At 40.1% G+C, this 271,611-nt stretch overlaps 2 protein-coding genes across 2 annotated transcripts; one reads left to right on the top strand and one right to left on the bottom strand.

Moving 5' to 3' along the window:
* Nucleotides 1-7,955: 7,955 nt before the first annotated feature.
* On the bottom strand, nt 7,956-10,811 carry LOC133540336 (uncharacterized). The gene has a single exon (XM_061882861.1). It carries the CDS (start codon nt 8,922-8,924, stop codon nt 8,280-8,282), a length of 645 nt encoding a protein of 214 aa, XP_061738845.1. The 5' UTR covers nt 8,925-10,811; the 3' UTR covers nt 7,956-8,279.
* A 52,542-nt stretch (nt 10,812-63,353) lies between these two features.
* On the top strand, nt 63,354-257,157 carry LOC133540966 (low-density lipoprotein receptor-related protein 8-like). The gene is made up of 13 exons (XM_061884050.1): nt 63,354-63,396; nt 70,119-70,241; nt 122,596-122,724; nt 164,771-165,145; nt 173,082-173,204; nt 178,578-178,700; nt 187,293-187,412; nt 192,188-192,313; nt 216,089-216,260; nt 229,483-229,707; nt 234,900-235,018; nt 246,413-246,552; nt 256,911-257,157. The coding sequence occupies exons 1-13, from the start codon at nt 63,354-63,356 to the stop codon at nt 257,094-257,096; spliced, it is 2,004 nt and encodes a 667-aa protein (XP_061740034.1). The 3' UTR covers nt 257,097-257,157.
* The last annotated feature ends 14,454 nt before the right edge of the window (nt 257,158-271,611 follow it).

The following is a 271,611-nucleotide window of genomic DNA, read 5'->3' as shown; positions in this document are numbered from 1 at the left end:
TTTGTTATTGGACTTTTGTGCTCGTCACAGTTTGTCGATAACAAACACCATGTTCAAACATAAGGGTGTCCATATGTGCACTTGGCACCAGGACACCCTAGGCCGCAGTTCCATGATCGACTTTGTAGTTGTGTCATCGGATTTGCGGCCTCATGTTTTGGACACTCGGGTGAAGAGAGGGGCGGAGCTTTCTACCGATCACCACCTGGTGGTGAGTTGGCTGCGATGGTGGGGGAGGATGCCGGACAGACCTGGGAGGCCCGAACGCATTGTGAGGGTCTGCTGGGAACGTCTGGCAGAGTCTCCTGTCAGACAAAGTTTCAATTCCCACCTCCGGAAGAACTTTGAACATGTCACGAGGGAGGTGCTGGAAATCGAGTCCGAGTGGACCATGTTCCGCACCTCTATTGTCGAGGCGGCAGATCGGAGCTGTGGCCGCAAGGTAGTTGGTGCCTGTCGGGGCGGCAATCCTAAAACCCCTTGGTGGACACCGGCGGTGAGGGATGCCGTCAAGCTGAAGGAGGAGTCCTATCGGGTCCTTTTGGCTCATAGGACTCCGGAGGCAGTGGACAGGTACCGACAGGCAAAGCGGTGTGCAGCTTCAGCGGTCGCGGAGGCAAAAACTCGGACATGGGAAGAGTTCGGGGAAGCCATGGAAAACGACTTCCGGACGGCTTCGAAGCGATTCTGGACCACCGTCCGCCGCCTCAGGAAGGGGAAGCAGTGCACTATCAACACCGTGTATGGTGCGGATGGTGTTCTGCTGACCTCGACTGGGGATGTTGTGGATAGGTGGAAGGAATACTTCGAAGACTTCCTCAATCCCACCAAAACGTCTTCCTATGAGGAAGCAGTGCCTGGGGAATCTGTGGTGGACTCTCCTATTTCTGGGGCTGAGGTCGCTGAGGTAGTTAAAAAGCTCCTCGGTGGCAAGGCCCCAGGGGTGGACGAGATCCGCCCGGAGTTCCTTAAGGCTCTGGATGCTGTGGGGCTGTCTTGGTTGACAAGACTTTGCAGCATCGCGTGGACATCGGGGGCGGTACCTCTGGATTGGCAGACCGGGGTGGTGGTTCCTCTCTTTAAGAAGGGGGACCGGAGGGTGTGTTCCAACTATCGTGGGATCACACTCCTCAGCCTTCCCGGTAAGGTTTATTCAGGTGTACTGGAGAGGAGGCTACGTCGGATAGTCGAACCTCGGATTCAGGAGGAACAGTGTGGTTTTCGTCCTGGTCGTGGAACTGTGGACCAGCTCTATACTCTCGGCAGGGTTCTTGAGGGTGCATGGGAGTTTGCCCAACCAGTCTACATGTGCTTTGTGGACTTGGAGAAGGCATTCGACCGTGTCCCTCGGGAAGTCCTGTGGGGAGTGCTCAGAGAGTATGGGGTATCGGACTGTCTTATTGTGGCGGTCCGCTCCCTGTACGATCAGTGCCAGAGCTTGGTTCGCATTGCCGGCAGTAAGTCGAACACATTTCCAGTGAGGGTTGGACTCCGCCAAGGCTGTCCTTTGTCACCGATTCTGTTCATAACTTTTATGGACAGAATTTCTAGGCGCAGTCAAGGCGTTGAGGGGTTCCGGTTTGGTGACCGCAGGATTAGGTCTCTGCTTTTTGCAGATGATGTGGTCCTGATGGCTTCATCTGACCGGGATCTTCAGCTCTCGCTGGATCGGTTCGCAGCCGAGTGTGAAGCGACCGGAATGAGAATCAGCACCTCCAAGTCCGAGTCCATGGTTCTCGCCCGGAAAAGGGTGGAGTGCCATCTCCGGGTTGGGGAGGAGACCCTGCCCCAAGTGGAGGAGTTCAAGTACCTAGGAGTCTTGTTCACGAGTGAGGGAAGAGTGGATCGTGAGATCGACAGGCGGGTCGGTGCGGCGTCTTCAGTAATGCGGACGTTGTACCGATCCGTTGTGGTGAAGAAGGAGCTGAGCCGGAAGGCAAAGCTCTCAATTTACCGGTCGATCTACGTTCCCATCCTCACCTATGGTCATGAGCTTTGGGTCATGACCGAAAGGATAAGATCACGGGTACAAGCGGCCGAAATGAGTTTCCTCCGCCGTGTGGCGGGGCTCTCCCTTAGAGATAGGGTGAGAAGCTCTGCCATCCGGGAGGAACTCAAAGTAAAGCCGCTGCTCCTACACATCGAGAGGAGCCAGATGAGGTGGTTCGGGCATCTGGTCAGGATGCCATCCGAACGCCTCCCTAGGAAGGTGTTTAGGGCACGTCCAACCGGTAGGAGGCCACGGGGAAGACCCAGGACACGTTGGGAAGACTATGTCTCCCGGCTGGCCTGGGAACGCCTCGGGATCCCCCGGGAAGAGCTAGACGAAGTGGCTGGGGAGAGGGAAGTCTGGGTTTCCCTGCTTAGGCTGTTGCCCCCGCGACCCGACCTCGGATAAGCGGAAGATGATGGATGGATGGACTCTCAAATTTTTAAACAAATTATGTCACACTTAGAACTGGACACCAAATCTGTTATCTGTTCCTTTGTCAGTTAGTGGGAAGCCTGGCATTGCATGCTGTCAACTACTGTGTTGAGCTCTGGTGTGTAACTTGACATTGCAACTCTGAGTGAGTCTTGCAGATGTGCATCAATGAGGCGTGTTCTGTGTTTGTTCTTGATGAAGTTCATGTCAGAAAAGGATGATTCACAAAGATAAGTTGAACCAAACAGGCTTGCATCCTTCATAGCTGCTACGCATACACCACTGTACCTTTCTGTGTCAACAAGGCACCAAAAGATTGGTGCAGCCTATAGGAAAGAAGAGCATTGTATATATATATATATATATATAAATATATATATATATATATATATATATATATTAGGGGTGTAACGGTACACACAAATTTAAGCTTGGTACGTACCTCGGTTTAGAGGTCAGGGTGCGGTTCATTTTTGGTACTGTAAGAAAACAACAAAATATAATGTTTTGGGTTATTTATTTACCAAATTTGTAAACAATGGCTTTATTTATCCTTTTAACATTGGGAACACTATAATAATTCAGCCCACGTTAATCCACATTAAACTGCCTCAAGTTGTTACTTAGATTAAATAAAATGACAAAACTTTTCTTCTACATATAAAAAGTGCAACATTAAACAGTTTCAAGTCAACTCATCATGCTTAATTTATTACAGCATTTGGGAACCCTGTAGTTGATTTTTATTATGTAAATGTTATATTTGTATCAACATGTGATAGCAGGGACCCTGCCATTCAAAACTAAGCTGCTACATTACTAAGTTAAAGTTAAAGTACCGATGATTGTCACACACACACGAGGTGTGGCAAAATTTGTCCTCTGCTTTTGACCTATCCCTTTGATCACCCCCCTGGGAGGTGAGGGGAGCAGTGAGCAGCAACGGTGCCGGGCCCGGGAATCATTTGTGGTGATTCAACCCCCCATTCCAACCCTTGATGCTGAGTGTCAAGCAGGGAGGTAATTGGTCCCATTTTTATAGTCTTTGGTATGACTCGGCCGGGGTTTGAACTTCCAACCTACTGATCTAAAGGCGGACACTCTAACCACTAGGCCACTGAAAAGGGTTCTAATGATTAATGTAACTATAACTGAAAAATAGTACAATAGCAATAGGAGAGACGATTCATCCCTGAACACCATGGAGTTCATGTAGGCTTTATGATGCACTTACATTATTATATACACTATCAGAGACAGAAACTCTTCATTTAGCATAATATTCTTCTTTACGCTAAAAGCTAATTAGCTTTCACCTCAAGCCAGGACTGCGAGTGAGCTGAGCTTTAGTTTGTTTCTAGAAGGTCAACGGGGTCATAGTGATGGTAGTAGTAGTTGACTGGGAGGTGTTATTATCATTTTGGGAGAGTACGCTGCCTTATGCTCGCCTGCTAAACACCTATCTGCTCGAGGCTGAAGCGCTGACTACATGCGCTCTGAATACGCACTACTGATTGGTTGTTACCGCTCTGAATACACACTGCTGATTGGCTGTTACCGCTATGGTTGTAAACAATCAGATGGTTGTGTGGGTGGGACATTGCTGGGTGCTGTGTAGGAGACAGAGGCAGAAAGCAGAGCAGCTTATTAAGACTTTAGATTTTGCAGCTACTTTGTGTGGAAACTCGTTCGGTACACTTCCACACCGAACCGAAATCCCCGGAACAAAAACGGTTCATTACAAGTACTCGTACCGTGACACCCCTAATATGTATATATATATATATATATATATATATATATATATATATATATATATATATATATATATATATATATATATATATATATATATATATATATATATACATATATATATATATATATATATATATATATATATATATATATATATATATATATATATGTATATATATATATATATATATATATATATATATATATATATATATATATATATATATATAATACATATATATAATACATATATTCAAGCAATAAGAATGAAAACTGTGCGAATAACGGGCCTCAGACCGACGATGGCGAGTCCCCACGGACCTTTCGCCTTTACGGAACCCTATGGTTTGTGGAGGACGTGGCAGAACTTCCAGCAGAGCATTGCAATGCCGGAGGGAGGAAGCCGGTTGATTGCTGCCAAGAAAGTGTGGGCGCCTTTCTAATGATGCATTTCCAAAATACAAGTCCTCGCATGCAGGAAGATACTAGGAAATGTCCGATGTGTTCCAACAGTCAGCCTAATGCATTGTTGCAGCTTGATGATTTATTAACAAGTCGTGAAATGTACGTTTGCGAGACGAGCGGGTGAAATGTGCTCGGAGGGTTTGGCAGCTGTGTCGAGAGCGGAGGATGAGAGGCTGAAGAGAGAGAGATGCGGGCGGGTGTGTTCAGTGGTTAAAATGTGTGCTTGTTGGCTGGGGTCTTTTATTCACTCTCCGGGTGAGGGGTGTCACTGATGTCATATTGATATAAATATTTTTTCAAAAATGTATGCGGTCTTTAGGGTCCCAAAGATCGACAGGTTGGCGACCTCTGATCTATGCCATTTGTATTTATGGGTTTCTTTAAACCTTAGGAAGGAAATACAACTGTAAATTAACATTTTTGTGAAAAACTTTGAAATTAGATATTTAGGCCGTATCACCCAGGGCTATCAAGCGGGCATGATGGGGGGCAGATGCACGGCCGTTCTCTTTTATTTGAGTATCACATCCGTGTGTATGTCCAATCAAAAACATGCTAAACTGTCAATCATGGACGTCAAGACGAGACATAGAAAAGCACCCAAAACACACTGGATTGATGGCCCCAGCAGCAAGACACCACTGCAGCAGCAAAGAAAGTCATGATATCAATGATACAGCCGAATCATTGATATCATGACTGTACTAGAGATGTCCGATAATGTTTTTTTTGCCGAAATTCCGATATTGTCCAACTCTTAAAGGGGAACATTATCACAATTTCAGAAGGGCTAAAACCATTAAAAATCAGTTCCCAGTGGCTTATTTTATTTTTCGAATTTTTTTTCAAAATTTAACCCATCATGAAATATCCCGAAAAAAGGCTTTAAAGTGCCTGATTTTCGCTATCTGTAAATCCACCCGTCCATTTTCCTGTGACGTCACGTAGTGATGCCAATACAAACAAACATGGCGAATAGAACAGCAAGATATAGCGACATTAGCTCGGATTCAGACTCGGATTTCAGCGGCTTAAGCGATTCAACAGATTACGCATGTATTGAAACGGATGGTTGGAGTGTGGAGGCAGATAGCAAAAACGAAATTGAAGAAGAAACTGAAGCTATTGAGCCATGTCACGACAGACAAAGGCAACGAGGACAAATTCGGCGATCGCCTTCTAACCAACGATTGCATCTTTTGACCACTGGAGCTACTTAAATATGTCGATTGGTAAGTGTTTGTTTGGCATTAAATGTGGGTGGAGGGAAAGGCTGCATGCAAATATAGCAACAAATGAGGCATAATGACAGCTAACCTAATTAGCATGTTGGCATCGATTAGCTGGGAGTCATGCCGTGACCAAATATGTCTGATTAGCACATAAGTCAATAACATCAACATAACTCACCTTTGTGATTTTGTTGACATTATCATTGGAAATGCATCTGCTTTGAGTGTCGCAGGATATCCACACTTTCTTGCCATCTCTGTCGTAGCATAGCTGTCGTCCGTAAAATGTGCAGAACAAACGAGGGACTTTCGCATCTTTTGACCACTGCTGTACTTGAATCCGTCGATTGGTGTGTATTTGTTTGGCATTAAATGTGGGTGGAGGGAAAGGCTGGATGCAAATATAGCTACAAATGAGGCATAATGATGCAATATGTACTATATACAGCTAGCCTAAATAGCATGTTAGCATTGATTAGCATGCCGTGACCATTGATATGTCTGATTAGCACACTCCACGTGAGTCAACTTGAATCCGTCCCTGATCGTGTTGTTACACCCTCCGACAACACACCGACGAGGCATGATGTCTCCAAGGTACGGAAAACAGTCGAAAAAACGGAAAATAACAGAGCTGATTTGACTTAGTGTGTTTAATGTGTTTGAGAAAATGGCGGATTACTTCCAGTTGTAACGTCACGGGTGAAAGGTCATTGCTCCGACAGCGAACAATTGAAAGGCATTTCAATTGCCAAATTCACCCTTTTAGAGTTCGGAAATCGGTTAAAAAAACATATGGTCTTTTTTCTGCAACATCAAGGTATATATTGACGCTTACATAGGTCTGGTGATAATGTTCCCCTTTAATTACGGATTGCAATATCAACCGATACCGATATATACAGTCGTGGAATTAACACATTATTATGCCTAATTTTGTTGTGCTCCCCCGCTGGATGCATTAAACAATGTAACAAGGTTTTCCAAAATAAATCAACTCAACTTTTGAAAAAAATGCCAACATGGCACTGCCATATTTATTGTTGAAGTCACAAAGTGCATTATTTTTTTAACATGCCTTGGAACAGCAGCTTAGAATTTGGGACATGCTCTCCCTAGGAGAGCATGAGGACATTGAGGTGGGCGGAGTACGGGGGAGGGGTTGTGGTGGTGGGGGGTTTAGGGGGTAGTGGAGGGGGGTGGGATTATTGCAGCGTCCCTGAAGAGTTAGTGCTGCAAGGGTTTCCGGGTATTTGTTCTGTTGTGTTCATGTTGTGTTACGGTGCGGATGTTCTCCCGAAATGTGTTTGTCATTCTTGTTTGGTGTGGGTTCACAGTATGGCGCATATTTGTAACAGTGTTAAAGTTGTTTATACGGCCACCCACAGTGTGACATGTACGGCTGTTGACCAAGTATGCTTTGCATTTACTTGTGTGTGTGAAAAGCCGTAGATATGATGTGATTGGGCCGGCACGCAAAGGCAGTGCCTTTAAGGCACGCCCCCAATATTGTTGTCCGGGTGGAAATCGGGAGAAATTCGGGTGAATGGTTGCCCCGAAAGATTTTCGGTAGGGGCACTGATATCTAGGAGTCTCCCGTGAAAATCGGGAGGGTTGGCAAGTATGACTGGGAGACGCAACTTCTCTGTACTTCTCCATACATCCGTGTACCACTCTGTACAGCGGCGTTTTAAAAAGTCATACAGTTTTGTTTTTGAAAACAATACCGATAATTTCCTATATTACATTTTAAAGCATTTATCGGCTGATAATATCGGCAGTCTGATATTATCGGACATCTCTAGACTGCACCAATTTAATATTTTAGTTATCCAGTAATATATCGGTAAGGGTTGTTTTCCTTTAAAAAATGTTCATCATTAACATTGAAAATGCATGTTTTAAATGTTTGCGTTAATAAAAAACAATAATGCATAACTTCTGCGCTGTTTGACGCCCGCCCACACGGATGACAGCATTTTTTTACTCGATTTTAATCAATTGCTGCAACCTCATTTGAGACGTTTAACAACTGCAACATCAGAGATACAGAAGACCCGCAAAGCTTTTTAACCCTTAGATGCACGAGTGACTGGACCCTACACTCTTCCACAAGTGGGTCAAAAATGACCCATTATAGAATCAACGTGTTTTCATGCCATTTGTTGTCATTTTGGTGAAGAATAATCACTTGTATAATATTTTGTAATATATTTAGGACCACACAAGAATGATTTCATGTTTAAAATATCTTTATTCTTCACTTTTCTTCTTCACAATTTAAAACATTACCCAGAACAGCAATAGAAAAAATGTGAACATCCATTGTGTGTGCGTGTGTGTATGTATGTCCAGTCATTGACAGTTCCTCTTTCTTTTCCCTGTTTTGCCTTGTCTCATCATTGTATGCAGTTCAGACAAACTACCTGTTTCTGGCTGTGATCATTGCATTTCCCACAACTGTTGTTACCTTTGCGATCTGTGTTACTTGGGCAGATCTGACACCTCTTTCTCTTTGGTTGGCCCTGTCTGCTTCTCTCCTGTGGCTGGATTTTGGCTTTTGTCACCCCACACCTTTCCATTGCTTCAATAATCGGGGTTTGCAGTTGGGGGCAGCCTTCCAGTCGACTCCTCATGTGTGGGGTGACAAGCTCCTTTGACAGCTCTTTGAGGAAGATCCGTCGTGCATTGGTGATGTCGCTCTTGAAATCTGGGTGCTGAGCCGTGAAAAAGGTGTAGGAATTCAGGGTGGCGATGTCAATTATGTTGTACCACAACACCATGGGCCACCTCTGTGTTTGGCGCTTGCAGGTGTAGGTTCCAACCATCTGGTCAGTGGTGTCTACACCTCCTTTCGTCTTGTTGTAAAATGTGATCACTTCTGTTTTTTTCTTTCTGCTATTTTCATCCACTACTTTGTCGTGGTGCATCGTGCTCAGGAGCACAACAGCTTTTGCTTTCTTTCTGACATAGCTGACCATGGTAAGGCTGTTGTTGAATCCAAACTCTGTGCTGTGAACCTCCCTGGACTTGGAAGGCTTCATCAGGAGGGATGTCTGGCTTGTTCAGACGTAGAGTCCCCACAATAGTGAGAAACTTTTCTAGAAGATGCTGTGCAAGAGGCACACTAGTGAAAAAGTTATCCTTTGTGATGTTGCGACCTGTGTTTCTAAATCTACCACACAACTGCTTGACAATGTTTTCCCCCAGATTCTTCTGAACTTCTTCACCTGGTTGTCTCCCTGTGTAAACTATACCATCTATTGCATAGGGGATGCGTGCATCACAAACCCAGAAGATCTTTAGGCCGTACTTGGCGGGCTTGCTTGGCATGTACTGTAAGAACTTGCACCTACCCCTGAATGGCACAAGCTGTTCGTCCACAGTGACACAATCACTGGGGATGAATCGCTGTCTGCAGTTGACCAGGAATAGGTCCCATACATAGCGCAAGGCTGCCATATGGTCTGTTTCCAGTCGGAAGGCTATGGTCCTCTTATCATCGAAGCGCAAGGTACGGCGAATGTCTTCAAATCTTCCAACAGCCATAGTGGCCTTGTACATAAGATTATGTAGAGGACTCCCAAAAAGCTCACGGACTGAAACATCCCAGTTCTTCTCACTTCCTGCAAGCAGGGTCAATCTAATGAAGGCCATGAATTCATCTTTAGTGACATTTGTCCATTCTTTTCTTCTAGCTGTTGCTACTCTCCGTCCTTCCAAGTTTGTGCACTACATCACCTCTTGTATTATATCATCAGTGATAAAGAGCTCCCATGCATCTTTTGGTGAGACAGTGGTGCTAAGCCCTTCTGCAGGCCCTGACCGACTTCTGATGATATTGTGGCTCTGTGTTCTACCCTGGGTGGGAGGTAACTCGCTCCAGTAAGAGCCCTTCCGACTCATTCTGTTGGACATGATATTTTCTTCTTCAGAGGACACCGAAGAGCAATCTTCTGAGTCAGATTGATCCTGTTCAGTTGGATTTCCAGGTGGACGACTGCCACTGCCACCTGGACAATAGTCTGGGTCCTCATCATCAGAAATTTCAGACTCTGAGTCCAACCCCGTTATCGCCTCTCCATCATCCAGTATCTGTAGGACCATTTCCATTGTGTATTTAGCAGCCATGACACCTTTATGAAGAAACATGAGAGTAATGTTTTCAATAGATTAATATGTAGCACTCACTTACACACACATACACACTAAATACCATATAGTAATGCTAGCTAGCTAGTGTTAGCTAGTTGTAAAGTAGGCTAATTTATTGATGAATAATACTAACACTCTTTCACACGCACAAACACAATTCAAATAGTGATGTTAGCCAACTTAGTTAGCTAGCTAGTGTTAGCTAGTTGTAAAGTAGGCTAATTTATTGATGAATAATACAAACACTCTCACACGCACAAACACAATACAAATAGTAATGTTAGCTGACTTAGTTAGCTAGCTAGTTTTAGCTAGTTATAAACTGGGCTAATCCGTTCATAAATAAAAGCAGTGAATAAGTCATGAAAGACACACACACACACACAATACTATATGACAATAATACTTACATGTATCAGCTCTTGCTGTGTAAAATAGTCTTCCTGAAGGGTCAAACTTCTGATATAGTCCGTGTGGTCCACAATTTATTTATTCCAGACAGCCACAGCTGATAAGAATGGAAGGTTCCCATTGGATTCCAAAGAAAATGCATGCGGGTCATTTGTGACCCACTTATGGAAGCTTGGGGTAGTAGTACAAAAACTAAAATTTCTTAAAATTTTTAAAAGGTAAGTTACAAATGTAAATGGAATTATGTCAAAAACATGTTTTTTGAGGAATACCTGGAATATGAAATGTTAAAAAATTTTCATTACAAAGATATTTCAAGAAAACAACCTCACCGGGTCATTTTTGACCCACTTATGCATCTAAGGGTTAAAAAAGATACATTTAATTATATGTACTTTATTAAAATGTTTTCATAATTTTTCATGTTCATTTGCATTGCATTTCACTCATGCATAAGCATTTATAAAAGACTTCAAAGTGCACTTACATTGTTTTGTGACCCATGTAGGCAAATTAAAAAAATGCTTCCTTGTCCAGTCATACTTTGTCATATTAATTTTTTAAAAGCAAGGACACTGTCTGGAATTCTGGGACTCAAGACCTCCTCATTATGCCCATGCTTGGTTTGCCTGTGGTAGGGTTGTACGGTATACCGGTATTTGTATAGTACCGCGATACTAATGGATCATATTCGATACTATACCGCCTCTGAAAAGTACTGGTCTGCCACCCCTACACTTCCCCGTTGTTGTCACGTGCGGTTTATGGGCAGACGAGCGTGTTGGGTAGCGCACGATCACAGAGTACTTACAAGCAGACAAAGTGTGCAGACAGAAAATGGAGAACGGACTTATTTTGGCTTAAAAACTAACGATAAAGGTGAAGTTTTAACATTGAAACGCCCATGGAAGAGGTGCTTTAAGACATGGCTACATAGCTAGCGGCGAACGTCTATTCGCAGTCAACAGTGTTTTAGTTACTTTTTAAAATCACTAATCCTCGCCTCCATGGCAACAAATAAAGTAAGTTTCTTACAAGTATCATCCCTGCGGGACGAGAAATGGCTAAACATGCTTCACTCCACACCGTAGCTCACCGCCGTCAACATGTAAACAAATGCCATTGGTGGATCTACACCTAGCATTCACTGTAATGATACCAAGTACAGGAACGTATCGAGTCGATACTATGATTACTTTGGCATTTTTTGGCATCAGAACATCTTCTTTTGTTTTTTTAAAATGCGTATTATGTTTATAAACTCAGGAAATATGTCCCTGAGTGTCACAATTTGACCAATGTATGAACCTGTAACAACTTTGTATCAGATTGATACCCAAATTTGTGGTATCATCCAAAACTAATGTAAAGTATCAAACAACAGAAAAATACATTATTATTACCGTATTTTTGGAATATTAAGTCACAGTTTTTTTCATAGTTTGGCCGGGGGTGCGACATATACTCCGGAGCGACTTATGTGTGAAATTATTAACACATTACCGTAAAATATCAAATAATATTATTTATCTCATTCGCGGAAGAGACCAAGAAAATGTCACACACACGTCAACCAATAAGAATTCGGCTGGGAAGGGTCACGGCAGAACTGCATTGTGGGTCATGGGATGCTAATTGCTATATGCTATACGCTACTGCAGTAGCTATTAAAATGGATCATTTCAACGTTGCCCATTACTCATAAAAACTGAGAAGGGCTGAACAAAAATGGCACCGAAAAGGAAATCAAGTACTGCAGATAGCAAGCTTGACGTAGTGAAATATGCAGCAGAAAACGACAAGAGGAAGCGGCGCATACCTTTGGAGTTGGCAGAGTTTTTTAGAAGCGACATCGAGGAAGAAGATTTCATCAGAATTATCGATTAGGAGTGACAGATTTTTTGGTAAACGTATAACATGTTCTATATTTTATAGTTATTTGAATGACTCTTACCATAATATGTTACGTTAACATACCAGGCACGTACTCAGTTGGTTATTTATGCATCATATAACGTACACTTATTCAGCCTGTTGTTCACTATTCTTTATTTATTTTAAATTGCCTTTCAAATGTCTATTCTTGGTGTTGGATTTTATCAAATAAATTTCCCCCAAAAATGCGACTTATACTCCCAATGCGACGTCTATATGTTTTTTTCGTTCTTTATTATGCATTTTCAGGCGGTGCGATTTATACTCCGGAGCAATTTATAATCCGAAAAATACGGTACATTTTAACAGAAGTGTAGATAAAACATGTTAAAAGAGAAAGCAAGCAGATATTAACAGTAAATGAACAAGTAGATTAATAATTTATTTTCTACCATCCATCCATTCTTTTCTACCGCTTGTCCCTTTTGAGGTTGCAGGGGGTCGCTGCAACCTATCTCAGCTGCATTCAGGCAGTAGGCGGTGTACACCCTGGACATGACAGTATTTTCTACCACTTGTCCTTAATAATGTTGACAAAATAATAGAATGGAAAATGACACAATATGTTACTGCATAAATTAGGACTAAATTAGGAGCCTTTGTTTGCTTACTTACTACTATAAGACAAGTTGCCTTGTATGTTCACTATTTTATTTAAGGACAAACTTGCAATAACAAACATATGTTTAATGTACCGTTAGATCTTTTGATAAAATAAACCCAAAAATGCAATTTTTTTTGGTGTCCTTCATTTAAAAATGTATGGAAAAGTACCAAAAATTATCAAAATGATTTTAGTACAGGTATCAAAAAATTGGTATCGGGACAACACTAGCCTGTGGTCGTTATTCCCATGGCTTACAGTTTGTCTGTTAGGTTATAATAGATGTTGTTAAAGAGTTTTAGAATTGCATAGCACTTTTCAAAAGTGCTGCTAGAATTCATATCAACTTGGAAAATCTACAGTTAAGAAGACTTGGATGGAGGATATGCGGATGAGGGCACAGGGCTGCTGAACTAGCACTGAGCGCCGGGACGGAGAGGCTTCGCGGTGTCTTGGCTGGGTGAGCAGGTGTCGGACACCTCAGTCTTCTTGGACGTATCCTCGCTCATCCATGCGGACTGGACACTGACGGAGAGTTGGTTGGCGGCCGAGAGTGGAGTCGGCTCCCTTGGTTGCTTTGGTGGGTCTGCTCCTGTCTCTGGCCATGCTCCCTCCACCCCAGCGGACGATGGCGTGGAACACTGCAGAGGCCACCATAGTGTATATGTTTCTTTTAGTTTTTATTCATAGCTGTATGTAGAAGTTGCTGGTTGTATCCGCTGCTTTAATGTCTTCAAAGTCCTTTGTCTTCTTTGATGTTTGATGTTTCCCTCTTACACACATGTAAGAGGGATGTGTACTATGGCTATGAGTTGTTTTTTTCCTTGGCCTCAGTCTGCACCCCCTCTCCAAGGCCCAGGCTTAGACTGACTTTTTAAATTTTATTTTAATCTTCTATTTTTTTCTCCCGTCAGCCATCCTGTTCTGTCTCCCTGTAATGTTTGTCTGATCTTGAATGGGATTGTGCTGACAATTTTAATTTTCCTGAAGGAACTCTCCTGACGGACTAAATAAAGTACAATCTAATCTAATCTGATTCAATGTTATTCATTTCTAATGTACTTGATATAAACGGAATTGGGAAGAAGGGAAATATTTTTGTTTCTGTGGATTACTTTTTATTGCTGGAATTCTGCTCTTGGTGTGTATTTGAGAGGATAATTGGCTTTTCACTATAACAGTTTTATGCTGATACTATCTTACCGCCGTGCACAGCGTGAAGGTTAGAATGACATTAACCTCCATACAAATGAGTGTGGGACAATACACACAGAGGCAGATGACATAGCCAATCTTTTTCTTAAAGCATATTCACCCTCTGGAGTGTGTGCGTGCGTCTGATTGTATATTGGCACTGCAGGTTGTATAAAGTCTGTTTAAATTGTTTGATTGTCTAGAAGCGATTGGTTGAGTGCACACAAGGCTATTGTAAAAGCTATTTTATACCATATTTGGCAAATGTTCTCTTAAAAGTTGATTTTTTTTTTTTTTTAAATAGTTGGAATTTGGCAATGTTTTTCTAATTCAGAGATAACATCATGCTGTGTATAGATAAATGACTTGCAGCACTACAAACTCTTGTCCCAGGCCACGTGCACACAATCAATCGTGGTCAAAAGTTTACATACACTTGTAAAGAACATAATGTCATGGCTGTTTCGAGTTTCCAATCATTTCTACAACTCTTATTTGTTGTGATAGAGTGATGGGAGCACACTCTTGTTTGTAACAAAAAACATTCAGGAAGTTTGGTTCTTTTATGAATTGATTATGTGTCTACTGAAAATGTGACCAAATCTGCTGGATCAAAAGTATACATACAGCAATGTTAATATTTGGTTACATGTCCCTTGGCAAGTTTCACTACAATAAGGTGCTGTAGCTAGTCATCCACAAGCTTCTGGTTGAATTTTTGAATACTCCTCTTGACAAAATTGGTGCAGTTTCGCTAAATGTGTTGTTTTTCTGACATGGACTTGTTTCTTCAGCATTGTCCACACGTTTAAGTCCGGACTTTGGGAAGGCCATTGTAAAACCTTCGTTCTAGCCGGATTTAGCTATTCATTTACCACTTTTGACATGTGTTTGGGGTAGGGCTGGGCGATATGGCCTTTTTTTTAATATCTCTGCATTTTTAGGCCATATTGCGATACTTGATATATATCTCGGTATTTTGCCTTAGCCTTGAATTAACACTTGATACATATAATCACAGCAGTATGATGATTCTATGTGTCTACATTAAAACATGTTTCTTCATACTGCTTTAATATATACTCATTTTAAACTTTCATGCAGAGAAGGAAATCACAACTAAGACAATTGACCACAACTGTATTTACTAAACAGTTATTAGCAGGTGACTTTTCAAATGATGCTACATATTAGCAGTAATGCTACTTTTGGTAGCAACGCTTGTGCCCCACACTTGACAAATTAAAGTTGTCTATTCGACATATTCCCGCTTGAAGCCGAACCACCGCCAGACGATGGGCCCCCTGCTGTTTTTCTTGGGAATTAATTCTTCCTTTATTTGTTACCAGATTCACACCTTCTTTCTCTTCTATTACTGCTACCATCACAGCTAACGTTACCCATGCTGCTACCTCTCTGCTGGGCGAGGGCGTATACGTATGTGACGTATGAAGTGACAGTGTGTGATGTGTGTAAGTTTGTGCGCTTGCTGTCTGTGAGAAGGAGACAGAAGAAGGAGTGGGAAGAGCCTGTAGTGTAATGCCCACAGCTAAAAACAACTGCGTGGGAATGTATACTCAAATATTACAATATAGTCATTTTCTATATTGCACCGATAAATAGTGTATATCGATATATCGCCCAGCCCTAGTTTGGGGTCAATGTCCTGTTGGAACACCCAACTACGCCCAAGACCCAATCTCAAGGCTGATGATTTAAGGTTGTCCCGAGGAATAAAGAGGTAATCCTCCTTTTTCATTGTCCCATTTACTCTCTGTAAAGCACCAGTTCCATTGGCAGCAAAACAGGCCCAGGGCATAATACCACCACCACCATGCTTGACGGTAGAATTGGTGTTCCTGGGATTAAAGGCCTCACCTTTTCTCCTCCAAATATATTCATGGGTATTGTGGCCAAACAGCTCAATTTTTGTTTCATCTGACATCACATGGACACAGACCTTCTGGAGTGAAGTTATGTGGTTATTGGAAACTCAAGACACTCATGACATTATGTTCTTTACAAGTGTATGTAAACTCCTGACCATGACTGTATATTTTAAAAACTTATGTTTTTGGTCAAACAAACATTGTTTAGTCCTTAAAAGCCTACTGAAACCCACTATTACCCACCATGCAGTCTGATAGTTTATATATCAGTGATGAAATATTAACATTGCAACACATGCCAATACGGCCTTTTTAGTTGACTAAATTGCAATTTTAAATTTCCCGGGAGTTTCTTGTTGAAAACGTCACAGAATGATGATGTATACGCTTGACGTCACGGACTGTGAGGAAATATTAGCGCTGCGCACACACACAGCTAAAAGTCGTCTGCTTTAACCGCATAATTATACAGTATTTTGGACATCTGTGTTGCTGAATCTTTTGCAATTTGTTCATTTAATAATGGAGACTATAAAAAACAATGCTGTTGGTGGAAAGCGGTGTATTGCAGCTGTCTTTAGCACCGGGACACAGCCGGTGTTTCTTTGTTTGCAGAGCGGTCAAGCGAACATGTTTTCTCTACGTCAACCAGCATGTTTTTGGATGGGGATATTGTGATATATATCTTACTTAAGAAATCCGTGGATTATTCGTCGTTCTGCAGCAGCTGTGAGCTTGGCTCCTCGGCTTCTCTCTGAGACACAGTGTGTTCAACGCAGTCATCAGACCTCGAGGTATGTCTTTACAATCTTAGGTGGCGACTTGTCCAGGGTGTACCCCGCCTTCCGCCCGATTGTAGCTGAGATAGGCGCCAGCGCCCCCCGCGACCCCAAAAGGGAATAAGCGGTAGAAAATGGATGGATGGATGGACTTTACAATCTTTAAAATCTCACTAAAACACTATTAAAACAATGAGCAGATAAGGGATCTTCCAGAATTATCCTAGTATATGTGTCTAATTACATCTGAAACGCTCACACTGCCGTCGCCCGGAGCTGTCGCTTTTTTTTTTTTTTTTTCTAGTCCGTCGCTATCAATATCCTCAAACACGAATCTTTCATCCTCGCTCCAATTAATGGGGAAATTGTCGCTTTCTTGGTCAAAATCGCTCGCGCTGCTGGCGTCCATGATTGTAATCAATGGGTGGATGTGAGGAGTCCGACAATCTGTGACGTCACGAGCACTACTTCCGGGAAAGGCAGGGGTTTTTTAAGAGCGACCAAAAGTTTCGAACATTATCGTTGATTTTCTCTACTAAATCCTTTCAGCAAAAATATGGCAATACCGCGAAATGATGAAGTATGACACATAGAATGGACCTGCTATCCCCGTTTGAATAAGAAAATCTCATTTCAGTAGGCCTTTAAAAATTGAGCCACTTATTAACTGTGCTCATAGTGGACAAAAAACATAATTTGTGTGTAGATTGGGGTTTGAGTCATAACACATGTGCAGCATCATCTCATATACTGTAAACCTTATTCAACTACAGAACATGGAGTTAATGACTTGCAGGTGTTGGTTTTATTTAGGGCAATGGTGTTATAATCGCGAGTGCCAGCTGTTGCGGATCTTTTTGGGCTCCTGGTTGGACTAAATGTGAACAACAGAATGGCTGGTTTTTTTTGTGTGTTTGGACATGTCACTTGTGTGAGTGGAAATGATTTTAATACCACATGCGTTTGGTTAATTGGCAACACCAAATTGGCCCTAGTGTGTGAATGTGAGTATGAATGTTGTCCAAAAATAATTCCCACTGCTGCTGCTCACTGCTCCCCTCAACTCCCAGGTGGTGAACAAGAGGATGGGTCAAATGCAGAGGACAAATTTCAGTGTGTGTTTGACTACCATTGGTACTTTAACTTAACTTAAAATGGATGGATGAGGGTTTTTGAAAGGATGCATTTTGTGCGTGGTCATTGCTTGAGTTTAGCGTTTCGATGGCGTTCTCAGGAGCGCTTTGATGCACGGGAAGCAGCTTTCCAACTTTGCAGCAAGCAGCATGTGCCATTTTCATGAAGTGGAGCCAAACATTAGCTCAGCATATGTCTTTTACATATGTTTTATCGCATTTGTGACCAAACTGACCATTTAATAATTCACAAAACTCAACTAGCTGCATCATATATGCAATAAACAGGGGCCTGGAAACGCCAGCATATAACCCCAATTCTTCAGAGTTTACACTGGCTCCCTGTTCATTTTAGAATTGATTTTAAAACATTGCTGTTTGTTTTTAAATCTTTACATGGACTGGCAACTCAGTATATCTCGGACCTCATCCAAATTTACACTCCTGCACGCGCTCCCCACGCGCATACTTCCCTCAGAGACACTGGCGGTCACCACACCCCTCCGACTTTCAGGTATGACTATATAATCTCACTGAAATACTAGTAACACAATAAGCAGATAATGGATTTTCCAGAATTATCCTAGTAAATCTGAATCGCTCCCACTGCCATCGTCTTTTTTTTTTCTTCTAGTCCTTCACTCTCACTATTCTCATCCACGAATCTGTCATCCTTGCTCCAATTAATGGGGAAATTGTCGCTTTCTTGGTCCGAATCGCTTTAGATGAGGATGTGAGGAGCTCTACAACCAATGACGTCACGCGCACATCGTCTGCTACTTCCGTTACAGGCAAGGCTTTTTTATTAGCGACCAAAAGTTGCGAAATTTATCGTCGATGTTCTCTACTAAATTCTTTCAGCAAAAATATGGCAATATTGCGAAATGATCAAGTATGACACATAGAATGGATCTGCTATCCCCGTTTAAATAAGAAAATCTCATTTCAGTAGGCCTTTAAAGTCACATCTTAAGTGCACAGGAAGCCAGTGCAGGTGAGCCAGTACAGGCGTAATGTGATCAAACGTTCTTGTTTTTGTCAAAAGCCTAGAAGCCACATTTTGTACAAACTGTAATCTTTTAATGCTAGACATGGGGAAACCCGAAAATAATATATTACTGTAATCGAGACAAGACGTAACGAACGCATGAATAATGATCTCAGCGTCTTTAGTGGACAAAATGGAAGGAATTTTAGAGATATTACGGAGATGAAAGAAGGCCGATTTAGTAACGCTTTTAATGTGTGACTCAAACGAGAGAGTTGGGTCGAAGATAATACCCAGATTCTTTACCGAGTCGTTTTGTGTAATTGTTCGGTTGTCAAACGTTAAGGTGGTATTATTAAATAGGTGTCGATGTCTAGCAGGACCAATAATCAGCATTTCCATTTTCTTAGCGTTGAATTGCAAAAAGTTAGCGGACAGGACGGCGTGGCGCAGTGGGGGAGTGGCCGTGCGCAACCCGAGGGTCCCTGGTTCAATCCCCACCTAGTACCAACCTAGTCACGTTTGTTGTGTCCTGAGCAAGACACTTCACCCTTGCTCCTGATGGGTGCTGGTTAGCGCCTTGCAGGGCAGCTCCCTCCATCAGTGTGTGAATGTGTGTGTGAATGGGTGAATGTGGAAGTAGTGTCAAGCGCTTTGAGTACCTTGTAGGTAGAAAAGCGCTATACAAGTACAACCCATTTATCCTTGATTTATCATCCATCCATCCATTTTTTACAGCTTATTCCCTTTTTTGGGGTCGCGGGGGGCGCTGGCGCCTATCTCAGCTACAATCGGGCGGAAGGCGGGGTACACCCTGGACAAGTCGCCACCTCATCATTATTGTTTAATTTCATTAAGACACGTCTCCAGCTGACTACAATCCGGCGTGTTGGTCAGCTTTAGGGGGATGTAGAGTTGGGTGTCATCAGCATAACAGTGAAAGTTAACACCGAATTTGCGTATGATGTCACCTAGCGGCAGCATGTAGATGCTGAAGAGTGCAGGGCCAAGGACCGAACCCTGGGGAACTCCACACGTTACATTAACATAGTCCGAGGTAACATTGTCATGGGAGACACACTGCATCCTGTCAGTAAAATAAGAGTTAAACCAAGACAAGGCTAAGTCTGACATACCAATTCGTGTTTTGATACGCTCTAATAATATATTGTGATCGACTATATCGAAGCAGCGCTAAGATCAAGAAACAGTTACATGGATGACGCATCAGCATCAATAGTTAGCAATAGATCATTAGTCGTTGTTGTGAGGGCTGTCTCCGTAGAGGGATTTGCCCTGAAACCGGATCGAAAGGGTTCACAGAGACTGTTTGACGTTAAGTGTTACAGTGCTAACATTTTTTTTTGCTGGATGTACTCTTTTATTTCTCCAATTCCCCAGCCATACACCTTTGAGTCATATAACTTTGTATGTGACACAAGGTAAATAATATCATGCTCATGTTAGCTTGCTAGCATGCTAACATTAGCATACTAACTTTTTGAGCTAGTTTTGCAACCGTTTAACCCAGAGTCATATGACTTGGTATGTGACACTTGTTACCTGTTAGAATGCACACTATAGCATGCTAGCAAGCTAACTTAAGCATGCTGACTTGTTAATCTAATTTTAAACTTTTATTTTCTATTTCCGCAGCCATACACCTTCTAGTCATATAACTTTGTACGTGGCACAAGCCAAATATTATTATGCTCACGTTAGCTTGCTAGCATGCTAAAATTAGCATACTAATTTTTGAGCTAGTTTTGCAACCATTCATCCCAGAGTCATATGACTTGGTATGTGACACTTGTTACCTGTAAGTATACAAACTATAGCATGCTAGCAAGCTAACTTGTTAATCTAATTTTAAACTTTTTTTTCTTTTTCTGCAGCCATACACCTTTAAGTCGCATAACTTGGTATATGAAACATGCTGACTGTTATCATGCTATCGTTAGCACACACGGTGAGTGTTAGCATTTTTACGTAAACATGCTATTGTTTTTGGTTAGCTCTGTGACTCGTTTTCTACAGTTACACCTACAACTCACGGATTCAGACACTCGGCGGCTTCCTGCCAGAGGTCCAGGGCACAGATAGCAGGCCCATCAAAATTTTCTAGTTCATTGTTACTAGTGTTCCTTATAATGAGTTAAAATAGCAATTCGACAATGAGCTCTGTTTATATGTTTTTATTGCCAACTAGTGTCTACTTTTAAATCGGTCTGACATAAAACCTATAAAACATCAATACAGTGTATTCCAGTTTTTGTATTTTCGAACCCTGTGCTTTTTAGGTTAAGGTTACAAAAAACACTTAACATTAATAGCAAATACATAAATTCTTATTGTTTTTTTTTATCACATTACAACTTTTGCTGCAACTTTCTGAAACACTTTACAGAAAAGTCTGGTGTTTTAAGCTGTAATGATCATCAAAGAAGCTTGCAAAATCCTGGAGGGACTGATAAGGCAGCGTATCAAATAATTTTTAATCTTAAAAACATTCAAGATAAGTCATTACTTAGAATACTAAACAGTGCACCATTGTAAATGTGATCTTTAAAGGTTTGTTTACATGGTAGACAGGACTCTGCTGTCTCGTCCTCCTCACCCACACACACACGCTCAAGGCCTGAATAAGGACTTCCTTGCTTTTTGATAGCGGGCCTGTCTTTTCACAGGCATTCTAAAGAATACTAATTAGAAACGCCTCCCCCGTATTCATACTTTAGGCAGTCACGGATCTAGACAATAACTGAGGGCACATGATAAATGACTAGTCCCATATTGTTCCTACGTATAATCTGGTCACAGGCACACCTAACAAAGAGAGGATAGATCATTTAAGATTGAAGCCACATTCTTTATGTTGCGGTAAAACATACATTTTATTGACATCGCTTTAGTTTTGACCTAATTCATGGTATCCTAACAGACTGCAGTATACAAACCTTAGAAATCTACTCAAACTTTATTTACTAAGGTTCTTTCTGATTGACGCTGAAACTTCAATGAAGGCCTGGCAAAGAGGATTTTGCTGCACCCAAGTTGTAACACTTTGAAAATGTATAAAGGTAATCTCTAAAGTTAATTCTGTGACACTAGTTAATGGTTATCTTCCAGGTTGTCTGTAAATTCAAAACAATAGAAAACCCATAGAAAATACAGAGGTCCCCAAACGTTTTAACCCGGGGGACGCATTGGGTTAAAAAATTTGGCCAGGGGGCAGGCTATACATATACAATATATATATATATATATATATATATATATATATATATATATATATATATATATATATATATATATATATATATATATATATCTGTCTCATTGCACATTACCTGACACTGCGGCGCGATCGCGAGGACATCACGTTATCTCCGTCATCACATGCTCCCTCCACCCCAGCGGACGATGGCGTGGAACACCGCAGAGGCCACCACAGTGTATATGTTTCCTTTAATTGTTATTCATAGCTGTATATAGAAGTGGCTGGTTGTATCCGCTGCTTTAATTTCTTTAAGGTCCTTAGTCTTCTTTGATGTTTGATGTTTCCCTCTTACACACATGTAAGAGAGATGTGTACTATGGCTATGAGTTGTTGTTGGGTTTTTTTCCCTTGGCCTCAGTCTGGACCCCCTCTTCAGGGCCCAGGCTTAAACCGATTTTTTTTTTTTTTTTTTTTTATTTAATTTTATTTTAATCTTCTAATTTTTTCTCCCATTCCCCCCCACTTGTTTACCTGTATCTCACCTTTTTTGTAAGGGGTGCTGGAAGCCGGCAGACCCGCCAGCGATCCTGTTCTGTCTCCCTGTAATGTTTGTCTAATCTTGAAGGGGATTGTGCTGAAAATGTTAATTTTCCTGAAGGAATAAATAAAGTACTATCTAATCTAATCTAATCTGTGGGAAAATGCATTTTTAGACAATATAATTTGCCTGAGCGGCTAGGACATATTAAAACAATTATCATTAGAAAAAGTTTAAGGACCCCTGGGATAGATTTAAAAAAGTATAATTAAAATAAAACGTACTTTTAATTTTTTACTCTGAACCACCTGGATTTTGGACGATGGCAGGCCGTATTTGTCCTGCGGGCCGTAGTTTGGGGACCCCTGGGATAGATTTAAAAAAATATAATTAAAAAAATGTTTTACTTTGAACTACCCCTGGGCCGGATTCTGGACTCTGGTGGGCCGTATCGGGCCTGTGTGCTGTAGTATGGAGACCCCCTGGTCTACTGTAATAATAAGCATAGTATAAAAAGGAGCAAGCGAGGGTTGGGCGATACCAGGTTTTTTTATTTGTATTTTTTCACCAATAAAACATCCATCGTTTAATTTTGTACCGCAGTGGTTCTCAAATGGGGGTACGCGTACCCCTGGGCGTACTTGAAGGTATGCCAAGGTGTACGTGAGATTTTTTTTAAATATTCTAAAAATAGCAACAATTCAAAAATCCTTTAGAAATATATATAATGAATAATACCTCTACAAAATATGAATATAAGTTAATAAACTGTGAAAAGAAATGCAACAATGCAATATTCAATGTTGACAGCTAAATTTTTTGTGGACATATTCCATAAATATTGATGCTAAAGATTTATTTTTCTGTGAAGAAATTTTCAGAATTAACTTTAAGTTAATGAATCCAGATGGATCTCTATTATAATCCCCAAAGAGGGCACTTTAAGTTGATGATTACTTCTATGTGTAGAAATCTGTATTTATAATTGAATCACATGTTTATTTTTCAACACATTTTTAGTTATCTGTATATCTTTTTTTCCAAATAGTTCAAGAAAGACCACTACGAATGAGCAATATTTTGCACTGTTATCCATCCATCCATCCATCATTTTCCGCTTATCCGAGGTCGGGTCGCGGGGGCAACAGCCTAAGCAGGGAAACCCAGACTTCCCTCTCCCCAGCCACTTCGTCTAGCTCTTCCCGGGGGATCCCGAGGCGTTCCCAGGCCAGCCGGAAGACATAGTCTTCCCAACGTGTCCTGGGTCTTCCCCGTGGCCTCCTACCGGTTGGACGTGCCCTAAACACCTCCCTAGGGAGGCGTTCGGGTGGCATCCTGACCAGATGCCCGAACCACCTCATCTGGCTCCTCTTGATGTGAAGGAGCAGCGGCTTTACTTTGAGTTCCTCCCGGATGGCAGAGCTTCTCACCCTATCTCTAAGGGAGAGCCCCGCCACACGACGGAGGAAACACATTTCGGCCGCTTGTACCCGTGATCTTATCCTTTCGGTCATGACCCAAATCTCATGACCATAGGTGAGGATGGGAACGTAGATCGACCGGTAAATTGAGAGCTTTGCCTTCCGGCTCAGCTCCTTCTTCACCACAACGGATCGGTACAACGTCCGCATTACTGAAGACGCCGCACCGATCCGCCTGTCGATCTCACGATCCACTCTTCCCTCACTCGTGAACAAGACTCCTAGGTACTTGAACTCCTCCACTTGGGGCAGGGTCTCCTCCCCAACCCGGAGATGGCACTCCACCCTTTTCCGGGCGAGAACCATGGACTCGGACTTGGAGGTGCTGATTCTCATTCCGGTCGCTTTACACTCGGCTGCGAACCGATCCAGCGAGAGCTGAAGATCCCGGTCAGATGAAGCCATCAGGACCACATCATCTGCAAAAAGCAGAGACCTAATCCTGCGGTTACCAAACCGGAACCCCAGCTCACAATGCACCCGACCTCTATGGCCCCTGCTATGGGTGGTGAGCCCATTGGAGGGGTGACCCATGTTGCCCTTCGGGCTGTGCCCGGCCGGGCCCCATGGGAACAGGCCCGGCCACCAGGCGCTCGCTATCGTGCCCCACCTCCGGGCCTGGCTCCAGAGGGGGGCCCCGGTGACCCGCGTCCGGGCGAGGGAAATCTGGGTCCATGATTTTTCATCTTCATAAAGGTCTTCGAGCTGCTCTTTGTCTGATCCCTCACCTAGAACCTGTTTGCCTTGGGAGACCCTACCAGGGAGCTTTATGCCCCCGGACAACATAGCTCCTAGGATCATTGGGACACGCAAACTCCTCTACCACGATAAGGTTGCAGCTCAGAGAGGAGCGCACTGTTATACAATTTAATAAATCAGAAACTGATGACATAGTGCTGTATTTTACTTTTTTATCTCTTTTTTTCAACCAAAAATGCTTTGCTCTGATTAGGGGGTACTTGAATTAAAAAAAAAAATTCACAGGGGGTACATCACTGAAAAAAGGTTGAGAACCACTGTTCTACCGCATGTCAAAGGATACATATTGGACATTTAACCATTTTTAAAGGGGACCTATGATGAATGAATTTGGTCTACTCCCACTTCTCTGAAGTGTTACAATGTCGGATACCCATGTTAAACCATGCCAGATAATTCTGGCATTGGCTTGCACAAACTTTTGGATACTTCTATTCTCGGGGTTTTGCAGTCTGGCTGCATCGTGACGTCACCATTAGGTGGAAGCACTTACTTAGACATTAAGTAAGCTCTCAGTGCCTCTGCTTTAGAACACACAAAAAAAGTAAGATAACACATTACTTTCATCTAATCGTGGCAAATGCATAATAACACTGACATAAATGCTGCTAAAGCCAGCCTTTTTCATGCGCTCTCTGAATCGATCAGAGATTGTGCAGGTGTACCTAATGTTGTGACCGAGTGTTTTTATATAATGTGTATAAAGTTTGATTTCAACCATGTCTGTTATAGAAATTGCAGTGACGACTTCAAGTTAGGGCAGCACGGTGAAAGAGGGGTTAGTGCATCGGCCTCACAAAACGAAGGTCCTGAGTAGTCCTGGGTTCAATCCCGGGCTCAAGATTTTTCCTTAGTGGAGTTTGCATGTCCTCCCTGTGACTGCGTGGGTTCTCTCCGGGTACTCCGGCTTCCTCCCACTTCCAAAGACATGCACCTGGGGATAGGTTGATTGGCAACACTAAAACTGGCCCTAGTGTGTGAATGTGAGTGTGAATGTTGTCTGTCTATCTGGGTTGGCCCTGTGATGAAGTGGCGACTTGTCCAGGGTGTAAACCGCCTTCTGCCGGATTGTAGCTGAGATAGGCACCAGCGCCCCCCGTGATCCCAAAGGGAATAAGTGGTAGAAAATGGATGGATAGACTTCAAGTTATGTATTTAAAAAGTGTACATTTTCAAAATATAAATGATGATACTTTTGAAGAGGGTGGGGCGTGAATTCATTTGCAATCTGGAAAGGCATCGAGAATCTTGCAGACATAGGCTCAAAAAACTAGTTATAAATTTGACTCGAGCAAAATGTCCAACAAATCATAATCAATGCATATTATCTAGACAAGGAGGGTTTTTAAAATGTAGATTAAAATCTTCATACGTCCCCTTTTATGTATCTTTTTCGTAACATCCATCCATCTTCCTCGCTTATCCGAGGTCTGGTCTTTCTAAGCAGGGAAGCCCAGACTTCCCTCTCCCCAGCCACTTCGTCCAGCTCCTCTCGGAGGATCCCGAGGCGTTCCCAGGCCAGCCGGGAGAGATAGTCTTCCCAACGTAACATAACATATCCATTCATCCATTTTCTACCGCTTATTCCCTTTCGGGGTCGCGGGGGGCGCTGGAGCTTATCTCAGCTGCATTTGGGCGGAAGGCGGGGTACACCCTGGACAAGTCGCCACCTTATCGCAGGGCCAACACAGATAGACAGACATTTTAAAAACCGTCCTTGTCTAGATAATATGCATTGATTATGATTTGTTGGACATTTTGCTCGAGTCAAATTTATAACCAGTTTTTTGAGCCTATGTCTGCAAGATTCTCGATGCCTTTCCAGATTGCAAATTAATTCACGCCCCACCCTCTTCAAAAGTATCATCATTTATATTTTGAAAATGTACACTTTTTAAATACATAACTTGAAGTCTATCCATCCATTTTCTACCACTTATTCCCTTTGGGATCACGGGGGGCGCTGGTGCCTATCTCAGCAACAATCGGGCAGAAGGCAGTGTACACCCTGGACAAGTCGCCACCTCATCGCAGGGCCAACACAGATAGACAGACAACATTCACACTCACATTCACACACTAGGGCCAATTTAGTGTTGCCAATCAACCTATCCCCAGGTGCATGTCTTTGGAAGTGGGAGGAAGCCGGAGTACCCGGAGGGAACCCACGCATTCACGGGGAGAACATGCAAACTCCACACAGAAAGATCCCGAGCCTGGATTTGAACCCAGGACTGCAGGAACTTCGTATTGTGAGGCAGACGCACTAACCCCTCTCCCACCGTGAAGCCCACATAGCATATTCGTAACATATTACTCATAACAAATTACATTACGTACACTTATTTTTTAGCAAGTGCTAAACTGAGTTTTTATTTGGTGAGGTAGTGTGGTAGCTCGTCATGTTAATTTTATGTTTTTCTTGATTAAAATTGCATATTTGCACTATGCGATCACAATTTATTGTGTACATAGGCCTTTATATGTAGATTGTTAACTATATTTTGAACAAAGATACTTTTCTTGGTATTTACTAGTCTAAATCTGAGACCTGATAGTAAGTGTGTCAAATTAATCATCAAACACAAGGTGGCAAACTCAAAATGAACATGAACATACATCCTTGGGCATCAAGTTTAATTTAGTAATGGCCGAAAACAAAAGAGAAGTTGATCACCGCGAGAATGATCAGTTGAGGTTGTGGGTGTGAGCATCCAACATGACTTGTGTCTCGTCTTCATCCCTTGACGTAATGATGTCAAAAATAACCCAATTTACTGTATAACCCAGGCGCTGTTTCAACCAATGGGTTCGGGTTAACAGTTATTCAAGCCAACTACCACATAAATAACCGAAAATGGTTTAAAACACTTAATGACCCAGCGGTTGGGTTGATACAATAGCCCATCAAATTTTAGCGTGCGTGTGCGTGTTTTGTTATCGTGTGTTTGTCTTGCCATCACTGGTAATACATGGCGGCATCCAAAACTTAAAAAAAAAAATTAAAAAAATAGATCCAACTATCATACGTTGGTTGATTTAAATGTATTTCAAACATGTATGCAATTACAAGTGATATAGCATATAGTTTTCTCATTTACATTTCTCTCTACAACATATTCAAAAAGGAGTAGGAAGAAGCCAGGCTTACTTAATCCTACCCCTTTTCCAATTCAATTTTGTAACACATATTCACTTCCTGCTCTCATTTTGTTACACAATTTACACATCAATGAATACAACGGATCTCTTAATAGTTAGGTCAGTTATGGTTCACATATGAGATAAATCAGGTTTAGGATGTTCATCAAATTTTGTTTTCCTTGTACTTCGTGAAACAATTTTAGTTTGAACAGCCTCTGGACTCTGGACATTAACTTCTTTACTTAATAAATTCCATACTTTATTCCTCCTACTGATATACTAAAGGTTTTAAGTGCTGTACGTGGATACAAATATTTTAAATTACATTTTTCTCTGAGGTTATATTTTTTCTCTTTGGTTGAGAAGAATTCTTGTACGTTCTTGTGTAGCAGGTTATAGTTCGGTTTGTACATCATTTTAGCTGTTTGTGAATGCGCCAAATAATTGAATTTCAATGTTTGATTTAACAAATAAAGGATTCGTATTTTCTCTATAACCAACATTATGTATTATTCTAACTGATCTTTTTTGTAACACCGTTAGTGAATGTAGTGTACTTTTGTAGTTGTTTCCCCATATTTTTGCACAATAACTCGGGTATGGTAACACAAGCAAGCGTTAGAGAATATGAAGGGATTTTGGTCAAGTACATATTTTGCTTTATTCATTATTGACGTTTTTCTTGATACTTTATGTTGTATATTTTTTACATGAGATTTACAGTTCATTTTATCATCTACTATTACACCTAAAAATTGGATTTATTTTACTCTGTCAATATCCACTTTATTTGTATTTGTGTTTGACTTTCTCTTCAACTGTTATCAAATAGTATTATTTTAGTTTTATTGAGATTTAAGGATAGTCTGTTTTTGTTAAACCCTCTCTTTAATGTCTTAATTTCTTCTGTTATTATTTATATTATCTTCTGTGTGTTCACTTCTGAACAAAAAGCCATCGTATCATCCACAAAAAGTACTAACTAAGTTTTTTGTAACTTTACAAATGTTGTTTATATGGAGGTTAAATAATTTGGGTCCCCGTATTGATCCCTGGGGTACACCACAAGATATTTCCAACTCTGATGAAATGTTTTTGCTTAGTTTAACCTATTGCTTTCTGTTGGTTAAGTAGCTTCTAATCCAGTTCAAGACCAGCCCTCTGATACCATACAGTTTTAATTTATGGATTATGATATTATGATTGGGCTTCACGGTGGCAGAGGGGTTAGTGCGTCTGCCTCACAATACGAAGTTCCTGCAGTCCTGGGTTCAAATCCAGGCTCGGGATCTTTCTGTGTGGAGTTTGCATGTTCTCCCCGTGAATGCGTGGGTTCCCTCCGGGTACTCCGGCTTCCTCCCACCTCCAAAGACATGCACCTGGGGATAGGTTGATTGGCAACACTAAATTGGCCCTAGTGTGTGAGTGTGAGTGTGAATGTTGTCTGTCTATCTGTGTTGGCCCTGCGATGAGGTGGCGACTTGTCCAGGGTGTACCCTGCCTTCCGCCCGATTGTAGCTGAGATAGGCGCCAGCGCCCCCCGCGACCCCGAAAGGGAATAAGCGGTAGAAAATGGATGGATGGATGGATATTATGATTGTGTCAAATGCCGTAGTTAGATCCATGAACACTACTGATGCACACTGTTTTACTATCTATTGCATTGGCAATCTCTTCTGTTATTTTGATTAATGCCATTGATGAGGAGATTTTACCTCGAAATCTCTATTGGTTATGTGCGAGTGTTGCACACTTGTTTATGAATTTGTCTAATCAGTGATTAAATATTTTTTCAATAATTTTAGAGACATGGACCAATTTAAAATGAGAGCCAAAATAAAGTGAGATTTTAAGCAGTAAGTGATGCCCAAGTGCTTTTAAAGAACATTCAGATGATATTCTTTTTTTTTTTAATGAATCTACTTACTGTTTGACATTGATCACGATGAAAACAGATGCATGTTTCAAATTTCTGATATCTGCCTAATTAGGGTGGTCTCAGCAGTTTCGATAAAATAATCGAAAATGGCTCCAACCCAGCATGCAAATGTTACTGCCTCCGACAACAAGTTCATAAAGAGGAACTTTGGCTTTGCAGATTTAGTTCCAGGGGGCCCCTTAGTTCCGGGGTCCTTATGGTTGAAAGGATCTATTAGTTACACACGTGAGCTTCTTATGTGTTTTTCTTTTTTTTTCTTCTTTCTTTTTTCTTTATTTTTCAGGGCCTTGAACAATTCATTTCTTTATGTCATTTGCCCATGTGTTACGGTAGTGGTTTCACTGTTATGGTAAATGGGAAAAATACTGATTTAAAGCCAGAGGTATAATTGTGTCAACATACAATCACAATAGGACATTACACAATACCTATTTATTAGTGAAATAAACATAAGTGTATTTGTAAAATAAGGACAATAAAATTGGGGATGCATAAAAACATTTTTTCAAGATGATTTTGATACCAATAACTTCCTGCTTTGACAACTTTTGCATTATTTTTTGAATGTAGATCTGAGTGTAGTTTGTGCGCACCTGGAGGTAAGAAAGAGTCAAACAAAGGTGGATTTGACAAACTGTGCTTGTGAATTTGTCCTAATCTAATATGACATCACTACTATGGTAGAGCTAAAATCCATCCATCCATCCATTTTCTACCGCTTGTCCCTTACAGGGTCGCAGGGGGGTGCTGGAGCTTATCTCAGCTGCATTTGGAAGGAAGGCGGGGTACACCCTGGACAAGTCGCCACCTTATCGCAGGGCCAACACAGATAGACAGACAACATTCACACTCACATTCACACATTAGGGCCAATGTAGTGTTGCCAATCAACCTATCCCTATAAAAAAACATCACATTAATAAACCAGTGAAGCTTATGCCCCGATGAGGGATTGGTATTGATATGTTGAAAAAGGTGCACAATCCAGTACTGTACTTAAAAATCAAAGTTTTTTTTTAATCATTATTGTTATTTTTACATAAATGTTCAAGTCTTAAATTTTTAATTGCATTGTTTGACGTTGCCGTCACTCCCAATCCTCTCTCTAGCTCTGTTCCCGGCCGCTTACTGTTAAAGACACCGGATGATTAGATTAACACGTACCACCTGTGAAATCTAATCACCTGCCAGCTGTGTCTCGCCGTCAGCACATGCCCCGCCCCAGCCCGCTGACGCTCGTCCTCAGTACCATGGACAGCGGCGGTGACTTTTCATCCTACAGGCAGCGCTGACTTACACCTGCCCCCCACAATAATCTTATGTAATGTATGTAATTTAAAACATTTGTATGAACATACAACACTTAAGACTCTCAGTATATCAGTATCCCTTCCATCCATTTTCTACCGCTTATTCCCTTTGGTGTTGCGGGGGGGCGCTGGAGCACATTTCAGTATGTGGAATTAAATTATAAAATGGATCAAGCAAAGAAATCAAACAATGTAATAATTTAATCCACTTCAAGAAACTCTTCAAACATAAAGTGTTCACAAAGTACAAAGAAGAACCATGATAAACATTCTGAATTGATTTCATCCGTCCATTCATTTTCTACATAATCTTACTCATATCACTATTTGAAATATAACTTACTTCACTAATCATCATTCATGTATTCATTTGTTTTTTTGTTAATACTTATGGAGTATATTGTGAATACATTGAGAACAGAAAGTGAACAAAAGTTTTAGCAACTGTTATGTAAAGGAAAAGGGGTAGGATTAAATAAACTCTGCTTCTTCCTACTCCTTTTCAAACATGTTGAATAGAGAAACTGGAAATTGTTGTATGCATGCATATTCAAAATACACACAAACTCAACTCAACTCAATATAATTATTATGCACCCCTTAATAAAATATTCTGAATGTCAAGCTAACCAGGACTTTTGGGTGGTAAGTGAGGACACACAAATTCTCCCAAAGACAGAGGAATTAAAAACGTCTTCATCCAGGGATAGACTCCACGAATGCAAATGTGGTTTATAGGCTATATGACCTGTTGGCTCGGCTTTAAAAATGTCTCTCCAAATGATTAAAAGACAGTCTTGTGTAAGGTTAAAGGCCTACTGAAATGAGATTTTCTTATTTAAACGGGGATAGGAGGTCCATTCTATGTGTCATACTTGATCATTTTGCAATATTGCCATATTTATGCTGAAAGGATTTAGTAGAGTACATCGACGATAAAGTTTGCAACATTTGGTCGCTAATTAAAAAGTCCTGCCTTTACCGGAAGTATGTGCGCGTAACGTCACCGGTGTGAGGGCTCCTCACATCCTCACATTGTTTATAATGTGAGCCACCAGCAGCAAGAGCAAGTTGGACCGAGAAAGCGACAATTTCCCCATTAATTTCAGTGAGGATGAAAGATTCGTGGCTAAGGATATTGATAGTGAAGGACGAGAAAAAAAATGTTTATAACATAAAAAGCGACGGCTCTGGGCGGCGGCAGTGTGAGTGTTTCAGATGTAATTAGACACGTTTACTGGGATAATTCTGGAAGATCCCTTATCTGCTTATTATTTTAATAGTGTTTTAGTGAGATTGTAAAGTCATACCTCAAAGTCGGATGGCTGCAGTGAACACGCCAGTGTCTCAGAGAGAAGCCGAGGAGCCAAGCTCACAGCTGCCTTTTTTGACCGCTACTGCAGGAGGACGCATAATCCACTGATGTCTCCGGTAAGATATGTATCACAATTCTCCCATCATAAAACATACTGGTTGACGTAGAGAAACATGTTCGCTTGACCGCTCTGTGTTAAAGCTTCACAACAAATAAAGAAACACCGGCTGTGTCTCAGTGCTAAAGACAGCTGCAATACACCGCTTTCCACCAACGGCATTCTTCTTTATAATATCCATTATTAATTGAACAAATTGCAAAAGATTCAGCAACACAGATGTCCAAATTACTGTGTAATTATGCGATGAAAAGAGACGACTTTTAGCCATAAGTGGTGCTGAGTTAATATGTCCCCTCCAACCAATAACGTCACAAGCATGCGTCATCATACGCGTCATCATTCCGCTTCCCACCTACATCTTTCTTCTTTGATGTCTCCATTATTAATTGAACAATTTGCAAAAGATTTAGCAACGCAGATGTCCAGAATACTGTGCAATTTTGCGATTAAAGCAGACGAAATATAGCTGGGATCGGGGCTGGAACAAAATGTCCGCTACAATTCGTGACGTCACGCGCACGCGTCATCATACCGCAACGTTTTCAACAGGACACTTCGTGGGAAATTTAAAATTGCAATTTATTAAACTAAAAAGGCCGTATTGGCATGTGTTGCAATGTTAATATTTCATCATTGATATATAAACTATCAGACTGCGTGGTCGGTAGTAGTGGGTTTCAGTAGGCCTTTAAATCTGTGGCGTTATCGCTGTAAACCAGAGAGCTTAGCCTGTCTTCTTCTTCTTTATGTTGCTGGTGGCAAAGTAGCGATGATTATAGGAGAGCGAATAACTGAATAAGATCAGTCTCTGCATCCAATGTAACACAAGCAGGTGTTGTTGTGTGGTATTGTCCTTTGGGTTGAAGCTGATCAGGCCTTAACGCTGACAGTGATGGCTGATGCCTTGACAAATTTGAAGAGGAGACACACACAAAAAAAAAAAAAACAGCCTGTGGAAAATAAAGCTAGCCCTTAGGGCGTATAGCAAAGCGCTTCTGCTTCCGTGGCAGCAGATGCCAAGTTTGTGTGAATATGTGACTAGTATGCGAGTGAACGAGTGTGCTCACCTTGCTGCCAGTTACAACAGTCAAAGTAGACGGAGGACGAGAATGGACAGAGAGTTCTTGCCAAGTAGCTGGCATTCACATTTTGTTTGGTGGAAGCCGAGTGTGAAACTTTGATGAAGAGCAATTTGCATCTCTGGATGGCTATGAAGAGGTTGGCTTTGTTGTTGCCACCAAAAAAAAAAAAAAAAAGAAAAGCTGCTGGCTGCCTCCAGAACCTGCCAGCCTCATCACCAACATACAGCCACCCTCTGGCCTTCACCTTCCACCCTCATGGCATCTCTCTTGTCTGCTTCATTGTGTTGTGCAGACAAGAGTACCTGTGAGGAGTCTTTTTTCATTGACACTCCCTTGGCTTTTGTTCTTCTTATTACTAGGCCTGTCAAACATCTAAAATATGTATTAGCATTATGTTCGTGGTTAACTCAAAATTAAATACGATAATTGCAGAGATATAATTTTTTCATCATTAAGTATAATTTTCAAGTTTTTAATATGACATGACAATGAGTTTGCTCTAATGAAGTGAAGTGAATTATATTTATATAGCGCTTTTCTCAAGTGACTCAAAGCGCTTTACATAGTGACACCCAATATCTAAGTTACATTTAAACCAGTGTGGGTGGCACTGGGAGCAGGTGGGTAAAGTGTCTTGCCCAAGGACACAACGGCAGTGACTAGGATGGCGGAAGCGGGAATCGAACCTGCAACCCTCAAGTTGCGGGCACGGCCACTCTACCAACCGAGCTATGCCGCCCCATGAAATGTTTTCGAAACATTATGCTTTTTTAAACAGCTCAATGCAAAAAGGACATTAACACACTTTTGATGGCATTAAAAAAACAAAAACAAAATCATGTTGGTGTCTTGACAGATTTTGTATTTTGTAGGAATACATCATTTGTAAGGGCTTCACGGTGGCAGAGGGGTTAGTGCGTCTGCCTCACAATACGAAGGTCCTGCAGTCCTGGGTTCAAATCCAGGCTCGGGATCTTTCTGTGTGGAGTTTGCATGTCCTCCCCGTGAATGCGTGGGTTCCCTCCGGGTACTCCGGCTTCCTCCCACCTCCAAAGACATGCACCTGGGGATAGGTTAATTGGCAACACTAAATTGGCCGTAGTGTGTGAATGTGAGTGTGAATGTTGTCTGTCTATCTGTGTTGGCCCTGCGATGAGCTGGCGACTTGTCCAGGGTGTACCCCGCCTTCCGCCCGATTGTAGCTGAGATAGGCGCCAGCGCCCCCCGTGACCCCGAAAGGGAATAAGCGGTAGAAAATGGATGGATGGACATCATTTGTATTTGTCAGGCTTGCACTGTGGATGTTTGTGCTTCCTCGATGCAAGGATGATGTGGGACTAGTCAGGCATGAATGTAAGTACATGATATTTATTAAATAAACAAACAAACTACAAAAAGGCAAACCAAGCACACGCTCTGTGGCGGGTAATAATCTATACTAAACTTAAAACAAAACAGCACAATGGCATGACTATATAGAAACAAAACAAAACTAGCACTGTGGCATAAATACACAAACTTACACGGCATGGAACTGTGGACGAGGGCGTGAAGGTTGGAACAGCATGGGTAGGGTGCGTGCGAGTGTGAAGATCCCAGGACGAAGACAAGAAAAAGAGTGACTTAAATAGCTATGATTATTAGTGAAAACAGGTGTGAGGCTGAGAACAGGGACGTGACAGGTGAAAACTAATGAGTTGACATGGTAACAAAAACAAACCAGGAAGTGAAAAAACAGAACAAGAATCCAGAAAACAAAACAAAACATGATCAAACATAAAACCAGATTTACAGGCGTGAGACTATTCTTGCTGGAGGAGCACTTGCAGTCAAAGGAGAGGAGCTACTCTTCCATGTTCAGATACCAATTGCACACATTAATTACACAAAATGTGAATTGCTCCAATCATAGTTTGAATATCAAAGATGCTTGGTAACAAAATCTGTGATATTTTCACCTGAATAAATGCTTCTAATATTATGTACTTTATGTGTTGTACAAGTATTCATATGACTGTTTGACAATGTCCTAACTTTCTCTATTTAATAATACAATGAAGTCTTCAGCCTGCTAATCATTCTGTAAGTGACAACCAGAACATGTTTTAAAAGAATATACACTGGGGCGGTATGGCTCGGTTGGTAGAGTGGCCGTGCCAGCAACTTGAGGGGTTCCAGATTCGATCCCAGCTTCTGCCATCTTAGTCACTGCCGTTGTGTCCTTGGGCAAGACATTTTACCCACCTGCTCCCAGTGCCACCCACACTGGTTTAAATGTAACTTAGATATTGGGTTTCACTATGTAAAAGCGCTTTCAGTCACTAAAGAAAAGCGCGATATAAATATAATTCACTTCACTTTATTTCAACCTGCCACAAAAAAATCCCAACCCTACTGTATATTCTCAGTTGATGTACTAGCATTTATTTAGGTAGATATATCACATTTTACATTGCAAAACATCTTTGACACAGCATGATTGCAATCTAAGACATTTTTGTTTTGTTAGTGTAGTTAGACCGGATGTATAGCTGGGCACTTTTATTTTAAAGCCGAAAGTGTGCGATTGGTTTGAGAAGTTGTCTTGACGCAGTTTGACGACAGAGCTGACACTAGTTAAGACGGCTCAGAACGAAAAAATAGTCGTGTCTTGTCAGGAGAAAATTGGACTTGTTATTTCCTAGGGGTGTAACGGTACACAAAAATTTTGGTTCGGTACGTACCTCGGTTCAGATTTCACGGTTCGGTTCATTTTTGGTACAGTAAGAAAACAACAAAATATAGATTTTTTTATTATTTATTTAACAAATTTGCTAAATCTTCCACCAAAAATATTTTTCTTAGAGGAATATTTGATGTGAAGTAACCGGTAACTTGGATAGGTCAATAATTCCTAATAACATTGATTTTGATTCAATATTATGTTTTGAGCAATGACTGTTTGAAAAAAAAACAACAACTTTGTTTTATTAGTCAATTTTGCAACTTTTTCTTAATTACATTTAGCCTTTAAGCTTTTCTATTTCACTTTTGTTTTATGTTTTTGTTTATTTTAATAGTATTTTCAGAATGTGCCGTGGGCCTTTAAAACATTAGCTGTGGGCCGCAAATGGCCTGCGGGGCACACTTTTGACACCCCTGCTATAGATCATAAAAAATAAAATCTAATAAATCAATGGGTAAAAAGCAGAGCCTGGCGACGCATGCGCGTTTATCATAACTCTCTCGCTCTCTCTGTCTCTGCCCCTCTCTCACGAATGTTGCTGCGCGCACCACTTTTTTGTTTTGTTTTTTAACCCCTTCTTAACCCTGAACGTACATTGAAAATACACGCAACCCTAACATAAAATGCTGGACATTTGAGGCATTTAAGAAACTCCACCCGGACAGCCCTGCAAAAGAGGACATATGCCGTGAAAAGAGGAGGTACGATCAGTCTATTATAGCCCAGTCGTTGCTAGCATGCCGTGTGTTTTTTTTTTTTTGATTGATTGAAACTTTCATTTGTAGATTGCACAGTACAGTACATATTCCGTACAATTGTACACTAAATGGTTACACCCAAATAAGTTTTTCAACTTGTTTAAGTCGGGGTCCACGTTATTCAATTCAATGTGCCTCGGTGCGCATTGTTTACACAACGTGTGGTACGCTACTTAATATGTCCGTGTTGTTCGATACCCCTCCGAACCAAACCGAAACCCCCGTACCGAACCGGTTGAATACAAATACACGTACCGTTACACCCCTACTATTTCCATAATGTACAATTATCTTTGTCAATTTATGTTTGCTATTTTCCTGCTTGTGTCCCATCAGTAACCAGTGAACGCAGTCAATTTTCCTACGCCAATGCCTGAGGGTTAAAAAGGAAACGGGCACGTAAAATGCTTGTCAAAAAAATATGTGCCATTAAAGAAACTTAGAACGTGTTAGCTTTGACAGCCCTACTTAGTACACATTTTTCTAAATTATATGTTAATATTGTCCAATGGCAGTTTCTGTATGATGATGATGGTACAGATGGTGGTTTTATGTTTTACCACAAATGATGGGTTCCGAAACTCCATAGTTGCACCGGTGCCGATATAACCAAAAAAACTATGTTTTATTTCACTCAGAATTAATTAAGTTATAGGTAGGGATCAGAAACCGAATCAGAAATACTTTAATAATCCCCGAGGGGAAATTAAGTTTTTCAGCACAATCCCATTCAAGATCAGACTAACATTACAGGGAGACAGAACAGGATCACTGGCTGGTCTGCCAATTTCCGGCACCACTTACAAAAAAGGTGAGAAACCGGTAAACGCTGGGGGGTGAGGGAAAAAAAAAGCCTGGGTCCCTGCAGAGGAGGTCCAGGGAGGGGTACCTTTCACATATTGATTCAATACTGTACTAATTTCCAGTACTTGGGAATAGGGATGCAACAATCATATATTTTGACTGTACGATTATAGTCTAAGTCAGTGTTTTTCAACCTTTTCTGAGCAGAGGCACATTTTCTTTCATTGAAAAAATCCGGAGGCACACCACCGGCAGAAAACGTAAAAAAATGAAACTCAGCAGGCGATATTGACGATAAAAAGTTGTTCTCGCAATTGTGGATATTCATTTCAACCATAACCAACCATGCATCACAATAGCTCTTGTCTCAAAGTAGGTGAACCGTCACATCACAACATTACTTATTTTGAGTTTTTTTTGGTGTTCTCCTGTGTGTTGTGTTTTGGTTCTTATCTTTCGCTCCTATTTTGCTGGCTTTTCCTGTTTTGTTGGGATTTTCCTGTGGCAGTTTCATGTCTTCCTTGAACGCTATTCTCCGCACCTGCTTTGTTTTCGCTATCAAGACTATTTAAGTTGTGCGGACGCTATCCTTCTTTGTGGGGACATTGTTGATTGTCATGTCATGTACGAATGTACATTGTGGACGCCGTCTGCTCCACACAATGCAAGTCTTTGCTGTCGTCCAGTATTTTGTTTTTGTATACTTTGCAGCCAGTTCAGTTGTAGTTTTGTTTTGCATAGCTATCCCTAAGCTTCAATGCCTTTTCTTAGGGGCACTCACCTTTTGTTTATTTTTGGTTTAAGCGTTAGATACTTTTTTACCTGCACACTGCCTCCTGCATATTGTGATCACGACAAACCAAGTTACCGACATCTACAAAGCAATTAGCTACCTGCTGCCACCTACTGATATGGAAGAGTATTACACGGTTACTCTGCCGAGCTCTAGACAGCACAGAAACTCAACAACGGCACATTATTTGCAGACTATAATTACTGGTTTGCAAAACATATTTTTAACCTAATTAGGTGAAATTACATAATCTCCCACAGCACACCAGACTGTATCTCACGGCACGGCACAGTGGTTGAAAAACACTGGTCTAAATAATATTCAAGGTTTCTGGATCATTACAATTATGCATTAATTAATTTCACAATAAATTATGGAAAAAACAGCAATCAAATACCATTGAAATAACATAACAAAATAATAACTCTAAGCAAAAATAATTATAAATAATTAATATGACACTACGACTAACTTTATTGATCCCGGGGGGAAAATGTTACTCATCTAGGTATAAACTCGAGTTTTATTGAAATCAACTGTCATCTATGACTATTCATCCATTTTTAATCATCTTTGTCATGCAGTTAATGATAAATTGAATGCACATAATTAGATCCCATTGTATAGTGCTGTTATTCTACTACTCCTGGTGTTATGTTACTGTTTTACACCTGCTCTATTAACACACAAAGTATAGTTTATTCAACATAGACAGGAAGAAGCAATCTCTAACATTAAATGGTCACTGAATGACACGAGTATGCTACCGTTGCAGTTTGTTTACACTGACAAAATGCTGAGCTCCTGACTGTAAGTGACACATTTATATTTATTGCTCTCCCAACTTAATTATTCATTAAGTAACTTGCGACTATTGACCAGCATTATTTACCTAAGTTATTATCTCTCTTATCTTTTCGTTGCCGCGTAAAGCTGGGTGGTGATCCTGCAAATGAGGCTTATAGAAGCAATTTGATATAAAGTTGTTGTGTAGAGCCTAGGATTGTCGCTCTATTCTGCCTTTGAAAGCCCATTGTTCCATATACACACTGAGTATATATGTAATGTAGTAACGAACACATTTATAATAAAATTTCATATTTGTCAGGCTTGGACAAAGGAATGAACTCAGATGCCGAGTAGGGATACTTAGTAGGGCTTTTATTTTGACGGCTCTTTCACCTCCAGAGTCAGAGTAATACAATATCTACAAATAGCAAAAACTGTCGGCGAAAAAGGTTCCAAAAAAAAGGAATAATCGAGAATCACTCCTAAAAGGAGGAAAATACAAAAACAAAGACGCACTATAATTTGCGCCGTATCTGCTATAAAACTTATTAACATAAAACGCTCCAACAGGAGGAAGAAAACAGTGACTATGAACATTTCTAAACTTAATCTTAATCTAATAATGGTCAACAAAAAATCACTCAAAAAATGTGAGGAAAGAAAGAATAGTAGGAAAAAATAACTACTTCGGTTAAAAAAAATGGTGTAGGGGAGGTGTGGGCTTATATGACACATGAGGGTAATGGGAAACAGGTGGAAACAATCAGGGGTCAGGGATGACGTCAGACTGATGACACAAGAGGAAGGGCAAGTGATCTGAAACAAGAAGAGTTACCTTTCAAAATAAAACATGCCGTTCACAAGACAAAAGAAACCAAGAAAAGACATACCTCACCGCAATGTGACAATATTTACGTATTGTAAGCATACGCGGCACATTATTTTAAGAAACACATCACAACCTTTGCTTTTTTCCCCAACATCACTGCCAACCAATATAATAACTTACTGTACAATGTCTGCTGTCATTAGGATGCCGATTGATAGAATCCGGTTATATTCTTGTTTCGATGAAGAATGAAGAAAAAGGCGGTGGAACTAAACGACTTTTCGTGTTGTTGTTGCCCTTCTCGGATCTAAATTGGCTGTCAAAGTTGACAAATATGGGGCAATACAGCGAGGAAGTAGCTTATCATTCGATGATGTCAATATAGGCACTAGAGATGCGCGGATAGGCAATCATATCATCCGCAACCGCATCACCAAAGTCGCGGGTTGTATAAAATAGTCAGGAAATATCACGGATACAAAGGATTCTGGGTATTTGTTGTGTTGCGTTTATGTTGTGTTACTGTGAGGATGTTCTCCCGAAATGTGTTTGTCAATCTTGTATTGTGTGGCTTCACAGCGTGGCACATATTACTAAGAGTGTTAAAATTGTTTATATCACAATCATTAGTGTACTCTGTGTCACCCAGTATGCCTTGCAGTCGTGTGCGTGTTGCCGCGGAAGCCACACACAACATGATGCTGGACTGACAATCAGATCGTACATGCTGTAGAGGGCGACAAAGCCAATGGCTTCATAGCACGCCCCAAAACTTATTATCTGGGTGACTCCCGGCAGTCATTCAAGAGAATAATAGCATCTCCTATTGTCTTCTTCGCTTTATGCCACGGGTCTTAAATGGCTCTTTGAATGGCAAAGGATACCGATCCCAGAACCATATCAAATATTTCCGGATTGTTTAACCGCCACCCGCCTGAATCTAATTAAAATCTATTTTTTCGTCATGTCACCCGCCCGACCCGCGGTTTATCCGCAGACTCCGCGGATGAGACCGCAAACCGTGCATCTCTAATTGGCACACATCAGTGTTCACGGCGCCGCTATAGTTTATCTGCATTAACGCTTATAACAATATCACTATTACTTATATTCATGTCATGAAATGTATATAGAGTATTTTTGGAAGTTTTTGGAAGAGTATTCATTGGGTTTCATGGGCGGAATAGGTGACCTCCCGTTGGCTGCGTTATAAGCAGACTTTTATTTAAATTGATTTACGAGTCACAATGCATTGAAAAAAAATACATCCGTTGTCATGTCTTTGTGATCGATAGGCAAAATTCCAATCAAAAAAGTGCAGTTCCCCTTTAAAAGTGAACAAAAAGTCCCTTGTGACGGTCGCTGTCAATAAGATGGTCTGTTATTGAAGAGGGTTGGTGTGGGACACTGCAGATCCGGATAGAAGACAGGCTAGTGTGGTGTGTGTGTGTGTTTGTGTCTGTGTATTTGTATTCCGGTGGCTTGGGGTAACCCTGGATACACCTAGGTGACTGGGAAACATGCAGAAAGAAGAAGTGGGAGCGTTGTTATATCACAAACATGCCCTTGATGCCCACAATGATTAAGAAAAACACAGTGGAAGGTTACTTTGGGTCATTCCTGACCATGGTGATGCTGAGCCACAGCTAAATCCAGGTCAGTTTGTTTATTTGTTACTTGCAAGTGATTCTGTGATTAAGATCAGGAATAGGCCGGTGATCTACAGGTGTATGTGTTTTAATGACTTATTACTAGAGCTGTCTTGATCGTCGGATCGGGTCAGAAACGATATTAGCCTTTTTTAACTGATCAACGATCGGCTAATGAGCTGCCGAGCCTTGAAAATCTGTCATGTCTTTGTGATCATGTTTTGTTTAGTTGTGTTATGTTACTTCAAGACTCCATTAGTTCCTATTTTTTCACTCCATTGTTTGGTTTCCATGACAACTCATTAGTTTTCACCTGTCCTCATGTCACGCACCTGATTTACTTGGACTCATGCACATATTGTCAATCACCACGTCACTTTTTAAGCCTGTAGTTGCCAGGCAGTCAGCTGGCGACATCACACTCCTGATACTTCTGATTGCTCACTTCTTGCCATAGTTTCACGCTTTTCACGTCACAGTAAGTGTAGTTTTGTTTCATGTCCTTAGTCTGATAATTTGTTAGTTTTGGTCCTGCGTTAAGTTTGTTCCCCGCCTTGTGCCCGCCCTTTGTTTTTATAGTACTTTTGAGTGTTAAAATTAAACATGTCATTAACTTCACTCCATGTCGCTTCGCATCTCGGGAAAACAAACCTCACCAAAGTCCAAGTTTTGACAGATGTCGCCAGCTGACTGCCTGGCAACTACAGGCTTAAAAAGCGACGTGGTGATTTGCAGCAGGTACATGAGTCCAAGTGAATCAGGTGTGTGACATGAGGACAGGTGAAAACTAATGGGTTGTCATGGAAACAAAACAATGGAGTGAAAAAACAGGAACTAATGGAGTCTTGAAGTAACATAACACAACTAAACAAAACATGATCACAAAGATAGATAGATAGATAGATAGATAGATAGATAGATAGATAGATAGATAGATAGATAGATAGTACTTTATTGATTCCTTCAGGAGAGTTCCTTCAGGAAAATTAAAATTCCAGCAGCAGTGTACAGAGTTGAGATCAATTTAAAAAAAAAGTAAAAGGTAAATAATGGGGGTTTAAAAGGAAACAAAATAGAGAAATATTACAAAAAGATGTTTGATGACATGACCCAATCTCTACTGTAGCTGTGTCCCAGTGCTTTCATGGCTAAATATTGTACTGATGCAAAAGATTCCTTAAAAAGGGATTCAAGCTCAAGAAGACACAATTACATTTCTATATTCATTGCTACACACATGCAAGAGTTGCGTGGATTCCAGGAGGGTGTGTGTTGTGCCAGAACACAAGCTTGCATTTGAGCACAGCTTGTGACAAACGTGTCCTCTATCCACAGTGTGAAACCGCTTTTAAGACCTTGGCCACCATGAAAAATAAACTTAGTTTATTATCATTAGCTATGTCAGGCATGTGATTTTTCCGTCTGTAGTCGTAAATCCTTCTTTTTTTTTATCTATGTAAAAATATAAAAAAATGATTATCCGTTTTTTCCGACCTGCAATGTTTTTGATAATCCAGTGGTAAAAACTACGGTTTTCCAATAAAAATGATTAACTTAAAAATTTAAGCTATGTAGCTGTCGGAGTTAGTTGGTGACGAACTCTAAGATGCAGAGAAGGAGGGAGGCATTTTGCAGGAAAACATGATGTTATTTAAATAATAGAACAAGAATAAACAAAAGGGTACTAACACAAAGCGCGCACAAGGCGGATAACAAATTAAGGGAGCTAGCATGGGAGCGAGAAAACAAAAAGGAACTTAGCATTGAAGCTAGCAAGAATCGAGCAGGAAACAGAAGTTGTACAGGTAATATAAAAACAAACTTGGAAGCAGGGAACAAAAGGCAGTAAGCTAAAAAACGCAATCAATCAATCAATCAATCAATCAATGTTTACTTATATAGCCCTAAATCACTAGTGTCTCAAAGGGCTGCACAAACCACTACGACATCCTCGGTAGGCCCACATAAGGGCAAGGAAAACTCACACCCAGTGGGACATCGGTGACAATAATGACCCAGTGGGACGTCGGTGACAATGATGACTATGAGAACCTTGGAGGGGAGGAAAGCAATGGATGTCGAGCGGGTCTAACATGATACTGTGAAAGTTCAACATGATACTGTGAAAGTTCAATCCATAATGGATCCAACACAGTCGCGAGAGTCCAGTCCAAAGCGGATCCAACACAAATCAAACATAGCTTACCGCAATGTATAGATAAGACAAGATACGACATGACAGGTAGCAACGACAAGAGCGACATCGGCATGACAATAATCCAGCAACTGACTGGAGGACAAAAACAGACAAAAAAAAAAACGGGCTGATTGACACCAGGTGTGGCCAGGTGCCAATCAGCCGCAGCTGAGGGAAAAACAGCGCACAGGGGAAAAACAGGAAACAGACTAAATAAGAGCGCTGACAGGAACTAAAAACAGGAAATACTAAAGACACAGAGGAAACCAAGACAAATGCAGTGGAAAAAACTAAAACACAAACAAACGGTCAGGGGAAAGCCTAACAGTAGCGAAGCAACTCCAAGGGCAGAGGACGAAATATACGGGAAACATCAATGATGATTGGTTGGTTTACGTATAAGAAAATCCATGATTGGTAGGTCACTTTAATATGATGAGTCATGATTGGTTAAGATTAGGGCGAAATATTACCGAGAGGCCAATCAGAGGCAAGATATTGCGGGTCTTGGAACCAGGAAGGGAAATCACAACAGACACGCACATCCCAAAAGATGACGAGAGAGTCAGAGAAGAGAAGAGGCGATATACAAGCGGGCAATTTATATATTTAAAAAATACTAGTGGAAAATGGCATGTCTCGAGTTGGCCACATTTGGACAAATGTATGCGTCTGGATAAAACAATCCACAGCACATTCATTTTCATTGTTTACCATGTAAGCATAACAAATGGTTATTCAGATAAACAAAATGAGCTAATATAATAAACATTGTTTGTACTCTTTGTGATTTTTGCATTTGGAGCAGTTAGAACTGGACAGAGAGTCAAAGAGACAGAAATTGGGTGTACAATCCAAAGCAGAATCCACAAAAGCAGAAACAAAAAGGAAAATGCAAGCTGCTCAGAAATTTGCCAGGAAGGCTCATGTCAGAGCCATCAAAGCAAACATGTCAAAGTAATGTGTGAATGAACCAAACTAATGTGTAAATAATGTCAATAACTAGATGAACCATCTGTGGCTGTGAAGTGAACACCAGTAAGGTGGTAAACACTGTATAGAATAGGCTAACCCATGTGGTTCCTGTGGATGTGAACACTCGTAATTAGTTTCCCTTTTAAGGTATGATGCATGAAAATGCACGTCATAGTTGAATCTATTTTTTAGGGTCCATGTACACAGTATCATTCTAATCACAATGATATTTAGATTAAATATATGTTCTCCATGTACAATGGCAATAGTCACTTGAGCAAAAGGAATGCTAAGCATGCTACACACAGAGCAGGAAGACACAAGAAGTTACCCGCTAAAGTGTCAATGTAAGGGTGTCATATTTTGAAAAAAAAATGTGTACATACTAATACTAGTAAATTCAAAATTTTTTAAGGTAAACTTTCTAAAAGTGTGTTTACTTTAGTTATTTGCTGTAAAACATTTTCAGTTCTACAATCTATTGTGAAGTATCGCATCAGGACTTCAAATCAGCTAAGATCGGAGGCCAACAAAGTGGATAGGGACCTACCAGGCCTGCTCAGTGGCCTAGTGGTTAGAGTGTCCGCCCTGAGATTGATTGGTCGTGAGTTCAAACCCTGGCCGAGTCATACCAAATACTGTAAAACATTACCTCCCTGCTTGGCGCTCAGCATCAAGGGTTGGAATTGGGGGTTAAGTCACCAAAATGATTCCTAAACACGGCCACTGCTGCTGCTCACTGCTCCCCTCCAAAGCTCTAGAACAGCCTTCCCCTCAACATTAGGTCATCCCAGAGCCTGGGGGTCTTCAAAACCCTTCTTAAGACCTACCTCTTCTTGCTGGCCTTTAACCTGAGCTGAGTCCGCCCACTAGGCCACCATTTCTAGTCCCCCCCAAGCCTCCTTCGCTTTAGTTTTTTTTTTCCAATTTGTCGCACTTTTGTAGTTTCATTATTTTTATTATGCAATTGTTTTTACTTATCATTTGAACCCTTTTACCGTATTGCTTTTACACAATCTTGTTTAGCTCATTCTGTCAAGATGGCGGAGTGGGGGTTGCAGTTTGCGTCGGGGTCGTTCTCCCAGGAAGGCAGACTACTCGGAACGTGGCGTGCAGTTATAAACATTATTTAATTTTGACTAAAAAGGTACAAACAAAAAGCGCTTCCAGCGGAGGCACAACTTGGCCAAGGAAACAAAACTAACACTTAGACTGAACTTTAGACATGCAACAAAAGTAGCTAACTGACAGGAATAAACAAAAACTTACTTGGCATTGCATGAAACAAGCAAGACTTGCTGTGGCAAGAACAGAGCATGAAACAAACAATGACGCCACCGACTGCCTGGCAACTACAGGCTTAAATGCTAGTGACATGATTAAGACAGGTGCGTGAGTCCTAAACAAATCAGGTGTGTGAGTCCAAATGAGTAGAGGTGAAACTAATGAGTGGTCCTGGAAACTAAAACAAACCAGGGTGTGCAAAAACAGCAACTAATGGAGTCAAAAACAAACAGAATATAACTAAACAAAACATGATCAGAAGACATGACATATTCATTGTTTATGTTCTTTGTTTGGTTTTGTTTTGTTTTCTGCTCTATGCTTTTTAACCTGTAAAGCACTGTGGTCCAATTTAAAACTTGTTGTATATGTGCTATATAGATAAAATTGCCTTGCCTTGCCTTGCCTTCCCTCACCTCCCAGGGGATGGAACAAGGGGATGGGTCAAATGCTGAGGGTAATTTCACCACACCTAGTGTGTGCGTGACTATCAGTGGTACTTTAACTTTAACCCTTACTATTTTTTTCTCGAGTTTTTGTAAATGGTGACTTTGACCGCTAGTCTAGATGTGTTGTTTATAATGCTTTCATAAAAGCTACATCCATCCATTTTCTACCGCTTATTCCATTTTAGGGTTGCGGGGGGCGCTGGCGCCTATCTCAGCTACAATCGGGCGGAAGGCGGGGTACACCCTGGACAAGTCGCCACCTCATCGCAGGGCCAACACAGATAGACAGACAACATTCACACTCACATTCACACACTAGGGGCCAATTTAGTGTTGCCAATCAACCTATTCCCAGGTGCATGTCTTTGGAGGTGGGAGGAAGCCGGAGTACCCGGAGGGAACCCACGCATTCACGGGGAGAACATGCAAACTCCACACAGAAAGATCCCGAGCCTGGATTTGAACCCAGGACTGCAGGACCTTCGTTTTGTGAGACAGACGCACTAACCCCTCTGCCACCGTGAAGCCCCATAAAAGCTACAACCAAAGAAAATATAGTAAATCATGGGAATAGACACTTTCTATTTCAAACCGATCACTATAACTTCCTGCTTTCCAACATCATTAACCGATTACTGTTATTTTTTTACATTTAGATTTAACTGTAGTTTGTGCACACTTGTACCTGTAATTTGAGTCCTAACAAAAGCCAGTATCAACAGTAAAAAAAAAAGTGCTGCCGGTCGTCTAGCGCCATCATTTCCAAGATAAAATTACAACTCGCTTTAGCTCTCGGGTCGTCTCTGGCAAACTTTTTGCACTTTTTCAAACACAGTGGGGATACGAACAAGCCCCAGGCTGTTCTTTAACAGCCCAAAAGGCTTTTAAGACTGTTGTAGCGATGCTGGCGCTGCAGGTAGCTGATACGATTTGATGTGTGGAAGCCTGATGTTTTGTCCCACTTTGCGCAATGTTCGCAGAACAGTTTGTCTAAAGATCACGCAAAAAGTAAAGAAGTCCCACGGGGTCGAAGCCATGTTTCTTTCCAAAAGGCTCAAGGGGCGTTTACCAGCTTACTGCATGGCAAGTATGGGAACAGGGGTGCTTGATTTGCGCACCCTTACCCACACACAGCACACTATGGTTATACTTGCCTCATTGGAACATTTTTTTATATTTTTTTATTTCGGTTGTTAAAACTATTTTTTTTAATCTTTAAATTAAATTAACCGATTATTTTGTGCAGCTCGAGCCTAGACTGTTGTTAAGGACATTGAGATTTAAAAATGAAAGCCACTGATCAGTCTGCTCTGAATTGTTTGTGTAGTAGGTTTTTGCAAGACTAGTAGTGACACTAGTGTAGTGTTGTTCCGATACCATTATTTTGGTACTTTTCTAAATAAAGGGGAACATAAATAATATTATTATTGGCTTTATTTTAACCCAAAAATCTTAGGATACAATAAAAATATGTTTCTTATTGCAAGTTTGTCCTGAATAAAATTGTGAACATACAAGACTCCTAATTAGTCTGCTGACGTATGTAGTAACATATTGTGTCATTTTCCATTGTATTATTTTGTCAATGTTATTAAGGACAAGTAGTAGAAAATGCATTATTAATCTACTTTTACATTTACTGCTAATATCTGCTTACTTTCTCTTTTAACATGTTCTATGTACACTTCTGTTAAAATATAATCACTTATTTTTCTGTTGTTTGATACTTTACATTAGTTTTGGATGATACCATCCATTGGTCATATTCAAAGTCCTCATGTGTCCAGGGACATATTTCCTGAGATAATATAAACATAATCTGAATTAAAAAAAACAAAAAAGATTTTGCGACGCCCAAAAATATTGATGTAATCATAGTAGTATCGACTAGATACGCTATTTTACTTGGTATCATTACAGTGGATGTTAAGTGTAGTTCCACCAATGCCGGTTGTTTATATTGTAGCGTTCAGGAAGAGTTGGTGCTGCAGGGAATTGTGGGTATTTGTTCTGTAGTGTTTATGTTGTGTTGCCTTGCAAATATTCTCTCAACATGTGTTTGTCATTGTTGTTTAGTATGATTTCATTTTATGGCACATGTTCATGACAGTGTTGGCGTTTTTCATACGGCCACCCTTAGCGTGACATGTATGGCTGTTGACTAAGTATGCCTTTCATTCATATGGGGGCAGTGTGTTCAAAGTCAAGATGATTGTCATAATTGATAATCGGACGTAGTAAAATCTTGATTTTTCTCGTCAATGTCATTGGTCAGTGATGTGTAGTGAAGCATGTACAGCTATCACTCGTATTACACTAAGAGACTTGAAATAAATGTATTTCACTAGTCACCACTGAGACAAGGATTAGTGATTTAGAAGTAGTTACATCCCTGCTGACTGCAGATGAGTATTAGCCGCTAGCTAGCCAGCAACGTCTTAAAGGCCTTCTGAAATGAGATGTTCTTATTTAAAGAGGGATAGCAGGTCCATTCCATGTGTCATACTTGATCATTTTGCGATATTGCCATATTTTTGCTGAACGGATTTAGTAGAGAACATCGACGATAAAGTTTGCAACTTTTGGTCGCTAATAAAAAAGCCTTGCCTGTAGGGGAAGTTGCAGACGATGTGTGCGTGACGTCACGGGTTGTGGAGCATTAATTTGAGCGAGGATGAAATATATGTGGATGAGGAAAGTGAGAGTGAAGGACTAGGAAAAAAATACAAAAAAAACTAGAATGCAGAGCGATTCAGATGTTATTAGACAAATTTGCTAGGATAATTCTGGAAAACCCCTTATCTGCTTATTGTTTTACTAGTGTTTTAGTGAAAGTTGGAGGGGTGTGGCCACAGGTGTGGTTACAGCCAGCGTCTCTGAGGGAAGCCACATTTCTCGATGAGGCGAAGCGAAGGCAGCCGTTGGCGCCGGGCTAAGATTTATTTTTTCCCCCTCCACGGTGGAAGCATCCCACGTTCGGGGGCGGCCAGTCGGAGGAGGCAAGAGAGACCGTAGCTGCCTCTTTGACAGGTGCACGAGGAATAATGCAAGCTCTCCGCTCATGTCTACGGTAAGAGCCGACTTATTACCACCGTTTTCTCACCGTAACCTCCTGGTTGACATGTGGCAGGGAACCATGTTCACTTGACCGCTATGTTCCATAGTAAAGCTTCACCGTCATCTTTCGGGAATGTAAACAAGGAAACAGGCGGCCGTAATACACTGCTTCCCACCTACATCTTTCTTCTTTGACTTCTCCATTATTAATTGAACAAATTGCAAAAGATTCAGCAAAACAGATGTCCAGAATACTGTGTAATTATGTGATTAAAGCAGACAACTTATAGCTGGGATCGAGGCTGGAACAAAATGTCCACTACAATCCGTGACATCACGCGCACGCGTCGTCATACCGCGACATTATCAACAGGATACTTCGCGCGAAATTTAAAATTGCAATTTAGTAAACTAAAAAGGCCGTATTGGCATGTGTTGCAATGTTAATATTTCATCATTGATATATAAACGATCACACTGCGTGGTCGGTAGTAGTGGGTTTCAGTAGGCCTTTAAAGCACCTCTTCCTGAGGATGTTTCATTGTTAAAACTTCAACTTTATCGTTAATTATTTAGCCAAAATTTGTTCGTTCTCCCTTTTCTGTCTACACACTGTGTCTGTTTGTAAGTACTCTGTGTGTGTGTGTGCACTGCAGAACATGCTTTTCTACATGACATGACGTGACGATGGGTGGGGGACCGTTACTTTTTAGAGGCGGTATAGTACCGAATATGATTCATTAGTATTGCGGTACTATACTAATACTGGTAAAACGTACAACCTTACACTGTCATCGAAATTGTATATTTGGTGAAAAAATGACAATCTAAATTGTTAAATGATAAATGATAAATGGGTTGTACTTGTATAGCGCTTTTCTACCTTCAAGGTACTCAAAGCGCTTTGACACTACTTCCACATTTACCCATTCACACACACATTCACACACTGATGGAGGGAGCTGCCATGCAAGGCGCCAACCAGCACCCATCAGGAGCAAGGGTGAAGTGTCTTGCTCAGGACACAACGGACGTGACAAGGTTGGTACTAGGTGGGATTTGAACCAGGGACCCTCGGGTTGCGCACGGCCACTCTCCCACTGCGCCACTCCGTCCCTGTTCACCAATATTTTGCACCAAATATCAAATAATAATGTAAAGGGGAGTCACTGTTAAAGGCAACACACTCCTTATTTTCACATGACATAAAAATTGAGTGGGTATCGTTCATGCTAAACTTAATTCCTTCATCCAATATATTCTTGAAATGTATTTTTAAACCTTAGCATTAATAAACAAGCAGACAAAGGAAGGTCCACCTGGCTACTTGCCAAGCAAACAAAGGAGGGAGTGAAGGAGAGAGGTGGGTGTGCCAAAATGTGAAGAGAAGAGGCGATGCTAAGGAACAGATCAAATGAGCGTGGCGGAGAACACTAAAAATGGAGCCCTTGTACAACATTTTGTTGTGCAACAAAGAGATCAGAAAAAGGCGGGGTCAGTTTGTCACAAGCAACAATCACAGATCCACACTCACCTCTGGCAAGCCTAAGGTATGCAAAGTAGCAGCTGGTAGCAGATTCCCTTTGTATTTTTCACCTTGGAAAAAAAACCTTCTGCAGCATCCTTTGAATCTGTTTCAAACAAGAATGCTTAATGATTTTTTTTTTGTGTGTGTGTGTGTGTAAAATTCACAAATTCTCTGATGCCAGGTGACCTTTCCAGGGGTCCCTATTGCTTCCAAGCTCGAGCCATTTGGAATTTTAAAGCATTTTTTTTCTTCTTGTCAGCATAAAGATAATTCCTTCTCTCTTTTGTCTGCTGATGCTCAGCGGGATCCCCTCCCCTCCACACACACACACACACACACACACACACACACACTGCCCATCCATTCAGCGGGTGCATGATTTTTGATAATAAGCCCAGTGGTAATTTGACCAGCAGTGCGCTGCGTGTGTGCAGTTTGGGACATGAATGGCGATGGTACAGCAAAAAGGAATTACAAGGCTCACAGTGAGCGCCGATACATACAACCAGCAGGAACATTTGTTTGCTTTTTAAAAACTTTTTTTTTTGTTTTTTTAGGGTGGAGGCTAAAACCTCCCCTGCTTCTGCCAGTTCCACTAAAAAATGACACACTGCATAATTATAAAAACATAACTGTTGTGTTATCGAGAGAGCTTGTTAGGATGTGCAAATAAAATATCTCCCTTTATCAACATTATTAATCATTTTTATTACATAAATAAACATTGGGGTTTTAAATTAATATCCACACTGTCAAACTTATAAATGCTATCTTGAGAAAACATGTTTTCAAAGACCAATAACATGGTTTAACGCATGAGAGAGTAATATGGGGGGAGGGGAAGACTCGTAGCACAATGTAGCCCCTACCCCAGTTTATTTGATTCTATGGCCCCAGTGGGACATGTGTGTGTGTGTGTGTGTGTGTGTGTGTGTGTGTGTGTGTGTGTGTGCGGTGTGTGTATGTCTGCACTCTATGTATGAGGATCTGCTCTGCTCTTGCAGGTCATTGAGAGTGTCATTCATCTGCAGTCTGTAATGAGAGGGGTCTCCTGACCTCTGCAGGCAGACTGGAAGCCTCAGACGTACACTATATATTTGTACGATGTTAATACATGGGTCCGACTATGCTTTCAAGTACTAATTAAAAAAAAGCAGGAAAAGAAAACAAAATTTAAATATCAATATCAATGATGATAGAGCTTTTAAAGGGGAACACAATTTCAGAAGGGTTAAAACCAATACAAATCAGTTCCCAGTGGCTTATTTTATTTATTTATTTATTTTCCTAAATTTTACCCATCGTGGATTATCCCGAAAAAAGGCTTTGAAGTGCCTGATTTTCGCTATCTGTGAAACCACCGTCCATTTTCCTGTGACGTCATCCAGTGATATACATGCTATACAGGCGGATAGCTCAACAAGATATAGCGACATTAGCTCGGATTCGGACTCGGAATTCAGCGGCTTAAGCGATTCAACAGATTACGCATGTATTGAAACGGATGGTTGGAGTATGGAGGCAGAGAGCGAAAACGAAATTGAAGAAGAAACTGAAGCTATTGAGCTATTGAGCATGTCTGCCTTAGCATCGCCAGTAAAATGTGCGGACCAAACGATCGGGACTTTCGCCTCTTGTGACACTGGAGCAACTTAAATCTGTCGATTGGTAAGTGTTTGTTTGGCATTAAATGTGGGTGGAGGGAAACGCTGGATGCAAATATAGCTACAAATGTACATACAGCTAGCCTAAATAGCATGTTAGCATCGATTAGCTGGCAGTCATGCCGCGACCAAATATGTCTGATTAGCATATAAGTCAATAAAATCAACAAAACTCACCTTTGTGATTTCGTTGACTTTATCGTTGGAAATGCATCTGCAGGATATCCATACATCTCTGTGCCATGTCTGCCTTAGCATCGCCGGTAAAATATGCAGACCAAACAATCGGGACTTTCGCATCTTGTGACACTGGAGCAACTTAAATCCGTCGATTGATAAGTGTTTGTTTGGCATTAAATGTGGAAAAGCTGGATGCAAATATAGCTACAAATGTACATACAGCTAGTCTAAATAGCATGTTAGCATTGATTAGCATGCCGTGCTAATTGATGCACATTCTACGTAAATCAATTTGAATCCGTCCCTGATCGTGTTCTTACACCCTCCGACAACACATCGATGAGGCATGACGTCTCCAAGGTACGGAAAACAATCGAAAAAACGGAAAATAACAGAGCTGATTCGACTCAATGTTTATAATGTGTTTGAGAAAATGGCGGTTGACGTCATCGCTCCGAGAGCAAATAATACAAAGGCGTTTATTTCGCCAAAATTCACCCATTTAGAGTTCGGGAATCGGTTAAAAATACATATGGTCTTTTTTCTGCAACATCAAGGTATATATTGACGCTTACATAGGTCTGGTGATAATGTTCCCCTTTACTACTATCATTATATCATCGCTCCATCCATTCATTTTCTACCACTTATTTCTTTTGGGGTGGTGGGGGGGCGCCGGTACCTATCTCAGCTATAATCGGGCGGAAGTCGGGGTACACCCTGGACAAGTCGCCACCTCATCGCAGTCATTATATCATGATAGAGCTTTTAGTACTATCATTATATCGTCATAATGCCGTGTCATACAAATATTTGACTGCAACAAATGGATCCTCGCTAGCGAGTGCTGCTAATAGGGGTGTGGGAAAAAATCGATTTGAATTCGAATTGTGATTCTCACGTTGTGTGATTCAGAATCAATTGTCATTATTAAAAAATAGATTTTTGGGGGGGATTTTTTTTTTAAATTTATGAATCAATCCAACAAAACAATACAAAGCAATACCATAACAATGCGATCCAATTCCAAAACCAAACCTGACCCATGAACACTAAGAACTGCAATAAACAGAGCAATTGAGAGGAAACACAAACACGACACAGAACAAACCAAAAGTAGTGAAACAAAAATGAATATTATCAACAACAGTATCAATATTAGTTATAATTTCAGCATAGCAGTGACTAAAAATCCCTCATTGACATTATCATTTGACAATAATACAAATAAAAAAAAAGAACAATAATGTCACAGTGGCTTATACTTGCATCGCATCTCATAAGCTTGACAACACACTGTGTCCAATGTTTTCACAGAGATAAAATAAGTCATCTTTTTGGTTCATTTACTAGTTAAATTAAATTTGCATTATTGCAATCAGTTGATAAAACATTGTCCTTTACAATTATAAAAGCTTTTTACAAAAATCTACTACTCTGTTAGCATGTCCGCAGACTGGGGTAGATCTTGCTGAAATCTTATGTATTGAAGGAATAGAGAATCCTTTGGAATCGGGAAAAAAATCATTTTTGAATCGAGAATCGTGTTGAATTGAAAAAAAAGTGCAAAGCCGCTTCTAAGGCCCACTTCTACACTAAGCCGGCTAAGGTTATCCAGGTTAAATCCCACCTATCCTCGTCCACACACACACAATGGTCATTTTAAACCCCCCCCCGTATGCCTGCGCAACACAACCTAATACGCATGCGGGGGAAATGCGCATGCCATAGTCACCTCCAGTGTTGCTTTGTGTGCAAGTTATTCGATTAAATTTAACTCATCTGAACAGTTACCGTATTTTTCGCAGTATGCCGAAAATGCATAATAAAGAAGGAAAAAAACATGGAGTATAAATCACATTTTTTAGGGAAATTTATTTGATAAAACCGGACACCAAGAATAGTCATTTGAAAGGCAATTTAAAATAAATAAAGAACAGTGAACAACAGGCTGAATAAGTGTACGTTTTATGATGCATAAATAACCAACGGAGAACGTGCCTGGTATGTTAACATAACATATTATGGTAAGAGTCATTCAAATAACTATAACATATAGAACATGCTATACGTTTACCAAACAATCTGTCACTCCTAATCGCTAAATCCCATGAAATCTTATACGTCTAGTCTCTTACGTGAATGAGCTAAATAATATTATTAGATATTTTATGGTAATGTATTAATAATTTAACACATAAGTCGCTCCTGAGTATTTGTCGCATCCCTGGCCAAACTATGAAAAAAACTGTGACTTATAGTCCAAAAAATATGGCAATTGTGGTATTTTAATTACCTGGAATCCGTTGTGCTTTGGGGCCCTATTGTAGTGAATCACACCTGAGCCATCATAAATTAATCAAATCTTTATTGGACACGTGAACATAAACAATGTATCAATCTAGCGATCAAGACATCTGGTCAGGACACTCCTCACTCTTTTGCCTTCACCTTCATTGTCCATATGTTTTTGGTGACGTTTATTCTGCAAAATACATGGCAGACAATGACTGATACAGTCTGCTTTGCCAGTCCAAAAGCATTCGATGTTTTCCGTAGTCTTCCCTGGACGGCCAGGTATTACAAAGCACACGCTACCTTTTTTTTATCACATCCATGGGAGCTCGCATTGTCGTTGTCTCTCCTTTGACAAATGGACACAGTTTTTCAGTAAGTAAAACCACAGCTTACCTGGACGTTGGGAAGTTCTCCTGCCGTCTGAGAAGTGTTGTATCCCAAATAGCTGCAATCGCTTTCTCTTAAAGTATTCATGTGTGATTTCCACAAGCGTCTGCACAGACGGAAGGAGAAACAGGCATGTCTGGATGACTCGCTTTCATATTTCCAGTGATTAGCTCCGAGTTACGAAACCGCTTTATTATGAAGCTGGCTGTGGCGCGTTCTTTCTGACGTCACTTCCTCTGTGGGACGCACGCGGTCATTCTGGTGATTGGCTTTAAATAAAATAAGGGGAATCATCTAATAAATATTTAATATTGTACACCGCCATCTTTTGTTTATTTTTTATTATAATGGTGATCAAAAATTGAATCGTTCACTGATCTTAAAAATTGGAATTGTCAATATTAGCATTGGTATGGCCGCTACCACCCCTGTAACTTCTTTCTGGATTGATACCGAAATGTGTAGTCTCGCCCAAAATTAATGTGTAGTATCCATACAACAATGTTATTTTATAAGTATGTTTTACATTTTAACAGAAATAGACAAAGAGTCCAGTTGCGATTGATTGAATGTATGTCCTGAGATGACAATGACCTGGATGAATGAGAACATTCATAACCATATCGTGACAAATGTCCATCCATCCATCCATTTTCTACCGTGTGTGTGTGTGTGTGTGTGTGTGTGTGTGTGTGTGTGTACACTGCAGAACATGCTCGTCGACATGACTCGACATGACGACAGGTGAGGGACCGGAGGGAACCCACGCAGTCATGGGGAGAACATGCAAACTCCACACAGAAAGATCCCGAGTCCAGGATTAAACTCAGGACTACTCAGGACCATCGTATTGTAAGGTTATCGCTAGAAAATGCAAGATATATGACAATATAGATTTTGGCCCGTATCGCCCGTCCCTAATTCTTACTGTCGCCAGTGATTCTCAATACTAGGATATTCACTGCTGTCACACAACAGAATTTAAAGACAGGACCACCGTTCCGTATCCTCTCAGCCATCTGTGCAGAGCTTTGTTCAGTCAATGTGCAGATGTAGTGTAGGTTTTAGTGTGTGTGGGGTGGGCTGTTTTTCCGATTGATCATTAAAACGATGACCCAGCTCAGGGGAATACATGTCTGATTGTGCGATGTGATTGAAGTGTCGGGTTGCATGAGGGGCAAAAGGGAGGAAGTGTTTAGTTATGTTTTTGTCTATGTGTGTAACCCTGATGATATCGATGTCTGACTGTTTAGTAAATCAATGCGGGTCAAGTCTGAGTGCCTGACATCACCAAGAAAGCCTTTGGCTTATTTACATGAAAGTCAGTCTTCATCAGCTTTTGCATTGCCAAGTCCATCTTTAAAATGAGGCCAAGGATGCATGCTTAAAATAACCATATTTATTGTTTTGGAGGTTCTGCCTGTTTCAGAATAACATTTGCAATGAAATTAGGGCTGGGCGATATATCGCGGGTTTGTCTCTGTGCGATATAGAAAATTACTATATCGTAAAATTCGAGTACACGCACTCACGCAGTTGCTTTTAGCTGCAGGCATTACACTATGGCTCTTCCCACGTCTTATTATGTCTCCTTTTGACAGACAGGAAGTGCACAAACTTCCACACGTCACATACTGTCACGTCATACGTACAAAAAAACCCCTCAGGGAGCAGAGACGTGGCAGACTGGGTAACGTTAGCTGTGATGCTAGCGAAGCATTGCGAGTGGTAATACGAGAGAAAGAAGGTGCGAATGAAGGAAAAATGAATTTCCAAGAAAAACAGCAGGGGGTCCATCGTCTGGCGGTGGTTCGGCTTCAAGCGGGAAGATGTCGAATAGACAACTTTAATTTGTCAAGTGTGGGGCACAAGCTTAGCTACCAAAGGTAGCATTACTGCTAATATGTAGCATCATTTGAAAAGTCACCTTCTAATAACTTTAATGAATACAGTTTTGGCCAATTGACTTAGTTGGGATTTCCTTTTCTGCATGAAAGTATAAAATGAGCATATATTACTGCAGTATGAAGAAGATTGTTTTCATGTAGACACATAGAATCATCATACTGCTGCGATTATATGCATCAAGTGTTAATTCAAGGCTAAGGTAAAATATCGAGATATATATGTATATTGTGTATCGCGATATGGCCTAAAAATATTGAGATATTAAAAAAAGGCCATATCGCCCAGCCCTAAATGAAATCCTAAAACAGGACTGAAAGCATGATGCAATGATATAAGGCAAAAAACTAATCATAGACGTCCATTATACTATACTTACACTATACATATGGCGATGTGGGTGTGGCTAGAAGTGTGGTGTGTCCGTGTTTAACAGGATGTCATGTCGATCATGTAATTTGTTTAATCCGTGTTGATGCATATACAGTAAAGACTTAAATAATATGCATACATTTAAAATCGAATTTCAATCAATCAATCAATGTTTATTTATATAGCCCCAAATCACAAATGTCTCAAAAGACTGCACAAATCATTACGACTACAACATCCTCGGAAGAACCCACAAAAGGGCAAGGAAAACTCACACCCAGTGGGCAGGGAGAATTCACATCCAGTGGGATGCCAGTGACAATGCTGACTATGAGAAACCTTGGAGAGGACCTCAGATGTGGGCTCTAGGGGACCGAAAGCAATGGATGTCGAGCGGGTCTAACATGATACTGTGAAAGTTCAATCCATAGTGGCTCCAACACAGCCGCGAGAGTTCAGTTCAAGCAGATCCAAGACAGCAGCGAGAGTCCCGTCCACAGGAGACCATCTCAAGCGCAGGCGGATCAGCAGCGTAGAGATGTCCCCAACCGATACAGGCGAGCGGTCCATCCTGGGTCCCGACGAGCGCTCCATCCTGGGTCTCGACTCTGGACAGCCAGTACTTCATCCATGGTCATCGGACCGGACCCCCTCCACAAGGGAGGGGGGGACATAGGAGAAAGAAAAGAAGCGGCAGATCAACTAGTCTAAAAAGGAGGTCTATTTAAAGGCTAGAGTATACAAATGAGTTTTAAGGTGAGACTTAAATGCTTCTACTGAGGTAGCATCTCGAACTGTTACCGGGAGGGCATTCCAGAGTACTGGAGCCCGAACGGAAAACGCTCTATAGCCCGCAGACGTTTTTTGGGCTCTAGGAATCACTAATAAGCGGGAGTCTTTTGAACGCAGATTTCTTGCCGGGACATATGGTACAATACAATCGGCAAGATAGGCTGGAGCTAGACCTTGTAGTATTTTATACGTAAGTAGTAAAACCTTAAAGTCACATCTTAAGTGCACAGGAAGCCAGTGCAGGTGAGCCAGTACAGGCGTAATATGATCAAACTTTCTTGTTCTTGTCAAAAGTCTAGCAGCCGCATTTTGTACCAACTGTAATCTTTTAATGCTAGACATGGGGAGACCCGAAAATAATACGTTACAGTAATCGAGGTGAGACGTAACAAACGCATGGATAATGATCTCGGCGTCTTTAGTGGACAAAATGGAGCGAATTTTAGCGATATTACGGAGATGAAAGAAGGCCGTTTTAGTAACGCTTTTAATGTGTGACTCAAAGGAGAGAGTTGGGTCGAAGATAATACCCAGATTTTTTACCGAGTCACCTTGTTTTATTATTTGGTTTTCAAATGTTAAAGTTGTATTATTAAATAGAGGTCGGTGTCTAGCAGGACCGATAATCAGCATTTCCGTTTTTTTGGCGTTAAGTTGCAAAAAGTTAGCGGACATCCATTGTTTAATATCATTAAGACACGCTTCCAACTGACTACAGTCCGGCGTGTTGGTCAGCTTTAGGGGCATGTAGAGTTGGGTGTCATCAGCATAGCAGTGAAAGTAATTTGTTATTAGTTTTAACATACATTTTTTCCAATACAGTTTTGCTCTATTTTCCAATTGTTGCTCCTTCTTGTACAATAAAGCAATGCAGGCTGCACTTTTTTGAGAATGTTCTGAGTTTTTGGAGACTTCTCTAATCCTCTTAAAATGTGTGCACTGCCCATTGCGTATATCTTTGATGTATTAAAACAGCGGTCGGGAACCTTTTTGGCTGAGAGAGCCATGAAATCCAAATATTGTAAAATGTATTTCCGTAAGAGCCACATAATAACTTTTTTAACACTGAATACAATGCGTGCATTTTTAAGTAAGACAAACATTTTTAGAATAAGTCTCTTATTCTTTTTAATAACATTGTTATTCTGAAGCTAACCAATTATACTGTAAATAAAATACTTATTTCCATTAATGCGACCCTCCTGTACCCTGAAGGACAGCTGGGGTTGGCTGAGCCACGCACAACCTTGAGCAGCTGTGGAAGAAAAAGGATGGATGGAATAAAATGCATGACATTGTTTGATTATTTGAACATTATTTTTAACACTGTTATTTCCAGCGGAATTATTCATTACTTATCGTGTTATCTGAAAGCCAAACACAGTCGTCAAAAGAGCCACATCTGGCTCGCGAGCCTTAGGTTCCTTACCCCTGTATTAAAGTATGTCCACGTCGCATACATGCTCCCTCTCTTACATCTTGCCTACATTAACACAACATCCTGTTTCAGCAGTGCTGTTTCCGTGGTCAAAGTCTTTTTTCGGCAGCCACTGTTTTTGTTGTATTTACGCCACATCATTGCTGCTTCCTGGGATGACATCAGCGCGGTTCAAAAACGTGACATTCATTGCATGCTGAATGCTCAAATGTTTCTACGTATTGCTCGTATGTCCTCCTCTTGACAAAATAGCAACCTTGGAAAGTTTACAAGTAGCGCTGTTGCAACATTCAGGGAATGGTACAGAAAGAATGGCAAGCGATTCCAAGGAATTGATGAACTGGAAAGCGGTTCTGAAGAAGAGACGTTTTTTGATTCCCATCCCTAATCACTAGTCAATACTGCACAAGTCGGTTTATAAACTACCGTATTTTTTTGGAGTATAAGTCGCTCCGGAGTATAAGTCGCACCCGCCAAAACTGCATAATAAAGAATGAAAAAAAACATATATAAGTCGCACTGGAGTATAAGTCGCATTTTTTGATGAAATCTATTTGATAAAACCCAACTCCAAGAATAGACATTTGAAAGGCAATTTAAAATAAATAAAGAATAGTGAACAACAGGCTGAATAAGTGTACGTTATATGACACATAAATAACCAACTGAGAAGGTGCCTGGTATGTTAACGTAACATATTATGGTAAGAGTCATTCAAATAACTATAACATATAGAACATGCTATACGTTTACCAAACAATCTGTCACTCCTAATCGCTAAATCCCATGAAATCTTATACGTCTAGTCTCTTACGTGAATGAGCTACATATTATTTGATATTTTAGGGTAATGTGTTAATAATTTCACATATAAGTCGCACCCCCGGTCAAACTTTGAAAAAAACTGCGACTTATAGTCCCGAAAAATACGGTACTAAAATGATTGTTCATGTAAAATAAAACTTCTCAGTTTCAAGGTGTGGCGGCTTTTATTTTGCCGTGGCAGACCACCACAATCAATTACATGTTGGGGAAACTTTGGTATATCACCTTTGACCTTAAACTAGCTTAGCCACTTTTAGTGAAATATTCCTATTTTCAAACAAAGTCAATATGCTGTTCAAAGACCTGAACCAATCCATTGATGCGCCTAACAGCTTACTTGCCAACCATGAGACCTTCGGATTCGGGAGATGGTGGTGGTGGGGGGCGGGGGGAGGAGTTGGTGGTAGTGGGTGGTGTATATGGTAGTTTCCCGGAAGAGTTAGTGCTGCAAAGGGTTCTGGGTGTTTGTTCTGTTGTGTTTATGTTGTGTTACGGTGCGGATGTTCTCCCAAAATGTGTTTGTCATTCTTGTTTGGTGTGGGTTCACATTGTGGCGCATATTTGTAACAGTGTTAAAGTTGTTTATACAGCCACCCTCAGTGTGACCTGTATGGCTGTTGACCAAGTACGCCTTGCATTCACTTGTGTGTTTAAAAGCAGCACATATTATGTGACTGGGCCGGCAAACATTATGACAAACATTCAACTCTTTGGCATAAATACCAGCCATCGTGTTTGGAGGAAACCAAGCACCACTCATCACCAGCCCAATAACATAACCACAGTGAAGCATGGTGGTGGCAGCATCATGCTGTGGGGATGTTTGTCATGACACAAACTGGGACACTACTCAGGTTAGAGGGCAAGATGAATGCAGCATTGTACAGAGACATTATAGATAAAACCAATGCTTCTTATCTAAACTGATGGAGGTGCTGGAAAGAGGAATGGGCAAAATAGCCCAAGGATGTGGTGTGCCAAGCTTGTGGCATTGTATTCAAATATACTTGAGGCTGTAATTGCTTCCAAAGATGCATCAAAAAAGTACTGAGTAAATACTATGAATACTTATGTACATGTGATTTTTTTTTTTTAAATCACGTTTATTTTTAATCCATCCATTTCCTACCGCTTGTCCCTTTCAGGGTTGTGGGGGGGTGTTTATTTTCAATATGTTTGGGGGAAAAAAAGTACTTGTCACATTGTCAATATAGGTTTGTCTGAAGTATTTTGAGGGCAAAATGGATTTATTCATTTTGGAATAGGGTCGTAACATAACAAAATGTGGAAAAAGTGAAGTGTTGTGAATACTTTCCGGATGCACTGTAGATATCAGCATCCTCTAAATGGTAATAATTCATAACGCTGATTGTGATCCAGTATCAATTGAACAAAAACACAAACCATCTGTTTTATTTGAACACAAGAGAACATGACCAGAACAACACTTTCATTGTGAGCTATACAATGATACTTATACTGTATTTATTAACACAAGTCACAGACAGATTTCTTCTGCTGTTTACAAATAAACATTTCACATTTGATGCCCTGGTTCGCCATTCCTATTGTGCAGGGGGCACAAAAAGCACTGCCTGCGTTACCATCAGGCAAGAACAAACATTATTTGTTCCCTTGGGAGACGCCGTCTCCTCTCCACTGCTATGGCAATGAGCGCTCTCCCTATGTCCTCCAAAAATAGACGGCTTCTGTAGCACCTGGTGCTGTTCCATTTACAATCCATGGACGTAAAAAGTACATATGCATTGTAGCATGACATGTATATCTTGCGGCTCACCTGCGTGACTTTCATTGGCAGAAGTAAGTAAGTAAGTGGCACAGACCTGCAAATAAGGTCAGATTACATCAGTTGAAAGACATCCTTTGATACAAAAACAATGTACTTTATTTCAAATAGTGATACATTATACAGTGACAATTATAGTAAAGATTACTCCTTCCTTTCTTTTGGTATCTAAGAATACCAAAAACCAAAACCACAACTTACCAACATATAAATAAAGACAATACACTTCTCCCGTATTTTTCGTAGTATAAGTCGTACCTGCCGAAAATGCATAATAAAGACGGGAAAAAACATATATAAGTCGCATTGGAGTATAAGTCGCATTTTGGGGGGAAATTTATTTGACAAAACCCAAAACCAAGAATAGACATTTGAAAGGCAATTTAAAATAAATAAAGATTAGTGAACAACAGGCTGAAAAAGTGTACGTTATATGACACATAAATAACCAACAGAGAAGGTGCCTGGTATGTTAATGTAACATATTATGGTAAGAGTCTTTCAAATAAATATAACATATAGAACATACTATACGTTTACCAAACAATCTGTCACTCCTAATCGCTAAATCAGATGAAATCTTATACGTCTAGTCTCCTACGTGAATGAGCTAAATAATATTATTTGATATTTTACGGTAATGTGTTAATAATTTCACACATCATTCGCACCCCTGGCCAAACTATTAAAAACTGCGATTTATAGTCCGGAAAATACGGTATTTATACTAACAGAAAAAGAAATAACAAAGACTTAAAGCATAATTGTGCTTACCTGGTTTAAGTGTTCCACAGCCCCTTTGCAAGCATTGTAGTCCATTTTTTGACTATAATGAGCCGATGGAAATTTTGACAAGTTTATCTTACTTTAAACCATGGGTGTGAAACCCGGGTCCGCGGCACAAATTTGGCCCGCCGTGTAATTTAATTTGGCCCTTGAGGCAATATCAAATTAACATTAGAGCTGGCCCGCTGCTGTAACACCGCATTCACCGCTAATACTCCTACTTGCCAACCCTCACGATTTTCCCGGAAGACTCCAAAGCACATTGGGGGTGGGCCTTAAAGGCATTGCCTTTGGTGTTCTCTACAACCTGTCCCCACGTCCACTTTTCCTCCATACAAACAGCGTGCCGTCCCTGTCACATAATATATGCGGCTTATACACTCACTCAAGTGAATGCAAGGCATAGTTAGGCAACAGCCATACAGGTCACACTGAGGGTGGCCGTATAAACAACTTTAACCCTGTTACAAACATGCGCCACACTGTGAACCCACACCAAACAATAATGACAAACACATTTCGGGAGAACATCCCCACCATAACACAACATAAACACAACAGAACAAATACCCAGAAACCCTTGCAGCACTAACTCTTCCGGGATACTACAATATACAACCCCCGCTATCACCAAACCCCGTCCACCTCAACCCCGTTGCCGAAGAGAGCATTCAATTTTTGTTTAAATTTTGATATGCCACTGATATTTTTTGATTATTATTATTATTTGAAACTCGATTGTGCATGTCACTATAAAGTTATATAAGCCTTGCTTGTTCAATATTCAATGCAAAACTTGTTTGGGTCCCTATTAAAAGGTTAATTTGTTCAACCTCGGCCCGCGGCTTTGTACGGTTTTAAATTTTGGCCCAATCTGTATTTGAGTTTGACACCCCTGCTTTAAACATTCCCTTGCATGAACCTTCCCAGCCACACGTCCAATGAATGAAGAGAAGAGCTTTACAAACACTGGCTCTACTTGCAGGGTTTGCTTGTTGGTGCACTCTGCTAAAAGGTTTTACAAATTTTTTGTAATTTTTACAGAGACACACACACAAAATATATTTACATTTGCATGCAAAGGTAAATAAAGAAAAGTAAATAATGGCATCAATATTTTTGGTGAAACTGAATGTTTGTTTTAAAGTACAGTAAATAACGAAGACTCAACGCAATTAAAGTTAGATAACCACATAACCTATCTAGTTTATTTAGGATAGGGTGGCGACTTGTCCAGGGTGTATTCCGCCTTCCGCCCGTGTGCAGCTGAGATAGGCTCCAGCACCCCCCGTCACCCTGTAATGGAATAGGCGGTAGAAAATGGATGGATGGAAGGAAGATAAGATAGGATGACTGTAATCATCTCACAATGGGGTAATTGTGTGGTTGCAGTGTAGACACTAAACATATGTGGTGCCTTTGCACATATACACACTGACAATCTAAGGCTAGGGCCTAGGCTAAGACCGATTTTTAATTGTATTTTTTATTTTATTTTATTTTAATCTTCTATTTTTTTTTCTCCCACCCCCCCACACCCCTCCCCCCTTGTTTACCTGTATGTCATCTTTTTTGTAAGGGGCGCTGGAAGCCGGCAGACCCGTCAGCGATCCTGTTCTGTCTCCCTGTAATGTTTGTCTGATCTTGAATGGGATTGTGCTGAAAATTGTAATTTTCCTGAAGGAACTCTCCTGACGGAATAAATAAAGTACTATCTAATCTAATCTAATCTAATCTACAGAAAATGTCTTCATAACCACATTCACACACCTCACTGAAGCAAAACCAACCCACCACGGTCATTGATCACTGCATTTCAATCGTTTGTTGGCAGATTTTTCAATTTAAAAAAACAACAATGCAAAAACACTGTGTATGAATAATATGTATCTCACATTAACTAGGGTTGAGAGTATGGCTGGGCGATATTGGCTTGTATTAATATCTTGATATTTGTATGCCATATCGCAATATACAATATATATTTCCATATTTTGCCTTAGCCTTGAATGAACATTTGATGCATATAATCACAGCAGTATGATGATTCTATGTGTCTACATTAAAACATTCTTCTTCATATTGCATTAATATATGCTACTTTTAAACTTTCATGCAGAGAGGGAAATCACAACTACGTCATTTGACCAAAACTGTATTTATTTAAATACCCTTCATTCTCTCGCGGGTGACTTTTTAAATGAAAGAACATATTAGTACTGCTGCTACCTTTTGTAGCAACACTTCTGCTGTGTACTTTGCATATTGCTGTTGTCTGCTGAATATCTTCCCGCTTGAAGCCAAATCACCGTCAGATGTCGGACCCAATGCTGTTTTTTTGGGGCATTTATTGTTCTTCCTCCATTTGTGATCAGATTCGCACCTTCTCTCTCTTGTAATGTCACTCGCACCGCTCCGCTTGCACCACCTGCCTCAGCTAACGTTAGCCATGCTGCTACCTCTCTGCTCGGCGAGGGCGTATGACGCTACACGCGCGAAAGTATGTGACGTATGTAAGAAGGTGGGCTTGTTTTACGTCTCTGTGAGAAGGATAGACGAGAAGGAGTGAGAAACGCCTGTAGTGTAATGCCCGCAGCTAAAAGCAACTGCGTGAGAACGTATACTCGAATATTACGATAGTCATTTTACATATCGCACAGAGGCAAACCCGCGATGTATCGTTTATATCAATATATCGCCCAGCCCTAGTTGAGAGGTGTAATTACACCCTGAACAATTTTTCCTCGAATTTCGAAGGGAGACATTTCCATTCAGCATTTGTGGTAAAAGCACCATAAGATGTCAGGTTCTTGAGAATATTAAAATAAATGTTTTACAATGGGTGTCAATGGCAACCGAAATGGGGAAAAAGGGTCTTAGTGTATAGTAAATGATTATCGATACATTCTTAAATTTAGAATGAAATAAAACTGTATTTATTAAATACTCTTCATTCTCTCGCGGGTGACTTTTTAAATGAAAGAACATATTAGTATTAGAACATATTATATGTTTTACAATGGGTGTCAATGGCAACCGAAATGTGGAAAAAGGGTCTAAGTGTATAGTAAATGATTATCGATACATCCTTGAATTTAGAATAAAATAAAACTGTATTTATTAGAAATTTGCAAAAACTTATTCAAAACTATTTGGCCAAATTTCTGCCCTCTAACCTTCAAATTTAACTGACTTGTCAATGAGGGAAAATATAAAATGCAAAAAATGTCAGTTTTTGGGTCAATCATTCTTACGATATCGCCAATGAAACCAATGTTTTGATACACACTTGAATCTAGGGCTGGGCGATAGGGCCTTTTTCTAATATCTTGATATTTTTAGGCCATATCGCGATACCCGATATATATTTCAATATTTTGCCTTAGCCTTGAATTAACACTTGATACATATAATCACACCAGTATGATGATTCTATGTGTCTACATTAAAACATTCTTGTTCATACCGCATAAATATAGCTCATTTTAAACTTTGCAGAGAGGGAAATCACAACTAAGTCAATTGACCAAAACTATTCATTAAACAGTTATTAAGCAGTGGCACAACCATTCATGTCATTTCAAAACAGAAATCGCAAGATTGTCAGAGACATTTTAAAACAAGCTATTATGCACTTGTGTGCATGATGTCACTAAGATGACATATCAAAACAACACTAAATAAAAAAGCACTTTTTGTACAGAATGCCACTACAATAGTTTAATCAAATAAAGTGCACTTTTGTGCATGATCTCACTTAAGATATTTCAATAAGTGTCAAATAAAAATGAGCTGCTTAATAGGAAATCAAATAGTTTTCGTCCTTTGCTATGTGGTAGGTTACTGCGGACATTATCTCCTTTTGTTGTTGACTGTTTTTTTCATACGTGTTGATCTGGAAATGTTTGCTTGGGCATTTTGATGGTGTGGGCGTGTGGCACTGAACGGAGATGTTGACATGCGGAGTTTCAAGCACTCCTTATTCTCTAGCAGGGAACTTTTCAAATGATGCTACAAATTATTAGTAATGCTACTTTTTGTAGCAACGCTTTTGCCCCACATTTGACAAATTATGGTTGTCTGTTCAACATATTCCCACTTGAAGCCAAACCACCGCCAGACGATGGACCCCGTGCTGTTTTTCTTCGGAATTAATTCTTCCTTCATTTGTTACCAGATTCATACCTTCTTTCTCTCGGTATTACCACTCGCACCACAGCTAACGTTACCCATGCTGCTACCTCTCTGCTTCGCGAGGGCGTATACGTATGTGACGTATGTAAGAAGGTGTGCTTGCTGTCTGTGAGAAGGGGAAACAGGAAAGAGTGGGAAGAGCCTGTAGTGCCTGTAGCAGCTAAAAGCAACTGCGTGAGAACGTTTACTCGAATATCACGATATAGTCAATTTCTATATCGCACAGAGACAAACTCGCGATATATCGTGTATATCGATACATCGCCCAGCCCTACCTGAAACATTGACTTTTAAGGAAAAACGGGGGACAGTTTTGTATTCACAGCCTGTGTTGAATGTAGTTGTTGTGTTCTGGTCTTTTCTCCTGAATAATTTCCTGCCTATTGAGAAACTGAAGGGGCTTTTATTCTCTTCACAAGACCAATATTTTATATGTCCACCTTACTCCATTTCACACAGAAGAATGCACTCACCGCGTTGCATGTGGACTTTCAAGTATTCTCCGCGCACTCATGGCTGTTCAAACTCAGCTCACTGATTAACGGCCTGTGTCATTCTTTCCTGACTTGCGGCGGTTTTTAGCTCTTTAACAGATCACAACAATGTGAAGGACAATCCATATCCCCTGTTATTACTCAAACTTTTTTTTCCCGTACCTCAGTTCTTTTCGTCTCTCATTTTTCTCTGTCTTTTCTTTGTTTTCCATGAACGTATCCTTCCTAGAACCACACTACTCATGACTTACTATGTAGAAAACAACATGTGTGTAAATTACAACTTGCCTGAAATAGGTCCTCAATTGAGTGTCCATCCATGTGTATTCATCAAGTCCTTTAGCTAGGGATGGGTGTAATAATTGATTAATCGATCATTTAGAAGATTTGTAATCTAAAGGTTAAGACATGCACCTGGGGATAGGTTGATTGGCAACACTAAATGGTCCCTAGTGTGTGAATGTGAGTGTGAATGTTGTCTGTCTATCTGTGTTGGCCCTGTAATGAGGTGGCGACTTGTCCAGGGTGTAATCCACCTTTGGCCCGAATGAAGCTGAGAAAGGCTCCAGCACCGCCCTCAACCCCCAATGGGACAAGCGGTAGAAAATGGATGGATGGATGGATTTATCATGGAGCTAGAGAGGCAACATGTAGTTCATGACTTGACTGAAATCAGTCTGAACGCTGTGATAAAGAACAACAAAAGTTCTATTTTGGTTTCATCTGACCACATGACATTATCCCAATCCTCTGCTGTATCATCCATGTATCCATTTTGGTATAAACTCACCTCGTCGTGTTTGGAGGAAGAAGAATACTGAGATGCATCCCAAGAACACCACACCTACTGTGAAGCATGGGGGTGGAAACATCATGCTTTGGGGCTGTTTTTCTGCTAAGGGGACAGGACGATTGATCCGTGTTAAGGAAAGAATGAATGGGGCCATGTATCGTGAGATTTTGAGCCAAAACCTCCTTCCATCAATGAGATCTTTTTTAATGGTTGACCAAATACTTATTTTCCACCATAATTTACAAATACATTCTTTAAAATTCCTACAATGTGAATTCCTGGGGGTTTTTTCACATTCTGTCTCTCACAGTTGAAGTGTACCTATGATGAAAATTACAGACTTCTGTCATTATTTTAAGTGGGAGAACTTGCACAATCGGTGGCTGACTAAATACTTTTTTGCCCCACTGTATTTAACTCAATCATCTGAGCTCCACACTCATTAATGTGTTTCCCCTTGTCTCAACAGCCAAGAAGACATGTGCAACCACAGACTTTGCCTGCAAAAATGGACAGTGTGTTCCCGCTAGGTGGCGCTGCGATGGAGAACAGGAGTGTGCAGATGGTTCTGATGAGGCTGACGCAATCTGCAGTAAGTAGCTGAGCACACACGCTGTGACAAACGCATGGAAACAAACAACGTTAGAAAGACATGGATGTCAACATAGACAGGGGATAGGCCATGCACACAGTCTGGGAGGTCATTTCACACACAACACACACACACACACACACACTCAGTGTGTGCACACACATCAAACTCAAACTGCATATGTACGAATTGTTTAATCACACAAGCACCCCTAATTATTATACCTATTTTATATAAAAAAGCATAATTGGACACGCCACATTTATAAGTTTGTATGTACTGGATTAAATGATTTAATAAAATGTATACAGAATGTATTTTAATGTCTGGTTAAGACACATCATTAGAGGTTGCAAAGAGGCCCTTGTCAAAGAGCCTCTCAACGGTGCAAACTATAGCAACTACATTTTGTTGAACTATCTGCATTTGTGCACAAATTATAGGCTATATATGTATATTTATACATACATTCAAACTGTAATGACCAGCTGGTGTTAATGTTTAAAGTTTGTGTGGCTTGGATTTTATGTCTATTATTTCCATTTTTACAAACACACCGTCTGTACCTGAATGCTGATTGGCAAAGAATAAGGAAGTATTGTTGTGTCTCCGGGGAAGCATGGAGACGAAAGTGTTGTACAGGAGGCAAAACCAGTTGGAATGGTGCTGTTTGTTGTTATAAGATTCATCAGACTTTGTGTGATATATTCTGGGGGCTACAATACATTGTATTACTTAAATTTTAAGTATAAAAACAACAACCTTATTTGCAAGTATGGCAGCAATAAAAATGCTGTGGCGGCGGGCCAGATTCAATTTCATGAAGAAGAAACCCTGTGTGTGTGTGTGTGTGTGTGTGTGTGTGCGTGCGTGCGTGTGTAAATGTGTATATATACACATGTGTGTATTTATATATACAGTATATGTATATATATATATATATATATATATATATATATATATATATATGTATATATATATGTGTATATATATGTAAATAAACATGTATATATATATACAGATATATATGTCTGCATGTATATGTATATATATGTATTTATATGTGTGTGTGTATATTTACGTATATATATATATATATATATATATATACACAGATATATATGTCTGCATGTATATGTATATATATGTATATATACGTGTGTGTATATATATGTATATATATGTATATATATATATATATATATATATATATATATATATATATACATATATATATATATATATTTACAGTATATACACACATCTGTATGTATATGTAGATATACCGTATTTTTCGGATTATAACTGAGAACATGCCTAGAATGTTAATGTAACATATTATGGTAAGAGTCATTCAAATAACTAACATATAGAACATGCTATACGTTTACCAAACAATCCGTCTGTCCTAATCGATAAATCCCATGAAATCTTCTTCCTCGATGTCGCTTCTAAACAACTCCGCCAACTCCCAAGGTATGCGCCACTTCCTCTTGTTGTTTTCTCCTGCATATTTCACTACATACAGGTTGTAATCTGCAGTACATGATTTCCCTTTCGGTCCAATTTTTGTTCAGCCTTTCTCAGTTTTCATAAGTTACCGCCAACGATGAAATGATCAATTTTAATAGCTACGGCAGTACCATATAGCATTTAGCAGTTAGCTTTCCATGATCCACAATGCACTTCTGCCATGACCCTCCCCCGCCAAATTGTTATTGGTTGAGGTGTATGTGACGATTGCTGACGTGTGTGTGACGATTGCTGACATTTACTTCGTCTCTTCCGCGAATGAGATAAATATTATTTGATATTTTACGGTAATGATGTTAATGATTTCACACATATGTCGCTCGGAGTATAGGTCGCACCCCCGTCCAAACTATGAAAAAAAACTGCAATTTATAGTCCGAAAAATACAGTATACATATATTTATATATATATATATATATATATATATATATATATATATATATATATATATATATGTCTTGATTGGATTATCCAGAGAATAGTGCTCGATACCGTGGTAGAGCGCAATATGTAGATGTGGGAAAAAATCACAAGACTACTTCATCTCTACAGATCTGTTTCATGAAGTAGTCTTGTGATTTTTTCCCACACCTACATATATATACATATATATATATATATATATATATATATATATTATATATATATGTATATGTATATATATATATATATATATATATATATACAATATTATTCATAGTCCGGTGCAGCTAATATATGGAACAATATATTTTTCTTCTAAAATTAAGTGGGTGCGGCTTATATACCATTGTGCTCTATAGTCCGTAAAATATGGTGTATATATACATTTTAAATGTATATTTTTCATAGCTCAATTAGGAGACACAAAACCCTGCGCACAAGCTTTACGAGCACTATAAAATTTGCACAGTCGATCAGGCCCCATCTGTATTATTTATGTTTTGACCAATGTTCTTATTTTAGCCAATATGTACCTTAATAATAATTTAAAAAAACTATATATAAAAACTGTACTTATGCTTTAAATGAAGGGCAGGGCACACGCCGGGTCCCGCTGCTCGTTGAGCTTCATAATTAACATTCAAGTATGCCCACACGCACACAAACACAATGTTTAACCCACTCAGACACAGATGCTGTCCCTTCGGCACAAAGAGCTTTCAAGGTTGTTTGGATTGCATGTCCCAATGTTCTGCCTGCATACCTCTTTCTTGCAGAATTCACACCACTCTAGTACATTACTGCTAGTTGTTTTGTTCCACCTGGATCTCGATATACAGTTTTTTCATGACAACTACGGGTAGAAGAGACTTTAGTTGCATTCACCAAATGTGAACACGCAATTACAAGACCATTTCTTTAACTTGGCTGCATTTTTGTTTGTCTACACAATTTCAAGTCATATTAAAAAGTGAACAATGATATAACTTTATGTGTAGTGTTTGGTGATTCTAATGTTTCAGGGAGTATTGCTAAGGCCTGCACAGAAATAAATCATATTCAGTCCAATGAATCCCAGGCTTGTCATTGTCCATTTAATCATGGTTTTAGAATTACAAGCCAAATGGGACTTTTGCATTTGGGATTTTCAGTATACATAGTTGCACCATTTGGAGAGTGTCTGGTCTAAGTCAATTATAGCAAATATTGATAGCCTTCATTATACTTTAGTGCAGTGATTCTCAAACTGTCAAGAGTTGTGTATAAAGAGTGTGTGGCCAACTAAACAACAGACACCGACAGACAACAGATGAGTACAGTTACTGTCGATTTGGTATGAGTTTTTCTGACGAAATGAAACAAAATATGTCTCTGTTTAGTTCCAAACATTCTCCAGCTCATAAATTATCCTGGCTCTTATTTCGTCAAAAAATTATTTTGCGGCCGTATTTGACACATCAGGCACTCTAATACGCACTTGAAGGGCAATAAACATTAAAAACATGCACAAAATGACCAAAAAAATAACCAATTACCCTCATTTTGTCAAAATCTTCATTAGCCTTGTACCAACAATTACAGAGAAATTGTGACTTGTGGGTGAAATATGTTAACTGTGGTGGCTGTGTCCAATGTACTTGTACTCACTGTATGCAGGGTTTTTCCTGCGTTCAAAATTGCGTGGCGGCCGCCTCCATCTAATTTTGTGCCGCCCCAGCCAGAGCGATTGATATTGCTTGAACGCTGTGTTGATTGAGCGATTGATGTCGCTCTGCGGCAGCTACGTATTTAAATTGCAGTTGCAGCGTTGCACCACTATTGAGGCGATATATCGACAGCAGTGCACCGGAAAGACCTGAAGCAACTACCGAAGAAAAAACAGATCGAAGCGAGTTTGTGCCCGCTACTTGGTGCATAATGTTGACCACAGGTGGATTTCTGCCATACGGAGCATGATACAGAGGGATCACTGGACTCCTACAGAACACTCCAGACTGTGCTGTGAACATTTTGTCTCCGGTAATTGAACACAGCTTGTAGTGTTAGCCTCGTTTCCAAACTTTTCTGACTAACTATAATCATACTTGCCAACCCTCCCGGATTTTCCGGGAGACTCACGAAATTCAGCGCCTCTCCCGAAAACCTCCCGGAAGAAATGTTCTTCCGAAAATCTGCCTAAATTCAACGGAGCTGGAGGACACACCCCCTCCAGCTCCATGCAGACCTGAGTGGGGACAGCCAGTTTTCACGTCCGCTCTGCACACACAAGGACACGAAGCAGAAGAACGAGGAAGTTACAGCCATGGCGACGCCTTCTATAATAGAGTAATTCTATGTTGTCTGTCGCCATCTCCTGGTGAATGTTGGCTATAGCGTTATGAGGGTTGCTTTTTGATTGGCCAACGATTTATGTGGTGTTGTGCACCCGACGGCAAGTGACTCTCGCCAGTACGCAAATGGCAGAACAAAGGTTACTCAAATAGTGAAAGGTAAGTGTTGTTGTTGTTTTTTTTGTAACCAGCAAGCACAGTACAGTTAATAGAACAACTGTGTTTTTATTACTGTGTATTTGATAGGTGCGGTTTGAAAATAAAACTATTTATTTTATTTATATATGTAATATAATAAACGTATATAGCTAGAATTCACTGAAAGTCAAGTATTTCATACATATATATATATTTATACAAACATATATATATGTATAAATGTGTGTGTGTATATATATATATATATATATATATATATATATATATATATATATATATATATATATATAAATATATATGAAATACTCGAGTTGGTGAATTGTAGATGTAAATATACTCCTCCCCTCTTAACCACGGCCCGCCCCTAACCACTCCTCCGCTCCACCCCCGACCACGCCCGACCACTCCCGAAATCAGAGGTCTCAAGGTTGGCAAGTATGATTATAATAGATCTATTGATTTAAGAACTTATTAGAAGTTTGTAAAGGATCAGGTAGAGTTTCATGACGGTACAGATTCTATCTGTACCAGTCAATCATTGACTGGTAGTCAACTAAAAGGAGTTACCCCAAGAAAGCATTACAAGCAAGTCGTTTTTATTTTTAAAAAAGTTTCCTCCGTGTTATGTTTTTAGCGTTGCAGATGTGCCAGGAAAAATCAGCCACTTCTTTATAAAGTGATCTCGCAAGTAGGAAAGTCAAGAGTCCAGTTGAAACAGAGCAGAGAAATTAACGTAACAGGCAGTTAATATTTAGTAATTCATGGTGGTGACAACATTTGGAAATGTTTGTCCACAGAGCGCTTAAAGCTAGCTTCAAAATTTTCTGAGTGTCTCAAGCAAAAATGGCCCCACCACACAAGTTATGAGCCATCAATCTCTTATGCAAGTGCTTAGGGCCGAACGCAAGGCCCTTAGGCCAGATCTGGCCCGCAAACACCTGGATATGACATGTGTCAGTAAAGTACTTAATGTTTTCTCACTAAATGTAATGGATTGTTTTCATTTTGACAGAAAAAATATATTTACTGCTAGAAATTGCATGCCTTTTAAACTTTAATAGTATCCAATACTGCAACAAATATTACAGTATATTATCATACTTTCCAAATATTTTTTGTCCGAAGAAAAATATACTTAAATATCTGCTTGACTTACGATTTAACAGCAAACTACCCATCAAATTAATAAAAACTACAATACATTTCACGGTGTTCTTTACAGCATATTACTGTAATTTGAACAAAACTATCATGTTTTTGCATTAAAAGTCTGACGCATGGTCAGTATTTTCTCAATTTGATCCAAGAAAAACCCTGGTATGCATCACTCATTATGTATTATTCTAATCGATACTTCTTTTTTGTAACATGCTAAGTGAAAAAATGTTATTTTGTAGTTACTTCCCCATATTCCTGCACAATAACTCAGTTATGTTAACACTGGCGATCACAAGAGAATATGGAGTGATTGTTGGTCCTGAACATATCTTGCTTTATTCGTTATTGACACATTTATTGCCACTTTATGTTGTATATTTTATATGGGAGATTTCCAGTTCACTTTATTATCTATTATTACACACAAAATGTGGTTTATTTTACTCGTTCAATGTCCGTCTTTTTGTATTTGTGTTTGACTTTCTCTTCTGCTGTTACCGACTTGCATTATTTTAGTTTTATCAAGATTCAAAGAGTCTGTTCTCGTCAATCCCTCTCATTAATGTATTTGTTTCTTCTGTTATTTGTATTAGTTTCTGTGTGTCCTGTCCTGAACAAAACGCAAACGTTGTGTCGTGTGTTTACCTCGCACAAGACGTTGTAGTTGGTGGCTCTACAGCAGGGGTCGGGAACTTTTTTGGCTGAGAGAACCATGAACGCCAAATATTTTTAAATGTATTTCCGTGAGAGTCATATAATATTTTTAACACTGACTACAACTGTCAGGTTCAAACATTGATGACATCTATTAAACAGACAAGAAGCAAGGAATTAAACAGAGATTGGATTCAATTTAGCTCAATGAGGAGAAACGCGTAGACCTGTACACATGTACAGTGTCGTCCTACGCTCTGACAAGAGGATTTTACACCTCCTCTTTCATTAATGCGACTTCTTGAACAGGTGCGATAGAAACGGATGGATGGATTAAATTGCATGATAATGTTTTATATTTTGAACGTTATTTTTAACACTGTGATTACCAGCAGAATTATGAATTACTTATTGTGTTAAGCAACGTCAGCTAAGATTTATCTGAAAGCCAGATGCGGTCATCAAAAGAGCCACATCTGGCTCGAGAGCCTTAGGTTCCCTCCCCCTGCTATAGTGTTAATGGCCAACCTTCAATTACCGTACTTGTGGGGAAAACGATGTAAAAGCTTTCCACAATTCTCACCTACAGAGCAGCCTCATGCTGCACAAAAGGGCATTTTTACTTTCCAAAAACTAACAAGGAAGTACCGCAAACACACAGGATCAGCTTAAAGTTGGTCGTAGTCTAGGCACCCAGTAGTCACATGATTGCCTTTTGACCAATCATTGAGAAGATTGCCTGATACTGAGTTGGCCATTCTCTTTTTGTACATGACTCTGAAGGCTGTGGTACGTGGGCTCCATCTCGTGGTACGCCGAATAAGTTTGTAAATATGTACTGTATATGGAGCGGCATTGTTGATTATGTTTATGCATTGTGCGTAATGTTACAGTGGCCAAACATATGAAATATACTTGTTGCATTAAACATCTGCCTTGTTTTTAATGATTCCTGGACCTTTTATTCTTCTGTATTTTAATGTTGGCCATTATGGGGGTACTTGGAGAGCCGAGTGTTTTCCGAGGTTATATTTAATGAAAAAGGTTTGAGAACCACTGCTGTAGTGCAGAAACGTAATTCAAGGTCCTCAAATAAGTCCCATCTAACAGTTTCATTCAAAAGCTGACTGCTGCAAATATAAAAGAAAAAATAAGGTCAGACGCTGCGATAAAGGTTCTCCTCCACGTTGGTCAGGGATTATTCAGCACTGTGGGGACATGGATTTGAGAGCAATATATTTCTTTTGCATAACCCTGCCATTTAATTGATTGTCATTGAAGGGCAACAGAAATAATAAAACATATTAAATCCGAAAGTTATTATTCTGTCAAATTATTTTTATGCCGTATTTTTCGGACTATAAGGCGCACTTAAAATCCTTTCATTTTCTCAAAAATCGACATTGTACCTAATGTACGGAATAATTGTGGTTTTGCTAACAGACCTCAAAGCAATTTTATTTGGTACATGGTGTAATGATAAGTGTGACCAGTCACACATAAAAGATACATGTGGACTGCAATATGACGCCAGTAAACACCAAAACTTTTAAATGTTCCATTGAAAATAACAAACATTACACACGGCACTCAAAAATCTGTCAAAATGTTTTAGTATGACTTTGAAGCCGCACCGCCTGATGGATTGTCGGCCCATTTTGGCTGCCGTAGTCAGAGATACAATTATTACTATGCATGTTTTTCATATCAGTGTGAATTTACTGTTCTGATGTTTTCATATCCGACCCAGGCCTCTTTTGTATGTGAAAATACATCGGAAAAGTGTGACATGCGTTCTCCCACGCTCAGGTCACATTCATCTGTCCGGGACGTCATCAAAAAAACAATAAGTGTCATAACTCCGTCCATCCATCCATTTTCTACCGCTTGTCCCTTTTGGGGTCGCAGGGGGGTCGCTGGAGCCTATCTCAGCTGCATTCGGGCGGTAGGCGGGGTACACCCTGGACAAGTCACCTCCTCATCGCAGGTTGTATTCACCAAAATAGACGGTTACAAACTAAATAGTTGACAATGAAACAGAGAACTGGACAAATAATGCTTTAGGAACTCACGTGAAGGTTCCAATCCTAGTGTCTCAGACTGCTCACCCATAGACACGCTCTTCAAGCAGAAATCGAAGCAAAACATCACGTAAAACTGCGAACCAAAATACTTGTCCTCGTCCTTCATGATATTCTACGCGCAGTAATTTGACTCAGAAAATGTTTACTTTGATTGTACAAAATCCTTGAAATTGAAACAAATGCGCCGGTACTGAGATTTTTTTTTTTTAGTCTGTCCTTTCTATTTCATTTTCTACTGCTTGTTCTTGTTACTCTCAGAGTCTCCAAGCCGCTCAGGCAAATCACATTGTCTAAAAATGCATTTTCCAATCGATAACGTGATAATATATATATATATATATATATATATATCTTGATTGGATTATCCAGAGAATAGTGCTCGATACCGTGGTAGAGCGCAGGGAACCCCTCATGAAAGAGTTCTGTAGAGATGAAGTAGTCTTGTGATTTTTTCCCACACCTACATATATATATATATATATATATATATATATATATATATATATATATATATATATATATATATATATATATGGGCCAAATTATTTTAACCCAATGCGGGTCGAAAAGTTTGGGGACCCCTGGGCTAGAGTGTAAGTGGTGTTTACTTCTGTAAACACTGCAGTGTGTGCGACGTCAGGTTTGCATGCAAGTCGAATTGCATTCACATTACAAATCTATTATTTTTTTACAATGTGAATGGCCACATAAAAAGATGGGATTTGACAAAAAAAAAAATCTGAATTGGACATCCGACCCTGCAGTGTGAACCTAGAATGTATGGGTTCGGAGGTACTGAAATTTTAATCTCGATAGCTCATTAAAGATATTTACTTTTCAGAGTTTACCTCATACAACCTGTATTTTCTCCTCAGATAAGTCACAGAACTGAGCAGAACTGTCTTATCACACAACTTCATATGGCTGTGACCACAGGCCATCTGTAAGATTTGCAAGTTTTACTAGCATGAGGTGATCAAAGAGTCTTTTGAAGATTGTCATAATAATAATTTTGATTTGCAAATGGTGTGTCTGTATGTGTTCATTCCTGCAATATATGCTTGTGTTTTATATTCATTCCAAAGTTGAATCGTGAGTCATTTTAGAGTTCAAATACAGATTAGTCGATGTGTAGTTAAGTACTAACATATCTTACCAAGGTCAGATGCTGCCAGTGTTGACATTCACAGTCTTGTAAAAAAAATAGGACACTCCATCACGGTTATTGACATTTGCGGCACACCCTGTGGGTTGCGCTTAAAATACTTTATATAACATGGTAGCATACTTGTAATATAGATAATCAAATGTTTAATCATTAGACAATTGGTTAATGACATATGAAAAAATGTGTTGTACTACTTTTTTACCAATCTTGATCAAATTTTACAGACTTACAGTCCCTGTAAAGTTCCAATTTGAATCAAGTAGTGTTGTGATTAGGGGAAGGATAATTTCTTTACATTTTTTTAATCATACTTTTGTGTGTGTTCATGTGTTCCATCCATCCGTTTTATACCGCTTGTCCCTTTTGCTGGAGCCTATCTCAGCTGCACTCGGGCAAGTCGCCACCTCATCACAGGGGCAACACAGACAGACAGACAACATTCACACACACGAGGGCCAGTGAGCTGGTGTTACCTGTGCTGTAAAGTTGATGTACATATATATATATATATGTGTATATATATATATATATATATATATATGTGTGTATATATACCGGAAGTATGTGCACGTGACGTCACCGGTGTGAGGGCTCCTCACATCCTCACATTGTTTATAATGTGAGCCACCAGCAGTAAGCGCAATTAAAACCGACCAAGCGACAATTTCCTCATTAATTTAAGCGAGGATGAAAGATTCGTGGATGAGGATATTGATAGTGAAGGACTAGAAAATAAATAAATACCGCTTTCCACCAACATCATTCTTCTTTATAGTCTCCATTATTAATTGAACAAACTGCAAAAGATTCAGCAACACAGATGTCCAAATTACTGTGTAATTGCACGACGAAAAGAGACGACTATTAGCCGTGTGTGGTGCTGTACCAGTATGTCCCCTCCAACCCGAAACATCACAAACACACGTCATCATACGCGTCATCATTCCGCGACGTTTTCAACGAGAAACTTCGCGGGAATTTTAGAATTGCAATTTAGTAAACTAAACCGGCCGTATTGGCATGTGTTGCAGGGTTAATATTTCATCATTGATATATAAACTATCAGACTGCGTGGTCGGTAGTTGTGAGTTTCAATAGGCCCTTAAGCGTCTGCTCTGTCCACTCTGCTGTACAGTCACCACTTTGTAATCTGAGTTCAGCTTAAGTAAAGCCTTTGATTGCATTGATTTGCCAGGGTGGAATCGATGCGCTGATCCCTGAAACCTCTGGTTGACTGCTGATTAACTAAAGACTTAAGGTAATGCCTCTGAAAACAACACGGAGAGGCCAACACAGCCAAAATCTGTAATTAAACACCTCGAAGATGATATCTGTCTATTACCTGACACCTGTCACATATACAGCTGTCACATATACTGTAATATTCCATCCATTTTCTACCGCTTATTCCTTTTGGGGCCGCTGTGGTGCCTATCTCAGCTACAATCGGGCGGAAGGCGGTGTACACCCTGGACAAGTCGCTACCTCATTGCAGTATATTGTAATATTGTACATGGTAATTGTTATATATTATATATATGATATAAACATCATTATATATTATTATTAGATTAGATAGTACTTTATTTATTCCGTCAGGAGAGTTCCTTCAGGAAAATTACAATTTTCAGCACAATCCCATTCAAGATCAGACAAACACTACAGGGAGACAGAACAGGATCGCTGACGGGTCTGCCGGCTTCCAGCGCCCCTTACAAAAAAGATGACATACAGGTAAACGGGGGGGAAGATTAAAATACAATTTAAAAAATCGGTCTTAGCCCGGGCCCTGGAGTGGGGGTGCAGACTGAGGCCAAGGGAAAAAAAAAACAACTCATAGCCATGGTACACATCCCTCTTACATGTGTGTAAGAGGGAAACATCAAACATCAAAGAACACAGAAAACATTAAAGACATTAAAGCAGCAGATACAACCAGACACTTCTACATACAGCTATGAATAAAAAGTAAAATAAACATATACACTGTGGTGGCCTCTGCGGTGTACTATGTAAATATTAAGTACATATGTTATATTTTGCATCGCCATATTTTGTCTATTTATACCTGCATTGTCCTTCCCAACGTTACACTTTCCATCATTGTAACTGAGCTACTGTGTAACGACTTTGGGGCATTGTGATGCGGTTGCGTTCTCTCTGGATGCAGTTCAGGCTTGGACACAGTGTAAAAGTAAGAAATAATGATTTATTTAAACTAAAGAACAGACTATGAACAGAAAACGTGCACTAAGCACAAAAGGCAAAACAAAGAGCTAGCTTAAGAGCTAGAAAACACAAAAAGCTTAGCGCGGAAGCTTGCAAGTACGGACCAGGGTATCAAAGTTGTCACTGTTGTGAAACACAAACTAGGAGGCGAGAATGAGAAAACAAAAAAGGCAGGCTTAAATACAGGCAGTGATTAACAAACACACGTGCGCGTCAGGAGCAAGTGAAAGGGGAAAACAATAAGCAACCATGGAAACAAACTGAGAAGTGCACCAACAAACTCAAAAATCTAAACAAAATATGACCCGGGCAGCGGATCATAACATACTGTGTGGAAAAATGTCCCTTGTCCCTTGTATGCTTCTGAAACTTCCATCCATCCATTTTCTACCGCTAATTCGCTTCAGGGGGTGCGGGGGGTGCTGGACCCTACCTCAGCTGCATTCGGGCGGAAGGCGCGGTACACCCTGGACAAGTCGCCATCTCATTGGAGGGCCAAAACAAATAGACAGAAAACAGTCACACACTAGGGCCAATTTAGTGTTGCCAATCAACCTATCCCCAGGAGCGTGTTTTTGGAGGTGGGAGGAAGCCGGAGTACCTGGAGGGAACCCACGCAGTCACAGGGAGGACATGCAAACTCCACACAGAAGGATCCCGAGCGCAGGATTGAACCCAGGACTACTCAGGACTCCTCTTCCACTGTGCTGCCCTACTGAAACTTAATTAAGTTGAATAGCTTAACAGAATAACAATATTACTTATTAACCATTTCGATTTCTTCGGTATTCTCTGTGTAATTCTAATACAATAATTCTCCCGAAATGCAGACGGACTACTCCGGACAAGGCGTGCAGGTAAAAAATTATTTATTCTTCAGGAAATCAAAGGAGTACACAAATAGAAAGCGAGCCGACAGAACAACGTGCCTGATCGCACTCGAAGCTAAACTAACACTGAGCCTAGACCAGAGGTGGGTAGAGTAGCCAGAAATTGTACTCAAGTAAGAGTACTGTTACTTTGGAGATTTATTACTCAAATAAAAGTAAGGAGTAGTCATCCAAATATTTACTTGAGTAAAAGTAAAAAGTATGTTGTGAAAAAACTACTCAAGTACTGAGTAACTGATGTGTAACCTGTTCGTTTATTGATTACGGCAACAAATAATGCACAAAAACATAAAAATAGCAATGAGCAAATTCAGGGCCAGGAATATCTCTTAAGCAACTAAAAAAATAATATATATTAAATAATAATACATTAAAATAAAATAAAAATAAGGCAAATTGAGCCACAATAACTTAACAGCACCATAGGCTCAGTAGGCATTCATTGATTGATTGATTGATTGATTGATTGAAACTTGTATTAGTAGATTGCACAGTACAGTACATATTCCGTACAATTGACCACTAGATAGTAACACCCCAATAAGTTTTTCAACGTTTATCAATTACTTAATAAATGACCAAGTCGAGGTGATCTACCTCATATATACATACACACACATATCCTATATATGTATATATATATATATATATATATATATATATATATATATATCCATCCATCCATCCATCCATTTTCTACCGCTTATTCCCTTTTGGGGTCGCGGGGGGCGCTGGCGCTTATCTCAGCTACAATAGTATATAATTTATAGTTATTTATTTTGCCATTTTTGTTGACATGTTAAAGGTGTTTTAATGAATATACATGCATGTTAAACATATATATTCCTATCTTTAATGAAGACAAGAATATAAGTTGGTGTTTTACCTGATTCTGATGACTTGTATTGATTGAATTATAGTGCTGATAATGTCCACGCTTTCAAAAGGAGGAGAAAAAAAGTTCCTCCTTTCTGTCTAATACCACATGAAAGTCATTGGTTTTTGGCATCTTATTTGTTCAGCTTCCATATTCGTTTTTATACACTTCACAAGAAATACATTGGCGACAAACTCCGTAGCTTGCTAGCTTGTTTGCGCTGGCTTTCGGTGACTCTTATTTTGTTAGCGCAGGTGCGATGGAGCGGCACTTTTATTGTGAAGACAGGAACTGTGCGAACAGTCTTTAGGCTTTTGACGGGAAGTACGGTTTAAATAAAAAGTGTCTTTTTTCCTTTACAATTTTGATTGATTGATTGAAACTTTTATTAGTAGATTGCACAGTACAGTACATATTTCGTACAATTGACCACTAAATGGTAACACCCCAATAAGTTTGTCAACATGTCGGGTTTTACGTGTGACGGTCACGTGACCGCCTGGTTTTGTTTGATTGGTCCAACGTCACCAGTGACTGCATGTGATCGGTGAAACGCAGGCATGCGTAGATCCTACTTTGAATGTGTGTCTGACAAAATCAAAACAAACAAAGCGTGCATTAACGGATCAATTAAAAAAAAAGTAGCGAGTAGCGAGCTGAATGTAGATAAATGGAGCGGAGTAAAAGTAGCGTTTCTTCTCTATAAATATACTCAAGTAAAAGTAAAAGTATGTTGCATAAAAACTACTCTTAGAAGTACAATTCATCCCAAAAGTTACTCAAGTAGATGTAACGGAGTAAATGTAGCGCGTTACTACCCACCTCTGGCCTAGACTATGGACAAGGAAAACCTACGTTGACAGGTGCATGTAGCAAACAATGACGCCAGCCTGAGCGTGGCGAGCAAGGTGAATAAATAGCTCTCTGATTAGTGGTTGACAGCAGCTGAGCGTGAGACCACTAACCAGAGGCAGGTGAACCCAATGAATCCCCATGGTGACCGAAATAAACCCAGGAGTGCACAAAACAGGAACTAAGGGAGTCCAAAACTATCAGGAAATAACCAAAACATGATCCGGATCGCAGATCGTGACAAACAAGTTGTCAGCAAAAATAATCTTCCAAGTGCATCAAGTGTGAATCCAAGAGGTCGTGTAACACAACATATCTTTGGGTGGACATCCAGCCCCTGTTTTCCAGGCAAAAAGGTTTCTTTTCTTTCCACAATAACCTCCTCTGTTTCTAGGTCAACTTTGTCGTGCTGTGCAAGTTCATCCACACTGCTATCATCCGTGCAACGTTTCCCTGTTTGCAAGTTGCCTGCTAGCTTTGCCATGGACACTGTCCTTAGTGTTTGGGCCGTCTCGTGCTTATTAAAGATGACTATATCTTTCCTATAGTTACATTTTCAACCATTTAGATGAGGTGGCAACTTGTCCAGGGTGTACACTGCATTCCGCCCGATTGTAGCTGAGATAGGCACCAGCGCCCCCCGCGACCTCAAAGGGAATAAGTGGTAGAAAACGGACGGATGGATGGGTGGATATATTCAGCGTTTGTTGTGTATTTCTAATACAGTGCTAACAAGTTGTGAGCAGAAAGAGCTTTGAAGTGCAAAAAACCCTGTTCTTCAGACCTAGTACCCCTGGGTACATACTGTACTAGGGTTGTATAATATACTGGTACTGGTACAGTATTCCGGTACTAATGAATCAAACACTGTACTATACTTTGTTTGCGACCAGAGGAGCATGTTCGGCAGCATACAATCACAGAGTACTTACAAACAGACACAGTGTGTAGACAGAACAAGGAGAATGGACACATTTTGGCTTAAAAACTTAAGATGAAGGTGAAGTTATAACACTGAAACGCCCTCAGGAAGAGATGCTTTAAGACATGGCTAGCTAGCTAGCGGCGAATGTCCATTCGCAGTCTGCTGTGTTTTAGCTACTTCTAAATCACTAATCCTCGTCTCCATGGCGACAAATAAAGTATTTTTCTTACAAGTATCATCCCTGCAGGACAAGGAATAGCTAAACATGCTTCACTACACACTGTAGGAGGATACTATAGCTAACTGCTAACAGTAAGCTAGCACCCTGAATGTAAACAAATGCCATGAGTGGATCTACACCTGACATCCACTATAATGATACCAAGTACAATAGGTATCTAGTCAATACTACTATGATTGTATCGATGTTTTTTACTGTCACAAAATCTGTTTTCCTTTTTTTTTTAATAAAATTCATATTATGTTTCTAAACTGAGGAAATTCGTCCCTGGACACATGAGGATATTGAATATGACCCATGTATGATCCTGTGACGACTTGGTATCGGCTCAATACATACATTTGTGGTATCATCCAAAACTAATGTAAAGTATCAAACAACAGAAGAATGAATAATTATTATATTTTAACATAAGTCTAGATAGAACATGTTAAAGGCCTACTGAAACCCACTACTACCGACCACGCAGTCTGATAGTTTGTATATCAATGATGAAATATTAACATTGCAACACATGCCAATACGGATTTTTTAGTTTACTAAATTACAATTTAAAATTTCCCGCGAAGTATCCTGTTGAAAACGTCGCGGGATGATGATGCGTATAATGACATGTGCACGTGACATCACCGGTGGTAGCAGATATGTTCTTCCAGCACCGATCACGGCTAAAGTAGTTTGCTTTTATCGCATAATTACATAGTACTCTGGACTATCTGTGTTGCTGAATCTTTAGCAATTTGTTCAATTAATAATGGAGACAACAAAGAAAAAAGATGTTGGTGTATCGCAGCCGGCTGTAGCAACACAAACACAGCCAGTGTTTCTTTGTTTGTTGTGAAGCTTTAATGCGGAACAGAGCGGACAAGCGAACATGTTTCTCTACCACATGTCGACCGGCAGGTTTCGGTGAGAAATTCGTGGTAATAAGTCGGCTCTTACCGGAGACATGAGCGGAGCTTGTGTCGTTTCTCCTGCAGCTGTCAAATAGGCACTTGCCAGATTCTTGGCTCCTCCGTGGCTTCCCTCAGAGACACTGGCGGTCACCACACCCGTCCGACTTTCAGGTATGACTATATAATCTCACTAAAACACTAGTAACACAATAAGCAGATAAGGGATTTTCCAGAATTATCCTGTAAATGTGTCTAATAGCTGAATAGCTCTCACTGCCTTCGTCTTTTTTTTTCTTCTAGTCCTTCACTCTCACTATCCTCATCCACGAATCTTTCATCCTCACTCAAACTAATGGGGAAATTGTCTCTCTCTCTCGGTCCGAATCGCTCTAGCTGCTGGTGGCCATGATTGTAAACAATCTGAGGATGTGAGGAACTCTACAACCAGTGACGTCACGCGCACATCGTCTGCTACTTCCGGTACAGGCAAGGCTTTTTTATGAGCGACCAAAAGTTGCGAACTTTATCATCGATGTTCTCTACTAAATCATTTCAGCAAAAATATGGCAATATCGCGAAATGATCAAGTATGACACATAGAATGGACCTGCTATTCCCGTTGAAATAAGAACATCTCATTGCAGTAGGCCTTTAAAAGAGAAAGTAAGCAGATATTAACAGTAAATAAACAAGTGGATTAATAATCCATTTTTACAGGTTGTCCCTCATAATTTTGACAAAATAGAATGATAAATGACTCAATATGTTACCGCATATGTCAGTAGACAAATTAGGAACCTTTGTTTGCTTACTCTCTAATAAAAGATACGTTGTCTTGTATGTTCATTATTTTATTTAAGCTCACAATTGTTGTTCGATTGCAAAAAGAAACATATGTTTAAAATACAGTAAGATTTGTGTGTTAAAATAAAGCCAATAATGCAATTTTTTTGTGGTCCCCGTCATTTAGAAAAGTACCGAAAACTATCGTAATACAGTTGGTACCGGTACTAAAATATTGTTACCGCGACCACACTAGTACCTACACAGTATACATCCCCGAGTACAATGGAGGCAAAAGACTCTGATTAAACAGTAAATAGTCCAAAACAAAAAAAAAACAAGCAACATGGCTATGGGAAGAGTAACAAAAAATGTGGCATAAAGCCAGATCAAAGTAGCAACTAAAGACTGGAAACATAAACAGAGGCAGGGAAGAAAGAAGGTCAGAAAATCCAAGCACATACACTGTAAACTTGTATTTTTCTTCCTGTTTCTCCTCTTTCTTCTTCTTTATGTTTTACAGCGGTTGGCGTCTAGCTTAATGGTGCATTACTGCCACCCTCTGCTCCGGAGTGTGGGTCAGACAGTAGTTCACAATCAAAATCTCAATTTCACAAAAAACTTGCAACAAAAAATATATTAAAATACCTATCCAAACTCAAAATCACCTGCTCTATCGTTTAACCCACCGCTTTCTAACCCCCATTATGCCTTAAATCTACGGGTGTATGGGTACACAAAAAATTTCGGTTCGGTACGTACCTCGGTTTAGAGGTCACGGTTTCGGTTCATTTTCGGTACAGTAAGAAAACAACAAAATATAATTTTTTGGGTCATTTATTTACCAAATTTGCAAAATCTGCCACCAAAAATATTTTTCTTAGTGGAATATTTAATGTGAAGTAATGGGAACATTGGATAGGTCAATAATTCATAATAACATTGATTTTGATTCAATATTATGTTTTGAGCAATGACACAAAAAAAGCTTAGTTTTATTAGTCAACATTGCAACTTTTTCTAAATTACATTTAACTTTTAAGCTTTTTTATTCCACTTTTGTTATGTTTTTGTTTATCTTAATAATATTTGTAGAATGTGCCGTGGGCCTTAGCTGTGGGCCGCAAATGGCCTCCGGGGCACACTTTTGACACCCCTGCTATGGATGATAAAATATAAAATCTGATAAATCTATGGATTAATGCAGAGCCTGGCGACGCATGCAAGCTCATCATAACTCTCTCGCCCTTTCTGTCTCTACCCCTCCCTCACGAATGCTGCTGCGTGCACAATTTGTTTTGTTTTTAACCCCTTCTTAACCCCGAACGTACATTGAAAATACACGCAACCCTAACTTAAAATGCCGGACATTTGAGGCATTTTTTGAAACTCCACCCGGACAGCCCCGCAAAAGAGGACATATCCGGTGAAAAGAGGAGGTATGGTCAGTCTATCGTAGCTCTGTCGCTGCTAGCATGCCTTGTGTTGTGCCTCGGTGTGCATTGTTTACACAACGTGCGGTACGCTACTCAAAATATCCGTGTGGAAACTCGTTTGGTACACCTCCGAAACGAACCGAACCCCCCGTACTGAAACGGTTCAATACGAATACACATACCGTTACACCCCTACTTAAATCCTATAATATAACCCTTTACTCTTCAAAAACTCCCAATAGTGCCCTCACGTTTCCTATTCCACGTGTTTAACATTCCAGCCATTGTTAATTCATGTATACCTGCTGTATATCTGTTAGTGTTCTCTTCAACACACCTCTGTGTCTCATATTTACTTCACCTAATTACACCCCTAATGTTCAACACTCTTCCTCCTGACAACCCTCACACACACACAGTCTCCACAACAAACAAATGCAGCACACTGCGTAGGAAAGCCTAATGGCGTGATCAGTTTCAAGTGTGACTCCCGTCTTTGCCCCCTCATCAGGAGTAAGTTGTAGAAACAGAAAAAACATGTGAAAAACATAACAATGGCCAAGATGACAGTAACAAGTAAGCACTACAGAACACAAAATCACAAACATAAGAAATGTTGGATTAATGGGATGTATTGTATTCAAGAGTGTTAAAAATGTACACTGAACCGAAACTGTGTCACAAATTTAGGATGATGTTAATCTACGTTTAAAACGCTTCCTTGTGGTCTAAATAATATGTATTAGATATGCTTTGGTGTACATTTCGACACAATTTTGATCCACAGTCACTTTTTACAACCTGTTTTTATAGTCTGTCTGCAAGATGTTTGCTTCTGGAGGCATTCCCAGATTGCAAATGAAACCACGCCTCACCGTTTCCAAAAGTATCATCACTTATCTTTTGAAAAATACACTGTTTGAATATATATCTTGAAGTCGTCACAACAATTATGTTCCTGACATGTTTGCAAATTAACACGGTCACATTAAGTACACTTGCACACTCGATCAATTCAGAATCTGCATCAAAATAGCTGCTATTAGAAGCATTTATGTCACATCATTTTGCACATTTGTCCAAAATTATTAGATTAGATTAGATTAGATAGTACTTTATTTGTTCCGTCAGGAAAATTACAATTTTCAGCACAATCCCATTCAAGATCAGACAAACATTAAAGGGAGACAGAACAGGATCGCTGACGGGTCTGCCGGCTTCCAGCGCCCCTTACAAAAAAAGATGAGATACAGGTAAACAAGGGGGGGAGAAAAAAATAGAAGATAAAATAAAAAAATCGGTCTTAGCCTGGGCCCTGGAGAGGGGGTGCAGACTGAGGCCAAGGGAAAAAAACAACAACTCATAGCCATAGTACACATCCCTCTTACATGTGTGTAAGAGGGAAACATCAAACATAAAAGAACACATTGGACATTAAAAACATTAAAGCAGCAGATACAACCAGACACTTCTACATACAGCTATGAATAAAAAGTAAAAGAAACATATCCACTGTGGTGGCCTCTGGGGTGTTCCACGCCATCGTCCGCTGGGGTGGAGGGAGGATGGCCAGAGACAGGAGCAGACCCAACAAAGCAACCAGGACAGCCGACTCCACTCTCGGCCAGTGTCAAGTTCGCATGGATGAGCGATGATACGTCCAAGGAGACTGAGGTGTCCGACACCTGCTCACCCAGCCAAGACACCACGAAGCCTCTCCGTCCCAGCGCTCAGTGCTAGCTCCGCAGCCCTGTCCCCTCATCCGCATCTTCTCCAGTCCCTCCAAAGCGACTCCGGTGTGGCAGAGACCCAGCAGCTGGTCTCCATGGCCAAAAGGCTCCCGGGAGGCAGATCCAGAAGTCCACAAAAAAAGCACCACAGAGGTCACGAAAGTGACACATCTTGTCACACAGTCCCAAAGGGTCCTGGACCAAAAGGCAAAAAAAATATAATAACACATGAAAACAAGAGGGAAACACAAAAGGATGACACAAGAGCACAGAGCTCCTGCCTACAGCAGCCACTACAGCAGCGCCATCTTGGAAAAAAACAACAACAAAAAAAAACATGAACAAGTATAACAACATGAACAAGAAAGAAAACACAATATTCATCATGGTCTCCTTTAAACGTTTGATTGATTGATTGAAACTTGTATTAGTAGATTGCACAGTACAGTACGTATTCCGTACAATTGACCACTAAATGGTAACACCCCAATAAGTTTTTCAACTTGTTTAAGTCGGGGTCCACGTTAATCAATTCATGGTACAAATATATACTATCAGCATAATACAGTCATCACACAGGTTAATCATCAGCGTATATACATGGAATTATTTACATCATTAATGTTAGGGAAATGTCCTGATATTCGCAGCAATATGATTAATAATTATAATTAGACTTAAACTTAGACTTCCTTTTTATCGTCATTCAAATTTGAACTTTACAGTACAAATAAGAACGAAATTGTGTTGCATTAGCTCTTGGTAGTGCGGGATAAAAAAAAAAGGCATAAGGTGCAGATATAAATAAATAGATTACTGTACAGATAAATACATTGCACTTAAGCATATGCATCCAGATTTATGGATATATGTTATCTTGTCTTTTTTATTCCAGCGAGTTAATCCATTTTGGGGGGAGTTGAGGGGATAATTTAATTATGATGCGTTCAAGAGTCTTACGGCCAGAGGGAAGAAGCTGTCACAGAACCTAGAGGTTCTGCTACGGAGGCTGCGGAACCTCTTCCTAGAGTCCAGCAGTGAAAACAGTCCTTGGTGGGGGTGGGAGGAGTCTTTGCAGATTTTCTGAGCCCTGGTCAGGCAGCGGCTTTTTGCAATCTCCTGGATAGGAGGAAAAGGAGTCCTGATCATCTTTACCGCCTTCCTCACCACTCTCTGGAGAAACTTCCAGTCTGAGGCATTGCAGGCTCCAGTCCAGACAGAGATGCTGTTGGTCAGCAGGCTGTCTATAGTGCCTCTGTAGAATGTGGTGAGAATGGGGTAGGGAGCTGTGCTCTTTTCCTCCAACGCAAAAAGTGCATGCGCTGCTGAGCTCTTTTTACAAGAACTCCGATGTGTAGGGACCAGGTTATATTGTCAGTGATCTGCACCCCCAGGAACGTGGTGCTGCTTGTCATCTCCACCGCTGTGCCGTTGATGAAGATAATATGCTCAAGTCATTGATTGCTGTGGAGTGTTAGTATATTTACAGTCAAATGCCACATGGTAAAAAACATACAGAAATGAATTGTAATCTGTTTATTCTATTCAGCACCATGGCCAGCTCCCAAATCACTGCATAATTTGAATTACGGTCTGACGTTTACCTAATGTTGTACCAGGTGGGTGTATGACACAAAATAACCCAAGTCCTGTATTTTTGTTTGGACATTGTCGCTGACATTGTGTGCTGATATTCAATTTGTCATAGTTCAAAACCTTCCTTTTGGGGCTCAACCCCTTTCAGACTTGCTCCAGCAACATTGCAATGTGTGAATGAGTAGGCTGGCGTTCCCTGGATACGCAACAGTTTTATATGTTTTGAACTTGTGCTTCTCTGGTAGTAATTTGCTTTATAAAAGTCACCCCTGGTCTGGTTATTGTGGTTCTAAATAATAAACATAGACAACGCATATGTATTTATTCATGGTTAGAGGCTGTCTTGTTGCATCATTCTGCAAGTTCATGTTCAGATTTACTATAATTGCATTAACAATTGCACTAACCATTAAAAACGTGGGGAGATTTTTGTGTTGTGGTTTGCTCACCAATGAACTACATACATGTTTTGTATGTATTTGTTGCCATGTCCATGTTTGGCGAGCTGGATTTTCCATCCTTGTCTTTGTGTGCATGAGTCAAAACTAAGGTGAGCTTTTTAAAGCGTGCGGCAACATGTTGGGCTACTTAATTATTTTCAAATATAAACATGAAGGATCCAGTGAGTTGCATTGTCTGATGGTTTCAATTTCATGCTTGATCCAGTGGCGAGCATAATTTCCCAGGTGGCCTCTCTCTCTCTCTTTCTCTTTCTATCTCACTCTCTCTATTTCTCTCTCGGGCTCTCTCTCTCTCTCTCTCTCTTTTACACACGCACACATGCAGGTTAGTTTGAGTCACAAGATCAACCAGAAAAAATCCAGTTGACCTGTGGGAAATATACATTGATCATGTGGTTTTCTTACTTTTTCAGATGTTATTTATTTAATTTTGTGAAAGAAATAAATTACATTTAAAATTTCTACAGTACAGTTTCATCGAGTGTGAAGTGAATCCGAACACTTATATTGTCTGTGTGTGCGCGTGCGTGTGATTGACTCATAAATTATGGATGATGAAGCAATTATTACTATATCAACTAAAGGTCATCTCTTTCTCTGTCAATCTCCTGTAGACATCTCAGGGTTTCTTCTACACATTTTTCTTACGTTGTTGTCTTGTATTATCTGATTTATCATGTCTCTCTGGTAAAATTAGTAATCTAAGTGTATTGAATCTTGTCAGGAATTTGCTAAATATGGTATAATCTAGTCCAGGGAGCTTGGGCAATTATTTTGATTCATGGGCCACATTTAGAGAAAAAAATGTGTCTGGGGGCCGGTATTTCTATTTTTAGGGACACTAATACAAAACTCTGCAATAATGTCTGATTGAATGCTAAAAACCTAATGACAGACCGCCTTAAAAATCGTAATGGAATTTTACATTTTTCTATGAACGATAAAGCACTGAATATTGACAAAATATGAATGTCACACCCCTATTCGATCGACATATTTTACAATCAAGTGAAACGCAACAAAAATGCAACAAACAGTGAAATATGAACGCAAAGGGTACAAAATAAACTCACCTGCAATCTGATATATCACTAAGCTTTAGAACTTTGATGTGAAAAGCTCCTTCCGCGTCTGTGGAAACACGTCCCGACCACACTGGTTGGTGCCTCGTCTGAGCTGCTGCGATGTCGATTACCATAGTAACTTATTAGATTACCATAGTAACTGGTATATCATTCATAAGCGCATATTCCAACCATTGAAATACTTAGTTCAAGACTTACGGTAATTTGACAACATCACTGCAAATCATAATGACAGCTACACTTTCCATCTTAAAGATCCCAAAAAATTATTTGGGAATGTTCAGCGGGCCGGATTAAAAAGCTCAACGGGCCGCATGTGGCCCCCGGGCCTTAATTTTCCCAGGTCTGATCTAGTCTATTGTTAAGGTTTCACATATCATATAAATGTAAATATTACGTATAATGTATTTCAATGGCAAACAAAGACTCAACCTCTAAATTTTTTATGTAGGACTTCACCAGCTTCAGGGTGGCAGAGGGGTTAGTGCGTCTGCCTCACAATACGAAGGTCCTGCAGTCCTGGGTTCAAATCCAGGCTCGGGATCTTTTTGTGTGGAGTTTGCATGTTCTCCCGTGAATGCGTGGGTTCCCTCCGGGTACTCCGGCTTCCTCCAACCTCCGAAGACATGCACCTGGGGATAGGTTGATTGGCAACACTAAATTGGCCCTAGTGTGTGAATGTGAGTGTGAATGTTGTCTGTCTATCCATGGCATGGGTAACTTACACATTCGTGAAGGCACCATTATTGCTGAAAGGTACATACAGGTTTTGGAAAAACATATGCTGCCGTGTAAGCGCCGTCTTTTTGACGGACGCCCCTGCTTATTTCAGCAAGACGATGCCAAGCGGCATTCAGCACGTGTTACAGAAGCGGGGCTTCGTAAAAAAAAGAGTGTGGGTACTTTCCTGGCCCACCTGCAGTCCAGACCTGTCTCCCATCGAAAATGTGTGGCGCATTATGAAGCGTAAAATTCGACAGCGGAGACCCCGGACTGTTGAACGACTGAAGCTCTACATAAAACAAGAATGGGAAAGAATTCCACTTTCAAAGCCTCAACAATTAGTTTCCTCAGCTCCCAAACCTTTGAGTGTTGTTAAAAGATAAGGTGATGTAACACAGTGGTGAACATGCCCTTTCCCAACTACTTTGGCACGTGTTGCAGCCATGAAATTCTAAGTTAATTATTATTTGCAAAAACAAAAAAAGGTTTATGAGTTTGAACATCAGATATCTTGTCTTTGTAGTGCATTCAATTGAATATGGGTTGAAAAGGATTTGCAAATCATTGTATTCCGTTTATATTTACATCTAACACAATTTCCCAACTCATATGGAAACGGGGTTTGTATAAATTAAGAAAAGCAACTCAGAACAACAGGAAAAGAATAAAATCCCACTCTTGTGAAAACCACCAAACATTTACTTTAAGCAGTGTTTTCCATATAATCTTATCTATTTGTGACATGATCAGGTTGGTGTCAATACATGTATGTACATGTATTTTCTGAATGTTCTGGGGTCGTTTGGATTGGACATTTCCAAACTGTAAATCATGTTGGTATCGTAACCCAAAATCAACACTAGATCCCTATTTTTATGTAATGAACAAAAAAACCTAGTCATTTATTTTCCACTGACCCTGAAGCACGTTTTGTATTATAGCCCCATTTGCAACTACTTTGAAGTTCAAGACAAATTTAGTAAATACTGTGGAGAATACTTGACCCTCACATATCAACTTGTTTTTGTGTTCAACATAATTTGTTGACACATTTTAATCTTAATGGCCTCTAGTGCTTCTTTTAGGAAACAATCCACAGAGGAATTTGAGTGAGATTTTGGCTTTCTAGTCGGTTGAGATGCAGCAGAAGCCATGGGCAGAAGTGGTACGCTGTCTTACCCCCCAGAGGCACTGGCAGACCGCTGGTCTAAACTCTACTAATGGTTCCACATTATCAAATATCACGATGCCTCAACCCTTCAGTTACACACTGATCCTAGAGGTATAACACTTGGTGTGAACTGGTATTCAGTAATTAACAGTATTTCACCATCTGCTGTTATAGCCTCAACCTGTACTGCATCATCCATTTTATGGTTTTCGACTTTAGTTCATTTTTAAAGGGGAATTGCATTTTTTTTTCAGCCTATTGTTCACAATCCTTATGAGGAATAAGAACAATTTTTGGGTTGTTTTTTTTCCGCTTTCTAACATGTAAAAATCGGCTCGTTCTTGGTGGCTAGCAATGCAGCTAATTGAAACAATCAATTATAGATCTAAATCCCTTTGAAAATGCATTTAAAAACTCTCAAAAATACTTTGTTTATGTTCCGTAACCTGTATAATAACCAAGCTGTTGCGACATTGTTATTGTAAGAGTGAACACTGAGGAAATAGTTTTCAAGCGTACCAACACATTAACATGCTTTGACATTGGCTGTAAAAGCTAGCTCCGGAAAAAGATTACCTAGCTGCTACGTCAACGAGAAACTTGTTTGAGTTTGTAATGCACAACACAATGCGATAAAACACTGATCTGTACTGACTGAAAAACATGAACAATAATATACAGTATCTGCAAAGTATTAGCCCACATTTCATGTTTTGTTTGTACACAGCTAGCCAGACAGCGTATGCTATGCTCTGTTGTAGTACGGTGATGTGCTGCATGTATTATGAACAATGTTAAAGTATGACTCAATCGATGGACAGTTGTGTGTTTGGCTCAGCTGGTCGGGTTCATTATTTCCAGTTTATTTGGGTAAGCACTCCATTTATGGTGAATTAGCTTGGCTTCATATTCCACATTTTACTGCTTTGAGTCACACCAAGCTCACTCTCTTGGCGTCCATCTGCTCCACAGTCTCACCTTTCCTTTGTGCTGGCTTCTACAAGCAGTAGTTCATCCTCCATATGTTCAGCTTCAAAAATATAAAATTGTGAATCCTCATTTGTCCAAAAATAGTTGTCTTTGTTGTCAGTTACCCAAGTCTGCAATGATTAAAACACACACACACTCCTTTGTTTCCAGAAGTAGAAACAAACATTTGTTGCCAGGAGTCGGAAGTGCGCTGCTATGGAAACGATATCAACGCGCTGAAAAAAAACAGTCTTGTTGATGGTTCAAATTAAAAAAATGTTGCAAATACTATACATATTGTGTGTATTACTACATTATATATAGACTTGCAGTGTGTATATACAGGACTGTCTCAGAAAGTTTGAATATTGTGAAAAAGTCCTTTGTTTTCTGTAAAGCAACTAAAAACATAAAAATGTCATACATTGTGGATTCATTACACATCAACTGAAATATTGCAAGCCTTTTATTATTTCAATATTGCTGATTATGGCATACAGCTTAAGAAAACTCAAAAATCCTATCTAAAAAAATTAGAATATTTCCTCAGACCAAGTAAAAAAAAAGATGTATTACAGTAAAAAAAAATCAAACATTGGAAAATGTCAATTAATGCACTCAGTACTTGTTTGGGAATCCGTTTGCACAGATTACTGCATCAATGCGGCATGGCATGGAGGCAATCAGCCTGTGGCATTGCTGAGGTGTTATGGATGCTCAGGATGCTTCAATAGCGGCCTTTCGCTCATCTGCATTATTGGGTCTAGTGTCTTTCAGCTTCTTTTTCACAATACCCCACAAATTCTCTTTAGGGTTCAGGTCAGGGGAGTTGGCAGTCCAATCGAGGACAGTGATGCCATGGTCAGTACACCAGTTACTGGTGGTTTTGGCACTGTGGGCAGGTGCCAGATCATGCTGTAAAATGAAATCCTCATCTCCATAGAGCTTTTCAACAGATGGAAGCATTTAGTGCTCTAAAATGTCTTGGTACACAGCTGCATTGACTCTGGACTTGATGAAACACAGTGGACCGACACCAGCAGCTGACATGGCTCTCCAAACCATTGCTGACTGTGGGAAGTTCCCACTGGATTTCAAGCAACTTGCATTTTGCTCCTCTACAGCCTTCCTCCAGACTTTAGCGCCTTGACTTCCAAATGAAATACAATACTTGCTTTCGTCTGAACACAGGACTCCGGACTACGCTGCAACTGTCCAGTGCTTCTTTTCCATAGCCCAAGTCAGACGCTTCTTCCGTTGTCTTGAGTTATGGAGTGGCTTGACCATGGGAATACGGCTACTGTAGATGTATCTCTTGAAAAGCTCTATGGCAGGGGTAGGGAATCTATGGCTCTAGAGCCAGATGTAACTCTTTTGATGACTACATCTGGCTCTCAAGATTAATCCTAGCTGTCATTGCTTAACACGATAAGTAATGAATAATTCATCCAACGCCCTTGACGCGAATCCTTTAGGGGTGATGGACGACTGGGCAGTGTCTGAAGAGCTGCAGCCCGCCACCGTAACCCCCCACTCCCTCCCCTCTGTTGCAAGTCTGGAGTTGTATGTTGTGATAACTATATATGCTTTGCTCTGGAGTTGTTTTTTTCCCATAGCTATTCTGTGACCCTAAACACTGTTTGTTTGTCTAATCAAATCAATCGGTCAATCAACAAAGTTTTAACTATACCTACCTACCTACCTAATTACGCTTGTAATCACAGTGTCAAAATATCTGTTTTCTACCGCACCTGTTCAAGAAGTCGCATTCATGGTAAGAAGTATTTGATTTATTATTGGTTAGCTTCAGAATAACAATGTTATTAAAAAGAATAAGAGACCTACAATACTCTAAAAATGTTGGTCTTACTAAAAAAATGCAGGTATTTAGTTATATTCAGTATTAAAAAATATACGGCTCTCACGAAAATACATTTTAAAATATTTGGCTTTCATGGCTCTCTCAGCCAAAAAGGATCCGGACCCCTGCTCTATGGGGATGATGATTTCATTTTCCAGCATGATCTGGCACCTGCCCACAGTGCCAAAACCACCAGTAACTGGTGTACTGACCATGGCATTACTGTCCCCGATTGGTGTGTAATGAATCCGCAATATATGACTTTTTTATGTTTTTAGTTTCATTACAGAAAATAAAGGACTTTATCACAATATTCTTAATTTTTTGAGACAATCCTGTAAAGCATGGTTGTCAAACTCTAGCCCGTGGGCTAAATTTGGCCCGCCGTGTAATTTCATTTGGCCCTAGAGGCAATATCAAATTAACATTAGAGCTGGCCCGCCGGTATAATGACAATATAACATATTATAACACCACATTCACAGCTAATACTCATACTTGCCAACCCTTCCGATTTCCCTGGATGACTCCTGAAGTTCAGTGCCCCTCCCAAAAATCTCCCGGCCAACCTTTCTCCCGATTTCCACCCGGACAACAATACTCGGGGCGTGCCTTAAAGGCACTGAATGTGCGTGCCGGCCCAATCACAAAATATCTATGGCTTTCACAGACGCACACAAGTGATCGCAATTCATACTTGGTCAACAGCCATACAGGTCACACTGAGGGTGGCCGTATAAAGAACTTGAACACTGTAACAAATATGCGCCACACTGTGAACCCACACCAAATAAGAATGACAAACACATTTCGGCAGAACATCCACACTGTAACACGACAGAACAAATACCCAGAACCCCTTGCAGCACTAACTCTTACGGGACGCTACAATATACATCCCCGCTACCACAAACTCCACCACCCAAACCCCGCCCACCACATTGTTATTTTTATTTTCTAATTTATTAGCCTGTGGAAAAAGTTAATGTTGATATTTACCTCAGAAGGCTGCAAGTAGAAAAGAGGCCTAACATTTTTCATTCAAATTTGGTTTAATATACTATTGATGTTTTTTCGTTTTTATTTTGAAAGTGGATTTTGTACTATTAAGTTATATAAGCGTCGCTTGTTCCATATTTAGTGTTAAAGCAAATCAGTGTCGCAAACTGAACTCTAATTAACGTTTTATTCACGCACTTTCTCTTGCTCTTTCAAGGCTTGAATGTTTGATTCATTCACTGTTATTTTATTTTCAAATGTATTATTAGCCAGTGGAAAAAAGTTTATTTTGATCTAGAAAATAGGCATTCCATTTTTGTTTAAATTGTATTTGATATGCCATTGATATTTTTGAATTATTATTATTATTATTTGAAACTCGATTTTGCATGTCACTATGAAGATATATAAGCCTTGTTTGTTCAATATTCAATGAAAAACCTGTTTGGGTCCCTATCAAAAGGTTAATTTGTTCAACCTTGGCCCGTGGCTTTGTTCAGTTTTACATTTTGGCCCGCTATGTATTTGAGTTTGACACCCCTGCTGTAAAGTATTGATGGAGGGTTTTGAAGTTGTTTTAGAAGGCTTTGAAGGCTACAACGTTGACTGACATTAGCCACATCTTCCAAGTGTTTATCATCTTTAAAATCCTAAAAAAAAAAAAAACAATAAATAAAAAAAACATGTGTTATTTTCCCTCATAATGATTGTGAACAATGGGCAAAATTCCAAAAAGAGTGCAGTTCCCCTTAAAGAATACGTTTTTTCTCTACACGTCTGCATTTGATCTATTCTGACTTTGATGACTTCAGTCTCAAGCACACTCTCAATCTCCTTAAAACCAAACATTGACAAATGGTGATCAGTGTTCCAACGAAAGCCTCTAATCAAGAGTAACCTTAATTTAAAATGTAATCTGATAGTAGCCGCTTTTGTGCTTTGGGTAAATTGGATTTCACAATTGGAAGGACAAAGGGAAGGTGGAGCTGGTGACAGCAACAGTCAAGGCAGGAATTGTATCGTCACTTTGCCTGTGTGCGATGTATTACACTTCTCACAATCTCTCCTAAATGTGACTGCGTATAAATAAAGTAAACCCGTTAAGGGATACAAAAAATGTTGTCTTAATAATGTGTAAATGCAAATTAATCACCAAAAATATTGCTTTATTCACGTATTAATGCTGATTAATCATACAATTGTTATTAACTAACATTGTATTTGTGTCGGCAGCATGGCGGAAGAGGGGTTAGTGCGTCTGCCTCACAATACGAAGGTCCTGAGTAGTCCTGGGTTCAATCCCGGGCTCGGGATCTTTCTGTGTGGAGTTTGCATGTTCTCCCCGTGAATGCGTGGGTTCCCTCCAGGTACTCCGGCTTCCTTCCACCTCCAAAAACATGCACCTGGGGATAGGTTGATTGGCAACACTAAATTCTCCCTAGTGTGTAAATGTGAATGTGAATGTTGTTTATCTATCTCTGTTGGCCCTGTGATGAGGTGGCGACTTGTCCAGGGTGTAAGCCGCCTTTCGCCCGATTGTAGCTGAGATAGGCACCAGCGTCACCCTGCCACCCCAAAAAGGGAATAAGCGGTACAAGATGGATGGATGTATTTGTGTCATTGGGGTATGTTATTTTAGTTCAGATTATGCAAGCCAGTGACTAATTTAATCAGATTTGAAAAAATATAAAATTTCAATATATGCTGTGGATGTAACGCCACAGTTTGTATGGATTACACTAGGGACGGCGTGGCGCAGTGGGGAGAGTGGCCGTGCGCAACCCGAGGGTCCCTGGTTCAATTCCCACCTAGTACCAACCTCGTCACGTCCGTTGTGTCCTGAGCAAGACACTTCACCCTTGCTTCTGATGGGTGCTGGTTGGCGCCTTGCATGGCAGCTCCCCCCATCAGTGTGTGAATGTTTGTGTGAATGGGTGAATGTGGAAGTAGTGTCAAAGTGCTTTGAGCACCTTGAAGGTAGAAAAGCGCTATACAAGTACAACCCATTTATCATTTATAATTTATTCTAATTCAGTTCATACAGTGTATCCGCAAAGCATTCCCAGCTTTTTCTACATTTTGTTATGTTACAGTCATTCTAACATCTAATTAATTGTTTTCCTCAAAATTCGGCAGACAATGCTCCATAATGACAATGTGAAAAGATTGTTTTTTCAATTTTGCAAATATTATTAAGAATAAACAAATCACATGTACCTATAGTCACAGCTTTTGATCAATACTTTGTTGATGCACCTTTGGCAAGTATTTTTTAATACGATGCCACAAGCTTGGCACACCTATCTTTGGCACACCCATCCATCAGTTTAGCACATTCCTCTTTGCAGCGCCTCTCAGCATCAGGTTGGATGGGAAGCGTTGGTTTTCAACCAGGTTGTCTCTGTACATTGCTGCATTCATCTTAGTCTAGTCAGGGAGGTGACCAAGAACCTGATGGTCCCTCTGTCAGAGCTACACCATTCCTCTGTGAAGAGAGAAGAACCTTACAAAAGGAAAACCATCTCTGCAGCAAACCATTAATCAGACCTGTATGGTAGTTGCCAGACGGAAGCCAAAATGCACCTGAAATACTCTCAGACCACGAGAAACAAATTGATTTGGTCTGATGAGACAAATATTGAACTGTGGCGTGACTACCAAACATCATATTTGGAGCAAACCAGGCACAGCTCATCACCAGGCCAATATCATCCCTACATTGAAGCATGGTGGGCGCAGCATCATGATGTGGGGATGTTTTTCAGCGGCAGGAACTGGGAGACTAGTCAGAATGCAGTAATGTGCAGAGAAATCTTGGATGAGAAAAAAAAAAACAATTCCCATTCAACCTGACGCTGAGGTGCTGCAAAGAGGAATGGGCGAAACTGCCTAAAAATAGGAGAGCCAAGCTTGTGGCATCGTATTAAAAAAGACTTGAGTCTGTAATTGCTGCCAAAGGTGCATCAACATAGTATTGCTCAAATGCTGTGAATATTTGAATGTGTTTTTCAGCTTTTTATTTTTAATACATTTGTAAAATGAATTATTTTTTTTAATCACATTGTCATTATAGGGTGTGAATTTATCACATTTTGGAATAAGGCTGTGACATAACGTGAAAAAAGTTAAGCGCTGTGAATACTTTCCAGATGCATTACAGGAAACAAATACAACTTGATTGCAAATGTGTGAATTAATTGTACTTGTTACTCATCGGGTTTATTTTTGGTGCTGTTAAAAGTAACACGTTAACAGAAAGGAATGTTCGCAATAATCACGTACATACGCAGCTTAGTCGTACAATTTATTTTGATCGGATATGCTCCTTTACTTTAACCGTGGATGGTTACCTGAAAGGCGGTTGGTTATATGGTCAGTGATCAGGTCAATACATATGCCACTGCAAAGATGAGTGAGGGGATTCCGACTGGTGAAATTTCACTTCAAAATACACCCAAATGGTACTTAAGAAAAATCTGTTACCAAGGTTTTAGCAAACAAATTACGTGTAAAACATAAAAAGTAACAAATGATTAATAACGGTTAATGCAAATTAAAAAGAGTGACTTATCTGATCTTTAAAAAATAATTTGACAATGTGAGTTCATTTTGATTACAGAAACAAGATTACACAATAATACAGAACATATATACAGTGTCACACAAAAATTAACATGTCCAAATAGGAATTTATTTCATATTTTTTTTGCCATTTCACAGCTATAAGTAATATTCACTTCCTGTATTCAATATGTAACATAAATGTGTGCATACCGTATTTTTTGGATTATAAGTCGCAGTTTTTTTCATAGTTTTGCGACATATACTCCGGAGCGACTTATGTGTAAAATTACTAACACATTACTGTAAAATATTAAATAATATTATTTATCTCATTCGCGGAACAGACGAAGAAAATGTCAGCAATCATCACACACGTTAACCAATAAGAATTCGGCGGGGGAGGGTCATGGCAGAAGTGCATTGTGGGTCACGGGATGCTAATTACTATATGCTATATGCTCCTGCCGTAGCTATTAAAATGGATCATTTTATCATTGGCGGTAACTTATCAAAACTGAGAAAGGCTGAACAAAAATGGCACCGAAAAGGAAATCATGTACTGCAGATTACAAGCTGGACGTAGTGAAATATGCAGCAGAGGAAGCGGCGCATACCTTTGGAGTCGGCAGAGTTGTTTAGAAGCGACTTCGAGGAAGAAGATTTCATCGGATTTATCAAATAGGAGTGACAGATTGTTTGGTAAACGTATAGCATGTTCTATATATTATAGTTATTTGAATGACTCTTACCATAATATGTTATGTTAACATACCAGGCACGTTCTCCGTTGGTTATTTATGCGTCATATAACGTACACTTATTCAGCCTGTTGGTCACTATTCTTTATTTATTTTAAATTGCCTTTCCAATGTCTATTCTCTGTGTTGGATTTTATCAAATCAATTTCCCCCAAAAATGCAACTTATTCTCTAGTGCGACTTATATATGTTTTTTTCCTTCTTTATAATGCATTTTCGGCCGGTGCGACGTATACTCCGGAGCGATTTATAATCCGAAAAATACGGTACATGCATACATACAATAATAATAAATACATTCAAATAAATTATATATTATCGAGGAATTTTAATCCACATAAACACAGGCTTATATAGTAGATTGTTGCATACAGCATATTTATTATCAAAGTTCCAGATTTGTCCTTGTACTTTAACACTTTAAGGTTAAACTGTTTCTTAAAACCAATAATATCAGCACGTTACTTGAGTTATTTGCTCAGTACTTTAATCCATTACTGTTTTTTCTCAAATGTTTCCATCACAGAGTGAAAATAGGGGCTATGCAAAATAAACAATCACACCTAAAATATGTCCCCACGTGAATAAGCAACCTGCAGTATTTATGCTCAGCCACGCACATGAATGCATTTTTCGGTATATAGTGGTTGTAAGTACAAAACAAACACATGCAATCAAATACCAGCGCTCAACACTCAAGCATGCATTGGTTTTGTTATACCTGCTTCCCCAGACACACATTTTCTTCAGAAGAGCAAATACACACAGTATAAAGTCAAAACGTCATGATTTGAATACATACCGTATGTTCCAGACTAGAGTGTGCATTGCAATTCGTTGCTTTACAGACCACCAGCATATGTTTGGGAAAAGTGCCACTGACCTGTGACATTAGAATTACCACGCCATGTGGCAGATTGTTCAATCCATTTATTAAGTTGGCAGCTATTAACCCTCCTGTGAAGTGATGCTTTAAGTGTGCAAGTTGAAAGTGGGGGAAAAACCTGCTCTTACAAACATGCATGATGGTTTTCCATAATGTGTTTAAAAATGAAATTTCAAACTAGTAATCTGCATTTTGAAAATAACGACATGTTATGTTGCATGCAAAGGAATTACCACTTACAAAAACTCTACATTAACACACGTACGACCCACGCCGAGTCCTAAGCAAGCATTTAAAAATAGACCACAGCTCATAAATAAGGTTAACATGCATCACCATGACAATACGAGCCAATGCAGATTATCAAACTGTTTGTCTTAAGTCTTTAGCAAGTGAATAATTGCTGATCCATACCTCTGTAGTCTTGTATCAATCAATCAATCAATGTTTATTTATATAGCCCTAAATCACAAATGTCTCAAAGGACTGCACAAACCACTACGACTACGACATCCTCGGAAGAACCCACATAAGGGCAAGGAAAACTCACACCCAGTGGGACGTCTGTGACAATGATGACTATGAGAACCTTGGAGAGGACCACAAATGTTGGCAACAAGACTCCTAGGTACTTGAACTCCTCCACTTGAGGCACGGTCTCCTCCCCAACCCGGAGATGGCACTCTACCCTTTTCCGGGCGAGAACCATGGACTCGGACTTGAAGGTGCTGATTCTCATTCAGGTCGCTTCACATTCGGCTGCGAACCGATCCAGTGAGAGCTGAAGATCCCGGCCAGATGAAGCCATCAGGATAGCATGTCAGTATTCATTTGATTTTGGTCTACTGTATTTTAAGTTACAGGAGTGTTCTAGTGTTTTAAAAGGCCTTCTGCACAAAAGGAGTCTCTAACATGTTTTTTTTTTGTTTTTTTTAACTGAAGTCACGGACCACCAGTTAAATAGCCTAAAAGATGAAAATGAGAGGACCTAAAATAGAACCCTGAGGAACACCGCTATTATAAGTAAAGTTGAACAAATGACTACTGACTGCATCTGATGAAGCTACAGCAACAGCTTAGTTACATAATTCACGTACAAAAATAACTTCCAAAAAAGAGAGGACTTAAAAGGGTGCCTTGAGGAACGCCTCATTTTCACATGTTTGGACCCCAGTGTTCTATGTTTGCTAGCAAAAGGTACAATGTCAATTAGAGATCTCCGGTAATGGCTTTTTTGCCGGTATCCGATATTCCGATATCATCCAACTCTTAATTACCGATACCGATATCAACCGATACCGATACACAGAGTCGTGGAATTAACACATCATTATGCATCATTTTCGTGTGATGCCCCGCTGGATGCATTAAACAATGTAACAAGGTTTTCCAAAATAAATCAACTCAAGTTATGAAAAAAAATGCTAACACGGCACTGCCATATTTATTATTGAAGTCACAAAGTGCATTATTTTTTTAACATGCCTCAAAACAGCAGCTTGGAATTTGGGACATGCTCTCCCTGAGAGAGCATGATGAGGTTGAGGGGGCGGGGTTAAGGCGTGCGTGTGTGTGTGTGGGTGGGGGGGGGGGGGGGGGGGGGTAGCGGGGTGTGTATATTGTAGCGTCCAGTAAGAGTTAGTGCTTCATGGGGTTCTGGGCATGTGTTCATGTTGTGTTACGGTGTGGATGTTCTCCCGAAATGTGTTTGTCATTCATTTGTTTGGTGTGGGTTCACAGTGTGGCGCATATTTGTAACAGTGTTAATGTTGTTTACACGGCCACCTTCAGTGTGACCCGTATGGCTGTTGACCAAGTCTGCCTTGCGTTCACGTGGGTGAAAAGCCGTTGATATCATGTGATTGGGCCGGCATGCAAAGGCAGTGCCTTTAAGGTTTATTGGCGCTCTGTGCTTCTCCCTACCTCCATGTACACAGCGGTGTTTTAAAAAGTCATACATTTTACTTTTTGAAACCGATACCGATAATTTTGAAACCGATAATTTCCGATATTTCATTTTAAAGCATTTATTAGCCAATAATATCGGACTTCCGATATTATCTGTAATGTCAATGCAAGGATGTGCCAATGTGTTTGCAGAAGTCCAAGTTCCTCTATACCAGTGTTTTTCAACTTTTTTTTGAGCCAAGGCACATTTTTTCCGTAGAAAAAATGTTCAGGCACACCACCAGCAGAAATCATTAAAAAACGAAACTCAGTTGACAGTAAAAAGTCGCAATTGTTGGATATGACTTTAAAGCATCACCAAGCATGCATGACTATATAGTCATGCTTCTTGTCTTGCGCTCCTATTTTGGTGTTTTTTTGTCTTTTTTTTGGTAATTTCCTGTAGCAGTGTCATGTCTTCCTTTGAGCGATATTCCCGCATCTACTTTGTTTTAGTAATCAAGAATATTTCAGTTGTTTTTATTCTTCTTTGTATGGACATTGTTGATCGTCAAGTCATGTTGGGATGTACATTGTGGACGCCGTCTTTGCTCCGCAGTAAGTCTTTGCTGTCGTCCAGCATTCTGTTTTTATTTTCTTAGTAGCCAGTTCAGTTTTAGTTTCGTTCTGCACAGCCTTCCCTAAGCTTCAATGCCTTTTCTTAGGGGCACTCGCCTTTTGTCTAGTTTTGGTTTAAGAATTAGATACCTTTTTACCTTCACGCTGCCTCCCGCTGTTTCCGTCTTCTACAAAGCAATTAGCTACCAGCTGATATGGCAGAGTAAACCTGTAATTACAGGGTTACTCTGCCGAGCTCTAGACAACACAGACACTCAACAACAACACATCATTTACAGACTAGAATTACTGGTTTGCACAAACATATTTTTAACCCAAATAGGTGAAACTAGATAATCTCCCACGGCACACCAGTGTGCTGCGGCACAGTGGTTGGAAAACACTGCTCTATACAACAGCAGCACGCTAGAGTTTTTTTTAGAAATGTGCTGCAAAAATTTCAGTCTCACAAATTTTAAACTAGCCGCCACTTGAACAGCCCAGCTATAGAGAATTATATAAATTTTATATAAGTCCTTCTCAACTTGTACGTAAGACAGTTTTTATTTCTAAACTAAGTTTTAGCTGTATGAAGTGTGGACTGACTGTTTATTCACATAGAGTCTATGTCGGAGTCATTTGTGATGGTAGAGCCTGGTAAATTCATTCATTACGTGTTAAATTATCACATATATTTCTCACATGCGCCTTTCCGTTGACAAGGTGTCTTACCGTGACAGATAGTGAGTCAAGGGCAACGTATATTACCTGCCAGCCTCAAACACACACCTCATGTTAAATAAATTATCTGTGCATTAGACTGTGAGGCTATGAACTGTCTAAATCAATCAGCAGCCCGGCCAGCTTAGATGCCAAGGAGGCTGCAGCAGAGCGGCCGCAGTGTCATGCTGAAACGCAGCAATCCCCGCCCTCCCCGTGAAGGGAAATTAAGAAGGTAGTTAATCAAAAGTGCATTAGCATACGACGCTGAGCTCCGTCCACCCCAACACACCCTGCACATTATAGTCACTTAGTCAGGCCGTGTGAGGAGAATAACAAATCCTTACCACATTTCATTGTTTGACTAAAACAGACCGCGTCGAGCCTTAAGCGTTAAATGAGTTTTTTGACCTCACGACCAGACAAACTTTATTTAAAATCCCCTGCAAGAATTCTAAACTGCTTCCCAATATTGTTCAAATGTAATAATGGTATTCAGCTCTCTGCTGAATAACAACAGAAGAAGAAAACTGATCGATTGACCTTGCTGTAAAATGTCAATTAAGTTTATTTCAAGGTTAAGGCAACCTGCATGATGGACACCCGCCTATCTATTAGTACACAATATACTATTAGCATTACTCAGCAACAGTGTGGGGAACTTCTTGAAAAAAGTAATTAGTTATAGTTCCTAGCTAATTTCCCCAAGATGTAATCACATTAGAAACAGGAATAACACTTCGTGAATGGTATTATCTACCAGGGAAATTGTTAATTGTTGGGGACGGAGAGGCATAATGTAAATTAAAGGCCTACTGAAACTCACTACTACCCATCATGCAATCTGATAGTTTATATATCAATGATGAAATATTAACATTGCGGCCTTTTTAGTTTACTAAATTGCAATTTTAAATTTCCCGGGAGTTTCGTCTTGAAAACGTCGTGTAATGATGACGTGTACGCAAGACGTCACGGGTTTTTAGGAAGTATGAGCGCTGCGCACACACACACAGCTAAAAGTCGTCTGCTTTAACCGCATAATTATACAGTATTTTGGACATCTGTGTTGCTGAATCTTTTGCAATGTTTTCAATTAATATTGGAGAAGTCAAAGTAGAAAGATGGAGTTGTGAAGCTTTAGCCTTTAGCCACACAAACACACAGTGATTCCTTGTTTAAAATTCCTGGAGGTGAAACTTTACTATGGATCAGAGCGCGGTCAAGCGAAAATGACTCACAACGGAATGTCAACCAGCAGGTTTCGGTGAGAAAATTGTGGTTAAAAATTTCACTTCTTACGGGAGAAAAGCTGAGCTTGTGCCGTCCATAGCTGCCGTCGACTCCCCTGAGACACTGCGCGTCAACACACCCGTGGAGACACCCTTCTGACTATCAGGTAATATTAAACTCACTGAAACACTAGCAACACAATAGAAAGATAAGGGATTTCCCAGAATTATCCTAGTAAATGTGTCTGAAAACATCGGAATCCGTCCCAATGAAATCGCGTTTTTTTTTTTTTTTCTAGTCCGTCGCTATCAATATCCTCAAACACAAATCTTTCATCCTCAAATTAATGGGGAAATTGTCGTTTTCACGGTCCGAATAGCACTTTTTGTTGGAGGCTCTCATTAAAAACAATGTGAATATGTGAGGAGCCATCAACATGTGACGTTGTCGTCTGCGACTTCCGGTAGAGGCAGGGCTTTTCTCTTAGCACCGAAAGTTGCAAACTTTATCGTTGATGTTCTCTACTAAATCCTTTCAGCAAAAATATGGCAATATCGCGAAATGATCAAGTATGACACATAGAATGGACCTGCTATCCCCGTTTAAATAAGAACATCTCATTTCAGTAGGCCTTTAAAGATTTATACAACGCCTCACCTTATTTTATGTCAAGAGGCGCATTGAAATATCAATAATAAATAACAGGGTGCTTGATATAAAATTTTACTGCAAACATATTCCTATCCACTTGCTGCCCTGTCTGATGATAGGATGCCAAATTCGCCTTAAAATTGTGGCATGTAATGTTATTATTGCACTGGTCTTGAAAGGCAGACATACTGACTTCAATACAGGGCTGTATATATATATATATATATATATATATATGTATATCTATATGTATATATATATATATATATATATATATATATATATATATATATATATATATATATACAGCCCTGTATTGAAGTCAGTATGTATATATATATATATATATATATATATATATATATATATATATATATATATATATATATATATATATATATATATATATATATACACGGCCTGGCGCAGTGGGAGAGTAGCCGTGCGCAACCTGAGGGTCCCTGGTTCAATCCCCACCTAGTACCAACCTTGTCACGTCCGTTGTGTCCTTGAGCAAGACATTTCACCCTTGCTCCTGATGGGTGCTGGTTATCGCCTTGCATGGCAGCTCCCTCCATCAGTGTTTGAATGTGTGTGTGAATGGGTAAACGTGGAAGTAGTGTCAAATCGCTTTGAGTACCTTGAAGGTAGAAAAGCGCTATACAAGTACAACCCATTTATCATTCATTTAAAATCCCCTGAACAGCAGAGAAACCTGCGAAACTGTAGGGATGAAATAGTCTGTGTTTTTACCTGATCTAACGTATATATATGTGTATATATATATATATATATATATATATATATATATATATATAAGTATATATAAAACACAGTCACGATCAAAAGTTTACATACACTTGTAAAGAACTTAATGTCATGGCTGTCTTGCGTTTCCAATTTCTACAACTCCCATTTTTTTTGTGATAGTGATTGGAGCACATACTTGTTGGTCCCAAAAAACATTCTTGAAGTTTGGTTTCTCTTATGAATGTATTATGGGTCTACTGACCAAACCCGCTGGGTTAAAAGTATACATACAGCAATGTTAATATTTGTTACATGTCCCTTCGCAAGTTTTATTGCAATAAGGCACTTTTGGTAGCCATCCACAAGCTTCTGGTTGAATTTTTGACCACTCCTCTTGACAAAATTGTTGCAGTTCAGCTAAATTTGTTGGTTTTCTGACATGGACTTGTTTTTTCAGTATTGTCCACACGTTTAAGTCAGGACTTTGGGAAGGCCATTCTAATACCTTAATTCTAGCCTGATTCAGCCATTCCTTTACCACTTTTGATGTGTGTTTGGGGTCATTGTCCTGTTGGAACACCCAACTCCGCCAAAGACCAAACCTTCTGTCTGATGATTTTAGGTTGCCCTGAAGATTTTGGAGGTAATCTTCCTTTTTCATTGTCCCAGTTACTCTCTGAAAAGCACCAGTTCCATTGGCAGCAAAACAGGCCCAGAGCATAATACTACCACCACCATGCTTGATGGTAGGAATGGTGTTCCACAGATTAAAGGTCTCATCTTTTCTCTTCCAAACATATTGCTGGGTATTGTGGCCAAACAGTTCAATTTTTGTTTCATCTGACATCACATGTACAAAGATAAGACCTTCTGGAGGAAAGTTCTGTGGTCAGATTGTCACGCCTATGGTTCATGTTTTGTTTTGTTTTGGTCATGCTATGTTTAGTTTTCTGGACATTTAGTTCTGTTTTGCATTTCCTTGTTTGTCTTTTTACCATGCCAACTGATTTAGTTTTCTGTCATGTCTGATCATGAGTTTTATATGGCCATACTACCCTAAGCATCCCCAATCTCATCTGTTCTCAAAGCTAAGCAGTGTCTGCCCTGGTTAGTACTTGGATGGGAGACTGCCTAGGAATACCAGGTGCTTTTCACCTTTGGACTCTAAGTTCTTTTTTTTTCACTCCCTGTTTTGTTACCATGACGACCAATCAGTTCACCTGTTCTCAGCCTCACACCTGTTTTCACTAATGATCATAGCTATTTAAGTCACTCTTTTTCTTGTCTTCGTCCTGGGATCTTTACACTCGCACGCACCCTACCCGTGCTGTACCAACCTTCACGCCCTCGTCCACAGTTCCATGCCGTGTAACTTTGTGTATTTATGCCACAGTGCTAGTTTTGTTTTGTTTGTATATAGTCATGCCATTGTGCTGTTTTGTTTTAAGTTTAGTATAGATTATTATCCGCCACAGAGCGCGTCCTTCGGTTGCCTTTTTGTATTTTGTTTGTTTATTTAATAAATATCATGTACCTGAATTCACGCCTCTAATCTCTCTGCGTCGAAGGAGCACACAGAATCCATGTCCATGCCTGACACAGATGAAACAAAAAAAATGCTGTTCGGCCACAAAACCCAGCTATAAGTTTCCAAAATGTGTATCAAATTGAATCCAAGTTTGAGTCACAAATGATTCCACTTTTACACAAACAAAGTGTGAAAACATGTAAAAAATAAAATTCCACTTTGAAACTTAATTTAGCCATTATGTACGGTATTCGAACTGAGCAGTGCTGAGTGTTGTTGACGTCGTAAGGTCAGAATTAAGAAAAAAAACAAAAACAATTAGTTTCTCTTGAGATGTTGCAATACCAGGTCGATGTTTCACTGTTATAACAGTCACATTGTCACGTTGGAAGAGCATTGTGATGTGTGTTGAGTCACCCCAAGATGCACGAGGACCAGGACAAGCAGGAATTGCAGGTAGGAGCTTGGTTTAATACAAAAAATGAAGACACTGGTACAAAACTGACAAAAAGAAAAGGCGTGCCTGCGCACGGGAAGCTAACGCTAACTAGCATCGAGTCCAAAGAGTCCAAAGTAATGTGCTGAGCGCAAGCGAAGCTAAGGCGAGACTTAGCAATAGTAAAGACATACAAGGTGCCAAGGAACCAAGAACGAACTGAGGTCGAAGGCCGGCTTAAATACTAAAGTAACAATCAAAACACAGGTGCGTGACAAAAGCAGAGCAGGTGGAACAAATAAGAAACCTATGGTAACCGAACAAGCAAGGAAGTGCACAAACTAGGGATCGGAAGAGTCCAAAAATAATCAGAAAACACACAAAATGACTCAAGAACAAAAACTATGTATGATCCGGGAGGCGGATCATGACAAACAGGCTTGTAAAGGTAAATAGTTAGATTACCGGTGACTATAAAACAATATTGCTGTTATTGCTAACGCTGCTCAGCAATGTCCACAACAATACTTAGAGTGCATTTCTCAGTGTAGATGAGAACTGTGTTAATATTTGATAATATTTTGATCATTTTCATTTATCTAATTTCTCACATAGTAAATTCAATCTGAGCATTGTTTCTTTTAAAAACATCATTTCTGTTTCAGCATTTGATGGGATGCCATTAGATTGTAGTGATAATGTTACGGTGAGTGATTGCATGTACTGTAGTCAATCTAGCCTGATTTTTTAATGAAATAGGATTTCAAGTCACTTTTCACACATTAAGTATTCCAGGTGTACAAGAACACTGCAATCGTTGTTTAGAGAAAGCAAAAGCATTTCCAAGTTTGTTTTGAAGACATATTTAGGGGATCAGTTCAACACCAACTCTAGAAGATACTATAGGATATTTATATGACTGATGATAACATATTGTTATTCTGGCCATGTTTTCCTTTTTCTTTTCCTCCAGATGGAACAGTGCATGTTGCATGAATCATGCAATGACAGGTAGAAATATTGTTCATATTTTTTTGTCGGCATTTACCAAGATATGATAAATGTTTTAATTTTATGATTTACATTTAGGGAGAACACAATCAAACATCCTTGTGGGAGTTCAGCATTGCTTGCTTTTTCTTTACTAATGGAATGTAAATCTCCCTCCTACATGACCCCCTTTTTATTTTCTGCAGGCCGTATTCTATGAATATAATCACCTAAATATACAACATGCAACATTTATTTTCTATTTACTTTAGGGAATAGTGTTGCAATCAGGAATTCCAGACTTGAGTCGATGGGCAGCCCATCGAAAATCTGAATAATAACATTGTTTAAAATGCAACTGACAACCACTCACACATAATGACCTGAACTCTTGGGGCCTGATCTACTGAGATCCTAATAACACGCGCTAAACAGCATGTGCAAACTATAAAATTGTGTGTGCTATTAGTGGGTGTGTTGTGGGTGATCATGTTAGATTCTGTGGCATGTTTTGAAACATGCAGCTGTGATTATAAGCATCAAGTGTTCGTTCAAGGCTAAAGCAAAATATCGAGATATATATCGTGTATCGCGATATGGCCTAAAAATATATCGATATTAGAAAAAGGTCATAAAAAAAAATCTGCATTTTTGAAAATATCTGTTCATTTTTGTTCGTTCCCGCTTGAAAAGTTATGTTTTCCGACAGTCTACGAGTCCATAAATGCATCATGACTGGTGAGCGGACTGAGAGTGGGGAAAACAGACGGGGTGAACCGTTTTGTGTGCACGTTGAGACAAGTGTTATTGCTTGTTTCAATAAAGTGATTTTTGATCGACCATTTCCTCGTCATCCTTTTATTCAGGCAAAAGCTACAAGATATTAACATACACAATTTGAGAGGTTTTGTATTTTCGGAATGTCGATAGACAAGCAATTTCTGATACTAATCTGCTACATTGAGAGGAGCCGGCAAGTCTGTGAAGTAAGTGTTTCCCAGCATGTTTTGTTGTTGTTACAATTATCACTTTTGACTGTTATGCATCTTTAATGTGACAGACGAGGTCTAATAGTTAAGGTGGAGACATTTTTCAGTCATGTACAATCGAGGTGGGCATTAGAGAACAGCTTTCTAGAACAATGAGAGGATAAAACAGATGTCTTCTTAAACTAAAGCAGGAGGAAAAAACAAAGAATAAAATCAAAGAATTAGACTGAAATAACTTAAGAGGAACATTTGACCCACGTTTGCTTTAAGCATTCACAACTAGTTCCTAAGGAGCATGCGAGTGGTCAAAATGTATTATTGATGATGTTGTGTTTGGCATTCTGCAAAATTGTCGTCTGGGGCCTTGTGCCGTTGGTTTTAAAGTGTGTGTGCGTTTGTGTGTGTGTGTGCGTGTGTGTCATGATATATTGGCGCAGTGGTCATGTTTACTGTAAGGGGCTTTTTGCCTACAGGGATATCATTGATACATAATTCATGTTGTGTGTTTATGTGCATGCATGTCTTCATGTGTGCGTAACAAAAAAAAAAAAATCTTGAGTTTCTACACTCCCACCTGATTTTTACCCTAAGCCAAGAAATATTTTTGTAGACATTGAGTCAAATCGAGCAAGGTGGAAACGAGGCATGCTCTTACTTGATGATAGATAGATAGATAGATAGATAGATAGATAGATAGATAGATAGATAGATAGATAGATATATGGATAGTACTTTATTGATTCTTTCAGAAGAGTTCCTTTAGGAAAATTAAAATTCCAGCAGCAGTGTACAGAGTTGAGATCAATTTAAAAAAGTAAAAAGTCAATAATGGGGGTGATGGACCTGGTTCTTTTTGGACACAAATCATACTGTAAATCCATCCATCCATGTTCTACCGCTTATTCCCTTTCGGGGTCAAGTTGGCGCCTATCTCCGCTACAATCGGGCGGAAGGCGGGGTACACCCTGGACAAGTCGCCACCTCATCGCAGGGCCAACACAGATAGACAGACAACATTCACACACTAGGGCCAATTTAGTGTTGCCAATCAACCTATCCCCAGGTGCATGTCTTTGGAAGTAGGAGGAAGCCGGAGTACCCGGCGGGAACCCACGCATTCACGGGGAGAACATGCAAAATCCACACAGAAAGATCCCGAGCCTGGATTTGAACCCAGGATTGCAGGACCTTTGTATTGTGAGGCAGACGCACTAACCCCTCTTCCACCGTGAAGCCCCATACTGTAAATATACTTGCATAATTTCTGGTCACATCCCCATTTCCCCCAAATTGTTGCTCTTTCGGTTTGGGCAGAGGCGTCGAACTAGTGGGGTAAGTGGGGATGTTGTACCAGGGCCCCAGGCACAGGGAGGCTTGATTTGTCAAGTGTGAAGATTTTTTATATGAGTAATACCTAAAAATATGTAATAAATTAATATAGCTCTGAAAAATCAATAATGAGGTTGCTTGAATCAAATGAAGAATTTCTTAAGACTACTAGGTTTGGGTTACTCCAGGGGTTGGGGGGGTTCATATGTCATCATATAAGTTGCATAATCTGCATTGATACATTAATGCACTGTTCTTCAACCACTGTGCCGCGGCACATTAGTGTGCCGTGGGAGATTATCTAATTTCACCTATTTGGGTTAAAATATTTTTTGCAAAGCAGTAATTATAGTTTGCAAATGATGTGTTGTTGTTGAGTGTTGGTGCTGTCTAGAGCTCGGCTGAGTAACCGTGTAATACTTTTCCATATCAGTAGGTGGCAGCAGGTAGCTAATTGCTTTGTAGGTGTCGGAAACAGCGGGAGGCAGGGTGCAGGTAAAACGGTGTCTACTGCTTAAACCAAAAATAAACAAAAGGTGAATATCCCTAAGAAAAGGCATTAAAACTTAGGGAAGGCTATGCAGAACGGAACTAAAACTAAACTGGCTACTAAGTAAACAAAAACAGAATGCTGGACGACAGCAAAGACTTACTGTGGAGCAAAGACGGCGTCCACAACGTACATCCGAACATGGCATGACAATCAACAATGTCCCCACAAAGAAGGATAAAAACAATTGAAATATTTTTGATTGCTAAAAAACAAAGCAGGTGTGGGGAATATCGCTCAAAGGAAGACGTGAAACTGCTACAGGAGAATTCCAAAAAAAGAGAAAAAGCCACCAAAATAGACAAGAAGTAAAAGACTACACAGGAAAAGAGCAAACAAGTCCAAATAAGTCAGAGTGTGATGTGACAGGTGGTGACAGTACACCTACTTTGAGACAAGAGCTATAGTCATGCATGCTTGCTCATGCTTTCGAGTCATATCCAACAATTGCGACAACGACTTTTTACTGTCAACTGAGTTTACTTTTTTAATGATTTCTGCTGGTGGTGTGCCTCCGCATTTTTTCAACGCAAAAAATGTGCCTTAGCTCAAAAAAGGTTGAAAAACACTGCATTGATGCAACAAAATGTTGTTCTTATTTGTACTGTAAAGTTGAAATTTGAATGACGATAAAAAGGAAGTCTAAGTCTACATATATTTTCTTCAAAAAGACAAAAACAAGGCTCTACAGATAGCCAAGTTGTGTTAATATTTATTAGTACAGTAGTAACATGTTTTTTCTCTATTTTTCAATTGTTGCTGCTTTTTGTAAAACTTACTTTCTTGAGAATTTTTCAATCATTTTGGTGATTTTTTTTCTTGATCAAAAACGATTATCAACAAATCTGTCACATTTTTTGTAGTGCTATTTGAGACTGTTCTCGTGTTTGGAACTCTTTACTTCTCTCGCTCAATGTCCTCGACAAACAGCGGGCCTGACATCATGCTTGTTTCACGCTGCTGCTCCGACTGCGTTTTCTCTCCTTAAAAGCATCCACTGTCCTCTTTATATTTTCACATTGCACATTTTGTAGATCGTTGTCCCCGGGTTTATCTTGGCTATATTAAAGTACACAGCCAGTCAATCACTCATGTACTGTGTTTTTCAACCCTTTTTGAGCCAAAGCACATTTTTTTAATTGAAAAAATGCGGCGGCACACCACCAACAGAAAACATAAAACATGAAACTCGGCAGCCAATATTGATAGTAAAAAGCTGTTCTCGCAAGTGTTGGATATGAATTCAAACCATAACTAAGCATGCATCACTATAGCTCTTGTCTCAAAGCAGGGGTACTGTCACCACCTTAGAGTTTTTTTGTGTTTTACTGTGTGTAGTGTTTTAGTTCTTGTCTTTTGGTGGCTTTTCCTGTTTTTTGGGTATTTTCCTGTAGTACCGTATTTTTCGGCGTATAAGTCGCTCCGGAGTATAAGTCGCACCTGCCGAAAATGCATAATAAAGTAGGAAAAAAACATAAGTCGCACTGAAGTATAAGTAGCAATTTTGGGTAAAATTTATTTGATAAAATCCAACAGCAAGAATAGACATTGGAATGGAAATTTTAAATAAATAAAGAATAGTGGACAACAGGCTGAATAAGTGTACGTTATATGACGCATAAATAACCAACTGAGAAGGTGCCTGGTATGTTAACGTAACATAATATGGTAAGAGTCATTCAAATAACTATAACATATAGAACATGCTATACGTTTACCAAACAATCTGTCACTCCTAATTGCTAAATCCAATGAAATCTTATACGTCTAGTCTCTTACGTGAATGAGCTAAATAATATTATTTGATATTTTACGGTAATGTGTTAATAACTTTACACATAAGTCGCTCCTGAAAATAAATCACACCCCCGGCCAAACTATGAAAAAAACTGCAATTTATAGTCCGAAAAATACAGTAGTTTAATTTCTGTCCCGAGCGCTATTCCCGACACCTGCTTTGTTTGAGCAATCAAAAATATTTAAGTTGTTGCTGTCCTTCTTTGTGGGGACATTGTTGGTTGTCATGTCATGTTCGGATGTACTTTGGGAACGCCTTCTATGCTCCACACGCTGTAAGTTTTTGCTGTCGTCCAGCATTCTGTTTTTGTTTACTTTGTAGCCAGTTCAGTTTTAGTTTCATTCTGCATAGCCTTTCCTAAGCTTCAATGCCTTTTCTTAGCGGAACTTGCCTTCTGTTTTTTTTTCGGTTTAAGCATTAGATACCTTTTGACCTTCACATTGCCTTCCTCTGTCGTCTGCATATTATGATCACGACAAAGCAATTAGCTACCTGCTGCCACCTACTGATATGGAAGAGTATTACACTGTTACGCTGCCAAGCCTCAGGCAGCACAGACAATCAACATCGGCACATTATTTTCAGATCATAATTACTGGATTGCAAAAAATATTTTTACGTCATCGCAACATGCGGTTACAGCAGTGCTGTTTCAGTGATCAAAGTCTTTTCTTCTGCCAAATTTTGTGTGCATCGTTAGTCAATAGTGTGCAAATAATAGACTATTGCAGGGCCTAGGCTATGACCGATTTTTTAATTTTATTTTAATCTTCTATTTTTTTCTTTCCCCCCACCCCCCTTGTTTTCCTGTATGTCATCTTTTTTGTAAGGGGCGCTGGAAGCCGGCAGACCCGTCAGCGATCCTGTTCTGTCTCCCTGTAATGTTTGTCTGATCTTGAATGGGATTGTGCTGAAAATTGTAATTTTCCTGAAGGAACTCTCCTGACGGAATAAATAAAGTACTATCTATCTATCTATCTATTTATATCCATTTGTACAATATATTATTTTTATTATTTTTAACGTTAAATAAAAAAAAAAAAATTAAGGTGTGGCGACTTTTATTTTGCTGTGGCTAACCGCCACAATTAATTAGACGTAGGTGAAAAACCCTGACTACCGACACCCTTTGTCAAAAATATGAATTGGATGAACTGGATAGCGGCAAACCCAACTTCAAACACTTCACTCAACACAAATTTCACAACATCAAAGCTCGCTTTTAAAGCATTCACACAGCGCCAGCATTTTGAAACAAGGATTAAAGTAAAAAATATAACACATCTATATGTGTGTTAGCGTAGGACGGGGGTCGGCAACCCGACGCTCTAGAGCCACATGGGGCTCTTAAGCGCCGCCCTAGTGGCACTCTGGAGCTTTTTCAAAAATTTCTTAAAAATGGATAAATATGAGGGGGGAAAAATATATAAAAACATATTCTTTTTGTTTTAATATGGTTTCTGTAGGAAGAAAACATGACACAAACCTCCCTAATTGTTATAAAGCACACTGTTTGTATTCAACATGCTTCACTGATTCGAGTATTTGGCAAGCACCGTTTTGTCCTACTAATTTTGGCGGTCCTTGAACTCACCGTAGTTTTGTGTACATGTATAACTTTCTCCGACTTTCTAAGACTTTTTTTATGCCACTTCTTTTTCTGTCTCGTTTTGTCCACCAAACTTTTAACGTTGTGGCTGAATGCACAAAGGTGAGTTTTGTTGACGTTATTGACTTGTGTGGAGTGCTAATCAGACATATTTGGTCACTGCATGACTGCAAGCTAATTGATGCTAACATGCTATTTAGGCTAGCTATATGTACATATTGCATCATTATGCCTCATTTGTAGGTATAGTTGAGTTCATTTGGTTTCCTTTATGTCCTCTTAATTCAATTTATATCTCATGACACTTTTTGTATGTAATATGGCTTTTATTTGTTTGCGGCTCCAGACATATTTGTTTTTGTATTTTTTGTCCAGTATGGCTCTTTCAAAATTTAAGGTTGGCGACCCCTGGCATAGGAGAAAAATATAAACAAATTTCACATATGCATCTCATTGCCCATAACTGTGGTGCATTCAAAGACCTTCGATTAAAGTTAATAACAGAACCGTCACTAGTTTTTACAGATCGGGTGGACTTAATTCACATGATAATAATATTAATAATGATAAAGTCATATTAATAATGATGTATTATCATGATTTTTTTTATCCACCTATGATAATACGACTTGAATCAGCAAATCTGTACTTTTTACTCTGAAGTAAAAAAAATATATACATCCATTTTGTACCACACATTTATATTAATTATGACAGGTTGTATGATGATTTAAATTCATATTCTGGCCATTTCATATTGAATTTGTTGGCAATATTTTTTTTTTTTACAAAACAATTAAATGTTTTTTTTTGTTTCAGATATGTTAATCCCATTGTTAAAAACCTAATAAATGTGTTTACATTCTGTTGAAGTCGCTTCCTAGCAGCTCCACTGTAGACACGGTACAAGGGCCAAACATGCAGGTTTAACAAAGTTTTAATGTTTTTTTCCACAATATATTTCCAAATGTCTTGCAACATGTCGTGATGTTTCCGTCACTCCCAATCCTTTTGCTCTGCTCCCAGCCGCTTACTGTTAAAGAAACAGATGGTTAGATTAACACCACCTGTGAAATCTTATCACCTGCCAGCTGTTTTTCGCATTCAACACATGCCCGCTGGTGCTCGTCCTCAGTAACCATGGACAGCGGCGGTGACTTTTGCTACCTTCAGGCGTGCTGATTGCACTTTCCCTCCACACATTCATTTTTAAAAAGCTGGTAACAATCAAAATACAAAAATCTATGCAATAATTGAGTTTTTTAGTGCATGTAAAATACCAAGTATGTGGTGGTGATATTGGGTTTAGGGTGGTATGGGAGACACTTCAGGAGTCTTACGTGTGGGGGCCCATAATTTGGTGTTGCGGCCCTTGGTTTGTGGTTCATCTACACCAGGGGTTTCAAACTTATTTTAGATCGGGGGCCACATGGCGAAAAATCTGCTCCAAAATGGGCCGGTCTGGTAAAATCACGGCATGATAACCGTACTCACAAACTTGAGACCTCCGATTTCGGGAGGTGGGGGTGGGGGGTGGTCGGGGGTGGGGCGGGGGCGTGGTTAAGAGGGGAGGAGTATATTTACATCTACAATTCACCAACTCGAGTATTTCATATATATTTCACATATATATATATAAATATGTATGTATGAAATACTTGACTTTCAGTTAATTCTAGCTATATATATTTATTTTATTATATATATAAATAAAATAAATAGTTGAATTTCAGATGGCACCTATCAAATACACAGTAATAAAAACACAGTTGTTCTACTAACTGTACTGTGCTTGCTGGTTACAGAAAAAAAAATAAACAACACTTAACACATAAATCGTTGGCCAATCAAAAAGCTATAGCCAACATTCACCAGGAGATGGCAACAGACAACATGGAATCACTCTGACGGCGTCGCCATGGCTGTAACTTCTTCGTTCTTCTGCTTCGTCTCCTTGTGTGTGCAGTTTTTTATTAAAATCCGTAGATGTTGTAACGTGATTAGGCAGGCAAGCTGTTTATATAGTGGGAAAGCGGACGTGAAAACAGGCTGTCTCCACTCAGGTCCGAAAATCTCCCGAAATTCAGCTGTAGCTGGAGGGGGCGTGGCCTCCAGCTCCGGCTGAATTTCGGGAGATTTTTGGTAGAATTTTTCTTCTGGGAGGTTTTCAGGAGAGGCGCTGGCTGAATTTCGGGAGTCTCCCGGAAAATCCGGGAGGGTGGGCAAGTATGACGATAACTCAAAATAAAGACAACTTTGGAATGTTTACTTTGTTTGAAAATAGAACAAGCAAAACTGTACAAGTCATAATGTTATTAGGGTTTCTTTTTACACATACGTGTTGCGGTTAAAATTGTATTAATTATAATTATATGATAATGTTCATTAGTCAACTCCTTGGTGTTAATTTTCATTCTATAAAGATTAAGAAAATGATATTAAATCAAATTACAGGATGTTATTCATATAGTTTGATAATTTTCTTCGACCGATGTACTAACATCATATGGTTTATTTTGTACATGCTGTATGTAGCATCATCTACAAAGATACAAAGAATTGCTTTTGCGACATGTAGTGGATACATTTAAAACAGCAGCTTCTTTCATTCGGCTCATTTTTATACTTAGCAAACTGATTAAAACCTGTTCGTGGGCCTGATCCGGCGCTCGGGCCGTACGTTTGACACCCCTGATCTACACGATGAGGTTCCTTTGTTGTCGAGAACCTTCAGACCTTTAGAAGGGCGATCACATGGAGCTGCAAAATAACCGATGTACCTGACTGTTGGATTGACTGACTTTTCCTTCACTCTTCAATCCAGGCCGACAGACCTGTCCACCGGAGAAGTTTGAATGTGGCGGGACTGCCAGCAAGTGTGTCTCGTTGTCATGGCGATGCGATGGAGAAATAGACTGTGAGAATGGGGCCGATGAAGAGCACTGTGCCGCAGGTAAGAACATTGGAGAAATTATGAATGTTTAACGATGTCCTCACTAGGGCTGTGCGATATATTGATATACTCTATATATCGCAGGTTTGTCTCTGTGCGATATAGAAAATGACTATATCGTGATATTCGAGGATACTTTCTCACGCAGTTGCTTTTAGCTGCGAGCATTACACTACATGCGTTTCCCACTCTTTGTTGTCTCTCCTTCTCACAGAGACTTAAACAAGCGCACCTTCTTACATATGTCACATGTGCAACGTCACACGCTCCCGCTGATCAGAGAGGTAGCGACATGGTAACGTTAGCTGTGATGCTAACGGTGAGGTGCGGATGGTAATACAAGAGAGAGAAGGTACGGATCTGGTAACAAATGGAGGAAGAATTAATTCCCCAAAAAAACAGCACGGGATTCATCGTCCGGCAGTGGTTTGGCTTCAAGCGGGAATATGTTCAACATTTATGCGGCAAAAGCATTGCTGCAAAAAGTAGCAGCACTGCTAATGTAGCATCATTTGTAAAGTCACCTGTTAAAGAATGAAAAGTGCTTGAAACTCTGCATGTCAACATCTCCGGCCGGTGCCACACCAACAAAATGCCGAAGCTGTAATGACTGATTGGCATAGTAATGCCGGGTTTGTCCCCTCCGTGGATGCGTCGACAAGAACACAGCAATGGTAAGTTTAAATGATTTATTAAACTTAACAAAAAGCAGGCTACGAACAAAAATACTGGAGCTAACATACAAAATAAACCAAGGGCGCTAGCATAAAAGCTAGGAATAGAAAACAGACCAACTAAGAGTTGCACGAAGGCACACAAAAAAGAAAAGCAATTCATCAGCGTGAGAGCAGGAATAAAACAAAGGCTTAGCGTGAAAAGCTAGCGAGAATATACGTACGTGACGTCAGTCGATACTGTTGCTCAAAGGCAAATTATGAACCCAGACTGAACAAAGAAAAGAGGAAGGCTTATATAGGGAGTAATCAAGGAAAACCAGGTGTGTGTAGAAAACAAGGAGCAGGTGAAATCAATGTGTAACCAAGGTGACTGACTAAACAGGAAGTAAGCTGGTCAGATGGAGAATGAGACAATGGAACAATAAACAATATGTGAAGATCCGAGTAACGGATGGCAACAAAAGCAACTATTTCCAGATCAACACCGTATGGGAAAAAAAAGGTCCGCAGGAACCTATTATGCAGCTCATTTTTATTTGACAGTTATTGAAATATCTTGTGTGACATCATGCACAAAAGTGCACTTTATTTGTTTTAAACTATTGTCGTGGCGTTCTGTACAAAAAGTACAATTTAATTTAGTGTTGTTTTGATATGTCATCTTGGTGACATCATTCACAAAAGTGCACTTCTAGCTTGTTTTAAAATGTCTCTGACACTTTCTGTTTTGGAAATGGCATGAATGTTTGTGCCACAGCTTAATAACTGTTTAATAAATAGAGTTTTGGTGAATTGACTCAGTTGTGATTTCCCTCTCTGCATGAACGTTTAAATTGAGCATATATTAATGCAGTATGAACAATAATGTTTTAATGTCGACACATGTAATCATCATACCGCTGTGATTACAAGCATCAAGTGTTAATTCAAGGCTAATGCAAAATATGGAGATATATATTGTGTATCGTGGCGTGGCCTGAAAATATCGAGATATTAATAAAAGGCCATATCGCCCCGCTCTAGTCCTCACAATTGAATATTATTCTGTGTTTTGCAAAAGTCTTATGAAAAACACCACAATTCAAAGTTTTGTAAGTTCCACACAGAAGGCAAAATCATTGTTTTCGCAAGTATATCAAGTCCCCCCCCCTACTCCCTTTCCATCCCAGCCATATAGACAATATATAAGTGCCTTTCTTATTCCTTTTCATCTCCATCCATAGACACAAAGGGCAATCAGAGATTATATGATCGCTTTATTACCTCTCATCTACCTGACCTATGTGAGCAGGAGAAAATCAAGCTGTAAAATAATTCATGAAGGTCTGGATGATGATTGATTTTCTGCCTTGTTTTGAACGTGTATGTGTGAGGGACTTCTGGGAATTGTGCCAAGATTAAAACCTGTATGGATCACCGTTTGATCTATCATTTAAAGGTAAAAGGGATGAAAGCACATCTGACATTTGGGGGGAAAATCACCTCAAAGCTAAACACTTAAAAGTCCACCTGAAAGGGCTGCATAATTATTTCTTTCAAGTTAATTTCTGTCATATTAAAACTATGGTGAATTGTCAGTTTTGACACAGTTTGACTTTCTGGTGTCTTTCAAAGAACTAAGTTGTTTCTTATATCCTGAGTTTCATTTACACCCAGTAAAAGCATAATGGATAAAGAATTCACAGCTATTGTTTTTTGTTTATTTACTCACATTCAGGGGTGGGTCCCCCAAAATGTTCAAAGAGCCGTATCGGACACAAAAAAAAATTAAAAATTCAGGAGCCGCTAAAATTAGAAGCTTTATACAAGTCTTACAATGAAAGCAAGCCTTATATAAGTCTTATAATTAAAGCAACACATTGTCATGTTTTGTGATCATGTTTTTTAGTTGTGTTATGTTACTTCAAGACTCAATTAGTTCCTGTTTTTTCACTCCCTTGTTTCCATGACAAATCATTAGTTTTCACCTGTCCTCATGTCACGCATCTGATTCATTTTCGACTCATGCACCTGTTAATCAGCACAGCACTATTTAAAGGCCTACTGAAACCCACTACTACCCACCACACAGTCAGTTTATATATCAGTGATGAAATATTAACATTGCAACACATGCCAATATGGCCTTTTTAGTTTACTAAATTGCAATTTTAAATTTCCCGGGAGTTTCTTGTTGAAAACGTCGTGTGATGATGACGTGTACGCAAGACGTTACGGATTTTTAGGAAGTATGAGAGCTGCGCTCACACACAGCTAAAAGTTGTCTGCTTTAACCGCATAATTACACGGTATTTTGCAATTTGTTCAATTAATATTGGAGAAGTCACAGTAGAAAGATGGAGTTGGGAAGCTTTAGCCTTTAGCCACACAAACACACTGTGATTCCTTGTTTAAAATTCCTGGAGGTGAAACTTTACTATGGATCAGAGCGTGGTCAAGAGAACATGAATCACGACGGAATGTCACCCAGCAGGTTTCGGAAAATTGTGGTTAAAAAATCGCTTCTTACCGGAGAAAAGCTGAGCTTGTGCCGTCCATAGCTGCCGTGGACTCCCCTGAGACACTGCGCGTCAAGACACCCGTGGAGACACCCTTCCGACTATCAAGTACTGTTAAACTCACTAAAACACTAGCAACACAATAGAAAGATAAGGGATTTCCCAGAAATATCCTAGTAAATGTGTCTAAAAAATTCGGAATCCGTCCAACTGCAATCGCTTTTTTTTTTTTTTTTTAATTTTTTGTTTGTTTTTTCTAGTCGGTCGCTATCAATATACTCAAACACGAATCTTTCATTCTCGCTCAAATTAATGGGGAAATTGTCGTTTTCTCGGTCCGAATAGCTGTTTTTTTGGAGGCTCCCATTAAAATCAATGTGAATATGTGAGGAGCCATCAACATGTGACGTCATCGTCTGCGACTTCCGGTAGAGGCAGGGCTTTTTTCTTAGCACCGAAAGTTGCGAAGTTTATCGTGGATGTTCTCTACTAAATCCTTTCAGGAAAAATATGGTAATATCGCAAAATGATCAAGTATGACACATAGAATGGACCTGCTATCTCCGTTTAAATAAGAAAATCTCATTTCAGTAGGCCTTTAAGCCTGTAGTTGCCAGGCAGTCAGGCTGGCGACATCACCCTTGTTATCCATGCTGATGATCCATGCTCTTTTCTCGTTCCAAGTAAGTTTTTGTTATTAATGCCATAGTTTGCAAGTTTTGTTTTATGTCCATAGTTTACGTTATAGTAATAGTTTTTTGTTTTCTGAGCCAAGTTTTGTACCTCAAGCTGTGAGCGCCTGGTAGTACTTTCGAGTTATTATTAAAAGATGTCGTTACCTTCATGTCGTGTCCGATCCAGTCGCTTTGTACCACGGGAAAACAAACCGCACCAGAGTCCTCGTCATGACACACATGGTGTAAGTGCCTATATTAACTATATTATGCTGCAAGCTCTTATATGTGAGGTGTGTGCGGTATTTGGATTTGACGTTTTTCATGTTTGAGAATGTCTGCTTGCACAGGTATTTCTTTGGTTTGCAGGCTGACGCAAATCTATACAGAATACAATTGAGAAACACATTTACGCACTACTGGGCATTGTACAGAATGGGTTATTTTCTGGCACATTTAAGAATCAATAAACCCGTATCAGCCATTAAGACATATCTTATGTGGTACTGTCAAAATTGAAATTGCAAAAAACATTTCAAAAGTAAAAAAAATAATAAGAATTTAAATATCTGAACTCACATTTCATCGATAGCTGAGCTAGCTTCCGGGGTTGGCCGACATGGTCTCACAAGATGTAGTTTCTCTTTAAATATCCTTCTTGAAAATGACCTTGCAAATATATGTGTTGTCTTTTGTAATCATAAAAGATGCAGACGAAGCATGTTGCCTGACTTCTTAAAGTTTACTCCACAGCGTGCTCATCAAAAACATCCCGCTGCCGGCATGGCTACATTCAAAACCTAAACGTGGCTAGTCCGCATGCTCTTCACTACTGTGGTATGCTGGGTAATAGAGTTGTTATGTTACCTCGCTCATAACGTCACTATATATCTGCCTTAGGCCATCTGGAAGGCCTTACTGACAACAACATCGCAACTATATTGTTGATTCTGAAGGCCTCTGGCAGATTTGGCACAGCATGGTAACATAAGCGAGCTGAATTCTGATTGGATAAAAACTCTATAACCTAAAAACAACAGTGCTAAAAGGATCATAGTATGACATGAAGTATGAATACTTTTAGATATTTAGGGTAAGTGAATAAAACATTACTTTCATTTTTAATTATGATCAGGATTTCTGGTTATGTTTGGCCAGCACAGAAGGCCTTGGTGGCCCTGACGGCACATTGCTGGATCCCTGTAAAGTCGAGCCTATTGAATCTGAATTATCAAAAAAAAAGGCTTATGTCCATGGCATGACATGTTAAATTTAAAGTTTATAGGAAAACTGATTTTTTTTTCCCCCGTCATTTACAATCCTTAAGTGAGACAAAAACATATTTATGTGCTTTTTAAATACTAAAAAAAAATGTTAGTACAAGGCAGCTAATAATGCAGGTAATAGGTGTTCATCTACTCAACAAATGAAACACTCTGAAAACATTCCAAAAATCTCCCAAATTGTTTTTATACTTGCTGAAAGTTTATAGGAAACTGTAGGAGCAGTGTGAGCAAAGCGAAAGGACAAAAAAGTAGTTCCTCTCTGTTAGCTCTTACAATAACAATGTCGCTATAGTTAATATAGCAGGTCACGGCATATAATTGGCGTTTTTTTAATATTTTATTACACGATTAAATAATAAATGATAAATGGGTTGTACTTATATAGCGCTTTTCTACCTTCAAGGTACTCAAAGCGCTTTGACACTACTTCCACATTTACCCATTCACACACACATTCACACACTGATGGAGGGAGCTGCCATGCAAGGCGCTAACCAGCACCCATCAGGAGCAAGGGTGAAGTGTCTTGCTTAGGACACAACGAACGTGACGAGGTTGGAACTAGGTGGGGATTGAACCAGGGACCCTCGGGTTGCGCACGGCCTCTGTCCCACTGCGCCACGCCGTCCGCCGGATTGTAGCCCAGATAAGCTCCAGCGCCTCCTGCAACCCCGAAGGGAATAAGCGCTAGAAAATGGATGGACGGATGGATTTTGTAGGCAGAATATATGACTCCCCATTAGTTGCATTGTTAGCCGCCTTGTACTGTACTTGCAGTTTTTCACTATTTTGGATGCACAGAAAAGGGAACAACATGTGTTATTGTCTCATATTTGGTGAGCCAACACAGCTAAACCTTTGTACTGAACAATCAGACTCCTAGGACATCAACTTGTCCAGTTTTGGAAGCAACAGTAATTGCAAATGTTTGCAAATGGAACCCGACAGCAGGTGGAAATTAGAGCCAATTAGCAAGACGACCCAGTTAAAAAAAATGTTTTCCAGGTTGTAGACACATACATATTTCCCTATCCTTTACCTTTTCATTCTTTGCGGCTGATTTTTTTGGCACGTTTGCATGTTGCCAGTGCCCTTGCGAGTAGTGGTTTTGAGGCACTTACTGCAACCAACAGAAGTTGGCAGCTCAGCAAAGATGGCACAACAAAGTATGCTGTGCCACAAAGGTTTTCTGTCTCTCCCAGGAGTGTCAAGAGCATGGATGAGGTACTAAGTACACCCGGAGATGTGGAGGAGGCTGTATGAGGACAACCCAGTAGAAGGACCGCTAGCTCTTTTTTTTTTATGAGGAGGAACAGGAGGAGTGCTGTAAAAACCCTAAAAAAAAGACCTCCAACATGTCACTAATGTGTGTTTCTGCTCAACGTTCTGCTACCTGCAACGTCCCCTGGTAAAACCGGTTTGGTGGTGGGTCAGTGATGGTCAGGGAAGGCATATCCTTGGAGGGCTGCACCAACCGCCATGTGCCAACAAGTGTAAGTAGACAGTTACACTAGGTGTCGGTGAGACTATAGCAGACCAATTGTACGACCATATATTGATGCAATGGTCGCTGGGTTTCTTCTAAAGCTTTGTCAATGGTTAGACCCATGTGACAAGAGTATGACAAAGACACCGATGCTAAGAATTGGCCTGCCCAATCCCCAACCAAACCTGAATCCAATAAAGCATGTCTGGGACATTATGTTGCCACGTTGCACCACCACAGACTCTTCAAGAATTACTAATGCCCTGATCCGGGTCTGGAAAAAAATCCCTTTAGAGAATATCTATAGGGTTTTCAGGAGCATGCTCAGACATTGTAGGGTGTGCATAAAGGCAACCGCCATGTACCAACAAGTGTAAGTAGACAGGTTCACTAGGTGTCGATGAGACTATAGCAGACCCATTGTACGACCATATGCCGATGTAATGGTCCCTGGGTTTCTTCTGATGCTTTGTCAATGATTAGACCCATGTGACAAGAGTATGACAAAGACACCGATGCTATGAATTGGCCTGCCCAATCCTCAACCAAACCTGAATCTAATAAAGCATGTCTGGGACATTATGTCGCCACGTTGCACCACCACAGACTCTTCAAGAATTACTAATGCCTTGATCCGGGTCTGGAAAGAAATCCCTTTAGAGAACATCGGTAGGGTAATCGGGAGCATGCCCAGACATTGTAGGGTGTCCATAAAGGCAGCCGCCATGTGCCAACAAGTGTAAGTAGAAAGGTTCACTAGGTGTCGATGAGACTATAGCAGACCCATTAGACCCATTGTACGACCATATGCTGATGTAATGGTCCCTGGGTTTCTACTGATGCTATGTCAATGGTTAGACTCATGTGACAAGAGTATGACAAAGACACTAATGCTATGGCTTGGCCTGCCCAATCCCCAACCAAACCTGAATCCAAAAAAGCATGTCTGGGACATCATGTTGCCACGTTGCACCACCATAGAGTCTTCAAGAATTACTAATGCCTTGATCCGGGTCGGGAAAGAAATCCCTTTAGAGAACATCTATAGCAGTGGTTCTTAACCTGGGTTCGATCGAACCCTAGGGGTTCGGTGAGTCGGCCTCAGGGGTTCGGCGGAGGTGAAGACACACCCGACTCATTGTGTAAATACAAACTCATCCCTATCGGCGTATTATGGATACCCCCAAACAATGTTCCCTCTGATTTTCCATCTTATTTGCAGGTGTGTAATTTGTTGTGAGTTCATGCACTGTGTTGGTTTTGTTCTTTGAACAAGGTGATGTTCATACACGGTTCATTTTGTGCACCAGAAAAAAAAAACTGATAACTTTGTCTTGAATTTGAAAAAATATATATTTATTTTTCACTAAAGAAGGTTTGGGGAATGCCTACATGAAAGTGGTGGGGTTTGATACCTCTAACAAGTTTAAGAACCACTGATCTATAGGGTCATCGGTAGCATGCCCAGACATTGCAGGGTGTGCATAAAGGCACTTGGAGGCCACACACACAGCTTAGCCTCATTTTGAATTGTCTTGAGGAATATTAACGGAAGCTGTTCAAAGTCAGGACCCATGATGGACCATTCCTCTTTGCAACAGTTGGTGACGTCTCTGCGCTGCTGACCTCTCTCCATTCAAGATGATCCCCTGCTGGTCTCCCAATGGATTGGATTTTCACATGAAGTCGGGACCCGAGGTGACCACTCCTTATGCATCAGTCGGTGACGTTTCTGCACCCCGACGTGTCTACATGCAAGAGGATCCCTTGCTGGCCCCACTATGGACTGGACTCTCACATTATTAACTGTATACACTGGGCTTCCGTTGCAACGGTCACCCAGCGGGGGATTACCACATCTGCGGTCCCTTCCAAGGTTTCTCGTTGTTCCCATTAGGTTGAGTTTTTCTTGCCCTGATGTGGGATTTGAGCCGAGTATGTCGTTGTGGCTTGTGCAGCACTTTGAGACGTCTGTGATTAATGACTATATAAGTAAGCTTTGATTGACTGATTGAAGTTGGATCAGCCTGAGATTCATATACAAAAGGAAGACGATGGATGGATGGACGGACGGACGGACGGACGGACGGACGGACGGACGGACGGACGGACGGACGGACGGACGGACGGACGGACGGACGGACGGACGGACGGACGGACGGACGGACGGACGGACGGACGGACGGACGGACGGACGGACGGACGGACGGACGGACGGACGGACGGACGGACGGACGGACGGACGGACGGACGGACGGACGGACGGACGGACGGACGGACGGACGGACGGACGGACGGACGGACGGACGGACGGACGGACGGACGGACGGACGGACGGACGGACGGACGGACGGACGGACGGACGGACGGACGGACGGACGGACGGACGGACGGACGGACGGACGGACGGACGGACGGACGGACGGACGGACGGACGGACGGACGGACGGACGGACGGACGGACGGACGGACGGACGGACGGACGGACGGACGGACGGACGGACGGACGGACGGACGGACGGACGGACGGACGGACGGACGGACGGACGGACGGACGGACGGACGGACGGACGGACGGACGGACGGACGGACGGACGGACGGACGGACGGACGGACGGACGGACGGACGGACGGACGGACGGACGGACGGACGGACGGACGGACGGACGGACGGACGGACGGACGGACGGACGGACGGACGGACGGACGGACGGACGGACGGACGGACGGACGGACGGACGGACGGACGGACGGACGGACGGACGGACGGACGGACGGACGGACGGACGGACGGACGGACGGACGGACGGACGGACGGACGGACGGACGGACGGACGGACGGACGGACGGACGGACGGACGGACGGACGGACGGACGGACGGACGGACGGACGGACGGACGGACGGACGGACGGACGGACGGACGGACGGACGGACGGACGGACGGACGGACGGACGGACGGACGGACGGACGGACGGACGGACGGACGGACGGACGGACGGACGGACGGACGGACGGACGGACGGACGGACGGACGGACGGACGGACGGACGGACGGACGGACGGACAGACAGACAGACAGACAGACAGACAGACAGACAGACAGACAGACAGACAGACAGACAGACAGACAGACAGACAGACAGACAGACAGACAGACAGACAGACAGACAGATAGTACTTTGTTGATTCCTTCAGGAGAGTTCCCTCAGGAAAATTAAAAATATTGTCTTGAGCTGAGTTTACAGTCAATTGCCTTCCTCAATATCAGATCTACAGTTGTATCAAAGTACTAAATTCACTGCAGGATTTGAACTATCTGCCCCGAGCCGAATTCTTCAGGGTAAGCTACTGCCATATGCTAACCATATGCCTATAAATGCAATAGAGCTCAAAAACTGAGCACCTACTGATTTGACCTACTGTGGATATGGACTACTGCCAAGAAGCTTTCCAGGTCAAGTCTCTTGTCATCAACGTGGCCGAGCTTCAGAAGGGCAAGGTTTTGGGTTTGCATTGCCTATTCTTTCTGTGCTAATGTGAGTTTTCTTGGGTACTCTGGCTTCCTCCCTTGGTTCACAAACCTCTACGTCAGGTTCATTAAAATTCCCTAAGTAGAATGTGAGTGTGAATGCCACGAATCATTCAAGACTTCCCTGAAATAGCGACGTTCCGTTGTCTTTATCAGGATATGTGCACTGCAGTGGTCAAGAACCGTTTATTTTCTTTCTTTCACTCTGAATTATTTCTCTACGGTATATGTGCTTGCAAGTAGGTTTGACTCTTTGGTTGAAAGTGGGCTTAACAGGAACATGGAGACAACCAGTCAGACAGAAAGAGGTGTGTACTCCGAGAGACTCCTGTGGGCTCTGGGGACCTGTTGCTCTTTTCACATCACTTGTGCTGCTATGTTACATTACAGAAAGCCGCTACAGGATCGATGCCCGCCAGGGATATATGTTTGTTGGTGTTTTACGGTACGGCAGTGCGTGTGTATATGTGTTTGTGTGTGCCATTCTGGGTGGAAACAAAAAGGAGAGAGGAGAATAAAATGGGTGTAAACAATACTCGCATGAATATAATGCTGCTTGGTTCACACTAAATACAACCTCTGCTCTATCATTTAATAGCCGACCAAAGAAAAGCAAGAAGAGTCCACCCACATGAAAAATAACTGCTTTGGGATTTTGCTTCTTTCTTTTTGTAGAGGTGTCTGTAGCCTCTTATGTTGAGGTTTTTCCTATTACATCGTCCTTCATTTACAATCCTTTGACTGCTCTCCCTGTGTGCGTAGGTGGAATGTAATGGAGCGTGGATCACAAGCAGGCTCATAAGCACCCAGAGGCTGTTCCAGTTTTGGTTTAGGTTCAAACCGCATCTATCTGCACAACAGTCCTATAAAGATCATTATTATCTGTGCATCCTGAGTCAGGATCACCTGGATATGAAAGCTAGGATGGCTCAACCAAGGTTTAAAATTTGTGCCAAACAGAAGAGAAGCAACATCTATCCATACCTCATCGAACTGGTTACCCCTGACACAGTCACACACATATAAACACTCGCAGAGTCAAGTATTGTATTTGTACAATAGATAAATATGCTTTAATAATCCAGTGAATTAAAGGAAATGGGAGACGGCTGACTCTTTAGCCTACTTTACTCACAATACGAAGGTCCTGAGCAGGGGCGTCACTAGACCTAATACTGTACTGGGGCACAAATAATTCATGTGAGCGTGCAAAGCGCGCAAGCAAAAACATTTTTAGCACTTATTTATCATAAAAAATACAAAAATAGTGCTTTAAACTATGAAATCATATCTGGTTATGTTGTATGGATCTTTGATTAACCACCTGAAATTAAGTAATGCATTTGACCTACTTGTGCACTTTTTTACTCCAGACTTCTAAACTGCTACTGGTAAAAGCAAAAAGGAAGAGCAATGAATCTTTTTGAAATATGTATTGCAGTAATCATCTGCAAACTTAACATCTACAAAAGTAAAACAAAAAATAAAGCACCCCTACATCTCTGGGTTCTTTTATATTATTTAATTTCCATTTATGGCAATGTGGCTAATCCTATTTTAGATACACAAAACTATAAAATATACACAAAACAATAAAGCCACAGCAGTAGAATAAATGAACAACTGTTGTGTGTCTGTTCAGGGAATCATTTTCTGAGAAGTAAACTGTAACGTCTCGTTTTCATTTTTGCAAAGTGGTCAATCACTCTGGACGGACATGGAAATATTACAGTAACTGTTATACAGTTGACCAGTGGTTCCCAACTGCTGGGTCGTGACATAAAAGTGGATTGTGTGTCATTTTCAGTGAGTCGCAGTCAGATGTGTGCATGAAAAAAAAAAAGTTTAGGGAGAAAAAAATCAAATTGTGGCAACAAAACCAGATTATTTTAGCCTTTTTTCTAGTGACTATTAGTGAGTATTTTAGCAAAAAGCAAACCGACTAACAAGTTGGAGGAGGACTCAGGACAGACATGGAAATATATATTTTTTTAAAAATCTAAATGGGGCAACAAAACCCGATATTTTCAGCCATCATTCTGAAAACAAATACAGAAATGTTACTATTTTTTCTGGAAATAAAACCAGATGCTTTAGCTGTAGCCATTTTTCTGGTGACAAAACAAGATTATTTTAGTCAAAGTCGCACCGATTAACAAGACAAGTCTACTGTGCTATTTTTCTGTGAAATAAACTTGAATGATTTAGAAATTGGCTCACGACTTGATGAAATGGAAAAATGTTTTTCTTCCTGAAGATAAACCATTTGAGAAGCACACAACTCACACATGCTTACTCCAAATCATCATTGATGCAGAACCAGCAGACAATAACCAACATTATGTTTCATGTTCATTGGAAATTCCCCCGACAGCTCGTACAGCAAATGAATATGTTTGTCTTGATACAAGGAAGAACATTAGCTAACTTAGCATCAACTTAAGACAATGATGTTGCCTAGCTAGCTAGGACTTCACTTACATCTCTCATTTCTCGCTTCTTCTCTGCTGCGGGCGGATAACTTTCTTAAATCCATCTAGGAGTTACATTTTGAGTCAAATTTAAATCAAAATATTGTAATTAACAAATTGTTGTTGGCTAACGTCACCTACCTCACGCAGTGATTCGAATCCCCCCCCCCCCCTCTCTCTCTCTCTCTCAACCGAAGTCTCGATCCACGGGTGAATAAATTACCATATTAAGTAGCCATGTGTTCACTGTTTCGTGGAGTGAATACGGTAGCAATCAATTACCATACTAAGTAGTATGTGCGCTGTTGTCTATGTTATGTAGACTTAAAACTCTGAAGCGTTTTTTTTTTATTGGTGATATTTTTACTGGGGCACTGCAGATCAACGGTGGGGCATGTGCCCCACTGAAATATGTCTGGCGACGCCCCTGGTCCTGAGTATTCCTGGGTTCAATCCCGGGCTAGGGATCTTTCTGTGTGGAGTTTGCATGTTCTCCCCGTGACTGCGTGGGTTCCCTCTGGGTACTCTCGCTTCCTCCCACCTCCAAAAACATGCACCTGGGGATAGGTTGATTGGCAACACTAAATTGGCCCTAGTGCGTGAATGTTGTCTGTCTATCTGTGTTGGCCCTGTAATGAGGTGGTGACTTCTCTAGGGTGTATGCCGCCTTCCGCCAGAATGCAGCTGAGATAGGCTCCAGTGACCTCCCCGCAACCCCAAAAGGGACAAGCGGTAGAAAATGGATAGGTGGATGGATACACAGAAAACTAGCATCAGAGCCACAAATCTAGCTTTGCTTTCCCTGAAACGCTTAGATTTTGACACCATTTTTTTTTGCCGCGACATTAATGCGCTGTCCACTGGACCTCACTTTTGCTCACTAGTCATCTTTTCTGTGATATTCCTACTGTATTTTTCGGACTATAAGCCGCTACTTATTTCCCAAGATTTGAATCCTGCAGCTCATACAAAAGTGCGGCTAGTCTATGGATTTGAATTCGCTAACGGCCATGATGTTTTGTATACAACTAACTTACATAGTAGTGACATCGACACAGAAACTGAAAAAGTGTGTTCGTGCTTTGGCGCTATCTTTTGGACAAATTTGTGGCCAAACAGCTCAATTTTTGTTTTATCTGACATCATATGGACAAAGATAAGACCTTCTGGAGGAAAGTTCTGTGGTCAGATGAAACACAAATTGAGCTCTTTGGCCACAATACCCAGCAATATATTTGGAGGAGAAAAGGTGAGGCCTTTAATCCCAGGAGCACCATCCCTACCATCAGCATTGTGGTGGTAGTATTATGCTCTGGGCCTGTTTTGCTGCTAATGGAACTGGTGCTCTACAGAGAATAAATGAGACAATAAAAAAGGAGGATTACTTCTAAATTCTTCAGGACAATTTAAAATCATCAGTCCTGAGGTTGGGTCTTGGACGCAGTTGGGTATTCCAACAGGACAATGACCCCAAACACACGTCAAAAGTGGTAAAGGAATTGATAAATCAGGCTAGAATTAAGGTTTTAGAATGGCCTTCCCCAAAGTCCTGACGGAAACGTGTGGACAATGCTGAAGAAAGAAGTCCATTTCAGAAAACCAACAAATTTAGCTGAACTGCACCAATTTTGTCAAGAGGAGTAGTCAAAAATTCAACCAGAAGCTTGTGGATGGCTACCAAAAGCACATTTTTGCAGTGAAACTTGCCGAGGGACATATAACCAAATATCAACAATGCTGTATGTTTACTTTTGACCCAAGCAGATTTGGTCATATTTTCAGTAGACCCATAATAAATTCAGAAAAGAACATACTTGTGACAAACAAGTATGTGCTCCAATCACTCTATCACAAAAAAAGTAAGAGTTGTAGAAATTATTGGTAACTCAACACAGCCATGACATTTTGTTCTTTACAAGTGTATGTAAACTTTTGACCACGACTGTATAGATACAGCCCGTCGACCGGCCATTTTTTTTTTTTTTATCCCAAAGCGAACCCCGGGTCAAAAAGTCTATAGTCTGGAAAATACGGTAGTTACCTGTTTGAATGCGCAAAGGTTCCACTTTCTCATCAATCAAGTGGTGTCCGGATTCTCCATTAGGTCGGGGCGAAGGGCCAACTATGAAGGCGGCAGAGTCCCCTAAATGAAGTCAGCTCAGGGACCTGCCTAGGATATCAAGGGAGAGGAAACATTTCCAACATTACATTGTCCGTGCTAAAACCAATGGCAGAAAACAGAAGCCTACAAATGTAAGTAATAGGCTTAATTTTTGATTTGTCCCACTGTTGACAGGGACTCCCCACAGTTAACAGTAACAAAGAAAAAGTGAAATGTAATTCGATTATACAATAGGTTGCACTGGAGAAAAGGGTAGCTTCAGCTCGGTTTCAGTGGAGCACTCTAAAGCAGTTGATATGGGGTAGTTCACAAATAATTTTAAATATTCAAGGCAAAATACAAAATGGTTGTGGTATAGTCTTTCAAAAACAAACTACAAAGCATAGCATAGTTCGGAATTTTCGAACACACGTTTTATATGTGTTTTTACAAATTATACCCAAAAATGACACGGCGATGATAATGATGGCACTCCTCCACCAGTGTTCCAGAAAAGTGTAGTTGGCTCTGTAGCTGATAAGCAACATTAGCCAAAGATGCTGGAAACTAAAAATCTTTTTTATTTGTCAACCAGTCATAAATTCCTTTTGATATTCAACTTTTCTGTGTTTTTCAACATTCCTGTAAAAAAGTGTGTGTGTGTGTGTGTGTGTGTGTGTGTGTGTGTGTGTGTGTGTGTGTGTGTGTGTGTGTGTGTGTGTGTTCTGGCAATGCTGACTTAAAGGCCTACTGAAACCCACTACTACCCACCACGCAGTCTGATAGTTTATTTATCAATGATGAAATATTAACATTGCAACAAATGCCAATACGGCCTTTTTAGTTTACTAAATTACAATTTTAAATTTCCCGGGAGTTTTGTCTTCGAAACGTCGTGTAATGATGACGTGTACGCAAGACGTTACGGGTTTTTAGGAAGTATGAGCGCTGCGCACACACACAGCTAAAAGTAGTCTGCTTTAACGGCATGATTGCACAGTTTTTGGGACATCTGTGTTGGTAAATCTTTTGCAATTTGTTCAATTAAGATTGGAGAAGTCACAGTAGAAATATGGAGTTGGGAAGCTTTAGCCTTTAGCCACACAAACGCACGGTGATTCCTTGTTTAAAATTGCTGGAGGTGAAACTTTCCTATGGATCAAAGCGCGGTCAAAAGAACATGGATCCAGACAACATGTCAACCAGCAGGTTTCGGTGAGAAAATTGTGGTTAAAAAGTCAGTTCTTACCGGAGAAAAGCTGAGCTTGTGCCGTCCATAGCTGCCGTCGACTCCCCTGAGACACTGCGCGTCAACACACCCGTGGTACTTAGCTACTTAGCCCTTGGTTCACCCTTCTGACTATCAGGTAATATTAAACTCAATAAAACACTAGCAACACAATAGAAGGATAAGGGATTTTCCAGAATTAACCTAGTAAATGTGTCTAAAAACATCGGAATCCGTCCCAACGCAATCGCGTTTTTTTTTGTAAACTTTTTTTTAACTTTTTTTTTTTCTAGTCCTCAAACACAAATCTTTCACCCTCGCTCAAATTAATAGAACTTTTTGTTTGAGGCTCCCATTAAAAACAATGTGAATATGTGAAGAGCCATCAAACATGTGACGTCATCGTCTGCGAATTCCGGTAGAGGCAGGTCTTTTCTCTTAGCACCGAAATTTGCGAACTTTATCGTGGATGTTCTCTACTAAATCCTTTCAGCAAAAATATGGCAAGATCTCAAAATGATAAAGTATGACTCATAAAATGGACCTGCTATCCCCGTTTAAATAAGAAATATCATTTCAGTAGGCCTTTAAGCTTTGGCCCATAAAACATGTTTTCTGAAAAGTAAACATTTTTAACATCTGATTTGAACTTTTTTTTTTGTTTTAAATGGTCCTCAGTCGTGGCAGCACGGTGGTACAGGGATTATTGCATGTGCCTCACAATACGAAGGTCCTGAGTTCAGTCCCGGCCTCGAGATCTTTCTGTGTGGAGTTTGCATGTTCTCCCCGTGACTGCGTGGGTTCCCTCCGGGTACTCCGGCTTCCTTCCACCAAAGACATGCACCTGGGGATAGGTTGATTGGCAACACTAATATGGCCCTAGTGTGTGAATGTGAGTGTGAATGTTGTCTGTCTATCTGTGTTGGCCCTGCGACGAAGTGGCGACTTGTCCAGGGTGTACCCCGCCTTCCGCCCGGAATGCAGCTGAGATAGGCACCAGCACCCCCCGTGACCCCGAAAGGGACAAAGCGGTAGAAAACGGATGGATGGTCCTCAGTCGTCACATACAAATTTGTGTGAATTATGCAAAATTATTTAGATTTGGTCCCCATGAACCATAGTAACTCTTTTTCCCCAGGGTCCAAGGTAAGAATGATCACCACATTATTTCATCAATCCAGAGATTTAAAGATGTGTATGAGCTAACTGGGCAGTGGCCATTTTTCACAACGTTTCGCTGTCGTTCCGCGTCTTGTGAAAATCAGGGGTAACTTTCATATGTTTGATACAAAAAACACGAGCAATGGCGTCACTGACTAATATTGACGGATGAATTTGTCCGTGACAAATTTCATTGTCGACAATGTCGACTAAATAAATATCACTTTGTATCAATTGGAACAGAGCTAGGTTTTCTTCTATATCCTCCATGCAAAAACAGACATGGATATTTATTATTTCAGAAAGTAAAAGGACATTAAGCCAGGTGCTAGCTATTATGAAAGCGTGAGCTCACCTCTAGTCTTTTATCTTGTTTTATTGCAAGCACAGGTGGTGCACTGAGAGGAAGGGACATGTGCGCAATATAACAATACGCTACTTAGCCCTTGGTTCACTTAATGACATGTTAAGTCAGGCTGGGATTGAATTCCATGCTCTACAAACATTAAACCACTTGCATGCATATCTGAACACTATTTTTATCCAACACCTTACATGTGCACCTGTATCATTTCTCGCAAAGATAGCGTCCTCGCATTTAATCGCCATATAAAGAGATGCTAAATCACATGTGTCAAACTCAAGGCCCGGGGACCGCTTCTGGTCCGTCACATCATTTTATATGGCCCACGAATGCCTAGGAAAATATGCATCAATAAAGTACCTTATCGCTTCGTACTAAATGTATTTGTCCTGTCAATCTTGACAAAAAACTATATATATGTACTGCATAAAATTGCATACCTTTTTAAATGTATTTCAATCAATCAATGTTTAGTTACAGTATATAGCCCTAAATCACGAATGTCTCAAAGGGCTGCACAACGACATCCTCGGTTCAGAGCCTACATCAGGGCAAGGAAAAACTCAACCCAGTGGGACGTTGGTGAGTGACTATGAGCCACCTTGAAGAGGACCGCATATGTGGGCAACCCCCACCCCCAGGGGACCGAATGCAATGGATGTCGAGTGGATCTAACATGATATTGTGAAAGTCCAATCCATAGTGGATCTAACATAACCGTGAGAGTCCAGTTCAAAGTGGATCCAATATAGTAGCGAGAGTCCCGTCCAAAGTGGAGCCAGCAGGAAACCATCCCAAGCGGAGGCAGATCAGCAGAATAGAGATGTTCCCAACCGATAAGCAGGCGAGCGGTCCATCCTGAGTCCCGACTCTGAACAAGCGGTCCATCCTGGGTCCCGACTCTGGACAGCCAGTACTGCATCAATGACAACCGGACCGGACCCCCTCCACAAGGGAGTTTTTTTTTTTTATTTATTCATACTTTTATTAGTAGATTGCACAGTTCAGTACATACAGTATTCCGTACAATTGACCACTAAATGGTAACACCCAAATAAGTTTTTCAACTTGTTTAAGTCAGGGTCCACGTTAATCAATTCTTGGGAGAGGGGGACATAGGAGAAATAGAAAAGAAACGGCAGATCAACTGGTCTAACAAGGAGGTCTATTTAAAGGCTAGAGTATACAAATGACTTTTAAGGTGAGACTTAAATGCTTCTACTGAGGTAGCATCTCGAACTGTTCCTGGGAGGGCATTCCAGAGTACTGGAGCCCGAATAGAAAACGGTCTATAGCCCGCAGACTTTTTTTGGGCTCTGGGAATCACTAATAAGCCGGAGTCCTTTGAACGCAGATTTCTTGCCGGGACATATGGTACAATACAATCGGCAAGATAGGATGGAGCTAGACCGTGTAGTATTTTATATGTAAGTAGTAAAACTTTAAAGTCACATCTTAAGTGCCTAGGAAGCCAGTGCAGGTGAGCCAGTATAGGCGAAATATGATCAAACTTTCTTGTTCTTGTCAAAAGTCTAGCAGCAGCATTTTGTACCAACTGTAATCTTTTAATGCTAGACATGGGGAGACCCGAAAATAATACGTTACAATAATCGAGGCGAGACGTAACAAATGCATGGATAATGATCTCAGCGTCGTTATTGGACAAAATGGAGCGAATTTTAGCGATATTACGGAGATAAAAGAAGGCCATTTTAGTAACGCTTTTAATGTGTGACTCAAACGAGAGCGTTGAGTCGAAGATAATACCCAGATTCTTTAGCGAGTCGCCTTGTTTAATTGTTTGGTTGTCAAATATTAAAGTTGTATTATTGAATAGAGGTCGGTGTCTAGCAAGGCCGATAATCCGCATCTCCGTTTTTTTTGGCGTTAAGTTGCAAAAAGTTTGCGGACATCCATTGTTTAATTTCATTAAGACACGCCTCCAGCTGACTAGAATCCGCCGTGTTGGTCAGCTTTAGGGGCATGTAGAGTTGGGTGTCATCAGCATAACAGTGAAAGCTAACACCGTATTTGCGTATGATGTCACCTAGCGGCAGCATGTATATGCTGAAGAGTGCAGGGCCAAGGACAGAACCCTAAGGGAACTCCACACGTTACCTTAACATAGTCCGAGGTCACATTGTTATGGGAGACGCACTGCATCCTGTCAGTAAGAAAAGAGTTAAACCAAGACAGGGCTAAGTCTGACATACCAATTTGTGTTTTTGTACGCTCTAATAAAATTTTATGATCGACAGTATCGAAAGCAGTGCTAAGATCGAGGAGCAGCAACATAGTTGACGCATCAAAATCCATTGTTAGCAATAGATCATTAGTCATTTTTGCAAGGTGATTGAGTGATTTGCCCTGAAACCGGATTGAAAGGTTTCACATAGATTGTTAGACGCTAAGTGTTCATTTAGCAGCTCTGCAACAATTTATTCGAGGATTTTCGAAATAAGTCCAGTCCATAGTGGATCTAACATAATAGTGAGAGTCCAGTCCATAGTTGGGCCAGCAGGAGACCATCCCGAGCGGAGACAAGTCAGCAACGCAGACGTCCCAACCGATGCACAGGCGAGCGGTCCACCCCAGGTCCCGACTCTGGACAGCCAGCACTTCATCCATGGCCAACGGACCTGTGCCCCCCCTCCACAAGGCAGAAGGGGGGCAGAACAGAAAAGAAAAGAAACTGTGGATCAACTAGTCTGAAAAGGGGGTCTATTTAAAGGCTAGAGTATACAAATGAGTTGTAATATGGGACTTAAATGCTTCTACTGAGGTAGCATCACTAACTGTTACCGGGAGGGCATTCCAGAGTACTGGAGCCCTAATAGAAAACGCTCTATAGCCAGCAGACTTTTTTGGGGCTCTGGGAATCACTAATAAGCCGTAGTTCTTTGAACACAGATTTCTTGCCGAGACATATGGTACAATACAATCAGCAAGCTAGGCTGGAGCAAGACCTGTGGTCCAGTAAGTAGTAAAACCTTAAAGTCACATCTTAAGTGAACAGGAAGCCAGTGCAGTTGAGCCTGTACTGGCCATACTTTCCACTCATTTGTATTTGTTCAAATAAAAATAAATATTTCAATATCTGCTTGATTTATGGTTTCAAAGAAAGTTATCCATCAAATTGTGCACTGTAAAAAGGACAATAGATATTACGTTAAAATTACAATGTTTTTTTTTACAGCATATTCAATTGAAAAAACCTCTACCACTGTACTCAGTTGCCAGAATTAAAAAATAATAGTGGTACTGTTTTTCTATTTACAGTAGTATGTTGAACAAACTACCTTAAAGGCCTACTGAAACCCACTACTACCGACCACGCAGTCTGATAGTTTATATATCAATGATGAAATATTAACATTGCAACACATGCCAATACGGCCTTTTTAGTTTTAATTTGAAATTTCCCGGGAGTTTCGTCTTGAAAACGTTGTGTAATGATGACGTGTACACAAGACATCACGTGTTTTAGGAAGTATGAGCGCTACGCACACACACAGCTAAATGTCATCTGCTTTAACGGCATAATTACACGGTATTTTGGACATCTGTGTTGCTGAATCTTTTGCAATTTGTTCAATTAATAGTGGAGAAGTCACAATAGACAGATGGAGTTGGGAAGCTTTAGCCTTTAGCCACACAAACACACGGTGATTCCTTGTTTAAAATTCCTGGAGGTGAAACTTTACTATGGATCAGAGAGCAGTCAAGCCAACATGGATCCCTACCAAATGTCAACCAGCAGGTTTCGGTGAGAAAATTGTGGTTAAAAAGTCAGTTCTTACCGGAGAAAAGCTGAGCTTGTGCCGTCCATAGCTGCCGTCGACTCCCCTGAGACACTGCGCGTCAAGACACCTGTGGAGACACCCTTCCGACAATCAGGTAATATTAAATTCACTAAAACACTAGCAACACAATAGAAAGATAAGGGATTTCCCAGAATTATCCTAGTAAATGTCTTTAAAAACATCGGAATCCGTCCCAATGCAATCGTTGTTTTTTTTTAACTTATGTTTTTTTATAAATTTTTTTCTAGTCCATCGCTATCAATATCCTCAAACACGAATCTTTCATCCTCGCTCAAATTAATGGGGACATTGTTGTTTTCTCAGTCCGAATAGCTCTTTTTTTTGTTGGAGGCTCCCATTAGAAATAACGTGAATAAGTGAAGAGCCCCCACACGTGTGACGTCGTCGTCTGCGACTTCCTGTAGAGGCAGGGCTTTTCTCTTAGCACCGAAAGTTGCAAACTTTATCGTGGATGTTCTCTACTAAATCCGTCCAGCAAAAATATGGCAATATCGCAAAATGATCAAGTATGACACATAGAATGGACCTGCTATCCCCGTTTAAATAAGAAAATCTCATTTCAGTAGGCCTTTAAATTTTACAGAAAGATTCTGGCAACTAAACCGCCAGTAATTTACCGTAAAATAACAGTAGTACCATTTTAAAATGGTAAATGAATAATGCCCCATCTACTGTAATATAATGTTTAAAACATTTGTAGATTTTACGTTTAAAAATATGGTGACCAGAAATTTACTGTGAAGTATACAGATTGTTTATATATTTAATGTTAAAACGCATAGGCAAATCCATAAATGATTTACTGTTCACAACTGCGACGTGGCCCTCAATGAAAACCAGTTGGACACCCCTTTGCTAAATACACTCTGTGCCAAAGCATTTATAAGTTGTCCTTGAGATCAAGTTCACTGAAATGTACGCTATCTCCCTGTTTCATCTATCAGCTCTTCACTGTTAGCCGGCTTGGGGACAAATATGCGGAACACTATATTACCTCCTTGTAGAACAGGCTGCTGACATCCACTTATAGATAATTAAATCCACCTCCAGCCTCACCTGAGGTATAAAGTGGATTCATGGCCTGTACACTTGACAGTGTGAGGGCGAATAATTAAAATAATAACTAGTTTTTTGTTACATTATGCTGCATATATTTGGATGCCAGGTGTGTTATGTTGTGGTGATCTATGACCAAGTCTTTCTATTTGAAATTATAAAATTAATTTACTTAATATAGGTATTGAATCAAGCATCCTGCTACATTTTTTTGCATTCTAGAAATGTATAGACACTATACAAAAATCACTTAAGTAATGTTATATACAGTGGGGAAAAAAAGTATTTAGTCAGCCACCGATTGTGCAAGTGCTCCCACTTAAAATGATGACAGAGGTCTGTAATTTTCATCATAGGTACACTTCAACTGTGAGAGACAGAATGTGAATAAAAATCCAGGAATTCATCCATCTATCCATCATCTTCCGCTTATCCGAGGTCGGGTCGCGGGGGCAGCAGCCTAAGCAGGGAAGCCCAGACTTCCCTATCTCCAGCCACTTCGTCTAGCTCTTCCCGGGGGATCCCGAGGCGTTCCCAGGCCAGCCGGGAGACATAGTCTTCCCAACGTGTCCTGGGTCTTCCCCGTGGCCTCCTACCAGCTGGACGTGCCCTAAACACATCCCTAGGGAGGCGTTCGGGTGGCATGCTGACCAGATGCCCGAACCACTTCATCTGGCTCCTCTCGATGTGGAGGAGCAGCGGCTTTACGTTGAGCTCCTCCCGGATGGCAGAGCTTCTCACCCTATCTCTAAGGGAGAGCCCCGCCACCCGGCGGAGGAAACTCATTTCGGCCGCTTGTACCCGTGATCTTATCCTTTCGGTCATGACCCAAAGCTCATGACCATAGGTGAGGATGGGAACGTAGATCGACCGGTAAATTGAGAGCTTTGCCTTCCGGCTCAGCTCCTTCTTCACCACAACGGATCGATACAACGTCCGCATTACTGAAGACGCCGCACCGATCCGCCTGTCGATCTCACGATCCACTCTTCCCCCACTCGTGAACAAGACTCCTAGGTATTTGAACTCCTCCACTTGGGGCAGGGTCTCCTCCCCAACCCGGAGATGGCACTCCACCCTTTTCCGGGCGAGAACCATGGACTCGGACTTGGAGGTGCTGATTCTCATTCCGGTCGCTTCACACTCGGCTGCGAACCGATCCAGTGAGAGCTGAAGATCCCGGTCAGATGAAGCCATCAGGACTACATCATCTGCAAAAAGCAGAGACCTAATCCCGTGGCCACCAAACCGGAACCCCTCAACGCCTTGGCTGCGCCTAGAAATTCTGTCCATAAATGTTATGAACAGAATCGGTGACAAAGGACAGCCTTGGCGGAGTCCAACCCTCACTGGAAACGTGTCCGACTTACTGCCAGCAATGCGGACCAAGCTCTGACACTGATCATACAGGGAGCGGACTGCCACAATAAGACAGTCCGATACCCCATACTCTCTGAGCACTCCCCACAGGACTTCCCGAGGGACACGGTCGAATGCCTTCTCCAAGTCCACAAAGCACATGTAGACTGGTTGGGCAAACTCCCATGCACCCTCAAGAACCCTGCCGAGAGTATAGAGCTGGTCCACAGTTCCACGACCAGGACGAAAACCACATTGTTCCTCCTGAATCCGAGGTTCGACTATCCGGCGAAGCCTCCTCTCCAGTACACCTGAATAAACCTTACCGGGAAGGCTGAGGAGTGTGATCCCACAATAGTTGGAACACACCCTCCGGTCCCCCTTCTTAAAGAGAGGGACCACCACCCCGGTCTGCCAATCCAGAGGTACCGCCCCCGATGTCCACGCGATGCTGCAGAGTCTTGTCAACCAAGACAGCCCCACAGTATCCAGAGCCTTAAGGAACTCCGGGCGGATCTCATCCACCCCCGGGGCCTTGCCGCCGAGGAGCTTTTTAACTACCTCAGCGACCTCAGCCCCAGAAATAGGAGAGTCCACTACAGATTCCCCAGGCACCGCTTCCTCAAAGAAAGACGTGTTGGTGGGATTGAGGAGGTCTTCGAAGTATTCCCTCCACCGATCCACAACATCCGCAGTCGAAGTGAGCAGAACACCATCCGCACCATACACGGTGTTGATAGTGCACTGCTTCCCCTTCCTGAGGCAACAAAATGAACCCAGATTTCCCTCGCCCGGACGTGGGTCACCGGGGCCCCGCTCTGGAGCCAGGCCCGGAGTTGGGGCACGATGGCGAGCGCCTGGTGGTCGGGCCTGTCCCCATGGGGCCCGGCCGGGCACAGCCCGAAGAGGCAACGTGGGTCATCCCTCCAATGGGCTCACCACTCATAGGAGGGGCCATAGAGGTCGGGTGCATTGTGAGCTGGGCGGCAGCCGAAGGCAGGGCACTTGGCGGTCCGATCTTCGGCTACAGAAGCTAGCTCCAGGAATTCATATTGTAGGAATTTTAAAGAATTTATTTGTAAATTATGGTGGAAAATAAGTATTTGGTCAACCATTCACAGCTCTCACTGATGGAAGGAGGTTTTGGCTCAAAATCTCACGATACATGGCCCCATTCATTCTTTCCTTAACACGGATCATTCGTCCTGTCCCCTTAGCAGAAAAACAGCCCCAAAGCGTAATGTTTCCACCCCCATGCTTCACAGTAGGTCTGATGTTCTTGGGATGCAACTCAATATTCTTCTTCCTCCAAACACGACGAGTTGAGTTTGTACCAAAATGGATGATACAGCAGAGGATTGGGAGAATGTCATGTGGTCAGATGAAACCAAAATAGAACTTTTCGGTATAAACTCAACTCGTCATGTTTGGAGGAAGAAGAATACTGAGTTGCATCCCAAAAACACCATACCTACTGTGAAGCATGGGAGTGGAAACATCATGCTTTGGGGCTGTTTTTCTGCTAAGGGGACAGGACGATTGATCCGTTTTAAGGAAAGAATGAATGGGGCCATGTTTGTGATATTTTAAGCCAAAACCTCCTTCCATCAGTGAGAGCTTTGAATGGTTGACCAAATACTTATTTTCCACTATAATTCACAAATAAATTCTTTAAAATTCCTACAATGTGAAGTTCTGGATTTTTTTTTCCACATTCTGTCTCTCACAGTTGAAGTGTACCTATGATGAAAATTACAGACATCTGTCATCATTTTAAGTGGGAGAACTTGCACAATCGGTGTCTGACTAAATACTTTTTTGCCTCACTGTAATAATATTATTTTTCACATTTTTTGTACAAACATTCATCTCTTTTGTATTCGTATTTGATCATGTTTAAATTCCTGTTTCAACCCACCTGTTGCTGCCAGCTGTAAGTGTAGGTAGCAGAGGATTGTTCTACTTATGCAAACGTGACTGAGTTTAACCTACGTTTGCCTCCCTGAGCACTTGTGTTTTCATCCATACACTAATTGTGTACAAAAAAACACCTGTTGTTATGCGGAAAATGTATTCAGTTTTTCTATGACAGAATTCTTTTTTTAAATGACGCTGCATACTTATGTTGAAAGGATTGCATGAGTGATCTGCAACTTAACTTGATGGTATTTAAATTGCAAGAATACATTCAAGAAACTGTCACCTGGGTTTTCGAATCCCAATGGAAATTCTACAGGAACCAGAAACATCTATATACAGTAACTAAGGCACCTGGTTCATTTAATGGAAAAAGCTATTGAAATGCAAATTATGAATCAGTAAAAGCCCACTTGATTATTTTTATTGTAAGTGTTCCACACCTAACACTTGAAGTTGTTTATATTCTTGTGTTAATTCAATTACCTTTATCTGAGTCAGAATGATTAGCATTCTATCAGTAATAGTAAGCAGGGAATCCAATAGCTCCTTATCATAATGAGTGCAATCTGTGTGGGTAGGTGAAAGAGAAAGCAAGAGCTAATTGGCTATGCTGGTCAGCCCTGCAAAAGCGTAACAGTTTGCTACAATTGCTTTTAAAGAAATGCATAATTGTAATTATGAAAACAAAGAAGTATTTGAAACTGTGGCAGGTAATCCACATAATAGATCCATAATACAAACCCCGTTTCCATATGAGTTGGGAAATTGTGTTAGATGTAAATATAAACGGAATACAATGATTTGCAAATCCTTTTCAACCCATATTCAGCTGAATGCACTACAAAGACAAGATAGATGATGTTCAAACTCATAAACTTTATTTTTTTTTGCAAATAATAATTAACTTAGAATTTCATGGCTGCAACATGTGCCAAAGTAGTTGGGAAAGGGCATGTTCACCACTGTGTTACATTACTTTTTCTTTTAACAACACTCAATAAACGTTTGGGAACTGAGGAAACTAATTGTTGAAGCTTTAAAAGTGGAATTCGTTGTCATTCTTTTTCATGTAAAGCTTCAGTCGTTCAACAGTCCGGGGTCTGCGCTGTCATATTTTACGCTTCATAATGCGCCACACATTTTCGATGGGAGACAGGTCTGGACTGCAGGCGTGCCAGGAAAGTACCAGCACTCTTTTACTACGAAACCACGCTGATGCAACACGTGGCTTGGCATTGTCTTGCTGAAATAAGCAGGGGCGTCCATGATAACGTTGCTTGGATGACAACATATGTTTTTCCAAAACCTGTATGGACCATTCAGCATTAATGGTGCCTTCACAGATGTGTAAGTTACCCATGCCTTGGGCACTAATACACCCCCGTACCATCACAGATGCTGGCTTTTGAACTTTGCGCCTTTAACAATCCGGATGGTTATTTTCCTCTTTGCTCCGGAGGACACCACGTCCACAGTTTCCAAATATAATTTGAAATGTGGACTCGTCAGACCACAGAACACTTTTCCACTTTGCATCAGTCCATCTTAGATGAGCTCGGGTCCAGCGAAGCCAGCGGCGTTCCTTGGTGTTGTTGATAAATGGGTTTGGCTTTGCATAGCAGAGTTTCAACTTGCACTTACAGATGTAGCAACCAACTATAGTTACTGACAGTGGTTTTATGAAGTGTTCCTGAGCCCATGTGGTGTTGTCCTTTACACATTGATGTCAGTTTTTGATGCAGTACCGCCTGAGGGATCAAAGGTCCGTAACATCATCGCTTACGTGCAGTGATTTCTCCAGATTCTCTGAACCTTTTGATGATTTTACGGACCGTAGATGGTAAAATCCCTAAATTATTTGCAATAGCTCGTTGAGAAATATTGTTCTAAAACTGTTCGACAATTTGATTACAAATTGGTGACCCTCACCCCATCTGTGTTTGTGAATTACTTAGCATTTCATGGAAGCTGCTTTTATACCCAATCATGGCACCCACCTGTTCCAAATTAGCCTGCACACCTGTGGGATGTTCCAAATAAGTGTTTGATGAGCATTTCTCAACTTTATCAGTATTTATTGCCACCTTTCCCAACTAATTTGTCACGTGTTGCTGGCATCAAATTCTAAAGTTAATGATTATTTGCAAAAAAAATGTTTATGAGTTTGAACATCAAATATGTTGTCTTTGTAGCATATTCAATTGAATGTGGGTTGAAAATGATTTGCAAATCATTGTATTCCATTTATATTTACATCTAACACAATTTCCCAACTCATATGGAAACGGGGTTTGTAGTTTGAGGCAATCGTGCTAATAAAGACACACAGGATATCAGAGAAGAAAGTTCAATTTCAGGCTCAATGGTTTCCATCAGATGAGGTGGCGAGTTGTCCAGGCTCCAGCACCCCCCGCGACCCCAAGAAGGCGTACTCAGTGGGGATGCACAATATTTTTTTTCAAGCCGATACCAATAGAGACAACAAATAACTTATTTATATATATACTTTTTTTAAATGAAGATTTAAATGTGGTCCATGCACTCCTGGGTGTAAACAAATATGTACAGTATATGAAGAACTGTACCTGTAGATTTGTTCTAACCAAATATGACATCACTACTGAGGTAGAGCTAACAGGTTATCCAAAAATGAGTGATCTTCTATCCGTATTTCTATCTATAAATGTGGCGATCACGTCGTATTATGCTTGCAAATGTACAGTATATAAAAAAAAAAGCGGTTTTATGTGTTAGCTTCTGGCGCAGCTGCACATATATATTACAGCTTTGGCCTACGGCCCCTTTTGCACTCTTCGGACCCTGGAGCAATAAGAATGGCCAACGGCTTTTCTTCAAGGCTCACTTTGGGATGAAACCTCTTTGCCATTGGGAGCGTCTTAACAGGCTTCCAAGGCATGAATGCTGGCGGTTTCATGGTTGGATGATAAGGTTTGATATACCAAAGCTTGTGTCTTTATTTCTTCATCACGCTGTGTTTGGTGCGGGATGTCTTCTTCAGAAAGGACCAAACGAAATGCCGCACAACCGACGAAAGCCATGTTTGTTTACTTTGTGAGCTCCAGCAAGTTTAAAGGCCTACTGAAACCCACTACTACCCACCACGCAGTCTGATAGTTTATATATCAATGATGAAATATAAACATTGCAACACATGCCAATAAGGCTTTTTTAGTTTACTAAATTACAATTTCAAATTTCCCGGGAGTTTCGTCTTTGAAACGTCGTGAAATGATGACGTGTACGCCTGACGTCACGGGGTTTTAGGAAGTGTGAGCGCTGCGCACACACACAGGTAAAAGTCGTCTGCCTTAACAGCATAATTACACAGTATTTTGGACATCTGTGTTGCTGAATCTTTTGCAATTTGTTCAATAAATATTGGATAAGTCACAGTAGAAAGATGGAGTTGGGAAACTTTAGCCTTTAGCCACACAAACACACGGCGATTGCTTGTTTAAAATTCACGGAGGTGAAATTTTAGTATGGAGCATGAATCCAGACCAAATGTCTACAAGCAGGTTTCGGTGAGAAAATTGTGGTTAAAAAGTCAGTTCTTACCGGGTAAAAGCTGAGCTTGTGCCGTCCATAGCTGCCGTCGACTTAACTGAGACACTGGCGTCAACACCCGGCCGTGGACCAGTGTTAATTTTGTTGGTGAAAAATGTTCGTCATAGTTATCGTCGACGACCTTTTTTTTCTGACTAAAACAAGACAATAACTAAATAAAAAATAATTTACATGGACTAAGACGATGACGATGTGTATTGACTAATTCGTCAACGAATAAAAACGAGACGAAAATGTCTGCCAGAGACGAGATCCAATCGGAACTAATTTCGTTATGAAGAGGCGGGGAGAGTTGGGAAGAGAACCAATCAGAGCGACGGGGTAAGGGAGTTACGTAAACGTAGTTTGCGTTTGAGACTGACCCGGGAATGCGCTGCAGAAGACAACATGTCAACGCCGGGGAGGAAGAGGAGAGAGGACATATGGGGAAATTTTATATTTGACGTCGAAGATAACAAGATGCAGTGTAAGAAATGCAGCGCGAGGATTACGGGGAAAAACACAACAAAGTTGAAGCGACATTTACAGTAGAATCACCCTGAAATCCACACACAGGTAAGCATTTTCCACAACATACAACTCACTCGACGTTATCCCGTTTATTACACGGCTTACTTGTGAAATACTAGATTTGAGACATGATTTTCATCAAAATACGACTTGTATCAGTGATTTTTCCGCTGTTTTGCTTTGTCTTTCAGAAATTGAAGGGAAAGTTTACATATTACCCTTTAGTCGACTAAATCTACTGTAGTTTTCGTCGACTAGAATCTTATGATATTTTGTCAACTAAAACTAAACTAAAACTAAAACAATTTAAATGACTAAATTATGACTAAAACTAAATTACATTTTAGTCAAAAGACTGACTAAAACTAAATCAAATTTTGCTGTCAAAATTAACACTGCTGTGGACACACCCCTCCGACTATCAGGTACTATTAAACTCACTAAAACACTAGCAACACAATAGAAAGATAAGGGATTTCCCAGAATTATCTTAGTAAATGTGTTTAAAAACATCGGAATACGTCTCAATGCCATTGCGTTTTTTGGGGGGTTTTTTTCTAGTCCGTCGCTGTCAATATCCTCAAACACAAATCTTTCATCCTCGCTCAAATTAATGGGGAAATTGTCGTTTTCCCGGTCCGAATAACTGTTTTAGTTGGAGGCTCCCATTAAAATCAATGTGAATATGTGAGGAGCCCCCACACTTTCGACGTCATTGTCTGCGACTTCCGGTAAAGGCGAGGCTTTTTTTCAGGAAGTACCAAAAGTGGTGAACTTTCTCGTCGATGTTCTCTACTAAATCCTTTCAGCAAAAATGTGGCAATATCGCGAAATGATCAAGTATGACACATAGAATGGACCTGCTATTCCCGTTTAAATAAGAAAATCTCATTTCACTAGGCCTTTAAGGGAAATTAGGGCTGTCACTACAAGAAGGGTTTTGCTGAAAGGGGCCGCCCACAGGGGAGACAACGGAACATGCAGAGTTTGCACCTCTCTTTAGTTATTTACTTTATTTTATTTTATGCTGTCATCACACTTCAATTGTTGTATTTTTATACCACATTGAACCCACTAAATCAGGGGTGCCCATTACGTCGATCGCGAGCTGCCAGTCGACCGCGGGGGGTGTATCAGTCGATCTCGAGCCAGGCTTTTAAAAAAAATAGACCTAAAAATTAGTGATCATCAATCTTCACCAAGACGTCACTTAAATGACATTCACGGTACCGGAGGGTCTTGTGAGATGACGCTGGCTGCTGCAAGATCATTATTATTAAAATATGACCGAGAGGAAGGCGAGAAACACTTTTTATTTCAACAGACTCTCGCGCCGTACCTTCCGTCAAAACTCTAAAGGCCGACTGCACATTTCCTATCTTCACAATAAAAGCCCTGCTTCATGCTGCCTGCGCTAACAAAATAAGAGTCTCGGAAAGCTGGCGTGCACAAGTGATGTGCACGCCAGCTTTCTGAGGGATCGCTTGTGCACGCCAGTTTTCCGAGACTCTGTTTTTAGTTAGCGCAGGCAGCATGAAGCAGGGCTTTTATTGTGAAGATAGGAAATGTGCAGTCGGCCTTTAGAGTTTTGACGGAAGGTACGGCGCGAGAGTCTGTTGAAATAAAAAGTGTTTCTCGCCTTCCTCTCGGTCATATTTTCATAATAATGATCTTGCAGCAGCCAGCGTCATCTCACAAGACCCTCCGGTACCGTGAATGTCATTCAAGCAAGCTACGGAATTTGCCGCCAATGTTTTTCTTGTAAAGTGTATGGAAGCTGGATGAATTAGATGCCAAAAACCAACCACTTTCATGTGGTATTGTACAGAGAGGACAACTTTTTTTCTCCTCCATTTGAAAATGTGGGCGTTATCATCATTACTGTCTGATTCCAATCAATGCAAGTCATCAGAATCAGGTAATACACCAACTTATATTCTTGTCTTTGTGAAATAAAGACATCTATATGTGTTACACATGCTTGTATTATCATTAAACACATTTAACTTGTTTACAAAAATGTCTCTTTCATAAATAAATAAATATAAATGATATATATAAATGAGGTAGATCCCCTCGAGGTTGTCAATTGAAAAGTAGCTCCACTGCAGAAAAAGTGTGGGCACCCCTGCTTTAGACAGAACAAGTATAAAGTGTGTCTTAAGTTAAACACAGTAAGCAATAACATGTGCAGAAATACATATTTCCACAATATTTCATGTCAGCTAAAGACACAGACCACATAAAACCACATCATTGCAATGATATACTGAGCCTTAAGTCCTATTTTGCAGTCTAACTACATTGTTAAGCTACTAATAGCTTTTTAATAGTTTATAAATGATTGTTTATTAATCCTACGTTATTAAATAAGTCTTAATTATAGTTGCTAAATTGCTAAGTGCGCAATGACCAGTACAAATTTGCAATTCTCACTTGATTAAAATGCACAAAAAACAAGTGAATTAATAGCATCCATAAGCTTTTTTTTTAATCATAATACTTCTTAGTTTGGATAGGCAAAATTTAGTATATTCATAAGTATCAACCATATTGGATCACGTTACAAATCCAGTGTCCACTCTTGCGTTGTCAGTGCTACGGTGGGGGTTCCATTAGGACAGATTTCACTTCCCCTGTCGTCACCGCTGTGGGCGTTCCCTAAAGGGGCGTAGCATTGAGTGTCTCCGGTACTCCATGTATTGCTCACGACATGAACACCTGTTGTTGACTTTGGACTAGCGACTGCACAATACATCAAGGCTGCGGAACACAGACACACTACGGGCTTACACGCACACGCACACACACACACACACACACACACACACACACGCACACAAACACACACACGCGCACACACACACACACACATCCACAAGAATGTACGCCACACATACACACCCCCACCACCCCAACCCAACGCCCTCGACGCAAATCTCATAGGGGTGATGAATGGATGGTCAGCGCCTGAGAGCTGCGGCCTACCACCATGACCTTGAACTACCTTCCCTCTGTTGCTAGATATCTCGAGATGTATGTTGTAATATCAGTGTTTCCCACAGGTCAGGCATCTATTTGTGGTGGTGGGGTGGGGCGGCGGGGGGGTGGCAGCGGCGGCGGCGATGACCAAGAAGAACGCGGAGTTGGAATGTAATTACAACACTTTATGTACATATTTATATACAGATTTGAACAATTAATTATTCACATAAATATATTTAATAATTGTGCTTCTTACAAAAAGTATATAATCTTATAAAATATAAAAGCTAAAATGTCTCTTGAAGCCCACTCCAAAAATCTTGAACTTAAGAATGCCATCAGTTTTACTCCCTACACTTAACCGTGTGTTTCCTACTGCCTGCAGACTTTGCACCCTTTGTTTTTTCTACTTGCCCGACTTCTCAAATCTACTTGCCCCAATATTTTTACTTGTCCTGCCTAAATTTTTTTTCTGGCTGTGTAGTGCTCATGGCTTATATCTTACTAAAATCCTTCCCGTTGACTATTTACAACACTACACCATCCATCCATCATCTTCCGCTTATCCGAGGTCGGGTCGCGGGGGCAACAGCCTAAGCAGGGAAACCCAGACTTCCCTCTCCCCAGCCACTTCGTCTAGCTCTTCCCGGGGGATCCCGAGGCGTTCCCAGGCCAGCCGGGAGACATAGTCTTCCCAACGTGTCCTGGGTCTTCCCCGTGGCCTCCTACCGGTTGGACGTGCCCTAAACACCTCCCTAGGGAGGCGTTCGGGTGGCATCCTGACCAGATGCCCGAACCACCTCATCTGGCTCCTCTCGATGTGAAGGAGCAGCGGCTTTACTTTGAGTTCCTCCCGAATGGCAGAGCTTCTCACCCTATCTCTAAGGGAGAGCCCCGCCACACGGCGGAGGAAACTCATTTCGGCCGCTTGTACCCGTGATCTTATCCTTTCGGTCATGACCCAAAGCTCATGACCATAGGTGAGGATGGGAACGCAGATCAACCGGTAAATTGAGAGCTTTGCCTTCCGGCTCAGCTCCTTCTTCACCACAACGGATCGGTACAACGTCCGCATTACTGAAGACGCCACACCGATCCGCCTGTCGATCTCACGATCCACTCTTCCCTCACTCGTGAACAAGACTCCTAGGTACTTGAACTCCTCCACTTGGGGCAGGGTCTCCTCCCCAACCCGGAGATGGTCCTCCACCCTTTTCCGGGCGAGAACCATGGACTCGGACTTGGAGGTGCTGATTCTCATTCCGGTCGCTTCACACTCGGCTGCGAACCGATCCAGCGAGAGCTGAAGATCCTGGTCAGATGAAGCCATCAGGACCACATCATCTGCAAAAAGCAGAGACCTAATCCTGCGGTTACCAAACCGGAACCCCTCAACGCCTTGACTGCGCCTAGAAATTCTGTCCATAAAAGTTATGAACAGAATCGGTGACAAAGGACAGCCTTGGCGGAGTCCAACCCTCACTGGAAATGTGTTCAACTTACTGCCGGCAATGCGAACCAAGCTCTGGCACTGATCGTACAGGGAACGGACCGCCACAATAAGACAGTCCGATACCCCATACTCTCTGAGCACTCCCCACAGGACTTCCCGAGGGACACGGTCGAATGCCTTCTCCAAGTCCACAAAGCACATGTAGACTGGTTGGGCAAACTCCCATGCACCCTTAAGAACCCTGCCGAGAGTATAGAGCTGGTCCACAGTTCCACGACCAGGACGAAAACCACACTGTTCCTCCTGAATCCGAGGTTCGACTATCCGACGTAGCCTCCTCTCCAGTACACCTGAATAAACCTTACCGGGAAGGCTGAGGCGTGTGATCCCACGATAGTTGGAACACACCCTCCGGTCCCCCTTCTTAAAGAGAGGAACCACCACCCCGGTCTGCCAATCCAGAGGTACCGCCCCCGATGTCCACGCGATGCTGCAAAGTCTTGTCAACCAAGACAGCCCCACAGCATCCAGAGCCTTAAGGAACTCCGGGCGGATCTCGTCCACCCCTGGGGCCTTGCCACCGAGGAGCTTTTTAACTACCTCAGCGACCTCAGCCCCAGAAATAGGAGAGTCCACCACAGATTCCCCAGGCACTGCTTCCTCATAGGAAGACGTGTTGGTGGGATTGAGGAGGTCTTCGAAGTATTCCTTCCACCTATCCACAACATCCGCAGTCGAGGTCAGCAGAACACCATCCGCACCATACACGGTGTTGATAGTGCACTGCTTCCCCTTCCTGAGGCGGCGGACGGTGGTCCAGAATCGCTTCGAAGCCGTCCGGAAGTCGTTTTCCATGGCTTCCCCGAACTCTTCCCATGTCCGAGTTTTTGCCTCCGCGACCGCTGAAGCTGCACACCGCTTGGCCTGTCGGTACCTGTCCACTGCCTCCGGAGTCCTATGAGCCAAAAGGACCCGATAGGACTCCTTCTTCAGCTTGACGGCATCCCTCACCGCTGGTGTCCACCAAGGGGTTTTAGGATTGCCGCCCCGACAGGCACCAACTACCTTGCGGCCACAGCTCCGATCTGCCGCCTCGACAATAGAGGTGCGGAACATGGTCCACTCGGACTCAATGTCCAGCACCTCCCTCGTGACATGTTCAAAGTTCTTCCGGAGGTGGGAATTGAAACTTTGTCTGACAGGAGACTCTGCCAGACGTTCCCAGCAGACCCTCACAATGCGTTTGGGCCTCCCAGGTCTGTCCGGCATCCTCCCCCACCATCGCAGCCAACTCACCACCAGGTGGTGATCGGTAGAAAGCTCCGCCCCTCTCTTCACCCGAGTGTCCAAAACATGAGGCCGCAAATCCGATGACACAACTACAAAGTCGATCATGGAACTGCGGCCTAGGGTGTCCTGGTGCCAAGTGCACATATGGACACCCTTATGTTTGAACATGGTGCTTGTTATCGACAAACTGTGACGAGCACAAAAGTCCAATAACAAAACACCACTCGGGTTCAGATCCGGGCGGCCATTCTTCCCAATCACGCCTCTCCAGGTTTCACTGTCGTTGCCAACGTGAGCGTTGAAGTCTCCCAGTAGGACAAGGGACAAAGAGTTCCTATTAAGTAGGAGCGCTTAATTTGTTCACCTTAACCCACATAGTAATAAAAAATATCTCTTACCGGTGCTATTTTTATAATGTTAGCAAAATATCGGTATGACGTCATAATTCTTGATCTTGATCCGATAATTATCGTACACAATTAGTAATTATGACTTATGATTATCCCAGCAATATTTAATGAAATATCTTGGAGGCGTACAAACTAGGATATGCAGACTAATGTGTACAACCTCCTGAGTCATAACACATGACAGTTCAATTGGGGCCTGTACCCATCTGTGACCCTCCACACTCTCAACTGCACCCAACTATTATTAAAGGCCTACTGAAACCCACTACTACCGACCACGTAGTCTGATAGTTTATATATCAATGATGCAATATTAACATTGCAACACATGCCAATACTGCCTTTTTAGTTTAATAAATTGCAATTTTAAATTTCCCGCAAAGTGTCCTGTTGAAAACGTCGCAGAATGATGACGTGTACGCGTGACGTCACGGACTGTTAGGAAATATTAGCGCTGTGCACACACACAGCTAAAAGTTGTCTGCCTTTAACCGCATAAATACACAGTATTTTGGACATCTGTGTTGCTGAATCTTTTGCAATTTGTTCAATTAATATTGGAGAAGTCAAACTAGAAAGATGGAGTTGGGAAGCTTTAGCCATTTAGCCACACAAACACACAGTGATTCCTTGTTTAAAATTCCCGGAGGTGAAACTTTACTATGGATCAGAGCGGTCGAGCTAAGATGGATCCCGACCACTTGTCAACCAGCAGTTTTCGGTGAGAAAATTGTGGTAAAAAGTGGCCACTTACCGGAGATCAGCCGAGTTTGTGCCGTCTGTACAGCTGCCGTCAACTTCCATCAGACACTGGCCTCAAGACACCCGTGGACACACCCCTCCGACTATCAGGTACTATTAAACTCACTAAAACACTAGCAACACAATAGAAAGATAAGGGATTTCCCAGAATTGTCCTAGTAAATGTGTCTAAAAATATCTACATCCATCCTAATGCAATCGCGTTTTTTTTTTTTTTTACTTGATTTTTCTTTTCTTTTTTTTCTAGTCCGTCGCTATCAATATCCTCAAACACGAATCTTTCATCCTCGCTCAAATGAATGGGGGAAGTGTCGTTTTCTCGGCCCGAATAACTGTTTTTGTTGGAGACTCCCATTAAAATCAATGTGAATATATGAGGAGCCATCAACATGTGACGTCATCGTCTGCGACTTCCGGTACAGGCAGGGCTTTTTTGTTAGCGACCAAAAGTTGCGAACTTTATCGTGGATGTTCTCTACTAAATCCTTTCAGCAAAAATATGGCAATATTGCAAAAGTATGACACATAGAATGGACCTGCTATCCCCATTTAAATAACAACATCTCATTTCAGTAGGCCTTTAACTGTCACATTCACTTTATGTGGGATAATATTTGTCTGAAGGTTGGCATTTTGGCGCTTTGTATTTTAGTAGATTTGTGTTTATGTTTCTCCTATGTGCATTATTTAACATATCTTTCATCTGTCACCATGTTGAAGAAAGATCAGAGTCCTTAGACTTGCACGGGACCCTCAAAGACTGAGAGGAATGAGGAAATTTTCCCTGTACTCATTAACCAAAATTTCCCAGCTAAGATGGAGGGACAAGCTTATTACTGCCGATATTTCAGCCTCCCCGATGAGTTTTAATGTATGCTCTGATAAGTTAAGTATCTGTCCTTCAACTTGCACATTTCTCTTATCGACTCCCACATGCTTCTGGAGTCAGCTTCTAAGAGGAGCACGAGCGCAAACTTAATTTAAGTTGAAGATGGGAGAAGTTGGCAAAAAGTAGTCTAAATAAAGATCAGCCTGCAATGTATGGACAAAAGTATTGGGACACATGGCTGTAAAGTAAAATGTACCTTTTCGGACTGATTTTCTAAAGGTTAGCACAAGTGCAAACTAAATAGCGCACGCAAAGCTGATCTACTAAACATGTTCGCAGAAGATTGCATCTCTTAAGTGAGCACTATAAGGAGGGCAATCCGTTTAGCGCAGAGGTCCCCAACCTTTTTGATTTAATGCAGAAGTTTTTTTCATGGACCGGCTCCGTGTGGCAGATAGATACAGCAATAATAGGTACAGGAAAAATACAAGTCACAATAACGCTGAATTTGTGGAAGACCCGGGCTTGTTTGTTTGTGTTGAGATGGAAATCAGTCATTGGCTAGAATCTGGAGCATATACATTTACATTGTATATGTTGATCAAACTACAACTTCCTATCCGGAGTTTTGTAATAGATCTATAAACAAGCTAATTGTTCTGTCTAGTGCAGGGGGCCCCACACCAGATCCGGCCCGCCAGCGTCCAAAATCCGGCCCTTGGGAAGTCCCTGTCAGAGTTAGTTTGTGACGAACCCCAAGATGCAGAGAAAAAGGCAGGCATTGAGTAAGGAAACATGGTTTAATAAAACACTAAGACAAAACCAAACAAAAGGGGTACAACAAAAAACACGCACGAGGCGGATAACAAACTAAAAGAGCTAGCATGAGAGCTAGAAAACAAAAGGAGCTTAGCATGGAAGCTAGCAGAAACAAAAGGGCCTAGCGTGGAAGCTAGCGGGTAGCGAGCAGGAAAACAGATGTGTAGTAAAAAGACAAATTGAAAGCAGGTAACTAAGGACAGTAAGCTACAAACGGCTACCGAAATATAGCTTACCGCTACGCTGCAATGGCACGACACAACACGACAGGACAGGAGCGACAATACAGAGGTGACATCGACAATAATCCAGCCCTGACTGGATGGGAAGACAGGTCTAAATAGGAGCGGGCTGATTGACGCCATGAGGGGAAACAGCGCTCAGGGAGAAAGACAGGAAACCAACAAAATAAGAGCGCTGACAGGAAATACTACACACACAGACGAAAAAAATGGAACCCAAGCCTGACAGTCCCACGTTAAAAAAAAAAAATATATATATATATATATATATATATATATATATATATATATATATATATATATATATATATATATATATATATATATATTATCATCTGTCCTTTCCGATCCATTATCATACAGTACGGGCCTATATATATACACATGTATATATATACTGCAAAAACTGAAATCTAAGTAAGATTAAATATCTCAAATAAGGGTCATATTTGCTTATTTTCTGTCTGATAAGATAATTTTTCTCACTAAGCAGATTTTATGTTAGTGTTTTACTTGTTCTAAGTGGTTTGGTCCTAAATGATCTCAGTTAGATATTACAACTTGTTGTTAAGATTTTATGACCTATATTGAGTAAAAGATGCTTGAAACTAGAATATCAACTGTTGCAAAGCTGTGTCATTAGCACTCACAAGTATAAAACTACTTTTTTAAAGTAATAATTTCTTATTTCAAGCATGTAAAAAAATCATGATGTTGACACAATTGTGTCTCATAATTAAAACAGATGACAGCCAAATGGACTTTGCTGTTTTATTGTCAATGAAACAATAGAAAATACGTACTCGTATAGTAGTACAGTTGGCACAGTACAGCAAACTGACAGTTAATATTTGAACATTTAACATGTGACATTTCAAACAATTTAGAACAGATACAGTTCATGCGCATTTAGATAGATTCTTCAAAATTACAATAAAAATAAATTTGGCCGCGGGCCGGGCTGTATATATGCACGCGATGATGTCATGTTATCGATGGAAAAAATGCATTTTTAGATAATATGATTTCCCTGAGCTGCTAGGAGACCCCGAGAGTAACACGCTGTTGCTTGCTGCCTGTCCGTTAAGAACAATAAATTAGTTTTTAGTATAAGTTTGCTCGTTTCAAGAAATGTATTGCCGGGCGCATATCATTATGTCAAGATAATGGCACTAGCATTTTCTTAATTTAAGAATATTTTTCAACATATTGAGCAAAAAGGTGTCATTTTTTTATCTACCAAAAAAAAGTGCACTTGTTATTAGTGAGGATATACTTATTTTAAGGCATTTTTGGGTTCATTGAGGTTAGCTAATTTTACTTGTTTTAGAAAGTCTTGACAAGCCAAATTTTCTTGTTCTATTGTCAGATAATTTTGCTTAGTTCAAATAAAATACCCCTAATTTTTGTATTTGTTTTTCTTGTTTTTGAACACTGACTTTTTGCAGTGTATATGCATATATATTTACAGCCCGGCCAAGTTGTTTTAACCCAATGCGGCCCCCGAATCAAAAAGTTTGGGGACCCCTGGTCTAATGGGACAGGTGAATGTTATGTCGAAGAAAATGCGTGTTTATAAATTGTTTTGTGCGGCCCGGTTGCAAATGCATCATGGACCGGTACTGGGGACATCTGATTTCTCTTCATGAATATGTTAAACATCACAACTCCCTGAATACTAGGAGGAGAAAATGCACATATAGCCATTTAGCACACGCAGTGTGATTTATCAAAACATCTAGAAAGAACATGCAAGCTGGCAGTTGTGTAGAAATGGCTTTGAGAAAGGAGGTGATGGCACTGCAGCTCTGTCCTATGTTATGTGAATCAACATATTTGAACAGTCAAAAATACAATTTTTAGTCAGATCATCCATTTTTCTACCGCTTGTTGCTTTTGGGTGGTGGGGGGTCGCTGGGGCCTATCTCAGCTGCATTCGGGCGGAGGGCGGGGTACACCCTGGACAAGTCGCCATCTCATCACAGGGCCAACACAGATAGACAGACAACATTCACACTCACATTCACACACTAGGGCCAATTTAGTGTTGCCAATCAACCTATCCCCAGGTGCATGTCTTTGGAGTTTTTTTAAGTCATATAATCTATTTAGCAATTCTCCTCGGGGATTAATGAAATGTATCTGCTTCTGATTCTGATATCCATCCATCCATTTTCTACTGCTTTCCCCTCTCAGGTTCGCGGTATTTTTTTATAATTATTCAGCCGCTGGATAACATAGGAGGCTGATCAAAACAAATTCAATCTATTCGTTTGGTGCCTGCCGGCCTGTTTTTAATGACGTTTGTTATTAGCATATCTCCTATATGAAAAAAAACGTTTTGCAAAATGTATGTCATGCCTGTAAATCAGTTTTATGTTTGATCATGTTTTGTTTTTGGTCTCTTGTTTCCCGTTTTGCACTTCCTGGTTTTGTTTGTTTCCATAGTTACTCATTAGTTTCCACCTGGTCTCCAAGTCACGCCCCTGTCCTCAGCCTCACACCTGTTTCTCATCATCAGAGTCACTATTTAAGTCATTTGTTTTCTGTTCCTCGGCCTGGGAACTTTGCTTGCTGTACCATGTGCTTACTGCTTTACATACCGGACTTTGTATCGAACCCTGATGACCATGCACCTACCTTGCCTTGCCACGCTGATTATTGATTAGACCACGCCAGGTAAGATCTGGTTTATATTTATGCCTCTGTGCAAGTTTTTGGTTTGTTTTGTACCATTGGTAGTATCTTTTGTTTATTTGTATATTGTCATGCCATTGTCCTACTTTGTTTGGAGTTTAGTATAGATTATTATCCGCCACTGAGCGCGCCCTTTGTTTTCCCTTTTTGTAATATAGTGTACAAATAAATACATCATGTACCTTAATTCACGCCTGGCTCGTCCCAAATTCCCTCTGCATCGAAGAAGCAAAACAAATCCAAGTCATAGTCCTGACAATGTATTTTCTTACGTCTGAAACATTCCAACAAACACACAATTTATGACAAGCTTCTTCCATGAGCACGCCTTCAGCACGCTAAAAAAAAAATGAGTTCATTGTTCTGTTGTAAATGTCCAAAAAATAATGCCACAGGTAAAAGCATAGTAATATGAATGAGCAGTAAATGAGTGTTTCCATGGTGAACGCTGCATAGTACACACAAAGCCTCATGTAAATGAGGCAGTCTGCACAAGTTGCCTTGTCTTCATATAGTTTGCTCACTGTTTATTGTGTGGTATTTGGATTTTAGTTGCTCAGGTCCTTTGTGTCTGAGACTCACGATCCCACCTGTTTTGTAAGGGGCGCCGGAAGTTGGCAGACCCGTCAGCGATCCTGTTCTGTCTCCCTGTAATGTTTGTCTGATCTTGAATGGGATTGTGCTGAAAATATTAATTTCCCCTCGGGGATTAATAAAGTATTTCTGATTCTGATTCTAATTCTGATTTACACATTGTATTTCATCAAAAACATTCCCATTTAATATTCACTCCCTCGGTTTGCTCCAAATTTATGTGCCTGCAGATGCCAAGGCCTGTCCATCCAAGGATTTCCAATGCCATAACGGAAAGTGCATAGCGCCAATCTTCGTCTGCGATGGCGACGACGACTGTGGAGACGGCAGTGATGAAGAAAAGTGCTCGGTCCCCAGCTGCGACCAGCACGAATTCCGCTGCAATGACTCGGAATGCATCCCGGCACTGTGGAGCTGTGACGGGGACCCAGACTGCAAGGATAAGTCGGACGAATCCATGGAGCGCTGCAGCAGGAGAACCGAACCCCAGAAACCTCGGTGCATGGTGAACGAGTTCCAGTGCGGGAGTGGAGAGTGTGTCCGTATCAACTGGAAATGTGATGGAGACGCAGACTGCAAGGACAAATCCGATGAGTCAAACTGTCGTAAGTAGACTTTTGTGTTCATTGTCGGGTTGTACGGTATACCGGTATTAGTTTTAACCGCGATCCTAATGAATCATATTCGGTACAATACTATACACCACGGCGCCCCCGTCGTCGTCACGTTGTGACATTGGTGGATTACGAGCACACGAGCATGTTCGGCGGCACTCAATCAAAAAGTACTACCAAACAGACACAGTGTGTAGACAGAAAAGGGAGAACGGAAGCTTTTTGGCTTAAAACCTAACGATTAAGGTGAAGTTTTAACACTGAAACCTACCGGAAGAGATGTTTTAAGACATGGCTAGCTAGCTAGCGGCAAACGTCCAGTGTTTTAGCTAATTGTAAATGACTAATTCTCGCCGCCATGGCGATGAATAAATTAAATTTCTTACAAGTATCATCCGTGCAGGACGAGGAATAGATTGTTTATTTGTATATTGTCATGCCATTGTCCTGTTTTGTTTGGAGTTTAGTATAGATTATTATCCGCCACTGAGCTTCACTACACACCGTAGCTCACCGGCGTCAAAATGTAAACGAATGTGATTGGTAGATCTACACTTAACATCCACTGTAATGATACCAAGTACAGTAGCGTATCTAGTCAATACTACTATGATTACGTCGATATTTTTTGGCATCACAACATCTTTTTCGCTTTTCTTTTATTTAGATTATGTTTATAAAATCAGGATCGATGCCCAAATTTTTGGTATCATCCAAAACTAATGTAAAGCATCCAAACAATAAAAGAATAAATGATTTTATGACATTTCAACAGAAGTGTAGATAGAACATGTTAAAAGAGAAAGTAAGCAGATATTAACAGTACAGGACTGTCTCAGAAAATTACAATATTGTGATAATGTTGTCTGTATATCTGTGTTGGCCCTGCGATGAGGTGGCATCTTGTCCAGGGTGTACCCCGCGACCCCAAAAGGGAATAAGCGGTAGAAAATGGATGGATGGATGATAAAGTCCTTTATTTTCTGGAATGCAACTAAAAACATGAAAATGTCATACATTCTGTATCCATTGCACATCAACTGAAATATTGCAAGCCTTTTATTATTTTAAAATGGCTGATTATGGCATACAGCTTAAGAAAACTCAGAAATCCTATCTCAAAAAATTTGAATACTTCCTCAGACCATGTAAAAAAAAAAAGATTTAGAACAGCAAAACAAATTCAAACATTTGAAAATGTCAATTAATGCACTTAGTACTTGGTTGGGAATCTTTTTGCACGGATTACTGCATCAATGCGACGTGGCGTGGAGGCAATCAGTCTGTGGCATTGCTGAGGTGTTTTGGATGCCGAGAATGCTTCAATCGCGGCATTCAGCTCATTTGCATGATTGGGTCTGTTTTCTTTCACCTTCTTCGTCACAATACCCCAAAAATTCTCTATGGGGTTCTGGTCAGGGGAGTTGGCAGGCCAATCGAGGACAGTAATGCCATGGTCAGTACACCAGTTACTGGTGGTTTTGGCACTGTGGGCAGGTGCCAGATCACGCTGGAAAATGAAATCATCATCTCCATATAGCTTTTCAACAGATGGAAGCATGTAGTGCTCTAAAATCTCTTGGTACACAGCTACATTGACTCTGGACTTGATGAAACACAGTGGACCGACACCAGCAGCTGACATGGCTCCCCAAACCATTGCTGACCGTGGGAACTTCACACTGGATTTCAAGCAACTTGGATTTTGCTCCTCTCCAGTCTTCCTCCAGACTCTAGTCCCTTGACTTCCAAATGAAATACAAAACTTGCTTTCGTCTGAAAACAGGACTCTGAACCACTCTGCAACTGTCCAGTGCTTCTTTTCCATAGCCCAAGTCAGACACTTCTTCCGTTGTCTTGAGTTCAGCAGTGGGAATACGGATATTGTTGCTGTATCTGTTGAAAAGCTCTATGGAGATGATTATTTCATTTTCCAGCATGATCTGGCACCTGCCCACCGTGCCAAAACCACCAGTAACTGGTGTACTGACCATGGCATTACTCTCCTCGATTGGCCTGCCAACTCCCCTGACCTGACCCTCATAGAGAATTTGTGGGGTATTGTGAAGAGGAAGCTGGAAGACACCAGACCCAATAATGCAAATGAGCTAAAGGTCGCTATTGAAGCATCCTGGGCATCCATAACACTTCAGCAATGCCACAGGCTGATTGGCTCCATGCCACGCCGCATTGATGCAGTAATCCGTGCAAAAGGATTCCCAACCAAGTACTGAGTGCATTAATTGACATTTTCAAAAGTTTAAGATTTTGTTTTGCTGTTATAAATCTTTTTTTTTACTTGGTCTGAGGAAATATTCTAATTTTTTGAGATAGGATTTTTGAGTTTTCTTAAGCTATATACCATAATCAGCAATATTAAAATAATAAAAGGCCTGCAATATTTCAGTTAATGTGTAACCAATCCAGAATGCATGACATTTTCATGTTTTTTGGTTGCATTATGGAAAATAAATGACTTTATCAGAATGTTCTAATTTTCTGAGACAGTCCTGTAAATGAACAAGTAGATTAATAATTCATTTTGTACCACTTGTCCATAATAATGTTGACAAAATAATGGAATGGAAAAAATGGCACAATATGTCACTGCATACGTCAGCAGCTAATTTAGGAGACTTTGTTTGTTTGTTTACTTACTAATAAAAGACAGGTTGTCTTGTATGTTCACTATTTTTTTAAGGACATACTTGAAATAAGAAACATATGTTTATGTACCCCTAAGATTATTTGTTAATATAAAGCGAATAAGGACATTTTTTGTGGTCCCCCTTATTTAGAAACGTATTGAAATAATTTTGGTACCGGTACCAAAATTTAACAACACTAGTTAATTGTAATGAAAAAGTAAGTTTACTTTTGGACATATGTAGTGACTCGCAATGACGTTTATGTCTGGTTGGGCACTGACCCCTTTGGAGCTTTTTTAAAAGTTTAGATTAGTTTACTCTAATCAGTGTTAATAAGTTTTGCACTGAATTAAAAAAAAACATTTACCGAAAACCAACACACAGAAAGTAATGATTATATAGTACTGTATCTTATCATGATACATATTGTGAAGCCACTACTCAGCCCAAATTACAGTATATGTTGGAGCATTTAATAGGGAAAAGTAATGACTCTTGTTGTGTTTCCAGTGGAAGAAACCTCAATGCTAACTTTGTAATTATGATGCGAGATTTGGGTTGCTATGCAACTGTAGTATCTGGAAAAGCAGTGAAGCCGATAGTGCTTGTGTAACAGTGCGTGTTTGTTGTACTCTATGTGCACGAGTGGGAGGTCCTTTTATGAAGCATAAAGCCCATCTGGTGTCCTCTTCACCGTTCGTAGAGATGATGGCAGCCTCACGCAACACAAAGACAAATATGGACGCAGGGGGACTGAGTGTCATGTAGCAGATGTGGCCAACATACCTGCACTCGTAACATCAAATGGAGAACTAATTGCACAATACCGGACCCCATCTGCCAAGTTTGCAGTGTGTAGTCATCAAAGAAATCTTTTTTGATTGTTATATTAATTTGTGTATCATCTGTTTTGACAAATGCAAAATAATTTTGACTAATGACACAGGTTGTTCATTAATGAACAACCTGTGATGTTTTTGTTTTTTTTTGTTTGTTTTTTGGTATTTGGGTTGTGGTTCAAAACGTGCCAAACTAACCCAGATTGCAAATTAATGATGGTATAATTTTAGCTGTGTCTAAAAGCCTTCTCATAATAGTTGCATTAGTTGGGGGAGGTTGGAGGTACGTGCCAAATGATATTTAGTAGTTTAAAATGATTGCCTAAGCTAGGAGAGCTGTGAAAGAAGCAATGAGATAATCACCGCGCATATGCACCTTGTTCTCCCCGGCTGCATCTTTTGAACTTATTAATTGCAGAAATATATCCCCTTTTTTTCGGTTGTATTATATTTCACGACCTACGAATGAGTTATTTCTAATGCAAACTACGCATATTAGATGCAAATGAGATGTGTGCAACAAATAGAAAACAGATTTTGCTGGAAGCAAGGCAATATTAATCAAAATAATTGATAATAATAATACATTTTATTTGTAAAAAATAACTTTACGTTGAGCAAACAACCTCAAAGAGCCACAGTGTAAAAAAATAGTAGTTATTATAATAATGATAATAAATAAATAAATAAAATATAAAACTAGAAACAGCCCAATAGCTAGAACCAGCATGCATATCTATAAAAAGGCTTTTTTAAAAGAAGGGTTTTTAAGCCTTTTTTAAAAGCCTACAGAAATGAGATTTTCTTATTCAAACGGGGATAGCAGGTCCATTCTATGTGTCATACTTGATCATTTCGCGATATTGCCATATTTTTGCTAAAAGGATTTGGTAGAAAACATCTACGATAAAGTTCGCAACTTTTGGTCGCTAATAAAAAAGCCTTGCCTGTACCGGAAGTAGCAGACGATGTGCGCGTGACATCACGGGTTGTGAAGCTCCTCACATCCTCACATTGTTTACAATCATAGCCACCAGCAGCGAGAGCGATTCGGACCGAGAAAGCGGCAATTTCCCCATTAATTTGAGCGAGGATGAAAGATTTGTGGATGAGGATAGTGAGAGTGAAGGACTAGGTAAAAAAAAAAAAAAAGCGAGGGTAGTGGGAGCGATTCAGATGTTATTAGACACATTTACTAAGATAATTTTGGAAAATCCCTTATCTGCTTATTGTGTTACTAGTGTTTTAGTGAGATTATATGGTGCCTGAAAGTCTGAGGGGTGAGGCCACGGGTCTGGTGACCGCCAGTCCCTCCGGTGGGAGGAGGTAAGAGAGTCCTCATCTGCAGGAGGACGCAAGCTCCGCTCATGTCTACGGTAAGAGCCGACTTATTACCACAATTTTCTCACAGAAACCTGCCGGTTGACCATGTTTGCTTGACCGCTCCGTTCCATAGTAAAGCTTCACTTTCGGGAATGTAAACAAGGAAACACTGGCTGTGTTTGTGTTGCTAAAGGCAGCTGCAATACACCGCTTCCCACCTACATCTTTCTTCTTTGACTTCTCCATTATTAATTAAACAAATTGCAAACGATTCAGCAACACAGATGTCCAGAATCTGTGTAATTATGCGATTAAAGCAGACTACTTATAGCTTGGATCGGGCTGGAAAAAAATGCCCGCTACAATCCGAGACGTCACCCGCACGCGTCATCATACGTGTCATCATACCGACGTATTCAATAGGATACTTCGCGCGAAATTTAAAATGGCAATTTAGTAAACTTAAAAGGACGTATTGGCATGTGTTGCAATGTTAATATTTCATCATTGATATATAAACTATCAGACTGCGTGGTCGGTAGTAGTGGGTTTCAGTAGGCCTTTAAAAGCATCCACAGTCTGATTTGCACTCAGGTGGTCAGGGAGAGCGTTCCACAGACTGGGAGCAGCGGAGCAGAAAGCCCGGTCTCCCATAGTTCGTAGCTTTATCCTTGGAGGTTGGAGGAGATTAGCCTGTTTGGAGCGGAGGTGTCGTGTGGAGGATTTGGGGGTGAGCAGTTCTTTGAGGTAGACGGGGGAATTTCCATGGAGGCACTTGGGAGTTAGTAGGGAGATTTTGAATTTTGATGATTACAATCAGCAGGTAATAAATAACCATGAAAGGATGATGAGTATTTTTCTTGTCGATTGGCTTTAATTCACTGAGCTCGGGTCCAGTTTGGCAAGAGACTGAGGACATCTAACACAGGTGTACATATCCCACAACATTCATCCAGCATTTCTGAATGTCTATGCTAAACTGGTATTAGTAGACACTAATAGACACACGTATTGAAATATTGGGACACCTTTTATCCCTACAGCTTTGCCCTTTAATGGAAGTACGGTTTGTATAAGAATCGATTATGTTCGCCTCCCATGGCAGAGACAACTCCCAAACACCCTGTATGAGTAATTAAACAGCACTTTAAAGAGGTAATACATTTAATGAACATACTTGTTGCTGTTGGAGCAGGCCCGGTTAGAGGCCCTATAATACAGTAGGAAGAGGATTCATAAGGCCCCATTCATCACCGTTTACCCGACACATGAAACGTGACAAATGGGGGAGTGTTGAATATCTCAAAGTGTGTTTTGTGGCAATTCCAACTTTGACCAAAGCATCAGTTGCTATGTACAAACCCCATTTCCATATGAGTTGGGGAATTGCGTTAGATGTACATATAAGCGGAATACGATGATTTGCAAATGCTTTTCAACCCATATTCATTTGAATGCACTACAAAGACAAGATATTTGAAGTTCAAACTCATACACGATATTTTTTTGCAAATAATACTTAACTTAGAATTTCATGGCTGCAACACGTGCCAAAGTAGTTGGGAAAGGACATGTTCACCACTGTGTTACATCATCTTTTCTTTTAAAAACACTCAATAAACATTTGAGAACTGAGGAAACTAATTATTGAAGCTTTGAAAGTGGAATACTTTCCCATTCTTGTTTTATGTAGAGCTTCAGTCGTTCAACAGTCCGGGGTCTCCGCTGTCGTATTTTACGCTTCATAATCCACCACACATTTTCGATGGGAGACAGGTCTGGACTGCAGGCGGGCCAGGAAAGTACCTGCACTCTTTTTTTACGAAGGCACAGTGTTGGAACACCTGTCTTGCTGAAATAAGCAAGAAATAAGCATGATAACTTTGCTTGGATGACAACATATGTTGCTCCAAAACCTGTATGGCCCTTTCAGCATTAATGGTGCCTTCACAGATGTGTAAGTTACCCATGCCTTGGGCACTAATACACCCCCATACCATCACAGATGCTGGCTTTTGAACTTTGCGCCTATAACAATCCGAATGATTATTTTCCTCTTTGTTCTGGAGGACACCACGTCCTCTGTTTCCAAATATAATTTAAAATGTGGACTCGTCAGACCACAGAACACCTTTCGACTTTGCATCCGTCCATCTTAAATGAGCTCGGGCCCAGCCAAGCCGACGGCGTTTCAGGATATTAGTGATAAATGGATTTGGCTTTGCATAGTAGAGTTTTAACTTGCACTTACAGATGTGGCGAGCAACTGTGGTTACTGACAGTGCTTTCATGAAGTGTTCCTGAGCCCATGTGGTGATATCCTTTACACACTGATGTCGGTTTTTGATGCAGTACCGCCTGAGGGATCAAAAGTCCGTAATATCATCGCGTAAGTGCAGTGATTTCTCCAGATTCTCTGAACTTTTTGAGGATTTTACGGACCGTAGATGGTAAAACCCCTAAAATCCTTGCGATAGCTCATTGAGAAATGTTGTTCTAAAACTGTTCGACAATTTGCTTATAAATTGGTTTCCCTCACCCCATCCTTGTTTGTGAATGACTTAGCATTTCATGGAAGCTGCTTTTATACCCAATCATGGCACCCAACTGTTCCCAATTAGCCTGCACACCTGTGGTATGTTTCATATAAGTGTTTGATGAGCATTCCTCAACTTCATCAGTACTTTTTGCCACCTTTCCCAACTTCTTTGTCACGTGTTGCTGGCATCAAATTCTAAAGTTAATGATTATTTGCAAAAAAAAAAAAACGTTTATCAGTTTAAACATCGAATATGTTGTCTCTGTAGCATATTCAACTGAATATGGGTTGAAAATGATTTGCAAATCATTGTGTTCCATTTATATTTACATCTAACACAATTTCCCAACTCATATGGAAACGGGGTTTGTAGAATGGCACTTTCCAATCGTTTTCAACAGACTGCGTTGCAAAATGATTAACCCAGCCTTTCCTCTTACGCAAGACTCAGCCAGGAAAAGGGCCAAAGGAATCCCTTCCCAACTGTATTAATGATTTCTTTAAAGTGAATACACATCTTTAATAACAAATGTAAAATGTGTTGCTACCTTTAATATTTGTCTGTTATGTTCCCCCAGCCGTGCTCACATGTCGACCTGATGAGTTCCAGTGTGGCGATGGTTCCTGTATCCACGGCACCAAACAGTGCAATAAAGTCCACGACTGTCCAGACTACAGTGATGAAGCCGGCTGTGTCAACGGTAAGAAGCACGCCACAGAAAATAAAGAAAAATAATGCCACTTAGATAAAGCATGTCCTAAAATCAGCATGCGATTAATAGTGACATACTTTTGTACTTGCAATTGTGTTTTGTAGTCTCTTATCTCACTTGAGCTACCCTTAAAGTATGTATATGAAATATATAAGCCCTATAAAAAAAAGGAACACATGACGGCACATGGCTTCACTGGTTAGCGTCGTAATCTGGTTTTACATTTAATGACGCATATGACGAAGCAGACAGATACAATAAACAAATACAAAGAAATGTTTTGAGCATAAAAAAAAAGTGTAAAACAAACCTTCAAAATGTCATTAAACATACAAACTTTGTATCATCAGTAAAACAGAGGTGGGTAGTAACGTGCTACATTTACTCCGTTACATCTACTTGAGTATATTTTGGGATAAATTGTACTTCTAAGAGTAGTTTTAATGCAACATACTTTTACTTGAGTATATTTATAGAGAAGAAACGCTGCTTTTACTCCGCTCCATTTATCTGATTTTTATCGATCTGTTGATGCACGCTTTGTTTGTTTTTGTTTGTCAGACATACCTTTAAATTAGGATCTATCAAATGCCTGCGTTTCACCAATCAAATGCAGTCAATGGTGACGTTTGACCAGAGGTGGGTAGAGTAGCCAAAAACTGTACTCAAGTAAGAGTACTGTTACTTTAGAGATTTATTACTCAAGTAAAAGTAAGGAGTAGTCACCCAAATATTTACTTGAGTAAAAGTAAAAAGTATGTTGTGAAAAAACTACTCAAGTACTGAGTAACTGATGAGTAACCTCATTATGGGAACAAATAATGCACAAAAACATAAAAATAGCAATGAGCAAATTCAGAGCCAGGAATATCTCTTAAGCAACTAAAACAATAATACATATTAAATAATAATACATTAAAATATAAAAAGGCAAATTCAGCCACAATAACTTAACTGCACCATAGCCTCAGTAGGCATTGATTGATTGATTGACTGAAACTTGTATTAGTAGATTGCACAGTACAGTACATATTCCGTACAATTGACCACTAAATGGTAACACCCCAATAAGTTTTTCAACGTCAATCAATTATTTCATAAAGGACCAAGTCGAGGTGATCTACCTCCTATATACATACACACACATATCATATACATACACACACATATCATATATATTAATATGTCCAGGGTGTACACCGCCTTCCGCCCGATTGTAGCTGAGATAGGTGCCAGCGCCCCCCGCGACCTCAAAAGGAAATAAGCAGTAGGAGATGGATGGATATATATATATATATATATATATATATATATATATATATATATATATATATATATATATATATACAGTATATAATAGGGACGGCGTGGCGCAGTGGGAGAGTGGCCGTGCGCAACCCGAGGGTCCCTGGTTCAAATCCCACCTAGCACCAACCTCGTCACGTCCGTTGTGTCCTGAGCAAGACACTTCACCCTTGTTCCTGATGGTTGCTGGTTGGCGCCTTGCATGGCAGCTCCCTCCATCAGTGTGTGAATGTGTGTGTGAATGGGTAAATGTGGAAGTAGTGTCAAAGCGCTTTGAGTACCTTGAAGGTAGAAAAGCGCTATACAAGTACAACCCATTTATCATTTATCATTTATCATTTATATTTATTTTATTTGCCGTTTTTGTTGACATGTTAAAGGTGTTTTACATACATGCATGTTTAACACATAGATTCCTATCTTTCATGAAGACAAGAATATAAGTTGGTGTATTACCTGATTCTGATGACTTGCATTGATTGGAATCAGACAGTATAGTGCTGAAAACGTCCACGTTTTAAAATGGAGGAGAAAAAAAGTTATTCCTTTCCGTCTAATACCAAATGAAAGTCGTTGGTTTTTGGCATCTTATTTGTCCAGCTTCCATATTCGTTTTTATACACTTTACAATAAATACATTGGCGGCAAACTCCGTAGCTTGCTAGCTTGTTTGCGCTGGCTTTCGGAGACTCTTATTTTGTTAGCGCAGGCGCGATGGAGCGGCACTTTTATTGTGAAGACAGGAACTGTGCGATCAGTCTTTAGGCTTTTGACAGTAAGTACAGTTGAAATAAAAAGTGTCTTTTTTCCTTTAAACTTTTGATTGATTGATTTAAACTTTTATTAGTAGATTGCACAGTACAGTACATATTTCGAACAATTGACCACTAAATGGTAACACCCCAATAAGTTTTTCAACTTTTTTAAGTCGGATTCGACGTTTGACGGTCACTTGACCGTCTGGCTCTGTTTGATTGGTCCAACGTCACCAGTCACTACATGTGATTGGTGGAACGCAGGCATGCGTATATCCTACTTTGAAAAACCAAAACAAATATTAATAGATCGATAAAAAAAGTAGCGAGTAACGAGCTGAATGTAGATAAATGGAGCGGAGTAAAAGTAGCGTTTCTTTTCTATAAATATAATCAAGTAAAAGTAAAAGTATGTTGCATAAAAACTACTCTTAGAAGTACAATTTATCCCAATAATTACTTAAGTAGAGTAAATGTAGCGCATTACTACCCACCTCTGCATTTGACTCCGTTTCACCAATCAAACAGAGCCAGGCGGTCACATGATTACCTGCACACTAAATTTCAACATTTCCAAACAGTTGAAAATAATAATCAAAGTAAGTACAAAAACAGTACAAAACAGTATAAAAACCGTACAAAACAGCGCCATGGGGTTGTAAATTCAAAGTAACTAAAATAAAATGCAAAAAAAAAAAATATATATATATAAAATAAACAAAGTGCAAAGCCAAAGGCTCACTCAATCTCAGTAAACAACTTAAATTTGGAACACACTATCATCCTTTTCACAGCTTTTTGGTTGCTAGAGGAATGTTTTAATATAGAGTTCTAAATATTTTTTTAAATGCACAAAAACAGGTCGGGTATTGAGAAACTTACATTTATGAATATAAAACTTAGCCAATAGTATAATGAGATTGCAAAGGTAAAATTCATTTTCTATTTTATTTTCAATACAGTGTAAAACCAAATATATATTATTTAATATATATTATTGTTTTAGTTGCTTAAGAGATATTCATGGCTCTGAATTTGTTCATTGCTATTTTTATGTTTTTGTGCATTACTTGTTGCCGTCATCATTAAACGAATAGGTTACATATCAGTTACTCAGTACTTGAGTAGTTTTTTCACAACATACTTTTTACTTTTACTCAAGTAAATATTTGGGTGACTACTCCTTACTTTTACGTGAGTAATACATCTCTAAAGTAACAGTACTCTTACTTGAGTACAATTTCTGGCTACTCTACCCACCTCTGTCAGTAAGACAATCTAGGAAGTCTCTGATTCCCTTTTAAGTAGGAGTGAAACAAAATATCAACATTTAATTATACTCCATTGTTGTCATTCATGATACAGTATTTGTGTTTTGTGTACATGTTCAAGAATTCAAGGAATTTTATTGTCATACCAATACTTATTTCTTGTCATCCCAGATTTAGCCCACTGAGTAACACAAAAATGGTAGTGTGTAAATTTGTATTTTAAATAGATTAGGATATAAATGGAGGAGGTTATAAATAGCAGAAAATGATTAGGAATATATTTTGAATGTCCATCCATCCATCGTCTTCCATTTATCCGAGGTCGGGTTGCGGGGGCAGCAGCCAAAGCAGGGAAGCCCAGACTTCCCTCTCCCCAGCCACTTCCTCCAGCTCCTCCCGAGGCGTTACCAGTCCAGCCGGGAGACATAGTCTTGCCAATGTGTCCTGGGTCTTCCCCGTGGCTTCCTACCGGTCGGACGTGCCCGAAACATCTCCCTAGGGAGGCGTTCGGGTGGCATCCTGACCAGATGCCCAAACCACCTCATCTGGCTCCTCTCAATGTGGAGGAGCAGCGACTTTAGTGTAAGCTCCTCTTGGATAACAGATCTTCTCAACCTACCTCTAAGGGAGAGGCCCGCCAACCGGCGGAGAAAATTAATTTTGGCCGCTTGTACCCGTGATCTTGTCCTTTCGGTCAGAACCCAAACCTCATGACCATAGGTGAGGATGGGAACGTAGATCGACCGGTAAATTGGGAGCTTTGCCTTCCGGCTCAGCTCCTTCTTCACCACAACGGATCGATACAGCGTCCGCAATGCTGAAGACACGGCACCGATCCGCCTGTCGACCTCACGATCCACTCACACACTCATGTGTGTGTGTGCGTGTTTCACTTCAAAATACACCCAGACCTTTAGATAAAACTGTTAGCAAGTTTTGAATAAATAAATGATGTACATTCAAGTAAAACATTGAAAAAAATAAAAAAATTCGCGTATGGCAATAAAACTGCATTTCTGTTAGTATATTGACTTCTATTTAAAAGTGTGAATATATATATATATATATATATATATATATATATATATATATATATATATATATATATATATATATATATGTATATGTATGTATGTATGTATGTACAGTGGGGCAAGAAAGTATTTAGTCAGCCACCGATTGTGCAAGTTTTCCCACTTAAAATGATGACAGAGTTCTGTAATTTTCATCATAGGTACACTTCAACTGTGAGAGACAGAATGTGAAAAAAAATACAGGAATTCACATTGTAGGAATTTTTAAGAATTTATTTGTAAATTATGGTGGAAAATTAGTATTTGGTCAACCATTCAAAGCTCTCACTGATGGAAGGAGGGTTTGGCTCAAAATCTCACGATACATGGCCCCATTCATTCTTTCCTTAACACGGATCAATCGTCCTGTCCCCTTAGCAGAAAAACAGCCCCAAAGTATGATGTTTCCACCCCCATGCTTCACAGTAGGTGTGGTGTTCTTGGGATGCAACTCAGTATTCTTCTTCCTCCAAACACAACAAATTGAGGTAATACCAAAAAGTTCTATTTTGGTTTCATCTGACCACATAACATTCTCCCAATCCTCTGCTGTATCATCCATGTATCCATTTTGATACAGAACTAACAATTGAAATTATCCAATAAAAATAATAGGCAATCCTGTACAATACACAAAACACTATAGAAACACAAAATACTGTACAATATACAGAACAAGACAAGAGTACCAAAGTAATAAATAACAATCAGTGTCGGACGTATGTAAAATGTAAAGTGTTCTTAACAATTAAAACAATATAATGTATCGTATTGCTGTTTTTTTGCTTTACCAGATCCTGTTTTCTCGTATAAATTGCATGTAAAAATACAAAAAGCAATAAATAATCTTTATGAAGCATTTACCCAATTTAAAAAAGTGACTTTTTGTCTGGCCTGTTTTACGTTTCTTTTATTTGTGCATCAGCATAAAACTGGATATCACGTGTGTGTTGACAGTTACAAAGTGCGAGGGGCCAAGGCACTTTCGCTGTAAGAACGGGGAGTGTATCGACAGCAGCAAGGTGTGTAACAACGTAAAAGACTGCAAGGACTGGTCTGATGAACCCATGAAGGAGTGCGGTAAGATCCTGTCTCGCAAATACAAACAGTCATGCAAATACTGGATTATCCTGAGAGGTCGTGACGCTTCATGTATTACCGAGCCAGCGTAGTGCTACTGATTAACACATTCACTTCCAGGCATCATCAACTTCTTTTAATGTGGGCGGTCACTCTTGCTGATAAGAGGAGCTTAATTTGATCAAGGCAGACTAAATCAGGACATTTCTCAACTGCGTTGTTATGATCAAAGAGCCAAGCGCCTGTGCCCTCGAGTGCGAGCTTAGACAGGGAAATGTGATCAGACTGCATTGCCCATTAGGAGCCACGCAGATTATCCACACACCATCGATAATTAGCCTTTAGCAAGCTTCAAGCACGGATCTAACATCCCAGTCAATGCCAACGACGCTGCAGTTGAGAAAAAGTATACAGGGTCATGAAATGTTCATGCTAAATTACACATTTGCGGCTTGTATGATGTAGCGGCTGGTAGATATTCACCATCATCACATTGTCCTGAAACCACATAATTATTTCAGCATCTCCAATTATTCCTTCCAGAAAATACGAGAATTTTTTTTTTAAATGATGGGTAATGAAGCTTTATATTTCCAGTCTGTGGGGATGTGCTGGTGGAAAAGCCCGACTGACTTCTGTGGTGCAACCTTGTTATTTTGCCAGCGTGCGTTTATTTTGAAGGCCGGATTTATCTGCGACTTGATGTGTTACGCCGATGTTTACGTGTGTTGTCGGGGGTTTCTTTTATATCAAAGATAAAGTGCAGGAAAATATGAGAAACAATTAAAATGGGAGGAGTGCTGTAAAAAAGGGCAAACTATGCAAGTTACCCAGGGAAAAAATCTAAGACCACATTTAAACTGTGTAGGAAAGACCTATATGATGATTTTAATCAACATTTAAAACACTTCCTTGTGGTCTAGATCAGTGGTTCTCAAATGGGCGTACGCGTACCCCTGGGAGTACTTGAAGGTATGCCAAGGGGTAGGTAAGATTTTTTTTTAAATAATCTAAACATAGCATCGATTCTAAAATCCTTCATAAATGTATTTATTGAATAATAGTTTAACAAAATTTGAATGTAAGTTCATAAACTGTGAAAAGAAATGCAACAGTGCAGTATTCAGTGTTGACAGCTAGATTTTTTGTGGACATGTTCAATAAATATTGATGTTAAAGATTTCTTTTTTTGTAAAGAAATGTTTAGAATTAAGTTGATGAATCCAGATGGATCTCTATTACAATCCCCAAAGAGGGCACTTTAAGTTAATGATTACTTCTATGTGTACAAATCTTTGAATCACTTGTTTATTTTTCAACAAGTTTTTAGTTATTTCTATATCTTTTTTTCCAAATAGTTCAAGAAAGACCACTACAAATTAGCAATGTTTTGCGCTGTTATACAATTTAATAAATCAGAAACTGATGACATAGTGCTGTATTTTACGTCAGTATCTCTTTTTTTTCAACCAAAAATGCTTTGCTCTGATTAGGGGGTACTCGAATTAAAAATATGTTCACAGGAGGTATATCACTGAAAAAAGGTTGAGAACCACTGGTCTAGATAATAGGTATTGGATATGAATCTTCAATCATATTCATAGCCTGCTTTTTGAGAATATTGCAAGATTTGAAAGATGAACATATATATATATATATATATATATATATATATATATATATATATATATATATATATATATATATATATGAATATACATATATGTGTGTATATATAGATGTGTATGTATATATATATTTATTTATATATATATATATATATATATATATATAGAGAGAGAGAGAGAGAGATATATAGATATATATATATATACGCTGGCATCAAATTCTAAAGTTAATGATTATTTGCAAAGAAAAAATGTTAATCAGTTTGAACATCAAATATGTTGTCTTTGTAGCATATTCAACGGGACATGGGTTGAAAATGGTTTGCAAATCATTGTATCCTGTTTATATCTACATCTAACACAATTTCCCAACTCATATGGAAACGGGGTTTGTATATATTGTGATACACACACACATTTGAGGACGGAATTGTTTGCCCACCCCTCATTAAAATGTCATTTTTGTGCTGTTATATATAGCAATTAATTTTCAACACATCTTTTCCAAGCAACCTACTTTCATTTTGGATGCTTCAAATATTTTTTTTGCACACAGGAAGTTGTTTCACAAAAAACAAAAGTGACCAGTCAAAATCATTAGCCCTCTTAAAATCTCCCATGAGTCTGACAGACATCAAGTATTTGAAGCCATCTTCTCTGATTGATCAAACCTAAATTAAGTCTATAGTGAACACAGACTCTGTATTTGAGACCTGTAGCGCAGAGCAGAAGATTCCGTTCACGCTGGATGATTCAGGACTCAGAAAGCATCATGCCAAAAACTAAATAAATCAGTTTAGACTAAAGGCAAATAATCATTGATGCATACTAAGAACGAGATGCTTACACAAGGTTATCACTGCGTTGTCTAGTGTCAAGAACTGGAGTGAGAAGTATCATTAAGATATTCAAAGGTAGCCACATGGTACAAAACATGCCTGGCAGAGGTAGGAAAGGAAATATTTCAGAGACTGTGGAATTAAAGTGAGTGAAAGATGTGTCTCATGACCTCAGAACAAATGCCAAGACACCAGTGAATGACTTGGCCAAGTCTGGAATTATAGTCTCAAAGAAGACAATCACTGGAGCCTAGGAATGGACTGCGGGGCTGCAGACCAAAAAAAAGTCCACTTCTGCAATAAAGACACCTTTGAGCCAGACTGAAGCATACAAAGGACAACCTAGAGAAAGACTACCGGTATGCATACTGGACGCATATCTTTTGTTAGATAAAACATAACTAGAGCTCTTTGGCCATCAAGACACTGCTTTTGATTGGAGAAAGAAGGGAGAGGAATGCAACCCATGGTCATGAACATGGTCACCACAGTGAAACATGGCGGTGGGAGCATTACGCTGTGGGGATGCGTCAAGGCATTTAGAACTGGGAATCTTGTCGAGATGGAAGGAATCCTGAAGAAAGGAGGATATTAGAAGACCTTGGAGGAAAACCTCATGCAGTCAGCAGCAAAACTGGGTATGAGTCGACCCAAAATATACATCACTCCTGGTAAATAACTACTTCCAGAAGGCCAAAGTGAATGTTATTGTATGGCCGACAGAAAGACCTGACTTGAATCCTGTCAAGAATCTTTTGGGAGAATTGAAGACTGCAGAAGGCCCTCAAATCTGGGGGACCTTGAGAGGTTTGCCAAAGAATAATAGGCTGGGATAGCTGAAGAGACGTGTGTGAGACTATAATACAACTATAACTATAACACAAGATTGCAGGCAGTTACCCAGCAAAAAGGACACACTACTGCTATTAGCATCAGGAGGGCTAATAATATTGACCCCAGTAGTTTTTGGTTTTGGTTAAATAATTGTGTTTGAGTTTGCATTAAAAAAATCAGTTTTTATCAGCATTTATGTCACTGTATGTCACACTACATTGTTGTGCACATGCCAAGTTTACTGTTGATTAAAATAATAATTTATTCAAAATTTTTGTGTTTTGGACTTAATGTCCAAATAAATATGTACACCTCGTTGTGGCATCTTGTCATAACCTACTCAGTGGCCTAGTGGTTAGAGTGTCCGCCCTGAGATCGGTAGGATGTGATTTCAAATCCCGGCCGACTCATACCAAAGACTATAAAAATGGGACTCATTCCTTTCCTGCTTGGTACTCAGCATCAAGGGTTGGAATTTGGGGTAAAATCACCAAAAATGATTCCCTGACGTGGCATCGCTGCTGCCCACTGCTCCCCTCACCTCCCAGGGCGTGGTCGAGGGTGATGGGTCAAATGCAGAGAATAATTTCGCCACACCAAGAGTGTGGGTGACAATCATTGGTACTTTAACTTTAACTTTGAATTTCAAAACCCATCCAAAACAGTGTATAAGCACGTATCGTTAGATGATTTTTTTTTAATATAGTATTTATATTATATTATAAAATAAAAAAATTCCCATATCAAAAAACAAACCGCGTTAAAAAGAGAACGCCAGCAGTCACCAAAATCAGAATCAAATAAATGTGTTTTAATCAGCCTTTTTAGTCATCGAGCAGCTATACAATTATAAAATAATATTGCTGACCAGACGTTACGTCTAATATTTTTATTTCTGACAACATAAATATGTTGACACGAACACAAAGAATATTCTTTCCCTCATGTTTTGTCCGTGTCAGTTTCTATGAACTACTAAACATAGATGCAAAATAGTGCCCACAGAACAGTTTTAGTCCTGATAAATCAAATTACAAGTAATAAATGAGTATATTTGCATCTCCTGCTCTCAGTATTGTGAGCATTTTGATGATCAGCTTATATTTTGCATATCATCATCATCATCATCATCGGCAGTCACTCAAAGCAAGTATGATGATCCTCTTGGTAGGGGGTATCCCTTTATGGAGGATACCCATGTGTTACTTTGTTTAACATGGGGAGATTAGTGCACAGACAGTCACCACACGATCCTTGACAAATCCGGGTCAGGATCCAGTGGCATGGAGTCCAAGACAACTGGGGACCCTTTTCTGCTGCAGCCTTCATCCGCAATCCCAGCCGTTGTGACGCTCCATAGGGTTAGCAATCATCCTCCGCCTGTTCCACTGTTGAGATCTTGGGTTGTTATTTCCCCATAACTGGGCCCACATGGGTGTGGAGGTGCCTTCTTCCGCCATCGCAGCCGTTGTGGTGGTTCTTACATCTACCGTTTTCCACCTGCTCCGCCGTTGAGGTCTTCACTGTATCCCTGGCTAGGGGGCCAAGGGCCACCTGGGGTAACAGTAGTAAAGGGGTTAACCTCCTTGTGCCCCAAGACCCCATAGAGGAGAGTCCACTGCCGGATGCACTTTAACGTCATGCCCAGGACACATTCTGCATATACATGAAGACAGACACTAAATGGGTTGCGCTCTTTATTTTGCTTATTTAACAGACCAAGTCCTCTGCACACAACCATGATACATTGGATTTGCTTGCGCAATTAAATTGGAACATGTTTTAACACGCAAACCTTTAGTTCAGGGGTGTCAAAAGTACGGCCCGCGGGATGAGTTTGCGCTGTATAAAAATGACCAGAATGAAAGAAACTGCTGTTCTAAATGTGTCCACTAGATGTCCCAATAGCAAATATTTACCATCATGTTAGATGATGCTACATATGTAAAAAAAAAAAAAAAAAAAAAAACCACATGATGTTAGTGCACCGTCGAGGAAAATTAGCAAACTACATAAATAACATCCTGTAATTTGATTTTGATATTATTTTTTATTTTGATAAATTGAAAATTAACACCAATGAGTTGACTGATGAACATTGTCACATAATTTATTTAGAAATTATAAATAACGACAAATAAAGATGGAATACTCTTAACTGCAACATGTAAGGGTAAAAAAACAAAAAACAACATCGTTATGATTTGTACATTTTCAGAATGTGCTTGTTCTATTTTTAATCAAAGAAGTTGTCTTTATTTTTAAGACATCGTGCCGTAATGTTACCAGTCCGGCCCACTAATGAGTAAATTAATTTCCATCTGGCCCCGATCTAAAATGAGTTTGACACCCCTGATTTAGTCGATCAGGCCCAAAGTGTTATGTTGTTGTTTGAGGCTTGTGTTCCTTACTTCAAACAATGTAATCAACAAAAACAATCCTGGAACTTTTCTGACACATCTCCCATAGAGACCATTTACGATTAGAATGTCACTCAGTGCAGTACATAATTCCTGCCTTAACTGTTAAAAAAGTGTCAATATCAAGGCATGTTATACGTGTATCAGAAACACTTTATTAATCCCCGAGGGGAAATTACATTTTTCAGCACAATCCCTTTCAAGATCAGACAAACATTAAAGGTCTGTCGGGTCTGCCAACTTCCGGCCCCCTTTACAAAAAAGGTGAGATACAATTGAGAAACAATTGGGATGGGGGGTGAGAAAAAAAAATCTGTCTAAGCCTGGGCCCCTGGAGAGGGGGTCCAGACTGAGGCCAAGGTAAAAAAACAACTCATAGCCATAACACACATTCCTCTTACAGGCGTGTAAGAGGGAAACATCAAAGAACACAAAGGACATTAAATACATTAAAAAAGCAGAGCTGATTCAACTAGCCACTTCTTCACACAATATAGATAAAAGGAAAAGAAACATATACACTGTGGTGGCCTCTACGGTGTTCCACGCCATCGTCTGCTGGGGTGGAGAAAGCATGGCCAGAGACAGGAGCAGACCCAACAAAGCAACCAGGAGATCGCTGTGGGCCAGTGTCCAGTCTGCATGGATGAGCGAGGATGCGTCCAAGGAGACTGAGGTGTCCGATACCTGCTCATTCAGCCAAAATACTGTGAGGCTTGTCCATCCCGGTGCTCAGTGCTAGCTCCGCAGCCCTGTCTCTTCATCATACTTGCCAACCCTCCCGGATTTTCCGGGAGACTCCCGAAATTCAGCGAACTCTCCAGAAAACCTCCCGGGACAAATTTTCTCACAAAAGTCTCCCGAAATTCAGGCGGAGCTGGAGGCCACGCCCCCTCCAGCTCCATGCGGACCTGACTCAGCAATGTTGTGACCCTCTTAAATAGGACAATACTGCCATCTACTGTACATAGAATAGACTAGAATGTACTTTATTGATCCCTGGGGGAAATTCAGCACCACAGTTCACTCACAATAAACAATGATAATAATAAATAATGTAATATTTATAATATGTGATATATAGAATATATAATATATGAATAATATACACATATTCGACATATATTCTACATTTAAGTGCAGTCAAGGAACATGCATTAGGAAGTCTGTTCTGAAGCCCACAGTAAAGAGACGTAACTTCATCACCTTACCTGGTTATTGACTCCAACCCAAAATATTACACCGTCGACGAGCAAAATGAAGAAATACGCTTGCAAGTTCCAAAACGAATGGAAACAAGAATTTCAGTTTATCCAGGAGAGTTCGAAGGGGAAGGGGTATGTTGCCTTTAAATTTTGTAGAACAGACTTCTCCATTGAACACGGTGGCCGAACGGATATAGTCAGTAATGAACGGTCAACGGAGCACAAAGCATTGTTCACAACCCAGTATTATGGGCCACCTCGCAAAATGGAGACCCGATGGTGTAACTTATGCTGAGACAAAGATGGCTATGCTGATAGCTGGAAGCATTATCCCATTCTCCTTTCCGGATGTCTACAACAAACCCGTGAAGGATATGTTCCCGGATTCGGAGATCGGTCGCCAGTACGCAATTGGCAGAACAATGGTTACTCAAATAGTGAAAGGTAAGTGTTGTTGTTTTTTTTAGTAACCAGCAAGCACAGTACAGTTAGAACAACTGTGTTTATATTACTGTGTATTTGATAGGTGCCGTCTGAAATTCAACTATTTCTTTTATTTATAATAAAATACATATATATAGCTAGAATTCACTGAAAGTCAAGTATTTCATACATATATATAAATCTATATTATGTATATGAAATATATATGAAATACTCGAGTTGGTAAAATTATACTCCTCCCGTCGTAACCACGCCCTCCACCCCCCGCCCCAACCACGCCTCCACCCCACTCCCCCCATCCCCCACCTCCTGAAATCGGAGGTCTCAAGGTTGGCAAGTATGCTCTTCATCTGCATCTCCTTCAGTCTCTCCAAACGGACTCTGGTGTGGCAGAGACCCAGCAGCTGGTCTCCATGGCCAAAAGGCTCCTGGGAGGCAGATCGAGAAGTCCACAAAAAAAAGCACCGCAGAAGTCATGAAAGTGCCACCTCCTAGTATCCGTCCTACTACTTACTGCTTTGAAATGTCAAAATGACAGCTAGGAAAAGACTTGCTCAGTACTTCAGGTGTACTCATTTTGCATGTTTTTTTTAATTAATTTATTCAAGATGCCTGCTTGTTCATACCATGTTTAAAATGTCTGAAGGTATTCATTTGCTCCTTTTTTCTGTTTCTATTCACGCAGCGTCTCCCAGCTTAAATGTTTCTCCGCAGTACCTGTAGCCTTGAAGCTTAAATCTTTAATCTAAAGCGGTAATGAAGTACCAGCTTTAGCTTTCTGCAGTGATCTCTCCACACTCCCCCGGGGGCAGCTGAAAGACAAGGGGGATAAATGGAGACTTTGAAACAGATACAATAGAAAAAGGACATGCAAAGGTGGGAAGTGGGGAGAATTAAATAAGAGGATGAAGCGGAGCATATGAAGGGAGCAGAATGTGGAAAAAATGGTGGGTGGGAAATGGGAATTTAATGCATGGGTTCAACTAATGTGTCAGAGGGTAATTTGTGGGTTATGAACATAAACACTAGCATGCCCTTGTGGAAGTAAAGCTCTTTTATTCCCCATTACCAAGACTGTTCATTGTGGATCTACATTTTCCTGTACCCTCACGAATGATCTTCACTCTCAACTTTAAGATTTGACTCTGTTGTTGATTGTTTTATTGTGTGCCACTGTTGGGTCACTTAATCTGCCTCGCTCCTTCTGCCATTCTGTCTGCAGGCCTGAACGAGTGTGCAGACAACAACGGTGGCTGCTCCCACATCTGCAGGGACCAGAGAATTGGTTTTGTTTGTGACTGTCCATCTGGGTACAAACTTCTGGACAAAAAGACTTGTGGCGGTAAAGATAAAAAAACTCTCACATGCAAAGTGTAAAATATTCCAACCATTATTGCACAATCCTTTCCTATATTGCCATAAAATGGATTTAATATAATATGACCACTTTGCAGCCCAGGAGAAGTTAAGTAATGTGTTTGGATTGTTTTTCTTTTGTTTGCTTGACTAAACAAACTAAATCCTACTAAACTGCATAGCATCTTTTCATTGAATGTCTACTTCCTGTAAGGATTTTCGTTATTTCTATACGGTTTATGGCCATTTCACTCTATTCTGTACAGTGGCCACAAGACATCAACATAAAGCCACAACACAACAACGTTATGCCACAACACAACAACTTTACACCACAAGTCAAAATAAAGCAACAACACATCAACATGAAGCCAGAACAAAACAACATTACACCGCAACAAATCAACATAGAGACACAACACTGCAACTTTCTGCCGTACCACAACACGCTTACTCCCTTTTGGGGTGGCGGAGGGCGCTGGCGCCTATCTCAGCTACAATCGGACAGAAGGCTGTGTACACCCTGGACAAATCGCCACATAATATCGATGTTAATGTAACGGAGAGTGTACAAATGGACCCAATTAAGGGTCCATTACTATTAACTACCTGTCATTTAGCTGGGTACACCTTACAACTACCTGTATGTATTTATGTAGTTTGCCTTTTCTTTGGCCCACCCCTATAATGCTAATAATTTCCTCTGCCTACAGTAAAAAAAAAAAAAAACAGACAACAAAAAAACAACAACAATGACTTGTGTGTTGTTGGTAATTGTAATGTGTAGTAAAACTTTTCATGAACTCAACTCACTTTAATGTGTCTTCCTGAATTTGTGTTGGACATCTGAGATGAAGAGAGCAGTTATGATTTTGGTTTACAGAGTAAACAACTACAAACTAAAGTTTGCTACTCTATTCTCTAAACTCATACTTTAGTCCAAACATAGCCAAGGACACACATTAGTGTGCGTTTCCTGCACGTCGTCTTCATCATTAAAAGAAAAATATACCCAAAACCTGTGAATTTGGCACGTTGTGTAAATCGTAAATAAAAACAGAATACAATGATTTGTAAATTATTTTTAACTTATATTCAATTGAAGAGACTGCAAAGACAACATATTTAATGTTCGAACTGAGAAACTTTTTTTTTTTTTTTTGCAAATAATCATTAACTTAGTATTTAGTGTAGTATTTAATGGCAGCAGCACAGTGCAAAAAAAAATGGCACAGGGATATTTTTACCACTGTGTTACATGGCCTTTCCTTTTAACAAGACTCAGTAAACGTTTGGGAAAGCTGTTGTCACAAATGCAGAATGTGGCTTGGCATTGTCTTGCAATTCCTTGCAATAGCTCGTTGAGAACTGTTGTTCTTAAACTGACAATTTGCTCATGCATGTATTCACAAAGTGGTGATCCTCGGTTGTGAATGACTGAGCATTTCATGGAAGCTGCTTGTATACCCAATCATGGCACACACCGGTTCCCAATTAGCCTGTTCACCTCTGGGATCTTCCAAATATATGTTTGATGAGCATTTCTAGCCTTTCTCAGTCATTTTTTCCACTTGTGCCAGCTTTTTTGAAACATGTTGCAGGCATCAAATTCCAAATGAGCTAATATTTGCAAAAAATTACAAAGTTTACCAGTTCAAACGTTAAGTATCTTGTCTTTGCAGTCTATTCAACTGAATATAGGTTGAAAAGGATTTGCAAATCATTGTATTCTGTTTTTATTTAGAATTTATATAATGTGCCAACTTCACTGGTTTTGTGTTTTATAATCTGCGGGAGAGAATCCCTCTGTCATTTTCAAATATATATATATATATTTTTTTTGGAGTCGTCAGCTTGAAGCGTCCCTCTGTCTCCAACTCCCTTGTCATCATTTTCCAATATTGCTTTCTGGTTTCAATGACCCGCCTTAACTTGCCTCTGATTGGCCAGTCTGTAATGTTTTGCCCTAACCTAAGTCAATTGTGACGAACACCAACCAATCATCACGGGTTTTTCTCCGTATGTATGGATGTTCTCTTTCATCCAGGTCATTGTATTTCCTCCATATTTTTTTGGGGCCTGGATACGCAGGCCATTTTCTCTCTGTGTTGCTTGTAGCTTTCATGTAAGCTACTTAGCTACTTATTAAAAAACTGCCAAGCTACTGGAAAATGTGGTCAAGCTACGTAACTTAGCTACATGTAGCTTGTTACTGCCCATCACTGCAATCTAAACACCTTATGATTGTTAGAAACCCTCATTCTTGTGTATATATATATATATATATATATATATATATATATATATATATATATATATATATATATATATATATATATATATATATATATATATATACATATATATAGAGAGAGAGAGAGAGAGAGGGACAACATTTTTTGCAGGAGAGGATAGAAAGAGAAAAATGGGGGATACGAGAGAAAAGAACAACAGAAAACATAATAACAGAACAACATCAGCAAATAAGATATGTACAAATATGATGGTAAATGTGATAGCATAGAAGCAGTTAGTGAAATAAATAATAATTCAGAAATGGCAATGAGCATTATTATACTACAAATGGAGCTATACAAATACCAATAGAAAAAGCGCTATTGATAATGAATAATTACAATAATTAACTCTATTATCAACTATAACATTGCTTCAAATGCAACAATACATATATGCAATAACTTGAAATACAAAAGAAAGCAGTTAAATGGAGGGGAAGAAAGAGAAGCCAACTATATTAACCTTGTAGATTGTTATAGTAACAATAGGTTAAGCTTTGTCAGTGTGCCATGTGTTACCCAGTTTCCCCTAGGGCAGGGGTGTCAAACTCAAATACAGAGTGGGCCAAAATTTAAAACTGAACAAAGCCGCGGGCCAAGGTTGAACAAATGAACCTTTTAATAGGGACCCAAACAAGTTTTGCAATGAATATTGAACAAGCAAGGCTTAAATAGGGCAGCACGGTAGAACACGGGGTTAGTGCATCTGCCTCACAATACGAAGGTCCTGAGTAATCCTGGGTTCAATCCCGGGCTCAGGATCTTTCTGTGTGGAGTTTGCATGTTCTCCCCGTGACTGCGTGGGTTCCCTCTTGGTACTCTTGCTTCCTCCCATGGAACAGGCAGAGCTTATATAACGTAATACTGCAAAATCAACTTTCAAAAAACAAATGAAAAAACATCAGTGGTATATTAAATACAAGTTAAGTAAAAAAAGAATGCCTCTTTTCTATTTGTAGCCTTCTCAGGTAAATATCAACATTTACTTTTTCCACAGGCTAATAAATTCGACAATAAAATAAAAATGAGGTGGGCGGGGTTTGGTGGTAGCGGGGGGTGTATATTGTAGCGTTCCGGAAGAGTTAGTGCTGCAAGGGGTTCTGGGTATTTGTTCTTTTGTGTTTATGCTGTGTTACGGTCATTCTTGTTTGGTGTGGGTTCACAGTGTGGTGCATATTTGTAACAATGTTAAAGTTGTTTATACGGCAACCCTCAGTGTGACCTGTATGGCTGTTGACCAAATATGTGTGTGTGAAAGCCGCATATATTATGTGACATGGCCAGCACGCTGTTTATATGGAGAAAAAGAGGACGTGACGACATGTTGTAGAGGACGCTAAGGGCAGTGCCTTCAAGGCACGCTCCCAAATTGTTGTCCGGGTGCAAATCGTGAGAATGGTTGCCCAGGGAGATTTCCGGGAAGGGCACTAAACTTCGGGAGTCTCCCGGGAAAATCGGGAGGGTTGGCAAGTATGAGTATTAGCGGTAAATGTGGTGTTACCGGCGGGCCAGCTCTAATGTTAATTTGATATTGCCTCAAGGGCCAAATGAAATTAAACGTGGGCCAGAGTTTGACACCCATGCCCTAGGGCAACAACATTAATATATGTTTGATGAAACGTGATTATATGTATGTATACGTACTTTTATATGTACAGTATGTGTATATTTATGTTTGTACAATGAACGTGCATGTGGATGTACAAACTTTTAGTGTGTGGGTATGTACTGTATTTGTGTATGCATGTGGGAGTGTATGTACCTGCATGTATATATGTATGAATAATTGTGTGTATGTGAGTATATATATATGTGTATGTATTTGTATGTACACTATATTTGACTCCCGGTGTGTGCGGGAGCCATAGTACGGCCCCAGCCACCCAGAGAGCCCAACCCAAAACAGTCTTTGCTCTTGGTTGAAAAACAGAAAATCCCAGATTTGTATTGGTTTATAAACTGAACCAAGGTTGGACATGTTTTTTAAAAAATGTTTAACCCCGCATTCCAACTATTTCCTAGTTTAACCCTACATATTGAAACACAAAAGCGCTGAATGTGTTCATAGTGTCAAAGCACTTTGAGAAGCTTAAAGGTAGAAAAGCTCTATATAGGTAAAATCTCTTTACCATTTGTGGTGTGTGCATTTGTTGTGAGTTTTGCAATTGTGTCGTGGCTGATAGTCGTTGCGGCATTTGTTGTGACCTTTCTCCTCCACCATAATTCTGTGCACACACTTTATTATTCACCAGAAATGCTAAACTTTATTATTGGCAAATGGTGAGTCGCATGTCAAATCCTTGCTGAATGTACTATCAGCAAGTTTCGACAACATTGCACTGTAATTGCTATTGATCATGCACTGTGCATGAATAAATACATGTTCAGTTACCATTCATGGCTTCTTATGCATACTCCAAATTGTGTTTTCATGCTCCTAACAATCTGCCTCTGCTCTCTACAGACATCGATGAATGCGAGAATCCAGAAGCCTGCAGTCAAATCTGCATTAATTACAAAGGGGATTATAAGTGTGAGTGCTATGAAGGTTACGAGATGGACCCTGCCTCCAAGACCTGCAAAGCTGTGGGTAAGTCATTCATCAAACACATGCACTCATACTGGATGCTCATCCGCACCAAAGTAGAGACAATACAACATTTACCCTTTATTTCCGACAGCCCTAGCCACTACCAGATTCATCCTCCACTTGTATATCTATGGGGACCCCCTGAAAAGAGAAGACTTGCATTATATGCAGGCCCCGCTCAGCAGTCTGTGTAAAGATAAATATTTGCCGTCTTTTTTTCTGTGGTCTCCACTAATGAAAAGTTTACAGCCAGCTGCGTCTCTTCTCCCTGGGGTGTGAAGGAAAGCATGTTGTTGGAAGTCACTGTCTGTTGGCTAAAGGGCAAAGGCAGGGTCTGCTGGCTGCCTTGGCCTGGGTAAACACTCCTTGTCCTGTAATTTAAAAAAAAAAAAAAAGCGCCTGCTTCCTGAAGTAGCAATGACATAGTTGAATGCTCGCTGGAGCTAAGAAAAACTTGAAAATGCACAATACAAGTTGTTTTTTAGTAGACCCACATTACCTGTTGCACACTTTGTCTTGCTCATATCATTACACTCCGATTGTATTCGAATTCTTATAAATCACAGCTCAATAAGAAATAACACAAGGATGGCTGTATCTGCCAAAAAGGTTATCTTTTATTTTTTTTTGAATGACTTAACCACTTGTTTAAAAAACAGTAAAGAGGATATTGTGTCAGTAATGACCGACTATATCATCAGTGGTTCTCAACATTTTTCCGGTGAGGTACCCCATTTGAAAATGTGTTTAATTCAAGCACCCCCTAAACAGAGCAAAGCATTTTTGGTTGAAAAAAAAAAGATAAAGAAGTAAAACACAGTACTATGTCATCAGTTTCTGATTTACTGAATTGTATAACAGTGCAATATATTGCTTATTTGTAGTGGTCTTTCTTGAACTATTTGGAAAAAAAGATATAAAAATAACTAAAAAATTGTTGTTGAAAAATAAACAATTGATTCAATTAGAAATAAAGATAAGCGGTAGGAAATGGATGGATGGATTTCTACACTTAGAAGTAATCATCAACTTAAAGTGCCCTCTTTGGGGATTGTAATAGAGCTCCATCTGGATTCATCAACTTAATTCTAAACATTTTTTCACAAAAAAATAAATCTTTAACATCAATATTTATGGAACATGTCCACAAAAAATCTAGCTGTCAACACTGAATATTGCATTGTTGCATTTCTTTTCACAGTTTATGAACTTACTTTCATATTTTGTTGAAGTATTATTCAATACATATATTTATTAAAGATATTTGAATTGTTGCTATTTTTAAAATGTTTTTAAAACATCTCATGTACCCCTTGGCATACCTTCAAGTACCCCCAGGGGTACGTGTACCCCCATTTGAGAACCACTGAACTATAGAATCTAATGTTGGTGTGGGATGCAAATCTACTATTTGTTTTAGATTGTTTGGCAAGTATGGGTGTACCAAAATGATGCCAATATTCCAACCTCGAGTATTGGCTGATTCTGATAGTAGTCTGATACAATATCAGCCCAAATCATACCTACCTATATGATTTATTTTGTAGTCAGTGTCTCTGCAGGTTTCACCAAGCAACATTTAAGACTTTAAAGACCATATAATGAATACAATTTAGGCCATGTCCACAGGAACACAGATACTTAAAGGCCTACTGAAATGAGATTGTGTTATTTAAACGGGGATAGCAGGTCCATTCTTTGTGTCATACTTGATCATTTCGCGATATTGCCATATTTTTGCTGAAAGGATTCAGTAGAGAACATAGACGATAAAGTTCACAACTTTTGGTGCTGATAAATAAGCCTTGCCTTTACCAGAAGTCGCAGACGATGACGTCACAAGGGTGAGGGCTCCACACGTCCTCACATTGTTTATAATGGGAGCCTCCAGCAGCAAGAGCTTTTCGGACTGAAAAAACGACAATTTCCCCATTAATTTGAGCGAGGATGAAAGATTTGTGGATGATGATATTGATAGCGAAGGACTAAAAAAAAAAAAAAAAAGGCGATTGCATTGGGACGGATTCAGATGTTTTTAGACACATTTACTAGGATAATTCTGGGAAATCCCTTATCTTTCTATTGTGTTGCTAGTGTTTTAGTGAGATTAAATAGTACCTGATAGTCGGAGGGGTGTGTCCACGGTTGTCTTGAAGCCAGTGTCTGAGGGATGTTGACGGCAGCTGCATGGACGGCGCAAGCTCAGCTGATCTCCGGTAATAGGCGACTTTTTACCACAATTTTCTCACCGAAATCTGCCGGTTGACAAGTGGTCGGGATCCATGTTCGCTTGACCGCTCTGATCCATAGTAAAGCTTCACCTCCGGGAATTTTAAACACGGAATCACCGTGTGTTTGTGTGGCTAAAGGCTAAAGTTTCCCAACTCCATCTTTCTACTTTGACTTCTCCAATATTAATTGAACAGATTGCAAAAGATTCAGCAACACAGATGTCCAGAATTCTGTTTAATTGGGGGAAAAAAGAGACGATTTTTAGCCGCAAGTGGTGCTGCGCTAATATGTCCTCTACAGTCCGTGATGTCACGCGCTCGCGTCACCATTCCGCGACGTTTTCAACAAGAAACTCTGTGGGAAATTTAAAATTGCTTTTAGTAAACTAAAAAGGCCATATTGGCATGTGTTGCAATGTTAATATTTCATCATTGATATATAAACTATCAGACTGCGTGGTCGGTAGTAGTGGGTTTCAGTAGACCTTTAATAAACACATACTTATCTCTGCGTTTAGGCCTCATGTCCACACTCAGACGCATACTTTTGTCTTTAAAAACGCAGACTTTTACAAACGGAGGCGTGGCGCAGTGGAAGAGTGGCCGTGCGCAACCCGAGGTCCCTGGTTCAAATCCCACTTAGTACCAACTTTGTCACGTCAGTTGTGTCCTGAGCAAGACACTTCACCCTTGCTCCTGATGGGTGCTGGTTAGCACCTTGCATGGCAGTTCCCGCCATCAGTGTGTGAATGTGTGTGTGAATGGGTAAATGTGGAAGTAATGTCAAAGCGCTTTGAGTACCTTGAAGGTAGAAAAGCGCTATACAAGTACAACCCATTTATCATTTATTTGTCATGACGTTACTGTTGTGCGCCATAATTTCCAAGCTCAACAACACTGCCTTGCTGCCTTTGAACACACTATAAGAGGACTTAATGTATGCTTCAATGTAAACATGCAACAATTTTCACTCAACATTAATAAAAAAGACACATCAAAACGAGCTTTGCGACACTCCCGCTGGTGCTATGGACAGTCAGCTCTTTTGGATATGATCGCTGTGGAACCTCCACCTGATGCGATAATTTTGACAAGCAAGACGTTTTGTCCTGTGTTCTGAGTCATAAGAAAGATGCAACATTATCTTCTGTTCTTAAACCCTATTTAACGACAAATCATGAAGTTAACTCACGTGTGTTGCTTCCATTTTTGTTTGCGCGCAAAAAGCAACCAAGCAACTAAAAAAAAACAATGTAGCGTCCTCCTTGTTGTGTGTACTGATGATAAAGACAATATACAGTACACTTCATCACACATGTACTATATCACTATATAGATGATTAAATACTTTATACGGTATTTTTTAGCGTATAAGTCGCTCCGGAGTATATGTCGCACCGGCCGAAAATGCACAATAAAGAAGGAAATAAACATATATATGTCGCACTGGAGTATAAGTCGCATTTTGGGGGGAAATTTATTTGATAAAACCCAACACCAAGAATAGACATTTGAAAGGCAATTTAAAATAAATAAAGAACAGTGAACAACAGGCTGAATAAGTGTACGTTATATGACGCATAAATAACCAACTGAGAAGGTGCCTGGTATGTTAACGTAACATATTATGGTAAGAGTCCTTCAAATAACTATAACATATAGAACATGCTATACGTTTACCAAACAATCTGTCACTCCTAATCGATAAATCCCATGAAATCTTCTTCCTCTATGTTGCCTCTGGTATGCGCCCCGCTAACGTCCTTTCTTTCTGCTGCTCGATTGCTGTTCTCTGCAGCATATTTCACTACGTCCAGCTTGTAATCTGCAGTATATGATTTACTTTTCGGTGCCATTTCAGTTCAGTCCTTCTCAGTTTTTATAAGTTACCGCCAATGTTGATGTGATCCATTTTAATAGTTCCAGCAGTAGCCTATGGCACAGGGGTCGGCAACCTTTAGCACTCAAAGAGCCATTTTGACCCGTTTCACAAAGTAAAGAAAACAATGGGAGCCACAAAACTCTTTTTAAATTTATAATAAAATAATACTGCATACAGAGGTTTTATTTTGCTTTGTGCTGTGTATAAACCAGGGGTCTCAGACACGCGGGCCGCACCTTAATATGAAAATGTAATGTTAGTGCGGCCCGCGAGTTTTATATGATTGCCACTTGACAGCGTCACACCTGCCAACCCTCCCAATTGTCCCGGGAGACTCCCGAATTTCATAGTAATTATTCTCTCGAATGTACGCTGGTGTTCACCCAATGAACAATAATAGGGGCTTACTAAGATGTCACTACCGCCCTCTACAGCTTGTACAAATAGCTTGCCAGCCCAAATAATTGTTTGACGAGCCTTTTGCAGACACACGTAAGAGACTGCAAGGCATCCTTATTCAACAGCAATACAGGTTACACTGAGGGTGGCCATTTAAACAACTTTAGCACTCTTACTAATATGCGCCACACTGTGAACCCACACCAAACAAGAATGACAAACCCATTTCAAGAGAACATCCACACTATAACACAACATAAATACGACAGAACAAATACCCAGAATCCCATGTATCCCTTACTGTTCTGGGCTCCATTATACACCCAGCTACCACCATATAAGAAGAGGTGTAATGCCACCAGGTCAGATATTGATGATTTTTTTCAGGTTTCTGATTGGACAAAATGTGCATGACAGCAAGTGTATGCGTTTGTGTGTTGACATAGACATTTTTGAAACTACACTTGTGTGGACGGAGATTGTTTTAACCCCAAATAGGTGCTTTTGAAACTCTCCGTGTTCGGGTGGACATGGTCTTAAAGGGGAACTGTACCATTTTTGGAATTTTGACTATCATTCAAAATCCCTATTTGAGACAAAAACATATAGATCTTTCCCCTTTTGGTGAAGTCTAAGTTTTAAAAAACGGCTAGTATGAGATTATAAAACCACTAAAAAACCTTCAAAACCCGCCAACAATACTCCATTTACATGACGTATCCTGTATATTGGCCAAGTATTACTGGAATTGTTATTATATAAGCAAATGCCGGAGAACTGTTTTTAATAACACAGCGCTACATCACTGAGGTAATGTAGCTGTCAAAACGTGGACTATGGTGTGGTTTGTTGTGTGGATTGTTTTCTCGAGATGCAAATGAACTGGCGTGAAGGTAAATACATGGTTTTTCATTTTTACTACAAAAAGTGTACAAACAAAAGGCGCTCACAGCGGAGGAACAAAACTTAACGCTGGAAACAAAACTAGCACTTTCACGTAATCTATGGGCAAGAAACAAAAGACACTAACTGTGGCATTAATAAACAAAAACTTACTTGCGGTGACGTGAGTATGGCAGCATGGACTAAGAAACTGCATCAAACAAGCAGCGTGAACTAATCATGAAACAGAGTGATGACACCAGCACGACCAACAGAAAATGACAGGCTTAAATAGAATCTTCACAATTGAAAACAGGTGCTTTAGTCCAAATGAGTCAGGTGAAACCAATGAGTTGTCATGAAAACAAAACAAGGGAGTGAAAAAACAGGAACTAATGGAGTCTTGAAGTAACATACCACAACTAAACAAAACATGATCACAAAACATGACAGTAGCTAGTGCAGCTCTTGACCTACCGGGGCGGCTTGGCACAGACGGTAGAGCGGCCGTGCCAGCAACTCGAGGGTTCCAGGCCCTAGTGTCCTTTGGCAAGACACTTCACCCTTGCTCCTGATGGGTCTAGGTTAGCGATGTGCATGGCAGCTTTTGCAATCAGTGTGTAAAAGTGTGAAGGGGTTAGTGTGATGTACAATGTAAATCGCTTTGGGTATCATTCCATGTATAGTAAAGTGCTACAGTATATTAATACAGACCATTTACCATTTGGGCTGCTGCATCGCCTCTGAGTTGTTAAAGGTTTGTGCTATAGATTATAAATCATGCCTTCCAGCTGGATAGTAAAAGCTTGTGGCCATAAGCTAAGAATTTGGTCAACTTTGAAATTAAATTTTACACATGAATACATCGCTAGACAGACTTAACATGTTTGTTTGTGCCTACTTTTTTTTACCTGAGGAGTGAGAATTATAATGAATTAATCATCTAAAAGGGGAAGATAAGGCTTGTGCTAAAAGATACAAACAGCCCATCAGTTGGCGTCCCAGTTAGAGCAGACATTATACAGTAAGATATTATTTTGTTATGTACATACATTTTTATTTTTGTTTAGTGCTTTAGTGCTGCTACGTGATGTTTAGTGTTTTACTAGAGCTGGATCTGTTCATCACAATGTGTAGCTCATCCTCCGTATATTCAGGCTCAAAAATATAAGGTTCTGGATCATCTTTTGTTCCAAAGTAGTTCCTTGTTAGGTCTCATGAAGTCTCCTATGATTAATACTTGTTGTTGTTGTTGACCGTTGCCCCTGTGAGATCATTATGGCCCAAAAAGTTACGGCAAAGTCCAAGATATGGCAAATAATACATTATTAATATTATGAATGGGCCTGTTACCACATTACATACAAAATTACAGCATGTATATAAAACATCTTTGGGTTGGTTATTTTTTTAGAGGGCTTTACAGGCGGAATAAATCAAATCCCTATTACCTGCATTGTTAGCCTGTTGCTAATGTATACTTTTTGGTTGAAATCAGACCCATAATAACATCTAAAGAGTACACTCCTAATTTTAAGGTTCAGGTTTTTTTTTTTTGTGAATGATAAAAGCTTTTTAGTGGTGAAATTCATGCATATTTTAGAGGTTAAAAATTAGGTCCTGACTCAAACACAATAAGTGTTTTGCAATGACCACTTTGTCTTATTGAGAACCGCTAACTGGTTTGGTTCCATGGCAAATTTAACTTGGTGCAAAGAGAAAGTTAATTGTGTTAGCGGTGATTGCGGCCATCTGTCTAAGGTTAAGTCATTACTGAAAGAATCAGGGCGGTAATGAGAAAACACCAAAAACAAGCCCTCATCCTTGCTAAGTTTAGGTGGTATTAAAACACAACTGCTTACTGCCTTTCTTGGTGTGAATTTGTATTAATATTAGGCCGAGAAAATAATAATAATTTGAAGACTTGGAAGAAAAGGCACTGAAAAAAAAAATGTAATCATGTGAATGTTGTCTGTCTGTCTGTGTTGGCCCTGTGATGAGGTGGAGACTTGTCCAGGGTGTAGTCCGCCTTCCGCCCGAATGCAGCTGAGATAGGCGCCAGCACCCCCTGCGGCCCACCAAAGGGACAAGCGGTTGAAAATGGATGGATGGATATTTAAAAAGTTAAAGTTAAAATACCAATGATTGTCACACACACACACTTGGTGTGGCGAAATTATTATCTGCATTTGACCCATCACCCTTGATCACCCCCTGGGAGGTGAGGGGAGCAGTGAGCAGCAGCGGTGCCACGCCCGGAAATCATTTTTGGGTGATTTAACCCCCAATTCCAACCCTTGATCCTGAGTGTCAAGCAGGGAGGTAATGAGTCCCATTTTTATAGTCTTTGGTATGACTCGGCCGGGGTTTTAACTCACAACCTACCGATCTCAGGGCGGACACTCCAACCACTAGGCCACTGAGTAGGTTGTATTTCGTAATTACAGTGCAAGTTATTGCAGCAGATGCATGACACAAATAGAAGGAAATAATGTGTGTGTGTGTGTGTTAATGCTGAACTGCAGTACTACAGGCTAAAGCATAAAAACTAAATAAAGGATCAAATGGTCAATGCATTGGCCAATTAAACTGACACCACAAACATGTGTCTTTATTGTCATGTACGTATATTTTATTTCAGTTACACACAATTATTATTTTCATGTACCGTATTTTTCGGAGCATAAGTCGCTCCGGAGTATAAATCGCACATGCCGAAAATGCATAATAAAGAAGAAAAAAAACATATATAGTCACATTTTTGGGGGAAATGTATTTGATAAAACCCACCACCAAGAATAGACATTTGAAAGGCAATTTAAAATAAATAAAGAATAGTGAACAACAGGCTGAATAAGTGTACGTTATATGACGCATTAATAACCAACTGAGAAGGTGCCTGGTATGTTAACGTAACATATTATGGTAAGAGTCATTCAAATAACTATAACATATAGAACATGCTATACGTTTACCAAACAATCTGTCACTCCTAATCGATAAATCCCATGAAATTGTATACGTCTAGTCTCTTACGTGAATGAGCTAAATAATATTATTAGATATTTTACGGTAATGTGTTAATAATTTCACACATTAGTCGCTCCTGAGTATAAGTCGCACCCCCGGCCAAACTATGAAAAAACTGCCACTTATAGTCTGAATCATATGGTAAGTCACGTTTTGCATGGAGAACTGCATGCAGGGAAATTAAAGGATGCAGAGGCCGCTTTTTTAAGGATAAAAAACAATCAAATGTTTTAGGTAGATAAATGTGAAGTTATTTTCAAGGCAAATTAGTGTCGCATCCAATAATACATCTCTTAAATAATGAATTAATTGTATTTTTAAAATATGCCGAGGCCCAATAAAAAACGACCTGCAAGCCGAAAATGGCCCCTTTGGACATCTCTGATCCAAGCCATCACGGTAATGACCACAGTAATGACTCACTAGTGACACTCAGGAGCAATGGGCAGCTTTTGAGCACTTAAGGAGCATTCAAAGCTTCACTGGGGTAATCCAACGGAACTTTATGGGTGCACACCGACTTGTTAAACACTCGGTCAGCGGTCCCACTGGTATGCCAAATATCAGACTCATTAATATGTCGTTTTTATTTTTGACTTCATTGATGTGAGGCCAACCTGTGAGTCCCGACCCAAACGAGTCGCCCAGGTGATGGATGATTAGCGACTGCAGCAAATAGTATTATCATAATACTCATCACTATGTTAGATGTAACTTAAAGTATTAGTATGCAGGCCCAATCCCAAATATAAAAAAGTCCCAATTATAGTAGAGAGACTGTGTAGATGAGGCTGACTGATGATGTTTATGATCACATGCATTGTGTTCAGCTTGTGTAACGCTTAATGCAGCCACTCACTGAGCTATTTAGATTTTTTACGCAGAGGGTATTTCTTCTTGACTGTCAGGCAGAAATATCTTCTTTTATTGTGCGATGAAAAGCAAGAAATGGTAGGAACAAAGTCTGCACAAAGGAGTCCAGGTTGTGGAATGACTTTCTGGCTTTTTTCTGTTGTTGTTCTTTCACAATGTATGTTTGTTTGGATGCCGGAATCCAACTGAACATCTTTCTATTTGCTTTCCGCAGTGAGGGTAATTGCTGCATTATTCCCTAATTGCTAAGTGAAAATGAATTCTTCCAATGTACATTAGGTTAATTTTATTATATTTGAAGCAGAACAGTGCTCAGAGTGAAGTGAAGTGAATTATATTTATGTAGCGCTTTTTTCTACCGACTCAAAGCGCTTTACATAGTGAAACCCAATATCTAAGTTACATTTAAACCAGTGTGGGTGGCATTGGGAGCAGGTGGGTGAAGTGTCTTGCCTAAGGACACAACGTCAGTGACTAGGATGGCGGAAGCGGGGATCGAACCTGGAACCCTGAAGTTGCTGGCACGGCCGCTCTATCAACCGAGCTACACCGCCCAGAGTGGTGCGCAACTACAGTAAATGCCGAAATGCATTTTGACACAAACAGGCTTTTTTTTTTTTAATGCAACTATATTTAATAAAGTAGTAAGCTACTTATAATATATTTGTGTCATCTAATAAGATGATTTATTTTGTATTATGTATTAAATTTTTATAAGATTACTTATTGTGTATTATATTATTTGTATGTGTTATTCATTTAAAAACCCTAAATTAATACTACGTCTATAAGTAGCACTCATCCCCTATAGCGTTTCATTATTTAGTTTAAATTCAATATGTAACAATTGTATAGCTTGGCACGGAGATTCTTCGGGACCCAACTTTTCTGCAACAGAAATAGTATTTTTCCTCTTTTATTTGTATTTAGTATTTTTCCTCTTTTATTTGTATTTAGTAATTGTATTTAACCTACTTGCAGTGTGTAACATTTTCAAATAATAAGAAACCCTTTGTTAGTCACAAAGATTATTTATTTAACACATATACCTGAGGCTTAGGCCAGGTTGATCAGAAAAATAAGTACCGTATTTTCCGGACTGTAAGGCACACTTAAAATATTTTTTCTCTCAAAACTCAACAGTGCGCCTTATAACCCGGTGCGCCTGATATGCAGAATTATTCTGTTTTTGCTTACCGACATTGAAGCTATTTTATTTGGTACATGGTGAAGTGATAAGTGTGACCGGTAGATGGCAGTCAAACATCAGAGATACATGTAGACTGAAACATGATGGCAATATGACTCAAGTAAACAACACCAACATTTTAAATGTTCCATTGAAAATATAAACATTACACACGGCGCTCAAAAAGCTATCAAAATGTTTTATTAAGACTTTGATAAGCTATGAATTCGCACTGCTTGATGGACTGTCGGCGCATTAAACATACAAGTATTATGGTGTGTGTATAAGGTAAGACATATTATCTGGCATTTTGTTTCGCAATATTATGCAAAAGCAACTTTTCTTACCTTCTGATCTGTTTTTGGGATCTGCATAAACCAGGGGTCCCCAAACTTTTTGACCTGGGGGCCGCATTGGGTTAAAAAAAAAAAAAATATATATATATATATATATATATATATATATATATATATATATATATATATATATATATATATATATATATATATATGTATGTATGTATGTATGTATATATGTATGTATGTATATATATGTATGTATATATGTATATATGTATGTATGTATGTATATATGTATGTATGTATATATATGTATGTATATATGTATATATGTATGTATGTATATATATGTATGTATATATGTATATATATGTATGTATATATGTGTATATATATATATGTATGTATATATAAATGTATGTATATATGTGTATATATATATTAGATTAGATTAGATAGTACTTTATTCATTCCGTCAGGAGAGTTCCTTCAGGAAAATTACAACTTTCAGCACAATCCCATTCAAGATCAGACAAACATTACAGGGAGACAGAACAGGATCGCTGACGGGTCTGCCGGCTTCCAGCGCCCCTTACAAAAAAAAGATGAAATACAGGTAAACAAGGGGGGGGGGGATAGAAGATTAAAATGAAATTAAAAATCGGTCTTAGCCTGGGCCTTGGAGAGGGGTTACAGACTGAGGCCAAGGGAAAAAAAATGTATGTATATATATATATATATGTATGTATATATGTGTCTATATATGTATGTATGTATGTATATATGTGTCTATATATGTATGTATATATGTATGTATGTATATATGTATGTATGTATATATATGTATGTATATATGTGTATATATATATATGTGTATATATATATGTATATGTATGTATATATAAAAAATTATATCACGTCATCAATTGGAAAATGCTTTTTTTAGACAATTTGATCGGCCTGAGCGGCTAGGAGACTCTAAGAGTAACAAGCAACAAGCGGTAGAAAATGGATTAGAAAGGACAGATTTAAAATAATAATAATAATATATTTATTTATTTTTTTTTTAACTTGGGGCTTTCCGTTGGCCAGATCTCGAACGCTGGCCGTAGTTTGGGGACCCCTGGCATAAACCCTAAAAAATTCCGTGTGTCCGCCTTTGTAGTCAGTGCCGACAACGTAGTCTTTAAGTTTCTTCTTTTTAGATTTAGATCCTTAAGATTAGATGTAGATTTATTGGTCTCCGTGGGGAAATTCATTTTCACTGCTGTACATTTATATAATAGACATTACACATCACGGACAAAATAGCAAAAAGACATCATCCATGACCAACACCTATACAGGCTTGTCAAACAGGTCGGCCGGGCCTACCTTTTCTCTATGTTCTTGTTATGGGACATTCATCCTCCGCTGTTGCCATTCCTAATATAAAGTAGTGTAAAGTTCTTACTTACATCTGTCAGTAAACTCGCTATGAAAGCGCTAAAACATACCGGTATAGTGAGTTTACATTATACACCCAAGGACCTTTAGTTATTAGAGAGTGCCGGTCGGATGGGTTTTCACATGACACATTTCCGGCCTTGTTGTTGTTTCAGTTATTGATTTAAGTGAAATCTGAATGTTTTTAAAACAGTTAGCGCCATCTTTTGACAGTTCTTCCACTCCCGTCCTTGCACACTAGACCGCTACAACAAAGATGACGGGGAGAATACGCTGCCGAAGGTGAGCCACGTAAATAAGACCGCTCACAAAATGATCTGGAAGCGACTGTAAGAAAGTGGCTTGAAGATGATCTGTAAAACATAGTCTATGCAACATGTTGACCAAGGAACCACCATGACATGTTATGTAGACCACAAGGAAGTGTTTTACATATTGAAAAACATAATTATATGACTCCTTTAATGCACCCTATAATCCGATGCGCCTTATATATGAAAAAAGATAGAAAATAGACCATCCATCGGCAGTGCGTTTTATATTCTGGTGGGCCATATGGTCCGGAAAATACGGTACTTCCTACACAAAAACTGACGAAAAATAACTGTACATACAATTATGTTGTGCTTTAATACATTGTATTAGTAATGAATATGTTTTTTTAACTAAACTGTCAATAAAATTAGGGGGAAATGAAAATACAGCTTAATCTCTTTAGTTATACTTTTTGCGCTTAAAAAAAACTTCTCTATGACTTTAGCTCCAGACTTCTTCTGTTTGTTTAATACTGTCATTACTACCACGAGTGGTGGAAAAGTGTATCACAACTGAATACCGCTGCGGCCCATGCGGACCACAGATATTTTCTCATGGCCCAACAGTTAAGGAACACTAATTTAGCATATGTAGCATATAGTCTTTCAGTCACATTCATTGACTGCGTATGTGTGGCCCTAAAACAGCTCAAAGATATTACGTTTGAAAGAGTTTAACACCAAAGATCACTATAGTACATGTTGGACATGATCTACTAAAATTTTGCATGTATTAAAACATGATCAAACTTTATTGCTTATGCAAAGCTGATCTACTAAACTTGTGCACAGAGGATTGCATCCCTCAAATGAGCAAAATACAGAGTGCAATCCATTTAGAGTGTCTGTTTTCATGTATGTGCACAATATATGCAGATTATTTGAGCACCCACAGAGGAGGGGATGCAAAAATAATCATTTCGCTCTGACAATGTGATTTATCAAGACTGAACCTGTTTTGTGTCTGTAAAATGCCACACAAAAGCCTGCACCGCAGTCAGAAAAAGGCAGTCAGTACAATATTACAAACAATGGAGGGAGAGTTTTACTCAGATTTATGCACAGTGATAATATTAGACATGTCATCCGTGCAGAAATTCAATCTTTGAGCTGATTAATGACTTTAGATGTCAATATTTTGGTATCATTACATAAAATGTATTTCGATTCCTTTTTGATACTTTTCAAATTAATGGGGACTGATTTTTTTTTTTACTTTTAGCTTCATTTTATAAAAAAAATTCTTACCATACAATAAAAATATGGTTCTTATTGCACTCAAAAACGGTTTTAAAACTAAAATTAAAAGGCATATACAGAGGTGGGTAGAGTAGCCAGAAATTGTACTCAAGTAAGAGTACTGTTACTTTAGAGATGTATTACTCACGTAAAAGTAAGGAGTAGTCACCCAAATATTTACTTGAGTAAAAGTAAAAAGTATGTTATGAAAAAACTACTCAAGTACTGAGTAACTGATGAGTAACCTTTTTGTGTAATGATGACTGCAACAAGTAATGCACAAAAACATAAAAATAACAATCAACAAATTCAGAACCAGAAAAATCTCTTAAGCAACTAAAACAATAATATATATTAAATAATATATATTTGGTTTTACACTGTATTGAAAAAAAAATTGAAAATTAATTTGACCTTTGCAATCTCATTATACTATTGGCTAAGTTTTATATTCATAAATGTAAGTTTGTCAATACCCGACCTGTTTTTGTGCCTTTAAAAACGATTTAGAACCGTACAACTCTTAAGGAGACTGTGGCGGTTGCCCTCCTGGGGTTCTTCAGACCACCAAGCACCGACATGAGAGTCCGTTTCAGTGGTACAATATTGTTTTTTTACGAAATGTCCCAGGCTGCTTTTCAGCAATTGTCTTTTTCTCTTTCGCTCTCGATCTCACGCCAGCTCCCCTCCAGCTACCACTCCGTCTGTCCTCCTGGCTGCTGCTTATAACCGAGCGAAAGGTGATTAGATAACAAGGCCCAGGTGGGCCATCTTCTCACCTGTCGCTGATTTCGAGGTCGGTCCTGGCACACCCCGCTTCGCTGCAGGCCCGCAGTCCACGCCCCCTCCACAGAGATATATTATTGTTTCCCTATACAAAAAAAATATCTCACGATATGCATGTTCTTGCGTTCTGATGATTCCTTCAGCGCACTGATGCATGTTTCAAAACATAGCAAAACTCCTGTCGGAGCATGATAACATGGAGGGAGATTACTGTGTCCATGGTGATAGAAATGTAGTACACACAATATCCTCATTAAAATAGGGCGGCCTAATTGCAATGGGTATTTTTGTTAGGTTATGTCACATTGATTATGGACGATTTGCAACAAACAACGTTTATAGTAGCTAAGAAAACATAATTGCAGTATTTACAATTCAACATATTCGCCACCGTACATTTTTGATACTGGTCGTACATTTTACTTTTTTTTGTGCAGTGTCTTAGGGGGTTTTTTGTTCAATTTTAAATGTACTACTGCTTGCCGACAGTGGAACACAAAAGCTAAACTAGAAATGGCTGTCATAATACAAATAGACTAAGAACATTAACAAGAATGTACAACACTGTACTTTCAGGTCAATACTCTTCCATTGAGGTTTTGCCAAACTTACCAACTGTCAATAAACTGAAAAATGTCCTGTTTATACCTGGTAACTTATCTTAACTTCTGTTCAGTTACTACACATTCAAGCTAGTTTAGTTCAGTGGTTAGCCTGGCTTTCTGCTCTAGCTTACTTGGTGTGTCGCATGTTTCCCGAGTCCTCAGTGATAATGCTACTAAGAAATTGTAAGAAATTGGGTTAATTTCCCACCGTGGCGGTGAGGATTGGTAACTGAAAGTAGCGCTGATAATGGTTAGCTAGCCCTCCGCTAACCATGATACTAAAAAGAAATAGCTGGTAAACTGTAAAAACACGCATTGACAAAAAAAAAGTCAGTCGACCTATCACAGCAGCATTATTTAAAATGTCCACACAGTACACTCCTAAAATTAACTATTGGAACTTTAGGAGTATAATGACTTGTCAAATGCTGGGTTGCAATCACGTGACCGAGAGTCACTTCCCGGTTTCAGGCGATGGTCTAGAGCAGTGGTTCTCAAATGGGGATACGCGTACCCCTGGGGGTACTTGAAGGTATGCTAAGGGGTACGTGAGATTTTTTTTTAAATATTCTAAAAATAGCAACAATTCAAAAATCCTTTATAAATATATTTATTGAATAATACTTCAACAAAATATGAATGTAAGTTCATAAACTGCAAAAAAAAAAAAATACAACAATGCAATATTCAGTGTTGACAGCTAGATTTTTTGTGGACATGTTCCATAAATATTGATGTTAAAGATTTCTTTTTTTTGTGAAGAAATGTTTAGAATTAAGTTGATGAATCCAGATGGATGTCTATTACAATCCCCAAAGAGGGCACTTTAAGTTGATGATTACTTCTATGTGTTGAAATCTTTATTTATAATTGAATCACTTGTTTATTTTTCAACAAGTTTTTAGTTATTTTTATCTTTTTTTCTAAATAGTTCAAGAAAGACCACTACAAATGAGCAGTATTTTGCACTGTAATACAATTTAATAAATCAGAAACTGATGACATAGTGCTGTATTTTACTTCTTTATATCTTTTTTTCAACCAAAAATGCTTTGCTCTGATTAGGGGGTACTTGAATTAGAAAAAAATTCACAGGGGGTACATCACTGAAAAAAGGTTGAGAACCACTGGTCTAGATTCCCATTTACCTGCATCAGTGCAGATTTGGGCATATTTTGAAAGGTTCAGAGGCAAATATACAAGCGAGTTTGACCCGGCAGTAATTCAAGGCAGGCGCATACTATATGCCCTGCGGAAATTCAAGGAAATACGCTACTCGGACTTAACATGACGTTAGTTTAATTGCACGATCAGGTCTTCCTAATTATATTTTGGTATAGAAACAACAACAACAACAAAAAAACTAATGCGATCTCTTGTCCTTTCTTTACGTTTAGTACTGTTCTTAATCACTACTAATATACTAGAGAATAAACGTGATTGCATCAGAGAAAGTTTCTTAAACAAATCAAATGTTCAATCAAACATTTAACAAAGTGATCGCGTGATTGCATCAGAGAAAGTTTCTTAAACAAATCAAATGTTCAATCAATCAAACATTTAACAAAGTGATCGCTGCAGAGGGCTTCACGGTGGCAGAGGGGTTAGTGCGTCTGCCTCACAATACGAAGTTCCTGCAGTCCTGGGTTCAAATCCAGCCTCGGGATCTTTCTGTGTGGAGTTTGCATGTTCTCCCCGTGAATGCGTGGGTTCCCTCCGGGTACTCCGGCTTCCTCCCACTTCCAAAGACATGCACCTGGGGATAGGTTGATTGGCAACACTAAATTGGCCCTAGTGTGTGAATGTGAGTGTGAATGTTGTCTGTCTATCTGTGTTGGCCCTGCGATGAGGTGGCGACTTGTCCAGGGTGTACCCTGCCTTCCGCCCGATTGTAGCTGAGATAGGCGCCAGCGCCCCCCGCGACCCCGAAAGGGAATAAGCGGTAGAAAATGGATGGATGGATGGATCGCTGCAGACACAACCATGTCCGGTTGTATTCCACAAGATGATGAAAGTGATATTTTTAAGTGCCATTTCCTTCCAAGCACTTCTGTTTTTTCCTCTTTTTTTATTACCTTTATTAAAGATTGCTTTTGGGACTCTATGAAAGATCCTTCCTATGTCTCTATTTGAATGACTGGAACAGCCAAGAACAGAACAGCAATACGGCATTTTCTGCTCAAACTCTACACTCTCTCTCACTTGTTTTAGTGTTCTGCTCAAGCTGGTTGACCTTAAGCCGCAAAGAAGAATAACGGATGTAATGTCATATGCAACCCAGCAATTCAATGGTATCCAAGGAGGTATTGCTTTGTCTTTTATGGCCATGGCTTTTATAGCTTGGGACCATGCTATATCCGTACCGTTATTGCTCAAAGTTACCCCAAGTCCAGTAATTAGCCCTGTGGGACCCATTTGTACAAATTGGACCTTGGGGTCTGAAGTAAACTTCCATTCTTTTATTTTAAGTCCAATTGCTGCATGTGTAGAACATAAATAAAGAAGCACCTTCAGCTTGCTTTCCCAAGGACAGATCTTTAGTGTAATTCTGTACTAATGACGTAAACCACAGTGTCACCAGGTACTGTTGGAGTCTGTATTATAGTGTGACAAATCATACTTTTGATGGATGAGCCTGGGTTTAAAGAGTGCCAGCTCCATATTAATGTGGTTGTGTCTACTTGTAGTTCTACGATTCACCCCATAACCTCATCCATGAAAGCCCATTTGCACTGATTTGTCTGATATTAGTTTATTGATTTGCATACCAACAACCCATTTTTTGCAGATTCAAACTGTTTCTGCGATCGATATTTTCTGGAAATGCAATCACTTACAATGAACAAAGTAGAACCTAAGAGGAAAGGTCAACTGTATTGTTGTTTGTGTAACCGTGCTAGACAATGTTGTCGCTACACAGCATGATTCTGTGAAGACAAGAGGAGATAATGTGACATTAAGCAAAAGGATGAGTGTGTTACAGAGACATAATATTTACAGCAGGGTTGGGGAACCTATGGCTCGCGAGCCAGATGTGGCTCTTTTGGTGACTGCATCCGGCTCTCAGGTAAATCTGAGCTGACATTACTTGACACAATAAGTGTCGGATAATTCCACTTGTGATCACAGTGTTAAAAATAATGTTCAAAATATACAATTTTCTCAAGCATTATTAATCCATCCATCCTTTTTTCTACCGCACCTGTTCAAGAAGTTGCGTTAAAGGCCTACTGAAACCCACTACTACCCATCACGCAGTCTGATAGTTTATATATCAATTATGAAATATTAACATTGCAACACATGCCAATACGGCCTTTTTAGTGTACTAAATTGCAATTTTGAATTTCCCGGGAGTTTCTTCTTGAAAACGTCGCGTAATGATGACGTGTACGCGTGACGTCACGGACTGTAAGGAAATATTAGCGCTGAGCACACACACAGCTAAAAGTCGTCTGCTTTAACCGCATAATTACACAGTATTTTGGACATCTGTGTTGCTGAAGCTTTTGCAATTTGTTCAATTAATATTGGAGAAGTCAAAGTAGAAAGATGGAGTTGGGAAGCTTTAGCCTTTAGCCACACAAACACACGGTGATTCCTTGTTTAAAATTCTCAGAGGTGAAGCTTTACTATGGATCAGAGCGGTCAAGCGAACATGGATCCCGACAAAACGTCAACCAGCAGTTTTTGGTGAGAAAATTGTGGTAAAAAGTTGCCACTTACCGGAGATCAGCTGAGCTTGTGCCGTCCATACAGCTGCCGTCGACTTCCATCAAACACTGGCCTTAAGACACCCGTGGAAGCACCCTTCCGACTATCAGGTACTATTAAACTCACTAAAACACTAGCAACACAATAGAAAGATAAGGGATTTCCCAGAATTTTTTTTTTTTGTTCTAGTCCGTCGCTATCAATATCCTCAAACACAAATCTTTCATCCTCGCTCAAATTAATGGGGAAATTGTCGTTTTCTCGGTCCGAATAGCTCTTTTTGTTGGAGGCTCCCATTAAAAACAATGTAAGGACGTGAGGAGCCATCAACGGGTGACGTCATCGTCTGCGACTTCCGGTAAAGGCTGGGCTTTTCTGTTAGCGACCAAAAGTTGCGAACTTTATCGTCTATGTTCCCTACTAAATAATTTCAGCAAAAATATGGCAATATCGCGAAATGATCAAGTATGACACATAGAATGGACCTGCTATCCCCGTTTGAATAAGAAAATCTCATTTCAGTAGGCCTTTAATGGTAAGAAGTAATTTATTTATTATTGGTTAGTGTGGGGCTTGCCCTCCTGGGGGTTCTTCAGACCACCAAGCACCGACATGAGAACCTGTTTTAGGGTTACAATATTGTTTCATTTTTCAATAAGTCTCTCAGTTGCTTTCCAACAATTGTCTTTTTCTCTTTCGTCCCCACTCGCGCTCTGGCTCCAGCCCCAACCCCGTCTCTCCTCCTGGCTGCTGTTTATAACAGAGCGACAGGTGATTAGATAACAAGGCCTAAGTGGGCCATCTACACACCTGTCACAGATTTCCAGGCCGGTCCTGGCAACACCCTGCTTCGCTGCAGGCCACGCCCCCTCCACAGTTAGCTTCAGAATAACAATGTTATTACAAAGAATAAGAGACCTATTACCGGTATACTCTAGAAATGTTGGTCTTACTTAAAAACGCACACGTTTAGTTGTATTCAGTGTTAAAACAAATATTATATGGCTCTTACGGAAATACATTTTAAAATATTTGGCTACTTGGCTCTCTCAGCCAAAAAGGTTCCCGACACCTGATTTACAGCATACACACCAGCCACAAAATGTTTCCGCCACTCAAATATCAACACTTTTTTAGTAATTTTGCACAATATTTTAATTAAATTCAATAATTATATTTAACCTACTTGCAGTGTGCAGCCTTGTCAATTGATATAAAGGCATGTGTTAATCACAAAGATAATTATTTAACATATTAAGGCTTAGGCTTAGGTCAGACTGTTTGTAAAAATAAATACGTGGAATTTGATCCCTACCCGTTCCACGGATATCACGTCACAGGAGCCAGGCGTGCCGTTTTAACAGAGTTTTATTTTTCCATGCATATATCAAGCACAATTTTTCATGCAGCTTTTCTCCAGTCTCTCTCCTTCTTCTGCTGGCCGCTCACTGTTAAAGACAACAGATGATTAGATTAACACGTACCACTTGTGAAACCTAATCACTTGCCAGCTGTGTCTTGCCGTTCCGCACATGCGCCGCCCCTAGCCAATGCTGCGCCGTCTTCGACACCATTGTCAGAGGCGGTGACCTTTGCTCCTGCAGGCACGCTGACGCACTTCCCCCCACAAAGTACTAACCAAGATACTGCATAAGAAAGGATTCATAGGTAACTGAAGAAAAATACATGTACATGCAATTTTGTTGTTATGATAAATAAACTAAATTAATATGCTTTTCACCTAAACTGGTGCAAATTAAAATACAGCGTCAGAACTTTAGTCATCATGTTTGCGGTTAAGAAACGTCTATGACATTAGCTCCAGACTTCTGTTTGTTTAATATTGTCTTTACTGCCACAAGTGGAGGAAAAGTGTACTATAAAGATATTTTGGGGCGGCCCTCTGGGAGCGCTCGTGACCTGTGGTTAAAAAACATTGCAGTAATAGTTTTTACTTTTGTTTAGTTACTGTCTACTACAGACTTTATTTTTGGAAAATAATTGTTTGCAATAAAAGACAGTAAGGAACACGTTTAAATATGGGTTTGATATTGTTAAACTGTTAATAGTACTCACAATAAATATATTAGACCAGCGGTCGGGAACCTTTTGGGCTGAGAGAGCCATGAAAGCCAAATATTTTAAAATGTATTTTCCTGAGAACCATATAATATTCTCGAACACTGAATACAACTAAATATGTGCATTTTTAAGTAAGACCAGAATAGAATAAGTCTCAGAATAGCATTGATATTCTGAAGCTAACCAATAATAAATCAAATGGTTCTTACCATTAATGCGACTTGTATGAACAGGTATGGTAGAAAACGGATGGATAGATTAAAAGGCATTAGAATGTTTTATATCAGACCTGGGCAAATTAAGGCCCGAGGGCCACATGCGGCCCGTTAAGCTTTTCAATCAGGCCCGCCGGACATTCCCAAATATTTTTTTTAGATCTTTAATTTGGAAAGTGTAGCTGCCATTATGATGTGCAGTGATGTTTTCTAATTACCAAAAGTCTGGAACTATACAACATATTTCAATTGTTGGAATCTGCAATTTTGAATGATATTTTAGTGACTTGTGTTGTCCTGTTACCAATATTATTTTGATACTTTTCGGTACTTTGATACTATTGTAAATAAAGGGGACCAGAAAAAATTGCATCATTGGCTTTATTTTAACAAAAAATCTTAGGGTGTGGCGGACCGCTACTTTTCAGAGGCGGTATGGTACCGAATATGATTCATTAGTATCGCGGCACTATACTAATACCCGAATACCGTACAACCCTACTAGTTACTATGGTAATCTACGTCACAGCAGGTCAGACGAGGCACCAAGCAGTGTGGGTGGGGAGCGTTTCCACAGAGTGTTTACAGAGCGGCCAGCCTGAAAGGCGGGTGTCAGGGACAGACGTGGAAGGAGATTTTTACAAGAAAGTTCTAAAGTATAGTGATATATCACATTTATCAGATTGTAGATGTTTTTTGGGGGGGTTTTTTACCCTTCACGTTCATATTGCTCTGTGTTTGTTGCATTTGGCTTGATTGTAAAATATGTCGATTGAGACGGGGCGTGACGTTCATATGTTCTCAATATTCAGGGTTTTATCGTTCATAGAAAAAAATGTAATTCCGTTCTGTTTTTAAGGTGGTCTGTCAGAACTTTTTTAGCATTCAATCAGACTTTATTGTGAGGTTTTGTATTAGTTTTCCTAAAAATACTGTAGATATACCCGCCCCCAGAAACATTTTTTTCTCTAAATTTGGCCCGCTAGTCCAGTGGTTCTCAACCTTTTTTCAGTGATGTACCCCCTGTGAACATTTTTTTCATTCAAGTACCCCCTAATCAGAGCAAAGCATTTTTGTTGAAAAAAAGAGATAAAGAAGTCAAATAAAGCACTATGTCATCAGTTTCTGATTTATTAAATTGTATAACAGTGCAACATATTGCTCATTTGTAGTGGTCTTTCTTCAACTATTTGGAAAAAAATAAATAAAAATAACTAAAAACTTGTTGAAAAATAAATAAGTGATTCAATTATCAATAAAGATTTCTACACATAGAAGTAATCATCAACTTAAAGTGCCCTCTTTGGGGATTGTAATAGAGATCCATCTGGATTCATGAACTTAATGCTAAACATTTCTTCCCAAAAAAAGACATCTTTAACATCAATATTTATGGAACATGTCCACAAAAAATGTAGCTGTCAACACTGAAAATTGCATTGTTGCATTTCTTTTCACACTTTATGAACTTAAATTCATATTTTGTTGAAGTATTATTCAATAAATCTATTTATTAAGGATTTTTGAATTGTTACTATTTTTAGAATATTTTTTAAAAATCTCACATACCCCTTGGCATACCTTTAAGTACCCCCATTGAGAACCACTGCTCTAGTCAAAATAATTGCCCAGGTCTGTTTTATAATTTGAACGTTATTTTTAACACTGTGATTACCAGCGGAATTATTTATTACTTATCGTGTTAAGCAATGTCAGCAAAGATTTATCTGACAGCCAGATGCATTCATCAAGAGAGCAATAGGTTCCCGACCCCTGTATTAGTCGATTTGCAGTTGATACTTGTGTTCGGTATTGGTATCGGTAGATCACACTCATGGATGATAGGAATAGTCAGAATAAAACACAGATTATAGCATTCCTAATCCTTGAATCATGCTGAGCTTCAGACTGCTGACACAAATCCCCTATGTTACGAATGTTATCGTGACCAACAAATGATGAATGAACTTGAGGAGGGCAACCCAGAAACACATTTACTGAAAATAGAACAGTTGTTTAGCTCCTTTTCTCCTTTCACTCTCCCGACACATTCTGCTTTAATTCAGTCAAAAGAAACACCCAAATTCTCAAAATAAAACAATGTATTTGTTAAATTGACTACTTTTGTTACTTTAAGTTTGGACCACCTGACTTGTTTTTTTGTTCTCCCTGCTGAAGTACAGGGTAATTGCATGAATAATTAAGTGTGCAGCTTTGGTAGTGCCAAAAGCTTCTCTGGGTCCATGTCAGGACTATATTTTTCTTTTAATGGGTTATTTAGATGATTTATTAATACTCACTTCATTAAATATACATACTGTATGTTAAGAGTTTAAAGAGGGAAAACCAAGTCCACTGTTTGATTTTATTATTTACACATGGAGATACAAACCCATATTCAGTAGCATTCATTATGTCTTTACAAAACAAAACACAAAAGAAATTACATTCTAATACCAATGTATTTTTTTATGTATTCAAAAGGTATAAATTGGTGGTCATCTACGGGAATGCATTTTTTGTTTAGGTTGCTGTTTTAGGATTCTCCACTCTTCACCATCATAGTAACTGTTCTATTAACTCCATCAGGAAAGAGTCCATACTTAATGTTCACCAACCGCCATGAGATCCGTCGCATTGACCTGCTGAAGAGTGAATACACACAAGTGGTTCCTACACTGAAGAACGCCGTGGCGCTGGATGTGGACGTGGCCATCAATAAGATGTTCTGGTGTGATCTATATCATCGGAAAATATACAGGTATTGACTCAAACTGACATTATTGTTACGCTTGCAAAGAACATTTATTCGGAATTCTGCTCGGCACATCATCAACTGTATATTGAGCGGGAAAAGAGTCTCTTTAAAGTTCCTTGTGTCTGTCTTACTGCAATTTTGTGTCTCATTATATAATAACTAGGGATGTAAACATATGAACATTTCATATCACGGTTATTGTGACCAAAATTATTATTGTTATCTCTAATATTATCACAGTATTGTTGAATGTGCTCTAAAAGTACTTATACACACACACCGACATCTTTTATTTTAGTTAACGGTAAATATATAAGCAACACCCACATAATAATTTATTTGGTAAAAGAAACATTGATTATAGTGCTATTATTATTTGAGTGTTTTCATCCATCCATCAATGTTCTACCGTTTGTTCCTTTCGGCGGGTGGAGGGGCTGGAGCTTATCCCAGCCGCATTTGAGCGGAAGGCGGGGTACACCTTGGACAAGTCGCCACCGCATTGCAGGGCCAACACAGATAGACAGACAATGTTCACACACTATTTCAATATGTTTATCTTCTGTTTTAATTTGTAAAGGTATTAGAATGTTTCTTAATATTAAAGGCAAAACAGGTGTGTTTTTTAATGGGAAGGACGTTTATTGTCCTGTTAGAATTTAACGTAGCAAAGCGATTGGCGCACAAGGTGCTCCTCCAGGAAATGCGCAGTATCACCGTGTGATAAACTATCGAGGTTTTACGATAATTGCAATTAAAAATGGCAATACTAACTAGAGATGTCCGATAAAGGCTTTTTTGCCGATGTCCGATACTCCGACATTGTCCAACTCTTAATTACCGATTCCGATATCAACCGATCCCGATATATACAGTCGTGTCATTTACACATTATAATGCCTAATTTTGTTGGACTACCCCGCTGGATGCATTAAACAATGCAACACTGTTAGCAGGGGGTGTATATAGTAGCGTCCCGGAAGAGTTAGTGATGCAAGGAGTTCTGAGGAATTGTTTTGTTGTGTTTATGTTGTGTTATGGTGCAGATGTTCTCCCGAAATGTGTTTGTCATTCTTGTCTGGTGTGGGTACACAGTGTGGCGCATATTTGTAAAAGTGTTAAAGTCGTTTATACGGCCACCCTCAGTGTGACCTGTATGGCTGTTGACTAAGTATGCTTGCATTCACTTGTGTGTCTGTGAAAAGCCGTAGATATTATGTGACTGGGCCGGTACGCAAAGGCAGTGCATTTAAGGTTTATTGGCGCTCTGTACTTCTCCCTATGTCCGTGTACACAGCGGTGTTTTAAAAAGTCATACATTTTACTTTTTGAAACAGACACCGATAATTTTGAAACCGATCCCGATAATTTCCGATATTACATTTTAAACCATTTATCGGCCGATAATATCGGCTGTCCAATATTATCGGACAGCCCTAATACTAACCATTGGGAATTTTGCCGCAGTTAATCATTATTACAGTAATCTTCACATCCCTTCAAGTAGCACAAATGCTACATCAGCGTTTGTGACTAAGTGGAAATCAAAAATGTATGTTTGACCATTACATTAGAAATATTATATATCCAATTATTCTGTTGCAGACACCTAAAATATTAGCAAACATATTTATAAACAATAATGATAGTATGACTATATAAAGAAATTAACGAGTTAAAATGTTACATTATATTTATCTTTAGTGAAGAATCTTGTTGGCAAAGACGGTGAAGGGAGGAGGGGAAATCATAGCAAAGCAGACGTCATCTTTGTGCATTTCCAGGAGATCTTTTTTTGAAGCAATGGTGTTTTTCACCTTCTTTATCAAAGTGCTGGCACTCATTTTGTATCCAAAATTGTACAGACAATGGCCTTGTGCCCACACTCGATTACCAGGAATGATACTCCAGCACCCCCCGCGACCCCAAAAGGGACAAACGGTAGAAAAATGGATGGATGGATGAATACGCGGGCATATGGACAAGTCTGTTAAGTGCAATGTTTAACCATACAATAACCGAGACAGCATGTATGAATACCGGGACCAACTTTTGGCAAATATTTTTGTCAAAAATGGACTTGGGTGTGGGCTGCACAGGGGGAGGGGTTAGTCCGTCTGCCTCACAATACGAAGGTCCCGGGTTCAATCCTGCGCTCGGGATCTTTCCGTGTGGAGCTTGCATGTTCTCCCCGTGACTGCATGGGTTCCCTCCGAGTACTCCGGTTTCCTCCCACCTCCAAAGACATGCACCTGGGGATAAGTTGATTGGCAACATTAAATGGTCCCTAGCGTGTGAATGTGAGTGTGAATGTTGTCTGTCTGTGTTGGCCCTGCGATAATGGATAAGCGGTAGAAAATGGATGGATGGACGGACATAGGCGTGGCACAAAATTATCGGCCCACATACACAAGTCTCTTAAAAGGCCCCCCATCCCACACTAAACCCAACATTGACACTCCACACAGACTTTTGTTTACATGCACTAAAAATAAATTATTGTATTGCTTTATTAAAAACAAGCTTTTTAAAACACATACAAAAACCTTAATTAGGTTTTTTGCTTTTTTAAGTTGGGATTAACATATCTGGAACATATTTACATAACCCCCCTAAAATATTTGGTTTTGTTTAAAAAAGTTTGTTGCTAAAGAATTCAATATAAAGTGGCCAGAGTATGAATTTAGTTAACCATATATTGTTTTTAATCGTGTTTCACTATATTCGATTATAAATCTGTCAAGTTTTCCTTTTCTTCAGAGTGTAAAGTAGAGACACCCAAAGCACATCATAATACATGATTATTATCATGATTGTATAGGTACTGCATCTCCTGGGAGTTAAGTCTCTGTGTGTCTTTAAAACTTAATGACACCTGTTTCTAACTTTAATTGAGGGTCTTTGAATGCACCACAGTTATAGGCAATGAGATGCCAAAGTAAAACGTAAACATAACCTTCTCCTATACTGCCACTCGTGGATTTATTCCGTTTTTACCTTTCTTCTATCACCTCATCATCGATCCAAAATGTTGGTGCTGTGTGTGAATGTTTAGAAGTGAGCTTTGATGACATTTTGACGTCTGTGTTGAGTGAAGTCTTCGAAATTGGGTTCGTTACTATCCAAGCGCTGCAATGAGGAGGTGACTTGTCCAGGATTTACACCGCCTTCCGCCCGGATGCAGCTGAGATAGGCTCCAGCGATCTCCCGTGACCCCAAAAGGGACAAGCGGTAGAAAATGGCTGGATTGATGGATGGACTATCCAAGTGAAACAAACCCTTTTGTATTTTTGATTATGGGGTGTAGTAGTCTTAGACGAAAGGTGTCCTAACTTTTTGATATCAGGGGCCACATTGGTATATATATATACATATACTGTATATACACCAATATATACATAACTAAATGGGCAACTTGTCCAGGGTGCATCCCGCATTCTGCCCGAATGCAGCTGAGATAGGCTCCAGCACCCCCCGCGACCCCAAAAGGGACAAGCGGTAGAAAATGGATGGATGGATGGATGGAAATATATGTATATATTATTATTAATATTATTGATAATAATATAATGGATACATAATTGATAATAGAATTGGATAGTAAGAGTATGTGAAAGTTTGACTCCGACCTAGTTTACTTCTGTTACAACCTGTTTAAAGTTTTGTAATCAATCAGAAATATTCCATCAGCTAAAATGTATCAAACATGGATAAGTGTGGAGAGTGTTTTGCATTTTTCCCATCATGCTTTGTAATAGATTTAATTTGGAGTAATTTTGAATTTTTTTTATAATGGCCACAAAGTTCAGTGAGCAGGTTGTGTTTTGTGTGACTATATCTGTTGACATTTTGTGTTGGTTGGATTATTATTATATATTTTTTTAACCATGATTAGAGAAGGTTGTTTGCATTGGGTTGTATAAGTACCGTATTTTTCAGACTATAAGTCGCAGTTTTTTTCATAGTTTGGCCACGGGTGCGACTTATACTCAGGAGCGACTTGTGTGTGAAATTATTAACACATTGCCGTAAAATATCAAATAATATTATTTAGCTCATTCACGTAAGAGAGTAGACGTATAAGATTTTATTGGATTTAGCGATTAGGAGTGACAGATTGTTTGGTAAACGTATAGCATGTTCTATATGTTATAGTTATTTGAATGACTCTTACCATAATATGTTACGTTAACATACCAGGCACCTTCTCAGTTGGTTATTTATGCATCATATAACGTACACTTATTCAGCCTGCTGTTCACTATTCTTTATTTATTTTAAATTGCCTTTCAAATTTCTATTCTTGGTGTTGGATTTTATCAAATAAATCTCCCCAAAAAATGCGACTTATACTCCAGTGCGACTTATATGTTTTTTCCTTCTTTATTATGCATTTTCGGCAGGTGCGACTCATACTCCGGGAAATACGGTATATGCTGTGTGTGGTGTTAATTAAAACTCATTGACCTGAATTACTCATGTTGTCTATTAGAGGGGATATTATAGCAGCATCAGCATTGTCAGAATTAACCAATGCAAACTCCCCCCTGTTGGTAACATTCTTTATTAGACTGGTGGTGTCTCATGGTCCAGTTTGAAGACTTGGGCGGCCTGCACTTGGCCCGCGGGCTGTAGTTTGGCCACCCCTATCCTAGATGTTCATTTAAATCAAGCAACCTTGATATTAAACTTTTGCAGCTATATTAATTGTATATAAAAATGTATGGCATCTTTTGAAAACTTTCATATTCAAATGGCAGAAAAAAAACTTTCAAACAAAAACAATAAAAGCCCAATGCCCCCTTGTGCTTGGGGCCGTAGTAAAACATTCCCACTTACCCCTACACTTCGATGCCCCTGGAGACGAAAGCCAATAATGATATTGTTATTTAATACTGTCATATTATGCTGTTTTTACTGAGTTCATTTATCCACTGGGTATCACAACCTGCCATTCTGTCAGCATGGTGTGGTTTTGTAGGTGTGTATTTTGTCAGTCACAGCTGGAGGGTCTTGTCACCTTCCGACAGTTAAGGTGGAGTTGTTTGTCCTCTACAGATATACACACATTTACAATGGAGCTGTGTGCGTGTGTGCCTGTGTATGTGCATGCTGATGAATAATGATCGTGATTATTGAGGCAATAAAATTAGAGAGAGACCATATGGCTCATTTGAGAGGATAAAAGTCCCTTCCCACTACTTCCACCCAGGTTCTGACACATGCAAGCACATCTGTGCACATGCCCAGGCACACAAATACCATACACCACAGACGGATTGCAGCAATGAACATGAAGAGAATTAAACAAATATGTTATAATTTCAAAAGTTATTTCACCTAATATGTTTCTTCTTGTCTTTGACCTTACATTTTCTGAAAACAAAACTTTTATATCAATCAATCAATCACAGATTATCTATGTAGCCCTTAACCAGAAATGTCTCAAAAGGCTGAACAAACCATAACGACATCCTCTGATCCGATCCCACATCAGGGCACCGATCATGTATAGGTATAGCATTACATAGTGTTTTAACATAGAGTAATACCTATACAGAACAAAAGTATAAACGCAACACTTCGGCTTGCGTAAGGCAAATGGTGGTCACACCAGATACCGACTGCTCTTAACCCCCCAGACCCTAAATAAAGCAAAACTGCACATTTCATAGTGGCTTTTTATTGTGGGCAGCTTAAGGCACACCTGTGCAATAATCATGCTATTTAATCAGCATCTTGATATGCCACACCTGTGAGGCGGGATAGATTATTTGTAAGGATGTCCGATTATATCGGTGGAAAAATGCTTTAAAAGGTAATATCGGAAATGATCAGTATTGGTTTCAAAAAGTAAAATGTATGACTTTTTAAAACGCCGTTGTGTACACGGATGTAGGGAGGAGTACGGAGCGTCAAAAAATCCAAAAGGCTCTGCCTTTGCGTGCCAGCCCAATCACATAATATCTACAGCTTATCACACAGACAAGTGAATGCAAGCATACTTGGTCAACAGCCATACAGGTCACACTGACGGTGGCCGTATAAACAACTTTAACACCGTTACAAATATGCACCACACTGTGAACCCACACCAAACAAGAATTACAAATACATTTCGGGAGAACATCTACACCGTAGGACAACATAAACACAACAGAACAAATACCCAGAACCGCTTGCAGCAGTAACTCCTCCAGGACGCTACAATATACGCTACCCGCTACCTCCCCCCACCTCAACCTCCTCATGCCTTCTCAGTGTGAGCATGTCCCAAATTGCAAGCTGATGTTTAAATAAAATATTGCACTTTGTGACTTCAATATTAAATATGGCAGTGCCATGTTGGCATTTTTTTCCATAACTTGAGTTGATTTATTTTGGAAAACCTTGTTACATTGTTTAACGCATCCAGCGTGGCCCTGCAACAAAATTATGCATAAAAATGTATTAATTTTACAACTGTATATATCGGTATCGGTTGATATTGGAATCGGTAATTAAGAGTTGGACAATATCAGAATATTGGGTATCGACAAAAAAGCCATTATCAGACATCTCTAATTATTTGTCAAAGAATAAGTACTCACTAGCACTGATTTGGACAGATTTGTGACCAATATTTGAGAGGAATAGGTATTTTGTGTAAAAAGTCAAAGTTTAACATCTTTGTTTTTAACTCATGAAAAATGGGAGCAAAAACAAAAATCTTGCGTTTATATTTTTGTTCAGTATATTTTGTATTTATACGGTGCAACCTCAATTTGCGAAACTAATTGGTTCTTGGACATGGGTTGTAAATCAAAAAGTTTTTAAAGTGAAGCAGAGTTCCCCATAAGAAACATATACCACAGCGATTTGTTGTTTCTTTTTATGCTGGTGTTTTGAGTTTTTGGGACTCTTATTGAGTCATCAGAATGGAAAAAAGTAAAAAAAAAAAACTATGAAAAGGTACACTTAATATGCTGGAGTGTTGGGACATGACTTGTCCTGCACTGCAAGTGACATGGAAGGCTCCGTCACCCTTTTTTCTTGCTTGCAGGCGCCTTAGTAAAGCATTGGCACACTGAGACATGGTTCGCACACAGAGGAATATTTAGATTGATCTAAAAGTTCGCAAATTAAAATGTTCACATATAGAGGGGTTTGTAAATGGAGGTTTCACTGTATTCTGCGACAAATGCTCAGATAAAAAACGAACTGTGCAAAAACCTAATCAATTTGTCGCATAAGAAATAATGTAACGGCAATTATTCCGTTCTGGACACCCAAAAATCCATCCATCTCCATCCATCCATCCATCCATCCATCCATCTTCTTCCGCTTATCCGAGGTTGGGTCGCGGGGGCAGCAGCCTAAGCAGGGAAGCCCAGACTTCCCTCTCCCCAGCCACTTCGTCTAGCTCTTCCCGGGGGATCCCGAGGCGTTCCCAGGCCAGCCGGGAGACATAGTCTTCCCAAAGTGAAGACCCAAAAATGTTAACACAAAACAGAGATAAATAAATAAACCACCCACACATAAAAAAAAAAAAATGAATAAATTATTGCCTTTCTGCACTCTATTGATAATGTCCCAACAGTGAACGGGACCTGTGATGATTTAAATCTACATTTAAAACACTTCCTTGTTGTCCAGATAATATGTATTGCATATCCTTTGGTGTAGATCGGGTGTCTCCAATCTGCGGCCCGCCAGCGTCCAAAATCCAGCCCACGGGAAGTTCCAAGAAAAAGAAAAAAAAGTTATCATTATTATTATTTTTATATTATTTTTTTAAATTTGTCAGGCTTGGTCAAAATATAGGAGTCAAATGCAGAGTAAGGATGGCAGGCTTGTATTTTAAAAGCTTCCTTTCACCTCCAGAGTCAGGGCAATTCAATATAGGCGATAACTAAACTAGTCGGCGGAAAAGAGGAACAACCGAAAATTACTCCGAAAGGAGGAAAACACAAAAACAATAACAAACTATACTTTGCGCCGTATATTCTATGAAATGTATTATAAACAAATTAACGCTCCAACAGGAGGAATAAAGAATGGCTCTGAAACTTCTACACTGTCTCTATTCTAAAAAAAAGGTTAACAAAAAAATGTACCTCAAAAAATTGAGAAAAAGGAAGAACTGTAAGAAAAACTGAAAATTCACTACTTCGGCTGTAGAACTAAATAACACAAAATCACTCTGCTGAGGAGGAGAAAAAGAAAACTCAAAATATCAACAAAGGAATTCAGGATCAAGGTATTCAAACACAAGGCGAGGCAAGGCATGGAAAGGATGCTAGAGAGGCACGAAAAAAATTATACAATCTGGCACAGAACAAAGGGAGGCGTGGGCTTATAAGACACATGAGGGTAATGGGGAACAGGTGGAAACAATCAGGGATCAGGTATGATGTCAGACTGATGACACAAAAGGAAGTGCAAGTGACCTGAAACAAGAGGAGTTACTTTTCAAACTAAAACACGTAATTCACAAGACCGAAGAAACCAAGACAAAACATCCCTCACTGCGGTGTGACAAAATGTGTCCTTTCTAATCCATTTTCTACTGCTTGTTACTCTCGGTGTCTCCTAGCCCTCTCAGGTGAATTATATTGTCCAAAAGTGCATTAAGCGTGTGGCAAGTGCGCGCTTTCAGTCTATTAGTGTGCGAAGAATATATATTTATACAGCCAAATTGTTTTAACCCAATGCGGCCCCCAAGTCAAAAATTTTGGGGACCCCTGGTTTAGATTTTGCGTAACTTTTGCTCCACAGAACATTCGTGACCTACTTTTTGCATATGTCTGCAAGATGTTCGTTTCTGTAGGCGTTCCAAGATTGCAAATGAAACCACGCCCCACCCTCTCCAAACGTATCATAATATATCAATTAAATACGTATACGGGTTTAAACATATATCTTGAAGACAAGCTGCAACACTTTGTATTTCCAGACAGAATAAAACATAATCTTTATAAACATTATATTGATTCACCCGGTCAAATTAACACCTGCCCTTTCTCAGATCAATACAGAGCTGCATAAAAAAAAAGATTCTTTGAGCAGCATTCATGTCACGGCATATCGCACTTTGGTGTTATTGTGCACATGCCAAACTAGGATGAAAACAATACGTTATACTACCTTATCTTTTGTTTCATCAAACTAAGTCATAATATCACCGTCTTTTTCCACTCTGAGTTTAGCTGCAGCTAATCCAATTTAGTAATGATCCAATTTCATACTGGTCCATCTTGACAAAACAGGCTCATGTGAAAATGTTGTTTAGACAAAACTCTCATTTTCTATTTACTTTCTAAAGCAAGCGAATCAGAACAAATCGGAGTGCATTTGACAAGAAAGAATAAAACCCGAGGAGCTCCTCCTCTTCCCATTGGCTGATAGCTCAGACTTAATGTAAAGTATGTCCACCTCACAGTGACGTCATAATGTAGCTAATCTTAAAAAAAGATTGCATATCACTGCGGGTGGCGGCATCCAGAACTGCGTGCGAACTCACGTCAAAATTTATGAACTTCGTGATTTGAGGCAGTAACCAAAGTATCCAACATTGTAACAGTTTTACTTGTACCATATTTTTCGGACTATAAGTTGCAGTTGTTGCGACATATATTCCGGAGGGATTTTTGTGTGAAATTATTAACACATTACCGGAAAATATCAAATAATATTATTTAGCTCATTCGCGGAAGAGACGAAGAAAATGTCAGCAATCGTCACACACACGTCAACCAATAAGAATTTGGCGGGGGAGGGTCATGGCAGAAGTGCATTGTGGGTCATGGAATGCTAACTGCTATATGCTATATGCTACTGCCGTAGCTATTAAAATGGATCATTTCATCGTTGGCGGTAACTTATAAAAACTGAGAAGGGCTGAACAAAAATGGCACTGAAAAAGAAATCATGTACTGCAGATTACACAATATCAAGTAATATTATTTATCTCATTCGCGGAAGAGACAAAGAACATGTCAGCAATCGTCACACACACGTCAACCAATAAAAATTTAAGGAGGGTCATGGCAGAAGTGCATTGTGGGTTTTGGAATGCTAACTGCTATATGCTACTGCCGTAGCTATTAAAATGGATAATTTCAACGTTGGCGGTAACTTATAAAAACTGAGAAGGGCTGAACAAAAATGGCACCGAAAAGGAAATCATGTACTGCAGATTACAAGCTGGATGTAGTGAAATATGCAGCAGAAAACGACAAGAGGAAGCGCCGCATACCTTTGGAGTTGGCAGAGTTGTTTAGAAGCGACATCGAGGAAGAAGATTTCATGGGAATTATCGATTAGGAGTGACAGATTGTTTGGTAAACGTATAGCATGTTCTATATGTTATAGTTATTTGAATGACTCTTACCATAATATGTTACATTAACATACCAGGCACCTTCTCAGTTGGTTATTTATGCGTCATATAACGTACACTTATTCAGCCTGTTGTTCACTATTCTTTATTTATTTTAAATTACTTTTCAAATGTCTAATCTTGGTGTTGGATTTTATCAAATAAATTTCCCCCCAAAATGCGACTTTTACTCCAGTGCGACATGTATATATTTTTTTCCTTCTTTATTATGCAATTTTGGCCGGTTTTGACGTATACTCCAGGAGCGATTTATAATCCGAAAAATACGGTATGTCTGAAAAGCCAAAAATCATCAAGGGACGTTTTAGACAATATTAATGTCCATTTTTTCTTGCGACTGTGTTGGATCCATTATGGATTGAACTTTCACAGTATCGTGTTAGACCCGCTCGACATCCATTGTTTTCCTCCTCTCCAAGGTTCTCATAGTCATCATTGTCACTGAAGTCCCACTGGGTGCGAATTTTTCCTTGCCCTTATGTGGGCCTACCGAGGATGTCGTAGTGGTTTGTGCAGCCCTTTGAGACACTAGTGATTTAGGGCTATATAAGTAAACATTGATTGATTGATTGATTGATTTCTCAGATGATGCAATTGTTGATGGCTGAAGTGCTGATATCAACCAAACCTAACCCCCCTCCCCACCCACTCCCCTCCACAACCTACCCCCCGGATTGTAAATAATGTAAATAATTCAATGTATATAATCTGATGATTAACTTGTGTGATGACTGCATTTTGCTGACAGAATATATATTTGTACCATGAATTGATTAACGTGGACCCCGACTTAAACAAGTTGAAAAACTTATTTGGGTGTTATCGTTTAGTGGTCAATTTTACGGAATATGTACTGTACTGTGCAATCTACCAATAAAAGTTTCAATCATTCAATCAAAAAAAAAAAAAACACAACTTTTCTTACCTAATGGTACCTGCTTTTGTGTGATTGGTTTCTGCATAAGTCCTGAAAGTTTTAATTCAAACCATGGAGGCATGGCAAAAATATTTGCAATTTCCATACCTCCTCCAAACAAGTTGTTTTTGACCTGTCCTTGGACAGTAGCGTATATCTCCATACAATCAGCCATTGTAGTCTGACGTTATAGAGTCAATAAGTTCCTTCTTTTTCTCTATCTTGTTGTGGGGCAGACTGGCTCTCGCTGTTGCCATTTTTAATACAAAGTAGCATATAGTTCGAACTTATATCTGTTAGTAGACTCCATATGGAAGCGCTGAACACTACAACATGGCTGAGGTGAACAAGACACTGTCGAATTAGAGGTACTTAAATAAGATTGCCCACAAAATGGCACATCTTGAAAGACGGTCAGAAAGCAGCTTGAAGACACATCTATGCAAAATCTTGACCACAGAACCACCATTACATGTTATGTAACCCGCAAGGAAGTGTTTTAAATGTACAAATATATGACCCCCTTAAAAGAACCAATATATCCAATATTCTTGGTTTGGGCACATGATTTTGCAGAATGATACACGGGAAAACAGATTAGTTTGTCTGGTGCAATGCAATAAATAAATACAACGTGACAATATTTTCTGACAAAAACCGAGTACTGTGAAAACCAGGTTATGAGAAAACCAAGGTCCCTCTGTAGTCTATTAAGGCAAATGGGGGTACGCGTACCCCTGGGCGTACTTGAAGGTAGGCCAAGGGGTGCGTGAGATTTTTAAACATTTTATAAAAACAGCAACAATTCAAAAATCCTTTATAAATATATTTATTGAAAAATACTTCAACAAAATATGAATGTAAGTTTAAAAACTGTGAGAAGAATGCAACAATGCAATATTCAGTGTTGACAGCTAGATTTTTTGTGGACATGTTCCATAAATATTGATGTTAAAGATGTCTTTTTTTGTGAAGAAATGTTTAGAATGAAGTTGATGAATCCAGATGGATCTCTATTACAATCCCCAAAGAGGGCACTTTAAGTTGAGGATTACTTCTATGTGTAGAAATCTTTATTTATATTTGAATCACTTGTTGGTTTTTCAACAAGTTTTTAGTTATTTGTATATCTTTTTTTCCAAATAATTCAATTAAGACCACTACAAATGAGCAATATTTTGCACTGTTATACAATTTAATAAATCAGAAACTGATGACATAGTGCTGTATTTTACTTCTTTATCTCTTTTTTTCAACTAAAAATGCTTTGCTCTGATTAGGGGGTAATTTATTTAAAAAAATGTTCGCAGGGGGTACATCAAAGAAAAAAGGATGAGAACCACTGTATTAAGGTATAAAGTTAGGGTTGGTGTCTACAGTAACTGTATACTCGATTAGCAAGGAATTTCAAAAGTATCAGTACTGCAACTTTCTTCCCCAGTAAACATGAGCAAACAGGGTGTAAAGTGGGGCACTGCCTCTGCCAACCTTTAAACAAGGATGTCTTTTTTCGTAGCACGCAAGTGGAGAGGAAAGTAATGTGCTTTGTCTGTAGGCATGTCACAAATGAAAGAGTTGAGGAAGCAAGGCAAAATAAGAGTCTGGGGAACAGGTAGACGGCACGCAGAAGGCAGAAGGAAAGATTCAAATAAATTGAAAAGACACTGAGCAGAGAATGACAAAAACAGGGAAGAAGTCTGGTTGATTTGTAAGCTGCAGATAGAAGTAGACAGATTAATTCTCTCTGTGAGCGGCTGTTTGGTGGGAAGAATGAGGTTGTGATAGAGGAGTCAGGTTTGGGTGTCCTTGACATTATCTGCAAAGACTACAAGTTCGTAGTCATATGTTGCCTGCACTCAATCATTTTGAGTCTTGCAAGTATAACTTTGCTGACTTACCAACACATTGTCTTCTTGTACTTCCCCTAGTGCGTACATCAACAAAGCCAATGACTCTTCGCAGCAGGTGACGCTGATTGAAGCGCTCCACTCCCCCGAAGGGCTGGCTGTTGACTGGGTTCATAAGAACATCTACTGGACCGACTCGGGCAACAAGAGCATATCAGTGGCCACGGGAGATGGCAGCAAGAGGAAAATGCTCATCGTCACGGAGCTGAGCGAGCCCAGGGCCATAACAGTCGACCCACATCAAGGGTAAGGTTGTGCAGGTAGCGTGTTGATGAGGTGTAAAAACTTTTTTGTTCAAAGTAGTTTTCTTGTAATTACCAAGTTTTACCTTCCGTTGGATTTTGTAGTTTTACATAAAAACAACACACTGAAGGGTAAAGGTACACGTCTCAAAGCCACATAGATACTTTGACATATTTGGCCAAAGCCTATATATTTCAGGGCATACAAACGATCGCAAAGACCTGGATGAGAAACTTTCATAGACATTCCTACATATAGATAATCTTACTTCTCACACAAGTTCCTTAAATATTTGGCTATCAGTCAACTTAGTCAGCCAATTGTGTTGTTGCCTGGGTTTTCAAGTAATGCTCCGTGAACTGACATCTTTGTTTCTCCTGCCTTAGAAGTGTTGTATACTCTAAAGTTGTTTGATACAGTTCCCAAATTTTGTATCAGAATAAAAGGTATTGATATTTAAATTAAGTCTGTGCCCAAAACGATATTTACCTCTTTACTGCAGCCGTGTCCCATTGTTTACATGGCTAAGAATTACAAACCCTTTTTCCCTAAGAGTTGGGAAATTGTGTTAGATGTAAATATAAACGGAATACAATGATTTGCAAATCATTTTCAACCCATATTGAGTTGAATATGCTATAAAGACAACATATTTAATGTTCTAACTTAAAAACATTTTTTTTTTTTTTTTGCAAATAATCATCTTTAGAATTTGATGCCAGCAACACGTGACGAAGAAGTTGGGAAAGGTGGCAATAAATACTGATAAAGTTGAGGAATGCTAATGAAACACTTATTTGGAACATCCCACAGATGTGCAGGCTAATTGGGAACAGGTGGGTGCCAGGATTGGGTATAAAAACAGCTTCCCAAAAAATGCTCAGTCTTTCACAAGAAAGGATGGGGCGAGGTACACCCCTTTGTCCACAATTGCGTGAGCAAATAGTCTAACAGTTTAAGAAAAACGTTTCTCAAAGTGCAATGGCAAGAGATTTAGGGATTTCAACATCTACGGTCCATAATATCATCAAAAGGTTCAGAGAATCTGAAGAAATCACTCCATGTAAGCGGCATGGCCGGAAACCAACATTGAATGACTGTGACCTTCGATCCCCTCAGACGGCAATGTATCAAAAAGCGACATCAATCTCTAAAGGATCTCACCACATGGGCTCAGGAACACTTCAGAAAACCACTGTCACTAAATACAGTTGGTCGCTACATATGTAAGTGCAAGTTAAAGCCCTACTATGCCAAGCGATAGCCATTTATCAACAACATCCAGAAACGCCGCCGGCTTTTCTGGGCCCGAGATAATCTAAGATGGACTGATGCAAAGCGGAAAAGTGTCCTGTGGTGTGACGAGTCCACGTTTCAAATTTTTTTGGGAAATATTCAACATCGTGTCATCCGGACCCAAGGGGAAGCGAACCATCCAGACTGTTGTCAACACAAAGTTCAAAAGCCAGGATCTGTGATGGTATGGGGGTGCATTAGTGCCCAAGGCATGGGTAACTTACACATCTGTGAAGGCACCATTAATGCTGTAAGGTACATACAGGTTTTGGAACAACATATGCTGCCATCTAAGCGCCGTCTTTTTCATGGACGCCCCTGCCTATTTCAGCAAGACAATGCCAAACCACGTCAGCACGTGTTACAACAGCATGGCTTCATAAAAAAAGAGTGCGGGTACTTTCCTGGCCCGCCTGCAGTCCAGACCGGTCTCCCATCGAAAATGTGTGGCGCCATTATGAAGCCTAAAATACGACAGCGGAGACCCTTGACTGTTGAACGACTGAAGCTCTACATAAAACAAGAATGGGAAAGAATTCCACTTTCAAAGTTTCAACAATTAGTTTCCTCAGTTCCCAAAGGTTTTTTGAGTGTTGTTAAAAGAAAAAGTGATGTAACACAGTGGTGAACATGTCCTTTCCCAACTACTGTGGCACATGTTGCAGCCATGAAATTCTAAGTTAATTATTATTTGCAAAAACAAAATAAAGTTTATGAGTTTGAACGTCAAATATTTTGTCTTTGTAGTGCATTCAATTGAATAAGGGTTGAAAAGGATTTGCAAATCATTGTATTCCGTTTATATTTACATCTAACACAATTTCCCAACTCATATGGAAACAGGGTTTGTGTATTCTTCAAAAGGGATGCACGCTCGGGAGTGACACAATTGCATTTCCGGATAAGTTGTTACACACGTGCAAGAGTTGCATGAATTCCAGGAAGGTCTTCCAAGTATAAAACTATGACTGAAGGACAAGAGGACAAGGAATGGCTAAGCATGCTACACACTCACAGAGCAGGACGAGACACAAGAAGCTATCGACTACATTCTCAATTTAAGATAGGACTGACCGATCCGAATGTCGATATTATCGGTACCTAGTATAGTATCAGTATAAAAATTATACTGAAGGAATTTGATTAATAATATTATTTTTTTGTTCTTATTACCCCGAAAGGGACAGGTGGTAGAAAATGGCTGGATGGGTGGATTACAAACAATTTACAGACAAGTTTACAAACTCAGGGAGTAAGTTTCTAGATACATATAAATGGGAGACAACAGTAGTTTTTGCTTTTGTTTATTCACTCTGTATTGTTGAAAAAAAAATGTATGTAGCATTCAATACCACAATTTCAACACGTTTTCTAATTTACACCAATGCTATACTTTTTAATACGATACACTTTATATATGTTTTATTATGTTTACTTTGGTTACCTGCTATTAAACACTTTCAGTTCTATAAACTACTAATAAGAAAAATGGAACTTAAACGATTGTTATGCACGTACGTACAACACTTGCAACCTTTAGTATATCAGTATATAGAATTAAATTATGGAATTGATTACGTTAAGAAATCAAACAATGTACTAATATAAATTCGTTTAAGAAACTGTTCGACCTCAAAGAGTTTACAAAGTACAGAGAAAAAGAATCATGATAAACATTTTGAACTTATTGATAATCTTATTCATCTCACTATATAAAATACAACTTACTTCACTGTTTATTTTTAGAATTGGATAATTTATGGAGTAGAGTGTGAACAAATTGAGAACAGGAAGTGAACTAAAGTGTTGCAATTGCTATAAAATGGAAAAGGGCTAATTAAATAAGCTCTGCTCTGCTTCTTCCTACTTGTTGAAGAAAGAAACTGAAAATCGTGAAGAACCATGTTTTAATTGTATACATTTTCGAAATAAACTCAAACCATAAACCATTGTCATATCGGATTTCGAGTCAAAATCAAAGGCCAAAAAATCGAATCAGGATTGGAGGCCGAAGATATTGATCAAAACATTCCTATTTATGAATATATTATTTATGATGTATGTGCATCACTGTTAGAAAATAAAAATCATGCCTAAAAGGTCAATAGTTTAGTTTAAGAAGTATAACTTGAAAGGAAATAGCGCAGCATCCCACTGTTAGCAGCTCACAAAGTACAATATATCCCCATTTTATATATTTGACATGAAGCCATCACTATCTCTACACTCGTGTGAAATATATGCAAATGGCAGCACTCTACTCTCTCTGTGTCATACACAGCGGAGAGTAATGGCATGGTTGATATAGACGGATAATAGTGATTACATATTATTCGAATGGCACCTTTCTTTCATGAAATGCAAGTCCAAAGCACTTTAAGCGTACTGAAAGTGCTCCAGTCCTTCAATGCAAACATAAAATTATTATTATAAGGTTAGGTTTTCCTCAGTTGCATTGAGTAAGATGTAAGCATACTTGCCAACCCTCCCGGATTTTCCGGGAGACTCCTGAAATTCAGCGCCTCTCCCGAAAACCTCCCGGGACAGATTTTCTCCCGAAAATCTCCCGAAATTCAGGTGAAGCTGGGGGGCACGCCCCCTCCAGCTCCATGCGGACCCGAGTGACGTGCCGACAGCCTGGTTTCACGTCCGCTTTCCCACAATATAAACAGAGTGCCTGCCCAATGACGTTATAACTGTAGAATGTTCGCGGGCGAGTTCTTGGTTTCTTATGTGGGTTTATTGTTAAGCAGTCTCATTAACGTCCTCCCAGCGCGGCAACGACACACAACAACAGCAGTCACGTTTTCGTCTATCGTAAAGCAGTTCGTCTGCCATGAAAAGCAATGTTGTGACACTCTTAAACAGAACAATACTGCCATTTACTGTGCATGCATATGTGACAATAACATCTACGGCTTTTAGAGCAGTGGTTCTCAACCTTTTTTCAGAGATGTATCCCCTGTGAACATTTATTTAATTCAAGTACCCCCTGATCAGAGCAAAGCATTTTTGGTTGAAAAAAAAAAGATATAGAAGTAAAATACAGCACTATGTCATCAGTTTCTGATTCATTAAATTGTATAACAGTGCAAAATATTGCGCATTTGTAGTGGTCTTTCTTGAACTATTTGGAAAAAAAGATATAAAAATAACTAAAAACAAAAATAAACAAGTGATTCAATTATAAATGAAGATTTCTACACATACTGTGATGAGGTGGCGACTTGTCCAGGGTGTACGCGGCCTTCCGCCTCATTGTAGCTGAGATAGGCACCAGCGCCCCCCGTGACCCCAAAGGGAATAAGCGGTAGGAAATGGATGGATGGATAGCTGTAAATATACTCCTCCCCTCTTAACCACGCCCCTAACAACGCCCCGCCCCCAACCACGGCCCTCGCCAAACCTCAACCCCCCACCCCCCCCCCCACCCCCACCCCCCCCGCACACCTCCCGAAATCAGAGGTCTCAAGGTTAGCAAGTATGGATGTAAGAACTGTGACCTATGACTTCACAAATGTTCTTCAAATCCCAATCACACTCTAAAATCTTGTAAAAAAATAATTAAGTCTTGCAGGAACAGCGGAAGTTGCAAAGTAGTCGACCAATAACTTTGTATTTTTAGTGTCTGGCTGTAATGACTAGGTGTCATGCCACCGCGGGAAGCCATTTACTTAGACATTGACATGTTTTGCTCATATGATGGAGCTATTGCAATTATGTCATAATGATATTATTCTCCCACTCTTTGTGAAGTGTATAACCAGAACTATCATTAGTGTAACACTGTCAGCAGAAAAGATTGTAAGAGGTGCTGAAGCTGTCTTGATGGAATGATGTTTGTGTACTCTATGAACATGTTCAAATAATAACGAATGTTTTTGTGTATTATTTCACAGATTTTTGTATTGGTCCGACTGGGGAGATCAGGCGAAGATTGAAAAAGCCGGGATGAATGGAGTGGATCGACAGGTTCTGGTGTCTGAGCACATCGAATGGCCAAATGGAATAACCCTAGGTAAAAAATTGCAGAAAACGTGAATAGGAATGGATTTCATTCTCACAGTCAGGAGATTGAAGGTTGGAATCCATTCTTGGTCATGTCTTTGTGGGGTTGACGTGCTTGGGTTTTCTTGGGGTGTTCCTCCTACATCACAAATCCATGCATGTTAGGTTAACTGGAGACTGAATGGTGAATGGCATACTTGCCAACACTCCCGAATTTTCCGGGAGACTCACGAATTTCAGTGCCTCTCCCGAAAATCTGCCGGGACAACCAATTACCCGAATTTCTCCCGATTTCCAGCCGGACCTGAGTGTGGTTGTCACGTCCACTTTTCCTCCATATAAACAGTCACGTTATAACATCTACGGCTTTTGGAGAGTGCATAACTGCACACACAACAAGAAGGAGACTATTATATATGTCTCCGCTATCTATAAATTTATCTATAACCGAATAAAGTAGGCAGGCACGGAGCTATTTCTCAGCGTGTGTTTATTCCGGCCGGCAAGTTAACACACTGACACACAGCATCCGGAATCCCATCATGAATTGCTTCAAAACTACGGCAAGTAGTAATGTCCAAAAAAAGATAGTGACAGAGCATAGAACGAGGTTGGACAATTCAACCCTAAACTCACTCCTTTCCTGCAAATTAAATGTCACAGATGCTGCCCATACCTATGCTCCTTCAAAGGCTTTGCTACTGGCTGCAAAGCATTGCACTTTCAAATACAACAATGAGTAGAGAGGAGTGTTATGTGTGTGTATATGTGCAAATAAATAAGTGAATTCTAGCTATAAATATACTCTTCCCCCCTTAACCCCGCCCCCGGCCCGCCTCGCCCACCGCAACCCAGCCCACTTCAAACCCCCACACCCCCAATCTTCCGAATTCGGAGGTCTCAAAGTTGGCAAGTATGGTGAATGGTTGATTATCTATTCTTGGCCTGTGATTGACTTAGTCCAGGGCGTATAATACAGTGGAACCTCGATTTAGAAACCTAATTCGTTTTTGAACAGGGTTCATAAATAAAAAAGTTAGTATTTTAAAGCAAATTTCTCCTCAAGAAATAATGTAAACATGATTTATGTGTCCCAGCTTTGACAAAAGTCCATATTTTAGTTAAAGTTTGTTCGCTTAAAAATCAATAAGCTCTCCACAGTACTGTATACCAAACATAGCAAGGGGGGATATATTCAACTTTCTATTTAATAACAAAGCCAAAACAACAACTAGATGAACTGTCCTCATTTTCAGCTGCCCTGCTGACACGTAGACACATCGTCACTAAACTTGTGGTGCACATATCTTTTTGGCATGCAGCAGAAGGGAGGGGCGGTGGGAGAAGGCAGCATTGACAACGCTGTGGATACTTTCTGAATGTTTCAAACCACACATTGCTTGTACATTGCTTTATTTGGATTCATATTAGGCTAACAAAACTAGAAACATGCTGTAAAAAGGGTAAAAAAAACACTTAAATGCACACAAAGTAGCTATTAGGGGACGGCGTGGCGAAGTCGGTAGAGTGGCTGTGCCAACAATCTGAGGGTTATTGGTTCAATTCCCACCTTCTACCATCCTAGTCACGTCCGTTGTGTCCTTGGGCAAGAAACTTCACCCTTGCTCCTGATGGGTCCTGGTGAGCGCCTTGCATGGAGAGCTCCTGCTGTCAGTGTGTAAATGTGTGTGTGAATGTGGAAATACTGTCAAAGCGCTTTGGGCTCCTTAAAAAGGGGTAGAAAAGCGCTATATAAGTACAACCCATTTACCATTTTTACCATGCTGACGGAGATCAACAAACCCGCCGCCAGTGGTTGCTCTACAGGTACACAATGGATCAATCAATCAATCAATCAATCAATGTTTATTTATATAGCCCCAAATCACAAATGTCTCAAAGGACTGCACAAATCATTACGACTACAACATCCTCGGAAGAACCCACAAAAGGGCAAGGAAAACTCACACCCAGTGGGCAGGGAGAACTCACATCCAGTGGGACGCCAGTGACAATGCTGACTATGAGAAACCTTGGAGAGGACCTCAGATGTGGGCAACCACCCCCCCCCCCCCCCTCTAGGGGACCGAAAGCAATGGATGTCGAGCGGGTCTAACATGATACTGTGAAAGTTCAATCCATAGTGGCTCCAACACAGCCGCGAGAATTCAGTTCAAGCGGATCCAAGACAGCAGCGAGAGTCCCGTCCACAGGAGACCATCTCAAGAGGAGGCGGATCAGCAGCGTAGAGATGTCCCCAACCAATACAGGCGAGCGATCCATCCTGGGTCCCGACGAGCGGTCCATCCTGGGTCTCGACTCTGGACAGCCAGTACTTCATCCATGGTCATCGGACCGGACCTCCTCCACAAGGGAGGGGGGGACATAGGAGAAAGAAAAGAAGCGGCAGATCAACTGGTCTAAAAAGGAGGTCTATTTAAAGGCTAGAGTATACATATGAGTTTTAAGGTGAGACTTAAATGCTTCTACTGAGGTAGCATCTCGAACTGTACTCTGGAGGGCATTCCAGAGTACTGGAGCCCGAACGGAAAACGCTCTATAGCCCGCAGACTTTTTTTGGGCTCTAGGAATCACTAATAAGCCGGAGTCTTTTGAACGCAGATTTCTTGCCGGGACATATGGTACAATACAATCGGCAAGATAGGCTGGAGCTAGACCGTGTAGTATTTTATACGTAAGTAGTAAAACCTTAAAGTCACATCTTAAGTGCACAGAAAGCCAGTGCAGGTGAGCCAGTACAGGCGTAATATGATCAAACTTTCTTGTTCTTGTCAAAAGTCTAGCAGCCGCATTTTGTACCAACTGTAATCTTTTAATGCTAGACATGGGGAGGCCCGAAAATAATACGTTACAGTAATCGAGACGAGACGTAACAAACGCATGGATAATGATCTCTGCGTCTTTAGTGGACAAAATGGAGCGAATTTTCGCGATATTACGGAGATGAAAGAAGGCCGTTTTAGTAACGCTTTTAATGTGTGACTCAAAGGAGAGATTTCGGTCGATGATAATACCCAGATTTTTTACCGAGTCACCTTGTTTTATTATTTGGTTGTCAAATGTTAAAGTTGTATGGATGAAATGTTTGCGCACTTTAAAACAAAGCATATTTTTAGTTAGTCTCTAGTTCATAAATCGTAAAGTTTGTATAAATAGGGGTTGGTAAATAGAGGTTCCACTGTACATCGCTTTTTGTTCAAAGTAGGCTCCAGCTCAACAATGACCCTCATAAAGGGAATGCAGCCTCTAAACTGAATTTAAGGGAGAATATAAAAAAAATACAAGGCAATCTAAGAAGGGGAAATTAGTCTGTTTCTTTGGCAATATAATTGAAGGGCAGTCAACACCATGAAAGGGTCTAAATGAGGTGGGATTTTTGAGAAGAAACATCTGGAGCTCCCTTCATGTCTGGCTCTCATCTATTAAGACAGTGGTTCTCAAATGGGGGTACGCGTACCCCTGGGGGTACTTGAAGGTATGCCAAGGGGTACATGAGATGTTTTAAAAATATTCTAAAAATAGCAACAATTCAAACATCCATCCATCCATCCATCATCTTCCGCTTATCCGAGGTCGGGTCGCGGGGGCAGCAGCCTAAGCAGGGAAGCCCAGACTTCCCTATCTCCAGCCACTTCGTCTAGCTCTTCCCGGGGGATCCCGAGGCGTTCCCAGGCCAGCCGGGAGACATAGTCTTTCCAACGTGTCCTGGGTCTTCCCCGTGGCCTCCTACCAGCTGGACGTGCCCTAAACACATCCCTAGGGAGGCGTTCGGGTGGCATCCTGACCAGATGCCCGAACCACCTCATCTGGCTCCTCTCGATGTGGAGGAGCAGCGGCTTTACGTTGAGCTCCTCCCGGATGGCAGAGCTTCTCACCCTATCTCTAAGGGAGAGACCCGCCACCCGGCGGAGGAAACTCATTTCGGCCGCTTGTACCCGTGATCTTATCCTTTCGGTCATGACCCAAAGCTCATGACCATAGGTGAGGATGGGAACGTAGATCGACCGGTAAATTGAGAGCTTTGCCTTCCGGCTCAGCTCCTTCTTCACCACAACGGATCGATACAACGTCCGCATTACTGAAGACGCCGCACCGATCCGCCTGTCGATCTCACGATCCACTCTTCCCCCACTCGTGAACAAGACTCCTAGGTACTTGAACTCCTCCACTTGGGGCAGGGTCTCCTCCCCAACCCGGAGATGGCACTCCACCCTTTTCCGGGCGAGAACCATGGACTCGGACTTGGAGGTGCTGATTCTCATTCCAGTCGCTTCACACTCGGCTGCGAACCGATCCAGTGAGAGCTGAAGATCCCGGCCAGATGAAGCCATCAGGACCACATCATCTGCAAAAAGCAGAGACCTAATCCCGTGGCCACCAAACCGGAACCCCTCAACGCCTTGACTGCGCCTAGAAATTCTGTCCATAAAAGTTATGAACAGAATCGGTGACAAAGGACAGCCTTGGCGGAGTCCAACCTTCACTGGAAACGTGTCCGACTTACTGCCAGCAATGCGGACCAAGCTCTGACACTGATCATACAGGGAGCGGACTGCCACAATAAGACATTCCGATACCCCATACCCTCTGAGCACTCCCCACAGGACTTCCCGAGGGACACGGTCGAATGCCTTCTCCAAGTCCACAAAGCACATGTAGACTGGTTGGGCAAACTCCCATGCACCCTCAAGAACCCTGCCGAGAGTATAGAGCTGGTCCACAGTTCCACGACCAGGACGAAAACCACACTGTTCCTCCTGAATCCGAGGTTCGACTATCCGGCGAAGCCTCCTCTCCAGTACACCTGAATAAACCTTACCGGGAGTGTGATCCCACGATAGTTGGAACACACCCTCCGGTCCCCCTTCTTAAAGAGAGGGACCACCACCCCGGTCTGCCAATCCAGAGGTACCGCCCCCGATGTCCACGCGATGCTGCAGAGTCTTGTCAACCAAGACAGCCCCACAGCATCCAGAGCCTTAAGGAACTCCGGGCGGATCTCATCCACCCCCGGGGCCTTGCCGCCGAGGAGCTTTTTAACTACCTCAGCGACCTCAGCCCCAGAAATAGGAGAGTCCACTACAGATTCCCCAGGCACCGCTTCCTCAAAGAAAGACGTGTTGGTGGGATTGAGGAGGTCTTCGAAGTATTCCCTCCACCGATCCACAACATCCGCAGTCGAAGTCAGCAGAACACCATCCGCACCATACACGGTGTTGATAGTGCACTGCTTCCCCTTCCTGAGGCGCCGTATGGTGGTCCAGAATCGCTTCGAAGCCGTCCGGAAGTCGTTTTCCATGGCTTCCCCGAACTCTTCCCATGTCCGAGTTTTTGCCTCCGCGACCGCTAAAGCTGCACACCGCTTGGCCCGTCGGTACCCGTCCACTGCCTCCGGAGTCCTATGAGCCAAAAGAACCCGATAGGACTCCTTCTTCAGCTTGACGGCATCCCTCACTGCTGGTGTCCACCAACGGGTTCTGGGATTACCGCCACGACAGGCACCAACAACCTTGCGGCCACAGCTCCAATCAGCCGCCTCGACAATAGAGGTTCGGAACATGGTCCACTCGGACTCAATGTCCCGCACCTCCCTCGTGACATGTTCAAAGTTCTCCCGGAGGTGTGAATTGAAACTCTCTCTGACAGGAGACTCTGCCAGACGTTCCCAGCAGACCCTCACAATGCGCTTGGGCCTGCCAATTCAAACATCTTTTATAAATATATTTATTGAATAATGTGTTGGCCCTGCGATGATGTGGCGACTTGTCCAGGGTGTTCCCCGCCTTCCGCCCGATTGTAGCTGAGATAGGCGGCAGCACCCCCTGCGACCCCAAAAGGGAATAAGCGGTAGGAAATGGATGGATGGATAATACTTAAACAAAATATGAATGTATGTTCATAAACTGTGAAAAGGAATACAACACTGCAATATTCAGTGTTGACAGCTAGATTTTTTGTGGACATGTTCCATAAATATTGATGTTAAAGATTTATTTTTTTTGTGAAGAAATGTTTAGAATTAAGTTCATGAATCCAGATGGATCTCTATTACAATCCCCAAAGAGGGCACTTTAAGTTGATGATTACTTCTATGTGTAGAAATATTTATTTATAATTGAATCACTTGTTTATTTTTCAACAAGTTTTTAGTTATTTTTGCATCTTTTTTTCCAAATAGTTTAAGAAAGACCACTAAAAATGAGCAATGTTTTGCACTGTTATACAATTTCATAAATCAGAAACTGATGACATTGTGCTGTATTTTGCTTCTTTAGCTCTTTTTTTAACCAAAAATGCTTTGCTCTGATTAGGGGGTACTTGAATTTAAAAAATCTTCACGTTTCATCAAACATATATCAACATTGTTGCCCTAGGGCAGGGGTCAGCAACCCGCGGCTCTTTGGCCACTCTGATGTGGCTCAGGTGCATAATCGCCGCCCCCACCCCGATTATTTGGGAGGGGGGTCCGGATTTTCTTGCCTCTCCCGGACATCACTCTTAGTTAACATTCTCCAATCTTCACTCGGACTACAATATTGAGGGACTACAATATTGATGGCGTGCCGTGATGGGATGGCTTTACTTTTAACGTACTCTTCAACATGTCATCGTGCCCGCCTTCACGCCATGCTATCTGCGTGCCGGCTGGACGCATGCATTTCGCTGCTTTTATCTGCACACATATGAGATTGCAAGGCATACTTGGTCAACAGCCATGCAAGTTACACTGAAGGTTGTGATATAAACAACTTTAACACTCTTACGAATAATATGCAGCACACTGTGAACCCACACCAAACAAGAATGACAAACACATTTCGTGAGAATACCCACACAGTAACACAACATAAACGCAACACAACAAATACCCAGAATCCTTTGCATCCATGACTCTTCCTGACTATATTATACATCCCCGTGCCCCCAACCCTGCCCACCTCAACCGACGCACGGAGGGGGACTCTGCGTTTTGTTGCTAGTGGGGTGTATAATATAAAGTCCAATTCAAATAAGGCAACAAGAGAAATATCCTACACTTTTCTTTTGTAAAGTAAATCTGAACAGCCGATATGGGCATCTACATCAACTATATGATTTGCCTGAGAAGCTGGACAGGACAAAAAAATAAAAAATGTTCACAGGGGGTACATCACTGAAAAAAGGTTGAGAACCACTGTATTAAGCCAACAAATATGGACCTTAGAATTAATACGCCAGACGCACTGTTCTGTCGATACCTCCCATTATCGCTTTCAATTCCCTTTGCAGCAGAAGCAAAATGTTTCTCAGTGCCCTTGCCTGTGGAGAAACAGAGTCATTGAGTTGCCACACTCTGTGGAATTGAGAGGTCACGACATACTCATGAAAACTAATTCTTTTTCTGAGCTGTATACAGCTGGGAACAGTGGTAGATTGTTTTTCTACAGTCTCTGATTTCATATAGAGCGGCAAACTTATCAGGTTAGTCAGGAAAGTAAAGGTCGGCAACGCTTACCGACCACAATTTAATGAGGATGGGTAAAATATGATGCCTATACAAAGATTGTAATTCTCAAGTGTGATTAATTCTGTCATTTAAAAATAATATTGTTGTTGGTGTTACTTTGCAGTCGTGTTGAATATACAGAATTAGAGCCTCAGTTCTATCACAGCTTAAATATTTGTGTTGCAATAAATTAATTAAAGGCACAAGAATATACATTTTTTAAAGGATATAAATAGAGTAGGTTATACATAGCATATGTTAATAGGAACATATTATAAACACAATAGATTGTCATCCTGTACTGCAAATAGAACCAAATAAAAGCCCAGTTCAGCTCAGTTGTGACACATGTGCAAGTTAAGTGGGGGAGATAGAAAAGAAGAGGTCGAGATACAATGCTTACAACACTCTGTAAAGTTTGCGCCCTGTAGGCCTCTGCATAAACGTTGCAAACAGCCCCTTTAAAGGCCTACTGGAACCCACTACTACCGACCACGCAGTCTGATAGTTTATACATCAATGATGAAATATTAACATTGCAACACATGCCAATACGGCCTTTTTAGTTTACTAAATTGCAATTTTAAATTTCCCGCGAAGTGTCCTGTTGAAAACGTCACGGAAAGCGGACGTGTACGCTTTAACTGCATAATTACACAGTATTTTGGACATCTGTGTTGCTGAATCTTTTGCAATTTGTTCAATTAAAAATGGAGAAGTCAAAGTAGAAAGATGGAGTTGGGAAGCTTTAGCCTTAGCCACACAAACACACGGTGATTCCTTGTTTAAAATTCCCGGAGGGGAACTTTACTATGGATCAGAGCGGTCAAGCGAGCATGGTTCCCGACCAAATGTCAACCAGCAGTTTTCGGTGAGAAAATTTTGGTAAAAAGTCGCTTCTTACCGGAGATCAGCTGAGCTTGTGCCGTCCGTACAGCTGTCGTCGACTTCCATCAGACACTGGCCTCAAGACACCCGTAGACATAACCTTCCGACGATCAGGTATTGTTAAACTCACTAAAACACTAGCAACACAATAGAAAGATAAGGAATTTCCCAGAATGATCCTAGTAAATGTGTCTAAAAACATCTAAATCCGTCCCAATGTAATGTCGTTTTTTTTTTAACTTTATTTATTTATTTATTTTTTCTAGTCCGTCGCTATCAATATCCTCAAACACAAATCTTTCATCCTCGCTCAAATTATCGGGGAAATTGTCGTTTTCTCGGTGCGAATAGCTCTTTGTGTTGGAGGCTCCCATTAAAAACAATGTGAGGATGTGAGGAGCCATCAACGGGTGACGTCATCGTCTGCGACTTCCGGTAAAGGCAGGGCTTTTCTGTTAGCGACCAAAAGTTGCGAACTTTATATTGGATGTTCTCTACTAAATCCTTTCAGCAAAAATATGGCAATATCGCGAAATGATCAAGTATGACACATAGAATGGACCTTCTATCCCCGTTTAAATAAGAAAATCACATTTCAGTAGGCCTTTAAGACATGACATTCCATAACTATGAATAGCAACCACTGGGTCAAAACATGTATGAACTGTAGGTATGTGAAAAGTTTGAAATAATGAGAGTAATTAAAATAATAAATAATTATTAGGGGTTTCTTGGAGCCATAATCACCATGGTGTCATCATCCCATGTGAAAGTCGTTACCTTGTTTCGCCATTTTCCTGTGTTTGTATCATTTCCTGTATTGGTGCTCTTAGTTGGGTTGTACTGGTTGGATAGTTGTACTTCTTGTTTTGCTCCGTTTGACACATTCAGATCAGTTTCCTGCCAGTGCACCTGTTTTTCATTATTTAATGTAGCTTATTTAGTTTCACCTGGTCCCGGATCACTCTGTTTTTTGCATTGCACCTTGTTTTTCTCTCATTCCCCCCACTTGTTTACCTGTATGTATCTCACCTTTTTTACAAGGGGCGCCGCAAGTTGGCAGACCCGTTAGCGATCCTGTTCTGTCTCCCTGTAATGTTTGTCTGACCTTGAATGGGATTAATAAAGTATGTCTGATGTCTGATGATGGCTGACAAGTGTTTGTTCTCTGTGCACTTCCACGCTGCACTAGATTTTTGCTCCACCTGTGTTTTCCAATTCAATAGACTTCTTGCCTGCACAGTATTTTGCCTTTCTTGCTCTGCATCCTGGAGTCCAAAACAACAACGCCAACATAAAAACGTAACACATGGTTCTGTTCATGCAATGTGTTTTTAAAGGCCTACTGAAATGAGATTTTCTTATTTAAACGGGGATAGCAGGTCCATTCTATGTGTCATACTTGATCATTTTGTGATATTGCCATATTTTTGCTGAAAGGATTTAGTAGAGAACATCGACGATAAAGTCCCCAACTTTTGGTCGCTAATAAAAAAGCCTTGCCTTTACCGGAAGTAGCAGACGATGTGCACGTGACGTCACGGGTTGTAGGGCTCCTCACATCCTCACATTGTTTATAATCATAGCCACCAAGAGCTATTCGGACCGAGAAGCGACGATTTCCTCAATATTTTGAGCGAGGATGAAAGATTCGTGGATGAGGAAAGTTAGATTGATTCAGATGTTATTAGACACATTTACTAGGATATTTCTGGAAAATCCCCTATCTGCTTATTGTGTTAATAGTGTTTTAGTGAGATTATAAAGTCATACCTGAGAGTCGGAGAGCTGCGGTGAATGCCAGTGTCTCTGAGAGAATCCAATGGAGGAGCCAAGATCACAGCTGCCTTTGTGACAGCTGCAGGAGGAGTTCGCATAATCCACTCAAGTCTCCGGTAAGAGCCGACTTAATATCACAATTGGTTGACATGTGGTAGAGAAACGTGTTCGCTTGACCGCTCTGTGTTAAAGCTTCACAACAAACAAAGAAACACCGGCTGTGTTTCGGTTGCTAAAGGCAGCTGCAATCCACTGCTTTCCACCAACAGCATTCTTCTTTATAGTCTCCATTATTAATTGAACAAATTGCAAAAGATTCAGCAACACAGATGTCCAAAATACTGTGTAATTTTGCGATGAAAAGAGACGACTTTTAGCCGTAAGTGGTGCTGGGCTGAAATGTCCGGTCCAACCAATAACGTCACAAGCACGCGTCAACATAAGTGTCATCATTCCGCGACGTTTTCAAAAGGATACCTTTGAAATTTAAAATTGCAATTTAGTAAACTAAAAAGGCCGTATTGGCATGTGTTGCAATGTTAATATTTCATCATTGATATATAAACTATCAGACTGCGTGGTCGGTAGTAGTGGGTTTCAGTAGGCTTTTAATGAACTTTTTCCCCACCATGTTTTTGTATGTGACAATTGTGTTTTTATTCAAAAGAAAGACAAGTTGGCATGGTACAGTACAGTTTGTGATGAAATTTGCCAGAGAAAATATAATTTCCAACTCAAATGTGTTCACTTCACCTACAGTATCTAGTCATTATAGCTCTTTAAATTACTGAGCTGAAAAGGTAGACCAACACTGAGAATATTATCAGGTAGAAACGATTCTGTTAAATGTCAAGTTCACCAAAGCCTCACAGAGTCCACATAGCAGTAAGTACTAAAGTAAACAGTTCTGAAAATTGAAAAGCGAACGTGCCCAAACATCCAGCAGGCCTAATCAGTTTGCAGGTATAAAGTACACATACTGTATATTCCCCCTTAGCTCCCTATACAGAGAGGTCAAGCGGCATTACAGTATTATAATCACATCAGTGTTTTTCTCGTGCACGGGCCTCGGCTTTCAGTAAGATTGATGGTGTGCTACTTGGCCATTGCAGTCATAAACCCTATTTATTTTCATTGGAAATGACTTTGTCCCCTTTTTCACCACTACTCTTTGTTCATTTCTCCTTGGATGTCCTCTAATGAATAACTAATTTTTTTTCATATTTCCAGACTTGTCCAATAGGCGTCTCTACTGGGTGGACTCCAAGCTGCACCTGCTGTCCAGTGTGGATTTTAATGGAGACAACCGCAGGGTTCTGCTGTCCTCCCAGCAACACTTGGGTCACCCCTTTGCCCTCACAGTCTTTGAGGTAAAGAACTATTTAAATGAGGCTAAGAATCTGGTATTTTTTGTGCGACATCTCTTAAAATATGACTAGGAGTCAAAATGTCGTATGATGATATCAGGCTGATTTCTAAAATATGTAGAAATATTGGGGCAAACAAAAAAAAAAACAGTGTTAAAAAAAGGTGAGTTAGAGCAGTGTTTTTCAACCACTGTGCCGCGACACACTAGTGTACCGTGAAATATATATTCTGGTGTGATGTGTATTTCACCTAAGTGTGTAAAAATATTTTTTGCAAACCAGTAATTATAATCTGTATATGTGCCGTCGTTGAGTGTCTGTGCTGTCTAGAGATCGGCGGAGTAACTGTGTAATACTCTTCCATATCAGTAGGCGGCAGCAGGTAGCTAATTGCTTTGTCGATGTCAGGAACATGGTTTGTCGTGATCAAAATATGCAGACGACAGCGGGAGGCAGTGTGCTGGTAAAAAATGTATCTAATGCTTGAACCAAAAATAAACAAAAGGCATTGAAGCTTAGGGATGGCTATGCAAAACGAAGCTAAAACCGAACTGGCTGCAAAGGAAACAAAAACAGAATCCTTGACGACAGCAAAAACTTACAGCGTGTGGAACAGCAAATGGCGTCCACAAAGTACATCCTTACATGACATGACAACAACAACATCAACAACAATATAGGAGCGCAAGACAAGAACTAAGACACTACACACAGAAAAACACCAAAAAAACTCCAAATAAGTCATGACAGTACACCTCCTTTGAGACAAGAGCTATAGTGATGCATGGTTGGTTATGGTTTTAATTCATTTCCAACAAACATAATAATAATAATAATGAATTACATTTGTAACGCACTTTACATTTGTTCAAATCTCAAAATGTTACAAAGTATAAAAATAAAAAAATAAAAATTGAAAGTTAGAATATATAATAAAAAATTTAATTACAAATGAAATCATGACACACACTAGTTAAACACTAGATAAAACAGAAATGATGCCTTTGAAAACATGTGCAAACTTTATAGCAAAGCTGATCTACCAAACCTGTACAAAGTGGAATGTGTCTCTTAAGTGAGCAGAATAAGGCGTGCAATCAGTTTTGCATTTCTGTCTTCGTGAATATACAAAATATATGCTGATCATCAAAATGGCCACAATACTGGAAGGAGAAAATGCAATTATAATTATTTAGCACACACAATGTGATCTCTCAACACTTATAACTGTGCTTGCACCGCAAAGACAGACAGGACTACTCCGTCCTACATGTGTGACAACATTTTGGATGGTCAGAAATAGAAAATATTAGACATATTGTCTATTCAGCAACATTCTTTTATAATTCTATAGCTACGAGAGGATATTTAGAGCTGATTAAAACACATCAATCGATGCCTTTTCGTGTATCTGAAGTATTTTTTTACTGACGTTTATTTCTTTCACATACAGTAGAATATATATTAGAAAATATTCATTTCATGGAAAAAAAATGTGTGCACTTGTTTGCATTTCAAGTGGAGTAATTGAAGCCTCTCACCAAAAAAAAAAAAAAAAAATCTAAAGTGGGTTCATTTTTGATGCACTGCACAATTGCTTCTAAATTGCCCAATAAAAGTGATACATGCATGTTTGAAAACAGAACAAAATGTCGCATGATAATATGAATTAGCAGTAAAGGAGAGTGTCTCCGTGGTGATGCCCTGTACAGTACATGCAAAATGCTCATTTAAATAAGGCTGTCTGCACTATTTTTCAATTACACACACAGTTTTAGTAAATCGCTCGCAACACGCCCACTAATAGTACATGCCGTATTATAGATTGTACCTACTGTTTAGCGGGTGATATTTGGATCTTAGTAAATCAGGCCCAATGTCAGTGATTGAGAACATTCAAACACTTTATTGAATCAAAAATATTGAAATTCAATGATCTGGTGAATTTGTGAACAGCTAACATTATGCTCAAATAAACCTTCACCTGCGAACAAAAAATGTGCAACAATTCTTCTCAACAAAAGAGACATACAACCTTATTTAAAAAAAAAAAATGTGTAAGGCATTTGTTTGCACATGAAACAATACAAAAAGTTAAAGTTAAAGTACCACTGATAGTCACACACACACACTTGTTGTGGTGAAATTAACCTCTGGTTTTGACAAAACCCCTTTGTTCAACCCCTTGGGAGGTGAGGGGAGAAGTGAGCAGCAGCGGTGGGAATCATTTTGGTGATTTAACCCTCAATTCCAACCCTTGATGCTGAGTGCCAAGCAGGGAGCTAATGGGTCCCATTTTTATAAAGGATGCCATAGTTAGTTAATAATACTAACACTGACACTCGTAAATGTGTTAGCATATTAGCTAATGCTAACAAAACTAGCTTAATTACATTACGATAGCGTGTACAAATACACATGAAAACACTCCTACAGACATCACACATGAGACGGTTTAGTAAGTATGCATAGTTTTAGTTATATTGTAAAACTTATAAATGTTGCTTGGAGTGATGAATGAAGAATCCTTTGGGTCGGAAAAGCTATGGATTAATATATATATATATATATATATATATATATATATATATATATATATATATATATATATATATACACACCATATTTTTCGGAGTATAAGTTGCTCCGGAGTATAAGTCGCACCTGCCAAAATGCATAATAAAGAAGGAAAAAAACATATATATAAGTCGCACTGGAGTATAAGTCGCATTTTTGGGGGAAATTTATTTGATAAAACCCAACACCAAGAATAGACATTGGAAAGGCTATTTAAAATAAATAAAGAATAGTGAACAACAGGCTGAATAAGTGTACGTTATATGACGCATAAATAACCGACTGAGAAGGTGCCTGGTATGTTAACGTAACATATTATGGTAAGAGTCATTCAAATAACCATAACATATAGAAAAGGCTATAAGTTTACCAAACAATCTGTCTAGTCTCGTACGTGAATGAGCTAAACAATATTATTTGATATTTTACGGTAATGTGTTAATAATTTCACACACAAGTCGCTCCCCTGGCCAAACTATGAAAAAAACTGTGACTTATAGTCCGAAAAATACGGTATATACTGTGTGTGTGTGTGTGTGTGTGTAAATATATATTTGTATGGCACGGACCAGGAAGTACATTATCAACCCACATCACCTGCAGTAAGCAAACGTGTCCAAAAGATGGTGTCATAGCACAAACAATAACACACCTTTTTAGTGTTTTCATGAAAACTGTGTGTTGAATACAAAACATTAAGGCCGTTAGCGAAGTAAAATCCATAAATTAGCCACACCGTTTCATAAGCAGCTGGGTTCAAAGCGTTGGAAAAAACATTAGCGGCTTATAGTCCAGAAAATGTGGTACTAAAAATAGAAGATGAGTCAATGTGGCCATGAAAATAAAACCCGAAATAAATTCAAACATAAAAGGTATCTTTTAAAGGCCTTTAAGAAACGAGGCTGACCAGAAGAATAAATGACACTAAGTTAAAGCAATAAAAACCAATCAAGAATACATCGGAGGTGTAGAAGGAATTGTGCAGAGAGCAGAGCGAAGATGGAGGGGGTGAAATGTGATCAGTGGGAAGTACTTTCTTCATTTCTCGTTTTGCTGCACACACTTTGAAAATTGAAAGAAAAGAGCTGGCATCCATCATGTCCTGCTGGGTGTGTGCGTGTTTGGCTGCTAAGACTATTTGGAAGAGACTAGTGTTGCAGGCAACCAGGTTCATATCTGATGATTAATCACCTTTTTCTGTTTGCACCGTTCTGCTTAACATATAAAGCAAATTAAAAATCCCTCAGCATACAGTTCATGTTCCGATAGACCGAAGCTTGGATGATGCCTTAACTTCGATTAAAAATAAACGCTTTCAATTTAAGGTTAGTTTTAGAAACACAAAATCATACTTAAGATCGTAACACGAAGTCATCCATCCCTCCATTTTACAATAGACCCAGCAAGAATTCTCAGGTTATAATTACCCTTCAGTCTATGAACCCACTCAGTGGCCTAGTGCAGTGGTTCTCAAATGGGGGTACGCGTACCCCTGGGGGTACTTGAAGGTATGCCAAGGGGTACGTGAGATTTTTAAAAAATATTCCAAAAATAGCAACAATGCAAAAATCATATATATATATATATATATGTATTGAATAATACTTCAACAAAATATGAATGTAAGTTCATAAACTGTGAAAAGAACTGCAACAATGCAATATTCAGTGTTGACAGCTAGATTTTTTCATAAATATTGATGTTAAAGATTTCTTTTTTTGTGAAGAAATCCATAGAATGAATTTAATGAATCCAGATGGATCTCCATTACAATCCCCAAGAATTACAATTTTATATCTTTTTTCCCAAATAGTTCAAGAAAGACCACTACAAATGAGCAATATTTTGCACTGTTATACAATTTAATAAATCAGAAGCTGATGACATCGTGCTGTATTTTACTTCATCTCTTTTTTTCTAACCAAAAATGTTTTGCTCTGATTAGGTGGTACTTCAATCAATCAATCAATGTTTACTTATATAGCCCTAAATCACTAGTGTCTCAAAGGGCTGCACAAACCACTACGACATCCTCGGTAGGCCCACATAAGGGCAAGGAAAACTCACACCCAGTGGGACGTCGGTGACAATGATGACTATGAGAACCTTGGAGAGGAGGAAAGCAATGGATGTCGAGCGGGTCTGACATGATACTGTGAAAGTTCAATCCATAATGGATCCAACACAGTCGCAAGAGTCCAGTCCAAAGCGGATCCAACACAACAGCGAGAGTCCCGTTCACAACGGAGCCAGCAGGAAAACATCCCAAGCGGAGGCGGATCAGCAGCGCAGAGATGTCCCCAGCCGATACACAGGCGAGCAGTACATGGCCACTGGATCGGACCGGACCCCCTCCACAAGGGAGAGTGGGACATAGGAGAAAAAGAAAAGAAACGGCAGATCAACTGGTCTAAAAAGGGAGTCTATTTAAAGGCTAGAGTATACAAATGAGTTTCTATTTTACTTGAATGAAAAAAAATTTCACAGGGGGTACATCTCTGAAAAAAGGTTGAGAACCACTGGCCTAGTGTCCGCCCTGAGATCGGTAGGTTGTGAGTTCAAACCACGGCCGAGTCATAGCAAAGACTGTAAAAATGGGACCCATTACCTCCCTGCTTGGCACTCAGCATCAAGGGTTGGAATTGGGGGTTAAATCAGCATCAAAGGTTGGAATTGGGGGTTAAATCACCAAAATGATTCCCGAGCGCGACGACGGCTGCTGCCCACTGCTCCCCTCACCTCCCAGGGGGTGAACAAGGGGATGGGTCAAATTCAAAGGATACATTTCACCACAACTAGTGTGTGTGTGACAATCATTGGTACTTTAACTTTAACTGAACAGTGTCCACGTAAGTCAACTATGTGAACAACTACACACTCAAACAAAAGAACACACTGAATTGTGAGAATAAGAAAATAATCTAATGCATAATGAATGTATACGAGGTATTTACTGCCGCCAGCCTCTACTATAGTAGTTTGTATAATAATAGTAATCTCTGTGCTCAATAAGATCAAATCAATATGGTAGTCAACAAATGCCTGGGACTTCACAGTCTTCAATGTGTTTATTTTTTGTGATGCTTAGGGTTAATTTTGACATCAGGTTTTTATATTTCTTTATTCTAAAGAAGAAGCATACAGTGTCTGAAAAACGCCTCCGTCTCTGAACAAACCACGCGGAGAAATATTAACCTGTGCAGGTTATGTCCACCCCTTTCCACCACACCAAGCCCTGAGGAAATCTAGATGGTAGAAACATATAAAAATAATGTTGTCGTTTTTTTTCCCTTGTCTCATGTCCACTCTCATCGAAGTACTTTTTATCTTCTATCTGATTGACTGGAGGGGATCTTGGTAAAGGGGGAAAAGACAGAAGAAAGCAAGGAAAATAGACAACAGGAATGATACAATCTGATCATCCATGAGGGAGACTGGCCGATACAGATCACATGTATTGACTATAAATGTTTCCATTGATTTATGGTGAGTGCTATTGACGGTTAACATGTTCCAAATTATTTTATCACATAAAATTATTTGAGAAAAACAAAGTCAGTTGTACACAATAACTAAACAAAATGGTAAATGGGTTACACTTGTATAGCGCTTTTCTACCTTCAAGGTACTCAAAGTGCTTTGACACTATTTCCACATTCACCACATTCACTATTTCCACATTCACACTTGCAAGGCCCTAACCATGACCTATCAGGAGCAAGGGTGAAGTCAATCAATCAATCAATGTTTATGTATATAGCCCTAAATCACTAGTGTCTCAAAGGGCTGCACAATCCACAACACAAACCACTACGACATCCTCGGTAGGCCCACATAAGGGCAAGGAAAACTCACACCCAGCCACTCTACCAACCGCGCCACACCGTCCCCCAAAATCAAAAAGTACTATCTACATTGAAGGCCACATCGCAGTTATGGCTCCTATTAGAGGGCCACATGTAACAGAGAATAATACATGACTATAAATGTGTAAGGATTCGCCTCGTGATAATATTACACAATTGCTTAGCATTTGATTATTGTATATTTTTTCAAGCACAGTGAAAAAATCTCACGATACATGGCCCCATTCATTCTTTCCTTAACACGGATCAATTGTCCTGTCCCCTTAGTAGAAAAAACAGCTCCAAAACATGATGTTTCCACCCCCATGCTTCACAGTAGGTATGGTGTTCTTGGGATGCAACTCCGTATTCTTCTTCCTCCAAACACGACGAGTTGAGTTTATACCAAAAAGTTCTATTTTGGTTTCATCTGACCACATGACATTCTCCCAATCCTCTGCTGTATCATCCATGTATCCATTTTGGTATAAACTCAACTCGTGGTGTTTGGAGGAAGAAGAATACTGAGTTGCATCCCAAGAACACCATACCTACTGTGAAGCATGGGGGTGGAAACATCATGCTTTGGGGCCGTTTTTCTGCTAAGGAAAGAGGACGATTGATCCGTGTTAAGGAAAGAATGAATGGGGCCGTGTATCGTGAGATTTTGAGCCAAAACCTCCTTCCATCAGTGAGAGCTTTGAATGGTTGACCAAATACTTATTGTCCACCATAATTTACAAATAAATTATTTAAAATTCCTACAATGTGAATTCCTGGATTTTTTTTTCACATTCTGTCTCTCACAGTTGAAGTGTACCTGTGATGAAAATTACAGACCTCTGTCATCATTTTAAGTGGGAGAACTTGCACAATCGGTTTGCTGACTAAATACTTTTTTGCCCCACTGTAACACCAGTTGTTGGTGAGATTCTAGTCTGCTTCTGAGCAAGGCACCAACATATCTCGCTAACATGCCTGTTTGGTGTGTGGTTCTCTGTGTGCAATGTTTGTTACACAGCAGAGTAAAAAATATTATTTTTAGAAATTCAATTATAATAAAAAAGGCCCTAATTTGTGACAATGATCAGAATGTCTTGGCATGAAATTCACCATCAGGGAAAAAACATTCTGCCATGAGTCAACTTTAAGTGGCATGTTTGATAATCGTAGGGAATTGAGCATACCTGTCAGTCAAGCCATTCCTGTACTAAGGTGAGAGGTAATCAACTCAACATCAATCATTGTTGTTCAGCCAAAGAAGGATTTCATTTAAATGATGCCTCCTAAATATCCTAAATGGAAGTGTATTTGTGTTTCTGTCTTGAAATAGAAAACATGTGGTACCACAAGCTGACAGATGTGCCAGTCACAAACTTCTAGAAACCAAGCAGATCTGAGACAGAATGACAATCATCAAGGCCTGTGAGATGATACTTCCGTTTAGATGGACTAGCACAGCCTTGGGAACCATAGACCAGTTGAACAGACACGGTGTCAGAAATGTTCTGAAGGATCGTTCAATGAATTAGATGCTCTGGTGCGTGCATTCTTTAAGGGGTTGTATTGATATTTGCAGCTTTCAAGGTAATAACGCATGGCTGAATCATTTGATTTGATAAATGAGTGAAAAGGAGGATGAAATTTCAGCTGACGGAAGCAGAGAAAGTTGCCCGCTGAGAAATATCAACATAGATATTTATTTCTTGACGTGTCAGCATTGCTGTCGTGTGAGTAAAGTGAAAAGGGTGGAATTTAGAAGCAGTGCAGAAAGGTTAAGTCCACTGAATAAATATCTTAAATCACAGCTATGAGCAAACCCCCCTGAGATACATATAATATATAATTGGAACCACTTCAATACACAAGCAAGACACCAGCAAGTATAGAATCACTTAGGGTCTGATCTACGAAGATCGAAGTAAAAATTGCTAAATAGCATGCACAAAGTGAAAAATTGTGACTACACTTAGTGGGCGTGTGGTGGATGATTTACTAAGACTGCGTGCGCGATTGATACAAGTGCGAGAGTGGTCCAGACCGCCCTATTTAAATGAGGTTTTTGCTTGTACTATACCGGCTGTCACCATGGAGACACTCCACATTCATGACATCATGTGCGGCTGACAAATATAATCTGAACCACCTTTTATGGGTGATACAGAAGTGCAATATAGGTAACATAACCTATTTATTAGCATGCCGTAAGTGTGCTCTGGATAGTGCCAGTTTCTTTCAGATCAGACCTATATTGATAATACACTGTATGCCCAATATGAAAAGAAAAAAATTTATTGAATTTTGTTTTAATCTGTTCTTTAAATCAGTGGTTCTGTACCCCCTGTGAACATGTTTTTAATTCAAGTACCCCCTAATAAGAGCAAAGCATTTTTGGTTGAAAAAAAGAGATAAAGAAGTAAAATACAGCACTATGTCATCAGTTTCTGATTTATTAAATTGTATAACAGTGCAAAATATTGCTCATTTGTAGTGGTCTTTCTTGAACTATTTGGAAAAAAAGTTATAAAAATAACTAAAAAGTGATACATCGAAGTAATCATCAACTTAAAGTGCCCTCTTTGGGGATTGTAATAGAGATCCATCTGGATTCATGAACTTAATTCCAAACATTACTTCACAAAAAAAGAAATCTTTAACATCAATATTTATGGAACATGTCCCCAAAAATCTAGCTGTCAACACTGAATATTGCATTGTTGCATTTCTTTTCACAGTTTATGAACTTACATTCATATTTTGTTGAAGTAGTATTCAATAAATATATTTAAAAAGGATTTTTGAATTGTTGCTATTTTTAGAATATTTTTTAAAAAATGTCACGTACCCCCTGGCATACCTTCAAGTACCCCCATTTGAGAACCACTGCCTTAAGTAATCTAGAAGCTATACAATTCTAAAAATGTGAAGTGAAGTGAATTATATTTATATAGTGCTTTTTCACTAGTGACTCAAAGCGCTTTACATAGTGAAACCCAATATGTAAGTTACATTTAAACCAGTGTGGGTGGCACTGGGAGCAGGTGGGTAAAGTGTCTTGCCCAAGGACACAACGGCAGTGACTAGGATGGCGGAAGCGGGGATCGAACCTGCAACCCTCAAGTTGCTGGCACGGCCACTCTACCAACCGAGCTATACCGCCCCATATATAATATTGCCAAATAGACAATATTTATAATATTTCTATTTCTGACAGTCCATTACGGTACATTCAGAAAGTATTCACAGCTCTTCTTAGTTTTTGCATTTTTGTCAGAACGGGCACTATGGTGTAGTTTGTTTTCCCGGAATGCAAGGGAAGGTGACGGCACATGGCGTGAAGGTAAATACATGGTTTTTAATTTTTACTACAAAACGTGTACAAACAAACGGCGCTTGCAGTGGAGGCACAAAACTTAACGCTGGAAACAAAACTAGCATTTTGACGTAAACTATGGGCAAGAAACAAAAGACACCAACTGTGGCATTAATAAACAGAAACTTACTTGCGGTCACGTGGGTAGGGCAGCATGGACTAAGAAATTGCATGAAACAAGCAGCGTGAACTAATCATGAAACAGAGTGATGACACCAGAAAGACCAACAGAAAGAGACAGGCTTGAATAGTCTCTTCATGATTGAAAACAGGTGCGTCAGTCCAAATGAGTCTGGTGAAACCAATGAGTTGTCATGGAAACAAAACAAGGGAGTGAAAAAACAGGAACTAATGGAGTATTGAAGTAACATAACACAATGATCACAAAACATGGAAATTTTATATTACAGCCTTATTCTAAAATAAAATGAATTAATTTGTGTCCTCAGAATTATACAGACAACATGCCATAATGACAAAGTGGAAAAGTTATTTTTTAATTCAGCAAATTTAAAAAAAAATAAACAAATAAAAAAAATCACTAATTTCATAACTTCTCTGTCTAGGATCGCATATACTGGACCGACCTGGAGGATGAAGCAATTTACAGCGCCAACCGCCTGACAGGGAATGATGTGGCTAAGGTAGCTGAGCACCTCAATAACCCTCTGGACCTGGTGGTGTTCCATGAACGCAGGCAGCCAAAGGGTAGGCCGGCCTGCATACAGCCATGCTTTGCTATGCATATATGACATAATTCGGGGCCTTTTTTTTTTCCAAACAATGATTACATGAATTTATAATTCATGTTTGCGACGATTGCCTTCTGCTAATATTTGCTTGGCGAGTTACTTTGATCATCCATCCATTCATTTTCTACCGCTTGTGCCTTCTGGGGTGGCGGGGGGTGGTGGAGCCTATCTCAGCTGCATTCGGGCGGAAGGCGATTTACACCCTGGACAAGTCGCCACCTCATCGCAGGGCCAACACAGATAGACAGACAACATTCACTCTCACATTCACACACTAGGGCCAATTTAGTGTTGCCAATCAATCTATCCCCAGGTGCATGTTTTTTTGGAGGTGGTAGGAAGCCGGAGTACCCGGAGGGAACCCACGCAGTCACGGAGAGAACATGCAAACTCCACACAGAAAGATCCCGAGCCCGGGATTGAACTCAGGACTACTCAGGACCTTCGTATTGTGAGGCACATGCACTAACCCCTGGTCTACCGTGCTGCCATACTTTGACCATATCTGGGGATGATAATATAATATGATATTTCACAGTCCCAAACAAGGGCAGCACGGTGGAAGATGGGTTTGTGCGTCTGCCTCACAATACGAAGGTCCTGAGTAGTCCCGGGTTCAATCCCGGGCTCGGGATCTTACTATGTGGAGTTTGCATGTTCTCCCCGTGACTGTGTGAGTTCCCTCTGGGTACTTCGGCTTCGTCCCACTTCCAAAAACATGCACCTGGGGATAGGTTGATTGGCAACCCTAAATTGGCCCTAGTGTGTGAATGTTGTCTGTTTATCTGTGTTGGCCCTGCGATGAGGTGGCGACTTGTCCAGGGTGTACGCCGCCTTTCGCCCAATTGTGGCTGGGATGGGCACCAGCGCCCCCCACGACCCCAACCGGAATAGGAGGTAGGGAATGGATGGATGGATTTCACAGTCCCCGCAACCCCGAACGGGACAAGCGGTAAAAAATGGAAGGACGGATGGATTTCTAATTTCTTTCAGAATAAATCGTGTACAGTATTAGATTTTAGCACTGTGCGAACACACTTTTTAACACACTCTTGCTTACATGCGTATTTGTGTGTCCACTGTACTTTCTCTTCTTCCAACAAATGGGTGCACATTTTTCAGTATAATATGATATTTCTAATTTATTTCAGGATAAATTGTGTACAGCATTAGATTTTAGCACTGTGCAAACACTTTTTAACACACTCTTCTGTACATGCGAATTTGTGTGTCCACTGTGCTTTCTTTTCTTCCAACAAATGGGCGCAAAATTTTCGTTACAAACATTCTGTTGTCTATGAATTACCATGGCACCATTACCATATGACAATTAGCATTTATATCTTCATGCCTCGTTTCCTGCCCTCAATCAAAGCTCAAAGCGTTCTCGTCAGTAGGGAATTAATTGCACTGTCTCATTATAAATCCAAGACGTCTGCTCAAAGACATATCACAGCAATTAAACATGCATGCCAAGCAACTACTATGTTCGGCAAGACTAAATTAACTCCGTAAGCTTTCTCAAATTATTCCGAACTAAATTCTGTCCCTTCCTTATTTTACCTTTCATCCCGTTTTCAGTTAGCTAAACTATTTTGCAAAAACATGGTGACCCCCAAGAAGCGCGTGTAAAATGTCAATTAATGAATAAAATTAACTTTCACTACAAATATATGTGGTGCAGAGTGTTAGTGCTGGGCCAGAAAACTGCTATACTGGGACCAAATCCGGGCCAAAGATGTGAGAGGACTGTATGCAAATATTGTTTATAGTAAGGTTGTCCCGATACCAGTATTTTAATACCGGGACCAGAATGTATTTCAAGGTATTTCAATGCTCTTCAAAGCTTTTTGATACCTTTCTAAACAAAGGGGACCACAAAAATGGTATTATTGGCTTTATTTTAACAAAAAATCTTATGATACATTAAATGTTATTGCAACCAAAGAAGAAGTTTGGCCTTAAATTAAATAATGAACATACTAGACAATTTGTCTTTTAGTAGTAAGTAAGCAAACAAAGGCTAATTATTTGGCTGCTGACATATGCAGTAACATATTGAGTCATTGCCCATTTTATTATTTTTTTTTAAAATAATGAGAAACAAGCTGTAAAAAATGATTATTAATCTACTTGTTCATTTACTGTTGGTTATTTTTCATTTTAATACGTTCCATCTACACTTCTGGTAAAATGTAAAAAAAACAAAAACCTATTATTTTGTTGTTTGAATATTTTACATATGTTTTGGATGATACCACAAATTTAGGTCTCGACCTGATACCAAGTGAATTGTGAAACCCAATATCTAAGTTACATTTAAACCAGTGTGGGTGGCACTGGGAGCAGGTGGGTAAAGTGTCTTGCCCAAGGACACAACTAGGATGGCGGAAGTGGGAATCGAACCTGCAACCCACAAGCTGCTGGCACGGCCGACATTATACCAACCGAGCTATACCGCCCCAAGTAGTTCTAGGATCTTACATTGGAGATATTCCTTGGGTTTATAAGCATAACATACATTTTTAAAAAGTAAAAAAGTTTTGTGACGATCAATCAATCAATCAATCAATGTTTACTTATATAGCCCTAAATCACTAGTGTCTCAAAGGGCTGCACAAACCACCACGACATCCTCGGTAAGCCCACATAAGGGCAAGGAAAACTCACACCCAGTGGGACATCGGTGACAATAATGACCCAGTGGGACGTCGGTGACAATGATGACTATGAGAACCTTAGAGAGGAGGAAAGCAATGGATGTCGAGCGGGTCTAACATGATACTGTGAAAGTTCAATCCACAATGGATCCAACACAGTAGCGAGAGTCCAGTCCAAAGCGGATCCAACACAGCAGCGAGAGTCCCGTTCACAGCGGAGCCAGCAGGAAACCATCCCAAGCGGAGGCGGATCAGCAGCGCAGAGATGTCCCCAGCCGATACACAGGCAAGCAGTACATGGCCACCGGATCGGACCGGACCCCCTCCACAAGGTAGAGTGGGACATAGAAGAAAAAGAAAAGAAACGGCAGATCAACTGGTCTAAAAAGGGAGTCTATTTAAAGGCTAGAGTATACAGATGAGTTTTAAGGTGAGACTTAAATGCTTCTACTGAGGTAGCATCTCGAACTGTTACCGGGAGGGCATTCCAGAGTACTGGAGCCCGAACGGAAAACGCTCTATAGCTCGCAGACTTTTTTTGGGCTTTGGGAATCACTAACAAGCCGGAGTCCTTTGAACGCAGATTTCTTGCCGGGACATATGGTACAATACAATCGGTAAGATAGGATGGAGCTAGACCGTGTAGTATTTTATACGTAAGTAGTAAAACCTTAAAGTCACATCTTAAGTGCACAGGAAGTCAGTGCAGGTGAGCCAGTACAGGCGTAATGTGATCAAACTTTCTTGTTCTTGTCAAAAGTCTAGCAGCCGCATTTTGTACCAACTGTAATCTTTTAATGCTAGACATGGGGAGACCCGAAAATAATACGTTACAGTAGTCGAGGCGAGACGTAACAAACGCATGGATAATGATCTCAGCGTCTTTAGTGGACAGAATGGAGCGAATTTTAGCGATATTACGGAGATGAAAGAAGGCCGTTTTAGTAACACTTTTAATGTGTGCCTCAAAGGAGAGAGTTGGGTCGAAGATAATACCCAGATTCTTTACCGTGTCGCCTTGTTTAATTGTTTGGTTGTCAAATGTTAGAGTTGTATTATTAAATAGAGTTTGGTGTCTAGCAGGACCGATAATCAGCATTTCCGTTTTTTTGCCGTTGAGTTGCAAAAAGTTAGCGGACATCCATTGTTTAATTTCATTAAGACACGCCTCCAGCTGACTACAATCCGGCGTGTTGGTCAGCTTTAGGGGCATGTAGAGTTGGGTGTCATCAGCATAACAGTGAAAGCTAACACCGTATTTGCGTATGATGTCACCTAGCGGCAGCATGTAGATGCTGAAGAGTGCAGGGCCAAGGACCGAACCCTGGGGAACTCCACACGTTACCTTAACGTAGTCCGAGGTCACATTGTTATGGGAGACACACTGCATCCTATCAGTAAGATAAGAGTTAAACCAAGACAGGGCTAAGTCTGACATACCAATTCGTGTTTTGATACGTTCTAATAAAATATTATGATCGACGGTATCGAAAGCAGCGCTAAGATCGAGGAGCAGCAACATAGATGACGCATCAGAATCCATCGTTAGCAATAGATCATTAGTCATTTTTGCGAGGGCTGTCTCCGTGGAGTGATTTGCCCTGAAACCGGATTGAAAGGTTTCACATAGATTGTTAGACGCTAAGTGTTCATTTAACTGCTCCGCAACAATTTTTTCAAGGATTTTTGAAATAAAGGGAAGGTGAAACACCGGTCGGTAGTTTACCATGAGGTCAGGATCGAGGTTAGGTCTTTTAAGAAGAGGATGAATAACCGCTTTTTTGAATGCTAGGGGAACAGTGCCCGAGGAGAGTGATAAGTTTATAATATTTAGCACTGATGGACCTAATAATACAAAGAGCTCCTTGATCAGTTTCCCAGGAAGAGGGTCAAGTAAGCATGTCTGTTTTATTCCATTTACACGTTGTAACAATTCCTCTAATGTTATTTCCTCAAAACGAGAGAAACTATTTTGGAGGGCAGTATCCGCCGTATATACAATCGTATCAGTGATAAAAAATATAGATGTAATCATTGTCATGTCGACTAGATATAGATGTAATCATTGTCATGTCGACTAGATACGCTCTTTTACTTGGTATCATTACAGTGGATGTCAGGTGTAGGTCCACCCATGGCATTTGTTTACATTGAGGAGCGCTAGTGTTTGTTAGCGATGACGCCAGAGAGCTGTTCTATCCTCCTACAGTGTGTAGTGAAGCATGTTTAGCTATTCCTCGTCCTGCAAGGACGATACTTGTAAGAAACTTTGTTAGTCTCCATGGAGGCAAGGATTAGTGATTTAAAAGTAGCTAAAACACTGCCGACTGCGGATTGACGTTAGCCGCTAGCGAGCTAGCCATGTTTTGAACCACGTCTTGTAGAGAGGCATTTCAGTGTGATAGTTTTATCGTTAACTTTTAAGCCAAAATGCATCCATTCTCCCTTTTTTGTCGACACACTGTGTCTGCTTGTAAGTACTCCGTGGTTGTCCTCTGCCCGTAAAACCAGCGATGTCACGACGTGACAACGGCGCTCAGTCATGCCCGTTCAAAAATTAAAAAAAAGGGAACCGGTATTTTACCGATATAGTACCCGTTTTTGATTCATTAGTACTGCAGTACTTTACTAGTACTGGAATACTGTACAACCCTAGTTTATAATTTTTGTAATGTTTTTTTGCACACATAAAAATTTATTTTTGAAAAAAATATGTTTTGTCTGTTTTATTACAAAACGAAAATATCTAATTAGAATACAATAAATCTAGTTGCCTAGTGGTTAGAGTGTCCGCCCTGAGATCGGTAGGTTGTGAGTTCAAACCCCGGCCGAGTCATACCAAAGACTATAAAACTGGGACCCATTACCTCCCTGCTTGGCACTCAGCATCAAGGGTTGAAATTGGGGGTTAAATCACCAAAATGATTCCCGGGCGCGGCCACGGCTGCTGCTCACTGCTCCCCTCAACTCCCAGTAGGTGATCAAGGGTGATGGGTCAAATGCAGAGAATAACTTTGCCACACCTGGTGTCTGTGTGGCACTTTAACTTAACTTATGGTCTAGCTCGGTGGTACATTTTCTTTGGCTCACCAACACAGGAGGACAGCGCTAAAATGCAAACATTGTCACATATAGAAACAAATAATGAGACACAATAAGAACTGAAAATAGAAATACAGGCAAAGATTTTAAAAAGTATCAGTAAAAGCAGAGAAGTTCAGGTCAAACTTGGATTTGTCCACTTAGTCACATTATGAAATTAAATTCAAGCTTTAAGTAGAAAGTAAAAAGTGAAGTATATAATAATAATTTCACATAAATAAATAAAAAAACAATTGTAATGCAAAAGGGGCTCAAAACTAAATTCTGCTTTCGGCTCCAATTTAACTAGGAGCGGCCCTGGTGACCCTAAACAGGATTTGCAAAAGACAGTCATTTAATGAATGGTTCCAATCACAGAGAGTAACTGGTATGTATATCTAAAATTGGAGATGTCGGATAATGGCTTTTTTGCCGATATCCGATATTGTCCAACTCTTAATTACCGATACTGGTATTAACCGATACCGATATATACAGTCGTGGAATTAACACATTATTATGCCTAATTTTGTTATGTTGTCCCGCTGGATGCATTAAACAATGTAACAAGGTTTTCCAAAATAAATCAACTTAAGTTATGGAAAAAAGTCCCAACATGGCAGTGCCAATTTATTATTTTTTTAACATGCCTCAAAAACAGCAGCTTGGAATTTGGAACATGCTCTCCCTGAGATTGATTGATTGATTGATACTTTTATTAGTAGATTGCAAAGTTCAGTACATATTCCGTACAATTGACCACTAAATGGTAACACCTGAATAAGTTTTTCAACTTGTTTAAGTCGGGGTCCACGTTAATCAATTCATGGTGGAGAGAGCATGTGGAGGTTGAGTTGAGTGGGGTTGGGGGTGGGGGGTCGGTTGTATATTGTAGCGTCCTGGAAGAGTTAGTGCTGCAAGGGGTTCTGGGTATTCGTTCTGTTGTGTTTATGTTGTGTTACAGTGCGGATGTTCTCCCCAAATGTGTTTGTCATTCTTGTTTGGTGTGGGTTCACAGTATGGCGCATATTTGTAACAGTCTTAAAGTTGTTTATACGGCCACCCTCAGTGTGACCTGTATGGCTGTTGACAAAGTATGCCTTGCATTCACTTGTGTGTGTGAAAAGCCGTAGATATTATGTGACTGGGCCGGCACGCAAAGGCAGTGCCTTCAAGGTTTATTGGCGCTCTGTACTTCTCCCTACATCCTTGTACACAGCGGCATTTTAAAAAGTCATACATTTTCCTTTTTTTAAAACCGATACCGATAATTTACGATATTACATTTTAAAGCATTTATCAGCCGATAATATCGGACATCTACATATAAAATGTTAGTTTTTATTGAATAAGACACCAAGAATGTAAGTGTATAAAGAATGTGGGATGTATTATATGAATTATGAGCAATTAAACACTAAATATTGTAAGAATATGAACGTTCCTCGTTCACTTCCCAGACGACATCCTCGACATGCAATCAATTAAACACACAGCAAAGATATGACAAACACGGCATATATTAAAGCTCTTGCTGCCTGCTCTGTAAACATACCCTACCCACCAAGCCTTGTCTTCTTGCCGCGGCTGTGACGCAGTCCCGGTGATAACCGTAATTAAAAGTACTGTATGTCACTAAAAAGCACGGTCTTTCTTGCTACTGTAACCCTTCCAGTCATCCATTTTTAACCGCTTGTTCCTGGAGCCTACCTACCCCAGCTACACTCGAGCGGAAGGCGGGTTACACCCTGGACATGCCGCTACCTCATCACAGGGCAAACACAGATAGACAGACAACATTCACACTCACTTGGGCCAATTTAGTGTTGCCAATCAGCCTATCCCCAGGTGCATGTTGCTATTGGAATACTTTCTATAGTTCAAAACTTAGTCATTTGAAAGTAGCTTTGCAAATCCTACTACAGCTTTGATGTTGAAGATTTAAGGAAAAATCATTTGGAAACGTCCTGTGGGCTGGATTTAAAAGCTTAAAAGGCCTTGCAAGGTCCGTGGGTCGTATTTTGCCCGGGTCTGAACTAATTCCAAAATACACGCAAATACTTATATTTCAGTCAAAGGCTTCTGATTTTACCTTGAAGTCATCGGTACAACTGTCTTTTTTGTTATGGCATTTTTTTATGTTTCACATTTCAGTTGTGGGGAGACACGACAGATGACATTTTTAGGACACTGAAGCTATCATAGCTTCTGTAGCATGTTGTTATATCATGTTTCAGTATCTTTCCTGTCTTTGTTTCTGTGCATCCTTGTCTTCTATTTTACCATTTGTCTGCACTTCCAAGTTCCAATGCAGAAAAGGTAAAAGTGTAGAGTCACTGAAACACTGTAACCGAGGCCCAGGTGTGTCTCCAGCTTTTAATGTCGCGTGACTGATGTTGCTTTTTCCAAGTACATCACATGAATTCTCTAATGCACTGCTCCCTAAAACTGCACATAAGAGGCAGAAACGACCACAGCCTGACCTATATCTGGTGCATCTCTACATGACATGAGCAACGCGGTTTTTTTTCCTTCTTGGTTTGGGGATGTAAATATTTTATTTGAGTGTTGAAATCCAAAGTTGCACAACATGTTAAATCTCGCAACCATTGAGTTTCATCTTCTATCATCAAGCAAAGTTATGATTCAGTGACTGAATAACAAGTATCAGTGTGGGTTTTTCAGGTTGTCAGGGGACGGCGTGGCGAAGTTTGCAGAGCAATCTGAGGGTTACTGGTTCTATCCCCACCTTCTATCATCCTAGTCACGTCCATTGTGTCCTTGAGCAAGACACTTCACCCTTGCTCCTGATGGGCCCTGGTTAGCGCCTTGCATGGCAGCTCCCGTCATCAGTGTGTGAATGTGTGTGTGAATGGGTGAATGTGGAAATAGTGTCAAAACGCTTTGAGTTCCTTAAAAAGGTGGAAAAGCGCTATACAAGCAGAGGTGGGTAGAGTAGCCAGAAATTGTACTCAAGTAAGAGTACTGTTACTTTAGAGATTTATTACTCAAGTAAAAGTAAGGAGTAGTCACCCAAATATTTACTTGAGTAAAAGTAAAAAGTATGTTGCGAAAAAACTACTCAAGTACTGAGTAACTGATGAGTAACCTGTTCGTTTAATGATTCCAGCAACAAATAATGCACAAAAACATAAAAATAGCAATGAGCAAATTCAGAGCCAGGAATATCTCTTAAGCAACTAAAACAATATAATATATTAAATAATAATACATTAAAATTAAAAAAAAAAATGAAGGCAAATTGAGCCACAATAACTTAACAGCACCATAGGCTCAGTAGGCATTGATTGATTGATTGATTGATTGATTGAAACTTGTATTAGTAGATTGCAGTACAGTACATATTCCGTACAATTGACCACTAAATGGTAACACCCCAATAAGTTTTTCAACGTTTATCAATTACTTAATAAATGACCAAGTCGAGGTGATCTACATCATATATACATATACATACACACATATCATATATATATATATATATACATGTATATATATATATATATATATTTATATATATATATATATATATATAAATATATATATATACCTTTATATATACAGTATATAATTTATATTTATTTATTTTGCGGTTTTTGTTCACGTTAAAGGTGTTTTAATGAATATACATGCATGTTTAACATATAGATTCCTATCTTTAATGAAGACAAGAATATAAGTTGGTGTATTACCTGATTCTGATGACTTGCATTGATTGGAATCAGACAGTAGTGCTGATAACGTCCCGGTTTTCAAATGGAGGAGAAAAAAAGTTCCTCCTTCCTGTGTAATACCACATGAAAGTCGTTGGTTTTTGGCATCTTATTTGTCCAGCTTCCATATTCGTTTTTATACACTTTACAAGAAATACATTGACGGCAAACTCCGTAGCTTGCTAGTTTGTTTGCGCTGGCTTTCGGAGACTCTTATTTTGTTAGCGCAGGCGCGATGGAGCGGCACTTTTATTGTGAAGACAGGAACTGTGCGATCAGTCTTCAGGCTTTTGACGGGAAGTACGGTTGAAATAAAAAGTGTCTTTTTTCCTTTACACTTTTGATTGATTGGTTGATTGGTTGATTGATTGAAACTTTTATTAGTAGATTGCACAGTACAGTACATATTCCGTACAGTTGACCACTAATTGGTAACACCCCAATAAGTTTTTCAACATGTCGGGTCTACGTGTGACGGTAACGTGACCACCTGGCTCTGTTTGATTGGTCCAACGTCACCAGTGACTGCATTTGATTGGTGAAACGCAAGCCTGCGTAGTTCCTACTTTGAATGAGTGTCTGACAAAATCAAAACAAACAAAGCGTGCATTAACAGATCGATAAAAAAAAAAGTAGCGAGTAGCGAACTGAATGTATATAAATGGAACGGAGTAAAAGTAGCGTTTCTTCTCTATAAATATACTCAAGTAAAAGTAATAGTATGTTGCATAAAAACTACTCTTAGAAGTACAATTTATCCCAAAAGTTACTCAAGTAGATGTAACGGAGTAAATGTAGCGCGTTACTACCCACCTCTGTATACAAGTATAACCCAGTTACGTTTTTTTCAGGTTATATATCGTAAATACTGTGGTCAGTTATGGTTCTGTCTATCGAGAACAAAATCAAAACACAGTTTATTAGTGACATGTACAGTGGGGCAAAAAAGTATTTAGTCAGCCACCGATTGTGCAAGTTCTCCCACTTAAAATGATGACAGAAGTGTGTAATTTTCATCATAGGTACACTTCAACTGTGAGAGACAGAATGTGAAAAAAAACAATCCAGGAATTCACATTGTAGGAATTTTAAAGAATTTATTTGTAAATTATGGTGGAAAATAAGTATTTGGTCAACCATTCAAAGCTCTCACTGATGGAAGGAGGTTTGGGCTCAAAATCTCACGATACACGGCCCCATTCATTCTTTCCTTAACACGGATCAATCGTCCTGACCCCTTAGCAGAAAAACGGCCGCAAAGCATGATGTTTCCACCCCCATGCTTCACAGTAGGTATGGTGTTCTTGGGATGCAACTCAGTATTCTTCTTCCTCCAAACACGACGAGTTGAGTTTATACCAAAATGGATACATGGATGATACGGCAGAGGATTGGGAGAATGCCATGTGGTCAGATGAAACCAAAATAGAACTTTTTGGTATAAACTCAACTTGTCCACCATAATTTACAAATACATTCTTTAAAATTCCTACAATGTGAAGTCCTGGATTTTTTTTTCACATTCTGTCTCTCACAGTTGAAGTGTACCTATGATGAAAATTACAGACCTCTGTTCTCATTTTAAGTGGGAGACCTTGCACAATCGGTGGCTGACTAAATACTTTTTTTGCCCCACTGTAAGCAGGGCAGGCTGGCCCCTGGCATAAACACTCTTTGTGGTTGTTAACGCAACAACTAGATTATGGCGACTGGTCACTTTAGTAGCTGATCATGATTGTTGCTGTCATGCTCTGCAGGTATAGGGAGAAGCTGTAGAAAATGGATGGATGGTTTAACAACATGATGGCTGTTTTCAGTCAAAAGCCTACAAGGATAATATCGAATATAGCATTGTTTCAAACGCCCAAACTGTGACGGATTCATAAATGTATTTCTAAAAGTGCCGAACTGTTGTTTTTTGGCCAAACCTTTTCCTTAAAGATAGGTGTTAAGGTAAGATAATTTGTTTTTTCTTCTTAGTTTATGTATTGTGCTTTGTTTACTTTTTCGATGAATGCAAAAGTGGCGTATCAGTTTTGAACTGGCATCACTGCGGTAGGAGAAATCGAACACTTTTTTTCCCCTTTGGCCCTATCAACATATTGTTTTATCATTTCAAATTAACTTTATACATTATCTGGAGGGCAGCACGGTGTGACAGGGGTTAGTGCATGTGCCTCACAATACAAAGGTCCTGAGTTGTCCTGGGTTCAACCCTGGGCTCAGGATCTTTCTTTGTGGAGTTTGCATGTTCCCCCCGTGACTGCGTGGGTTCCCTCCGAGTACTCCGGTTTCCTCCCACCTCCAAAGACATGCACCTGGGGATAGGTTGATTGGCAACACTAAATTGGTCCTAGTGGGTGAATGTTAGTGTGAATGTTGTCTGTCTATCTGTGTTGGCCCTGTGATGAAGTGGCAACTTCTCCAAGGTGTACCCCGCCTTCCGCCCGAATGCAGCTGAGATAAGCTCTAGCAACCCCGAATGGGACAAACGGTAGGAAATGGATGGATGGATGGCATTATCTGTAATATAAACACATGACTATTGAACATATTTGATTAAAAAGGGTTGTGTTTTTCAATGTATTATTTGTGTTTATTGCTCATACGTAATTATTCATATTATTCATAGTGAATACAAATCATTACATCTTGACGTATAAAATATTAATACTTTATTATTTCCTATACAGTAGGGCAAAAAAGTATTTAGTCAGCCACCGATTGTGCAAGTTATCCCACTTAAAATGATGACAGGTCTGTAATTTTCATCATAGGTACACTTCAACTGTGAGAGACAGAATTCCCATTGTAGGATTTTTAAAGAATTTATTTGTAAATTATGGTCGAAAATAAGTATTTGGTCAACCATTCAAAGCTCTCACTGATGGAAGGAGGTTTTGGCTCAAAATCTCACGATACATGGCCCCATTCATTCTTTCCTTAACACGGATCAATCGTCCTGTCCCCTTAGCAGAAAAACAGCCCCGAAGCATGATGTTTCCACCCCCATGCTTCACAGTAGGTATGGTGTTCTTGGGATGCAACTCAGTATTCTTCTTCCTCCAAACACCACGAGTTGAGTTTATACAAAAAAGGATACATGGATGATACAGCAGAGGATTGGAAGAATGTCATGTGGTCAGATGAAACCAAAATAGAACTTTTTGGTATAAACTCAACTCGTCGTGTTTGGAGGAAGAAGAATACTGAGTTGCATCCCAAGAACACCACATCTACTGTGAAGCATGTGCGGCGAAACATCATGCTTTGGGGCTGTTTTTCTGCTAAGGGGACAGGACGACTGATCCGTGTTAAGGAAAGAATGAATGGGGCCAAATACTTATTTTCCAACATAATTTACAAATAAATTCTTTGAAATTCCTACAATGTGAATTCCTGGATTTTTTTTCAAATTCTGTCTCTCACAGTTGAAGTGTACCTATGATGAAAATTACAGACCTCTGTCATCATTTTAAGTGGGAGAACTTGCACAATCGGTGGCTGACTAAATACTTTTTTGCCCCACTGTATCTATTTATGAGTGTACTTGACTTGCATTGTTGTTGGTTGTGTCTTTTATGCACACACACGGGCTTCTCTAACCAAATCTACTTTTTGGTCATCAGGCTTGATACAGTGAAATCCATGTTTATCGTTGTTAATTGGTAATGGGCCTGGTCGTGGTATATGAATTTCTTTGAAGGATAAATTATTCATAAATTGAATAATAGGATTGCTACAGAATGATAAATATGGTTTATGAATTTCTAAATAGGGTTTTTATCACTATGAAATCCCTCAAGAAAATAAGTAAAACTCACATAGTCAGCTTTTCAAGTGCGATGTGGGAAGGGACGACAATTACAACACTCACCTGGCCTCAGTCAGCACTATAGCCCTGAGCAAAATGGGGCCACAAACAAAATCTTGTTTAGGACCACAAACAGCCTACTGTCGGTCTGCAAGTAACTAAGACATATCGCTCAAGCCATGCAGTTGCCAGCACCTGAGCTGAACACATGGTGTGAAATCATCAACACACAATTAAACACAACAGCTGCTGGGCTTAAAGGCGACTTATGATCCTTCTAATCTACATTTTAAACACTTCCTTGTGGTATGCGTGCAAGCTCACGCCCAAATACATGAACCTTTTGATTTGATGCATTCGGATTGTTTAAAACCAGTATCAAACAACAACATGTATTAGTTAGAAAAGAGGAAAATCATAAAAGGTCCCCTTTAAAGCATTTTATGCGTGTCTCTACTAATCTGTGCGTATTCTTACAGTAAATTACAATTGCTGACCTTGATTAGAAAATGTACATCCATCCATCCATTCTCTGCCGCTTATTCCCTTTGGGGTCGCGGGTTGCGCTGGTGCCTATCTCAGCTACAATTGGGCGGAAGGTGGTGTACACCCTGGACATGTAAACGCCAAAACAAGTGAATTTGGTACGTTGTGTAAATCGTAAATAAAAAACTAAATACAATGATTTGCAAATCTTTTTTAACCTATATTTAATTGAAAAGACTCCAAAGACAAGATACTTAACGTTCAAACTGGAAAACGTTTTTATTTTTGCAAATATTAGTTCATTTGGAATGCCTGCAACATGATTAAAAAAAGCTGGCACAAGTGGCAAAACAGACTGAGAAAGTTGAGGAATGCTCATCAAAGACTTATTTGGAACATCCCACAGGTGAACAGGCTAATTGGGAACAGATGGGTGCCATTATTGCGTGTATAAGCAGCTTCCATTAAAGGGGAACATTATCACAATTTCAAAAGGGTTAAAACCAATAAAAATCAGTTCCCAGTGGCTTATTTTGTTTTTTGAAGTTTTTTTCCAAATTTTACCCGTCCCGGAATATCCCTAAAAAAAGCTTTAAAGTGCCTGATTTTCGCTATCTGCGAAGACACTGTCTGTTTTCCTGTGACGTCACATAGCAATGCCAATACAAACAGCGTGGCGGTTACCACAGCAAGATATAGCGACATTAGCTCGGATTCAGACTCTGATTTCAGCGGCTTAA

This window comes from Nerophis ophidion, linkage group LG22 (assembly GCF_033978795.1).
Source record: "Nerophis ophidion isolate RoL-2023_Sa linkage group LG22, RoL_Noph_v1.0, whole genome shotgun sequence".
In the NCBI taxonomy this organism is placed as follows: Eukaryota; Metazoa; Chordata; class Actinopteri; order Syngnathiformes; family Syngnathidae; genus Nerophis; species Nerophis ophidion.
The sequence above is the reverse complement of the archived record's forward strand: the minus strand, read 5'-3'. Positions and strand labels throughout refer to the sequence as shown.

Bases quoted from the DNA above. Each gene is read 5' to 3' on its own strand.
- LOC133540336 (XM_061882861.1), bottom strand. From the start codon at position 8,924: ATGAAGCCTTCCAAGTCCAGGGAGGTTCACAGCACAGAGTTTGGATTC.
- LOC133540966 (XM_061884050.1), top strand. From the start codon at position 63,354: ATGTATATCTTGCGGCTCACCTGCGTGACTTTCATTGGCAGAA. The intron at 122,725-164,770 runs GTAAGAACATTG...ATGTGCCTGCAG, and splicing joins TGAAGAGCACTGTGCCGCAG to ATGCCAAGGCCTGTCCATCC. The intron at 187,413-192,187 runs GTAAAGATAAAA...TGCTCTCTACAG, and splicing joins GGACAAAAAGACTTGTGGCG to ACATCGATGAATGCGAGAAT.